At 35.5% G+C, this 288,358-nt stretch overlaps 2 protein-coding genes across 6 annotated transcripts; one reads left to right on the forward strand and one right to left on the reverse strand.

Moving 5' to 3' along the window:
- Positions 1-64,462: 64,462 nt before the first annotated feature.
- LOC149550157 (golgin candidate 3-like) lies at positions 64,463-231,832 on the reverse strand. Of its 5 annotated transcripts, none has more exons than XM_089793275.1 (17): positions 231,401-231,832; positions 227,385-227,483; positions 200,715-200,840; positions 200,550-200,588; positions 188,148-188,375; positions 187,727-187,874; positions 187,574-187,638; positions 186,528-186,695; positions 154,149-154,271; positions 110,587-110,736; positions 109,824-110,120; positions 109,651-109,716; positions 103,360-103,562; positions 66,464-66,518; positions 66,185-66,370; positions 65,585-65,759; positions 64,559-65,486 (listed from the first exon to the last, which is right to left on the reverse strand). In XM_089793275.1, exons 1-17 carry the CDS (start codon positions 231,581-231,583, stop codon positions 65,446-65,448), a joined length of 2,352 nt encoding a protein of 783 aa, XP_089649401.1. In that variant the 5' UTR covers positions 231,584-231,832; the 3' UTR covers positions 64,559-65,445. The 5 variants fall into 5 exon arrangements, with proteins under 5 accessions (XP_089649398.1, XP_089649397.1, XP_089649399.1 ...); XM_089793274.1 differs by having other exon boundaries at positions 110,587-110,739; positions 231,401-231,710; XM_089793272.1 differs by having other exon boundaries at positions 64,463-65,759.
- On the forward strand, positions 177,186-178,197 carry LOC149550158 (uncharacterized). The gene is made up of 2 exons (XM_089793681.1): positions 177,186-177,703; positions 177,811-178,197. Exons 1-2 carry the CDS (start codon positions 177,317-177,319, stop codon positions 178,195-178,197), a joined length of 774 nt encoding a protein of 257 aa, XP_089649807.1. The 5' UTR covers positions 177,186-177,316.
- Positions 231,833-288,358: the final 56,526 nt, after the last annotated feature.

The raw sequence follows: 288,358 nt of genomic DNA on the forward strand, positions 1-288,358 counted from the left end.
ATAAAAATATTCAAAACTTCCATATACATTTAGAACTTGACACATCTGTATAAGGCCCTTGCTACACAATAAAAATATCTAGTGTATATGGTATACCTTGGTCTCTTTGAGACATAAGATTATCATATTATTATTCAAGCCTAGATCTAAAAAGTTATCAGAAAGTAATCATTATGATTAGAATGAAACATAGGGCTTTCTTTGAATAATCATTCCATGGAAACTAATGAATCCTAAAATAATAAACAGGAAAGTTTGAAATATAACCAGGAAATAGAACTTATAATATCATCATAAAATAAAAGTAGATGGCTGGAGAAACATATCATTATCAAAAAAATAAGAAAGTTTATAATATAACCAGAAATTAGAATTTTATAGTATAAAATAAATATAGATGACTAGAGAAATATATCATTAAACCAAAGTAGTGCCAAAGAGCATATAAAATCTCCGTGTAAGTTTAACCATACGATTTATGTTCAATTGCATATTCAATAGGTGAGAAAAGAAAATAATAGAGATGATCAGCTTATTCACATAAAATAAATTATGACACCAAAAAGAATTCTATGCTAAGTTCTAACCAAACCATTTTATATTTATACATTCCATATCATTCTAGTTATATTTTATATCACATTTTATTTAGAAAAAAATCACACAATAATCCCCTAATTATCAATTGATGTCATCCCTTGATGCTACATTTTCTAGAGACATGGGAGAAGTTACTATTAAATTCAGTACTTCATAACATGTTGGATCATATAGTGATGCCCAAACTAACAACGGCAATAGATATTTGGGATCCTAACAAGGAGACTATGCCAATACATGCATGATTACATCCTTGGCTTCCATTATTAGGCTAATGTATGGAACCTTTATATCCAACCATTTGTTATAATTTGGGTAATGTACTTCATGCATGGCATGCAAGTGATGCATCTGCATATGCAATTCATCACCTTGAAAAAGTATATTTGATCTTGCTAGTTGGGAACAATTGATTGTTCATTTTATTGTACTTAATATGATGATAGTTCTATAGGAATTTTTAATCAACCCAAATAATCAGAAACTAGACCAATTTAACTAGTTTATGGCTTGTTTCTTTCTAAAAATTATCTGCTATGATATGTTTTTGTAAAATCTCTTACGAATTCTGCCCATTTTTCTTGGTCTGCATTATTTTCATGTAGGATCTTGAGCTAAGTCACTTAGCATGGGTTGAGTGAGTTTTATTGTTTTATTATTTAGATTCTATAATATGTATGCAAATGGATCAATTTTCTATTGTGCTAATATGTAATAAGAACCTTTAAAAAGATTTCTATGTATATATAAAGACTACAAATTATGCAATTTGTCATGTATTGCATTTGCATTTTCTTTGTCATTGCTTATAAGAGTATTTTAAGGTTGGGAACCACTTAAATATCCTTTGTATGGTTTAGAGGTAATGTCATTGTGGAAGAGGCTTCTACAAGGGAATGATCCTCATGATTATGGCATTTATACAGAAGCAGAACTTGCTTCTTCAACTCCTTGCACTAAACTCTTCACTGAAGTTATTCTTCCAACAATGAGAATAGATTCTACAAATTCCTGGGAGCCAAGGGACCCTAAACCTATGCTATATTTTTTGGAGACATGGGAGTAGTTACTACCATATTCAGTACTTCATAACATTTTGGATCATATAGCGATGTCCAAATTAACAATAACAATAGATACTTCGGATCCTCGTAGGGAGACTATGCCAATACATGCATGGTTACATCCTTGGCTTCCATTATTGGGCCAATGTATGGAGCCTTTATATCCAACCATTCATTATAAGTTGGGGAACTCACTTCATGCTTAGCATTCAACTGATGCATCTACATATGCAATTTTATCACCTTGAAAACTTTACTTGATCCTACTAGCTAGGAATAACTGATTGTTCATTTTATTGTACCTAATCTGATGAAAATTCTACATGAATTTGTAATCAACCTAAATAATTAGTAACTAGACAAATTTAACTAGGTTATGACTTATTTCTTGCTAAAAATATTTTGTATGATTTTTTTTGTAAAATGTCTTGCGAACTCTACCCATTTTTCGTGGTCTGCATTATTTTTGTGCAGGATCTTGAGGTAGGTCACTTAGCATAGGTTGAGTAATTTTTGTTGTTTTATTATTTAGATTCTAGAATATGTATGCAAATAGATCAATTTTTTCTATTGTGAGATAATATGTAATAAGCACCTTAAAAAATGATCTCTCTATATATATAAAGATATACATGTTTAGAAGGAAATATAAAGACATACATGTTTGGAAGGAAAAGAAAACAATATTTACATAGGTACCTCTTATTCCCTTGAAGAAAATTATAGAGCAAGGGCATGGAGATCACAAGGGCACAACACAAAAATGAAATCATAAAGCAAGGGCACGAAGATCACAAGGGCATAGCATGACAACAAAACTATAGAGCAAGGGCACAACAACTAAATACAGAGATCACAAGGGCACATCAATGAAATGCATCAATCACAAGGGCACAGCAATGTTCAAAGCTCTCCACCCTCATTCGAAGCTCTCCACCTCTTTTTCACGTAGCTCTCCACAATCAAAATAAATGGGGAATGATTTATGTCATGCAAGCATCACAATTATGGCACCAACATCGGTATTGTGACAGCGTTAGAGACAATTGCAAAAAAAATGAAAAATACCACAAATTACATCATCGTCACACATTTTCATCACAAATTGACCCCAAATATTGTAGTGACACAATTAAATCATTAATTGAATTCATATTACCTATTTAGTACTTATAATTGAATGAAGTATTCCCACAAATGCATATTTCTTGTAGGGAATTAGCCCTAGGCTAGACTTAAATGGAAATCATAACTAGGTTGTGCTTTTGAAAGTGACATGGTCATCATCATAAGAAACATAAAAACTACTAGAAACATGGAAACGCTCTTAATAAATGTTTATATTTATAGTGTGATAAAATTCATATTGTTTAACTATCACACAATATTTCCTTTGTTCTAAAAATGAAGAATTGATGCTAAGAAGGAAGGATTCAACATGAAGTTTTAACTTCACTTCTACCACTTAGTTTGGAATCACAAACACCAAATTAACTATTCTTCTAATCATTAGTTCTACCAGTTGACAAACAAATTGGAATAAAGGCTATCATGCACATTTTTTGATCTCATGTAAATGCCTGATTTTTGTTGGGTTTATGTAGATTAACAAAATAGTTTTAGATTCCTTCAAGTTTCCATCATAACATGTGATTATGAAACAACAATTTTGATTACAATTAATTAGAAGAACTATTTTTCATGTCGTTTAGACTATAATTTCTCTACTTTCAGTTTTAGTAGCTCCAAGTTAGCTTACGCTAGGCATTATGAGAGTAGTTTTTTTTTTAGTATGTTTTAAATAATATTGATCAAGAGATGTAATCATATATCTATAGTAATACAATAATATCCTGGTCTCCAAAATAAAAAAATTCTTCCTATCTCTTCTTTAACATTATAAGCATCATCTAATTGCAACTAGTGCTAGGTGTACTATTCATCACTTTTGGTAACTTTTCTTATTTTTTCCTTGAGTATAATTTGCCAATATATTTGATTATTGTTGGTTATTTTTACCCCCATTCAGCCCATCATTGATAACCAATCTGAGAGATCTTCAATGGGATGGATTCTTTGCAGTGGGTTAACACGCTAAAGTTGTGGTTAACATTTTGCATTATCCATTTTCTCTATTTCAAAAAGGGATTTTGATGCCCTTTTCAAAATAGAGAAATTAAAAATTTTATATTTTGGAAGGCTTGCTTTCTTTCCTTTTCAAAATAGCAAAATTCTCTTTTTTGCAAGGGTCAATTTTGGCAGCCCACAAAATTGCAAAATAATTTTTTTTTAATAATTCAACTAGCCATCACAATTGTGATAGCTAGTCCTGATAGATAACCATCACTTCTATAATATAGTTGTTGTAAATATGTCATAATTGTGATGTTAAAGTCAAATTTTAACTGTCATAAGTACAACAGAATATTGTCTCAATTGCAACATTGTAAACATGAACTCTTGTCCCTCCCTTCTTCCAAGTTATGACTATTTCTTCCATCATGATTATGATAGATACCTTTGTTGTCACAATTTACGACAACAAAAGTCTGACAAAAGCCAATTCATGGTTATATTGCTAGGGCGATGGGTAGATGTCATAATTGCGATGGTCTGCCATTGCAAAATGGGTCCAAATGTAGTAGTGCATGAATCATTCTTAGTAACATGTGAAATAATAGGAGTTTCATTCTTATACTTTTCATCATTTGGTTCTTCCTTGATCGCAAAATAGACCATTTCAATTACTTGCTTGTCATCATCATAACTTGTCTCAGTATGCTCTTCTTTAGCAATATAGCATGACTTCTTGTCTTTTTCTTTGTAATCTCTATTCTTCCTGTACTTATAATATTTCTTATCACTTCTATTAGACTTGCCTCGGTTAGGAAATTTAGTGAAAAAGTGACTAATCTCATTACATTTGAAATAGATCAAGGATAGTTTACCTTTGTATACATTATCTTTACCTCTTGATAGACTTCTTGGAAGTAGTGCTTTAATCTCATCAAGATCATCTTTAGTTTTAGATTCACTTTCTTATTTGGCTTTCTTCTCTTTCTTTGGATTGGTGATGGTTAGTGGAGACTTAAAAGCATTTCCAACCATAACTATAATGTTATCATAATTTCTCAACTTAAATGCATTCAACCAACCAACTAGACCATCAATTGTTACATCATTACCACACATAGCTCTTACTTCTTGAATAGTAGAAACTTTGATAGCATAAACAAGAAAAATAATTCTTAATCTTTTACTTACAATTTTGAGCTTCAAGATTTTTCCTCCTATAGCTTGTATTGCACTCACAACATTTTTGATTCAAATTATATATTGTCCAACATTGTTACCTTCTTTCATTCTCTTGTCATCATACTTATCTCTCAATCTTTCAACTTTAGCTCTTCTTACATTGTCATCTCCTCCATAGAAAAGCTTCAATTTGTCCCACATTTTCTTTCCAGTCATACAGTTCTTAACATCATCAAACTCAACGTCAATGAGAACAGATGCAATATCAATCATCATACTATTATGATTCCTCTTTTAGTCATTTGATCCACAATCTGAGGATCAACAGGTGTAAAAGTTTCATTTTCCAACCAATGTTTAACATCATCGCCAATACTTGAAAAATGTAGTTTCATTATATCTTGCCATGAGGAAAAGTTCTCCTTGTTCATCTTTGGTGGCTCTCTCGTATGCATCTTGATCTTTTTCTTAAGTTCCTTTGAACTTCTTTGTTCAAGCACTCAAGCTCTGATAACAAATTGGTAGATAACTAAGAGGGGGGTGAATTAGTTATGTCTAGTTATCTCACAATCCCTTCAAAATTTTTGTCAGCATCAAAGACATGTGAGCATTAACAAATAATAACTTAAGTACATTCAATCACTCAGTAGATAAATCCAACATAAAGCTCAACTCATACATCAACTTCTTCCAAACTGATATCAAATTGTTCCTTACATTACTGACTTTTGAAAAATTTATTGTTATTTCCTAGTGATGACTTAGTTATTACCAAGTTGCAATAAACTATTAAAACATGTAAATTAACTTGTAACATAAATAGTGATAACTTTAAAAAACCCCTCTATTAAAAAAAAGCCTAAAATGCTAGCAAATCCAACATTTTGTGGGCAAGAAAATTTTAATTTCGAGGGCAATTTTTTTGTTCCATATAGGGAAATAAAATATTATATGTTGGGAATTTTTGTCTTGCCCTAGAAAAAGTCATTTTAAATGTGGCGAATTAATATTTTTTTTGGCCGATGGATAAATAAATGATGGCTATTTTTTACCTTGCCAAAAATGAATTAATAATTTCAGAGGTGAATTACTTTTTTTGTAGGAAAATGAATAATAATGGTCTTGGCTAATCTTCAGTGGTAAACTAAAAAATTGTTTAATTTGAAAGGGAAATTTGCACATGTATTGGCTAGTGAGTGTACTAACTGCTGAGTAGTCACTTCAAGTATCAACTTGTGTACTATCTTAGGTGTGTTATTAATAATGTTGTAATATTGTTACGTCAATGTCACTATTACCAAGTCAGCTATTGTCACTTTTGTATTGTTAATAGTAAATATAGTAGTTTTATTGACTGTTGATTAGTTGAAGATCAACGATATAAGATGCATCTCAGGGCCACTCACTTGAAAAGACCTATAGTCGCATGTAATTCTCTAAAATGGAGACACGTAGAAAGGTTTGCATGCAAATCATTACTTAATGCCAGGCACTATCATCTATCTGACATTAATGCCAGTACATTTTAGCATTTTACATACTTGAAAATTAATAGGAATATGAAAAATTAAGATATGAAAGATTGTGAATGCCAAAGAATTAAATGCAACTGCCATTAAATAGCCTCTTCAATTCCTCTTTCATTATCATTTCTCATATTCTTCAATTTGAATTCAATTTGTAGTTGCAGTTTGTAGAGTTTTTTGAATCTTAGTCATGGATACACCAATTTGCCTCAAATGCACTACAATGGCACTGCAAAAGCCCTTTCTGGGCATGATTCCTGACGATGTCCTTGCCATGGTTATTAAAGTAGATGCCCGAAGTCCTTTTATCTACCATGTTATATTTATGGTACTCAGCCATGAATTCTTGAGAAACGATAAGAGGTACCATGTGTCCACAAATATTACCTCCCACTTCCTCGCGTCTCTCCTCGACCTTGGAGGTAGTCAAATAGATATGTTGATGCTTTTGTGTAACATTTTTAAGACAACATTTTTAGAAGATGATGTCAAAATTCTTGTATTGGCCGAGTAGATACTAGGGTCAAGCATTTGCATCCCTTTTGCAGATGTAGCAGACAATTGCTAGGAGGAAGGCATAGGGTGCATTTTACATAAACATCATTTCTTGCTTGGCATGAATGAATGACAATTGACTCACCATCGAAAGTGGGCGCGACTTGGAAGGGATTTCTTGTAGAAATGGTTGTTGTTAGATGACATCAACGAAACTGACTTCACATGGCTAGATGAGTTCAACGACGTCATCTTCTCCAACAGATTCCTCATGGACAGACTTGAACACCTTTTTGATTAAAGGCTTCAAGCCCTTGGCCCTTCAGCCCGCTCATGCTTCCAACCTCCCTACTTCCCTGGTTCCCTATTCCCTCAACCCTATTTTTGAATATTGTTTCCTTACCCATTGCCCTTAGGGCAAAAAATGTTTTAAAGATATCTGCATTTTTCTTTGGATTGGGCCTTGCCCTTTTTTGTAAATTATGAAATAGTAAAATTAGACTAATTTAATTAGCTATTTTGAATATCTATGCTATGAATCAGTACTATGTACATTGTACAGCCTAAAATATTATCAATAAAAATAATAGTTTTTGGCTTCTCAAATCGTTGTTCTTGTTAGTCTACGACTTTCTAAGTTTGTTTTTGTCATTTTGATTCTCAATGCACTGTTGAAATGTTATTGTTAATCTATGACTTTGTTAAAAATAGTTAACTATTAATAATTAATTATTTTTGTTCAATCTGATTGGTTAAAACAAATGGAGCTTCAAGGAAAACTAAAGATTATTAGATTATAACCTTAACAAAGTTAAATATAATTTTGATAATTTATGTGTCAAAATTTTATTTCATACCTATCTTGTCACCTATTCCTAACTTTTTTTTTCATTATGAAATCTTTTAAATGATGAAGAATAGTTTATAAAAAATTATCACAATTTTCAATATATGTTAAATTTTAATAATTTATAGATATTTTAACTATATTATATTTTAATTTTAAAACTAAATAATAAATATGAACAAAAATATAGCATTTGCAATTATATTTTTAAATTGTAATTATTTTATTTACATTAAACTATTGTTATTATTATTATTTCATGATATCATGCAGTAATTTTATTTTATAAAATTTAATATATCTTCATTGAATTTTTCATATCATCTTTACAATAAAGGGCTTATGATAGAAAAGAAAAGCAATTCTATAATAGAAAAGAAAATCTTTTATTTATATATATTAAAACTATTATAATAATTTTTAATTTTTTTTATTAGTAATAAGTTTGATTTTATTAATATTATAATAATAATTACATCATGATTATAAGGTCCTTAATTCTTTCTAAGGGACCATACTTTACAAAAAGATATATCACCTGTACATTCTAAAAATAAAAAGCCTCTACTAGGCTGATTTTCTTGAAAGCCATCACTCCTTTCTAAAAAAGACCTCTCCTAGGTCATCATTTGAATAATCTTCGAAGCTCCCCAAAAACACAATCATTAATTCATTCTGCTACAACATCCTTGTTGATCATTTTTCTTTAAGAAAATTTTGTGGAATGGTGGCCACCTTCTTCTGTTCCTTGTGGGCCAAGATTGCACATTTGGGTGCATGCCATGCATAGCAATGCTCATTTGTGTAAGCTTCTTGATCTATCTGCCCACACGGCTAGTTTACAAAGGAAAAAATCTCTTTTTCAACACCTTCTTCCTCATTTGCATATCCTTCATTAAAATCAAATACCCATCCTAGATGCATCCATTCCAATAACGCATCTAAATTTGGAATTAGAGCTTCCTCAAAAAGCTCCTTCATTACCCATGCCACAATTTGCTCATGCTCTCCAATATGCAAATCTCATGCTATTATCATTGCTGCTATATCCACCTAAACCTTCCAATGGTGATCAACTTCATGAAAAAATGACCCTAATGTCTCCTGCATAGCTTGGATCACTGCCTCTAAAGGACATTTCACCATTTTCTTCAACTAGTGATCTGCCACATTCTCAAACAACACTTTTTATTACTTTAAAGTTTTAAAAGTGAAGGTCGGCTCCATTAGACTTGCACTAGAATGTTGTTGATATGCAAACTTATGGATTGAAATAATGTTTCCTTCGAATCTTTTCATTTTAAAAAAATTCTACCTGAAACCTTGACCGTTGCATAAAAGAAGGATCAACAACGCGAGATGAATTTCAAGCCAATTTGGAAAATGCTTTCTCATGTGCCTAGATTCATCTAGAATCATGACACGTGTCCAGTCATTGCCAATCAGAAGACTCGATTAATATTTTTTTTTTTTTAATGTAAGTACATTGATTTATATTTTATACTGTAATAATGTATTTTTTTATAAATTATAATATATTTTTTTGTCATTCAATTAAAAATAATATTACTTATATTATATCATCACTTACGATTTATTATTATTATAAAAATATTATTATTTTTATTTATAATTATTTATTATATAATAGAACATATAATATAATTATTTATAATATAATATAATTATAATCATATGATATATATGTAATAGAACATATATATCAATGATTATATAATATATTTATGAATAAAATTTAAATTTAAATTAACATCATTACAAAAAAATAAAATTATATTACATTTTTATTAATTAAAATATTTTATATATTATAGTAAATTTATTAAATTTAAATTAGATTTATATAAAAACTAAAGGCAAGTACTAGTGGCACTTGTTTCATATCTTGCACCAATTTTATTTTATAAAATTTAATAAATCTTCATTGAATATCAATAATTAAATTAACTTAAAATCGAGACACATGTACTACAAGATTCTACCCAAAAATTAAAATTTTGACCATTGACTAAAAGAAAGATCGATGGCTCGAGATAAATTTCGAGCTGATTTGAGGAATGCTTTCCCATGTGCTTAGATTCATCTGAAATCGTGACACGTGTTCGATCATTGCCAATTGGAAGACTTAATTAATATTATTATTAATAATTATGTTTATAAATAATTATCACAATTATCAATATATGTTATAATTTATAGATAATTAAACTATATTACATTTTGATTTTGAAACTAAATAATAAATATGAATAAAAATATAACATTTGTAATTTTTAAAAAAAAAAATTTATTTTATTTAAATTAAACTATTGTCATTATAATTTAGTAATAATTATTAGTACTTGCTAGTAGCTACTAGGCTTAAGGCTAAGAGCTAAATATTTTATTTTCAGTGTGATTCATTAACGTTATTATTTTTATGTTTTTAATGTAAGTGCATTGGTTTATATTTTATATTGTAATAATGTATTTTTTTATAAATTATAATTTATTTTTTGTCATTCAATTAAAAATAATATTACTTATATTATATAATCATTTAAAATTTATTATTATTATAAAAATATTATTATTTTTATTTATAATTATTTATTATATAATAAAATATATAATATAATTATTAATACAATATAATTATAACCATATAATATATATATATATATATATATAATAGAACATATATATCAATGATTATATAATATATTTATAATTTAATGAATAAAATTTAAATTTAAATTAACATCATCACAATAAATATATAATTATATTACTTTTTATTAATTAAAATATTTTATATAGTAAAATAAATTTATTAAATTTTAATTAGATTTATATAAAAACTAAATGCAAGTACTAGTGGCACTTGTTTCATACCTTGCACCAATTTTATTTTATAAAATTTAATATATCTTCATTGAATATCACTAATTAAATTAACCCAAAATCAAGACACGTGTGTTACAAGATTCTACCCAAAAATTGAAATCTCGACTGTTGACTAAAAGAAAGATAGATGGCCCGAGATGAATTTCGAGCCGATTTGGGGAATGCTTTCCCAAGTGCCTAGATTCATCTGAAATTGTGACACGTGTCCTTGACAAGTGTCATGATTGACGGACGCATGTCACAATTCTGGATGACTCTTGACAACAGCGATATCACTCCACAAATTCACCCGAAAATCATATCAAATCATCAATAATTAAGTTTTATTTTTATTAATTTATTTATTTAAAATGAACAAATTTATTCAAATGTCTATCAATGTAATAATTTTTTTCTTTTTTAAAATTTTTTTATTATTGTTATGTACATTACTAAATTATTGAGTCTTGACTGTTTATGTTATTTACATGTACATTGTACATACTATTAATAAAATACCTAAAACCATTAATTACTTAATACTTTCTTTCTAACTATTAACCCTACCCTATATGTTCATTATTTTAAGAGTCGGATATGATAGGGTTTTCAAAATTCAAATTTTCTCAGACTGGTAGAATTCCATTTTGTGTTCTGAAGACTAAAAGTGTGAAACTTGAGTATCAGATGACAACACCAATTATCCAATCTCAATTTCAGGTATTTAATTTTCTTAAAACTTTTTTCATTGCAATTTGTAGCAATAGAAATCTTGATTTTAACTATCTTAGGTTTACGCTTTACAATTATTTTAAATAGGGCCTAAAGAAGAATTTTGTGTAATAACCAGTAGCAGGCATAGGCAAAAAAAAGTCAAAAACCTCTCATACGAGTGCAAGCATAAAGGAAAATAAACACATTATAGAACTCAGGAAAGTGCTACAAACCCCAAGTTTTACCAATGAATGTCATAATATTTTTGATCTTGTTATCCATGGAGATTTAGGAATCATGGGAATTAGACATTCATTGTTTAATAAGTGGAAAGATCCACAAAAGGGGAGAAATTATTATAAATATAACAACAGTATTCGTGTACATATAAATAAACTAGCTGCTCTGGTTACTAGATTAGCAAACCTCACTGTACCCGAAGTATTCCCTTGCCCTAAAATTGTAATGCTATGCGCTCAGAATTATGATGAAAATAGAAAGAAAATTGTAAACCAAAACACTCAAGAGAAAATTTTATCCATAACTGAGAGTGAATTTTTCACTCTGTTAGACCTAGGGCTAGGGTTTAAACCAAAAAGCTCTAACGATTGCATTGACTTGGATAAACTAGCACAGGCTTATGACAAATTGGAAAGAGTTTTTCAAGATTCATTTATTAAGGGTTTAATAAACTCATAGTCCTCTAGTTCCACTAGTGTTACACTAGACATAGACCATAAGCCTCCTTATCGGTATGATATTTTTGTGCGATGGGTTCAAAATACTATTTCTTTGTTATCATTTTGTTTGAGATTGGACAGTAACAAGGAAGTGGAGGCCAGTATTCTTGAAATGATTTATAATATCCATTGTCGAGGTCAGTCAGTTGAGTAGGTAGATGTAAGATATAAATTTTCTCAGCACATTGTTGAATCTATGCAACAACAATTACTGATGATTAAACAAAGTACAACTACAAGCAAGACAAAGACATTTAGGTTCACAAGTTACTTGTGCTACCTTATTTTAGAAAAGCATCACCCAATATTTGAGATAGAGGACAACAAGCTTGATATTGAGGTCTATAAGTTTGATGAAAGAACCCAAAAGAAATCAAAGACTCCAAGTCTAGTATATGAGTGGACACATAAGATGAGGATGATTGCTACAAATAAAAACTACAACCATTTTGTAGACTTCTTTTTGGCACCTATTTATCAAAAAATCACAGGCACTTTGATGCCTAGATTGCCTGTGTCTTGTAAAGATTGCATTCAACTGGGAAGTTAGATTCAATTGGCTGACTAGTTCTTCATGGAAGAGTACATTGTCTTAAGGTTTTGTGGTTCAACAATTGAACCCTGCAAACTTCCAATGCATGTTAGAGAAAGGGTATTCGCACTGGAATATGTACGGCAGATGGAGAGTGCTAATGAACTTTTTAGTGGACAACAAAAGAAAACAATATTTTATTCCTTGCCTTTCGCAATTGGAGGCCTCACATTTGAGAGAAAGGCTTTCAAAGTGGCAAATGAATTAGTAACTTTTTTCGACTTTGATTTTGTCAGTCATTGGAATTATGATCCACTGAACATAATAAAAATAAGACTTATTGCCAATGGGAACTCTGTGAGCAAATATCAACATCAGGAGATGCCATTGATAGAAAAGTTCAAAAATAAGGATTCAGGGGATGAGGTTAAGAAAGAGATGTAGAAACATGCAACAGAGAATAATATTTCAATGCAAGAATTGTCATCCCAAATTATGACATTGCACAAATTAGAGCCTCTGACATACTTAAATCTCTACAAGAAAGCATCTAAACCTTCTAAGAGGTCTATGCCGAAAGAAATTAAAGAGGCGTGCATAGCTAAAATGTGGTTTCAAACCAAGATGACTAATTTTTGGAAAATTAGGCAAAATTTGGGTGAACCAATGACATCAGTTGATTTTGATGAAATCGAGGAGGATGAAATTTTTAGCAATTATTGAAATAAAGAGCATCCAACTGTACTATATGATTTTAGCAATGACAGTGATAATGAAAGGCAAAAGGACCTCAAGTTTGATGTTGACATTCAAGGTATTCAACATTCTAGGTCAACTAGGGGCAAAGATATTGTTACACTTCAAATGAGTGATTATGTTAAACAAATGTATAGTAAAGGAACAACTATGATACAAAAAATGAGTTATGCAGGTATAGGGCCCATTGGTGCAAGTGGTGAAGGGATTTGAAATCTAGTTCTAGTACCAGACCCACCCAAAAGAGGATGTAATCCAATCATTGGACTCTCTGAGACTAAAGATGATTCATCTAGAAAGGGCAAAAAATATTATACCTCTACTTTTGAAGGTCATCCCAAACATTATTTGTTAAATCTTCAAATTCAGTTGTAGTTGATCCCACTAGCCCTAGCACTGGCACTAGCATGGATGAACCTTTTGCAAAAAAGAAAAAAATTATGACAATTACACCGCCAACATTGTCAACGGTTACTTCACCAATGTATGCACTAGTAGCTTTTGTACAAAATTTAGAAAATAGTCCTAAAACACCAAGATTTGGAATGGGCCATCTTTAGTTTGTTGGCAATCCTCAAAATACAATTGTAGGTGGAGTAACTTTAACTAGAGTTGGAGGAGCACACAATGATGCAATTGTTAATTCACCTTTCAAACACTCAATTGTGTTAGCATACTCAGATTTTAGTTTGAATGAATTTGCATCAAAGTTTGAACAGACAAGTAAAAGAAATAGGCAAATTATGAAGACTTTGAAAAGTGATGTAGTTGTTGAATGTCAGGGATCTACTAATAGAATGTTTCTAACATATGATCCAAATAATGAAATGTTGTACTTTATGGTTGTTATGCCCCTGGGTAGAGATAATAATCCACCACAAAATGTAATAAATCCTAACGATATACAAGTTACCAGTCTTCAAATAGATTTGTCAAAAGTGAAAAATATTGGCAAAATCAATATATCAAAAGAGAGCAACAAAATGGTCTACTCTACACCTCTAAAAGTGGAGAGGGAAAATAAAAGGCTTACAAAGAAAATAGAAAAGTTACAGGTAGACCTTGATAATGTGAAGGCGAAGGAGAAAGTAGCAGATAATAGGTTCAAAGAATTACAAAATAGGATAAAGAAATATTCTCCTACAAAGGCAATTAAGAAAAGATGAATGAACAAGTGCAAAAATTGACTAAAGAATTGGATGAGTGCCAAAAAAGACTTCAGCATGAACAAGCCTCTATTATATAGTTGTTCAAGTATGTAGAGAGTAGTGTACAGGTCAACAATAAATTAAAAATAGACCTAGGCTATGTTGTCAAGGAAAACAATATTTTGAAGATTGAATTGGAGAATGAAAAGAAACATTCGGCGTCTAGGGAAAAGATGGTTTTTAATGTGCAAAAGGAATTGGGGAATGAGAAGAAAAAAGAGTCTAGTGCAAACACAATCGACAATTTGAATAAGCAATTGAAGGATATAAAATAAAAAGAGGAGTCAACTGCAAAGAAAATTCTCAATTTGAAAAAGGAATTGGAGAACACGAAGAAAGAGGAGTCTACTCAAAGACTCCATGATTTGAAAAAGGAATTGGACAATGTGAAGAAAAAGGAGGAGTCCACTACAAAGACAATCCATGGTTTGAAAAGGAAACTCAAGGATGAGAAGAAAAAAGAGGTAATTACTACAAATACAATCCAAGATTTGAAGAAGAAATTAGAGGATGAGAGAAAGAAAGAAACTAATTGGCAAGGGAAACTAAAGGAAATACAAAAAAAAGTAAAAAAGAGATGTCTAAAATGAAGAAAAATATGGAGAATGTAATGGTAGAAAATAGAACCTCTTCTAAAGACCATTATGTGAAGAATACTATAATAAATATTTTTAAGCTTATCAAACAAGAAAATTGGGACAAAATAATGAAGAACAGTGATAGTTTGTTTGAACGGCTTGATTTAAATAGCATTCTCAGACTTACCAAATATTGAATAAAGTAAAGAGATCCGGTGATTAGGATTTGATAAACCATGGAATAAACAACCACTTGGATGCCTTTTTAATGACCATTGAAGTCGGTCACCATTGTGAACAAGTAATTGAAATAGGTGAAGCTCTCAAATCTGCTTCCAAAGAATTGATGAAGATGAATAAAATCATACCAAACTTGCTGACTACTAGATTACCAAATCTAGTTGACTCAACGACAGATTCATTGGAAAAGAAAATTAGATGAAAAGGTTACAAGACAACATGAATTATGGTTTAGGAAACTTGCCTGAGGAAACCACTCCAGAAAGAATTGTAAGTTGCATCAAACCATTGTCAACAATGAATGAAGTTATAGATAAATTCCTTAATTCATGTAAAAATATCTCTCAGAAGTATTTATTGTTGATGAGGTTACAACTATTTAGCTACAACCTCAAATAAATGGAGCTTCCAAATGATGCAGAATGGAGTGCCCTAAAGAAATTCTTTGAAGCTAGGTCATCTTCTCAAACTGAAGTTGTTACTATTGCTATCATTAGAGGTCATGACTCATAGCTGATAGCACTAAGAAGTAACAACTTAGTAAGTGATAGTACTATAATTATTTTGTTACTTTTTGCTCTTTAATTTCAAATTTTGAATTTAATTTCAACTTTGTTTAATGTTAATTGTTACAAGAATCAAGAGCCAGCATATCAAGATAGTTGGGCAGCCAGGAACTCACATACTATTACTACACAAAGAAGATGAAAAAAAATTCCCTAGTCCTACTACTTGAAAAAATTGTACAATTTGCAATGTGGAAAATTGGCAATGTGATTGTATAGTACCAAAGTAACAAGAATCAGAATCAGCAAGCTCGAATCGAATCATGAATTGAATCGTCGAATCGTGTGAATCATTGTGATTCTTGAAACTATATTGTACACACATAATGTATTATGTAGTAGTAATCTAATTATATATACAATTACAAACCAACCTACAACTCTTGTTGCTCCCTTGTATCTGCAAAAGGGAATTTAGGGTCAATGGTCATTTCAATTTGACATCGAGTCATTTGCAAAGGGTTGTAATTGTTAAATGTATTATGTTATAGCTTGATTTATAATTATAAATTATAATACATTTTTTTTAAAATAGAGCTTATTCTGTTAAATGCATTATGTTCCAATTTCTAAAAGAAAATAGAATCAATGAAAATCTCAACATGTTAAAAGAATACAATCAATGAAAATCTCAACATATAAGTCTATAACATCAACATGTTCAAAAAAAAATTAAGCATCTATAAAAGGATAGTGGATGAAGGCTATAAATTGACTTCTACAAACACAATTAATTAGTATATAGAATCATAGAGTCTTAGATCAGAGCTACTACTACTAGTCTACTACTTAACTCACACAGAAGTTAGAACTTGAGGTTGAGAAGCTTCTATACTTTCCAATCCGCCTAGATTGGCTCAGCATCACTATCATTAGAATCCTCCTGATTTATTGCATATAACATTTCATTGTTTGTTGTGTTTTCTTCAGATTCACTATTAGCATCAATATACATGCCAAGGTCAACATCATTTTCATTGCTTCCAATATCAGGACATGAACCACTGCCACCACCACTACCACCGCCACCGCCACCACCACTACCACTTGGGTCTGAAATGTTGGCAATTCCTCTTCTTTGACATTGGTTTCTCCAAATGTTGAGAGCCCTATCATAAGGGAAACTTTCTATCTCATACCTAGAATTATAGAGCCTCAAACAATTATCTAGATTTTTGTCTAATTTGTTTCTAACCTTTGACTTTAGGAAGCTTAAAGTACTGAAAACTCTCTCATCCTCCACTAAACCCAATATCATCATCAAACATAAATTAGTAAGCTTGAAATATTCTAGTATTGACTCTCTCAACTGATTACTCTAACCAAGATTTTTCCAAAGCTTTGTTACTACTCCCTCTTCATTTGGGTTCTCCATAAGATTATATTGTTCCCTCATTATGTTTGCAAAAGAATATGATTGATCTCTCAGTCGAGATTCATCTAAAATTCCATTTATAGTTACTCCATTGATTGCTTTAAGTTTGCAAAAATGCTTAATCAAATTCGTCATCCTTCTTCAAAAATTAGTCAGACAGTTTAGAGACCAATATTATGGAAAAACAATTGACATTGCTTCGAGCAGTTCCTCTGAGGGGAATCTAAATTTGATTTCTGACAAAACATTGTAGCAAACTTGCATGACAAAGTCAAGCACAGAGTCTTTGATCTTCTTGAAGTCTTCACTTGTAACACATGAAAGTACCTTCTCTAGTTCTGATTCAACTTTACTTCCTACTTCATTGGGGTTGGAGTCAGGGTTGATGTGGGCATAGTACTGCATTGGTATGTCAACTCCACGTACCCTAGCATAAACCTCATCATTTGCACCAATATGTAAAAACTTCCAAGGATTGTTCAAATCTGTGATTTCTATCCACTTTGCAAACTTTGATTCATCTAATGGTAGTAATTGATATAGAGTATCTAGGCTATTACATGTCATTTTATTCAGCTTATTATAGTTTGCAATGTGCATAGCTCTTTGTTGAACCTTTTTTATAATATTTCTCATGTCCTGTAGCATGGGGAGAATAGCTGCTAAAGTTAAGAGTATCTTAACATTAGTTAGACTTGAATATAGCCGAGGGAATCTGTTTCACACAGAGTGGATTAGTCCAAGCAATGAAGGATATTCAGATATTACTCAATGCATTGGTCCATCCAAAGAGATCCATCTGCTATCATTGTCTTTAAGAAGCTTCTTCCCATTAGTAAGTCCTTGAGCAAAGTGTTGAAATTCTCAGACTCATTTTGGACTTTGACAAAAGTATTGGTAAATCTCTTTGATTAGAGATTCCACTTTACTTATACAACCAAAATTTTTGACAATTCCAAAAGCTAGATTCATTCAATGGGCCATGCAATGAATGGGAATAGCGTAGGGTGCCAAATCATTCCTGATCTTTTTGCAAAGACTGCCTTTATGACTTTGCATAACTGAAGCTCCATCCACTCCAACACACCAACTTTTTGGCAATCTCCATTTTATCCAAACCTACACATTCAATTAGAGTACTCTTTAATAAATCATATAAATTTTTAGCTGTCGCACTACAATTCAATTTAGAAATAGATAGTAGAAAGGGTTGACGACAAAGATTGTTTACAGTATAAAAATGCATGCACACCTAGGAAGTATTATCATTGTTGTAGCTTCATCTAGAGACAGTGCAATGAAAATTGAGTGTTTTATTTTTTCTTTCATATCTTCTTTTTCAACATGTGCAAGACATCTAGTCCATTCCCACCCATTGTTTACTAACCAATGACTGTTCGGATAGTTTCAAAGTTTGAAAAAATGCAATAAGGTAGTAATTGAAGGCTAGTCTATCATAGAACATCCTCTACTCAAAATATAAAAGACCACACTTAATTGAACTACTTTCCCATATTTTGCACTTCCATTGCTTTCTCAATGAAATCTTTGATGGAACCTTTTACTGCAGAATGCTTCTTCCATATTTGGTGGTGTAACTCGTATATTTTGGCAATCCTGATATGCAGATAGTTGTCCTTTATTTTTCAAGTTAGCACAGATTTTTCAACTCCATCTATAGTTTCCTTTTTGTAAACTTTACCCACAAACTTTTCTATGGTATCAATTTTAAGCTGCAACCTCTTCTCCTTCTTTGTTATTTTAGTGCAAATCTTACATCTACATTCTACAAGAGGCTCACCATCAATTAGATTGGGCATTGTTTCAATGAACTAGTACTTTTCTACCCATTCTAACTAAAAATTCCTTTTGTACAGATCCCAACAAGATTGATCTTTCTTTGATTCCATTTTTTTTCCCCTTTTGTGCATGAACATGATTTATGGAATCAGTTTTGGTTTTCTCACTCGACTGGTCTGAGACTGAATCCAACTCTACAATATCAATTTTTAACTCCCTACTCAAGGGAAGTGCCTCCAAATCATTTTCAAGTTCGTTCTCAGCTGAGATATCAGGTTCACCAACTTGAACTTCAATATTATCTGAGTCTCCAACTTGTGATGAATCTCCTTTTTCAAAAAGCACTAGAGATCTAACTTGTGAATCTTGTAGGCTCCCAACATTTCCACCACCAAAATATGTCACTATGCTTCTGCATTTTGGTAATGGTGGCCTCTCTTGACTTTCAAGAATCCTATCGGAACCCCTATTACCCCTTTTGTTTGACATTGCAAATCGATAAAGGATGCAAAACATAAATCAACTTAGTTGTTGAACACAAGACTCAAATAGTGACGACTCAAAGACCTATGAATAGTGATAGTAGACTACATATAATAACAATAATATGATTCATTCTCCAAAAAATGGTACTTCTACTATGGTACTACAGTCTACAGTACTACCCAATATATATAATTCACAAACCTATAGGCTCTGGCTATCTTAGCATCTAAGATGTGCAGTCACTAGTACTAGTATGGTAGTACCATTGTCGACATAAAAAATAATTAAAAATCATTTGCCTTTTACGAAAACCAAGGGCATCATGAGTCAATGGGTATTGCACTCAACACTCTAAAACTTCAGCGACAATAAGAAATGCCAGTCTTCAGACCAAAAAATAGAAAATTTTGTAAAATAATAATATCTTATAGTCCAATATAAGTTGGCAAATTACACAGGATTAACAAGCGGGAATGTCAAACGTAAGTGAACCGCACCTTCCTATGCAAGCCCACAGTATGAAATAGTTGGCTAAATGAGGTTGGTGGTTGACATGTGTCTAAAAAATGGTAGGTGATGCCCAACCCAAGGGAAAATTATTTGGTTGTAGTAATGGAAAAATAACGTGGGCCAATAAGAAACAAACATGTAAAAGTTGGTGAAATGTTTAAAATAAATGTATCCAAAATGTATATTGCATTGGAAATTAGACCAATATTTTTGACCAATCATGTGATAACTATTGGGTGACTACCACGGGCGTTGGACCCAAATTTGATAAATATCGAATGACACAGTTGGCCTATCTTGCATGTGTTGTTCGCCAAATGACAATCAACCCATGAGACGGGATCATCAAGTGGTGAAGATTCACCACTAAAGTAATCTCTAAACACAAATAACATCCACACAATTTTGACAACAATATTTAACATGGAAACCTTATTAAGGGAAAAACTTCCTGGGAGTAGAAGCCCAAAAATTGTCACTCTTCTAAAGTGATCTCTGTTAAGAGACAACATTGTTTAAGGTTACATACACATTGTTAAAGTGACCTTGTTAAAGGATTTCACCAAAAGATCATCTAGACCTTATCATTCCCTATCTAGGACCAAAAAGAGTTGCCTTATTAAACTGATTTACAAACACCACTAATAGATGTTGCCATATAGGGTTTCACAAACTTGTTAGGTCCACTCGGTGCTTCTCAGATTTTCTGCTACAATGGTTAAACTATAAACAGTATAAATTGATCTATAAAACTTTGAAATCATCATCTGCTTTGAACCAATGAATTAAAATTTTCATTGTCTCCTCCTTAAATAGATTTCTTAATGCTTCAAGATTCTTCCTTTTTTTTCTACTTGATCAGAGTCATTGATCTTAGGTTAACAACTAAATTCCTTCATATAATGTATTTAGAAATGTAGAAAATATAATTTTTCATAGAACTTTGTGTCCATCCTTATCTTTTTCAAATTCCATTGTCAGATCCTCCTTGATTTTTTTCCATCGTTAATCTTGCAACAAATTTTGACTCTTTTAATAAACCTTCTCAAAATTTCCAATTTTTATTATCAAAAGTCAGCCTTAGATTCCAATTTCTCAAACTTGTTTATTTGGTTGTTACTTAGTAAAAATTACTATTATTCAGCAAATATATAACTCAATTTATACTAACTTGCTTAGGAAACATAATGGTCTTCATCCTTCTTTGTAATCACTCAAGCAATATTGTAGTCACCCAGTGAATACAAGTCTCTCTTCATTAACCTTGTGACTCAATTAAGCCTATGATCTTCAATACTTCTCAACAATACATGACTGTAAAATAGTCAAACCAATATTACATAATCATTGTCCAACTCATTCAACCACCCCTTGAATAATTTACATATCATTACTAAATTCATCATATCCTTTTCATCAATCAAATGATATGGTACTTTCTTGAGTTAGCATAAAGTCTAGTCAATTAAGACTTTCACATCAATGACAATATAACAACTGATATTACTCTTTCACATATAGTCATAGCATCATTAGTTAGAATATTAGTTGGGGTTAAGAGTTCACTCTTACCATTATAAGTCTCAAGACTAGGGATTTCCATATCTTGAGGAATGATGAATAAGATAATGTTAGAGGACAAAGCATTAGCAATCTCACATGTGGGAATTTTGAATTTAGATTGAGTAAAATAAGAAATTTATTGTTACTAGGAATAGGTGTTGTGAGTTAGGCTATTAGTAGTGGAGTTGCTAGAAAAAATGGTAGGAAGATATGCATTAGGTATATTAGGAAAGCTACTGGAAGTGGATAGAATATTGGAAGAATCATGAAGCATGTTAGAGTAATGGTAGAAAGATGACTGGAATATGTAAAAGAAATATTATGGAAAGAAGGAATAGATGAAGGAAAATAAATACATGTAACACTCATAAGAAGAGTAGGAAGAGTAGGATTAGGAAGATTCACATGTGTAGGATTAAAAAATTGAGTTGAGGTGGTAATGAGAGGTAATGCATAAGTGGAAATGCTAGGAATAAAAGTGGAAATTGGTAAAAAAGTCTCAACACCTTTTGAAGATAGGACACATTCTAATTTTTTATCACCATCTATTAAGGTTTAAAATTGAAATTAATGAGATGTAAAATTATATGCAAGAGGGCAATTTCATTTCCATCATTATGAATGAGTTATCTTTAGGATTTTATAGATAACATGATATTGAGCTTGTAATGTACTTGAGCTAACCACTTTTCCAATTTCTTTGGTTCATGAGTGATATTTTGATCCTCCAAAAGAGGATTTTTCAATGCTTCATATTAATCATGAGAAGAATGAGAAGAGTTATTCTCCATGATAGAATTAGGATAATGTAGAAGCATATTGGTCTAATCAAGATTAATAGAAAAGGAGGGCTTGGTATCAAAAGAACTCATGAGTATACAAATTTTTTAAACAAAATACTAAGGTGGGACTCAAAGTGATAAGCTCACTCACAAAAATATAAAATAAAATGAAGGAATTTAACAAATGTAGCATGCAAGATAGAACTAAATAGGAAAGTATGAAGTTTAATTCCATGAAGATACCTTATTATCAAATCAAGAAGGTATAAATGACAATAATTCATGTAGAGAAATATCACACATGGAAGACATAACTACACAATCAAAAGGTATGAAGTGTAGGAATGTCAGGATGACCAAAATGTAACATGCAAGATTGGTTACACAAAGGATTGTGCTACTCAACTTTTGATGAAAACTAGGGAAAGAGAAAGAGGGACCTTTAAGCATAATATTCAAGAGAACTCAAATTAATATAAGCTGAACCCAAAATGGATGTAGAGATGCCAATACAAAACACAAGTCATTTCAAACATGCATGCTAAAGGATCTATTTCTATTGGTTTTTATTTCCCCTTTAATGTAATGTAGATTAAATGATTGTATTTAGTGAATTGATCTAATGAAATTAGATTGACTAATTGAAATACAAATAATATAAGTGTCTATGATAACCAAACATATGAAGAGTTTTGATCCAATGTATCAAACTGAGTGCTATGAAATGAAAAAAGAGGGAATCAAAATCATCTTGAGAGATAGTAGAGGATACTAATTTGGATCTAAAAATGGATTTTTGGACTATATAATAAATCAGAGTCACACAAGATTCAAAATTAGGAAGTTGGAATCTACAAACTGAAAAAATAAAATATGAAGTTCTTATGTCATGGTCAAATTGGATGATCTGGGTCAACTTGGGAGGTCTAGGCAACCTGATTGAGGTCAAGGTAGACCTTAATGTTCTCTACTATATATATATATATATATATATATATATATATATATATATATATATATATATATATATATATAAAGCTCTGACAAAAACAATAAAACCCTAAATCTATAATCCTAAATTTGTTGATATGAAAGCCTATGAATCTACTCCTACAAACAATAAAAATGGAAATTGTTTGGAGGGGGAGGGGAGGGGGGCTTTCCTTAGTCAAGCCCTTGTTTATGAATCAAACTTGAAATGAGAAAGTATGTAAAAGTAAGACAAATGTAAATATTCATCTTAATTACCAAACCTCCTTGGATGAATTCAAATCCATTTCCCACAAATATGTATGAATGGTTTCATGTAAATATATGGTGATGTAAGATGTTTCCACAAATGTGGTAGATCTACAAGTGCCAAATGATTGACCCATTGATGTAAATATGCTCCAATTCTTTAATGTTTGTGCAATGTGAATGCATATAGATCCACATCCTTGATGGTTGAATCCACCATCTCCAATAAAAAAAAAAGCTAGATCTATAGAAGGATATGCATGATTGATGACATGAAATGAGGGGTTTTAGTGAATCCTTTCTTTCTTGTTTTGAACCCCTTTTATGCACAAAACTTGCTAGAAAATGATGGTTTGTATGCTTGAAAGTATGTATTTCTTTTAGAACTTATGGATTGAAATAGATGATGAAATTATTTGAGTAAGTATCCTTTTATAGAGGTTTTGGTATCAAAATTTAAACAACAAATTATACTATGATGAAAATAAATTAAAAACCATGAAATGGGCTAGGGTCCTAAGACCAAATTCCTCTAGTTGAGGTCAATCTTGACCTTAACCTTGGAGATATTATGCATTGGAATGCCCTCCATGATCTTGGGGTTAGATAAGAAATGGTTGGAAACAGAGAAACAATTGAGGGAAATCCATAATTCAAGCATATATGCATCCATAGTCTAGGAGATCGCTAAAATGGGGCCTAAGAAGTCTTTAAAGATTCCAAACTAGTGGGTGCTAACTTTCAAGATGATTCAACAATTTATAACTATTTTATAACCATTTTAGTATGTACTCAATCTTTGGTGCATTAGAGAACTTTATTAAACATTCAATTAAATAATATTTAAATATTATCCTTCTCTTAATCTAATTCCTATGATGGCTCTTAATCATAGTTGTGTCTCTTCAATTGTTTCATCTCATCTATTTCCTCTTGCATACATAGTCCCTATTTTATTATGGGTATCCTTTTGTATTTATTTCAATTTTAAACCCCAAATTTGTGTATATTTTCAAAATCCTAATATACTGATACTCTTCACTTAATTTGAGCCCAAAATTGCTACTAAAGGGTGTGTCAAAATTGCCCCATACTTTGTAACTTGTGTTCAAATTTGAATTAAAAATTGGTCTTGGATTTTTAATGGGGTCCATAATGAAAGTCGTCCTTCTTTGATTTTGGGTTCCAAATCAAAAACTCACGACATAAAAGTAATGCCACCTCCCTCATTTTTTCTACCCATAATGAATAAACCAATCCATTTATTCAATCAATCATTCATAAACTCAAGTATTCAAGGTCAAAAAGAATTCAAGGATTTCAAACAACTAAGACATATTATCCTTAATTGGTGGAAAGCATCAACAATCATCATGCAAGTATGTCTTTTGTGATGTTCCTTTCGATATTTTTAGTGTCATGATATTGCATCAAAAGTTATGATCTTATTTCACAAATAATTTTCACCATCAAGGTATAAGAATTTTGATCTCTTTTACCAATCCTTTACATAATCTGGTGCTAAGAGGGGGATGTGAATTACAATGGCTAAAGCTATATCAATTTTGAAATGGCTTAGTTAATGATCAACACAAAGTAAGATAAGGATTCCACGTACACATGAATACCAACTCTACATGGAAGATATAAGTTTGGAAAAACTATGGTGATAAATGAAATCACTCTATCAAACAATTCGAATACAATATTTTTGACTATGACATAAGGAATTCATCACCCCTATGAATTTAGGCACTCTTTTAGGGATTACAATTAATCCTTAATGAAAAAAAAAGAGCTCCCTTGATTTAACAACTAAATTTCTTGATCACTTAGTCTAAACCTTCAAAAAACTTCTTAATTATAATTTGATTGGTGGATTGTGTCTTCACCCTTGAATTTCATACACTTCCCATGTATCCTTACACACAATATTTCTTTTTCTCATTCACTCCATCAATATATATAATAATTTTTGCATTGGAAATATTAGTAATGTTAACCACATATGAAATATTCATTATTAACTATCTTGAAATAAAAAATTATCAAAAAAATTGACTCTAGGAGGTAGACAAGACCTAAACACATCTCAAAAGATATTTATCAAGAAAAGTAATTAATCCATGAAAACCATGATCAATTCCAAAGTTAAAAACCAAAGGTAATGTGTGAAAAAACATTAAAAACATGCTACTTGTCAACCCTACAAACTTTCTCCAATGCATGAAATATTATTTGAAGCAAAATATGTCACAGTAAGAACATTTTAATTATCTTATGATTCCATTTGATCAATATCCATATCCATCCAACACAAATTAAGTAACCTTGAATAGTTAATTTGGCTAACAACTAATGCAAATAATAAAATAAAACCCGTGACAAAAAATATTCACTTGTAGAGAAAACCAAAAAAGATATATGAACTAACACAAGGAAAAAGTCATCTAACCAATCCCAACAAACTGTATACCATAAAAATCCTCTACAAAGTGATGCAATTCATTCTCATATTTTAATCAACCCATCTTGACAATCAACTTTACTATGAATCAAACAACATAATCAATACTTATAAATAATTAGTTTGTGAACTTATACACATGATAGCATGATATGAATAGTTGTAAGAAAATATAAAGATGAGAAAGGAAACTTAATCAATCCAATTGAGCTAATGGCGAAGAGGTGTTACCATGAAATAGCCAAGCTCCAAGAGAATACACCAATGAAGAGCAACAAAGGAGATAAATATTTTGAAAGGGGGAAGCAAAGAAACCCCCTTTTGTAATATTATGAATGAAGGTACAATTTTTTTTTTTTGGGCGGGGGGGGGTCGGGGAGAGAGAGAGTTGGACCAAAATAGATCATTATAATAATATCAATGTGATGTGTAGAGAAGAATGAGAGAGAAGCATCTCTTTTATAGAGATGAGAAAGGAGTTTTATTTGTAACTCCAACTTCTATTAATGCCACATTCATAATAAGTGTTTGCATTGTGTCAAGATCCTCTTAAGGAGGATAAACTATCCTTTATAAAAAGAATTAAAAAAGAGTTGTCCTCATACATGGACAAGAGAACAAGTGAGTGACATGTCCTTCACATGTGGACTAGAGGAAAAATCACATGTAGGGATCCTTGGAATATTCCAAATTAAATACATCTTTACTTGGAGAGTTTACATCAAGGGGTTGTAAACCCAAATATTTACAGTGAAATTGAAATATCTCTTTATAAAGTGGCTTTGTCAAAATATCAGTCACTTGATCTTCATGTTTGCAATAAAGAAGTTTAACTTTCTTGTCTTCAACATATTCTCTAATGAAGTGATTTTGGAGAGAAATACACTTGGTCCTTTCATAAAAATTATATTTTTGGCCAAGGCAATAACACATTGATTGAGACAATATAGTGGACTAGGAGCTTGTTGAGGTAGACCCATATCTTCAAGTAACATTCTAAACCATAAATCATCTTTAGATGAATTAATAAAATATATGTATTTAACTTCAATTGAGGAAAGAGAAATAGAATGTTCTTTCTTATTTTCCCAAGATATTGCACCTAGACCAACAAAGAAACAATAGCCACAACTAGATTTCCCATCATTGGGATCTCCGCCAAAATCAAAATTAGTAAAGCCTTGTAAAATGAAATTAGATTTTGCATAATACCATATTAATGGTTCCTTTGATATATCTCAATATTCTTTTAGAAACTTTGAAATGATTTTGTTGAGGTTTAGCCATAAACTTTGAAACTAAATCAACACTATAAGAAATATTGGGTCTAGTAGGAGTTAGATAATTCAAACATCCTATTAGTTGCATATACAAGGTTTCATCAACAAAGGGAGAATTCATATCAATCATTAACTTTGTTCCTAATTCACATGGAATTGAAATATGGTTAGAATCATTCATCTTAAACTTTTCCAAAAGATCATAAGAATACTTGCTTTGAGAAAGAAAAATACTCTTAGGTGTTTGTCGAATTTTCATGCTTGAGAAGTAAAGTAAAATTGTTAAATTGGTCATTCAAAATTTTTGATTAAGTTGAAACTTAATATCATAAATTAAAGCATATAAACTTGAAGTAAGAACCAAATGATTCATATAAAGAATAACAATGATAATATCATCTTGACTATGCTTGATGTATAAGTTAGGATCATTTTTACTTCTAGAAAACCCTTGAGAAAGAAAGAAATAATTTATCTTAGAGTACCATTCTCTAGGTTAATATTTGAGACCATAAATAGATTTTTTCAATTTGCAAACTAAATTTTCAGTACCTTTTTTTACAAAACTAGAGGTTGATCTGTATAGATCTCTTCATATAAATCACCATTTAAGAAAGTGTTTTTAACATCCATTTGATCAATAGGCCAAATCATTTTAGAAGATAAAGAAAGAAAAAGTTTGATAGTAGGAATCTTAGAAATGGTGCAAAAGGGTCATTGTAATCTAATCCTCCAATTTGTAAAAAACCTCTAGCAACTAGTATAGCTTTAAACTTACTAATTTGATTATTGGCATCCAGCTTTGTTTTATATAACCATTTATATGAAACTAAATTCTTACCATGAAGTAAAGTAACTAAATTCTGAGTTTGATTAGAAATTAAAGAATCATATTCCTCTTGCATAGCCTTTTTCCAATGAGGTTGAGAGTTAGTTTGTTCAAAAGATTTAGGATCATTAGAATGCATAATAGAAGTCATTAAAGCATAATTTCAATAATTAATCCTCCTAGGTTTAAGTCCACCAAATCTAGTAACATATCATCTCTTTCATTAAGTAACCTTTGAGACCATTTAGGATTTTTCCTAGTAGTAATAGATTCATCACTAGAAGAAGAGTGGTGGTCTATAAATGCATCATTAGTATAAACTTTATCATCATTACTATTACTAGAAGAAATAGGAGGAATAGAAGATGGTGCTTGAGGAGGAGAGTTAAGAGTAGGAGTAGGGTTCAAAGAACGAGTTTGGTCCTCTAATAGAAATATTTTAGTGCCACTAATCTTGCATCTTACACATTAGATAAATCACAAACTCTATTTTCTACAATATAAATATCCCCTGCAACTTGCACTTTGTTAGAAGTAGAATTATAAACTCTATAACCCTTAGTATTTTTATCATACCCAAAAAAAATATAAGGAGAAGACATAACATCTAATTTATACATTTTTTATTTAAGGATATGAACATAAGCAATAGATCCAAAAATCCTCAAGTGATATAAATTGGGATTCCTACTGCACCGATCTTCTTCGTCTGTTATGTCCTTAAGATCTTTGGCAGGAGTCCTATTAATAAGATAAGTGGAAACAATCATAGCTTCACTCCAAAAATTATAATGCACATTCTTATTCATAACATACATCTAGCCATTTCCATAATGGTCCTATGCTTTCTTCCCACCACACCATTTTTTTGAGGTGTATAAGGAATAGTGAGGTCGTGTTTAATCCCACATGATTTCAAATAAGACTTAAAAGTATTATTCACATATTCCTTCCCATTATTAGTTTGAAGAATCTTAAGTTTAAAACCAAATTGTCTTTCAACATACAAATGAAATTCAACAAAAATATCAAGAACTTGATCCTTGCTATGCAAAAAATAGATCCAAGTTCTCCTAGAAAAATCATCAACAAAAGTAAGTGCATACCTTGATCCTTGGATGGAGTTATTATCCATGGGTCCCAATATGTCACTATGGACTAGGAACAACTTATGAGTCACCTCCATGATTTACCATTTGGAAAGGGTTTCCTACGCAAATTACCACTCATGCAACCAGTGCATACAACTTTGGAAGGAATAATGTGAGGTAATCCATCAACCATATTTTCTTTTTCCCTCAAAGTAATATAATCATAATTCAAGTGGCTGATTCTTTCATGTCATATATTAAAATCAATAGTAGTATGTAAAGAATACCTTGAACTACTAAATTCATGAAATTTGAATAAATTATCATGACCCAATTTAGCATTAGAAATCACTTTATCATTTTGAGTATCAATCACATAGCACATATCCTTATAAAATTCAACTTTATAATCTTGACATAGCTTGGCAACAGAAAAAAAAAATAGTGTTCAAATCAAGAACATAAAGAACATCATGCAATTTACCATTAGGAACACTCACATCACCAAACCCTTCAACTTTGCAAGTATGATTATTAGCTAATTAAATAGGAATGTTAGCTAAATCAGGTTGGAAATAATCAAAAACTTCCTTATGAGAAGTAACATGTTGAGAAGTGTCACTATCTACAATACATTCTAACAGTCTAAATATATTATAACTATAAGTAAATGCATGACGAGAATGAGAACCATTAGAATTACCCTTTTTATGATTAGATTTTTTTTTATTGTTTTTCATAGGTTTCTTATCATTTTTTTTTTGAAACAATTATTAATCACATGACCATCTTTTCCATGATAAGTACAATGAGGCTTGGAATTTGAATTATCCATTTGATTATGATTCTTATAATTCACATTATTATGATTATGAAACTTAACCTAAGATTTGTTATTTGAATGACTAGAGTTATGGTGATTATGATTATGATTATGATTATTATGATTTGATCTAGAATGATTATTTTGATTCCTAGACATAAAATCATGTTCACTTGATCTAAGATTACCAAATTGAATTAGTTTAGCTTCTTCTTGACACAATAAATTTTGACAGATAGCATAAGTCAATTGTGAAGATAAACTAGAATAGCAAGTTGAGCATGAATATTAGTAAGAAAATGTTGAAATTGTCTAGGTAAACATTTTTTAAGCATAATATGAATTAAACAAATATCACTCAATGTAACACCTAAACCAATTAAATAACTTTTGAGAGAATCAAATTTCAAAAGAAATTCATGCATGGTTTTGAAATTCGTATACCTGAGATCCTTGAGTTGATCTTACAATTGTATTTTGTGGGATTCATCTACACTATCATAAGTAGTTTGCAAAATGGCCCATGCTTCATGAGCTTTAGAACAATTTACAATTAATACATATGAATTAGCAATAATTGATGTTTTAATCAATCCTGAGGCCTCTTCTTTTTTTTTTTTTTCCAAGCATATTTATTAGCTTGGGTGGTAGATATCACAAGCTCAACAAAAGCATCAATTACAACATCCAAAATATGTTTAAAATGATAAATATATGAGATGTGAGCCTTCCATGAATAATAGTTTGAACTATTGAGTTTAATTTTAGGGATTAAGGTAGACATAATAAAATGATTAAAAGCTTGAGATAAATGAATGTGAGAGACAAAAAAAACACTCACAATAAATATTTTATTCTAATTGAAAAATATAAATCACAAGAAAAAACAATACCATATGATTTAAAAAGTAACAATAATAAAGAAAGAAAATAATTGATAAAAGTTGCACTATCTCTTTGCAAGTAAAAAAGGAACCATCTCTTTGTAAGTAAAAAAGGAATAAAGAGATAGGAGTTATTTTAATTTGAAACTTTTAGATTAGGAAAGAAATAAAAAAATATTTGCTAATTTATTTAAGAAGTCAAAGAGAGAAAATAAATAAAGAACCAACACAAAAATACTAAAGATGGGAGAAAATGAGTGCAAGCAGGGATCTAGATGCTTCAAGATAAGTGTGAGGAGAAGGAAGATGGGATGCACATACCTCAAATTGGAGGCATAGAGCTAGTACTGAGCTAGGAAGAGAATGTAGCTATGCAAGGAAGGAGCCACACAGAGAATGCAGGAATAAGGAAACACTCGTAACTTCATGAGTGTGACAAAAAATGATGCTCAGGGGTGGGAACACTCAAAGGGGGCACACATATGCTTGTAGAAGAGAAGAAACATAACAAGGAGAAATCCAAAAAAAATGAATGAAAAGGAGTGTGGAGTAGAGGATTGTAATGGTGAAGGAGGAGTGCATAGGGGTGAGTGAGGAGAGTGCAAAGGATGACATGCAAGAGTTAAAAGGATGTGTCAAATTAGAATGTGTAGGCAGAATGAGTGTGGATAAACTCAGAGTGCACAGGATACAGATAAAGAAAGAGGAAAAAAGAATTATTTAAAAATGACCATGGAAGAAGTGTGTTATAGAGTAATAAAACACATAATATGATTTAGGTTAAATATAAATACAAAAGAATTGTGCTAGACTGAGATAATATAGATAGAATATAAAAATATTTGAAGTAGATAATTTGAAAAAAAATACACAAATGTATATGAATATTTAAATTTAATAAGAAGATACTGACAAATTAATGAGGAATCTTAAATTGCAACAATACAGATATTAAAAATAATGTTAAAGAAGCTTTGAATTGTAGAAGTAAAACCATCAAAGATCAATAAAAAATGTGGTATAAGTTAATATGAACAATTTTTAACCAAATTTATAATGAAATGAACTAAGTAATCTACAAGAAAACAATGTTTTTGATTAAGGAAAATAGGATTTAACTGGGCCCTAGAACCCTTACATTACATCGAATAGACAAAAAAGAATGCTTAAAGTATCAAAAGAAACTAAAAGCAACCAGCTGAAATAACTCCCCAAACTAAAAGATAAAACCAGTAAAAAGCCAAGGAGTTAAGACAAAAAACTAGGACAAGCCAAGAAAATCTAGGGTGCTCAGGAGATATCTCTCAGCATTTCTGTTGCACTGATTTCCAGCTCTAACAATCTACCAGCCACCTACTTCATGTCTGAGAGTTCCTGGTCAGGTTCTAGGGTGTCCTTCCTCATGTTGGATCTAGTATGCTTCCTCGAACTATCATCAGGGGTCCTATCCTTTGCGCTGTGGGGGGCAAGGTCCTCCTTACTAATTCTTTGCTCCTTTGTATTGTTAATGAGCAGCTTAATATTCTCATTGGCCTCTTTGAGAATATTGTAGCTTTGATCCACTATAATCTGCATTGAGATCTCCATTGTTTGGACCCTGTTCTTGACCTCCTCCACTCTATCGTCCATACTCTTTTCTTCCTCTGTTATCCTATTCTTCAAGTTGTAGTTCTCCCTTTCCAAGTTGACCACCCTGTATTTGAGCTCTTGGATTTCATGAAAAATCCACTTGGTGGTGCAGAAGCTATCCACCATGTCATTTTTGGCATTGTTGAGAACATCCATAGCTAGATTTTCCTTAGTGGTGTCACTAAAAATCACCAAGGCAAGGTCGATCAACTCTTCCATTTGGATTTTAACCTCTTCATTCTCTTTGACACAAGTTCTACTCAACTCATGATTGACCCCCATTTTAGCAGAAGTTGTGTCAAAATTCCACCACACCACACTCCTATCCTTCCCTGTGATTGAGCATCTATATTTTTTGGTGTTGAATTGCTCATATCCCTACTCCTACTTCTTTCTTTCACTCTAATTGAGGTCCCCTTCCACCCCCTCCTTCTCCACCCCCTATTTATCCTTCTTGGCCTTAGATAGTTTTCTTTTTTGGCTCCAAGATGTTGTGACCTCATTTTCTTTATTTGTTGGCATTTTGATGGTGATGTTTCTCTTGCCCCTCTTCCTCTCCATGCCTTCCCCTTCTTTAAGATCCTCCTCACCTTCTGCACTTTCTTCCCTATATCCATGTCTGCATCCCTTTCATTATAGTCCCTATCCAAGGAGGTGTTAAGGCCCTACTTGGGATCGAGAAGAGCTTTTTTCTCCTTCCTTTCTATTTTGATGATTTTTTAACTAGAGCCTCCCTGTAAGGAGTCATCCCCCTTCGAGTCTGTATGCATCTCAAGGTTGTCCTTTGTATCAAAAGGAAAATAGTCCTCTTTTGACTCTTCAGAGTCCCTTATGCCCTTCTTGCCCTCCTTCTTGTTCTTAATTTGTTTCCCCATTGCCCTAGCCTTAAAGAATTCATAGATTAATAATAAAAGCCCCTCATGGAATGTCAGATTCCTAGTATGTTTATCTTGATAATCATTAATGTTCTCATTCATAGAAGAGTAGAGGTAGAAGGGAATAAAATAAATTTCCCCATACTTGAAGTGGTTGAGTAACACAAAGTGGTGGGTGCAAAGATGGTCCAATCTGGTGTTGAGGGAGATATATTTGATGATAACCCGCAGCATGAACCTCCACAATGGTTTGATGGAGCTCGAAAGATAATGAGTTCGTTTCTTCACCAGTGCCTTTTTTTCCTTTTGATCCTTTGTGAATTCCACCACCACTTGCCCCAAGATTTTCTTGTCTCTATAGAATTGTTTTCCCATAATGGGAATGCCAATAACATGGGATATGACATCCTCTATTGCTATGAAATCCACCCCATCAATTTTAACTATTCCCTCATTCCATTGCTTTACCATACTCCTAGTAATGGAGGATTTCCAACCATGGAGTCGTTCAATAAAATTCATGATTCCCCTTTTTTCAGAATGTTCCACACCTTGGAATGTCTTTGCCACTTCTGGGCTTTGTCCTCTAGTTCCCTCATGTTTCTTTCCCCCACCACTTCTTATCTGCAAGCTCTACATCCAATATTAGAGCCCTTCAAGTCCAGAAAAACTTTGGTGCTCCTCATTTTCTTAGACCCTTTTTTGCCTTGTGAATTTTCTGCCTGAAATCGGTCCTTGAAATAAGTTGATAGATATTGTTGATGTGAGAAGTATGAGTGCTATCATACTTCCACATCACAATTCTACACATTCCCCATAAATCACTAACAATCATGATAAATCCACACATTATATTTTTTACCACTCCCCAAAACTCATTAACAATCATAATGGAGTTTTTATGATACCCAATCTACCCAGAATCCTTTCCCTTTCGATTAACTCATTAATTTTTGACTGAATATTATATCCATCAATCCACTTAGCCACTTCATTATACTTGACTATCCAGTTAGCCAGCCTATCTGCCATGTGATTGGCTTCTCGGTACTCATGTGCCACATAAGATTTTTCGAAGGTCTTGAGATGTTGAATGTAATCATCAATGATATTAACAATCATCCATGTTGGCTTATTCTTCTCATTTAGGCAATCAATAATATTTTTTGAATCTCCTTCCAACCAAAGATATTTCAGTCCCATTTATCTTTCCAGTTTAATAGTATGGTGAGTCGCATAGCCTCTGCATAATGATTAATTTGTAATCCAAGGGGAGCAGCAACCGCAGCAATCCTTTTACCAAAAATATTTCTGATGATGCCTCCCACCCCAGCCTTTCCCAAGTTGCCTTTGGTCACCCCATCAAAATTATCCTTATGCCATCCCTCAAGTGGAAGAGACTGTCTACATCCATCCCTCTTGTTATTTTCCCTTTCCTTTGTACTGAGAGAGGGGATAGGGCCTTTGATTTTGGTGTAGTTTTCCATCAAGGCATTAAGGCATTTTTGGAAGACAGTTTCTGCCTTTGTTTCCTTATCCCTAAAAATTTTGTTGTTCCTCTCTTTCCAAACCCCCTAGCACACATGGGGTAAGGTCCAATTCCAAAAATCCATTGTGTCACTCCCTAAAATCCCAAGGTTCCATTGCTCAAAGAGCCCCAAAATGTTAGATGGGAAGCACCAGGACATATTGAAAAAAGATAGAAAAAGAGACCAGATAGTTTTGATGAAAGGACAATGGATAAAAATATGTTCAACACTCTCACAATGATTTTTGCATAAAATGCATCTATTGGGCATCATATTACCCCTCTTGGTGAGATTTTCCACCATAAGTATGTGATTTTGGAGCATAATCCAAAAGAAAATGTTAATTTTTGGGATGAGCCTCGGGTACCAGGCTTTGGCCCACACATGGGTTGAGCCATAGTTTTGCAAAGTCTCATAGCCAGAGGCCACTATATAAATGGCATTCACAGTTTCCCTCTAGATAATGGAATCTTTGTTATGGGACAAAGGAATATGCCTAACCATGTCCATCATCGGCTTGAGCTCCTGGGACATCTTAGCTAGATCAATCCACTCATTATGGATCATGTAGCCACTCACCCTACTCCCAAATATTTATATACAAACATTAGCCCATATGTTAAAATGCGCAATATCCCAAAGAGGTCCAGATCTAAGCCAAACATCATGCCAAAAATTAATATCTTCACCATTACCCAATTGCCATTTCACTTTCTCAAAGGCTAAGCTCTTCGTCCTCAGAAGGCCATTCCAGATATTAGAGCCTCTAGGGTCAAGATCCTTGTTGATGAACTTTTTGAGATTGAGGTTAACAGCATACTTTAACTTCAGTATATCTCTCCATTCACCATTGGTATTTAAGAGTCTCCAAATCTATTTCGCTTGTAGAGCACAATTGAACTATTTTAGCTTTATAATCCCCAAACCTCCTTTCTTCTTTCATTTACATATGTTATCGCAAGCCACCAGAGGGTATTTCTTGATTTCATCGGTGTCTGACCACATGAAATTCCTCTAAATAGCTTCCAAATGTTCAAACACCTTAGAAGGGATAGAGAAGAGGCTAAGAGCATAAGTGGATAAGTTTTGCAATGTGGACTTAATCAACAACACTTTGCCAGCCTAACTCAAAGTGATGCATTTCCATCCTGCCAGCTTCTTGTTAAATCTGTCAATGAGATTGTCCCAAAAGTTGTCAGGAGGTTAACACCCCAAGGTTAGGCCTAAATAAATGGAAGGGAGGTTCCCAATATTATAGCCCAAAATACTAGCAATTTTCTTCTATCTTCCTAAAGAGGTGTTGAAGAAGACCACCAAACTCTTGTCCCAGTTGATGAGCTGCCCAGAGACCTTGGAATAAGTATTAAGGATGCATATCACAGTCTTATCTTCTCTCACTAAGTCCACACCCCCCAAAATGATATCATCCATGAATTGCTAGTGAGTGAGAACCAAGGGACCAAAAGAAGGTTTCAGGCCCACCAAATCCCCTCTGCTCCTTTTGGAATGTATGAGCCTACCCAAACCTTTAGCCAAAATGATGAAGAGGATAGGGAATAAAGGATCACCCTAACAAAGACCCCTAGAGGATTTGAAGAAGTCAGAGGGGATCCCATTAACCATGACCGCAAAGGAAGGGGTGGAAACCAATTGAGAGATAATCATTCTCCTTCTAGCATTGAAACCAAAAGCTTCAAGAATTATGTGCAAAGGCCCCCAATTCACCCTATTATAAGCCTTAGATAGATCAAGTTTGAGCAAAAAACCCTCTTGTTTGTCAACTTCAAGGGAATGAATAACTTCATGAACCTCAATGATGGAGTCCAGAATTTGTCTACCAGAGACAAAACTCAATTGTTGAGGGGCAATAATCTCCGGGAGTAATTTGATAACTCTATTAGCTAAGACTTTTGCAAAGATCTTATGAAAATAATTACAAAGGCTAATCGGTCTAAAAGAGCCAAAAGAATCTGCACCAGTGACTTTAGGGATCATAACCAAAAAAGTGGCATTGATTTCTTTCAGCAAGTTCCTAGCATCAAAAATTCCTAAAAAGCTTTGACAAGATCAAATTGAATAATTTCCCAATACATCTAGAAGAAAAAGGTGGGGAAGCCATCAAGGCTAGGGGCCTTCTTAGCCAGTAGAGCAAAAACTACCTCTTTATTTCTTCAAGCTTTGGTATAGCCAATAAGGCTCGATTCTGAGCATCACTAATAACACTAGGAATTGTGTTAAGAATAACATTCTAGTCCTCTTCTTCCAAGTTAAGATCTTTAGTAAGGATAGAAGAGAAGTACCTGATAGCCTCCTCTACTATCTCATTATCTTCCTTGATAGTGTCATTTCCCTTTTTAATCTCAAAAATTATGTTGGCAACCCTATGTTTCATAATGGATAGGTGGAAGAATCTAGAATTTTTGTCCCCTTCCTTTAGCCAGACCGACCTAAACTGTTGCCTCCAAAACATTTCCTCTTTCCCCACTATGTTGTGAAGATAAACAAGGATTTCCTTCTTAGAATTCATCTTAATATCATCATAACCCTAGGTCTGGATCTCTTCTTGCACCTCAATAAGTTCCTCCAAAATCCTCTCTTTAGCATGAAATATATTTCCAAAGTCCAATTTATTCCATTTTCAAATTTCTAACTTAATGAATCTAAGTTTCTTATCAACCTTGTACATAGTTGTTCCATCAACCTCAATACCTCACCACTCCTTGATTTTGTCAAATAGGCCAGGGTGCATCAACTAGATCTTCTCAAATATAAACATGAAAGTCTTCTTTCTATTGACTATGTCAAGAGTAAGAGTGATAGGGGAATGGTTCGATCGAAGCCGCACTAGAGATGAAAGCTTGCATTGAAATTGACTCATCCAATCCAAAGTAATAAGGGCTCTATCCAATCTCACTTGGATGCACTCCAAACCAATTCTCCTATTGGACCAGGCAAATTTACATCCCCCAAGCTCAACATCTAGAAGGGCCAAGTCCCTTATCAAGTTGGCCAAGTGTTGCCTGCTATCCATATCAGGCGGTAACCCACCTAACTTCTTATAAACCAATAGAGGGGTATTGAAATCCCCCATAAAAATGCCCTTAGAATCACCCATCTGGGCTACCAAATCAAAAAAAAATTCCAAAAAAATATTTTGCTATTCTTAGTATTGGGGGCATAGAGTTTCAAAAGAAACCATTTAACCTAATCCTTAGGATTAAAAAATACATGAGAAAAATATTTCCTTTGTCAAAGATGATGTTGGCTTTAAAGGCTTCCTTCCATATAATTAGCAAACCACCCGAAGCTCCATCCGAGTTAGTAGTCGTGTTCCTCATTCCTTTACCAAAGGAAATCTTTTCAACATTCTCCTTCTTCATTTCAGTTTCCTAAACTAAAAATAAATCTGGCCTATGATCCCTAATCATATTTCTAACAATTTCTTGTTTGTGGATTCCATTGAGTCCATGAATATTCTAGGAAATGATCTTCAATCTTTATTTTGGCTACATGATTCCTAGATGGTTCTTTGGGTCCCATCCAAAATATTCCTCCTTGTTTCTTCCTTTCTTATTTGATTCTTCTTTTTCCTTCCTGGGGTACTATATTTTCTTCTAGTATCATCTTTGACCCTGCTCCTAGTGGCTATAGGCGAGACGATGAAGGGTCCCTACTATTTTTCTTTTTTCTTTTATGCTTGATTGATGTTCGTGGTCCTTCATTAGCTTTCTTGTAGCTACCAAAGAGGACCTCCAACCAAGAAAGGCGACCAAGAGTGATGGCTAAAACCCTTTCAAGGAATCAGTTGATCATTGTAGGGGAGATACCATTGTTTATGCTAGATTTGGAATCTTGTGAAAGAGCTTGTCTCATCTCCTCCACAAGAGGCCCATCCTGAGATTCTAGAACACAAGAGGCATCATTGGTTTCCATCTATGTGGTTTCCTCAATGGAATTCTTCCCTACACCCACTATAATACTAGCCACAACCTTCCCTCCATTCTCCTGCAAAGTGATTTTGGGACTTGGCACAACATCAATCAAGACCCTATTTCTATTTGTCAAAAAAGCCTTTTGTTGTGCCTCCTTCTCAGATTCTTTGCTTTCTTCTAAAGTGTTATGTTCCAGTGGGGGTTCCCTCTTATCATTTTCTCCATTAGCTTCTCCCCCCGGGGCCTTTCCTTCTATAGTTTTTTACTTCCACACCTTTCTGGGTGCATCAACTTGGTTGTGTTTGTCCTTATTTTTCACTTGTTTGTTTTGAGCTTTACAAGCCTTAGGTATTATAGTTTCTAATTTTGGCATAATATTTGAGAATTTATTCTGCTATTAAATAAGTTTCTTATTTCAAACTTTGGTACTTTCAATATTGGAACATCTTTTGTAAGTTTATGTTGAATTTATTATGTAGCCACACACAATTTGTTGTGGGCAAGCCTTTGCTTTATGTCCTACTCTTTTGCAATAGAATATGGCAAAAGGAACATTCTCATAGTTAATTTGTTGCACCCGTCTACCCAGAAAAGACTGAAACTCAATCACTTGAGGCATATCCTGGCCTTCAACCACTCCAAAGTACATTCTAGCATATGTAATTCTTTTCTTGACTACAGTGATAGGATCAATAGATAGCAGTTCTCCAAAAGAGTTGGTGATGCCATCAAAAACATCTTCATGCCTGTATTCTAAGGGCAGCTCTAGCAACCTAATCCAGACCTGCGGCCTGGGTTAGAAAATCATTATTCAGGTCAAGGTTAGAAGTCCACTTTTGAAGTATAAGAGTAGATTTTCCCATCGTCTAGTTACTTGCACAAAGAATCATGGAGTAATATTCTAGACAGGAGAACTCAAAAGACATAAAGCCTTTTTCCATAGTCGTTATTCAACTTGACCTTTCAACTCCCATTTTTTTCTAGAAAAAATCCTTACCAGATCAATATTTAGTCGAGGGCCAATAAATTTACCCACCAGGGTGGTAGCCATACCCAGAATGTTATCATCAATAATTTCAATGGGAACTTCTAAGATGAAAATCCCCTTATCCTTGTCAGATTTATCAATTATTTTAGGGAAAGAGGATTTACCTAATTGTTTAACTCCAAACAGATTAGTCCATTTTCCCTAGGCCCCTGGGGCCCCTCCTTATATCCTTCGTAACGAAACAAAGATATTCTTTTCTCCTAGGTGTGGCTGCAAAGCATGTGGGTCCCCATCTTCTGTTGCATCCCCCTTTCCCTCATCCTTGTCCTACTCGAGACCCACAAACTGGTTGCCTTGCCCCAACTTGGCAGTATTCCCACTTGAAATCCTATTCAAAATTCCTACCCACTCTACTCTACTTCATCATTCTTGGTTTTTTTTTTACAAGAAAACAATGTTAAAACTTAGATAAAGATGAGTTGTTTTTGTAAGTATATTGAAATTATTAATACAAAATTTTGCAACAAACAATGAAGATTAATGAAACCTACAACAAAATAATGTTAAGTTTCTCTTGTTTTAGTGACAAGCCTTCGAAAACAAGAGAAAGAAAAAATGGATTTATAGTAGAAAATAACGCTTTGGTGAAAAACCTTCCAAAGGAGGTTAAGTAAAAGAAAAAAAAACCTACACTCACAAGATGTTAGAATGAGCTGAAAAATGCAAAAAACTCTTCTCTCAAGAAAAGTCTCCAAATAAGGTGAGCTCCAATGAATGGCAACCTTCAACACAAGAACTCGAAAAAAGGATTAGTAAATTAGCTCTAATACAATGTAAGAAAAGATAAAGAAGAGAAAGGAAACTTAATCAATCCAAGTGAGTTAATGGTGAAGAGATGTTACCATGAAATAACCAAGCTCCAAGAATATACACCAATGAAGAGAACAAAGGAGACAAAATTTTTGAAAGGGGATGCTGTGATGTGGAGCCTAATTAGACTGGAAGGTTAAATTCTCCCCACTTTATTTGGTGTAGTTTCTCCCCCATATTTTACTAAAGGGGTTTGGGGGCAACACCTCCTAGATAGGGTCAAGGGGAAGTGCCTCTTATGGGGTCCTGGGGTGGAGCCCCAAGTGTTTTCCTTATCACAATATAGGGTAGGGTTAAGGAACAATGTCCCTATAGGGGTTTTTAGGGGCAACGCCCTCAAAAGTTGGGTTGAATTTATTATTATAAAAGGAATCGGATGCTATTTTCTATTGGAAAACTTATTCTAACCCTAATTTTGTATGTGACAAAATCTTGTATAAAAAGGCTTAAGGTTAGGGATTTTATAATGTATTATGAGATTGTAGCTTCTTGCAACAGTATTGAGTTGTAAAAGATTATAGATTGTAATTAGGTTGTAGTCACTAGATAATAAGAATATTAGACTAGTTGTTTGGTGGGTGCAGGCCAAGGATTGGGTGAAGCACATTAAATCTTTGTCTTGTGTTCTCTTATGTGTGATTTATTATTTTCTGATATTGGTTATATGTACATATAATTGTTGTTTTTGTCTCGTTATTCCAAATAGGGGAAAGCAAAGAAAACACCTTGTGTAATATTATGAATGAAGGCACAAGCCTATGGAAGAGAGAGAGTAAAATAGCTCATTACAATAACATCTATGTGATGTGTAGAAAACAATGAGAGAGAATCATCTCTTTTATAGAGATGAGAAAGGAGTTGTGTTGGTATCTCTAACCATTGTTGTCTATTAGTGTCAACCACTTAATCATTTACAAGGCAGAGTCAGATGGTTATCACTACAACTAAGTCACTCTACATAGGTTGATTCATGTACATAAGGTACTATGTACCGAGCAGCTCTATAGGAGCTGAGTAAGTGTATGCTCACAAAGTAATTTTCTATATGTATCGAGATCACCAGCAATTGAGTGAATTCCAAGTATGCAAGTATCGAGCGATATATTATGTCTCAAGCACAATATATACCAAGCATTAGAAGGTTAACAAAGGTCGAGAAACAACAATGTCGAGCATCAAAATCTGTAAAGATTGAGCAATGCAAAATTTACATAATAGTCAGAAATGGAACAAATTTTGAGGTAAAATGTTTATTAGGTTGACTTGGGAAGATTTTTTAAGTTTTTAAGATGTTGTTACAAAAAATTTACATGACATGGATCACATATCCCTATGTTGTATGTTCAATGATCACGATGAAGAGGAAAAACATGGAACCATCTAGAAAACTCTTTACGAGAATCTTTAAATAGCGATGATTATAACCTAGATCATATACATCATGAGAGAGAAGAGGAGAAGAGTATATGTGCGAACATGAAGCATTGTACTATGAAGCATTAAGAAGACCTGAAGTAATTCAAGGGTTCTATTATCATCTAACACAGAAAGTGACCTATTCATAAGCAGTGAAGTGAAAGGGATAGACAAGTGTTGTCAGATCAGAGGAGAGGATCAGTAAGGAGAAGACTCAAAATCAGCTTGCAAAGAAAACTAAGGGTTGGGTACTGAATCAATTTTAACAGACATGAATCTGGGTAAATCTCTTAACATATCTTTGTAAATCTCCTAACAGGGTCCTTAGTTGTAAGTGTTAAATCCTCTAATAAGGTGAGACCTAACATACTCTTAATTCTTTAACAAGATAGACTCCTCACAAGGTAGATCATGTTTAATGATCAAACATTGTAACCTTAACTGGTTAACTTTATTACTATAGTAGTGAAGATTTGTGGGTGTCATCCCCACCCCATTTTTACCTTCACCTTGGAGAGTTTTTGGGTAAAAAATATTGTGTTATGTGTTTTTACTTTCATGCATGTGATTGAACTTATTTACATGTTGCATCAAGTTTATATTAGAATTTTTACATGCACAAGTTATTGATAGATGTGGATGAATCTAAGAAAAGTCAAAAGTGTTATAGATTTTGATTCACTCTCCCCCCCACTCCCCTCTCGGTATCTAGTTTACACCTCCATAAATCAACAAGTTGCATTTGTAACTCCAACTTCTATGAATGTCACATTCATAATAAGTGTGTGCAAAATGTCAAGATCCTCTTAAGGATGATAAACTATTTTCCTTTATAAAAGGAATTAGAAAATAATTTATCCTTAGACATGAACAAGAGGATAAATGAATGACAAGTCCTTCACATGTGGACTAGCTGAAAAACTACACATAGGGATCCTTGAAATATTCCAAATTAAATACATCCAAGGAAAAGATTATTATTTCTAACAACAGTATTCAGACATGAATTTTAGACTTGCAAGCCACCATCATTCCAAATAAGATCTTCAAATATCCTCTCCTACACATATCATTCTTCCAAAATATAATCCTTCTCTTTAGTTAATGTTATAGTCTTAATAGAAAATTGAATCCATCTTTTCAAATCTTGTTCATTAATCATATCTTAAATGAGAAAAAGGTTAGCAGTTAGATAATGAAGCCATACTAGAGATGGTTAACATCAATTATGACACAAACCATAATGCTAACAATCTCCCCATTTTTCATTGATTGAAATACCAATGACATCTTCATCATTTATAAATTTTCTTCTTCCCTATGACATCAAGGACAAAAGGAAGACTTTTCTTTATAATGTTTAAGAAGTAACCTCAATTTCTTTGTAATGCCCCTTATGTCCAATTGATCACCTCGAGGAGATTATTAGATGTAGGCTAATTAGATTTAATTAAGGTAATAAATTATTTAATTAAATACTAAATAGTCCTACATTATATGTGATTATTTTAAATCAATTAATTAGCATCTGGACATGCTTTATTTTATAAAGTGATATTGAATAACAAATTATAATGTGAAGTCACTTTTGAAAGGAAAAGAAACAAATAAAATAAGAAATAAAATAAAATATAACTTTCAAAAAGGGAAAAGATTTATAAAAGGAGGAAAAGGTGAAATGATGATTCATTCTTGTTATTTCAAAACAAACTTTTCCTTGAAATCTTGAGCTTTTAGGTATAGTAAACCCTAGGATGAAAACCCAAGAGGTTTTGACTTTTTGGATGAAAACATAGATCATCCCACTTGGTGACTTCATCTCAATATTCATAGTTACACGTTATTGATTAGTTTTCATTTAGATACATTGATCTATCTTGTAGAACGTCAAAGGTTTTGTTATCTTGCGTATGGAGGCATTCCAAGAATGTGCTACATGATGATTGCAAATTTTCTAAATTGTACTATCAACAAGTGTTTGTAAAAAAAAATGTATTTCTGCATTACAAGAATGCCCATTGGCTAGATTTGGTTATTTGTATTTCATCAAATTAATTTCGTTGAAAATCAATATTGTTTATCTTGCAGGTTTACATAATGCAATATTACACTATGATGAAGAAAAACATGACGAAAATCAAAATCAAAATTAGATTTGAAGCATTCTAGAGTTTGGGATATTTTAATGGTATCTAATTTGGTGATCTTTCCAACCTAGAAGGGTTTCAATAGTGAATATCCAAGTTTTTAACTGCATGTGTGTCAAATTTTATGACATAAAAATTTGGTAAATACTTAAATAATTGCATGTTAGTTTAGAAGCATTTTATGAAGAGGGTTACCATTGCATACTATATTTGAGTAGACATGGTTAGTGGATTTGGATTGCATGATGATTTGGTAGAAACCCAAATGGTTGCATGTTAATTTTTAATTTAGTTTAATTTCTTTTGCATGTGTTTTCAAGCAATTAAATTTTGGTAATTGCATGGCAATTTTAGCTAGTTCTGGAAGGTGGGTTTACTTTCAATGTTTATATTTTGACTCATGCATGAAGGTGAATGAACTCAAAGGTATATTGCTAAGAACAAAGGAAAAAAAATAGTGTTTACTTAAAACATGTAAAATGTTAAGGGTATAAAAAGTACATCAATCTGGCTAAAATTAAAGATGGGAGATTGTTACTTACTTTCCTTCCTACCTAACTAGCTAAATAAAGAGATAAATAAATAGCGATAGGACACAAAGAAATTATTAACATATGATAAATTTTATGAATGGTATGAATCAGTTCTTTTAAAACATTTCACAAATATCAATTAGATATGTCATTAGAGAAGTTTCTTTTGGAAGAATCTGAAAAGACGGATAATAGGCATAACAATGATGAACACATTGACAACATTAATATTGAGCATATAGATCATCCCAATTCTAAAAATTCATATGACGAAGAATTTCATGAGACTTGTGGCAACTATTTTAATGCTACTGAAAGGAGTGAAGCTAATTATGATTTAGTTATGCATAATAATAGTGATATATTAATTTTGTATGATATATTACTTAAGCATGCATCTACATGTGTTCAAGATATGAATAAATGAGAGGAAACAATGAATCTCATTAAAGAATGTGTAGTGAGAAATATTACTAATTTAGATTTGAGGAAGAACTTAACCAGTCATGGAGAATTCAAAGATTCTATTTATGTTTGAACATCATATCATCATGATTCTTTGACCAAACATATAGTTTTCCAAGAGATTAAGGAAGCCACAAATTTACTTCATCCATGTGAGGATCTAGGCAAAGCAAAATCACTTATTATTCAAAAGTTAGTCTTTAGGTTTTCCAAACTAGTAATAACTATTTAACTATGTGGAGAAAATTCAAAATATAGTGAGCATATACTTTTTGATGACCATTCACTCATGAAAGGAGACATGATTATGATTTATGAAGACATCACACAAAGACATGAAGAAATGATTGATTCCTTGATTTGGAAAAACATTATCTTGCCTATGCAAATCATGAGTTGGAAACTCTTACACATGAACATGATGGTATTATTAAGTTTTCCAATGTTGTAACTCAACTTGAAGGTTGCAAATATGAAGTATATATTGTGGATTCAAGTCACAAATATTCTAATTTTGTACATCATACTATGGAAGGTGTTAATAGGGCACAATATATGTGTGATTGTTGGTTATAAAGAGTGAAAAGGCAAGATGCTTGCTGCCAAAGAAAGAAAACATGTATAAGAGATCAATGACTGATTAAACCAGCTAGAAAATGAGAGGAAACAAATAGAATCATATTCGAGAAGAGAAGAATGTATACAAGTTGAGTATGCAACGGAATATCTTCTTGATTTAAGAAAATGAGAAAAGCATGTTGTGAACAAGAGGAGAATATTTATTATTCTAGAAATTTAGTTTGGTTATTATTTTTGAATCACGAGGTTCATAAGTTTCTTCCTTTAGAGAGTTCTTTGAAGTTTCAAAACTATGATGGTAATGGACACTCACCTAGTGGATTGACCTAGTATTATACCTATTTGTGCAGAAGGAAGCATTATTGATTATATTTTGGTTGAACATGCATTCTTCATAATGGAAGAACATAGGATAAGATCATATAGGGTCTTTTTCCTTAGAGAGCTAATTACATAGACTAAGAGATTTATGAATAGGAAGAAGATCTCTCAATTTGACAATATTTGACTTTTTGGCATACTACACCATGAAGTTGGTTAGCTATGAAAAAAAGGTTTTAGGAACTAGGAATTTCTATTACAATTACACACAACTCAATCCAAATCCAATGTCATTTCCTAGGACCTTCAAAAATTGTATGCCCTCCATTCCAATTCAGGAATCATAATTACACTAGCAATTTGTAAATAGTGATATTTCAATCATTTGAGCTCCTTTCTGTGAGTTCTTTATTTAGGGTAGAATTTTGTGCTCTTTACAATGGTGGAAGAGTTTTCTAACTTCCAGGCACAATTTTCTTTAAAAAACACATAATCTATATTTTTGCAAATTTGGAGGCCTTGTTTAAGTTCTTATGAACTCCTTTTTACGTGCAAATTTTTTGAAGTGCATAATTTTTTTTGTACTTCACAGTGACTGTGACAAGAAATTATACATTCAACACATGGATATATTTGGTTTATTTTACAATTGTAATGCATAGATCTTAGTTTGGTCTTTTGTGTAGTGACCTAAGTCTCGTGTAACCTAATTGTGGTAGTTGCAATCATTGAAATTGAAAGTCCAAGAAATAAAGAAAATTATAGTATTTAATAATTTCTTAATAATAATCTTATTTTTTTAAAAATAAAAAAAGAATTTCCATTCAGTAAGGAAATTGGTGAAATAATTTTTTTCCCAGTTATCATACCGATAATGCAATATTCCAAGGGGGGAATTTGTTCTCTTTTTCATGACATCATTCCAATAGGAGGACACCATCAAAATTCTTCTTCATGGAAATTCTTTGATGGCATCATCTTCATGTTTCCATATTTGCATCATTGTTATGTTGTAATTTCTTTTATAAGCCATGTTGCAAATAAGCTAAAATAAAGTGTCATATCTTACATGCATTTTTCCATTCAAGTTGTTGGTGTTTTAAAACTACAAGTCTAAAACATCACCAAGATGAAAAATAAGAGTAGTTTCCTAGGGATTAGCTATTTCTCATATTTAGCAAGAACTAATTCAAATCTGGACCAACTTAGAGAAAGCGCAAGGGCTTTCTACACTTTAGGCTTTGTAGGGTTAAGGCAGGTGCACCTAGGGATTTTTATCACTTATTTACTTATCTTCCTTATCCAACATTTACCCCTTATAGCAGAAAATGGTCTAATATATTCTTGAAATTGTGATCAACTATTGATTTACAACAACCAACCATAAACTTAAAGAAAGATATTACAATAAGTGAATGACCAACATGTAACTCTTTTTTACTAACTTCAGATAATTATTTTGATTTAAGTGTGAATTATGCAACTAAATGACTGCTTCAATTTGCAACTCAATTGATGACCAATGCCTTATCCATTATTACACGGAGTCATATCAATAAATATTGATCTATTTAATTGGCTTGCAATTAAATTTATCAATTTAAACCCTAAATCTCATTCTTATGATATCTATCGCATATATTTATATACCCTATCAATTCATAGACACATTTACTTGATTGTTTGAATTAAAAGAAACAAAAAATCGACACACAACCTATCCCATCTGCATTTAATTGGAATGAACTTTGCTCAATCAATCTCAAAGTAATAGACATATGTAAATGGAAACAAAATTCAAAGGCACAAATATTCAGAAGTTCCTCTTGTATTAATCTTCTTGAGAACAATACATTTCTTATACAAAACTCAAAATATAGCTCAAAACTTAACAAATTTGTCATTCAATACCCATTATATCCTTAGAGCACAAAATTGAAACAACACCTCATTTACATAATAAGAAAATAGACCAACTGTAAATAGCATAAGCACTAAAATAAAATAGAACTCAAACCCTCACTCCACATCTTGGGAATCCTTTTACAGACAAGGATTGCAACAAGCTTCAGATGGGAGGACACCTCTCAAAATTTGATTCAAAACAAAATACAAAGACATTATTGATATATTATTTTTACAAACATTCTTTGCACTTGGACAAAAGTGGGGAAACAGTTCCAAAACTGGATGGTGGCAAATTTTCTTCAAGTGTCTCCAGGATGAGCATGTGTGCATTTTAACAACCTGTCACTGTCATTGTCTTTTCTCTATTTTGTCCTTTCTGCCTTTCAGTTATAATTTTGACTACTTAATCATTGTCTCTAGATAATAAGGCCTTTTGTTGGAAATACAATAGGGAAGTAAACTCTGAGGCAGGGAGGTTGAATCAGCACTTAAAACTTTCAACCTCTAAAACTATTCACCACACATCCATCTCACGATCTATGCATATAAACTGAAATACCAAATTAAGCATATACATCCATAGCATGAAAGTAAAATATTCAACACATGTATGACAAAAGATATTTGATTATCCAGAAACCCTCCAAGGACAAGGTAAAACTGGGGTGGGGATGACACCCACAAATCTTCACTAGTGTAGTAATAAAGTGTATCCAATGAAGGTTACAATGTTTGATCATGAAACATGATCTACCTTGTCAAAGGTCTGCCCTATTAAAGGCTTACGAGATTGTTAGATCTTACCTTGTTAAAAGATTTAAACACCCTACTAAAAGTGTGCCTAGTAAAAGGACTTTAACTTACGATGAAGTAAGCACCCTGTTAAAGGAGTTACAATAGCCTGTCAAGACTACTCTGTTAAGAGATTTGATCGATTCACCTGTTAGAATGTCTTAGCAATGATCCTTCGGTTAGCACTCTGATGCTTGATGTCAGATCACCTCTATCCTGATGTATACTTGATCCTTTCTGATCAGATGTATCTTTGTTGTCCTCTGATTCCTTGGCTATGTTCTCCTTTAACTGATTCTGAAATGTAACTCAATCATAACACCTTAGTCACCATGAATTCTCTGTTTTTGCATGCAAACTCTCTCCAATTATCCTTAAGCATTCTAAACAAAGTTTAGGGTTTGTCTTCCTTAAGAAGACCTAGATGACATAGGGTTAGGTATGAATCAATGGTAGTGATTCACCCATATTGCTGCTTAAACCTTCCCTTTTTCTAATTGGATGCATGTAATGCATAGGGATTCAAAATTATTCCTTATCATCAAAAGATCGTAAAACAATCCTTAAGTCGGCCCAAAAATAGTTTACATAGAAGTTTGTGTCATTACAAACATCTATGTCAAAATTGTGTATCTCAATACTTAAAGTCCCTGATGCTCAGCATCAACTAGAACTTCAATGTTTAACTAGACCTCTAAATGACTCGGCATCCACTGATCACTCGACATCTGAATAGCTCGGCATACACCATCTACTCGGCACCTAAGTGACTCGGCACTTACTAGTCACTCGACTCACACTAAATATATGTCGCTCATCATATACTATCTGACAACTTATGCTTGGTATGTATTACTTGTTTGACATGAACTAAGTAAATGACTTAAATATATTGTCACTCATATGTCAAAACTAATCTAAGATTAACACCTTTATCTTAGCTACAACCTCCAAGATAGAAATATCAGTATCAATGTCTAGCCAAGTGGCATCTCAAATGGTGTTCAATTCATCTAAACATTTATTACATTTAGCATATGCTATTGCCTTTACTTTTGTAGCAACATTCCCCATGTCTGATTTGATCTTGTATAACAGATCAACCATGTCATACATAGTTGTAACATCAGTTTCATTATTGCTATAGGCAACAAAATATGGATGCTTCAAAATATCCTCAAAAGAAGAAGACCACTCCTACCATTCCTTAATGCCTCTATTCTCATCAATGATACTTGGTATAAAATTGGGGCTCCTTGTGGCAATTGTCTTCATTTTATTTTGGACTAATTTTAGTTTTCCTGAGAAAAACTCATTTAGTTGGTTTACTTTATTAATCATTTTCCTAAAAGGAATAATTACTCCCTTAGGTAGTTCATTACTTTGAGTTAGTAGAGGTACTAAACTATCAAAGAATTGTGTATAAGGACCCCATGTTGTAAACAAAGGGAACAATAATGATAATGTCTCTGAGCATTGAAATTCAGCTCACTGTAGAGCAATGTAACTACTATGTACATTCTGTGATGCATGCTTTAGGGTACCTATCTTGTGCATCATTGGGTTCTGAATTGTCCTCATCTCTACTTCCTTTACACCATCTCATTCATCAATGTCAATTTGTTGCCTCTCTCCCATATATGTTGCATCAACTTTTTTTTGGCCTCCCCGGTCCTTGACCTCTATGACAGGCCTTGTTGCATTCCTCAAATTTCTCACCTCTCCATCAAGGTTGGCCAGTCTCTGCTCTAACACATAGGTTTTGTTGAGCTCTTCCTCGTATTTTCTCCTAACATCAGTGGATATGCGGTATTTTTGGTATGGTTTCTCTTCGAGCATATCCATTTTGCTCTTCCCCATCAATTATGGTGTGTTCACCATATTATGTATCTAGTCACTAGAAATAGTGGTAACATTCCAAAATATGACATTTCCTTGGGGGGAATCTCTTATCTCCATAAGAGTTGGTTCGTCAACCTCAGGAGCCATGCTCCACACTACCATTTTCATGTTGTCTATACTGAATCCCGACCCTTGTAGTTCACCAACAATATTTGTCTCCTCAAATAAGACCGATTTGTCTTGCCTTCTAATTTGGTCTAGCATGAACAATGAGCTAAACTCCCAACCAGGAAAAAGAACCATTCCACTTCTTTGTACCAGCTCTCTAGCTTCACCAACAATGAGGGTTTCACTGTTTGGATCATATTCTTGCAACCCCTACACTAGGTCAACAGTCTTCTCAAGGGAGTATCTTGGTTGCATCTACAATTTAAGCTCATTTTGTTTGACCCTATACAAAAATGATTTTAATTCTTTTGAATTTATGAAGTCATCATCCTTCATAAATTCATGGGCCTAGATTATTCATTCATCCAACATTTGTATTTGCAACTTAGTTTTATCAGGGATTCGTTCATATTCCGCAGTCTATTTGACCAAAAAGTTGTGTCTTATAGTATCAAAGTATTCTGATCCTCTAGGCAATATCTATAATGTCTTTCCTCTGACCTTGTCAGGAATCTCTATCAGTTTCTACTTCTTTCTCCCTTGAGTCCATGAGGAGATTTTTGGTTGATCATCTTCCACTTGAATTTCAATCACATCCTCATGATGAGGGGATTGGGGCTCTACTCTATCCCTTATTTCAGTAGGCACTTGGGACATTATCTCATCAAATTTATCTAGGCACTTATTGTACCTATCCAAATATCTTGCTTCATGGTAGAAAACTTTAAAAGATGGGTCTATTGTCTTCATGGCTTCTTCTATCCTCATTAATTCCCTCCATCTAAGGGTTCTACTTCTACAGACTTCTCTCTAGACAGATCATAATAACATCCTCCTCCCAATTAGGTTTTTTGTTAGGGAGAGTATAACCTCATTTGCTTGAGGGCATGCTTCACTAATTAATTTAGGTCATAGGTTCTGGCAAGGGCTGATGGCAACATAAATTCACTGATGCATACGTCTATCCCTTTTGTTGCATCTTTTCCTATTACAAGATCCCCAATTTTTGTATTCCTAGCCACAAAAGAACCTTTCTTTATTGTTGGACCTAGTTATTCCTTATTCATCATGATTAATTGCCAAAAAAACTTTAATTGGCCTAATCTCTCTAGGGTATACCTAGGCAACACATGAGGGGGCTAGGGACATCCATAGACCCTTATTACTGAAAACTTATCAGAAAGACAAAGACTAGCCCAATCATGGCTCAGTCTTATATCCCCATTTGGGCAAGCAGAAGGTCTTAACAACATTTTTACTCCCCTAGGTACCCTCTCAAGTATATCTGCTAACATATTTGTAATAGGAAAAATCATTATAAAAAGCAATAGAATTGGAATAGGGGTAAAACCTCTGCCATAGTTGAGTCCACAGTTGCACAAGTAAGTTCTCTCCATTCTCCTATGTGGCTTCAATGAAGTCTAGACTGATGTGCCCCATATTCTTATACAGAATGATATGCATCAGTAGTGAATAATGGCAGAACTTGAAGTTTCCCATGTCTCCTTTCTAGGCAACCACAATTTTGTTGTGCATCACATTAATTATGTGTCACAAAATGATATCTAGCATTGTGGTTTGAATCTTGGATACCCAAAGCCATGATATAGATGTATTTGGGGACATTCATGGTGCCATCTAATCCAATTACCTTGTCTACCCTGAATACAATAAACTGTAAGTATTTGCAAAAAAACTCAAGTGGCATAATCTCTCCTACCTTCTTTGGTGGCTCACCCTTTCCTTTTTGGCCTTAGGAATGTCTTTTCATGACTCTTCCAGTGAAGAAGGTCTTCTAATTGTTGAAGGTTTCATTCATTTTTTTCTTGTTCAATTGGCCTCATCATTGGTCCTCCCAGGTCAAAGACTTCAATGAACGTCTCCCTGTCCAGTTTGTAGAGGATACTCATATCCTTTTTATGGAATCTTTTAGTGGTAGGATAATATTATTTAATTAGAGCTTTCACCAGGTCCACATCTACTATGACCTCTGACATAATCAATTTTGCATATTTCTTATCCAAGGGTTACATATTGGTGGCTTTCCAAACTTCTTGTTATAAAAATACTGGAACGGCTCATTCCCATTGGTGTAGGTAACAATAGCATCCCTACAAAAACTATAGGTGTCCTTGAAAATATGTGAATTCATGATTTGGGCATGGGATGAACCAGGAAGGAAATATACTCGTTCTTTAGCATATAGGCTTGCCAACTTCCGTTTAGATTGCTTAGTAGCCTATGAAGTCTCTTCTACATCAACATGGGCTATAATCTTCCCTTCTTCGCCATTGCCCTAAGGTCGACCTTTCAAACAATTTCTAAAAATGCAAATTTTGAAAGCTCTGAATACTTTGAAAATTCTTCGTGCTCATCCTCTTGGCTCTGAATTGTGTGAATGTTGTAATTAGAAACCTATTAAATCAACTTTTTAATAGAAATTTGAGCAACAGAAAAGCATTTATGGTGTCTTTATGTCAGCATGTATGAGAATTCTCAAAATCTCCAAATGTGTTGAAATCTGCTTGTATTGCCAGCCTTTCAAAATCTTTTCATATGTTTTTTGATAATACAACCCTTTTAAATCATCATGAGTTTTGTTGGTGTTTGAAAATGTTACCTGTTTCCAATTACCCTAATGAGAACAAAATGCATCTAAGGGCAGCTAACTTCCATTATCAACACATCCATTCAGACACCAGGCCAACTATAAGGCATGACCCTTCTTCTTCTTCAGGCTCTGCAAAACCTAGGCGGGTGAACCTATAGATTCCTTATATGGTACCAGTTGTCAAAGCATACACTGAATCTATTATGAAGCAGATAAAACCCTTATTTCTTCTAATAACTTATGAAATAACATATATCTGCAGTAGCTAGATGCAAAACAATGAAATTCGTAAGCTGAGTGAGGGCATTCTATTATAGCTCTTCAACATGAAAGGGGAAAAGCGTTTGATTTTTGATGTTGATTTCACCAACCCTCAGATATGCAGCAGTGAGAAAGTAATGACCCTGTAGCTTATCAGTGCCTAGTCCATTGGGCAAATTCATGGATCACAAACATACATATGAATATCTGAGACATGTGTGTATCTTCAGATATAGATCTATCTATCTAACTTGTAAATAGACATCTATGTTCAGTTTAAAATCTCGTTCTTACCTGATATCCTTCTCAATAAATCTACAACCCTGTTGATTTCTATGAAGCATTTACACAATTCCTTGAACTATCAACAACAATGAAACAACATACAGTCTTAAGGGACTGCAACTACGACCTAAACTCTTTGTTCAGAGATTGTAAAACATTGAAATTCAATGAGACTGGAGACAAGATTCAACTGAAACTTAATTATCTGCTGCTCTTTGCATTATTTCCTTGAAAATATACAATCATATGCATGAAATGAAAGACATGAAACAACCTAACAGATCTGAGCTATCTGTATTTATCTTCCTACTGCTGTTCACATGAAAGAAATTGCTGAAGAAATATGTGGTATCACAGTATGGGAACATATCAAAATTGGATCCAAAATCTGGTATCTCAGTAGTGATTGATTTTTCTCCAAAGACTGGAACCCCACTGGTTTCTCAGTAACAAAAACTGGAACCACTACAATAGAGAAAGAAAAGAAAGATATAGGAGAAGAGTTGATTCCTGGATCTGATCTGTAACTGACAAGTGTCCACTTGGAAAACCTTCACAACAGGTTAAAACAATCTTCTTAATCTTTTCCCTCAACTTTGCATATCAAATCTTCAATCATCTAGCTTTTACCAGCATAAAAATATCTGAAAACACATGATTGAACAAATAACCGATTTGATTCTTCATCTTTACCCATGGTCAAAACTGAAAATCAGTTAAAATTTTGCTTGTAAAAGCCAAGAAAACCATCTAAAATCAATTTTCTTCAGACCCAGACTTCAGAAAACCTTTATATCTACTTTATATTTGATCCTAAGGCTTCACACTGAATTCTGATCATTCCACTGTCAATGCCTCTGAAAATTGAAAATCTGCTTATACACTGAACCAGTGAAGACCTGTGCATAATCTGACCCTGAATCTGAAAATTTTAGCTTCTCCCGGTTCCGACGGTATGCTACACTGCATATTTCTGATGAAAATGGCCCCCTTGGTGGCAGTTTGAAAATCTGGTCTCTGGACTGAAATAAGAGCATTAAAATGGAAAAAATTTAAAACTTTATATAGTTTGAACTATATAAAAAAATAAAATATTTATTTAAATTCTCCATTTTTATCCATGCGTTGAAACCCCTTTTAATTTTCAATCTCACTTCAATATTTGCTATCCATGCCACTTGACAACTCGTCACTGGCCACCATCATTTGAAATATTAATTAATTAATTAATCAATATTAATTAATCAATCCTTTAATTTACTTCCCGTAGTATTGAATGCTTTAATTTTTTCTTTTACGTGCATCCCTTCTTTATGCTGACACGGGCTTTACGTTCTTCCGGGCACGAGCATAACCCCGGGACGCTTGGAAAATTGTCTTACGCCCACACGGGGAGCTTCTTTCCCGTAGAATCGTGAAGGCATAATTTTCACTCTCTGCTCTTACATTGAGCGTAACACCAAAGAGGGTTTGCAATTGCCTTACGCTCCTCCTCTTGCTTGGTTGCTCATACGTGTTGAGCACTAAAATACATGGCTTTGAACCAGTGGGCCCCTCCACGTTTAAGACACGAGTCTCTAGGCCAGCGTGTCTTTGAAGACACTTAAATAACTCATGCTTGTATATTTAAAGTGATAAAAACCTCCTCCCACAAAGAATATGGGACAAAACAATAAGAAACAATCTCCCTACCTCTCCACGCATTCTGCGCTAATATGCTTCCATGGCTTGCGTGAGCTTTTTAGCTAGCTTTGCATCGTGTGCTCGCCCTTCTGCCTCAGCCATGACCTTTTCTGATTACGTAGTGGAAAGGCAATTCCCTTTTCTTATAGATCCATAGCATCTGGTATTACGTGCCTGCTCATGGTCCGATTGGATTCTTGAACCCGCTTAGAGGTGTCTTCCCTTTTAGCATGATTTGCTCTTCCTTTAACTAGCCAGCTCCTTGTAATTGCGTGTGGACTGGTATCTTTGCATTGGAGACTCGTCTTCAAGGCTTGGGCGTGAGTCTGTTCTTTTTATGTCTTTTCTGCTATGCACTTGACGTGCCTTTCTCCACTGTTCTTGTTTCATTCACCTGCGGTTTTAAAAGTTGTACTCATCTTCTTGCAGACGTGAGAACTTCCTGTTTTGGCAGCTTTCTTTTATAGCATGCGATGAAAGTCCCTTTTGTTGGCTTTGATGCAGCGACTTTAGATTTTTCCTTACTGGCAACAACGTGGTCTACTTTGTGCAGGCTTTCTTAACGATACAAGTTCCTCATCTTGTTAATGCGTGGGCAGGTTCTTTTGTCACTTGTCTTGACAGGCATTTCCCTGATGTTTAACTGCCTGCTGTTTGATTTCTAAGTGCATGATGCTTTCCTTTGTATACTGCCATGGATTATGTTTTGCTATGGGAGGTCCCAGCTCCTCACGTGATTAAAAGCTCTATAAAGAAATTCATTTGTCACATGTTGTTGGCTGTGAAAGTATTCAAACATGGAGAAATTTGCATTCTTCTTGGACACCATGACTTAATGATTCTGTGGTTAAATCTCTGGTCAAAAGATTTGATGGATACTCTGAAAAATCTGTATTAACCCCAAAGATAAACTCATCCGGTTTTAATGGATGCCCAAATTCAGGCTGGGTCCAGTACTTGGTAGAAATTATTTCATTTCAATGTTTGGAAGACTTGAGAAATCCATAGAGAATGTTTACCATCCAGATTTCATGAATTAATGGATTTAATATTATAATCCATTAATGTATAAGAATTAATGGTCATATATAAATAATCTCCCATGCTGCTCCCTATGCGTGGAATCTTCCATTGTATTTAGCTTTCTCACACATAACTAAGATGGAGTGATTCTCAGTTGTATAACCAATATATGAAGCTTCCCATTGTGAGAAATGCAAAACATTTTCCATTATCTCTTGTTTCATGTGTAATTTTTGCTCTTTTGATTTTCCTCTGTAACTTTTCATTCCTCTGTTGCATTGTCGGCTCACTCTTTATGATTACTAATGCCAAATTGAATTAGCCAGCATTTGATGACCTTTTGCATACCTTAAATCAATTGATTTAATGGCTTCTCAAAACATAGTAAATCCTTTTGCTATTGCATTATAGATGAAGTCCCCTTTTTTAATTTCGAGCACTGACAATTAAAACTCATATCACTTCTTAGCTGCAAACTGTGAATTTGTGTCTGGAGGCCTGCCAACTGGGCTTAAAAACTAACTCAATCAAATAGTCAGGCCACAAAAATTGTCACGAGTGTTCTATCCTACACACTCTATCATATTGCAAATTTTCAGCCAATGATAAACTCTCAGTCAGGAGATTTTAATTGCCGAACATCCATACTTCAATTAACCTGCAGGCAAACAATGTTAAAAAACATAAACTAGGCTCGGGTTCGGCATTATAAAATTGGGTTATTAATCACTTGGGATTCTGAAAACTAGCATATAAGTTCTTTGCCATGAAGAGAATATAATTCCATGTTTTGGGCTCATGACGAATCACAGGGCACATTTGGCGAATTTTTGAAAACAGGCACTGGGAAATTTTGACTGAGAAATGTGTCAAAAAATAATTTTTGGCAAATGTGCAGACATGCGAAAGTATGCAGATGGATTCGTCATGACTTAAGAAGTGGCATACTTCAAGGATTTTTAGGACACAACATGATGGTACAATCCATTCAGGCTAATCAATCACAGGGTCAAAGTTATAACGCGCCAAATAGGGGTACGGATCAATCTGGATATCTTAGTCATAACAAAACAATATAAACTAGGTTTTTAACCATGTTAGCAGACTGATCAAATGGATTCGTTATGATCTCAAAGTTTGAACATGTGAAGTATCTGACCCCTAGAACACAATGCAAAAAGAATTTTTTCATTTGGGTCAACTGGGTCAAAGATATGATTGGTCAAACAGGGCTTCCCAGAATTGTGAACAACTAGTCAAATGCACAAAACAGTAAATTACCAACTTTGAGGGGTTTGAAACCTATTCAAACGGATTCAAAATGATTTGAAAATTGAAACATAGGTTCTCTGTTATGGACACTAAACACTCCCAAAGTGGTGGGTCATGACACATTCTTGGGTAAAAGATATTCAAAGACAAACTGAGCCTCCTGTCGATATTTGACACTTGGGCAGAATTGCAAATTTTGACACTAGCTCAAAATGGGACTTCGCTGAATAGTTCAAAATGTCAGAATGACACTATGGATCACATGCATATGTCAAATTAAAGGTGTTAAGCCACTCAAACACCATCTAGGCCTCAAACCGACAACTAACTACATATGCATAAAAGGCACTTTAGGGCATGATTTTCTCAAAATTTTCAAAATGTGACTGAAAATGGACCATGCAATTTTCAGTCCCAACAAGTTTCTTAACAGTCACTTTCATATTTAAGAACTTATGCTTGCGACCCTACGACTACCTTCAATCATTGTTTCATGGTCAATCTTTCACATTAACCTTTTGAACCAACAACCCAACGATCACTGCTTCAAAAGCTTGTTATCCGATTCTCTGTACAGTTAACTGAGCGCCTTAAAAAATTTAGCCCTTCCTAAACTGTGTCACATGGTCGCTTCTCAATCTTAACACTGATACTTCTTACCCACAAACGTGCAATCACCTTTAACAACTAAGGAGTCATAGTGTCACATGCACCATTTCTCTTTAAGCCTTTTCTTGAGTGACTGTGATCATGTTACCATTTGTAAATTTTGGATCATTTCGCCGAGTTGTGCTCTTCATTTGATATAACATTTTTACCTCACAATTGTGCGATCAAGGGATCTTTCATAGGCTTCTTACCTTATTGGCCACGGCTTAATTTGACTCTTTTCATTGCAACAATGCGATTGAGCATATGTTGCTTTCTTTATGACTGCATCACCCAGTCATGACCTAATTTCCTTGTTACACATTAAGCATCGCAACCGCACAAACGAGGGTTCTTATCATCTGCTCAAACTGCTTTGCCTTGCCCTGATCTTTCTTGTATGCTTAGCTTTTTGGGCTTCAATCATGCAATCACAACCATCAGCACGATCAATTCCTAAACTTGTAATACCATTTTCAACTGCATGACCTTGTGATTGTTGTTTCTTTGATAGCTTTGCCAGTTTAAAGTGCCCTTGAGCCACTGACCACTGTGACTGAGCAATCAAATAAATCTTGATTATTTTGCGCAGTCGCATCATAAAATGCTAAGGCTGAAAATGTGCTCCGACCATGCGATTACCTTGGTCACATGGCCATGCCTTTAAAATTTTCAAAAGCTCACTTTTATAAGCACGAAAAGGATTCAAAATAAGAGAAGACTTTGATTTAAATAAAACAAGGGCACAGATTATGAACTAGGGTAATTTTTAAGGCAACTTGCTCGTGAAAGTTTGAAAAAACCCTAACTGCTTGGGACAAGGACTTGACCTTTTCACAATATGTTTTCAGAATTTTAGTACAGTGAAAATATGGGCTATCACAAGCTATGTTGGAAGTAATCATCTTGTATTTAGTAGGTTAGGAACTCACTTGTGAGAGTCGGTATTTTCTCTTGTCAAGAATGTATGTAGTTTCAGTATCAGTCAATGCTAATAAAGGTGTCTATGTATCTGATCTCTAATATATCATAGTAAGAGATTCATCATCGATTCTTCACCAACAGTGTTACTCAATTTTAACACTAAGACATTCTTTGGCATCATTGGCTCTCTTGCTTCCTAAGGGAAGGAATTTTGTTCAAGATCATTGGATCGTCTTTGTAGGAGATTCACATTGAGGGGAGGTTGCATGGTCTCAACTCTCTTATGGGGGTGGGTTATTTTTCGCATGAGGTTTTGTCTCTCTCATTCATCACTGAGAACATTTTGCATTTTCATCTTTTGGAGAGGAGTTTTGTCTCATTGAGTTTTGTCCTTTTCTCTAGTTGTGAGAGTTTTCATTGCATTTGTACATGGCTACTTGACATGGCCTATTAGCTAAGACCCATCTTGCCTCTAAGGTGCACTTAGAATTATTTGATTTTATCCCATTATCACTTTTTCACCTTTAAGTGGAATTTCCAACTTTGGTGGACTTATTACTTTATCATTTCTTCCAAATTTGGAGGGTAATGCACCTTTAGTGGATGTGTTGCACAAACTTCTTTCTACCTTGGAGGATGATCCACTTTTAGTGGACAAGTTGAACAAACTTCTTTCCACCTTGGAGGGTAATCCACCTTTAGTGGACGTTACACTTTTACTTTTCCACCTTTAGTGGGTGATAAGTTTTATCTCTATGTTGCATATCACAAGATGAAGAATTTCATAATACTATGCACTTGTATGTTTTCGAATTGACCTATTTAACCGGGGGCTCTCTTTTGTAGGAATACAATTTATTCTTGTCATATTATTGCTCTCTTGATATTGTGCTTTCCATTAGGCCTCTAATGGGTGGCTATCTCCATAACCATATCGTACAATTCTATCAAGTTTTAGAAAGGATTCAAGAGGCATTTTATTACAAGTCGGAAATTAGTGTTTGAATTCCCAATAGGAGGAAGATTTGTGGTCAAGCCCAATTTTGAAAGAGGCGTAAATTTATTCCATGTTTTCAACAGTATTTTGGAGCTGGTTTGAAGATCAATTTGGCAAGGTTCACATCAACACTTGGATGGCTATGGTTTGGATCATAAAGTTAAAGGATTTGATTTATGTCTCAATTTAAGGTTTGGAGGTTTCAATGCAAACTTTAAGTAGGTTGCCTAGGGTTTTATTCATATTCTAGACTTTCTTAAACCCTGATTAATGACACCCTTTGGATCAAATCTGAGCACCACATTTGGAGCATCATTTTTGGTGGTTTGTGTTCATTTTGCATTAGAGTTTTATACCCTAAACTTTGTGCCACTTCTAGGATGGGTTCATCATTTGTTGTCCAATGTGTCATGATTTGGTATGTACAGTCACTGTCAGATTTGCGACAGCATTTCTGGGCATGATCCTTATGTTTATGCCCATGTTAGGATGTAATTTCAGACATCTATATCCTGATTTATGGCAGCAGACTTAGCCTCCGAATTTCAGTCTCGTGGTGTACATTATTGTTCAAATGTTGTATTACATCTCTAATATTAGGTGAACTTTGAGGTATAATAATTTGATGCATTTTGATATCATATATTAGCTGTTATGTCTGGTTGGTCTGAAAATAATAAATAAATAAATAACAAAAATTGAAAATAAAAACATTGAGTATAAAGCAGAATTTTGGAATATATCATTTTAAGGATCTTACACCCATGGTGCACGCCTTCCTGTTATTTTGCATGTTTTATGATCACAATTTGTTTCTTTATGCTGTTTATATAGGCACGTGAGTGATAGGTCATGGTTTTGCAATTTTCACTCGAGCAAAATTAGTATTTGCACGGTTTGCACTTGACAATTCTAGTGTTAACTTTCAACTACAAAATCTCTTCGTCCCCTTCATCAGAATATGCCATCGTATATTGGTGCATACTTCATAGATGAAAGATAATAATCCTTCTAACTGGTACACCCATAAACCTCATAATCAAATTTTCCTTGAAAACTATGTTCTTTTTGGAAAAACTTTGTCAATGGCAAACTACAAAAAGTCAGTTGCAAGTTTTCTACTTTTCTGCAAATTCTCGGCTATTGAATGATAAATTTTTATGCCTTAACATATCTCAAATAATTGTTATGAAGTTTTGAGAGTCCATCAAGTAGAATAATGAAATCTTCTCCTTTAAACTATGTATATTTTTCAGTCAACATTTGATGAAATCTTAGATACCGTTTCAAAAATCGTGTTTGAAAGATCTACTCACCAATCCTGCAAAGATACAAATGACATATAAGAAAAACATGATTTGTGATTCATCTGAAAGACAGATTTACCTTGGTGTTTGAAACAGTCAAAATAATTTGTACGGGTATAGCAATCAACTTCTCCTTCCTCCTCAATGATTAAGTTGCAACCGGGTGGTGTTGCCTCAAATGTAATACCTAGATTCTAGTTTCAAATTGTAAAATTTATCCATTGCATTTAGAGAGTTGGCTTCAGTACATTTGGTTTTACATTCTCAGATTAATGGCATATAAGCCCATCTCCAGCTGATCTCGACTCTTGAACCCTTTATGTTTGATTTCTTTTCGAGTGGGTTTCTGTATCAATTAGTTGTGGTTTCTACAGGAGCCCACACAAAAGGAACAAAACATAAAAGCTAAAATACCAAAGATACACATATATCATGCAATGTAATCAACAATTTCAAATCAATAAAACCCACATTTTTTGTTTTGCACTCCTAGTTTATAGTTGGTTCTTTTAGTTGCTGATTGTTACATCAATTAGATGTTGTCTATAACCAAAAGTCGGCAAACAGAACAGCTAACAACCCATAACTATACATACACCATTTGTTGTAATCAATTTACAAAATCTATATGTATTTTTCATTTTGACTTGCATCCTTGTTATGTTTACCTTTTCCTCTTAAAGAAATTTGGCCACCTTGAAAAAAACTTTATTTTTATAATTTTTATGTGGTTTTAATTTCTCATTTTCCCCCTAGGTTTTTCCTTACTGATTAAAAAAATTATCTTGTTTTTGTTAAATCAACTTCAATAGTTTTTATATTTTTAATGAATTAGAGAGGGATCTACTAGGTCTCTCTGTCTCACCCATAAGAGAGAATAAAAAACGAAATCCAAGGATATTGTAATTCCAAGGAAGATTTTTGGTGTGAAGAGTTTTTATATAAAGGCCTCAAGCACGAGACAAAAGAAGAAACTCGGTTGATAATTAGACGCTGTGCTAATACCATGTAAAGTAATAGTTGTTTTCAGTAAAGTGAAACTGTGAAATGCATATCAAAAGTGCTTTAAGCAAAGACATATGAGGAAAAGATAATTAGTTTCATATTATTGTTGCAAGGCTGCAAAAAAGTTCAATTGTCCTTGAAACCAGTTCAGATGGTTTATTTGTATATTTTTATATCGTGGAACCCACCTTCTGAATATGGCAGCTTAAATAAGAGTAAATTGCATATAACCCAAATATCAGACTGAATAAACAAGTTTTCGTTGCCGGCCTAAATATTCATAAGGGCCAGCAGTGTGCAGTTTTAAAAGTACCAGCTCTCAAAATGGTATATTATTTCTAAATCTGAGGTAGTAATTGTTCTAATGCTCTTAACTTTAAGCATAAATTTCTGTCCCTCCAGCTTCATAGCATAAATATACCATTTTATAAAGAACTAACAATATAAAAAGTAAAACCATTTTGTAGGAAATTAAAAGCATGTTTAAAAGCACAGTGCGTACCTGGACTACATGTGTAAGTCTCGTTCTTACATGAGGTAGTGCTGACAGGAAAACTACAAGTGAATTATGATGCCCAGAATCAAGTTGGCTTGATAACATTGTATTTAGTTGCTCTTGTAATCTGAAAATTTTGTATTTTCATGTAGGAAGCGTATGAGCACTGGCACAAAAGTTCGTAACTTTCAACAGAATTTTCTGTTGAATGACAACATGAATGAGCTGCAGTAATTGTTCATTTCGACTTGCCATGTCATTTAGAAACATTTTCCACACATCCTCCAGACCAAACTGAACTGTGCTAATTAAAATGGTGTCAACTGTGATAGTTACCAGTTTTTTGAATCTCGACCAAAGCCAAGGTAGAAATTTTTATATATGCCAAAACATATTTAAACGGTGCATTTCAAGACACCATAACAAAAGAGAAAACATGTATAGCATTTTTTAATTCTCAGGCTCCTCCTTCTCAAGACATAAGGTCTAATTTATATAAAGTGTCTTAGATACTTTCACTTACGTATGACTAGACTAATTGTTTGTGGAATCTTTAGCTTGATAGCTGAAAGAGGCATGAACTGTTTGTGGAATCTTTAGTTTGATAGCTGAAAGAGGCATGAACTGTATTGAAATTTATTTAAAAGAATTCTTTAAAATGGCTTGATTGAACGTGTGAAATAACCAAAAAAGAGCAATCCTTTTCCAACTTGCTTTAAGCCAATTAATTTACCCAAAGCACTTCCAACTTTTTACCATGGTAAAATTAATTGATAAGAAGTGCTAAGATTTGAGAAGCAAGAAGTTACACCAGCACATGTAAGAGTAACACTTTGACGTCATTTTCAAAAGCACGAGGAGCAGCATAATACATTCTACTCCTCTCAGATCTTTCTGTGACAACTAAATGCACGTAGATACAAATTTGAATCAATTATCATGTGCCTTGAATGGTAGCTTTCATGAAGTGATCTATACAATGGGGTTGCATGTGATATTACATTGATGCCATGGAAATTGTGGTTGTAGGCATAGCATTCCTGACAACAACTAAATACTTTTGTGTAAAAAAATGCAGCACTGAAGGTCATCGAAAGTGGCAACCTTTGTAATGGAACCTTGAATAACTGCCTTGACGACGAGGAGTATAAGAACACCAGTAAGAAATCTGTTTGCATCTGTGCTCTTGAAGGCTGTGCACCAGGTAAAAGAAAATACGAACATCCTGGCCTCATCATCTTCTTAATGAAGGACTAGCCAAGAAAAAATAACCATTGCATATTTCCTTGACTAGGGTAAAAAATACTGGACAATCAGTTCATAAGATAAACTACAACTGATCACATTTCGTGAGAGAAAGAATCCATTATAGAAACAATTACAAAGATATTTGAGGCCACAGTATTGTCCAGGCCTATGCACAAAATAGCCAAATAAGCCTGCAGCCTAAAAGAATCTCTATATTGTATACCTACTTATTCCCCTATAAAATACTCTGCCATCTTTAAAAATATTTAACAAGTTAATAGGGACACTTGGCTGGAGGGCTACATACTGAAATTTTTATGCTACCAGCTTTTAACAAAAAATGACTTCCTCCAAAAGATAAAACCTAAGGGATTAATGACTGTAAATCAAGCAGCCTGATATATATTAACTACCTTGTACAAGAAATCTGTTTCCATTACAATACAATGGCAAGCTCAAGGCCTGGGCATCATCCTTGAATGTCGTATACTGCTTGGAAGTGTAGGTGAAGCAGCAGAATTCAAAGGAACTGTTGAAAATTCTGTATCAGCAGAATCAGACCACCGACTTTCTTTTGAAACGTGTGTCCTCAATGGCTGCTCAGTAGATGAGAATGTCATTGGAATGTCTGAAAATCCACCTGTTGAATGTGCTATTTCCTGTGAACTAAATGGAGATTTTAAAGTGACATCACCTCTGACAGATGAACTTGTACTTGTTTCTGAAGCAGTCAGAGCTCTTGAAACACCAGATGCAATCGCTTGACCCTGCATAGAGACTCCAGCTCTATCCTGTGTTTCTGCATTCTCTCTTCTCTCTCTCTCTTCAGACTCCTTAAGAAGGAAATCAACCCAAAGATCTGCAAAGGACTGAAATTCACAATATGTTATTTTTTTGGAAAGAAGAGAATAGTAATATGGAATTTCTGTAGCAAACATAAAAAATTGCAGGGCAATACATTGGCAGGCAACTAGTTATGAATAGGCAATATCATCAACAAAGACCAGCATAGAACATATCACTTATTGGTCATGGGATTACAAAACCTCAATAACAACAAAAAAGGATAGTGGCCCAGAAGCAAGCAAAGTTGCCCTGCTACATCTTATGAACCTTCATAAGCAGAGTACCTTGTTTGTGGACTCAACTTTTCAGATGAAATACAATATTTAAACATAAGTTATATATCACTTATTGTAACTGTCAAAAGTCTTACCCATTATTATTAACCAACAACTTCCGATTTCTCTTCTGAATAGTTATCCTAACTGGAGTTCTCTATGTTAGTTATTACCTGGTTGTCAGATGGTACTGGAGATGAAGTTTGAGATGAGCCACTTCCCATGATGCCACCAACAAGGCGCCCAGGAAAACCCAGAACACCTCGAACAACACCTTTGCTAGCTCCTTGTTGAGCAAGACCAATCCTTTGCTTATCTTCTTCAGAGAAGCCAAGCATACGTACCATTAGATCTAGAACCTGTGAATTCTCAGAAAAACAATCACAATCACAACCAGCTCATGGAAGAAAACAACCTGATTTTAAAAAAATACTTATGTTAGGATGCAGCACCTCTTTGCTATGCTGCCGCTGGAAATATGTTACAAGTAGCTTTATCACAATGCGCCTGTACCAGGTGTTGGAATGAATAAATTAGTTTACTATTAGTTTATACAAATGCTAAAATAAAGCAATTGGAGTTCAGATACTAAAATCTTCCTTTTCCTTGATATAAGCAAAACTCACTTATTTTTATATAATTCAAGGATACTTGTTTGATAAATTTACAGTTCAATAGAATTATAAATTGTAACCAACCAGCATAAGTTCTTTCATTAGTCGAAATTGGGACTAGGATTAATAATGCCTAGCTATAATACAGCCACTGAACCATATCTTGTCGCGGCTGCCCTTTGGTAACTAAGATAATCTGGGTAAATTTGACTCAAGCTGATGAGGGATTTTTTCTTGGATATTCTTCTAAGAGTAAGGCTTATAGATGCTACAATAATAGCTTGCGCAAAAATTGTTGTAAGTGCAAACATTGAAGTTGATGAAGATAGAGGTCTTCCAAAACAAATACAAGTAGATGCTCTAGATACAAAGGAGCTCAAGGAAGATAAAACAAGTGTAGAAGGAAGTGTAGTTGAAACAATTGCACATAAGACACTGTCAAAGACACCTACAGAGACATCATCAAAAGCCTCTGCAATGTCACCACCTAAATTTATACAAAGACATCACCTAGAAGATTTGATAATAAGAGGTGATGGACCAAGAGCAACAACAAGATTGATAGATTATTCAGAAAATGGAGATACATCTGTCAAAAATCGAACCAAAGATTGTTCAAGAGGCAAGTAAAGACAAATATTGGATAGAAGCAATGGGCAAAGAGCTTGATCAAATTGAGAAGAAAAGAACTTGAGAACTTGTTCCAAGACTCAAAGATAAGAATGTCATTGGAACTAAATGAGTCTTTAGGAATAAATTTAATAAAGTTTGCCAAATTGTAAGATATAAGACAAGGCTTGTGTGCAAGGGATATGCATAAGTTGGCGGTGTTGACTTTGAAGAAACAATTGCACCAATAATGTTTCTAGCTTTTGCAAGCTTCAAGAATTTCAAAGTCTTTCAAATGGATGTAAAATCAGCCATTCTGAATGGAAATTTGGTGGAAGAAGTTTATATGGAACAGCCTGATGGATTTATTATTTCAGAAAATAAGGAGTACATTTGCAATCTGGAGACAGCACTGTATGGGTTGAAACAAGCACCCAAAGAATGCTATTCTAGACCAGGCAAATACTTGCAGCAGCAAGGATACAGAAGAGGTTTTGTGAACAATAATCTCCGTCAAAAATGAACCAAATAACATGCTAACTGTTGTTGTTTATGTAGATGATATACTCTTTGGAGGCGACACTGAAAATATGTGTAAAGAATTTGCTACTACCTTGCAGAATGAATTTGAAATATCGATGTTTGGTGAGCTGTCTCATTTTATAGGTTAGTAAATATTACGGTCAAGTTCTCAAACCACGTGTGTTAAGGGAAATGCTGAAGAAGTTCAAGGTCGAAGACTGCAATCCTGCGTACCCCCATGGTTACAAGGGGCAAGTTGAGCAAGGATGATGAAACTCCTAAAGCCAGTCAAACTTTGCACAAGTCAATGATTGGGAGTTTAATGTATCTCATGGCTACACGCCCAGATATTATGCAAGAAGTTGGTTATGTGGCTTGGTTTCAGGCTGAACCAAAGGAGACTCGTGAGTGCAGTAAAGAGGATATTCAAATGTTTGAAAGGTACTATGGATTTTGGTTTATGGTATCCAAGACGTGAAGATTTTTTTCTGACAGCATACACAGATGCAGATTGAGCTAGCAGTATTGATAATAGAAAGGGCACGAGTGGAGGTGCATTCTGTAATATCCCTTTTTGAAATAATATTTTGTAAGAACCTCTGTGGTTTTAACTCTGACAAACACTGAATTTGTTTCAATTTTGGATGTTTGACAATTTGTTAAACACTTTGCATGAAACCTTTATTTCGCTGTCTTTTATTTTCAGATTGTTTTTGCTTACTTGAAACTGCTTCATGAAGTTAAAATGCTTGCAAATAATTGCTAAGATATCTAAGCAAAGAACTAAAATGCAAATGCAATTTTTTTTGCCTTATTGAATGCAAACATATGACTTCTAAATGTGAAGTGTGCACCTACAGCCAATGGACATTTCGTCATATAGTTGAAATGAAAACTAGTATGCTGATTATGAACAATACAGATATGAACATTACATCAAACATTTGGCATGTAACATTCCCTCTTATAAGATGTGCCAATATTAGCAATTACAACTTATTAAATGCAAATCAAAACCCAACAAACAACATTAACATAAACCATAGTTACGGGACTTGGACTCGCTTTTGACTCGGAAAGTCAAAATCCAACTCTGATTCAGACTCGACCAGGACTCAGCAAATCAAAAAACCCATGAAATTCAAAGATTTTCAAGGACTTAAAGATTTTTTCATGCATCATTTAGTCAATTAACATCAAATACACAATAATTGAGATAAATAGAAGCTACTTAATACTCATACACAATTTTGCATAGATCACACAAGTATAACAGCGAATTTCTGAAGGAAAAAAACTGAATAACATAATATAAAGTTAAAAATAGTGTCACTGTCAAATGTCTACAATATATGAAATCCATGGAATCAAAAGTCGAAAACATATATCAAAATATCAGCTAGAGTGTAGAAGACTAAGGTTCATAGTAGCCTATGCCCTCCTACGAATACGCCTAAGATAAGTCATGGAAGACTTAGATATTGAGAAATATGTTTGTTATAGCTTATGTGCGCATTGTAGACAACAACAAGACTCTCAAGTATGTCCATCAATTTGTTTGGTGAAACACAACCTTTAACGGTAAAAGTGTTTTAATAATAATTATAGTTGGCTTACAAAGTTTTGCCAAGAAAATGATCAAGGACATAGGCAGCAACACATATACAGGTAAGTCTGAAAGTTTATAACTTTATGTACAACACTAGAGAGTTCTAACATTCATGAACACTTAAGTCTAAAAAAAAAAAAAAAAAACTCATATACGTCATTATAGAATTCTAACACAAATATATGTAAATCTGAAAATATCTGTACAGCATTACTGAACTCTACAATGCTGAAAGCGACTTCATAATGAAACCCAGATAAGTAACCAATATTGGCAGTGAGCCTTCAATTTGGGTAACTATCCTTCATTTTGAGATGCAGGGCTATTCAGTTGTGTAATTTGCTATAACTTGGTTAATGGCATTTGAAGATTTAAACATTAAATTTCTTATAATATTCAAGATTTTCAGACATAAATTTGAAGATTTAAGATTTAAGATTCAATCCTTAATAAATTCCTAACATACAACAACATCATTTTCAGAATTAATATACACTGAAAAAAAACACCTTCCAAAAATCTCTTTGTAAAAAATATTTTATTTTATTTTATTTAAAAAATTGTGAAAGTCTTGGGCTTGGGACTCGGCGAGTCCACGTGGGCTCTGCTAGGACTCGGCCAAGTCAGAGTCCAGAGGCCATTTTCCTCGGAAAGGCTGCCTCTGCCTCGGACTTGCAAAGTCTCAGAACACTAACATAAACTCTTAACAAATGATGTTAGACCTGAAATAATATAGCATGCATAATGGAACCCAAAGATGAATTGCAGCTCTTAGAATCTCACTATGACCTGGTGCCAATGCATGCAAACATGGAATGGAGATACTTTCTAGTAAAAAATGGGCCTAAATACTTCAAAGCAATGCCTTAGCAATCAACGAATAACCTTATTTATCTCACGTGGTTTCTGTGTGACCTGCAGCTGCCTTATTTGTCTCATACACAGGCTTTAATGGCTGGGAAAAATAATAGTGCTGACTCATTTTTATTCGACGAATTCATGTGCAGACATTTTTTTAATAGAAGAACTTATTTTATTTTTATGTTTTAATATTATTATTTAATATTTATTATTAAATGTGTAATGTAACATTCCCTCCTATAAGATGTGCCAATATTAGCAATTACAACTTATTGAATTCAAATCAGAACCCAACAAATAACATTAACATAAACTCTTAACAAATAATATTAGACCCGAAATAATATAGCAGGCATAGTGGAACCCAGAGATGAATTGCAGCTCTCAGAATTTGACTACAACCTGGCGAGTGGCGCCAATGCATGCAAACATGGAATGGAGATACTTTCTAGTCAAAACGGGCCCAAATACTTCAAAAAAATGCCTTATCAATCAACGATTAACCTTATTTATCTCACGTGGCTTCTGTGTGCCCCGTGGCTGCCTTATTTGTCTCATACACAGGCTAATGGCTGGGAAAAATAATAATGCCGACTCATTTTTATGCCTGCCAACAATCACTGAAAAATATATGGATCCAAACCCTCACTTCACCACCAATTAGCTCAAAGTGCTGCAGACTAGAGAATTTACAATTCCTCAAGTTGTAGTTTTGAAACCCTTGTTTCAATCTCCTCTCCAACAAACAAAGTTATCAAATGCACAATAGAATGTCTTTTTATTTCTCTCTAAGGTTATTTTATAATATTTCCCTATGAATCTTCATTAGCAAGCATCTTTAATGATTCTGATATTTGCTTTTATAATAATGAATTGACTTTACAATATGTCATTAATAAAGCACTTTTTAAATAAATGAGTATTAATTACTCATTATCCTCAACATTATAGAGTCAATTTATAACTTAATTAATAAAGCATCATTAAAAGACACTTGAAATATTAATATACTTAAAATATTAATATCTCATTAAATACTCATTATTTTAATGAGCCGTCCGAACCAGGGAGTCAACCACAGCATCCTTTGTTTGTATGATTGCCTTACTAAAAATAGAAAAGATCCATCTCTATCAACCCCAGACTTACTATAAATAGTAATTATATGAAACTGAGCCCAAACCAAGTCCAACATGAGCCACATGAAACAAACTGGAACATACAAAATTCTAGAGAAGACAAGAACCTCCATTAATCAAGCCTTTGCCGTAGAAGACACTCTATCGACAATAATTAGCCTACAAGGGACATAATAATAGGCTAATCCCTTAAATTCTGATGCTCATGAAAATGGTCACATTATATATTTAATAATAAATAAAAATATTGAAAAAAAAATTATCAAAAAAATATCTCTGCACGCGAATTTTGCAAACAAAAATAAGAAGGGACCGTCTACATCTTGAAGAAGAATGGGAAGTCCAAACCAACAATGCTCACAATCGACTAAGCTAGGGTAGAAGAGGATTGGCAATAGTTTTGCACTTTTAGGGGAATGGATCCAAGAAGATAAAATTCATCGCCTATGATTAGGGCTCTCAAATAACCCACATTAGCATCAACAACAAAGGAAATCTGGATACTAGAAGAAGAGGCTCAAAATCTAAATTTGCAGCCGCTGAATATGTAGGTCGAAGAGGAATCCATGATCAAAACCTAGATTCAGTGACCCAGGACACACGATAGACCTCCAAGCCAAGGCAAACGCCTGGAATTAACAAAAACCACACCGCTCATGGGTTTGAAGATTTTGTTCAAGCTCATTTAAGGCAAATCCAAAACTTGAAACTTCATCAAGGACATACAAAAACAAGAAATTATTTGCTGAAGCAGAGGCTTCAAGTGGGCAACACAAGAGAGAGAACTAATTCTAAAAGCCAAGAAAATGTATGAGAGATAGTGGTTAGAAGAAAATGAAGTAACCCTAGGGCATCGAGATGAACCTCAAACCTAAGCTTTTGAAACTCAAAGATTAAAACAACAGACCCTCCCATCGAAGCCCTAGGTTTTCATACAACATATCAAATCCTCAAATTCCAAATCCTAAGGTTCAAGCTTGCAGAATCTTCAAAAATAGAAACGACACAAAACCAATTACATAGAGAACTTATGAAAACCAACCAAAGGAGCAAATTGAATTGTCATTGTGCAATAAACATACAGATAAGATAAAGACAAGATATGATAAGATAAAAATAAGATAAGATAAATTTATTAATGTCCAACAAGAGACCATGAGGGTCTAAGGGACTGCCAAGATATAACAAAAGAGACCAGCAAACAGTAGGAGCACCGAACAGTGTCCAAGGAAAGCAAAAAAAGAGTAAAGAACTACAACAAGAGGTAGGGATGACAACAAGCCACACACTAGTTATCCGTCACCACAAAGAAGAAGCCAACGATCGAAGGATAAGGCACAGGTTGAAAGAAGATTCTCGGTCTCCTTTGAATGTTACTAGGGGGACTTTGTTGCATGCAACTCTTGGGGCCCTCACGGAACGGGTGAGACTAGAGGAAGAGGGTCCAAGCAACCACTTGGAGCCTTGACTATGAGAGACCATCAAGAAAAAGGAGGTCATGAGCTGATCAATGGGTCATCTCGATGGGGAGTGAATCTACAAAGCGTGGTCCCAAAGTCTTGTAGACTCATGTAGATAGAGAGCTAGGCACTAATAGTCGATGTATCCGAAGAAAGTAGAGAGAGCGACACTCCCTGAAAAGGCAATAAAACCTCCTACGAATCTCGTACTAAATGGAGCAACGGAAGATGAAATGCATCTTTGTCTCAGTCTCTCCCAAGTCACAAAGGTGGCACATTTGGTCCTCTCTATCAATGTGGTGATCAGTCTAGCTTATGTGACCCAACTCTAAAAGAACCCAAAGAGATGTGGAATGCGTGGGTCCAATGCTAAGAGAGGTATGAAGGGCTCACAATGATCTTGTCCTAAACGTCCATAAACTGCTCAAAGTAGAAAGTCATCCTCGGTTGAAGCCCCCCTAGAGGGTTAACCCAAGTGGTAAGTGTTAGGATTAGACAAACAGAAATAACAATTACAAACCAATATCAAATTAAAATAAAGCACACAAAAGCCAACAAAAAAACACAAAGATTTAATGTAGTTCACCCAATCCCTGGGCTATGTCCACCAAACAAGTCCAATATTATCATCTAGTAATTTCAACTTGATTACAAACTGCAATCCCTTGCAACTCAATATTGTTGCGTGAAGCTACTAAAACATCATACATCATAAAATCCCTAACCCTAGGTCATTTTGTACAAGACTTATGCCATTTAAAAGATTAGGGCTAGAATATGTCATCCAGTAGAAAAATAACTCCCAACGCCTTTGCAATAGTAAATTCATTTTTGGCCTTAGGGACCCTGCCCCTCGACTTTGCCCTATCGTGACAAAGCGCGACTCCAGAACACCACCTTGGACACTGCCTTGGACCCCACAAGGGGCGCTACGCCTTGACCCCTATCATAGGGGTTCTGCCCCCAAATCCCCGTAGAAGAACAAAGTAAAGCATTAGGAGCCAAATTAATCTGGGGACTATATTCCAAACCAAATTTGAACTGGGTAGAATTCTTAGAAATAAATATTTGATAGGGCAAGATCCCTCCTCAATTTTAATGATAGCCAATTCCCACAAGGGACCAAGGATATGGAACTTTATGATGGAATGTAGACATCTCAGCCAGGACCATCGATCTCAGAACCTAGGACAAGGGGAGGAAGCACCCTTCTAGGAAGATTCGTGGGGTGGCTAAGGAAAAATCTAAAGCCCAGCACTAAACACTACCAAAAATATTTTGAAAACCCAATGGGATAAACTAGTTAAATATTATGTAACATGATCCACGATAGACTCACATACCCAATGGAGCAAAAAAGATTTTGACATCACTAATATTCCTAATGAAGAGAGGAAATGATTACAAGAAATCCTTAGGCAAGAACTATTAGTTTCAATATGAAAAATTATAGCCTCGTATGGACAGGATCAAAGCAATGGTGATTATAACACCAAAGCTAGGTGCACTATTTTAATTTAAAAACATCTAAAACCCACAATTGAACTTCCCCATACTCTCTTATGCGATCCTAATTTCCTGCCCAAGGCATGTCTATTTGCATGGCTCACTTTAAATAGGATAAGTCTTATGGCAGATAAATTTATTAGGATGAGATATGAGGGACCAAGTAGATGCCCCTTATGTGAGAATAATATCAAAGCCACGAATCACATCCTCCTTAAGTGCCCTTATGTACTTCAATGTTGGCATTGGCTCTGTTATAAACTATGATGGAAATCAGCACTTCTTGACAAAATTAGGACCCTCTTCCAAAGTTGGCCCATTTTGCATAAAAAAAGCATTTTACAACCCGTTCGGATAATCTCCCTTTCCATTCTTGTATGGGAACTTTGGAAAGAAAGAAATAGAAGGATTTTCAAAGGCAAACATCTTCCTACAAAACAACACATTAATTAAGTTAATGCTAGCAGCATAGAAACATTGAATGTCCGTACCCTCAACAAACCTAGGGGACATGATCCATTGAAATAATTCCATTACGAATAAATGGGAAGGGTTAAAAATACCAACCTTTATAGGCATAGGGGCTGACAAATCGAATATTAGAAAAGAATGTAGATGGACACCTCCATCCAATGGTTGGTTCAAACTTAATTTTGATGGCACCTCTAAGAGCTATCTGGTAAAGTCAGGTATTGGATGTATCATCCACAATGACAAAAGGTATTGAAATAGCTTTGCTAGCACACCCTATTCTAGACACCTCTAACAACTTACCTGAAATTCAAGAATTGATTGAGGGACTCAAGCTAGGTTTAAGCTTGAAACTAAAAACCTTAGAAATTGAGAGTGATTCAGCTATCATTACTAATGCATCAAGAAATGGTCAAACCCCTAATTGGAAAATTAATTCCTTTTTAATTGAAGCTCTCAACTTAACTTCCCTCTTCAAAAATTCGATCTTTAATCATATTTACAAGGAGGGAAGTCGGCAAGTAAATGAACTTGCTAATCTAGGTGTGGAAAGCCTAGACAAACATGTTTCCCCGAATCTTTAGCTATCAAAGGCTGTTTATTTCATTAGTAATCCATTCTATTTCTTTTAGCCTATCAATGTCAGCACCCATTACTTGAATCATTTCCTACTTCTCAGATTATTAGATTACTTTACTCTTGGACACTAACAATTTGATCTTAGTTGGCAAAGAAAGCATTTTGTCTTGCAGGAAGTTGCAAATGTTGCCATGAAGGTCAGCTGAATGGAAAGTATGGATTGTAATAAAGCCACATGTAATTATATAATAAAGCTAAATGTAAACGTAAATCTAAATCACTAAGAGTGGTGATGTTGTAAAAATGCAAATCTGGACATGTATGGTTGCATTCACTAGTCCAGGGCAAAAGCTTGTTGTATTCATGAATGCTGGACTAAAAACGTTTCGGGATAAACTAGGAGTTTTCTTTCTCCACTCCCCTTCCCACCCCCCTAGTGCCCACATTTGAACAGGCCGTAAAAATAACATTTAATAACTAATAAAAACAATTGGGGCCAAGGCCTATTATTGATCGAAACAAAAAACAAAATATAAAAATAAATAAATAATACAATATACATGTCTTTTTTAAGTCTCTTAAAAGACAAAATTGCAAATGAATTCATAGTCAAACTTATTTATACAAAGACTAAACATTAATATAATTGATAAAGCTAGCCGATATTGAATGGAAAAATCCTTATAAGTACACCGCTATAGGACATCTAGAACTATAAAGTGATATTATGGCACGCAGAAAGAATAATATTATAAGGCTTGTAGCATTAATAAAAGCATTATAGAAGAAGCAAAATGTATTATGGAGGAAGGAATTGTGATAGATACCCCCAAAATCTACTTACAAGTATTCACAACTATATGGTAATTTTATCAAACACTTAGCTTGCAGTCTCTATTATTATATTATATGGTACAACCCTTATGGCTCTAAAAGATTGTCTATATCATGTTGTGTTTGGCATGTAACATAAATATAGGAATTGAAAAAGCATAACATATATTGCAGAAATAACCAGCACACTATGTTTATATTGATTTCTAAAATTTAATAACATGTGCAAAGTTGACACACTGAATACTCCAGCAATAAATCGGAACAAACATTGTTTACATCAAATAGTTGAGGGTGTGGCCCTTGCATTGACCTGCTGCAAACAATATGCAACTAACTCGGCTGCTACAATGAAATTGCTACAGTGATGGCTGCTACAGTGACGCGCTGCTACAGTGACGTGGTTGCTATAGTGATACGGCTGCTATAGTGACACGCCGCTACAGTAACTCAGCAGCTACAGGAACTTGGTTGTAGCTGGAAATGCACCCAATCTGCCAAATATAAAGCTGATAGCAATGAATTCCAAAGGCCAAACCCCAAGGGAATGATGTCTAGAATGTCACACGAGAGGATAGACGTCCTCTAATGCCAAGAACAGATCTGCAACTCACACATCCATTTTCTTCTCATATTCAACCTGCCTAACAAGGGCCACAAGCTCTCCTTTTCATTTTTTACTTCATAGAGTCGACCCACTTTTCACAAGCAATGTGGGATAAAGTGTTCTAAAATAAAATAACACCTTATGTCTCCCTTGGGCTTCCCTTTTCCAACACACAACCCAACATGAATAATATTAAAGTAACACTTTATTATTTTCACATTTAATTTAAATGTTACCTTAATAAACTTCAGGGATTAAAATAAAATAGTAATTGGGCTCGGAATAATATGAGTGATAGTTCGTCAATAAGCTTTCATCGAGGAGTATCAAACCCAATCACTAATTTTGACATCACCCATGCCCTACTGACTTACTAAAAATAGCAAGTTTGCCCAACACCATGTATATCAACTCCATTCTGGCCCGCACTAGAAATGACTAGGTCAAAACATCTCAGGATCCCACCGACCTCTTCGTTATCCTCCAGGACCACACAGAAATAGGCTAACGGTCACACAATTAGACAACTGCTAAAGTGGGGACATTACAAGAAGATAGATGTAATTATAGACAAACCGAATTTGTCACATATGATGGGCAACCGGCCACACATGAGAGCTAAGGATTAAACGCTATGGATTAGACACTATCAAATACAATATTGACAGTACTGATCTATGGAGGCACCCTAATACAGTAGCAGCATGAATATTAAACCATGCAATCTAAGCTGACTGAGCTTACATTATATTCAAACAAAAGAGTTGACACTTCTACAAAAAGAAGGGATTAAATATCGAAGATGAGTAATCAGATGATTAGTCAAGAAGCATGGTAAATAAGCAAGGGAAAAGTTATCGATATTAAGCATAGAAGGAAGTTGATGTCGCTATGTTGACAGCATAAACCAATGACAGCATATATGAAGATACATATCTCTTGGCATTCAAATATTGCTACTCTTCAATCTTATAGGATATTTAAGAAAGATCCTATCCATTCAGTAGAGGCACAGAAAAATATAAATTATAACTGTTACTCTTCACAAGGATGAAATGAGAAAGGAAATGGACCATATGTATTGCTGGCAAGCATCAATGAGTCGTAACAGATTACAAAATATACATACATATACATACATACATACATATATATATATATATATATATATAATTTTTGGATTTGATGTCGGTATATTCATAGCCTATCCCTTAGTCTCTTGGCTATAACCCCTTTTGAGGACATACAGGCTATAGGGAAGGGCTGTTGTAATTACTCAAAAGGTGAGTGAATTTGAAGAGAGGCTAAGTTAGGCATAGTTCCAAGATGGGTATAAAAATGTGATCTGGAAACCCTGAGGAAATTCACTTGTAGACTGGCATTCGAGCACCTTAGGACAAATACTACCCTTTCATCCTTAGGGTTGAGTTAGGAGAGAAGTAAGGAAATGAGTTTGAAAATGATAACTGTCAAATATATTAATATGACAAAATTAATATATCCAAAAATCCAGTTATGCACTCTAGGACTAAACATTCCCATTTAAGTATCAGTTTTAAAGAGAGCACGATGGTTACAATCAAACAAAGTTAGAATAAATTGCCACCAAAGAACAAGTTACAAATATCTTCCCCAATCCTCTTCCAAACAAAACTTTGAGTACTTGAGAAAGAAGTTGGGAGTGATGTCTAGTAAGAAAGAATACTGATTAAGAGGGAACTTATAATTGTCACACCCCTTAACTCCACATGAAGAAGTTGCAGAGTTATAATCTCCTTTGACATTGATGTCAAAGCGGAAGAATCAAAGATGGGGAGCAGGAGCAGGTTACATTTTCAGTTTTGTAAGCTTTAAGGGAGAGATTGTTAGATAGTTGTACATGTCATTGATCTCGAAGCTTATGATACATGCAGAAAGATATAGAGCTTGCTGTTAGAAAGAATATGCTACTGTATTAGAACAAAAAGATATTTATGAAATCAAATCAAATAAGTTTCATGTTGGGCTCCAAGGTGGAGAAGATTTAATTAAAACAAAATAAGTTTTTACATCACATAAAGCAGGCCACCCCTTTTAGTCATGAGAAAACAGCAGGGTCATTTATAGTAGGTTCTATTCTTCAAGAATTTCATCGATGTTAATGAACTTTAAAAAGGAAAATGCAGTTTAAGAAGATGATATTTTTTAGTGATTTAAAATCAGAGATAAAGGTTGATGAGAAAAGGAGTTACATTTTTATGAAGATTGAGCAGAGTACAAATAAGTTTTTTCAAGTAAAGTTTATTGGAGGTCAGTGCCTCATACTGAGTTAGAGCACAGAGGAAGCTGGTGCTTCTACAAGTTGGAGATCGTGTTTGTAAGATTAGTGTCTTTTGCAGGCTAAGAAGCTAAAAACAATATTCTGGTGTGGCATATTTCCCTTGGGGGTTTTCCACGTAATTTTTGTGATATTTCATGTGTTGTTTGGTTGATGTTTTTGAAGTTATATTTGTAGATTTGAAATATATATTAATGTGCGCACTTCAGTGTAGAAATCTAACCCTTCTACGATGATGTAAGTAAAGAGGAATTTTATTTTCTTGTGTCTAGTGAATCAGAAGATAATATAGTAACTTCATCCTCAAATGTGGAAACTGGGAAGTATAAAAAATATCAAACTGAGAAAAATCATCCTCCATCACTCATGCTAGATACTAATTTTGATCAGCCGTCTACAAGATCTCATAGACAAGTTCACTTGCTCTCATGGCTCATGTTATGTAGATTAATAAGCCCAAAGACTTTGCAGATGGTAGTGCAAAAGAAGAGTGGATTGCAGTCATGAGGAGTGAAATGATAGACACTAAGTGAAATGAAACTTGGGAGCTTTTGATTGCCTCCTGGTAAGAATGCAGTACTAAGTATCTAAATATTAATCTAACAGGACTATTGATAAAAATAAAGCTAAACTAGTTGCAAAATAATACACTAAGTAGGAAGGTATTGACTATACCAAAACTTTTGCACCTATAACTAGGACAGATACTTTTAGAAAGTTCTATCTTTAGCTGCTCAAAATGGACGGACCGTTTCTCAGATGGACGTTAAAAGTGCTTTCTTAAATAATTGTAATAATAAGGAAGTTCAAATTTCTCAACCTCAGGGTTTTGAAGTTCCTTTAAAAGAGCATTTAGTTTGCAAGTTGAAGAAGGCTTTATGTGGTCTAAAACAAGCACCTTGAGCATGGTACTCTAGAATTGATTCTAATCTTCTACAAATAGGTTTTGTAAAAGGTCGACCTGATCATAATACTAGACATTTTGGTGAGGATATTCTAATTGTTGCTCTACATGTCATCGATCTCATATACACTAGCAATAATTCCTCTTTTTTTCTAAATTTAGAGAAGTGCTGGATTTGTTTTCAAAACAGATGCATTACTTTTTGATCTTGAAGTTTGGCAACAAACAAAAGCATTTGTTTTCAAGAAAAGCAGCAGCAAGAGGGTGCTGCCCCTGGTATAATCAAAGAACAAGTCCAAAAGGTTGTCAGTAGACACCATTAACAACACATTAACAACAACCAGTGACGAAATACAGGATAAAACAACACCCTGGATCTACCTCTGTCAAAAACAAAGGTTTGGATGTGACTAAACAACCAACCATGGTGAATACTATCAAAGAGCATCTTGGGACAAGCCCACACAAAAGCTGTAAGCTTTAAACAAAAACAAAGGACAAGAGTGGGCCCTTCAAAACTGCCAGCAATCACCCAATCACAGGAAGAAAGAGAAACTAAAAGAGAGAGACACATCATCACCGTAAAACCGAAGAAGAAAACCCAGGTAACAAATAGCTTGTCCATCTTTCTCACTAAAGAAACAAAGGTCCAGAAATAACTAAACCACCAGCCCTGGCCAAAATTGTCAAAGTTCTTCCAACATGTTGCAATCTACTTTTCCACCACAAAAGCAAAAGAGTCCACCTCAAAAGGAGCAGGGGGGAGAAAGAAACACCCTGGTTGTCAGTTTGAGTAGCTGCAATCTCCATTTTCACCTCAATGGCAAAGGGATCCACCTTGATAGGAGCAGCAACACCAATGAACAACACAAAGCACAAGTTGTTAAACCACAAACCATCATCATGACCACAAGGAGCCCAAAAAATCTCTGCCTTAATACAAGAACTACCAAAAGGAGACTCTTTCACGAAAAACATCTCCACCTCAATAGGAGACTACTCCACCTCCATAGCAATTGTGAAAGAAGAATCCAACAGAAAGTACCAAACCCACCACCAAGAAAGCAACACAAAATCCTTAAATAAAGGATTGGGAGAAGTCCCCAAACCTGTAGCAAACCTTAACCAAAACCTACCCCCCAGAAAGGGCAAACACAAGGCCACGAGAAAGAAAAACCATTGTCCATATTAAACAAGGACAGTCCAGCATCAAATGAACAAGAGATTGAAGAGAAAACCCCACTCATCACAATATGTTTAACAGCTCAGGCTACAAGGAGCCTAACCATCGAAAAAACTCTCCAAGGTGATAAGCCAACAACATGATCCATAGCCATTTCCCACCACTAGACACCTCTAAGGAGAACCGATGCTCAACTGGGTCCCTCCAAGAAACCAAGTAACAAAGTCACTAGCTGTCCATAATACCCATAAACCACAGAACCATGGAAATGGCTTTTGGGTCATTGCTGGCAGGAAAGAAACGCACTATGAATCCAGTCGGGAAGGACACACAATGGCCACTGGAGCCAATGAAGGACACAAGTTCAGTGACACACAAGGGACCAACAACCTTCACAAAATCCTCAAGCTCAAAACTGATATCTCCAACAATCCCTAGTGTATCCCACAGGAGTAGAGTAGAAGCCCAATGGAAAGCACTAAACACTCTCCAGTAGAAAGAAAAGTTTCATGTACTAAAGTAGTTCTTATCTTCCGCGTGCATAAAGCAGTATAAGTACCCTCCATCAAAGAGTTAGCCAACAAGACCACTCCTCTTGACAAGCCCTCCTTCACATCATGCAGACAAAGGACAAATAAACTGGGGCAAGGCTCCTCAGCCATATCCATATACAGAGCACCTTCAAGAAGATTCTCCGACACATACAATCCCTTGTGTAATAACTACTGACCCGGAAAATGGGCACCTCCAAAACTGGTTCTAAGAAACACTAGAGAGGGAGAAAAGAATGTGCAGAGGGAAGTGACAACCTCCCATCACAAACTGCAACAACACCAAACCCTAGCATTCTCCCTTCGAGAACAGGAAGTGACACCAACAAAGAGACATCCAAGAACGCAGAGACACGACATTCCAATAGGACCCAAGAGAGACTGGTTAGCAAGAAACACATAGCCCTCCACCAAAACACATAGGCTAGCAACCATCCAAGCCGAAATATGTCTTGGGAGAATGGGTTTTGGTACACACCCCAGAAGTAACTAGTAACTTTGGAAGAAGTTTTGGACCAGCACAAAAGCCTCCCAAATTAGAGCAAACCAAGTGAAAGAAAACCAGCAACCAGGGGCAAGTATAATAGTTGTCCTTGTCAACTAGGTCGAGAAACTCTAATCAAAACAAAAGTAGACCAAACAAACGGGCAAACACATGGAAATTGAAGGGCAACACCATAAGAGGCCCACAAAGGGAGTGAAAGAAACAACAACAAACCATCCCTGCAACAGCACACACTGATGATAGGCATCGACGCATTCCAACCACTCACAAAACCTTTTCCAGTAGTCCCAAAACTGGAAGCAATCCCCTCCACACATGGGCCCATGACAACAAAAAGTATCCACTTACAGGCCACCATTGATCTCCCAAAAGCACGCAATCAAGGAGAGCATACCCTAGTGAGCCCCGAAAAAAGAACAGGCAACCAAAGATAACAATTGTGACAGAAAACCAAGTGTATGGAGAAAGATCAATAAAACCATAGCAAATCAAACCGTCAACACAAAAAATCTAGGAAAACTCAAAGGCCAAAAAAACCCTAACTTCCCAAAACACATCAGAAAATTTAACAAGCATTACAGAAGGAAAGAACACCACCTACAAAACAACTCCATGGCCATCAAGATCGTCTTAATCCTCCTCATCCCCAAAAAACTCGAAACCTGAAAAACCTCTCCCGCTCATTCTCTTTCAGTAATCTAAGATTCGTTTTGTCTCAGCAGAAGTATCGTTTGAGATCTTCAAAGGTTTTTTGTAATATCCCCTCTTCGAAAGAAGAATTGATAAATAGATGATAATATTAAACAATAATAAATTTATTAATGATATGATGATGAAAATATATATATATATATACACTTTCGATGGGTAATGGGCCAAAGCCTATGTTATTTTATTATTATTTCATGAGATTAATTATTATGTGTTAGGCTCCAAGACCTCCCAAATGGGAGGCTCACAATTCACTATTGTGTTGTAGGCTCTTGCCTCAATATGATGAAAAAATTATTAATATAATAATAGATAATTAAATAATACAAGATATTTTTAATAATATAATCTGCCAAAATATAAAATAAATACTAATAATCATTAATTGTTAGTAGAAAATAAATAAATAAAGAATGAATGACAAATAGTAATATGTATTTCATATATATAATAATATTCAATTTCAGCATTATCAATAATCGTTACAAAATACCACTATAAATATTTATTAGACAAAATCACTAAATAACAACTAAAAAATTTGTGACTTCCTTACCCCTTTGCATACATATATAGAAGTCATCAAATAGGAGGGGAAGAGGAATTTTGGTGAGGGAGAAAAATAAAATAAGGAATGAATCAAATTCCACATCCAACCCAACATAAAAAGGGATTGACGGAGCATCTAATATACGATCAGAAATGACACCTATTGGTAGGAGAAAAAGAGAAAGGCTTCACATTATCAGCATGAGAGAATGAGGAAGAAAGATCAGGCTGAAAGGATGTTTGGGAATGAATTGCCAGCGAACTATATACATTGCAATATATATAACCTACAGTAAGGATTATTATCATAATTTATGAAACTCGCCATGATTATAATCACTGACTTAATTAGACAGGAAAGTTGATAAACCACAAACACAAAGAATCTACATTTAGCTAGAGGGTCATGAAAGATTATAACAGAATTAGATCATCAAATGACAACAATTCATATGTATAGAATGGTTGATATAAGAAACAAGCAGAGGTAGTGATAAAAGAAAAATACAAAAGTATTTATTGTATTGACGATTAAGAGCATGACCAAGCATTATCAGGAAAGAAAACAATGACGATGTAAGGAGGGAAGTTAATAGTCAAGCTGTGATCAACATTTCAAAAACTGTACTGTACAGCAAGGTATTATCTATCACATGGATTAATAGACAAAAGGAGGGTCAAATGTAAGGCATGTCACAATTGAATAATTTACAAGAAGCAGCAAAGAAGGGAAATTAAATCACATGTAAAATATTTATAACTGAGACTATGTAGTATCCAAGATAACCATGAAGGTTGAACTTGTATTAAGGGAAGAGAAACGAAATATTTTAATTGACAATAACCAATACACTAAGGGAAAGAGCTCTTATAACTGCCACATGAGCCAGCAATTGATATAAGGGGTGCAATATTGATATAATATGGAGAATCATTCGAATAAGTTGAGTGCAGATATGAGGGAATGAGAAGTTAGAATATACAACAAAACATATGGAGACATGGACAAATATTTAATACTCTTCCGAAGAAAGGATCATAAATTATTAATTATAATTGGGATATATCTTATAGAAGATAAAGGATTATAAAAGTTATTGTTGTCAATCACATTAGACAGCAGATGGGATTTCTTTTAATTAAAATGGGATTATATAGAAAGATGATGTAATCATTACATAATATCTAGAACAAAATATAAAGATAAATAAGGATTTGGCATTCTCCTAATTGGGAACATTATAAATAGTCATTTCTAAGTGCACATCATTATCATGATTGGGAATTTGGGAGGAAATATTAAAGATCCCAACAGGGGACATTACATTTTCTATGCAGGATTCCAATCCCAGGATTTGTGTTAAGTTGTCTAATTCTGACAATTCTCCTTTTGTAAATCCCACTCTCTATAAACAGCTAGTTTGAAGTTTGTTTTATTTGACCAATATAGACCAACTATTACATATACAATAACTTTGGTCTTTAGCTACATGTCTGAATCTAAGGAAATACATTAAGGTCCAGCTATAATGATTCTCAGGTATCATAGAGGAACAATGCATTATAGTATCTATTTTCAACATTCCAAGACATGTCAATTGGTTGGATATACTAAATTCTGATTGGGTAGGCTCTATAGATGATCGGAAGTCTACTTCTAGTTATGCATGTAACCTTTGTTCTACATTTATTTCTTGGAAATCCAAGAAGCAACCAACTGTATCTCTTTCTACGCAGAGGCTGAATAAAAGGTTGCTATTGTTTGGTTGAGGAGAATGTTATAGGATCTACAACACCTTAACTATAGACCCACCGTGTTATATTGTGAAAATCATAACACTATTCAAATGAATAAAACCATGTCATGGAAGGACTAAACACATTGACATCCAACACCACTACATTCATGAGTTGGTTTAGGAAGGGTTGGTTGAACATGTATATTGTCCCACTGCAACACAAATTGCTGATATTTTTACAAAGCCCCTTGCTCATGATCACTTGCAGACACTAAAGAATTTATTTGGTGTTCTTCCCAATATTAAATATCAGGGAGACAAGGGATAACAGACATTTTCTTCTTCTTATTTTTCTTTTCTTTTTTATGCTCATTATAGGGGAGAACGAAAGATAATAAACATTGAATAACTATTGTCATTCTTCGGAAGTTAAATATACAATAATATTTGATTAGGTATCAGTCATAAGTAGTTTTATACTTCTTTTTCATCTTCCTGAATAAACGAACTCTTCTACTTCAATGATAAGATGGTAATTTCTTTGGTGCATACCTAAGTCGATGATAAGTATTACATAGGTAATTGGTAAAATGTTGGATGGACTAATGCATGAGCAAGATGCTTATATATAGTTTACAAAGACAGTGTTTCTATTATGAAACATTCATTGGTATTGAACACATTCTAATAACGAAAGAATAAAAGAATATTAGAAACAACATAATATTTACAAGATACACAATTTTGACCATTAAAAGAATATTAATACAATATTCAGAGATATTATTCTAATACCCTCTCTTAATAGTCAATTTGTCAACTAAACCAAGGAACCCCCTAAACTTAACAAATTTATCTAGGGGTGTGACTTGGTAAGAGTATCAATAGTCTAGTCCACTGTAGGAACATATTACAAATCCAGGAATCCATCTTTAACCACCTGTCAAATGAAATGACAATGAATGTAAATATGCTCAGTTCACTCATGGGAAGATTGGATTTTTGGCAAGCTTGAGCACCTCTTAATTGTCGTAGAAGATGGGTGACAAGCCTGCCTGAGACCTATGGATGTCAGAAAGCATCCTTCAAAGCCAAACTGCCTCACAACCTTCTTTAATAGTTCCCAGATATTCAACTTCCGTTGAGGAAAGAGATATTGTCTACTGCTTCTTACTGATCCAAGTGATAGCATCGATGCCCAAACTGAAGACATACCCAGAAGTGGACTTTTTGTCATCAATAGAACTTCCCCAATTCAACTTTTTATAACCGATGAATTGGGGATCTTTGGTTCATCCATTGAGAATACCAAAATCTGGTGTGCCCTAGAGATAGTGCAAGATACGCTTCGCTACAGTCCAATGATCTGAAGAAGTTGTCATGAAGCAAGATATGTAACTTGCTACAAAGGTGAAATCAGTTCTAGTGGTGGTGAGATAGATCAAGTTGCCCACTAGTTGCTCAAATGCAAATTCATTCTCAACAGGAGAACTAGATTTAGGTGATAACTTTAGAGCAAACTCCTTAGGTGTAGATGCAAGTTTGCAGTCCTGCATTCTTAATTTGTCAAGAAGAGCCCATCCATACTTAGACTGATAGATAAAGATGCCATATGATTACTGTTAAACCTCGACACCTAAGCAGGTGTGCAGAAGCCCAAGTTCAATCATGTCAAAAGATTGGCATAAATCTGTTTGATTTCTTGAATCAATGATGTTAAACTGTCAGTAATGATCATATCATCAACATAAATAACTAGAAGGATGATGTCTCTGCTGGCAGTTTTGACATATAGATTCAAGTTAGGACTCCTCTAGAAATCTTGATTCGTGAGGTACTTTACATTTTCATGTACCATGCCTAAGAAGCTTGTTCAAGACAATAGATTGCTTTGCTAGTGGTTTTACTGACAATCTTGAATCCAAGAGGTTGTGTCATGTACACCTCTTTCTGCAAATCTCCATTTAGGAAGGCACTTTTCCATCCATTTGATGGACCTTCTAGTCACACTAAGTGGCCATAGCTAGGACTAAACTGATGATGCTCATCTTTGTCATCAAAGCAAAGGTCTCCTCTTAATCAATCTCTTCATGTTGAGAGAAGCCTTCGGCAACAAGACAAGCCTTGTTGTATTTGACTTTGTAGACTCGCTTGTATCCGATGAGTTTCTTTCTCGAAGGAAGATCTAACAGAAGCCAAGTGTTATTTGTCAACAAGTCGTGATGCTTAGTTTTCATAGCTTCTTCCACCTCAGGTATTACTTTCGTCTCTTTGTATGTTTGACGCTCACACACTATGAATGTTCGCCATGACAGAAAAAATTACTAAAACAAAAGGTTTTCCTTTGTTCCAAGAAGTTCTACCCTTGATGAGCTCATCGTTATGAAGATAACCAATAATCTTAACCCATCATTTTAGGCCAAACAGTAGAAGTGCCAACATCAGAAGGAGGTGCAATGGGATCATCATCATCAAACAAAAGATTACCAAAGGAAAATCAGGTGGTGCAGCAACATGTTGATGTGCAATATTGTTGCATTGTCAAATTGCATCATTTAGTTTTTTATTCAAATGTCAACCTAGGTATGTATAAGGCTGTCCGCTATAAGGATCATTCAATGAGACTCAATGATTGGGGAGGTTTTGCACTATAAATAGTGACTGACTTGTTATTTCAGGTTTATCCAGAGCAATCCAGAACCCTTTTGATATAATCTACTATAACAGAATTTCTAAAGTTCTCACTTACTCCCAATTCAGATCCTAGAACAGATTCATAACATGTTCCCTTCCTATTTAGCAATTTAGAGAATAACAACTGGAATTCAATTTAATCTATCCAAAACAACATTTTACTAAAGATGGTATAACTCAACTAGTTAATAAGGAAAATACTTCTACTTTAACAATGCAACAAATAATCTAATCTAAACAATTTCTTTTAACTCTTAACTATGTCTTTATCTACTGAAAAGTATTCAAACAAATGGTATCCCTACTTTAACACATCTTGAATTAACAAAAATTGAAAAGATTTCTACAGTTGAAAATAACAAACTTGCTAAAAAAATTACAGTGATAGAATCTACCTTAACATCCAGATCCATATGAGCATTATGACTTCCACATTCAATGAATTCAAAACACAAATAAGATCCAAGCAATTCCTTTGATTATCCAAGTTTTAATGCTGAGTCTGAAAACAACTTACTGATTGTAAAACACTAACAAAACTATCAATTAACTTCTTAAACTATCATACTTTTAACTAGCCCCCTATTACTAAGTAGACCATCACAAACGTGCATACTCAAAATAGAGCAGCAATGGAATATATATAGTATTCCTTATTTGAAAAACAAAACAACAATCTGAATGTTCAGGATTGACCAAAACAAAAGAAAACAGAACTATGAGTTCTGTTCATATCAAATATGTGTCAATTATGCATGAAATGCACAATTCTTCTTCAGTTGACTGATTGTATTCTTCCAGTTCTGTCATTCAAACTTCACTTATGTGGAACTCTTCGTGCAAAAAGTTTGGTATCTTTCCAAATATCTTGTCTTCAAATATGTGAGTATCTTAGAAATGGTAAAATGCATAATAATGCTACAGATTCACAAAATCTTTATAAACATTAGTGCATTAATTCAAAATTAATTTTAAGAGTCAATAATCTAAGTATAAATGCATATAAGTCTTATTATTCACACATTAATATTCAAAAAATGTCTTTTGGGTTACTGAAAACATGAATAAAAGATGTATTAACTGATGCTCATCACATGTCTACTTGTGGAGAGGCAGGAATAGGAACAGCTCGAGCCTTCTCAGTTGAAGCCCTCCCATTATGTGAACCTTGTGGAAAACGGACACCAAGTCTTCAGCCTTGAGGCATTGATCCTCTAAATTCATTACTAGTGGAGAGAGTTGAAATGTCCCTCATTCCTCATCAAAGACCACATCGTGGTTGAAGATGAGATGATTAGTCTCGATGTCAATGATTCGGTATGTTTTGTGATTATCACTATAGTAGGTTAGAGTGATTTTTTGGCTCTTGGCCTCTAAATTGGTGTGTTTAGCATCAAGAATCCAGACGAAAGCTATGGAGCCAAAAACTAATTCTGGGCTTACGGCTTGACTAAGCCTCTTCTAAAATCTGCTTCATGACAACCACTACAGGACAACAGTTGAGCAGATAGACGGCGGTGAGGACTGCTTCAGCACAAAATAAATTAGAACACTCGTGTTCAAGTATAGATCAGGCCATTTTGCTAATCGTGTGGTTTCTACGTTCAAAAACACTATTGTTTTAGGGGAATAGGATGTTGTTAATTGGCACTTTATGCCATGTTCATAGAAATAGGAGACGACAAAGGAATAGAATTTTGCCCCATTGTCAATTCTAAGAGCAACAATATGTTGACTAGATTCTTTTCTACAAACACTTTGAACTTTTGAAACAAAAAAAACAACTTTGATTTTTTACAAAGGAAATAACCCATATTTTTCAAATAATATCATATAAAAAAAAGTAAAGAATACTTGGACCTTGTAATAAAAGGATTAGCCATGGGTCCACAAATATCAGCATGGACCGATTGTAATACCATAGAGGCTCTCCAGAAGTCGCCATCTGAAAACGGAGTGTGATGTTGCTTCCTAGCCTAACATGTTCCGCAAGCTTCAAGGTTCTAGGTTTGAATCTTTAGTAATCCAATGACAAGATCTTCTGAAACAAACTAAAAAAGATAGTACATATTTAAGTGCCCATACAACCCAGTGACACAAGAAGTAGCCATGCATCTACAGATATCAACATGGACCAATTGTTATGAGATATGGATGTGTGAATCACTACTCATGAAACGTTAATGAGTTTGACTCAAAAAACTACACAGTTAAACCCTGATAACAATATCACAATTTGGCTTGTTGTGGAAAAATATCTCCTAGTTATCAATTGATGAGCTTAAGGGGTTTTGTAATGAATGTTTCATAAGGCGTAACCCTTGCTGAAAGTTTTGCAAATGGGGTTGCAAGCAGAGTGCTTTCAACCATGGAGGGAACTCCATAGTTAAGTGCGCTCAAGCAGGAGTAGTACTGGGATGGGTGACCTCCCGGGAAGTCTTGGTACTTCACCTCTATGAGCATCACCTAGATCCAATGAGTGCTAAGTGATCCATTTATTGTCATGAGATATGAATTTGTGTGAATCACTACTCATGAAACATGAGTTACTAAGTTTGACTAAAAAAACTACACAATTAAATCCTAATAGCAATATTACAATTTGACCTACTTATCAATTGATCAACTTGAGGGGCTTTGTAATGAATGTTTCATAAGGCACAACACTTGGTGAAGGTTTTGCAAATGGGGTTGCAAGCAGAGTGTGTTTAACCATGGAGGGAACGCCGTAGTTAACTAAGCTCGAGCTGGACTAGTACTGGGATGGGTGACCTCACAGGAAGTCCCTGTGCTTCACCTCTATGAGCATCACCTAGTTCCAATGAGTGCTAAGTGTTCCATTTATTGTCATGAGATATTGATTCGTGTGAATCACTACTCGTGAAACATAAGTTAATGAGTTCAATTCAAAAAACTAAACCATTAAATCCTAATAACAATATCACAATTTGACTTGCTATGGAAAAATATCTCCTTATCAATTGACAAGCTTAAGGGACTTTGTAATAAATGTTTCATGAGGCACAACACTTGGTGAAGGTTTTGCAAATGGGGTTGCAAGTAGAGTGGGTTTAACCATTGAGGGAACTTCATAGTTAAGTGTGCTCGAGTTGGAGTAGTACTGGGATGGGTGACCTCCTGGGAAGTCTCGATGCTTCACCTTTGTGAGCATCACCTTGATCCAATGAGTGCTAAGTGATCCATTTATTGTCATGAGATATGAATTTGTGTGAATCACTACTCATGAAACATGAGTTACTAAGTTTGACTCAAAAAACTACACAGTTAAATCCTAATAGCAATATCACAATTTGACCTACTTATCAATTGATCAGCTTGAGGGGCTTTGTAATGAATGTTTCATAAGGCACAACACTCAGTGAAGGTTTTGCAAATGGGGTTGCAAGCAGAGTGTGTTTAACCATGGAGGGAACTCCGTAGTTAACTGAGCTTGAGATGGACTAGTATTGGGATGGGTGACCTCACGGGAAGTCTCAGTGCTTCACCTCTGTGAGCATCACCTAGTTCCAATGAGTGCTAAGTATTCCATTTATTGTCATGAGATATTGATTCGTGTGAATCATCACTCATGAAACATGAGTTAATGAGTTCGATTCAAAAAATTACACCGCTAAATCCTAACAGCAATATCACAATTTGACTTGCTATGGAAAAATATCTCCTTACCAATTGATGAGCTTAAGGGGCTTTGTAATAAATATTTCATGAGGCACAACACTTGGTGAAGGTTTTGCAAAAGGGGTTGCAAGCAGAGTGGGTTTAACCATGGAGGGAACTTCATAGTTAAGTGCGCCAGGGCTGGAGTAGTACTAGGATGGGTGACCTCCTGGGAAGTCTTGATGCCTCACCTTTGTGAGCATCATCTTGATCCAATGAGTGCTAAGTGTTCCATTTATTGTCATGAGATATGGATTTGTCTGAATCACTACTCATGAAACATGAGTTAATGAGTTTGACTGAAAAAACTACACAATTAAATCCTAATAGCAATATCACAATTTGACTTGCTGTGGAAAAATATCTCCTACTTATCAATTGATGAGCTTAAGGGGCTTTGTAATGAATATTTCATAAAGCACAACATTTGGTGAAGATTTTGCAAATGGGGTTGCAAGTAGAGTGGGTTTAACCATGGAGGGAACTTTGTAGTTAACCGCACTTGAGCTAGAGTAGTAGTGGGATGGGTGACCTCCCAGGAAGTCCCGATGCTTCACCTGTGTGAGCATTACCTAGATCCGATGAGTGCTAAGTGTTCCATTTATTGTCTTGAGATATTGATTTGTGTGAATAATTACTCATGAAACATGAATTAATGGGTTTGACTCAAAAAACTACATAGTTAAATCCTAATAGCAATATCACAATTTGACTTCCTCTAGAAAAATATCTCCTACTTATCAATTGATAAGCTTAAGGGGATTTGTAATGAAGGTTTGATAAGGCACAACACTCGGTAAAGGTTTTGTAAATGGGGTTGCAAGTAGAGTGGGTTTAACCATGGAGGGAACTCCATAGTTAAGCGTGCTCAAGTTGGAGCAGTACTGTGATGGGTGACCTCCCGGGAAGTCTAGGTGATTCACCTTTGTGAGCATCACCTAGATCCAATAATGCTAAGTGTTCCATTTATTGTCATGAGATATGGATTCGTGCGAATCACTACTACGAGTTTGACTCAAAAAACTACATAGCTAAATCCTGATAGCAATATCACAATTTGACCTGGAGTTGAAAAATACATCCTTATCAATTGATGAACTTAATGTAATAAATGTTTCATAAGGCACAACACTTGGTGAAGGTTTTGCAAATGGGTTTGCAAGCAAAGCGGGTTTAACCATGGACAGAACTTTGTAGTTAAGCGCGTTCAAGCTAGAGTAGTACTGGGATGGGTGACCTCCCAGGAAGTCCCAGTGCTTCACCTCTATGAGCATCACCTAGATCCAATGAGTGCTAAGTGTTCCATTTATTATCATGAGATATGGATTTGTGTGAATCACTACTCATGAAACATGAGTTAATGAGTTTGACTCAAAGAACTACGTAGTTAAATTCTAATAGAAATATCACGATTTGACTTGTCATGGAAAAATATCTCTTACTTATCAATTGATGAGCTTAGGGACTTTGTAATGAATGTTTCGTAAGGCAGAACACTTGGTGAAGGTTTTGCAAATGGGGTTGCAAGCAGAGTGGGTTTAACCATGGAGGGAGCTCCATAATTAAGCGCACTCAAGCTGGAGTAGTACTGGGATTGGTGACATCCCAGGATGTCTCGATGCTCACCTCTGTGAGGATCACCTAGATCCATTAGTGGTAAGTGTTCTATTTATTGTCATTAGATGTAATGCCTACCCCTAGTTTACTTTTCATATTGTGTTGTCGAACTCTTTTAGGCTTGTTTTATGATTATGTTTTATGATTGTGGTACTTGGTTACCAATTTGATTTAGATGTTTTTCAGACTCAGTTTATATATGTGATGAGTTAGTTATTTCACATATTCATGATTATTTCGATGATGATATATGTATGTTCATATAGTGATTTCAGTTATTTCATGATGATAGTTAGATGGATAATTTATATGTAGTTTCTATGGATACTTACCCCATACTTCCATGTGTATGGTGTACTTGTATGTTTTACTTTATGACTGATGTTTCTGATGTGGTTGAGGGAGAGAGTCGTAGTCGCCAGCTACACGATGCACCACTACCCGCCATTGCCTGTTTGGTTTAGATTATGTGTACGTACATGCTCAGTTTTTATGCAGATTGCAAGTACCAAGCATCAACTTCCCTGAATTGCTAGGATGAGCATGCCCTACCGCAGTATCTCAATGTTAAAAGAGGGGAGATAGTTCTTGAGTCCAAATCCTAACCTTAAGGACAAGTATCTGAGTTTTACCCTTCCGAATTCATCAAGTGACGTGAATTTGTGATTTTGGCCCTTGAGTTTGACCTAGTACTATACTACTATGTTCTTTAAATTGGGTTTTTGTATTTAGTTTTGTGGGTCTGTTGTGATTTTCAGTTATAATTAAATCAAATTAAAAGATAATTTAATGAAAATTTTATAAAGAAAAATCAATATTTAATTATATTCAATTAATTGAGAAATTAATTAAATAAAATAATTAAATTTAAAAATTTAATTGAAGTTCTAATTTTGGCATGATTATATTTAATTAATTTAATAATCATTTATTTAGGAGTTTCATTTTTTTAATAAACTCTAAGTATGATTATTAGTTAAATTAATAAATATTTTATTAAAGACATCTTATAATTTAATAAGAGAGAAAGAATTAATTTAATAAAGTTTATTTTAATTAAAATGCAAAAGGTTGCACATGAAATTAAAATATAATAAAATAATAAAGAAAAAGGTTTCGCGTGATTACAAACCAAAACCCTAAGAGAGAGAAAGCTCTTTATTAAGAAATTAGAGCTCATTTCTCCACACAGGTTTGGTGAAGCCAATTTCCGAGAAAAGGGTTTTAAAAGAAAGGGAATTTTTGTTTGTGAGTTATGTGCATTCAATCGTTAGCATCAAATCCAGGTAGGATCTTGTTGAAGTTCTGTGCAGTAATTCTTCTTTTGAAATTTCTGTCTTCGTGATTGTGGATCTATATTTAGAATTTGATTGGGTTGAAACCCTTGTTTGTAAATTTATTGTTCTTCGTTCAAAAAAACATCTATAATTGAATTGAAGGTTTGAAACCCTTGTTCGGTAAATTTTAGAGATTCATAATTTGATTGATTACAATTTGGGTAGGGTTTGGAAAAGAAAACTAGATTTAATTTTGACTATTTAAATTTCGTTGCCCTATCAAATCTAGATTGTAAAATTATCAATATATATATATATATATATATATATATATATATATATATATATATATATATATATATATATATATATATATAATTACCACAGTAATTGGTAATTTATAATGTTGATTTTCTGGAATAGATTGTGTAGAGATGAAAAATCTCTACACAATCTATTCCAGAAAATCAACATTATAAATCATGGATTGTGGAAATCTGATTGCATTAATTGGTAATTACTATGATAATTATAAAAATATATAATAATTTTTTTTTAAAAATTGGGAATTGGTTTATAGGAGGGGGGAAGCATGATATTGGTTTCAATTTTATATCAAAAAAAAATCAAAATATTATTAAGTGAGAGGTGGGCCACCACCCCCCCCCTCCCTTCCTTTCCCCGTGCTGGCGGCTCCCATTTAAGGGACTGCGTGCGGCAGTGTTGCTACGTCAGCAGTAAGTTTTGTTTTTTTTTTTTAGTTTTATTAATTTTTATTAAAAATTTTAATATATGTTAAAATATGTTAATTTTAATACATGTTAATTTAAATATATGTTATATAAATATATTAAATATTAATAGTTTTTAAATATTTTAATTTTTAAATAAATGTTATTATTATTAATTATTACTTTATTATTAGATTAATAATTATTTTATTAATAATTTAATATAAATTATTTTATTAATAAATAAATTATTATTATCTTTAGTAATTTAATTATTATTGTTGGTTTTTTTTTAATTGAAGATTTTATTATTAAAATATATTCGGAAAGTAAAATTGATAATTGTAAATTGCGGTAAATTGATTTCTTTAGTAAAACTCGATTTTTTATTAAATAGTTCAGTTTGTATGTAAACAATTTAATACTAGGGAAATTTTATTCCTTTTGTATAATCGAAAACCTTAGTAATTATGATTACTTTTGAAAAATGAAAACTTGAAACCCAATTGTGAAAAATGAACTTTTGTGTTTTCAAAACCGGATGAACTAGGAAACTACATTTGTTATATATTTGATGTGATGTCGGTTTACTGGGCTGGGGTTCGGGTTTGACTTAGTATGTTGACCAATTAGGATGTTTACCAGAGTCTTGGGGATTTTTGTCTTGTGATCATGTTATGGTTATATTTTGGTCACAATCTTTTATACCCAATCATGGTGATGTATCCACATAATTCTATGATGAGTTTTGATCAGTTGCGTGTTTGTGCTTTCCAGTTGCTTGTTTACAACTAAGGTGAATGGTATGACTTTCTTGCTATAACCTTTGAGTTTAGATCGGTTATCTTTTGGTGTTTTCCAGTTGCTTGTATAGGACTGAGGTGATTATTGTGATTGGTCTTTAGGTGCTTTTCCAGTTGCTTGTAAAGGATTGAGGTGAATATTGTGTTTTATCTATAGGTGCTTTCTAGTTTCTCGTAAAGGACTGAGGTGAAAATTGTGATTTTATGAGTTGTACTTTTCATGAGCTTAGGGTAGGTAATCTATGTGTATGTTGGGAAGTGACTTGCAATGGAGGTCGAAGCCCTAAAGAGGTTGCCTGGGTAACCCATTGTAAGTTGTTTTAATAAGTGATAACATTTCATTAAATGAGAGTAAAATGAATTAATAAGAGTCAATGTTTTTCCTCGCCCATGCCTTGAGTGCTAGTACAGGCTAGGATGGGAGTAGAGAGGATGTTTGGTTGCAACCTTGCTTCGTTAGTACAAAAGGATACTGATGTCGCATAGAGACGCTAGGGGGTCGGAGTCCAAAGAGGCTACCAGGGTAACCTTAGAGTTGGCTCATGCGATGACACTTGCCCACTTGCATAGTAGATTTCCTACGTGTTTTTGTTACCTCTGGGTTTAGATGTTACTTGTGTCTTGGCACCTTTGAGATAGATTGCTATTAGGATTTCCTTGACCTATATGTTGGTTATGACTTGCGGATTGGTATCTATTTGGGACTTAAGACTATCTCCTCAGTGTGGTGGGAGTGGGCCATTTAGGTTCCACAAGGTCGAGTGGTGGTGTTTTTTCTTATACCATTGAGATCCAACAGCTGGATGTCATTATTGGATGTCCTTGTGCAGTTATTCCTTTCTTTATGATCTTGTATTTCTATGGGATGGTTATATTCTAATGTACTGTACTTGATTTATCAAAGATCTTATGAGATGATGTATTTTATTGATGATGTCTATTCTTTGAGCTTTTCATACCCTGTGACTTGTACAGCAGATGATCATGCATTATGGTTATGCCAAGGGCATCTTTTGTAATTGTATATTATTTAATTGGATTCGTACTTGGGATTATTCCATGATGTGGATTTTGGTTATGTTAGATATAATATTAATAAACTTATACATGTGATTCAACATCATGGAATCCTTAAGAGACGTAATATGTTTATGATGGTTGTATGTATGTGAGTTATTGCTTCCGCTATATTATCTGTTGATATTATTATCTTTTTTTTTAAAAGTTTGACAAACTTAGTGAAAACTTTAGGTTGATTTATTTTGGGTTCCATGGCGGGGCATTACATGAGATATGGATTCATGTGAAACACTACATATGAAACATGAGTTAATGAGTTTGACTTAACCACTCAATTGAATCCTGATAGCAATATCACAAGAGAGATTTCGTTGAGAAGATTGAAAGAATTGATAATTGCATGGGTCCTTATGATCGGAGTTAGCTGACTAAGCTTGTGTTTAAAGATGTGCTAGCACCACTGTCGAATTGTTGTTTCTAGCAATCTTGTTGTAGAAACATTATGAAGAGATTCGAAAATGAAACATCAAAATAAGTGGAAGCAATGTTGAGAGTTTCAATAAAGTGCTCATAGGAAGACAAAAGACTCTTCAAGGTGATCACCACCATGTCTTCTTCCATGTTGCATCCAATGGCTTCCAATTGATCTCAAATCTCCTTGATTTTATTGAGATGATCCCGCAAGTACACCTGTTCATCCATCATGATTGTGACAAGCATGTTCTTCAAGAAGAACGCACAACTCTTATTAGTGGTTTCATGCAAACTTTTGAGATGCATCCAAATTTCAACAACAATTTTTCCAGAAGGAACCTGTCATAGATAATCATTAGTGACCAAAAGTTTGATTACCATAACAACTTCTCGCTTTTGCTCAACAAATTTATCCCACTCTTTGCCTTCTTCCTCAAGATGGTTAGTCTTGCCTAAAACAATTTTGTCAAGTCATCTATATTCAAAAATCGTCATAATAAGTTGATTCCAAGTATTCTATCGTTGACCTTATTATGTCGTTGAATTTCTGACTATCCTTGAGACAAATATTCGTTAAAGATGCCATTGTAAAATACTAAGGTCAAAGTTACTTGACCAAATGGCAACACAAATATCGAGGCAAAACACGTGGAAATCACATTTGGAGAAAGACAAACATAAAAAGCTCTAGAAACGAAGAAACATAGACCGAAAACTTTATCCACAAGAAAAATGATGCATAAAGCCATGTCTCCATGATCCCTTTATGGATTGAGAGAACAAACAAGCGATTATAGAATGTAGTCACATGCGCTTAAAATCAAGCACACATAGAAAACCTACAAGAATGGAGCTGAGGTGTCCCATGTTGCAAAATGATTTACTCAACATGTAAAACCTACAAGAATGGAGGTAGAACACCAACGCTAAGCTAAGGTGTCCCATGTTGCAAAATGATTTAATCGACATGTCGCCCAAAAGGTATTTCCTCTGACCAAGGCTCTCAGATAAGTAGTTAACAGATATCCACATGTTGTCAAATAGATCAAAAGAACCCAAGAATTCATATTTTTACCCTAAGTCACAAGGTTCAAACTTGAATTTGAGTTTGGCAATCATAATTTGAATGAAGTTTGGCAAGGGTAAAAATTCAAAAGAATCTGACATCAAACTCGACTTATATAAATTTATTTATTTTGAAAATAAGTAAGATATCCACAAAATTGTCACAATAGTTTAACATTGCTAGATAATTTAAGTAACTCAATATTATTTTAAAATAAAAAAATATGATATTAAATATCAATATTATATTAAATATTATAGAATTCAGCTTAAGTTTGGCAAGGGTCACCAAAACTCGAATTTGAAGGATGAAGTTCAACAAATGTTGTGACTTAATTGTTACCCATTGATGATGAAACAAGTTGAGGCATCCTTAAGAATGACTTTTGGAGAATTTACCAACCCCGGGTGAAGCATTCTAACAGGGAAACAATTCAACATTTTGGAGAATTTACCAACCCCAAGTGAAGCATTCTAACAGGGAAACAATTCCACATATCTTCGTGTATTTGACCATAGTAAGATCCATGCAAAGAAAGAGTACAAGGGATGCAAATTCCTAGGTGGCCACTTGCAAAATAACATCATTCTAGTATCAGTGTACGCAGATAAATCAATAAGCATTGATAAAAAACTATTTAATAAATAAAATTTCTACGTAGACCAATGGGTGGGCTAAATGCCCCTATCCAATATGTGTGATTCAATCAAATTGTAATTTTAAGTTATAAACATTTGGTATATACTCTGAGGTTGAGGTTGAGGCTAAGGCCAAGGCCTAGGATGAGGATGAGGATTGAGCTAGAGCCTAAGCAGATAGACTTGTTTTTTGTTTACAGTATTATTGTTTACACTTGACAGTTACATATACGTGTTTCATAGAACATTTGATGTCATGGGTTTCATGGATTTTACATACATTTAACAACATTTATAATTCTATATATCTATGTCATATAATTCTATGTTTTCTATTTCGTTCAGCTACAATTTAATGAATATATAATTTACGTATTTGATGAATTTATCATTTATGTTCCTTGTTTATGTATGTGATGAAAAATTAGCTTCTATTTGATGATGTTATAGTGTCTCTAAGTTATACTCAATAAAGGGTCAAGAAAAAAGTTCTAAATCATTTAAAATCTCTAAATTTCAAGGGCTTTTTCATTTTGCCAAGTTGTTTGTGAGTCATAGCCGAGTCATGAGTTGAGTCGGCCTTGCTAAGTCCAAGCCAAGCACGAGTTTGGGATCTATGGAAGTGACTACTTCATCCCCTACCCATATCGGTTCGAGGAGACCTCCTAGTGTCTTAGCAAAATTTGTTGGCAAACACCACTACCCTCTAAACCACAAAATGTTCCATGAGAAAGAGGCCCATCGAGTGTGGCCCTAAAAAATGAAATGAGAGAAGTTGCTAATCAAAGTATTGCGTGTTGCTTATACGTGAATGGGCTTCCATTCCACTTTGTTAGATAACCTTCTTGGCAAGATATAGTGACTACCCTTTGCAAGTCATCTGCTGATTATGCTAGTCCTAGGTATAAAAAGGTGTGAACCACCTTATTGGCAAAGGAGAAAGCCTTGGTTGGTAGAGACTCAATTCTGAGTTATCAAGGATACATGGGTGGAAACAAGTGTGTCCATCATTTCTAATGGATGGAAAGTTTGCAAGAATAGGCCTTTGATCAATGTTATAGTAGTGTCACCTAAAGGGATGATGTTCTTGAAGGCAATGGATTGTAAGAGACAAGTGAAAGATGCAAGTTTCATTACCAATATCCTCATGGAATAAATTGAGATGGTAGGGGCTACAACTATGTCTAGGTCATAACGGATAATGCTAAAAATTGTAGGGAAACTAGGGCAATAGTGGAGGCCACATATAATCACATTTTGTGGACATCATGTACAATCCACTCACTCAATTTCAATGATGCAAAAGATTGGCACTCAAATTGAATGGGTCAAAAATTACACAGACACTAAGGAGATATAAATGTTTGTGACTAATCATCACATGACACAAGTCATATTTAGGACCTTCTCAACATTGGAGTTGTTAAAGGTAATTTAAGTATGTTTTTATATTTTATTTTTTAGTTTCAAACTTTTTTATTTTAAATTTTTTAATAGATGAACTTGATTTATTTCACATGGCACAAACCATCATAGGTTGCTGAAACGTGATTTGTATCTCACACAATTGTGAAGGTGTGACGGGCCTTAAGTGCTATGCTTAGCAACACTTTGTGGAGTGTATGGAGGCAGTCAAGCATCGAAAGAGCCCAACTAGTAAAATTATTGATCCTTGATGATGAATGGTGGGATCACGCTAAATATACTTTGGAATTCACCGAGCCCAACATGAGTATGATTAGGATTGTTGAAACTGATCACCCATGTTTGGGTGAAATTTATGATGGCATGGACACCATGGTGGAGCACATAAAAACCATAATAGTGGGCAAGGAACATTATGATACATTTTTCAATGTTGGAGAAAAAATTATTATTGACCGTTGGAACAAGATGACCATCCCCTTATATCTCTTGGCATATCCTTTTTCGCCAAGGATTTATAGCCAAGAGGTCATTTCACAACCAAATAAGGTGGCACCATATAGGGAAGCGGAGGTTGTGCTGGTTACAAGGCAGCATATGCAAAGATATATGATGATGATGAAACTCAAAATATTATCCTCGCCGAGTTTGCTTGATTTGCATCTACCAAATATCATGACACTGCCACTCTTCATGCTCAATATAGCATGGATGGTGCTGATTAGTCATATGCACATGGTCAATACTTTGCTCTCTTGCAGCCTCTCGTAATTAAAGTTCTCTCCCAAGAATGTATCTTTTTTTTAAAACATTATCATTTTCATTTGATAATGATGCTATCATATTGAAATTAAATACTAAATGTGAATGTTGTATCCTATCTTTACAGGTTGCAAGTTCTTCATTTGAGCGGAATTGAAATATATTCTCCTTTCTCCACTCAGTTAAATCATTTGGGTGCAAAAAAAAACAGAGGATTTGGCCTTCATACACTCCAACCTTCGCCTACTGTCACATAAGGAATCAGATTAGCATGAGGGTTTGACAAGGAATACGGATCTAGTTCTTAAGAGTGCTAATTTAGATGCCACAGTTACAAAACTTGCCCAAGTCTTTGTAGATGAACAAGAGGCAATTGTTTCACATGACATGGTTATAGTGAGCTGCACTTTTGTTGGTTCAAATGAAGTTGAAGTGGAACCAAATGTTGACCTCGACTCCTATGAAAATAATCAAGATGGATTTGGATATTGAAGATGAATGGTGATGATTGGTGGTATGCACATGGTCAATGCTATGTTGACCTAAATCCAAACCAAAACCAGGATCAGCTACCTCGAAAAGGTGCTACAATAAGAAAACACAATCTAGGCTGAAATGAATAACGCATAGCATAATATTGCCCAGCATTAGAACAAATGATATCCAACACAAAGCTTCAATTACTATGCACAACTCCTGCTTTGCAACCTACGCACATGATGTCATGTTTCAGTCAGAATATTAACTAGCAATTCTAACCACATTTCAAATAAAAAATGGCTTCCATCAAGGATTTAATATCCCCATTTGGCTTGATAAGTAATGTACAATAATGCCCAATCACAAGGCATCATCTTCCCATCTCCATCCAGTTATTTCATTTCTCTAACTTAAAAACAAGAAATGGATATAGTCATGCCCACTATTTCTCTGCTAGAATTTTCAACCAACCAGTTTCAAAGGTAATGAATATCACACTTACAAAAATATACACAACTTATCCACTCAAAAAAAAATCCATCGCTGACATGGCAAGTAGGATGACTTGACAAGTAAGAGGACAAGCTAGCAGCTCAAGCTAGTCAAGCATCTGAGCCAAACAAGCAAGTAGCTAAACCAAATATCTATTACTTTAAGTAATCCTCTAAAATTTATACAACCTTGACCATCAACCTTTGACGTCAATGAGAACATACTCAACACGACACTCATATGGACATTGATACAATTTCTCCCAAAAAAATCATATACTCTTAATCCGCACCTCTGATTCCCAATTATTTCATGGAGCAACAATAAGTCTTTGGCAGGAGAAACAACATTCTGTCAGAATAGTATTCAATCAAGACAATCCAGCTAGGCAGGAAAAATACATTTGATTACAAAAATTCTTCAATCAAGGAATCAATTCTTTAAAACTGAATAATTTAAGTTTTGTTATTAGTAGTGCCTAGATCCATCTAAAAAAATTGCAAGTTCATAAAAGATTCAACAAAAAAACGGCATATCAGCTAGATTTCCATTAATTACCGTTAGTAAGTCTTATATAAAATCATAAGTTATTTGTGGCTAGAAATAGCTACAAATTAAATAGAACATGATTTATGAATGATGATTCCATACTATGTCAATACAAGAACGGCATATCAGCTAGATTTCAATTAATTACCGTTAGTAAGTCTTATATAAAATCATAAGTTATTTGTGGCTAGAAATAGCTACAAATTAAATAGAACATGATTTATGAATGATGATTCCATACTATGTCAATACAAGCAGCCATAAGATTTTACCACAAGGCACAATGTTATGCCATCAACAGAAACAGATTCAATCACAACCTAATAGTAGAGAATTAAAAAAAGAAATGAATACATGAACACAATATCTGACCTGTCAACAAAATAGTCTGAATCTAAAGACATCCTGTTTAATCGTGTCATGCTCTGCTCCAGAGCACGTCGTAACCTCAAAATATCTTCTTCTAATTTCTGGGCTCTCTGCTGGCCTTCTGAATATTGCCTTTCAGCTACAGCCAGCTTATCCAAAATTTCATCTTTTTCTTTGTTCTTTATCTCAATCATGTGACATGCTGTCTGCAAAATACATTTCAGAAAGTGACATTAGTTTCGTCCACAGTCCTTGTGGCCAAAGTCATATCCCATTTTTACTAGCTTTAAAAGATAAGTATATAATTAAGTTGAAGTTATTATATTATTAAAGTCACTTTATGATTTAAATATTATATTATTTTAATATTTATATTTGGAATGGATGCCAATAAATTAGTATAAAAGGGTGGTGGAAAGAAGGATAAGTCAATGAGAAAGTTTACTGCAGAGTTATTGGAGCAGCAGCTTTTAGGGAGCTTGATGACAGACCCTTGAGTTTTGGTGGATTGGATGAAAACCCAACACCATCTGTGGGCAGTTTCACTGCAAGATTTGCAAATGGGCTTCTTGATTAAATTTGTGAAGTCTTTAATTAAGACATTTTAGGAGATATTGATCAGGTCTTCAAATGAGGATCTATTTCGGAGGAATTTGTTCAGTCTTCAGAATAATGGTAATTTGCAGTGCTAATGATTTATTATTCAGTGTAACAGAGTGAGCAGAAAAATATTAGAGAGATAAATTATCTCTATTGAATAGTGTATTCTGAAGTTGGTCGAAGGAATATATCATTTGGCAGATGGATATTATTATTTTACAGGGCACTTTAAGTATGATCGCAGATGTTTGAACCAGGCTACACTATATATACCTGGACGATTAATATCTCAGCATCATGGACTTGTTCATGCCAGAAAAAGATATGGAAAATTAAAGTTATTTTCCTTGTTGGGAAGACACTTGGGCAATTATATCATTATATAATATGAGTTTCCCTAATGTTTGAGCTCAGCTAACATTGAAGGGAAATATTTATGCATGGATATAATTATTAAAGAATAGCACTGCAATATAAATATATATATATATATATATATATATATATATATATATATATATATATATATATATAGAATTTGCTGAATACTTTATTTATGAAGCAATAAAAATACTCTAAATTGGATGCTTGCCTTCCATGGCTAAGTAGGTGATCCACTAATGTTCAAACAATATTGCAGGGTGCTTAAATTACGATTATAACGTTTAGAGTTTTAGGTTCATTTTTAAAAATATGTGGAAGCTCTTGTTGCTGTTAAAGTTTGCTATATGAATTCCAGATTACCTAGGACTGGGACGTGAGTTTCAGCACTAACATTCCTCTGCACTCATACAGCACATGGAATCCTAAATTGGCCCCACTAAGACAGCTTTGTGTATTTGAAATTTTGAAGGGATCGAACTCTCTATCAAACCCAGTTGGATTCTGAGGAATCTGAATCTATTTCTTCTGGCCATTAATCCCCTTGCCCGGTCATGGCACTTATTCTGTTATGTCAGGTTACACAAATGCACAGAAGTGGCACACTGCAATTGCTAAGAATCTGGATACAGATTTATGAGAGGACTTTATACGCAGTTGCTAAGAATATGGATACAGATTTATGAGAGGACTTTATACATACTTTTCCTTGTTAAACAATATAAACCTGAGTATAATACCAGTAAGTGGATTTTCTATAGCTTCTATTAGCTGCTTGTTTTGTTATCATTATCATTTATTTGAACTGCAGCGCTGATGTCAGAAACCTCTTCATTTCTCTCTTAAAGTTACATCAGAATATAGATTTGAAAGGTTTCAGCCATACGCAAATATTTCTACTTGGAACAGAAGCTTCAGTTATATGCATTGTTATAGTTCATCTCATTATGAATGATACATGTTGAAAATGTGATTGTGCAATGTCCCCCTTTTAGCTCACCATAGTCGGTAGATTGGATTTATCCTATCAGTGACCCTCATAGGGTAAGTCAGATGGTAACGAGGTCTCAGTTGGCAGAACTGAAGGTCAATTCACATTGCAGTGGACATGAGAATTCAGTATTGCTCTTTGGTGCAGTTTGGCACACTTGCTATTTATAGTATGTGTCTATTTCAGGAAATGCAGGATTGTCAAATCAGCAAATAGTCAACACCTAGACATCCCCCATCCTCAGCCGAGGTGGCGCTATCTAGTGGCGCCACTAGGGACGGGGGAACGGAGTCCCCAAGTCCTCAATGCATCCAAGTCTTTGGGATGTGGGGCAAAAAGAGGGGGGACATGTCCCCATGTAACTATGGTTATTATTATGTGTTGGTGTTGATTTGTTGTAATGTGCCTACTGTTGCTGACGCAGATGTCTGCTCCTATGTGAAAAGCACTTGTTGACTCCTTGTTTTCATATTATATGGGCATTCCTTGGTGGAATGTCCCACAAGTTAGCAAATGTCATAGGATGTTTTCTTCGGGCATGTGCCCTTTGCGTGACCCTCCTCCTTGAAACCCGTGCACCATAACTCCCCTTCTTCGCCTTGAACTCCATCAATCTATGTATATCTTTATGAAGGACTTGCACCTTCTTGTTGGACTCCTCGTTGTTGTTGCTTTCATCTGGGTCATAATCATCTAATGATCATTTCTTTTTCTTTGAGGTTTTGTTTCCACTTTCCAGATCCATGGCTCAGTTGTACTCATCTGCATATGTGGGAGGAACAATTTTCATCTTCTTCCTAAGAGAGGGTTTCAATCCTTCAACAAAACACCTTTTCTTCATGTCATATGGTTGTTAGCTATCCATTTTCCCTAGCAGTTCTTTTAGTTGTCGTTTGTACACTGTAACGGTCTCATTCTTTCCTTGCTTTGTACTACTGATTTCTGCCAAAATTTTACTGTGGTCCCAAAGTAATCGAAATTCATAGTGAAATTCTTTCTTTAAGTCATCCAACATACTTACTTTTGTTTTATCAATGTCGGAGTACTAATCTATGGCTACTCTGCGCAAAGTTTTTGGGAATTGTCAAGCCCATTCGTCATGGTTAGTCACCCCATTGACTGACCAGATTGTTTCACATGCTCAGCATACCCTATGAGATACTCCTCATCCCTTGTGAATTTAGGAAACTTTTGTTTTTGCGAATTACTATGATTTTGTTTGTCATCAATGTTGTTTGAGCTCCCAGATTTGATGTATTGGAACTAGATAGGTTGTTTTGACCACCGTGCTTGTATCCCCCCAATACTCCCGGTTGCCTCAATATCCTCTACATTCCTATCCCTGGTCTCCTCCGCTTCCCTTGCTTCTGTACCCAATGTAAGGTTTAGGTTCTTCAAACGGTTTCTAGATTCTTCAATTAGTTTTTCGCTATTTACTTATGTACGATATGCTTCTTTGGTGTTGTGAACATACCCTTCACCTTCCGCCGGTTCACTTACCGTGACACCCCCTTGGTTCCCCTTGGGCAACCCTCCTTTTGACCATTCCCCGACAAGTCTTCGTAGCCTTCACCTATGCTCGACTTGTTGTTCTAATCTCAAGGCCCTCTTGATAGCCTTAAATTCGTTTGTCTACTCCATACAATTTTTGTCTTACTCTTTGTTTAGAAGGTTTGGCATTAATTATAGTTCTCTTAAGGATTCAGGATGCTTTTGCTTCTTCTATTCTCCTCACAATCCTTTGTCTCCCTTTGCTCATTTTCCTCAAACCTCCAAAGGATTTGTTAGTGTCTATTCTCTTTGTTGATCTCTTCCCACGAGTTTTGTAGGGCTAGGAAAGTTTGTGCCAAGAGATGTGGAAGATGTCTCATGAACCAGCCAACCACAGGACTCACTCCGAAAGAATTCCACATTGGGCTCTTAGGAACTTCCTATGTTGCTTCCCTTCGAGCACGGGTCTTGATGACACTTACAATATGTATGCAAAGGCTAATGCTAATGCCCTTTCTCTTTCAAATAACTCTTGAAATATGTTGTCTTCATTGGTACTACCCTCGTTTATTGGTTGGCCCGGTCTTCTCCCTTCGCCGTACACTCTTCTCTGTCACTCCCAGATCTGTATAGGCAATGACACCAAATGTTTTCCCTATATGGACTCAGTTAATGTATATGAGAATAACTAGTAATGTAATAGAAGAACAATGAACACAATGCTTCAGAGAACTCACAAGCTTCTTTATTGAATGATCAGATACTTACAATGTCTACAACAACATATACAACAATGCCAAAAACCAATCCTATATCGTATCATTTGATGCCCCCTTGCAGGTGGAAAACATAACATATAAAATGGTCGAAGGGTTGCAACACCAAGTGTCGCAACCATCCAAACTACTTGCACCTTCGACTATCCTCGAAGTATTAACAATTTGTAATTACCCGACAACATCTATCACCTTTATTGTTTTTGTTGTGCATATTATTACCTAAATACACCTCTTCCTTCTAAACCAATGCATTACTGCTAACAAAGATTACAATATACGTCACTTGCAGGATTTCTCAATAAAAGCATCAATAAAGAATGTGACGACAAAATGCTTTTGATTTTTCGAAATGCAGCATTTAGATGGTGTTATCTAGTGCCACCTTTCAAGGCATTGAGTATTTCAGCCGATCTCCTCTTTAGCAGCTTTCAATAGGAGCAACCTTTCAGTTACCTCAATTTGGTCCTAATGGTGCTCAGAGTGTTGACAGCAAACATTCCTTTTGTTGTTGAATGCAATCCTTTCCAAGCTGAACAACTAAAAGGAATGTCTGGTGTACTCAAAACTGCCAGTAATACAAGAACCAAATATATGCAATAGAAAATTTGCTCCTTTTCCTGAGGCTGCTAATAATTGCCTGCCGAAAATGCTCCAACAAGAGACTATTCAGATGAAACATACCAAAAAGATTAACAACTCAACCAAAGAATTCTGTTGAAGCTTGCTCATTTCACAGCAAACAAATCCATGGCAGGACATAGATGACATTTAATATATGCCCAGTTGTTGATTGATGAAAGGTTCACTTGAGATTGCTCATGTCCTTGAAGAATTGATTAATGGCATGTTTCAGTTAAAGTTGATTGATGATCCTTATGGGATCTAGGAGGAAATCTCATTAATTCATGAAATCATTGCAGCGGGTTCCAAGGGCAAAAATCCCTGATAACTCAACAGTACAAAACTGCTAGTTTTGATCAAATGATGATTTGGAAGCCACCAGATTCACATTGGTCAGTTTCACAATTGATGCAGTGAAAATGGAACAATCAGCTGCTGAAAAGGGGCAGTGTTGTCCCAACACAAAAAACGAGAAGATAAACTTTCTAGTGACACTATCTCATTGAATTCTATGCTCACCAAGCCTCTAAGACATTGCATACTCGGAAAATCACCAAGTACTAGCATGACCTAGATGCAATGAGTGCTAGGTGTTCCATTCATTCTCATGAGAGAAGGGTTCTTGCGAACCACCACTCATGAAAAATGGGTCAATTAGTTTGACTCAAGTACTAAACACAGTTGAATCCTAGCAGCAATATCACAATTTGACTTGCTGTGGAAAATGTCTCATACTTATCATTTGTCATATTTTATAGCTAAGATTTACATAAATATTAAAACTAAATTTTTATTCAAATATTCTATCCAAGTCAAAACATTCTAGCTTGATGAGTACTCTCCAAGTCTGAGTTTGCTAACCATAATTTGGAGTCTTCTAGCATGCCATAAGAAGAGATTGAAGGCCCAAATGCCAAGACAAGTCGGAGAGGAAAAATGAAATTGTTGTAGCAATGACAAGGTAAAGAAGAATGATTGCTTATTTGAACCATATGCTCCAAGCATAAGACAATCTGCCACTATCATTTAACCCCTTTAATTTATTCCCCTCCTCAAGTTTTGTTTACAACAGCATTTTAATTCTTGGGAGGACTCGTAAGGAGATGGACGAAAATTTAAACTATAAGTACCACCAAGTACCACAATGATTTTTATGGCTGATTCATGATTGCTACTTGAAATTAGTGGAAATTACAGATCAATTGAATATTCAATTTGTAATGCTTGGGCCAAACAGAAATCAAAGTGTGCAGGAATCCCAAATTAGTTATGCCTCAATGATGAGCATCAAGGTATAACTATCAGACACAATTTGGTGATTATCTTTCACCAGCCTACACCTATTGCATTGAATTATTGTGGTTGTGAGCAGGCAGCGTTGTAATCAAAACTTGTCGCCTTGTGCCTTGCCACTCTGTAGAAGTTGCCTACCTTTAAGTTTTCAGACAGTTTGTTGATCTCTTCTCTTGCAGCAGCTAACTCAACAAAGACACGATCCTGCCAATGATAACATGCAAAGATTACCTAAGCATTATTAACATAAAAAATCTGTAAATTGACCAAAAAAATTGAAGAGTGACTTGAAATTCTGATAGTAAAAATACCTTTGCTTCACTCTCTGCGTAGTATTGCCCAAGAACAGTCTGAAGATTCTGAACTTCAACATTTTTTGATTCTAGAGTACTGACACAAACTGCAAGTTTCTGCCTTAGGTCACTGATAGTTTCGTTTGCCTTCCGCAATTCATCACTATTGCTCATTTTAATTTCATCCTGACTTGCAATTGCATGAGCAAGAGATCTCTCCAATTGCATTATGCGAGCATTTCTAGCATCTACTAGCCTCTGAAGATCTGCTATGCGTTCACTATCTTCATCCATTTTCTCTGAATCTTCTAACTCCTAACAGAATGCACCATCCAGAATATATATTATTACTTACACTGAAAATGCAGATATGTTTCTTGAAACAAACCACACAACTTCCTAGGCTAGCAACTATAGTTTAAAGAATGGTAAATTGGAACAACAAAAGCTACAACATTTCCTGATCTATTCCCAATGTACTCAATTGCCAAAAGGAAGAAATTGCCTTCTTTCTAATTTCTAAGGTACACAATATCTTAGCTTTCTTACAGTCAAGGATTTGCATTGGTCTGACATATCCCACTCATACTTTTAGTAATTCACATTAGAAAAGAAAAATTAGATGTTCCATGGCATTCACACAATCTATGGTGGCATAAAAACTTGAAATGAACCTAAAACCAACAAGCAGAAACACTATATCCTATTTATAACATGTTAATGACAAAATCTTTAGTTGCTCCTTGATATGTTTCATGACAAAGAGACATGAACAAATTACCTTATCCAAGAGATGTTGCTTAAGTCTGGCCAAATCACGCAATGCTTTGTCCCTTTCTTTGCAAACCTCCTTTAAGTTGCGTTCAAACTCTACTTTCTGCAATTTATGCGCTTCTTCAAGGCTTCCCAGGTTTTCAAGTGATAGTTGAGCCTGCTGAATATGTAAGCATCAAATGTTGTTAAATAAATTATGAAAAAGCATGCCAAAACAAGTTTCACATGATCTAATTGGGTAGAAATTTGTAGAAAAAAATGTCTAGCAATATCAAATCACTTGGATTAATGGTATACTTAACGGGTTCCAAAAGATCAGAATACATCACCACCGCACATATGTAATAGCATGACAGACGAATATTAAATACAGCAATCACCAAATTCAAGTGTAAACATAATCATGTACACTCGCATCTTCACCAACTTCTATAACATATTCGGAATCTAGTGGCCTTCATGAACACTACCAATCAATATGAGTAAAATTACAATCAATCTTCTACACTAAAGCCCCTAATGATTGTTAAAGATGTAGCTTCAGTCGAATTAAATCATTTAGTAAATCATAATGAAAACAGTATATATTAAATATATATATGTATGCTTGCATATAATATGCATAATATATATATATATGGATAATCAGATTATAACATGACTTACTTATTAATATCGGTCACAACAGATTAATTTACATCTTATTCCATATCTTGGATTTTTCTGTTTTTATATTAGCATTGTTCGGGCTTTGCTCAAGCCTTTGTAATAATACTTTATCAGTCCTTTATGTGATCGGGCCGCTGGCATATTTTTTATAGTCTCTAAGGATCGCGGTTAATGATATATGAACAGTCATGTCCACATAGGGACATGACCATATCTGGCACAAGCCACGTAGAGTCATGTCATGCCAGGCATGACTCTTCCTTTTCATATATATATGACTATCGTGTGCTGTAGAGAACATATCTATCTATGGCATATTATTATCTACAGAAAACAGTATTATATTCTCTGCAACAGCGATTCATTTAGTCTTGGAGTTATATTCTATATTAAATCACAGTAATATCTTAAGTTCTATAAATATATTATGAGCAATTGTAAAATCACTTATCAGTTACTATTAAGAACAGAACATTGCAAAGGTTAAACGATATAATCACAGGTCTGCACATACAAGTTTGAATCCATTGCTTTCAGTTGATCAATTAGAATTGGAAATATTTATAAATCACACTCTATTTCTGATCCTCGGTTCCTTAACATGGTATCAGAGCTTAACTGATAGAGTTTTAAAAAGATATTGAACTTACCACTCAAACTTCAGACTCACTCAAAATCTACTCAAAAGTGCAACCATGGTGAACGGTGTCAGACTTGAGGACAGACTCGAAAGTGCATCAAACTTTGTATCATGGAGAATTTGAATAATGATCATTCTTCGAGAACTTGAATTAGAATCATGTGTGAAAGAAAACAAATCTATGCCCGAAAATGAACCAAATAAAACAATATGGAAAAGGCATAACAATAAAGCCATGAAAATAATTATAGATATTGTAAAGGGTCATATACTTCCATCTATATCAAAATAAAAAACCGCCTATAATATGTTCATGACTATTCAAAACTCATATGAAATCAATAATACAAGCAGACTGCATACCTTGAAACAGCAACTTCTTCATATCAAGATGAATAAAGGAGAAACAATTACATCATATTTTATGAGAACATCAGAACTAAAAGATAAACTTTCCACTATTGGAAATAATGTCGATGACAAAGAATTGTCCTTGATAGCCCTTAACGGGTTACCAACTTCTTGGGAATTCTTTATTCAAAGAATCAGTGCATGGCCTGAACTACCAAAATTTGATCAACGTAAGAATGATTGCACTCGGGAAGAATCAAGATTAATTACAAGAGGATCAATCCAAATAAAGAGGGAGAAATACAAGCCCTACATGCAAACACAAACAATAAAAGAAAGATAAGACATTTCAAACAAAAAAAGGGGGGAAAATAATCAAAACTACAAGAAAAGAGATATGTTTAAAATTCAATGCTACAAATGTGATAAATTTGGACACTCACATGTACTACCCAGAAAGAAAGAAAACTTATGCCTCCATAGCTGAAGTCAAAGAAGCTAAAAATTTACAATTCTTTTTAGCCTTATCAAGTGAACTAAACACTAACAAGAATACTTGGATAATTGATAGCGGAGCGTCCCAACATGTAACTGGACTCAAAGACCGATTCAAAAATTTTGAAGGACACTCAACTGAAAAAGTCACAATAGGGGATAACTCCACCTAACCAATGAAACGAATTGGAACATATTCAATACAATTGAAAATCAGAGCTACCTTGCAACTAAAACATGAACTATTTATACTAGGCATCAAAAGAAATTTAGTCTCCATTTCTAGTCTAGCAGACCATGGATATTGAGTCACTTTTCAAGAAACCTTAAGAATGCAATCATTATAGGTTTCAAAGATGGAAGTTTATATAAACTTTGTAAAACTCAAACCTAGACTTAAATCATGAAATTTCTAAAACTAATCAAATTTGGCACAAAAGGCTAGGATGCCTCCATTTTCGTGCCCTACCCTTTATAGAAAAGATTGTGACCGGCTTACCTAGTCTAAAATTTGAACATGTTGGAACCTGTAAGGGATGTGCTTTAGGAAAAAATTCCAAAGGATCTTTTTCTTGTAGTGAACATAAATCAAAAGGTGTACTTAAACTTATCCACACTAATTTGTGTGATCCAATGTCAGTACCCTCATTAGGGGAATTTTTGTATTACGTGATTTTTGTTGATGACTACTCCAGAAAAAATTGGATTTATTTTCTAAAGCTTAAAGAATCAAATGAAGTATTATTAAAATTTAAAGAGTTTAAAGCATTAGTTGAAAAACAAACTGGAAAGAAACTTACACTCTAAGATCAAACAATGGGGGTGAATACATTTCTGAAAACTTTAAAGAATTCAGCATTCCTATTGGGATCAAGAGAGAGTATACAGTACCTTATAATCTGCAACAAAATGGAGTAGCAAAAAGGAAAAACAAAACCATTACTGAAGCCTCTAGAGCCATAATGCTCAATCAAAATCTTCACACTTCACTCTGACTGAAGCCTCAAATACGGCAGTGTACATTGAAAACAGATGTCCTCATTCAATCTTAAAATACATAACACCTAAAGAAGCCTTCACATGAAAAAATCTAGACTTAAGTCACTTAAGAATTTTTGGTTGTCCTATATATATATTCATGTACCCAAAGAAAAGAGGTCCAACCTAGAACCCTCTAGGAAGGACAAATTTGTTGGTTACAGTGAGTTCTCTAAAGCCTACAATTTATATATTCTAAGACAAAGAACTATTGAAATCAACAAAGATGTTAAATTTGAAGAATATGTTGCATATAAACTTCTAAAAATATTGACGAACCAACTACAAAATTAGATAAAAACCCTACTACTGACATTCAGAGGGATATTCAAAAGATCATGAACCCATATCATCTAATCCTGAAAATGCTGAGCTTACCAAATCTGAACCATCAAATGTTAAAGAAGCTTACTTCCTTCTCTCGTCGATGAAGGATCTCGCTGCGACGACTACAACAATTGCAACCATGATTTACTCCTGCGACATTATTGTCTGTCGTTGCATGACCTCGAGTGCCCTCTTTCCATGGCATTGATCTCCGTTTGTTTTCATTTGTTCATTCGCATACCCTTCTCCTCCTATGTCGACCGTCCCATACCTTCGGCATTTGGTGTCCTTCCTGTCGATTATTTTGGCTCGTGCTTGCTCAAACTTCGAACTGGTTTCTTCCGTCAGGATTTGTTTAGGCGAGATTACGAGCACTGGTTATCTTCTCAATTGCACATGGGTTTCCTTTGCAGTCTTCTTACCTTACCTTGTTGCACCTGCTTTCTACTATTCATGAGTTTCCTGAGTTACACATAGGTTTACCTTACCTTGTTGCGCTTGCTTTCTTTTGTTCATGGGTTTACCTTACGGGTTTTCTTTCTGTTCACAATTTTCTCAGTCTGCTTACCTTACCGGGTTTTCTTACTACTCACAAAACGTCCATCCAGTGACTCTACTTTCACAGCAAATTACGACTATCTGTGCTAGGGTTTTTCTTAGCTCGTTTTTGCAATGACTACGAGAGATAACTGCCCTCCCCAGATCCAAACTCTAACGTACCAGAGGTTGTGTGATAGAGTGCTCAAATTGGAGAATGACAATACCCTGCTGAGAGAACAGATCATGACTTTGACAACGGAACTTTCAGACCTCAAACAGTCGACTAATTCAAGTACCAAACGTCTCTCAGACACCTTCATCTCCGAAACGGCAGGGCTGAAATCCAGTATCGAGGTTGTTATTGAACAATTAGATGAGCTGGACAAAATTAAGGAACAACAAACTGAAATGGCTACAATTCATTGTTCTCCGATTGCGGAAACCGAACAAAAAGTAAAATCATGGGCTTCGATTTGTACTAACACGGATACTACTACACCCAAGCTGAGTATAGACAAAATTGTCCAGGGTAAGATTGATGATGAACGTGTGCAGCATGCACATGAGCTGAATCTATGGGTCTGAGGTCTCTTACCCACTCTCGATCCTATGGCTACAGGGCATTCTTTTCTCTCAGATCACCTTGGTATTTCTAATATTATATTGGAGAGGTGTTGGTTTGGTACCAATGGTATTCTTTTCATTAGATTCTTCTCTTTTTCCGATAGGCTTCATGCCCTTAGGGCGAAGAGAAAGTTGCTTTCTCTACCCTCTAAAATTTATCTAGATGAAGATCTAAGGCATAGGTTACAGAACTCAAACATGCTTGGGGAATTGTGACAGATGCTAGGCGGGTTGGGAAATGGGTTGTTATTAGGAATCTTAGAGCTGTGGTTTGGGATTCTCCTCCTATTAGTTGGGTAGAGAGGATAGCCTCCAAATCGGCATGACGGTTCCGACAACAGTCTGACAAGAGAAAGCCCCCTTCTCTTCTTGTCAACTGTTGGAATGGTAATGGCTCTTTATGGTCATTACCCGATCTTCTTCATGATGTGGTGGGGTCCTCAGATATTTTGGCTGTTACTGAGACTCACGAGAGCCCCATGCGCCCTCTTCCAGGTTATCTTGGTTATCAGTGATTGTCAGTTTGCAGAGATGAGGTCCGGACTTCTGGTGGGGTCCGTGGGTCTGGGGGTGTGGCTTGCTTGGTACATGATGATATTTTCAGCTTCACTTCAGTTATTCACTCTAACGCCTTTGCTAGATTTATGTGGGTCCGGATTGGTCGGCGGAAATACTAACAGAGAGATATTTTCATTGTTGTTTGTTATTTTCCACCGACCTCCTCTCCCTTTGCTATTAATGACCCGGAGAATGGAGATCCTTTCTGTGATCTACAAGAGAGTATTTCATAGTTTGCAGCTTTGGGTGACATTATTATTCTTGGGGATTTCAACGCTCGAACCAAGGATCTTCAGGCTCCTTTGCATGATCGTGGTCTTGATTCGAACTACACTTTTGAACTAGATCTGACTAGTATGGGACTTCAGTGCACCTCAGAGGATGTTCTTGGACAGCTTTCAGGTTATGGCCGTCACCTCCTTCAGCTCTTTGAATCTTATGGTTTGTTGATTCTGAACGGTTTATCCTTCCTTCCTGGGTCGGACTTCTTTACCTGTTGGTCGCATTGTGGTGGTGCGAGTGTTATTGACTATGTCATTTCCTCTCCTTCCTTCATTTCTTCCATTCACAATTTCACCATTTCGCGTCTCCCCTTGGTTGATCATGCTCTTCTTAGCATTTTCATTTGCAATTCACCCCACCCGTTGCGAGCTTTCCAGCCTTCTCATTGCTCGGCTGATATCGTCTCCTTTCCTACTCACTTTCATTACCCTGAGAGTGATGCTGAGCTCTTTATTTTCCACCTTAGGAGAAATCTGACACCTGCAAGTTTTGGTGAGTCGCTTGAGGCCTCTGACATGCATGATTTACTTGCCTCTGCCATCTGGGATTCTACTCTTCTTTCTATTCCTCACAGCTCCCCTCCCTATCTCAAAGATAAGCGTTGAAATACTTGTCCTATGAATAAATGGTTTGATGCTGACTGCAAAGCCTTCCATTGCTTTGTTCGCGTTGCCTTCGAGACTTAGTCTCCTGCCGTCACCCATCTACGCCTTTCATACCTCCGTTTTCTTCGCCATAAGAAACATTCTTTCGCTTCTTTTCAGTGCAGAACCCTTTGCTCCACACTTATTCAGAACCCCCAAATCTTTTGGCATACCCTTTTTCCTCATTGCTCCCCCCCCATCCTCCACTCTCAACTACCACTCTCTAACCTCCCATATCATTACTCTTTATGACATTCCTGAACAATCACCTCTTCACTTCACTCCACCTCCATACTGCCATTTGTTCACCTACTCCAGCAAATTTCGAGGTCATCAGAATGATGAGATGCAGCAAAGCAGCAGATGAAGATGGTTTCTAGGCAAAACTTTTCAAGCTCGGTGCTCTAGTTCTTGGATCTTACCTTCCTACACTCTTTAATACAATGGTTTGCACTGGGTTTCCTGAATCCTGGTCTAGACATGTGGTTTACCCTATTCACAAATCTGGACCTACTTCTGATTCAAGTAACTACAGGACTATTATGATCTAACATAAATTTGCCAAACTTTATGACACTACTTTGAATACCATGTTATCTAGTGAGCTTGATAGAAGAGGTTATAGAGCTAAAGGGCAGGCTGGCTTTCGAGCACATTATCAAACTATGGATCATGTTTTCACATTGTGGGCTATCATTGAGGAGAGGCTAGGCACCGCTCCCAGAAGGTTTATTGTTGTTTTGTGGACTTCTGTAAGGCTTTCGATTCTGTACCTAGGTTGGCTTTATTTCAAAAACTTCGTGAGATTGGGATCTCAGATATGTTGCAAACTGCTATTATGAGGCTCTATGAGAAGGTTACCGATAGGCTTAGGACTCCGGAAGGTTTTTTTGTTTTGATTCAGAGCACCATTGGGGTGAAACAGGGTTGTCCTCTTTCTCCTACTCTGTTTGGCTTATATATTGATGAGTTGGAGGATTTCCTTGTGAACTCCTCTCAACCGAAGGATGGGTGTTATTTGCATCAAGTTCTAATCTCCATTCTCCTTTTTGCCGACGATGTGATTCTCTTGTCCTCTTCTCCCGACAGCTTATAGAGACTCCTTGATGGCTTGGCTTCTTTTTGTGATCAATGGCAGCTAGTGGTCAATTTGTCTAAGACCCAGGTTATGGTCTTTAACTATTTAAAGACCTCTCATCTCCATTTCTTCTTTCAGGGTCAAGAAGTTGAGATTACCCCCTCTTATTTGTATCTCGGTGTGAAGTTCTCAAGGCCGCGCTTCAGCTTGAGACCAGCTATTCATTGCAAAGTTAATAAGGGCATGGGTTCCCTGGCTTTGCTGGAAAGACAATGCTTCAAGCATCACTTCCAATATATTTCGTCCAAGTTGTCCCTTTTTGACTCCTTGGTCTGTCCGACTGTTCTCTATGGCTCAATTGTTTGGGGGCCTTCTCTTATTGCTTCTGATTGGGCTTCTATTGAGCGGGTTCAGATGTTGATGTTAGGGCGTATCATAAGGTGTAACAGACTCACCCCTCATAGTATTGTCTTAGCTAAGTTTGGAGCCCATCCTCTCAAACTTGCCACCATTTTTTACTTGGTTTGGTTCCTTCATCGGCTTCGAGGTTTTATGGATTCAAGTGTTCACCAGCATAGATACACTCATCTAGCATATTGTTCTTCTGTTGATATTATGAGATCCGACACTTCTACTAGGTCTCGTTGTTGGTATGCTCAAGCCACTTCTCTGTTGGGTTCAATCGGTATTGAGATAGATCATCTTCCTCCTTACCAGTTTTCACTTGATGCTCCTGCTCATCTTCTTCCCACACGTCAAGAGTTGAATGAGCATGTCAAACAAGATATTTATAGACAGTACATTATCACTTCCTGGAGTAATCCCCCGAGAGGGCTACAACCTAAGATGGCCTTCTATGCTGAGCATTTTCTTGAGATTTAGGATGGTATTATTGTTCGCCCTGCTTATCTCTATCAGCGTTGGAATCATGCCTTGCGGTTTTCTTTAGGCTCTTTCAAAGTTGGCTCTCACTGCCTCAGGGCTTGAACTGATCATCATATGGATCGAGCCGATCAGATATGTCAGTTATGTACTTTGGCAGAGGTTGAGACTAAGATCCACTTCATTTTTCGATGTCCTCTTTACCATGAGATCAGAGGGAGATTTTATTGCCTTTTCAGAGGTTGTTCTCTTTCAATGTTCTTCAGCTATATTGATCAGCGATGTCTTGCACTTTATCTTCAGGAGGCCACCCACCTTCGGGAGATTATCCTACAGTCTTCTATAACTCAAGGGCATACCTCAGATCAGCTCATTTCTGCCTTTTTCTCTCCCTTGGCTCCTTCACGCGGTTTGAAAAGGCCTTCCAGTATTTCTCATTCCAAATCGATTAGACATTGCACCAGTCTCTCCATGCAGTGACAGTCCTACAACGGTCCTACACGGCATTCTAAGACTTTGGATTGTTCACAGGTTTACCCCTCTATTACTGATTTCTTTGTGACAAGAAAGGACCCTTAGTCCTTATCTTGTTTTCTCTCTTATTTTGTTTCTCGCTTTTCTTTCTTCTCAGTCACTGTTTGGTGCTTCTGCTTTGGCCGACTCTTCTATTTGTATGCTCGGTCCCACAATTCTTTTTGGTTTTTCATGGACATTAATATTATTATCTTATCTTATCTTAATATCCAAGCTTAGAAAGATGCTATGATTGAGGAATATCAATCTATATTGAAAAATGATGTCTGGGACATCATACCTGACCTAAGAACAAATCAATTGTCTCTTCTAAATGGCTATTCAAAATTAAACATGCAACATATGGAAGTATTGAAAAACATAATGCTAGATTTGTTGTCAGAAGGTTCTCTCAGAAGATTGCAATTGACTATAGAGAAACATTTGTTCCCATTGCAAGATATACCTCTGTAAGAACTATAATTGTCATTGTTGCATCTAAAGGATGGAAGATACATCAAATGGACATAAAAATTGTATTCTTAAATGGTGTTATTGATGACTAAGTATATCTCGAACAACCAAAAGGTTTTGTCATCCATGACAACAACTCTCATGCGTGTAAATTGGAGAAAGCTCTCTATGGCCTTAAACAAGCCCCCAAGGCATGGTATGAAAGGATCGACAATTACCTTTTCTCCAAAAATGAAGCAGCTCCAAATGTATACTTCAAAGTATCAAATGGTGGCATGTTAGTTCTTGTGGTCTATGTTGATGATTTACTAATAACAAATGAAGATCATTTCATTACAAAATGTAAACGAGACCTTACATCTGAATCTAAGATTAAAGACCTAGGTCTTCTGCACAATATTTTGGGACTGGAAGTATGGCAAAAAGAGAATAACATTTTCCTAAAACAAGGAAAATATACTATTGACATTTTGAACAAATTTGGAATGGTGGATTGTAAACCCTTATCTACGCCAATGAAGACAAACCTTCACAAGCTTAGACGTGATGCATTTGAATCTGAACCTACAGATCTCACACACTACAGACAGAGAATTGGCTCATTAATGTATTTGGTTAACGCTCGTCTTGACATTTGTTAAGCAACAAATGCATTAAGTCAATTCCTTTGTGAACCTAAGAAAATTCACCTAATGGCAACCAAGTACATCTTGAGATACTTGTGTGGAACCATTGGATTCCGTCTCAAGTATGACAATGTCGAAATACAACTTAAAAGGTATTCAAACTCAGACTTGGCCGGCAATTTTGTTGATCGTGAAAGCACTACAGGATGTTGTTTCAGCCTAGGATCTACAATGATATCTTGGTTAAGCAAGAAGCAATTTGCAGTTACACAAAGTTCTAATGAAGTAGAATACAGAGAAACCTCTACGGGAGCCCAAGAAGCAATTTGGTTAAGTTACTGGATAGATTATTTGGGAAGTCTCTGAACCCTACAGTCATACACTGTGACAATCAGAGTTTCATAAAGCTATGACTAAATCGAATTTTTCACAACAGGTCAAAGCACATCGAGATTTCCTATCACTACATCAAGGATATGGTGGACAGAAATGTCATCAAGTTGGTATACATCAGCACTGATGAGCAAACTGCCGATATATTTACCAAACCTCTCTCAAAACTAAAAGTAGAGCACTTTAGAGATAAACTTGGTATGATTAAAATGTAACTGTAATTCCTGAGATTGACTATCAGCTATGTTTAAATTTAATATATATTCATTTATATTTTAAATATTAAAAGAGTTCCTACCTTTCATTTGTGGATTATTTCATGAAAGATGACAATCTTTCATTGATGTATTTGTGAGGTCGTTGTTGTAAGGTGACGATCTTAACAATAGCTTGACCTATTATTATGATAGACTACATTAAGTTGTTGCCCCATAATGTGTTGGAGATCATGATAACGAACATATCATGATAGACTACACTAAGTTGCTGTCCAAGAATGTGTCAGGGATCATGATACTAATCATGATGAAGATTGCGACATCCTAATTACTTGTTATTTGATAGACTACATTAAGTTGTTGTCCCGGAGTGTGCCAGAAACCAGATAACCCATATCCTTCTAGGATATAACATATTCTTTTGGTAGGCATAACAAACCTGATGCCAGTGCACATACCAAGAGAATATGATGAGATAATTGTGATGATTCAATCCTCCCTCACTAAGAGGGACTGAGGATATAGCTTCAGTCGAATTGAAGCATATAGTAAATCATAATGAAAATGGTATATATGAAATATATATATTCAAATTGGATAGTCAAATTATAATATGATTTACCATATTAATATCTGTCACAACATATTGATTTACATCTTATTCCATATCGTGGATTTGTCTGATTTTATATTAGCATTGATCGGGCTTTGCTCAAGCCTTTGTAACAATACTTTATCGGGCCTTTATGTGATCAGGGCCACTGGCATAGAAGCTCTAACTAACGATCATGGTACACAATATATGAAGTCATGTCCACATAGGGACATGACCCTATGTGGCACAAGCCACGTACATTCTTTTTCATATACATATTGACTATCATGTGTTGTAGAGAACATATCTATCTACAGAAAATAGTATTATATTCTCTGCAGCAGCGACTAATTTAGTCTTGGAGTTATATTATATATTAAATCACAGTATTATCTTAAGTTCTATAAATATATTCTGAGCAATTGTAAAATCATTTATCAGTTACAATAACAACAGAACAGTGCAAAGGTTACACGATATAATCACAGGTCTGCACATACAAGTTTGAATCCATTACTTTCAGTTCATCAATTAGAATTGGAAATATTTATAAATCACACTCTATCTCTGATCCTTAATTCCTTAACAATGATCAATGCCTAGTTCCTAGAATTAATCTGTCTATTCCTAGCCACTTCCATTTGTTCCCCAATTCCCTTCTCTAAGCATTTTCCATACCAACATCATGTGTTCAATACCTCAATCACAACATACTAATTTATTTCCTAATTCCCACTTTTGTCTCATATTTGTTTTATATATTCCCTTTTCCACTAAACCATCTTATTTATATTTCCATAAGATCTTGCCAGCCCACTCTCCTAGGCTAATCCACACTACACTGAATTTCCATATCCTGTTCCCTCCTACATTTCCTAATGCCTATTTACCAAAACATCTAACCTATTCTACACATCACATTGAATCCAAATTAGCCACTACTCATGCAATCTTGCCAGAAAATTGTCTGAGTCCACTCCTACCACCACCTATCATCATCACTAACTCTCCATTAACAGTTAGTTCACACATCACAGTTGAGTAATCCAGTTTTACACAAGACAAGTTGTTTACATCCTGCAAGTTCAAATTTAATAACACAATCCCAAAAAGTTAAACACACAAGTTTCCTAGGTCTTTAGTTGCATTAATAAACAGCTATATTAGAGGGCTACCAGACTTAACTATAACATCTACAAAATAAAATACTTCTCACACAACAATGAATGAAAGTAAGTCAATTTAGGAAGCAATGAGATTCTTATTGCAAAGTCAGTGTGTAGCACTAATGTAGCACTGGTGTAGTCGACAATCATGCCATTAGTGCTCAAATAGTATTTTTGTTAATTTAAATTAGAAGTATAATAAAACCCTGTTCCAAAGAAAGGTCGATTGTTGACAGCTGGTAGACTTAACCAATCGTCAAGTCTATTTATATTCAGACAGAAACAAGTTATTATGTCACTGATGTATGAGAATACTATGCTATGAAAGATATATTATTTTGCCATTACATTGTGTTATGTGTTCTTTCTAGTTGCCCGTATTCTGTTGGCTATAGTTTATAATTAATTTATGTCTAGTTGTGTAATGTTCCCTTCTCCGCACTAGACCTATTGGCGCCTAGTTGGTCTATGTTTCCATCTAAATAGGCTAACGGCATTTGTTTTGAGGATGCCAGTCAGTCACAGGGATATAATGGGTTTTAGTGGGGAAGATATTTAAGTGGGACCTCCTAAGGTTAAGTCAATTTATTCTATTAAGTTGATTTATAAAGTACTTTATCTTTTAGAAGTCACTTTATGACAAAAGTGACTTAAGTGACTAAAAGACAAAATAGGCTTTTATCCCAGATTGCTTAGTTATTTGCACCTTCCCTCACTTCGAGGTTATAAAAGCAAGCATCTGCTTTGGGATTATCACCATGAGATATAATACGGATAAAATTTAAACAAGTTGCTTAAATATGACTGGTTAAATCTCGACAAAAACCCTTGGGATAGTGGAGACGCTGGACATAGCCCCAGTAACTCCTGTACATTGCAATCAGCTTCAGGTACAATTATCAGAGTTTTGTTGTTCAGTCCCTTCTTCACCATTCCGTAGTGAAGTAATATTGAGGTTTAGTGGTATCAGCTAAGATAGAGCAGTGGGATTAACAGTTCATGTTATTGGAGAAAGAAGGGAAGCAAGTAATAGAAATCGGGCTCAGGCAGAATACAGACCAGTTCAGTACAGTTGCCATATATAGACTAGCGTGGGTGTTGGAATCTAATTAAACTAGACTCACGTCTTTACAGACCAGAGAGAGTCGGGTCTACCTTCCAGCCTTTAATGTGGAACACCATCACAGCAGTAACATAGTCTGTCCATATTCACACGGCTGCTCTAGTTTGGAAGTGGTGTGCAATCGACACTGCACATGCTATAGTAGTGGATGGATGCGACAAGCCAATACCGGTCGTAACTCCTACTAACCTTCCCTCCAGTCACGTCACTCCAGTTCAGGACAGTGGCTGCGTGCTCATTGTGAGGCTGTCGTAGTTCAGAAAAAGACCATAACAGTGGCAGCGTTTGGAATGGCAGGTGAGCACTTTCATTGAAGGGTCTGCATTTAGTCTGTGGTACACTTTACATAAAATACAGGCATCATCTATTGTTCTGCGTCTACAATAGAACAAGGGTCATTACTTTCGGCTCCAAGTTCTTCTTTCTTAATTATTGCATTCCGTTGAATAAGAGACTGCATCTGTTCATTACTTACTGCATGCTCTTCTTGGGGTTGGGATGTATGAACATGAATGACTATGAAATGATTAATAAAGATCAGTGTGTTTCATGAATTTGCCTTTTCACATTTGAATCTAACATTTTATAATGCCATTACCTTGGAGACTAAAATAGTGGTATCAGAGCTTTCATACTAGGCTGGACACTAACTGTTCGTTAAATTGTCACAAGTCAAATTTTAGATTTCTTGTCAGATAAGAGCAGGAATACTACAAGTTGAATGTCACTATTTAAATTTTTATGAAATAATGCTTCCATAAGGCAACTAACATTTTGGCGTTGCTACCTAGGTTCAAGTCTAGAGGTCTAAAGAAGTGAGGTAGGTGAGATGGTGGTATAATGGGCCGAACCTTCGACCAGCAAGTGGTAGTAATAGACATCGACGTTGAGGACAATAACTAAGTGACCCAAGAAGACCAATTGACACAGGATTTGGTTCAGGCATGGGACGTGTTGATTGATGAGTACGTGCAATGGGAGGCCCACGAGAAAGTAGTCCTGAATCACATAGTAAAAACCAAAATCATGGTGAGCACTCTTGTGTACGATCTTTTGTGCAGTGTTCCAAAAGTGTTGGCTCTCCAATTGTTGGAAGTCCAAGAACAACATGAGGCAAGAGAGAGAGGACATCGTAGATAACAAATACTACAATTATACGAATGGAGGAACTAGAGGGAGGAGTTGCACAACACAAGTAGGCACCGCACCTTCGATAACTCCAATAATTAAATACCCCTTCTACCAAATAAGGACAGAAGGTGGCGTTCAAGGGAAGAGGCACAAAGATAAAATGGAGTAGAGACTTCTGTAAGGAGGTCCCTGCAGATTCAAGAACAGATGGTGAGGTGACAACAAAAAGTCAAAAAATCTAACCGGAGTGATACTTGTACTGACACTAAAGGTGGAACATATAATAAGCAACCCCTTATCTTTGTGTCATTAAAATTATTGGTCATTCACCACATACAAACATAAATATGAATTTTTTGAAAACGTAATTACACCTCACAAATTAATCAGCTTCCATAACATTGCAACAAAATATGATCAATCATTACCAAAATCAAACCTTAAGAAGATACAACAGCTGCTCTACAGCTACATTTATACAAGTATCTGACTATTAAAGCAATTTCATCTTCAGTTGCAGAGTACAAGTTGGAATCTAACTTATTAAATGACTACATAAATATTACTCCCCGGCCATATGAAAGTCTCCTTGTAATATCTAGATTGGTTGGCTGCTTTAGACTCCGCATTGCTTCTAATGACTCACAGAGTTGCCACTCAAATGCAATAACACAATGAGGATTCACACTTCCTAAGGTACAATCAACAGTATTAGATGCATCACAGGTAGCCAAGAATACTTTAAATATCCCACACGCAAGTTTTGAATGCATACGAGACCCATTCTAAAAAAAATTTGGAACTCCCGAGCTTGGTTATCATGTGACTTCCAACCACAGCAGCAACACGACACTTTTGTGTTTGTGATGGCTCAAGACTTTCCCTTTTTGACTAAAATCTTCACATGGCTGATGTTGCATTATTAACCTTGTATTCTACTCCCCACCACAACACACAGTACTTAACCAAGACCAATCAAAAGAAACTTTTGAGACTATTGTTTCTGCTTCTACGTCAGTCCCCTCTGTCAATGTCCAAAATACATTTACCAACACAGTAGCCCAAGTGAGAGACCTATTGAACTTACTCATGTCAATTCCATTATCTTCAGATTTATGTCATTCCCTTATTTTATTCTGAGCTGCTCAAATTTTAACAAATAACATCTCCTTCAAATGTCTTTGTTGCAAAAAAACTTTACTTAAGAAAATCTCGTCTACGATATTCTTCACAAACTAACAAATAAACTCCCAAATTCACATACAATAGGTGTTTCTTCAATCTTTGAATTGGTATCAAATTAAGCATGAGACTCAAAAAATGTCTCTACAAAACTCGTAACCATTCTAGGATTGTCTTTCAAATTCAAAAAGTGTCCTGGAAAAGAATTGACCTCTAGAAGCCCAATCTTTCTTCCTACAAAACTTTTACAAATCAGTCACTAAATCTATGATTCTCACTCTGCTTTCTCCAGGCACTACCAATTGTTGATATTCCCTTCCACAGTAATTGACAACAAACTTTTTGCATTCCCTTTTTAATTGATGATGCTTATTAATTCCTTTTTAAGCAATAATATTTCATTCACCTTATCCCCTTTCCCATTTTCTTATAAATGAGATATTATTTTTAAATTCTAATTAAATGCTAAGAAAAGAGTCATCATAGCATTTAATTGATTTAGGCTTTAGTAACTTAGGAATTGGAAGGAGACATTACAGTCCTCCCTCTCCAAAATTGCTCGTCCTAAAGCAATTTTAGTTCTGGATGCATCAAAATGGGTTCATTCTCTCAAGTTGCACCTTCACCCCCGATAAGTCTCTCCACTTCACTAAGTAATCCTCGATCACACACTTCTTGAGAGTCATTTCCCTTGTCTCAATGATAGCTTATAGAATTGGGATCAGCTTTCCTTCATCATCCAAAGATGGTAGCATCATAGATGGAATAACATTATGACCCAAAGCTATTTTCAATAGTGAAGCATGAAACACATTGTGCTTTGTTGCTTGATGGTACCTCCAACTCATAAGCTATTTCTCTAAAACTCTTAACAATTTGATAAGGGCCATAAAATTATGGTCTAAGCTTCTCTGCACCACTTTTTTAAAGAAAAGATTGGATATAGGGCTACGACCTCAAATACACCAAGTCATCAACCTCAAAATGTCTTTCCACCCTACATTGATTTGCATATGTTTTTGTTGGTCTTAGGCTTGTTATATGTTCTCCTTCAATGATTTCATGACATTTTGACTTTGTTGCATCAGATCTATAGGTTTCAATACTCTACTATCACTTGTTACTCTACTATCACTTTAAATTAAGTCCATAAAACTTGGTGGTTCATATCCATAAAGAGCCATAAATAGAGAGATTTAATGGACATGATATATAGAGTTGTAAAATACTCACTCAATTGCAGCCATTTCACCCATGTTTTCTGTTGTGCTGAGACAGAGTTTTTCAAATAGCCCTCTAACCATTTATTGACAATTTTTGTTTGACCATCATTTTGTGGGTGGTAACTTGTGCTAGGAGTGAGTTCAGACACAACTTGAACAATTCTTGTCAAAACATGCTGATACATTTACTAACTCTATCAGTTACTAGATTTCAGGGTAGCCCATGAAGTCTGAAAAATTCCTTGAAAAATAGATCTACGACTTGTATTGTTGTGCATGTAGTTGAAATTGAAAAGAAATGAGAAAATTTAGTTAACCTGTCAACCACATCATAGATGCAATTTGTTAAGTTTGTAGCTTCAGTCAAATTGATGATGGTAAATCAGATACATTGTTGATGGTAAATCATCATTTAGACAAATATTCTTCTATATATATATATATATATATATATATATATATATATATATATATACATATAAAATTATTTATATTATTGTTAATATATTATTATTATCTAATGATGATTAACCACAGAGACATGTCTCTTCAAGAGACATGTCTCGTCTCATATTTATAAGTCTTCAAATCTGCATTTGGCACACACCTATAACAATGGCAGTGTTATTACATTTGCAGAAAATGACCCCTGTTACTCAACATGGTATCAAAGCCTAACTGCAAATGAAAGAAAGAAATGCTGCAAGTTGTCCTATGATATTCCCAAGCTCAATGTTCCTGCTGCCAAAAATTAGCCTGGGGTTATTGTGCAACAATGTGACCTTTGGATCTCAAAATCAATTGTGGTGGAAGGTATCAAAAACATTATTTTACAAACACAATCCAATATACTACGTCTCGGAGATGCAGAATTAAGCAGACTCCAAGAAGAAATTTATGACATTATTATGGCAGCACTCAGGAAATACAGAATAAATAAAACCAGTCACAATCCATTGGAATGTAGACAAATTGGCAGAAATAAGGACTCTCGCTGACAGACATATTAAAATATTGTAGACTCGGGACTAAGAAGCAGCAGTCACGATTGAAAGAGAGCCCAGATATCAGATAAAGAAAAATCCTCTGAATATTGTGTCGAATCTGCACTCCATACCTGGGTACCAAGGAATTGTAGTTCATTAGCACTTTCTAAATTTAACCAGCGATAACTCTCTTTGCATTACTACTCTTAGTAATCCCTCTCATATTGGATTGGACATATGCGGAAGTGTTAAATTAAATAGATGGTACTATATTAGTAAGAAAGCATTATATTGGAGACTAATCGAATGCATAAATCAATATAATATTGACTGAATCAGATATACTAAAAATGAAGCCCTCTTGCATACATAGATATAAAGGCTTAATGAGCTCATTAGATAGTGAAGAGAAGGAACAATTTAGCACGGGTTGTGACTATTCAAAGACTCTAAATATAAGGGCAAATGAACAATCAGACTTAGTGGGTGACGGTAGCAGTCTCATGTTAAAAGTGTAAATCAAGGGATATCACAGTTAGAGGCTCTGGATAAGGAAGACACTAGAAAGAGAAGGAAACGTATATTGTTAGCATAGAACATAACTACATAATATTGTTTTAAAATCTAAGATAAAAATTATATTAGAAAGAAAAAGCAAAGGTGGAGCATGGAACAAAATGAATGTACAGAAAAATGAACTTATGGAATATGAAGAAAATGAGATACAAGCTTGAATTGGGATTTATCAAGTTAGATATGTTTCAGAAGGAAACATTACACCACAAGCAACAGGCAAATAGGAAGTACAAAGAACAGTCATCACTGGTATTAAAAAAAGATATAAGAACAAACACAGTGTATTTAGGAAGGAAAAGAGATTATTAAAGAGCGATAGAAAAGTTATATTGCCTGTGCGAAGCAAGGACCAGAGACAAGCAACTACATCACGACGCAGATACCTTAAACACTTGAAGATGTAATGAATTCTTAGCCCCCTATTGTTATTAAAAGTGAGATAGAGAAGAAATAGCAAGAATCAGAAGCTTGGCTTAAAAAAAAAAGTTCCTAGCAATCCACCATCACCTAATTACTTTGTCAAGAGTAGAAAATCATTTTTCATTAACAGATGAGTCAAATAGTATGATTATCTTATAACAAAGCAAGGAATAAGGATCGAACTAGAAAATGGTTGTCATAGACAGATCGATTCAGTTCTTATATCGCAGCCATTCTATTCAATAAATTGACACCTCTTTGGCGTAAGCTTGAAGTAATTAGAAGAAACTGATGGTAAACTTGAATATTGATTGATGTTAGTTGAAGAGTTACAATGTATAACAATTCACAGATATCAAATACCTACATGACCAAAAGATGATTACATGCAACTATTACAATATCTTACTAATTGATGATTAATCAAGGGAGATTATCATTAATCAATGAGTTGGAAATTACAATTGTTCAATTGATTGGCAAGTGATGTGACTAACATACAAGGCAAAGAAGAAATTTGGAACATACATTGTTCTTAGAAACAACCTATCATTACAATCTGCAAGATTTAAAGAAGATAATTAATACTTTGTACCAAGTTAATTACTGGCACTCTTCCTATGATAAGGTTCTAGTACAAGAGTTCGAGGATGTTGAGTTAAATTTATTTATTGGTACTAATAATGATATGACAATGATTCCTTACTAAGATAATTCTAAGAACAAATATCAGTCTGGACTCTGAAGTGGTTGAGTTTGAGGATGGTTCTTGTAATGTAAAGCAAGATGTAACTTCCTTCTCAAAGAATAAAATATAATTTAATTTTTTTATCGATAAACAGCCAAAGCCTTGTATTTATATTATATGAAATAAGAAATTACAGATTGCTCTGTTCAAACGAGTACTGGTAGGAAAGAACAGAGAAAGAAAACCTCCAGTCTAGCCCAGGACCATAGTCCTATAATATACATATTTAAAAGAGGCATTCCCCAATGACTATAAAAACTTAAATCATCAAATTATACAAAGTGCTGAATCTGTTTATAACAGAGAAAGATCCACTGAGAACTTGCAAGGGCAGGTTCCACCCATATGTGCTTAAAGCCCAGTCAGGGAAAATTACTCTTCCGAGAATCTGCATCAAAAGAAACCGCTAACTTCTAACAAGGGGCTAGTAATTAGGATCATGTGAAAGGGAAAAGAAGGAAGGGTTTATACCAACCATTATCTATAAAACTATTAATAACACGCCTTATAGTAAATGATTATTATTCAGGCCTAGTTTAATTTAATAACTCTTCTGTAGGTGGGATTCTTACAATCCTTTAATTCCATACTCATTATTAAGTGTTAGTGTGCTGAACATTAATAAGAAAGTTTCCTAATCACTACTAAGACATAACAAGGGGGTAAAAGAGAAGAGGGGAAAGAAGGGTGGAAAACCTACTCAAGAGCATCCTCCACTTGATCAATCCAGTCTACCAATCTACCAATTTAAGGTTTCAACAATACAAGCCTCAATTTTGTTAGTAAGCTCACATACAGACATGTCCTGATCGTGAAATATTCTTCTATTTCTTTCTTTCCATACTTCCCATATAAGATAGATGGACAGATATTCCAGAGTTTACCATAGATACAACTACTACTATCAGATGGCCAATCCCTAAGAAGATCATCCAGATATTCTGGCAAAGGAGCAGTCCAACCCAGCATTTGTCGGAGCCATTCCCAGCAATATTTTGTATATGAGCAATTATATAAGAGATGATCAATATCTTCACTATCATGCTTACATAACACACATCTTGATGGGCCCTCAATGCCTATCTTTCTGAGCTTGTCAGTTGTTAGAATCCTTTTCTAGGAGGCGGTCCACAAAAAGAAGCCTGCCAAAAGAGTCCCAACAAAGTTTAAGGGGAAGAATAACTTATTTCCACCTTTGTGATTGAGTGATTATTCTATATCCATTTTTAACGTTATATCTACTGTCTTTTGAGGCTTCCCATATAAGTTTGTCTTTTCTCAATAATTGCTTTATTTTTCTCTTATGAATGATATTTTCATAAACCTCTTTTACTGCTGGTTTCAAGTCAATATTATCCAATGTTTTCCATTCCCAACTTATGCTGCCATGAATATCTTTCTTAATTTTATAATTGCTCACCTGAAGGCCCCAAAGTTTGACTAATTGATCTTTAAGGATTATTGGGATACCTAAGCTCTCTACTGGGGTGTGGCCATCCTAGGAGTCCTCCTAGAAGAGAGCTTCATCACCTTTACCAACGTCCCAAGTGAGATGTTTACTAATCAGGGATCTGCTTTTTGCTATATAATTCCAGCTTTCGGATCCTTTAGGTAGGTTCCTCATTCCAAACAAGGCGTAAGGGTCGGCTGGATTTAGGTATTTGTTATATAAAAATTTTGACCATTTTTTATCTCTTTCTAGGATTAGTCGCCAAGTCAATTTGGCCCCTAAGGCTTCATTCTGCCAACTTAAGTTTTTGATACCTAGACCCCCTAATTCTTTGGTTTACATATGTTTTCCCATTTTATAAGTGCCAATTTTTTCTGTTCATCTATGTCATTCCATAAGAAACTTCTGAGTTTTGCTTCTAGCTTCTTATTAATAGTTTTAGTTAGAGGTATGAAAGAGGATAGGTTGGGAGGGCAGATAAGACTGCTTTGATCTTAGTGACTTTACCAGCTTTTGTGAGCCATTTATCTTTCCAACCTCCTATCTTTTTATCCATTCTTTCAAGGATGCTATGCCATCCCTTGTTTGTTTTACTACCTTTTCCTAGCTCTATTCCCAAGTATTTACATAGGAATGTGCCTCTTTTATATCCCATAATATTACAGAACTGTTTTTCAAATTCAAGTTTGGTATTAATGAAAAAAAATAATGATTTTTCAGCATTCACTCTTTGTCCTGATGCTTCCATGTATAGTTGAATAATAGACTTGAGGTTTAGGGCCTCTTCTATTGTACTTTCTCCTGGCAGAATGGTATCATCTGCATATTGTTGGTGAGTAATAGTAGAGACATTTTCGGTTATAGTAATTCCTTTGATTCGGCCTTCAATTTGAGCTTTGGTTATCGCTCTACCAAAGGTTTCTACCATGATAATGTATAGGAAAGGTGATAGAGGATCTCCTTGTCTTATACCTCTTGATGTGTCAAAGAAGCCTTCAGGAGTACCATTAATAAGAACTAATATTTTAGTTGTTGAGATGCATTGATAAATAAGATTAATCCATTGGTGCGAGAATCCAAAGGCTTCTAAGGTTTTGCATAGAAACCTCCAATCAACCATGTCGTATGCTTTCTGAATATCCAGTTTCATGAACATGCTTGCCATTTTATTCTTATTGGCTGAATGCAATGTTTCTTGAATAATAATAATCCCGTCTAGAATCGATCTTCCTGGTACAAAACCCGTTTGTTCTTCTGAAATGAGCTTAGGGAGAATCAGTTTCAGTCGATTAGCTAAAATTTTGGATATGATTTTATAAATGGTGTTGCAAAGAGCTATAGGTCTGAAATCCCCTGGATTTTCAGGGTCATCTTTTTTGGGTATCAAGGTAAGAAAGGTATTATTGATTTCTAATAGTAATGATCCACCATTTCTTGATGCTTCAATGGCTTTCCAAAGATCAATTTCGATAATATCTCAACATTTTTGGTAGAAGAAAGCCTGGAATCCGTTTGGACCTGGAGATTTGTCTGGGTCGATGTTGAATATCAAAGATCTAATTGCTTTTGATTAAAATATTTTATTTATGAGGAAAGATTTAAAGATATATATATGAAGATCAAAATCTATAAGGGAATTACTAAATTGATTGACAATATAAGGATTAAAAAAGTTTGAGGACACTTAAATTTTCAGTCATTGGGGAAAATTAAAATTTAATATGTTGGAACATGGGTATAATTCATCTACAAGTGGAAGTGATGTTCTTTTCAAAGTAGTCGAAGTGATGGTTCAAATTAATAATAATGAAGCGTGTGGGAATTCTACATTGTGGGGGGTGAATGATTACCTTAACCAATGCTTCATTCCCCATTGGAGGCATTTTGTGCTTTGATGTATATGGACCTTCATTGGAACAACTTATATCAAGGATGTTGATGTACACAAGTATTTATCATCTTTGAGTATTACACTTATTTGTTTATTATAGTCTTTTACTTATATGTATGAATAATAAGAGGCTTGTGCCTTGATGTACTTTAGTTCCATTTGTTGGTCTCCAGGGATGCTCTTGTAGGAAGAGAAGAATGGTGCATTAGGTATGCTACCAAGGCATTAGTGCAGGACTATGTGAGTTAAGTATCATTCTATATTAAGGGGGAGTCTGACACTTCTTCAAAGGCAATGCAGGAGCTTAGAAGATAAATACTCACAGGAAGTCTATAATACATGTGTGTGACTACATGATTTTGATGGGCCTACCCCTATGTACATCATGAGGAAATAATGACTTATCACTAGAAAATCGGACGATCGATATCACATTCAGAGGGAGTCCAATAGACATCCTTGAGAAAAGAGAGTCTATAAGGGAGTAACTACAAGACCTAACTTCCCAGGATTGTTCTTCAGAAGGAGAATTACGAGGTGCGATTCCTTATTAAATGAGTTCTCTACGAAAGAAAAGTTTGAAGTGAAGTTCCTTGAGAGAGAAGGTTGAGGTGAAAACCCTTGTTTCACCCTCTAGTTGCAACTATGGTGCGTCCACCCTCTAACTTGGTTAATGGTGGATATCATGTGAGTTACTACATGATGTTGTTGTGATTTATGTCATGAAAGGTGACGATCTTTCATTGATGTATTTGTGAGGTCTCTACTATAAGGTGACGATCTTAACAATAGCTTGACCTGTTATCATGATTGACTACATTAAGTTGTTGTCACGAAGTGTCGAATATCATGATAGCGAATGCATCATGACAAACTACATTAATTTGTTGTCACGGACTATGCCGAAAGTCATGATAGTGATCATGATACTTGTCATGATAGTGATCACGACACCATGATTACTTGTTATCTAATAGGCTACATTAAGTTGTTTTCCCGGAGTGTCGAAAATCAGATAACTCATATCCTACATTAATGAAAAAAAATTCTGATTTTTCAGCATTCACTCTTTGTCCTGATGCTTCTATTTACTGTTGAATAATAGACTTGAGGTTTACGACCTCTTCTATTGTACTTTCTCCTGGCAGAATGGTATCATCTACATGTTGTTGGTGAGTAATACTAGAGACATTTTCGGTTATAGTAATTCTTTCGATTCTGCCTTCAGTCCGAGCTTTGGTTATTGCTCTACCAAAGGCTTCTGCCATGATAATGTATAGGAAAGGTGACAGAGGATCTCCTTGTCTTATACCTCTTGATGTGTCAAAGAAGCCTTTGGGAGTACCACTAATAAGAACTGACATTTTAGTTGTTGAGATGCATTGATAGATAAGATTAATCCATTGGTGCGAGAATTCAAAGACTTCTAAGGTTTTGCATAGAAACCTCCAATCAACCATGTCATATGCTTTCTGAATATCCAATTTCATGAACATGTTTGCTATTTTTTTATTATCAACTGAATACAACATTTCTTGAATAATAATAATCCCGTCTAGAATCGATCTTCCTAGTACAAAACCCGTTTGTTCTTCTGAAATGAGCTTAGGGAGAATCGGTTTCAGTCGATTAGCTAAAATTTTGAATATAATTTTATAAATGGTGTTGCAAAGAGCTATAGGTCTGAAGTCCCCTGGATTTTCAGGGTCATCTTTTTTTGGTATCAAGATAAGAAAGGTATTATTGATTTCTGATAGTAATGATCCACCATTTCTTGATGCTTCAATGGCTTTCCAAAGATCATTTCCATTAATATCCCAACATTTTTGGTAGAAGAAAGCCTGGAATCCGTCTGGACCTGGAGCTTTGTTTGGGTTCATGTTGAATATCACAAATCTAATTGCTTTTGATTAAAATAGTTTATTTATGAGGAAAGATTTATAGATATATATGAAGATCAAAATCTATAAGGGAATTACTAAATTGATTGACAATATAAGGATTAAAGAAGTTTGAGGACACTTTAATTTTCAGTCATTGGGGAAGATTAAAATTTAATATGTTGAACATGGGTATAATTCATCTACAAGTGGAAGTGATTTCTTTTCAAAGCAGTTGAAGTGATGGTTCAAATTAATAATAATGAAGCATGTGAGAATTCTACATTGTGGGAGGTGAATGATTTCCTTAACCAATGTTTCATTCCCCATAGGAGGCATTTTTTGCTTTGATGTATATGGACCTTCATTGGAACAACTTATATCAAGGATGTTGATGTACACATAAGTATTTATTATCTTTGAGTATTACACTTATTTGTTTATTATAGTCTCTTACTTATATGTATGAATAATAAGAATCTTGTGCCTTGATGTACTTTAGTTCCATTTGTTGGTCTCCAAGGATGCTCTTGTAGGAAGAGAAGAATGGTGCATTAGGTATACTACCAAGGCATTAGTGTAGGACTATGTGAGTTAAGTATCCTTCTATATTAAAAGGGAGTCTGACACTTCTTCAAAGGCAATGCAGGAGCTTAGAAGATTGGTACTCAGAGGAAGTCTATAATAAATGTGTGAGACTGCATGATTTTGATGGGCCTACCCCTGTGTTCATCATGAGGAAATAATGACTTATCACTAGAAAGTCAAACAATCGATATCACATTCAAAGGGAGTCTGATAGGCATCCTTGAGCAAAGAGAGTCTATAAGGGAGTAACCACAAGACCTAACTTCCCAGGATCATTCTTCAGAGGGAGAATTACGAGTTGCAATGCCTTATTAAATCAGTTCTCTACAAAAGAAAAGTTTGAACTGAAGTTCCTTGAGAGAGAAGGTTGAGGTGAAAACCCTTGTTCCACCCTCTAGTTGCAGCTATGGTGCGTCCACCCTCTAACTTGGTTAATGGTGGATATCATGTGAGTTACTACATGATGTTGTTGTGATTTATGTCATGAAAGGTGACGATCTTTCGTTGAGTATTTGTGAGGTCGCTACTATAAGGTGATGATCTTAACAATAGCTTGACCTGTTATCATAATTGACTACATTAAGTTGTTGTCGCGAAGTGTCGGATATCATGATAACGGGTGTATCATGACAAACTACATTAATTTGTTGTCACGGACTATGCCGAAAGTCATGATAGTGATCATGACACCCTGATTACTTGTTATCTAATAGACTACATTAAGTTGTTTTCCCGGAGTGTCTAAAATCAGATAACTCATATCCTACTAGGATACAACATATTCTCTTGGTAAGCATCACGGATTTGATGCTAGTGCACATACCACAAGAATATGAGATTGACAAATATCTTATGTTTGATATTCCTTGTTGAATCATACTTCAGATGATATTGAAAGATAACATCTATTTTGATAGCTAGAAATCTTGACGCCATTGAAAGATATGGTCTTGAGATTCAACATGGTAGCAGTCCGAAAAAGCAGATACGAAAAAGCAGTTTGAAAAAGCGGAACCGAAAAAGCAGGCGGAAAAAACAGTCCGTAAAAGCAGTTCAAAAAGCAGACCCGAAAAAGCAGTTCGAAAAAGCCAATCGAAAAAGCAAAGCAGAAGGGGCAGCATTGAAGAAAAATTATTACAGCCATCTACAACCAGATTCCTTTATTAGTATTGTTTTCTTAGGTGTTATAAGTTTCAGCTGTAAGTGTGCATTATACCAACATTATCATTTTGTAATCCATGTAAATGCCAAAAGTCTTGGCCATATTTCATGAGCATTGTATTAAAAATTTCATTGCAAATTAAGAAGATAATAGTTGCTGGTGTCATTTGAGCAATTCAATATCATTATTTATCAGCTAGTTAGTTTGCATACCAACTGTTTGTAAAAATGCCAGTTGGCTGTAGGTGTTCATTTCTCATACTTAGATCATATATATGCACTGAATATTGTCAAAATTAGTAGCACACTCACGTTAGGTCATTGTGTAGTCCATTTGGAGTCTTCTAGCACAAGATTCTCATTGATGCAAATTGAAAAAAGAGTCATTTAAAGCCAGCTGAAATACTATATCAGTCATACGTCCCTTGCATGTGAATTGTTTGATGAAATTCCTTGAGCTCTCATCAGCATTTTTTTGAGAGCAGATTTGAGGAGGGTCATTACAACCAGCCATAGGAACATCATGAAAAGATTTTATTATCACCAATTTAAATTTAAAATTAGACACCAAAAAAAATTCTAATTTTTTAGATATTGAGTTCATCTTGAACTATGTACCTATCATCATGTATAGCAGCCTCCAATAAACTTGAAGCCCATGTGTTCTTTGCATATTCCACCACTATAACTTTCTTCCAATCTACTATGATCTATACTAATGAGCATAGATCTGGTCCTTTTGATAACGCATCAACCACCACATTTCTTTTCCCTTTGACATAAACTTTGTCAAATCATAAGCTTGTAATTTGCTCACCCATATTTGTTATCTCTCACTCAAATCTTCCTGATTCAAAAAACATTTAAGACTATTATGATCAATCTTAACCGTGAACTTACCTCCCACAAGATATTGCCTTTACATGGCAAGTGCATGCATTATTGCTAGCATTTGTTTGTCATAGACTGAATAGCTCTTTTCAACTCCTCTCGATTTCCTACTTTCATATGTGATAGGATGTTTATTTTGCGTTAGGACAGCACCTATTCCTTCAACTAATGCATTACATTCCAGCTCAAAAGGTTTAATAAAATCAAGAATGGTCAATACAAGACCTGAGTTTACTAAGTTTTGGAACTAATCAAAACATGTTTGTGCTTTTTCAACCCATGCAAAAGCTCCTGTTTTGGTCAAATCAGTAAATGGGACAGTAACCTCTAAGAACCCTTTAAGAAATTTTCTAAACAAAAAACTTTACAGTTGTGACAAGTTTGTAGGTGGCCAATCCATGATTGCCTTAATTTTTTCAGGATCAACACGAACTCCTTTAGAGCTGATAATATGGCCAAGATACAACAGTTCCGTTAAACAAAGTCAACATTTAAATTCTTTTGCAAACAAGTATTCTTTCTCAAGAATACTAAGCACTTCTTCTAGATACTTCAAGTGCTCTTCCCATGTCCTATTGTATATCAAAATATCACCAAAAAATATTAGAACAAACTTAGTAGCTGCTTGTTATACACAAAGTTCATCCAAGATTGGAAGGTAGCCGGTGCATTAGTCAACCCAAAAGGCATGACTAAAAACTCATAATGACCAAAGTGAGATTTAAAGGTTGTTTTCTCCACATAGTCCTTACAAAATCTTATTCGATGATAGCCCAATCTCAAATCTATGTTTGAGAAGAAACAAGCACCATGCAACTCATCTATTAACTCGTCAATGCAAGGGATTAGGTATCTATTCTTTACTGTCTTCCTATTCAATGCTCTGTAATCAATGCAAATCCACATTGTTCCATCATTTTTCTTAACCAAGAACACTGAAGAAGCAAAAGCACTCTTGCTCGGAAAATGTGCCCCATTTCCAACCAACTCCTTGATAGCTTTTTCAATCTCCTCTGTGCCATTTAGAATTGTATATAAGGAGTAGTTATGATTGGTTTAGCTCCTTTCTCAAGTTCTATTATGTGTTCAACATCTCCTTCAGATGTCTTCGTTGCAAAACAAATTTACTTTACAACATCTTGGCTATGATATTCTTCATAGACTAACACATGAACCCCCAAATCCACATATAGTGGACATTGCTTCAATATCTAGGTTGATATCAAATTAAGCATACGACTCAAAAAATATCTCTACACAACTCATAACTATTATGGGATTTGTCTTTCAAATCCAAAAATAGTACCCTAGACCAGAGTCATCCTCCAAAGGCCCAGTCTTTCTTCTTGCAAAACTCTTACAAGTTTAATCAATCTACCTTCTCTAGGCACTACCAAATGTTGATATTCCCTTCCAGAGTAACTGACAACAGACTCTTTGCATTTCCTTTCTAATTTAAGATGCTCACTAATTCCTTCTAAGTAGTAATAATGTGTCATTCGCCTTGTCCTCTTTCCCACTTTCTTGTAAATTAAATATTATTTTTTAATTCTAAATAAATGCTAACAAAATGATAAACTTAGCATTTAATTAATTTAGTCTTTAGTAACTTATGAATTGGAAGCGGACATTACAAAACACAACCCACGAGAAATAAAGGGAAGGGACTGCAATGGAACTATGAATCACAAATATTTCCTAGGTACAAGAAGGGTATGACATGGGCAATTGGGAGGGTGACTTGGTACTAACCAAACAATCTATACACTTTGAGGAAGACAATAATGAGGAAACGAATCTTAAGGGAGACGTAGCAGACTTGTTTGAAAGTGCCTTGCATAGCATTGGAAAATTGGTTATTTCTAAGGAGCTAAGTATAGGAAGAACAAAACTAAAAACTTTGGGAGGAGAAGGGAATACTGATACTACGGGGAAGATTGGTAAGGCATGTACAACAGAGGTGGAAGGGAAGAAGACTCGCACATGCCTGAAGATGCAATAGAAGCATGATGGCACAAAGGAGTAACCGAGCCACCTGAATCTAACAATGTGCAATGTATCAATCATAAGAGGGAAATGGTGAACACCTCGAAGAAGCAGAAACTTTCGAAATTCAGTGGGGACTAATTAGAGGACCCAACCTACCACTATAAAACATTTCTGACCACATGGGAGGCAAACGGTCAAGATGACCACGTCTATTGGGTGAAGGATTTCCTGACTACCTTACGAGGAGTAGCAATTGGCTCGTACACAAACCTACCAACAAGTTCTTTTGGGATAATTGGAAAGAAGCATTTCAGGCGGGATTCAAATTACTTTGTGATGATGACAGAGTGGTAGCGGAAATTTATAATACCCGCCAAGGCAAAAATGAAACAATACAAGCCTACCATTGTAGGCTAAAGGAACTCATTGGCAAGTTAACAACCAACCGATAGATGGCTTAAAGAAAAGATTGGATATCGAGGAACTAACCCTGTCCATTCAAAAAAAAAAACGAAGCTAGTACCTCCAGTTATGGTCTTCATTTGTTTGAAGACCTTGCATCTCCATTTTCAGTTTTAGGGCAGTGACATCGACATCACATCTTCATACACTCACCTAGGGGTCAAGATCTTTGGCCCTCATTTCAGCATGAGACCAACCATGCCGCCTTGGGTTAGTAAGGGGCTCAACTCCCTTGCTATGCTCAAGAGACAATGTTTCCGTCACCACTACCAGGATACCACAACCAAGATGTCCCATCTAGACTCTCTCGTCAAGCCATCTGTCCTCTGTGGCTCTATTGTGTGGGCTCCCTCCCTCTTGGAGTTTGTTCGGGCTTCAGTTGAGAGAGTCCAGACTCTTTTTCTTCGACACATTATCAGATGTCATCGGTCCATAGCCCACAATATCGTTTTGGCAGAGTTTGGGGCTCACACTTTCAGATTGGGGACTATTTTTTATTTGATTTGGTTTCTTCATTGGCTTCAGAGCTTCGCTAACTTTGTTGAGGGTAGCCACTCCTACCTGGCCTACTATTCTTCTGGGAGGCTCATGGGGTCTGATCTTGATGGAAAATCTCGCTATTGGCTTGCCCAAGCCTTTGCCCTTCTTGGTTTGATGGGTATTGCAATGGATCACCTTCCCCTCTCCCAGTTCTCCTTGGACGCCCCCACTCACCTGCTTCCATCTCAACATGAGTTGAATGAGCATGTTAGACAATATATTCTCATGACTTGGAGTAACCCTCCGAGGGGGCTCCACCTGAGGATGGCCTTCTATGCTAAGCACTTCCTTGATATCCAAGACGAGGCCATTTTGCACCCTTTGTACCTTACTTGTCACTGGAATCATGGCCTTTGCATATCCTTGGGATCTTTTAGAGTGGGCTACCATCGGATCGACAAAGAGGACAAGATCTACCACCTTTGTCCCCTTGGGGAGGTGGAGACTGAGACCCATTTTATTTTCTATTGCCCCATCTACTATGAGGTCAAGGGGAGGTTATACTGCTTGTTAAGGGAATGCAAATCTCTTTCTTCATTCTTCAGATACACTGACCAACAGTCTCTTGCACTTTATCTTCAGGAGACCTTGCGGCTTCCGGATTATACTCTTTAGCTTCAATTCCCATCGAGACAAAATCCTAAGCAGCTTATCACCTCATTCTTCACACCCATGGCTCCTTCCCGGGGGACGAAGTAGTCTCTCTGCCCTATTTCAAGTCACACCAGACCTGTGAGACCCCGTAGAGGACACATTTGGCAGCAACACCCTTCTTCCAGCAGTCTTCACGAGCGGTGATCTAGGGCACCTTCTTGTCCTAGATCGTACCCTTCTATTATGAACTACTTTTCATTTCTGAGGAGTATTTAGTTCTTTCCCCTTTTTTGTTCTTTTGTTTTCTTGCTCTTTCCGCAAACACCGTTTGGTGCTCCCCTTCCAGGCGTTTTTCCCTCTTGTATTGTTCCCAGTCCCTTAGACCCTTACTGGTCTCTAGTTGGACATTACTAAATTTATCTTATCTTATCTTAGTATCTCTATCCTCCAAAAAAAAGGCTTGCAACTAGGTGATGGATATTGAGAGAAAGAATAAAACATTTAGAGTGAAGAAAAAAATCAGTGATGATGACAGTTCAAATGACAAAAGTGAGGGGGAGTGTTGGACCATACAAGCACTCCAAAAGGATATGATGAGGATGATGAAAGAAATGCAACCAGAGAAAGAAACAAAGGAAGGTAAGGAATTGTGGTGCATCGAATGCAAAAGCAAAGGGCATACCAAGACCAATTGTCCCAAGAAATTTTTACGTGACATACTATAATGTCCCTATTTTTGAGTTGCGGCAGAATTAATGGATTCAGTCTATCATTGGGTCCTTGTAGGTTGATACTAGTGCTTACAGGACCTTGTTGTGGAGTTACTAGGCTCTCCCGTGGCCAATGTTGATTTTTTGCTCCATTTTGAAGGACTTACTATTTATAGTAAGTCAACTGATGGTTCTAATGAGTTCAGAGGAGTCAGAGGAGTTGAATGATGCGCTCAGTTTTTATTTTTGGCTTCTAGTTTGGGCTCCAAGAATCTTGGAGGGAGCGTCTACTTTTAGTAAGTCACTCCGTCAAGTTCATTCATCATCTTTCTTCATCAGGATTACTCATGTGTTGTCAAATTTCAATTTTGATGCTTCTTTAGTCATTTTCACAACACGGGTGAATTATGATTATTATTTAATTAAATTCGCTAAGGTTGCTATTTTTGTTAGTATAGTATATTGGTCACCTTAGTGCCATAGCTCTTTGGAACCAAGTTGAAAGGTTTCAAATCTTAGGCACAAGAAACAATGACCTTGTGTGTCAGAATATCATGCTATTGATGAAAAGGTCATTTTTGGAGGCAAAGGGAGTTAATAATTTTATGCCTATGTATAATGCAAAGTGCATTTAAGTGAAAAGTGTGCTCATGAAACTATTGGGAGTTGGGTGTGAATGAGAAGCCAAGTTTCACTTTATACTATAAAAAGGTCTTCATGAGGAAATCGAACCATCTCTTATCATCTGCATTTTTGGACTTTGTGAATTTCATGAGGGTCTCAATGTTGGCTGAAGAAGAGGACTGATTCCTCCATTTTGTTGGCACTTTGAGTTGCTGAAATACAAAGTGAATTGTTTTTTGATTCTGAGAATTATTTCTACATTTGGGGTTTGATAATTTGGTGCTCAAGTATACCAAATTGCTCTGCAATCTGTTGCAATTTATACCAGAAGGGTTTACTGGTTTTGGACGCCATTATTTCAGCCTTCATCTCTGTTACAAGACTGTTGCTTGAAGGCGTTCTTAATCTGCAATTGCATATTTCCTTGGGCAGACAGTTTGGGAAGGTGACATAAGGGTTTTCTAGCAGCGTCTTCATCGCTAGAGTTGCATTTGGATTTCCTATGCTAGCAACATTGCATCTGCTAGCAATGTTATTGCCTTGACTGCCATATACAGGGTTGGCATAGAATTTCTTGAGACATGGCTGCAATCTAATTCACGCCAACAATAATTACAGGTGCCTTACTAGTTATTTATCAATTAATTACTGTTTATAAATAATTTCAAGTGTTAAAATTGCAATTCATAGAATTATGTTGGCATTATCAGTTATTTCACTTCATGTTATTGGTTTAAGCATTTATATATATTCTGAAAATAAAAATAAAACATATTCTAAAAAAACACAAAAGCAGAGCAATTCTTCAAAATTGTTCTAGGGTGAGCCAGCAGGGCTCATTACAGTAGTATTAGAGCTTGCATGATAAGTGTTTGACAAAATCTCAAACCACTTGAATTGAAGTTGGAACCGGTTGGGGTTCTTTACACATATGCCAAGTACTAGGACACTCTATTAAGGAGTGGTCATATAATTTGAAGGCTTCTTCACCCAAGGAGAATAAGAAACCCCACCCACTACACCACTGAGACTAACAAATTCTAATGCCTCGCAAGGTGGGTACCCTAAAAACCAACAGAGGATCAATAAATAACAGCAACACTAACACACCAAGAAGTCACATCTAGTACAACCCGAAAGGACAACCCATGATATAGTTTCGTAGATGCAATGAGTTGGGCCACTTCGGGTGAGTCTGTCAAAGCAGGCAAGGTGGTGAAAGCATGTTGTGCAAATGGTGTAGTCCAGGCAACCATGAGGATGCTAACTGCCCCAAGGTGAAGGGAATGAACATTATAGACATAACACATCTTGAGGAAGAATCCTTGGCAATCACAAGGTTGCAAGCGAAAAAACCACACCCCAACCCTCCCACAAAAAAAGAGAGGTTGAAGGAATCGAGCAAGGATATTGAGCAGTCAAAGGAAGGAGAACAAAAACAGTCACCTGGCATTGCTAGTACTCCCATATGGTCAACATCAAAAGTATACATCATATTGCAGATGTTGCAAGCCATCGTACCAATACAAGTGTCAAACCTCCTGAAGACATTACCACAACTAAAGGTGGCAATCACTCATGTAGGTGATAACAATGGGGGCTAAGAGAATGATAAGCTCATGGAGGACTATTGAATACATGAGGCACAAAACAAGGACATGAAGTGTACTTCTACAAATGGTACCATGTATCCAATGTTGTTGGCAGTTAGTGTCAAAAGAACCTCGACAATAGTCAAGATGGAAATCATAGGCCATACACTTACCAACACCATTGTGGATGGTGGATCTAGCGTAAATGTATTGTGAGATGAGACATGGAAGGCCCCTAGTAAGCCAACACTCTAGGCTCCAACCTTCCATTTGGTAGGTGTCAAACAACAAGGCATTAAACCAATTGGAAACACTTGTGGGATAAAAGGTAGTTATCGGGACCCAACAATTCCTTCTCGACTTTTTCAGCATCTCACTAGAAAAGAAGGGGTATGATGCCCTTCTTGATAGGAGTTGTCTAATTGTAGAAATGGCGAATCACAATTGGACAAAGAACATGCTCTCTATTGAGAGTAACAAAAAGAAGTACGTTATTGACTTGCGAAACTAGGCAAACAAACAAGAGTTAGCATTAGACCCTGAGTTTGAAAGAGGAGAATTCAACATAGGAGATATGAAACCCAATGATGAACATGTGCTGAACCTTGGAAAATGTTCTAATGACGAGACTAGTTCTCTCACAGGGCTGTTTCATTGGCAAATGGAAGACTTCTTCCACTCGAGATGTAATATGTTGGGAATCAAATAAACTGACATATAGAGTGACACTCTCCCCATAGAGTATGAAGAGTACAAGGAAGCTGTGGCAAGAGTATATGACATATTGGCCCAATGGTTCAAGAGAGATAAAGTAGTCAAGTACGAAGACAAAAGGAAGAGGGAAGACAAAGGTGGCAATAGAAGTAAAAAGCACAAAAAACCCAAAAGGTAAGTCAGAAAAGAAAAGAATCAAAAGTAAAGTTCATGGAGAGTAAGGACAACAAGATAGAAAAAGTCAAACATGCAAATCAGAAAATTTGAAAATAGAAACTCCAAATCAAAAAACAAAGGTTAGAAAAAGAAGAGGGAGTTGAATTACACTAATAGTTGGCAGGAACAAGTGTGAGAAATTAGCAAATTAAAGGAGGAATGCCAATCGAAGGGTTGCCTTTAATGTTGCTATCACCATAGGATAATTACCAACCAAAGCCATCGTCATATAGACTCCACTTCACTTGAGCATCATACGAGATTCACCTTTGGGCCTCTTGCCACTATACAGATACCTCTTTGCATTTCCACCATACAACCACCTCTTTGCACTGCCACCTTGTGAACTCCTCATTGCACTGCCACCTTGCAACCACCCCTTTGCATTGCCACCTTAAGGCTATACATCTTTGTACTACCATCATAAACTTTGTACTACCACCATATGAATCATACCACTATTGTTTGCCATCGTATGACTACTTCGAGTGTGTTGCAACCATACAAAACTACGAACCGTGGAGATTGTTTGTCATGTCACCGTACGATTCATCTAGTGGGCTGCCTATGTAAGATTTGGGTCCCTACATATTACCTTCTCTATTGATGTCGTACAATATATCAACATACGATATATCCATCCCTCTACCACCTTGTTTGTCACATCCATGGTGGTATTTCAGCTGGCATTACCATCCAACGACAAGGCACTACTAGCAAAGGGTACACTACCAATTGAGGGAAAGGCATTGCGAGCCGAGGGGAGACTGGCAGCCAGGGCAAGACACTACCAGTCAAGGGGAGACTGGCAGCCAAGGGCAAGGTAGTGCCAGTCGAGGGCGGGACACTGTCAGCCAAGGATGAGGCACTGTCAGTCGAGGGAGACTACTAGCCGAGGGCAAGGCAATCATCTCCTACTTATCAAGGCAATTTTAGTTAAGGGCGAGACACTACTACACAACAAGTTGCTTCCAAGAATTAGTGCTTTGCCACAAACAAGTCATTATAGCAGTGACAAGGGTAAATACGGGAAAAGGCAAGGCCACCCATCAAATGGAACAGCAACAAAAGCCCTATTCATAATTGGCAGAGAAAAATCATGAATAACTGGTACAAGAACACTCTAGAGTAACCGCCTTATAGGAAGTGGTAGCTTAACTGTGGGAGCAACTAGGACATAAGGATTCACAACTAGTAGGAAAAGCAACCCAGATGGAAATCTTAAGAGGAGTAGTAGGAAAGGACATAAAGCTAGACAAGAGTAGAAAGCAACTAATGGAAGCACCCAACATGGTTTGTGCAGCAAGGCGATTGAAGATGGCATCCAATTAGTGCCTTCATAGGTTGCAAAAAGAGTCAACCTCAATAGCCTCTCCAATTCAAGAGACATCTCCTTGTCCCTCTAAGTAGTTTCTTTTTATAGTTTATAGCCTTTTTTATTTGCATCGTCAGGAAGATGACAAATTGAGGAGATGATGTAGTCGGCAATTATGCCATTAGTAGTGAGTTGTTTAAGTTTGGTAGACTTAACCAACTGTTAAATCTACTTATATTCAGACCACGACAAGTTGTGATGTCCCTGACGTATGAGAATAATATGCCATGAAATATATACCATTTTGCCATTACACTTTGTTATTTCTAGTTGCTCATATTTTGTTGGCTATGGTTTATAATTCATTCATGTCCATTTGAATGTCACTATTTGCATTATATGATAAAATACTTCCACAAGGCATCTAACTGTTGGTATGTTTATCGTTGCGCCAAAAGCTCGAGCTATCAACGAACGTCACAGACGCTAGACTTGCCCAGATCCACAAGAGGCAATTAAGCCATGTCGCAAATCCCAAAGGAGGTACTGACCACCAAGTCAACAATCTCCCCCTCAACACCAACTGAGGATTCTACACCGACGGAATGGAGACCTCCCAAGATTCGAACTCGTGATCCAAGGCTTTGATACCAATTGCTGGTATGTTTGTCGTTGCGCCAAAAGCTCAAGCTATCAACAAACATCACAAACACTAGACTTGCCCAAATCGACGAGAGGTAGTTACGCCATGTCACGAATCCCAAAGGTGGTGCTAACCACCAAGTCAACACTAACAACCAGTAAACACACCCTCAACATTTATTGGTACTCTTTATCTCCTGCCATCAACTAATTGTCCCACTTTTCATGTTCTTGTGCACAAACTTATCTCAGTAGCCTCATATAACTCCACAATCTTAGAAACTTATTTGTGAATATATTCTCTAAATCTAACACAGTCAAATGAAGGAAAGATGTAAGATTAAATGACAGCTCAATTTGTCTCATTGAGGTGCAGAAAATAACACTAAAACTAGAAGCGAGGCCTTGTACAAATTTAGGGGTAATAATTGTAAGAAAGTATTGAAAGTATACAACAACAACAAAAATGAAATCCCTCCACTAAACAAAAAAAACGGCCACCAACAATGAAAGAAGAACAACGTTGTGAACACTAGATTCATCCCATCAGTAGAGACATAGACTAAACCAAGCCCACTAGTGAAAAGACCAGCTCACAGCAGGACACGAAATGATGCCCAAGGAGAAAAAGAAAAACAACAAGAAGAAAACAACTTGCTAGTTGCCCTGAATTGCAAAGTAAAAATCCAAAACCGAAGGATAGGCCTTAAGGCAAGAAGGGACCTCATGTTGTCTTAGGAGACATCTGGAAGAAGTAGAAGACCTTTGCCAAATGAAATCCTTGCGCAGTCTCACAAAGCTAGTATGAGTAGAAGGGGAGATCAAGTCGATACTTGGTACCCCGTGTAGGTGGAAACACCACAAAGAAAGAAGTGATAAGATAGTTGGGGTACAAACTCATAGAGAGTTGAGGCTAAATAGAGTGGTCACAAAGTCTCAAGGCCTTGTAAAGATAAACCGCAAGGCACTGTTGGTCAATGTATTTGAAAAAGGAAGAGAGGGATTGAACCCCCTAAAAAAGGAATAAAACCTCCCTTTGGTCTTGTAGTAGATAGGGCAATCTAAGATAAAATGAGTCTTTATCTCGACCTCACCAAAGAACAAAGTTGGCGAATTAAGTCCTCCCTAGCAATTTGATGGTCGATATAATGCAAAGACGATGTGATCTCACTTTGAAGGAGCCAAGTGAGATGCGGGGAGTGTGTGACCAAAAGTGGCAAAGATAAGAGGGACGACAATTATCCTGTCCCGAATCTCGAGAAAATCCTCCGCATAGAAGGCCATAATAGGGTGAATCCCCCACATGGGCTAATCCAAGTGTTGTAAATATATTGTTTGTAAATAATCTAATCTAATATGCATTAAAGCTCATGTCAAGATGGAAGGAGATGGGTGGGAGGGGGGGGGGGCGGGCAGCATCCAAAGAGTACTAGAAAGTGGGGAGCTGGCCAATCGCAATCCCAACTGAACCAAGGAGACTCATGGCCTAAGCATACTAGCATCAAGCCCTACTACAGGTGTTGCGAGACACAATAGCTTCTAAAGAGTGGTAACCAAGGTAGGAATATCTATGGTATCCCTCCATGAATTCCACAAAGCACCGAAGATGATACTCAGCAAGGACAATATTGTGAGGCGTGTGTCACTTGCATCTAATGATACATCAAAGAAGGGACTGTACATAACTAAATTGTAATGCCAATTTACAAAAATAAAGCTCTTTAGTCGACTCTGGTCTTCCATTTTGTTAATTGGTAACTCATTGTAATCTCTTTATTTTCAATATAAACTTTTACCATTATATGAATTTTAAAATGTGTTGAGTAATTTCAAGCTTCTTGTATATTACTTTGTCTAGCTTAATTCTTAAAGACATCCATAATTGTTCCTTTTATGTTGTGTTACCCAGGGATAAGTTTTTGGCATAATTTGACTTGTTCCGAAAATGAGGACATCTCGAAAACTCGGAAACCCATCCCCTGGCTACCCATAAAATTAATGCTTGAATTTGATAATGTATTAGACTTCCACTCTCATGTGAATTCTCAGTTTAAATTATTTCACACAAATGTCATATGTTAGATTTTTATAATGTATATAAGCATGCTTTCTCTATGTTTTTATATGAATATTTAAAATTTACCTATATATTTAAAATATTCCCTATTTTTTAAATAGCTATCTCCACTGCTGTCTCATACTCTGGGGAAAAAAAAAATCTGTCCAGGAAACCCATTTCCCCATTCCCCCATCCCGGAAACTTGAGGTAACTTAGCTTTTATGGCTATCTATCTATGATAAATCTATGCATGGGGAAAGATTATAGACCAATTAATTAACAATTGAGAAGATAATAGACAAATTAAAATTGGATCTATTGCACTTTAAAAAATCAGTAAATTTGGGTTGGCCAAGTTTACTAATATTGTGTCGCCATCTTGTATTGGCAGCCAAAATACATTTACCTTGAGTTAATGTCTAATACTGGGAGTTCCATGTGCAGGTCTAATAGCACGTATATGTCTTGTAAACAGTGAAAGTTCAGCCTATTGCCATGCAGTCATATCTGCTAAACTATTTAATGCTAACAAATATCTGTTTCATCAAAGATGCCAAGACCTCCATTTATGACAGTGCAATTGAGTTTTAAAGAGGGTTAAAAACTACTAAATCAGAAATCAGCAACATGTGGCACTTATTTGCTAACCATGTATTTAAATATATTTCTTAATGTATATGAAGCTCATGCCCTAGATATTTTGTGAGTTGCAGAAAACAAAATGATATAATGTTCACAACTCACCAAATCAAGTTGAAGGAGCTTTTATCTGATCACATGAGGAAACTAAGATTCTGGATTCCTCTAAAATGCCCTGGAATCTGACAACAGTTCTGTTCCAGTTCCAGTTCTTTACGGAATCTTGCTGGGTTCCGACAGGGTCCCTCCCGGACATAATCTGGGGGAACTAACAGACTATGGGCTATGGGCTATAGGCTATGGGCCCCACATGCCATTTTTTTTTTCTTAAATCTAAAAACCTTCTCAAACCCGGATTTCAACCATAAAGGCATGCATTTGATCATTTGATGATATTTCATTCATCTCTCAAGCAATTTTCTACAGCTGTAGCATTTTCCTCCAAAGCTAAACACTATGGATAACTAAGACCCACATCAAAGACATAGGAATCATTGGGGAAGGAAGATCTAGTGGTCAAAGGTGAGTGAATCTTCTTTTCATTCAAGTTAATAATGAATTTTTGAAAGAAAAAAAAAATTATAGAAGTTTTCAATACTCTTTTTCTTTCTATACATATCAAGGGGTTATAGTGTCAATTTTTATTTTCAAATTTTTAAGTAACAATGTGTTGATTTTTCTTTTCTATCTTAGGTTCATTATTCAGAGTTGGACAGTGGATGGAAGTGGAAGTGGAAGCTCCAGTTCAGTTGTCAGGGCAACCCCTTTTAAAATTGATGTAAGTTCACCACGTTAGCATTACATAAACATGATTAAGGCATTTCTTGACAGTGGGAATTTTGTTGGTGGTGTAACCATTGCAATGTAGAGTATTTGAGCTCATAATTTTGAGCGAAAACTCACTTCACTCCCAGCACTGAAAAAGGAATGAAAACTTGTAAGGGGAAAGATGGGAATAGGTTGCCAACTCATTTAACCTTGCAATATGCTAGAGAACAAGAGGAAGCTCAAAAGAGAAGCAAGACTACTCCATCCCTTACCTAGATAGGCTTGAGGAGACCTCCTCATGGCTTCGTAAAATCCACTAGCTCACATCCTTTCCTACAAATATCACCACCTTCCAAACCACAAATTGTTGTACAAAAAAGAAGCCCATTGGATGTGGCCTTCAAAAATGAAATTAAATTGATCAATGTGTTGCCCGTTGCATTTATGCCAATGGGCTTCCATTCATTGTTAGATCACCTTATTGGTAGGAGATGGAGACTACCCTTTGCAATACACCTCCATGTATACTTCACCTTATTGGCAAAGGAGAAACCCTTGGTAGAGACACAATTAAGAGTAATCAAATATACATGGATGGAAAAGGTGTGTCCATTTCTGATGGATGGAAAATTTGCAAGAATAGGTCTTTGATCAATGCTATAGCAATGTCACCTAAAGGGGCAATGTTCTTGAAGGGAGTCGATAGTTAGGGGCAAGTGAAAGATGCAAGTTTCATTGTCAATATCCTCATGGGGGAACAAATATTATCCAAGTCATAATGGACAATGCTAAATATTGTAGGGCAGATGGGGCTTCAGTGGAGGCCATATATAATCACATTTTTTGGATACCATGTATAGTCCACTCACTCAATTTAATCATTCAAAAGATTGGCACTCTAATTGAATGGATCACATAAATAAATAAACAAAGGTCAAGGAGTTACAAATGTTTGTGACTAATCATCACATGACACAATCCATATTCAAGACCTTCTCTTCATTGGAGTTGTTGAAAGCAATTTAAGTTTGTTTTTATATTTTATTTTATAGTTTTGAATTTTGAATTTTAATTTTTTTTATAGTTGAACTTGCTATATGACATGTATATTTAATGCTATGTTAGGTTGTCAAAAGACGATTTGCATCTCACACAATCATCTTAAGACAACCTGTGAAACTTGCAAGAGGCCTTAATAGCTATTGTCATCAGCACGTTGTATGGAGGCAATCAAACACAGAAAGAGCCCAAAAAGTAAAAGCATTTGTGTTTGATGATGAATGGTAGAATCGTGTGGAATATGTCTGGAATTCACCAAGCCCATTATGAGCAGGATTAAGTATGTTGATATTGGTCACCCATGTTTGGGTGAAATTTATAATGGTATGGAGACCATGGTAGAGAACATAAAAATAATAATAGTGGCCAAGGAACATGCAGATACATTTTCCTAAGTTATGGAGAAAATTATTGTTAACCGTTGGACCGAGATGACCATCTCCTTTATCTCTTGGCATATATTTTGGCACCAAGGTTTTATGGCCAAAATATGGCTTCTTAGCCAAGGGGGGTGGCACCATATAAAGATGCAAAGGTTGCTGCTAGTTACAAGGCTGCATTTACAAAGATACATTATGATGATAAAACTCAAAATATTGTCTTGACTAAATTTTACCAATTCACATCTACCAAATATCATGATATTGTCACTCTTCATGCTCAATATAGGATGGATGTTGATGAATGGAAGTATGTACATGGTCAATGCTTCATTTTCTTGCAGCCTCTTGCAATTAAAGTTCTCTTCCAAGTGTGTATCTTCTTTTATTCTATTGTTTTTCATTTGATCATGATGCTATCATATGAGATTAAATACTAAATGTTGTATGCAAACTCAACACGTTACAAGTTCTTCAGCTGAGCAGAATTGGAGTGCATACTCCTCCATCCACTCAGTCAAGAACAATCATTTGGATGCCAAAAAAGAAGAGGATTTGGTCTTCATACACTCCAACCTTCGCCTACTGTCACATAAGAAACCAGACTACCATGAAAGTGTGACAAGGAATTCGGATCTAGTCCCTAAGCGTGCTGATTTAGATGCCACAGTTGCACAACTTCCCAATCTTTGTAGATGAACAAGAGAAAGCTCTTTCACACAACATGCAAATAGTGAGTGGCATGACTAGTGGTTCAGGTGAAGTTGAAGCGAAACCAAATTTTGACCTCGACTCGTATGATGATTATGATAATGAAATTGAAAATTAAATATGAGATATGGCTTGTAATCTAAATTTCCACTGTGTAATGACATTTTAAGACTTTTGCAAACTATGAAAATGATATAAGAGGTATTTTATTTATAACTTGATTGGCAATTATGTACTTACAAGTATCACACTTCTAACTTATTATTATTATATGTTTTGAGGTTTTGAGCCAATGATGAATGAACATTGAACATGTTATATTTATGAATCTATGACTATATAAATTTATAACTTTATAATATATCAATATATATTTACATAAATATATATATACAAACACATGGAACCAAAACCTGCCCGAAAAAACAATTTTGAACCCATGAACCTGAACCCAAACCAAAACACAAATCTGTATCAAAACCAGGATTAGTAACTTGGTGGGGAAAGTATTAGGGTAAAAAAAGAAAAATATAATCTGAAAAAGCAATGGGATTTGAAATAATAAGACAGAACATAGGAAGCAAAGGTGAAGGGGAAACCCTTGCAACAATTTATACGTATAAATAGCCACGTGAGGAGAAGTAACCCAAAAGAGGAAATATGCAAGAGGCCAATGCTTAAGCTTAAGGACAGCAGCTGGAAATCGGGGTTATCAAATATCTGTATTAATGCTTCAAGCAGAAGAACTGAAGAGGCAATGTCATAGTAAGAAAACAAGAGGCATCATCATACAACAACACAAAAGGACCACTGCAGGCCAAATTTTCATTGGACAACTCTGCATGATAAGGAGACAAGGTTGGACAATCCTAGAACGAAGCAATGTAGTTCCTCTAGAGCCTCTCCAAAAACCAAAGGCTAACAAATGCATAGAATATAAGGGAAAATAGTGATGTATGTTTTTCTTCAGCTATCGTTACAGACAGTAAATTGTGTAATACAAAAGTGAGCGGAAAGAAATCAGAATAGGATCAAATCATGCTCACACAGAATAAAATTAAACAGTGCATCAAGTTTCTTGTCATCCACTAAGAACAAAATCAAAGAAAAACAATTATAACTATAAATACTGATAAGAATTTACTAAAACCACCAAATCCAGCTAAATATGCTCCAGAAGTGAGTATAATACCTTGTTTTCATCTCTGAGTTGTTTATCAGATGTAGGTGTAGCATGTGAAAAATCACCTTGTTCAGCGAGGATAAATTGTTGTTGCTTGCCTTCCAAGGCATTAATTAGTCTATCCTTTTCTGTCTACAATGCATAAATCTGGTTAGATCAGGGAAACATAAAGCAAATATGTAAACAAAGTTCAAAGAATACTTTCTTTCTTTTAGGCATTAAAACACAAAGGTTTAGCATTCTTATAGTAATACAATATGATGAAATTAGCTGTTCATCCAGACAATAAGATGTTATACAGCATAACTCTTACAATTCCCACCTGATGATCAACTCTCAATGGGCATAGACTGAAGAAGGTGAGAAGAAACTCCTGAAGAAAAAATAAATTGAAACTTTATCCTTTTGAATGGAAATTGATATGTTTAGTAGTTTCATTTTGTAAATGTACTACATTCACTAATTCTTAGTATGGAGATGGCAGTGGATGGAGGATTGAGGTTTCGGACAGCTAGAATGACCTCTACAAATTTCAAGTTGCAGTGAAGCAGACCAAAAATCTCCCAAGAATATAGGAACAAAAATCTAAAAACATAAAATAGAGTAATAACATAAATTACATAAGCTGCTTGAGCCATAGATACAAGAATCTATGAGTCTTGGCAGGACTTGGTGAGTCTAGAGGCGAGCCAAGGCTCCAGAGTCTTTTTGCCTCTGGACTCGGACTCAGCCCAGTCCAACTAAGTCTAGGCTGATTCACCAAATCAGCCAGACTCAACTGGCTCGCCAAGTCCTATGGCTTGGACTCTGCAACGGCAATCAAAGTCATAAAGACACAAAAACAAGGGACGCTGAACCACTGCCAACAATCCTCGTCCCAAGGTCACTCACCACAACTTGTGTGAATTCGAACCTATGACCAAGCTCTGATACCACTTGTTAACTACTAGGATTGTCGTTGCACCAAAAGACTGACCTTTCAATGCCCGATACAACTGCTAGAATTATAGAGGACACAACAGATTGTTAACCATGTCACAAACCCCACAAGGGACGCTGCCCACAGCCAACATATAGTGGCGGAGGTATTATCTGATTGAAATATCACCTTGAACATATATCAAGACATGATGCTAAAACATCTAAAGCAGCACCTCATGATGTTATACATGAAATGCAAGCTCATTTAGAGGAATATGAAGAGGAAAAAGAAGCATATGGAAGAAATGAAAAACTTTGGTAAAGAGGCCTCTTCAAATCTTCATTCTCCACTACCTCCATCTAGTAGTGGTGTTGCAAGTGTGGGAATTGGGCCTCGGACTTGTAAGAAGAAATCTACATTAGATTCAATTTTCATTCTACGCACTACTCTAGGTGCCCAACCATCACTTGAGAGCATAGGTTGGAATAAGGAGAAGCATGAAGCTGGGAAAATGGCACTTGGAGATTTTTAGTTCTACAACAACCTTCCATTTAATGCAATATTTTACTTTCTATGTCTTGATTTTCTTTCTTTCAGAACTTAAGAGCGTGCCACATTGATTATATTGATTTTTAAAGTTTTAAAGTAAAACTTAATAGTATATTATTACCAACCAAAAAAACAACTTAAAATAGTATATTCTTTAATTTGTTTTAGATCTCCTTGTTAACAAATAGTAATGGATGCTATTTGTGGTCCTTACTCAATTATTTTTAGTATCTCGTTATATTTAGCTAATTCTAGTTAATGGTCATTTAAGGTTTCTTTTTAATGTTCTTAGTTAAGTCTATTTTTAGATTATGCTATTTCCGCGTAAACTCTATTGAAGAGTTCATTGTTAATTCAGTAATCAATCTGTCATATTCTCTTTATCCTGGTTTTCACAATTTCATTGAATCAAAGCAAATTTTCTAGATAATTACTTTTTTCATAATTCGTGGTTTAAAACATTTGTGAAGATAATAATTAAAATTTTACTTATCTGAACTGTTGTGATTTCCGGCAGTCTTCAGCAATTTTTTATTTCAATGGTCATTTAGGCTTTCTATTAGCTTTTCTCAATTACGTCTATTTTTAGACTATGCTATTATTAGCGTCTGTAAACTCTATTTAAGAGCTCACTGTTAATTCAATAATCATTTCGTTCATTCCGGTTTTTACAATTTCAGATCAGAGTTCAAAGTCCCTAATGATGAGGAGCTAAAAGGTTCTATTTTGACCCAAAAGGGGGCTGATGTCAAAATCGCAATTATTGAGCAGCATGAGGTATGGAGGAAGGGTTGCACCATCATGGTTGATGGTTGGGCTGATAGAACAATATTGAATTTTCTTGTCTCCTCATCTAGTAATTGTGGAACTAGTACTTACTACTAGTAAACTATTGACTTAGTGATTAAGTATTTATATTTTGATTGTATTAAATTGCTTTTTTTTCTCTTAGGTGCCACAATGTTTTTTAAATCAATTGATGTTTTAGGGAAAACAAAAAAGTTAAAAATCATTATGAGGAATTGAAGAAAGTGTTGAAGTAGGTAGGTGAGAAAAATGTGGTACAGATAGTCATGGATAATGCAGTAAATTATGTTTGTGTAAGTAAACTTATCATGGAGAGGCAACCCCACTTGTTTTGGACTCTTGTGCTTCTCATTGCATTGACCTAATGTTGGAGGATCTTTGCAAACTTTCATGTATAAAACCATGTATAGAGCACAAAAGGAGTGTTTGTAAATTCATATGGAATCATACTTGGGTCCTCAAACTTATGTGGAATTTCACAAATAAGCAAGAGTTGGCTCATCCAAGGGTCACCTAATTCGCAACAAATTTTATCACGTTGCAATCCTTGCTCTAGTCCAAGGCTGGTTTGAAACACATGTTTGTGAGGAGTGGATCGCATCATCATATGAGAAGAGCAATGCAAGAATTAAGATGGCTGATTGGATTATTGATGAGAGAGGCTTTTGGCACCTAGCCAAGGAGATTGTGCAAGTAATTTTCCTTTTGTCCTCATTTCATTTCATCATTTTTGTTCGCACTTGCTTATGTTCATTGTACATTTTTAAAACTAAGAAAATTAAAGGTTAATGTTTCAACTTTCACAATGGTGGCAGTTCATAGGGCCACTAATCATCCTACAAATTGTTAATAGAGAGAAGCCCACAATGGGATATATTTATGAGAGCAAGGATAAGATAAAAGAAGCCATTAGATCTATTTATGCAGGGAATTCAACTAAATATAGTCCCGTATGGGTTGTCATTGATTGATGATGGCACAATCTACTTCACAAGCCTATACAATTATCTGCTCACTACCTTAATCCAACATTCTAATTCAGCGCAAGATTCAAGGCCGTGATGAGATGTGCAGTGGGCTATATAAAAATTGTATAGAGAATATCAACTAATTCAACACTTGGAGCAAATGTAATCCCTCAAATTGTAATGTATAGGAATTCACAAGGAGACTTGTTCTCATGAAACTTATGCAAGAAAAATTGAACACTATTAATGTTAAGTAAAAATCTATACTAATTCTTTTGCCATTTTACATTGATAAAGTCAAAGTTATAGAATTGTTTATAAAAAAAATTGTTTCTAATGATGGTGGCATATGTTTGTTATTTCAGTGCCAAATCTACAGAGGATTGCAATTTGTATCTTGAGCTAGCCATATAGTGCTTTAGGATGCAAGTGCAATTAGAGTATGTTCAAACATATACACTCGAAGAAGCACAAGAAGTTGGTAGTGAAAAGGCGAAAAGTCGAAAAGTCAAACACTATTGATGCCAAGTAAAACTTTATGATTTTAATTTCAAATTATATTATCATTTTACATTGATAAAGTCAAAGTTATAGAATTGATTTTCAAATTTTCTTTTTTCAAATGGATGGTGGGATATGTTTGGTACTTCACTGCCAAATCTAAAGAGGATTGTGATTCATATCTTAAACTAGCCATGAAGTGCATGAGGATGCAAGCGGAATTGGAGTATGTTCAAGCATGTACACTCGAAGAAACACAAGTTGGTAGTGAAAAGGGTGAATGATCTTGTTTTTGTTCATTACAACCTTCGGCTCCGTCATCATTTTTTATGTTTTCATAAAGCAACACTCTAAATGTTTTTATAAAATAGACTACTACAATGGAGGTCTCTGTGATACAGGATAATCATAAAGTGAGCATCTAGAGAAAAAGCTTTGTGATCAAACCAATTAGTTAATTTATTTCTTCTATGTGGCATTGGAAGAGGCACTTCTACGTTTGAAAAAGGTCTCTTTTTGGAGGGAAATTCAACACAAAGGTCTACATAAACAACTTGTTTGGCCTGTTGGATGTATGCTTGTTTATTATTTCATTCCCTCAATAGTTTAACTTTAGACATCTTGATAATCTATCCTGGACATTAACAAAAAGAACCCCCTAATTTCCATCATTGAATTAGTAGATTGAAATCCCTAACCCAAAATTGGGCTACCTCATTCAGAAATTGTACTGGAGTTTCATTTTTGGAATAATTGAGGATTCAGGGTGAGCAATTGTAAGCTATTATTTCATTGTTAGATTACATTGTAAATTGAATTGGATCTGCGAATATCATGTTTACTGGTATAGGACCAATTGGTGTAACATTTGAAAATTTCTTGTGTAGGCTAACTTGTCAACTTGTAGCAGAGCTGGGCAACTATTTGAGCATGAAAATTGCAGAATTTGGCAGATATTATAGCACCTTCTTTGCAGATCTAGTCAACCAGTTAATGGAAGCTTCCAAAGTGCCATATTTTTCCGACTTTAACAGCTAACCCAGTGTCATTCCATGCATTCTCTCAGTGGCTAAATTAGCACCAGACATCATAACTTGGGTGCCAATTTGTTGTAGATCTGCATTCTGAATTGTCTGTAATTCTTGGGATTGGAAATAAATGTAGATTGAGTGGGCTGATGTGCTAATTAGGGTTTATATTTTATTGCTTCAATAGACCTGATTTCCACAAATGTACTATTTGTTCAATTTTTGGGCCAGAATAGCATAAATAAATAACAGATAAAGCAAGAAACACAAAGACACCAGAGATACCTTAGGCAAACCTTCCTACTCTAACGAAAAGCCTGGCCACACCAGAATATGATCCTCAATGGAATGCTTAAAGCACATTGAACTGTTGAGCTGTCGTTTTGCATAATGCTTAACGGCAGGAATCCTTTCAAATTCCTCTCTTGAAAAGCTGAATTTGGGAAATCAACTCCAAGGTTCCGAGCGATCTTGCAACCTACTGGAATCCGCTCAATTGAAGATAAATGTATTTGTTCATGAGGAGGCCTTTGCTGGTTCTGATAACTTCGGATAAGATATTGAATCTGTTTGCTGCTTCAAAATAAAACACACAAAAAGAACTATGTTTTTGTATTTTTTATGTTTTTAATGAATGCAATCTAACAATGCAACTAATATGAATTCCTATTTTAACAACGGGTTAGTAAAGCAAATTACGAAGATAAGGTAACTAGAAATTCAAGCAAATAACATGGAAATAAAATCCTAACGGACATAAGCTATGCAAAACAATGCGTCTACGAGTTAAGCTTTTGAAGAAATCGGTGAGTAACTAATGAAAATAGGAGCAGCACTTCCTTAATTCCACTGATGCAATCGTTGATGGGAATTTAGCTACCGTAAGATGTTTCACTTTTCATCAAATCGCAAGGCCACGGAAAGTGCGCTCATACGAGACAAAAAGCTATGTAGGAACAAAATAGGTGATCTCTTCTCGAACTAGATATGTCAACGGAATTCGTAAAACCGTAGCAAACACCAGAATTAAAAGATCGCACAACCAGAAATAACACAATAAACTTTTGGCTCAATCACATTCCATGAACATGCATTCACAAAAATATGACACACTTAGGCAAGAATCACTACACTCCAAATGCGAGCACCAAAAGCATATATTATTTCAAAATTTCAAAATAACGACGGCCTTGATTACATATTACAATCCTGTATTTATAAGAGATCCTCTCCTCAATTTGTGTTGAGAGTGAGAGATATCTTCATGCAATCATATGCTTCTAATTTAATAAAACAAACTAATTATATACAAACTGATTATCTAACTGGTGCTTAGTAGGACTCCATCCATTTTTATATCATTAATTGGATGCATGAACCTTTACATGTCATAAAACAAAGAAATTATGAGAGAATAAGAAGAAGAGAGCCTTCAGTTGATGTAGAAGTGTCTGGAAGTGTGAAAAATAGAAGTCCAACCTTCATTGGGCGTTTGTCAAAGTTAAACTGCTACTGGAATGCGTTTCCAGTGCATGGAAAGCTTTGATTTTGGAACTAGTAGTTAACAGTTAGCGCACCTCGGAAGAAGCGCATTTGCGCACCTTTGACTTCTCCAAAATTCTTCCAACACATTGTTGCAAAAAGCGCACCAGCGCACCTCAAGGGTCCAAAAAATGCAAAATTTGACTTAGTGTCCAAATTGAAATTCCGGCTTCTAGGTTTTGTCCCTCTTCATACCAGAGCTATGTCTGGGTGTGTTGGTTCCGAAAACTGCAAATTGGAAATCCAATAGCCTGTCACTTCTTCGATAGGACTTCTCAATCAGTTCTAACCAATGAACGGGAATACTTCTCGATTCCCCTACACTTCAGGCTCCACTACACCCAGGCGGGTAAACCTTCACCTCAAACACTGACTATCTAGTTCAAGGCTTTTCTATAGCGAATTCAAACTTTTGGAGTTCTCTGGCTGGCAAGGTCCTCGAACTCAATCAAAAATGAAAATTGGATACTGAGTGTTTGAATTGAATGGATTGTAAAATATTTATAAATAATTGATTTGATGCTTGTAGGAAGGAAGTTACAGATTTTCTAACTTCAATAATAAAAAGACCAGTGCCTCTGCTCATTCGGGAAATTGACTCAACTTCAGTGAATTTTCATGTACAACTTTATAATGTTTTACGCACTTTAACTGCCAACAATTTAATAACCAAAATGCGACAGACCAAATATTATGCACTCTTAAATTACTCCAGATTGAACTTTAACTCCTCTGATAGGGAGACAAACTGGACACAGATACGGAAATGATTTAATATTTCACAATATCTACGATGATCAAATTTTAAAATGTTAAATGACCATGTCCATTTATCCCATATTTAAATTGTATACAGAATTCCAGAAAATAATTACAAAGGACAATTCGCCTGCAGTTTAAAACTCCACGCCTTTAATAATAAACAAAACACATTTTCTTTTATTATTAAAATAAAATAATGGAATTTATATTACAAAATCATAATATACTTCTCATTCCTCCATACAATAAAAAATATGAAATACTTTCTCGTTAGAAAATATAAAATGTTCGGATCTGTCTTTCTGAATATATCTTATAAAATAAAGTATCTCTCATTTATATCTTACATTTTGTATAGGCGTGACTTTTCAAACCTATGTTTTTGTCTTTTCATAACTAATGCTAATGGAGAAGTATACCGATTGTAATTTCTTAATGAGCCATAGCAAGATTTTTAATAGTAATTAAGACTTTGCAAAGGACAATTCGCCTGTAGTTTAAATCTCCACGCCTTTAATAATAAACAAAACACATTTTATTTTATTATTAAAATAAAATAATAGAATTTATATTATAAAATCATAATATACTTCTTATTCCTCCATACAATAAAAAATATGAAATACTTTCTCCTCAGAAAATATAAAATGTTCGGATCTGTCTTTCTGAATATATCTTATGAAATAAAGTATCTCTCATTTATATCTTACATTTGTATAGGCGTGACTTTTCAAACCTATGTTTTTGTCTTTTCATAACTAATGCTAATGGAGAAGTATACCGATTGTAATTTCTTAATGAGCCATAGCAATATTTTTAATAGTAATTAAGACTTTGCATTTGTCATTTGTTTGGGCTGATGTTTCTTCCTTAATCGTGTTATACTTCATTAGTAGATCATTTCTTGGGCGATGAAGTTCAGACGCTGTCGTAAATCCCCATTTTGCCTTCGTTACAGATGGATCAAACTATGTGCTACGACATTTTCTTGACAAACCCGCGAGTCAGGAGATCGCTGTGTGAGACAACACTCGAATAATGGAAGAGTGCAACAAACGTGATAGATTATCAAAACAAATGCTCCCACCCAGTACCAAATATTTTTCTTTGCAAAATTGTGGAGTGCATCATGGATATATTATGGATGCTAGGTATCTGTCGTCATGGCATTATTGGTGGCAGAATCTCTTCATATATTCTCGAGTTTATTGCCTATTAATTACTTTGGCTTATGCCATAATCAAAACTCCCTTGTATTTTATCGTCATCGCATCTGGATTCCTCTCGAAAATTGACTTTCCCAACTTTCCCTTTGATCAATATATATCATTAATATTTAATAATATCAAAAGATTATCTTAGGAAATACTGATGGAATGGTTCGACCGTGAATCTTGTTTCAAATGCCGCTTGTAGGGTTGCCTCTTCAACTCAATATCATGCCTGAAGATTCTCATGCCTTGCAAACTTTTCAATATTGCCAGTAGCTATGGACGCGTGCCTGGTGCTTGTATATATGGAATAATTGCCAAGACACCTCTAATTGACTCTTCACGTTTTGGCATTTCCTTGGAATTTCATTTACACCTCTGGATTGCTTGTAAGCAGAGGCCCATTCTTGACAAGCTTTGTAGGCAAGCAAAATTCTCTCAACAACTTATAATTGGCTAAACATGATGTTTGTAGATCATTAATTAATTTAGTCTTCATATTAGCAATCCTTCAAAATTTTGTTTTGATTTTCTTGTCTAAAATCTACTAATATTGTCTGTTCAGTCTTATTACTGTGTGTTTGATAATTGGTTGCAACAAATCTTTTCTTTTCTTTTTTTTACAAAGAACGAGTATCACCAACAACCATGGACATGAATCTTCCACATTATTTCAAAAATGGAAGCCCAAATTTGGGCTCCATCAAGGTGTTTGCCCTTGAATTTCTCTATTATTTCAGTGACCTTTGCCGCATCCGATAAATCTAAGGCATTATATTTATTTTTGACCTTCCACTTGTAATTATCTACTTCTATATGGGTTTCAGCAAAATCCCTTAGTTTAGTATCTAGCTCTAACAAAGCCTCTTCTGTCCTGAATGCTTGCCAAATATCTTCATCAGTAGAAACTTCTTCAAAAATCTTCCTAAATCTCTGAACTACTATCTCTACAGGTATCAACTTCTCCCATGCATCGTCCTCAAAAATGTCCAGACATGCATCACTATAGTATTTCTCAGCTTCCAAAATTTGCTCTTAGGCTTGGTCCTTGAGCCGATGGATCTCCGCATGTAATGATTCCATTACTTTATTACTATCCACTATCTTTTCTATCCAATCATCAATTAAATCTAACTCCTCTGCCGTATATACATCCATGAGCATTCTATACCTCTGGCCTTTTATCGCCTGTAGCACCTGTAAATCCTTTCCCCATGTATGTACCTCATCCATAAGACCGAAGTCTTGATTCAAAATCACTACCATTTTATCCACATTCTCCTGCATGACATGTAGTAGCTTGAGATTCCCTTGGCTGATGAGTACCCCTTTCTCCTCAAAACTTTCCCGCCATTGCTGACAGGCATTCAAAAATGGATCCAATCCCACCACCCCCCTATCTCTCCTTTTCATTGCTGCATTTAGAGTCTCCTCGGGGTTGGCGGGGTTTAATGGGCCAACAACTTCGCTCAAATATCCTTTTAAGGATTTCATTTTGTCTCCGAAGTGTCAACAACTCTGCCCCATCCTATTCCAGGCTCCAAAAAACTTCCTTCATTCCTGCTGTGACCATCAAATTTGTTGTTTCCAAGGTGGGTTTCCCAAGCATGACTTCCTGGATCTAGTAATCTTGTGGACTCAATTCTTCAACATTTGAATGGGGAGGAGAAAGAGCTACATGAGCAAAAAGGTCTTGATTCAAATCACTCATAATGAAGGCCAAAGGTTGTGCTTCTTTAGGAGGTGAATCAGGTTTCCTTAGCATTTCTATTAGTTTCATTTTGTCCTCTTCTATAGTGAACTGTTGCTTCTTGCTCCTGATTACTTCTTTTTGGAGCCACCTTGGAACATGTTGAGCTGAGGATTTTCCTTTTGAGGATGAAGGAGTTTGCTCTACTATGCTCTTACCCTTATCGCTCCTCTCCGGGGTCTTTTCCCTTTGTGACGACCCTTCTTCTGCAGTCTCTGTTTCGATGGAGCCCACAGTTCTCACCTCTGTGTCCTAGGAAGTTTTTTGAGGTTGTTCACCTATTTGTCCCTCTTCCGACACTTCATTGCTAGATACTTGTTGTGGCTCTCCTTCAGGTTCTACCTGGACCTGCACAATTTCTGTTCCTGGAGGACTAATTGATCCCTTGTCAACACAAAATGTGACTTGCAACTGGGATGTGGATGCAGGAACTACTTCGAGTCCTTGTGATTCGGGGGGCATCTGAGTCCAATCTTCCTGTTGAGGTTGATTGGTTGGCGTATCTTGAATCTTATCCCCCACCAATTCAATGCCAATAGGCATGAAATCAAAATCTGACATCTTAAATACATCAGTCCCCTCAACATCCTGCTCGTTAATCCATTGTTGCATTTCATCCTCAGATGTTGTAGACTAAATGACCTGCTCAGGCATGGGTGGCAATGTGATTGTCGAGCTTCTTCTTTGTTCCTCTTCTGTGGCTCTAGAAAGCCGGGTCCTCTTATTCAAAGGTATATTATCCTCATCATCCTCTTCTTCATCTTCTTCAGGAATAGGTTCAAGGATCGATGGGATAGGAACTACTTTCTTGGTCATCCTTTGCCTCTTTTTGACCGAAGTCTTGATCTTTCTTCCCTTTTCAGGCGCAAAAGGGGATGCTTGTTCTGTTCACCGAGGTGGGGAAACTTCTTGTATCTCAGCTTTTGCCTTTGCTTGACTAGGTGCAACTGTTGATACTTGAGGATCATCCTGGGCTTGTGTAGCTAGTGGCACTTGAGGATCAACCTGGGCTTGTGGAGCTCCAATATCTTCCGGCCCTTGTATATTTTCTTCTCCTTGCTACGGAGGTGTTGGGATTTCACCCTCTTCTGGCTCATCTCTTGGCGGAGAAGTTCTTTTCCTCTTGCCCCTTCCTCCGCCCCTCTGAGCTCGATAATATCCAATTGGTCTGTCAAGTTGGTGTACCATTTCCGGCCTTTCTGGTGACTGAGCTGCAAAGGTAGGGATGGTGACTTTCTTCCCTCTACCTTTGGTTGGGTGGGCTTGTCCATAAAAGACACCGTTTCAGGAATTGGATCGAGCTTAAATGGTTTCTTAATCCAATGTTGTGTCATTTTAATGACATGCCTCGTCCTATGGTTGATATCAAAATTCTCCTCCCTATCAACCTCAACATTCATAATGGGCCTATTACCAATCTTGTCCCTATTGAACAGAGGATCAAGTAACTCCTCTAAGTCTTGCTGCAATATCTTTAATGGAATCTTTATCTTTAGGGCCTTCTCTGCCAAGTACAAAGTCATCCTACAATAATCCCTTATTCGGATATCATAGTCATTTATTGTGTTCATCCAATGATCCTCAATAGCCTCTTCATGTTGGAATGTTTTGCCCGCCAAATATTGCACTCTCCCGATGTTATCAAAATATGGCCGATGAGAATTGTACTCTTCCAAGGGATACTAATCCCATTCACACTCAAAAAAGGTGATATCTTGCCTCCAATATACCCGAAAAGGTCCTATAGTCAACAACCATGTCCAATATTTTTTATATTGCCTTCTAACTCTATCATAGGCAAACAAGATTTGTCGAGAAATCTCCAAGAGAACAAGTCTGTCACAAGGATACCTCAGGAGCTTTTTCAGGTTAACGGCGGGTACCAACTACCCTCAAATATGTCAAAGTTCGGAATTGGATATAATATGCTCCGAGTACTGTTATCTGTGCCACTGCATCATCTAATAATCTCTTTGCATAATCCCCTTCTATGAATCAGATTATAGCGAATATGAAGGCATCATTCACAATTCTATATTCTTGGCTCTACTTTGAGAGCCTCTTCTTTACTAGCTGAGGATAGACGATAGAGGATAAACTTGATTTCCAAACATCCAAGCTTCTCAGTTGGGACTCAAACGAGACTAAGACCGACCCTAAAATGACTCAGGCCGGACTAGGATCTGAAAAATCCAAAAAAATAAAGTAGGGGGTCCCCATTTCCTATTGAAATGGGGCATGCATTGTGGAACCACAACATGAACGTTCTCATGCTCATAATTCTTAACTCTTAACAATCAATCAGTACACAGTTCTGTCTCCTTGTAATGCAAATGTAGAAAATGTCTGAGAAACATAAATCAATCATTCACTGATGGAACACAGAATGATTCTCAAGCATATGCAACACAGAAGATGTGACCTTAATCTTCAAGCATACATCACCAGAATGCTACATATGCAGAGATCTAACATGGCTCTTATTATTCTGAATTTTTAAGTTATATGTACACGTACAAGCCTCCCTTCCCTTGAACAATATATTATTAATGTCCTCATCAAGGATGTGACAAAAGTCACGACAAGAAGAACCCAAAGTTTAACAACAGTTACTATAGATGTTGAGAAAACCGATGCTATAGCTTGCCAGGTCCCATATTCAAGCGGTGATTGTACATGCCTTCAAAGTCTCAACATGAATTGACGGCAATGATAACAAAGTGTCATTACATAATCGTTCGATGCCACATATCTTTAATCACCATTAAAACCATAACTGAACCAACTCAATGCATACACGATGATCGAAAAACATGAACAATCGACCGCCAAACATACACAATGATCATGAACACAAGCCAAGACAAAACCACGATGACAAGACATAATATACATAGTGCCAAGTCATAATGCCTCGGTGGTAAAGAATGGTGTGCTCGTAGGTGTCAATGGTGAGCTCTCTCACAACTACACTATCTTTAGCACTCCCTCATAGCAAGAGAGAGATCATATATGTCATAGTGCGTCTCATCCTGAAAAACACAATAGAGCTGTAACTAGAAAATGTCAATAACCAAATCTCATCATAGATTTTCTCAATATAAATTGCTATCTCAGCATAACAATTTTCACCATAGCTACTCCTAGAGGGTGAAACGGGAACGCAAAAAATAAAGTCACAGAGTCACACAAATGACTTCTTCCCCATAGTTACTCCTAGGGAGTAGATCCACTATAGCTACTCAAAGGGTGGAACAAGGGATTTCACCTTGAACTTCTCTTGCAGAGAACTCATTAGCAAGGGATTTCACCTTGAACTTCTCTCACGGAGAAGAAATCATTGACAAGGGATTACACCTCGAACTTCTCTCGCAATGAAGAACTCATTTACAAGGGCTTGCACCTTGAACTTCTTTCACAATGAAGAACTCATTAGCAAGGATTGCAGCTTGAACTTCTCTTGCAAACAAGAGCTCATTAACAAGAGATTGCAACTCAAACTTCTCTCACAGAGAATACTCGTTAACAAGGGATTGCACCTCGAGCTTCTCAATAAGGACAACATACTCAAACGTACATTATCTCAATAAAAGAGTCGATTCCAAGTTTGACAAAACAAGGAGCTTCAGCAGTGACACTACTACACGAGCTTGTTGATTCTCAGCAAAGGACTCGGCATTCTACATCTGCAACTAAAGCTCCCTCTGAATCTGATTGTTGCAGCTGAATAGTCTCCCTCTGAATGTCATTTCTTCTTCTTCAAAGAAACTAATCACATTGACAGTCTGTATAAGTTCTTCCTCTTTAATGAAGTTAAGTGCCACCAATTCAGTCTCACAATTATTAACAATGCTCTCATGTTCACTTATCTCCATATTGTAGCATGAATTAACTACATAAAATTCATGATCATTATTCAAATACTTATCTCTTTATTGTCAATGCCCTTTTTCAGTTTTGGATCTTTATATCTCTTACAATTCAGCAAACCTTACAAGCTCTAATGGTAAACACCCACACATTGTGTGCAACTAGCAACTATCACTCAGACTGCTACTCAAGCATATCCAAAAACTCGTGTTTTACGACCACATCTCCCATAGAATTTTTTTTCAAGCACCAATGCATGACAGCAGATTCCATCTCATACTTCAATAAATCCGGTTCTGGATCACTCCTTTAGACGGATTCTGATACCATGTTAAGTTTTCGAACCAGAATAGCATAAAAAAAATACATAAAGCAAGAAACACAAAGACGCCAGAGATACCTTGGAAAAGACCTCCTACTCGAAAGAGGTCATTTATTGAATGCTTAAAGCAAATACAAAATTCTCATGCTAATGATTGTTAACTCTTAACAATCAATCAGTACACAGTTTGATCTCCTTGCAATGCAAATGCGTAACATGTCTTAGAAACATAAATCAACCATTCACTGACTGAACACGGAATGATTCTCAAGCATATGCCACACATATTACAGAAGATGTAAACTTAGTCTTCAGATACAAGTCACTGAATGCTTCATATGAAGAGATCTAACACAGCACTTATTATTCTGGAGAGATCTAACATGCACGAGCCTCTCTTGAACAATATATTATTAATGTCCTCATCAAGGATGTGACAAAAATCGTGACTTAAAGAATCGAAAGCTTGACGGCTGTTACCATAGATGTCGAGAAAACTGATGCTACAGCTGGTCATACCCCTTACTGGGGCAGTGACTCTACTTGCCTTCATAGTCTCAACATGAACTAACAGCACTTATAACAAAGTGTCGTTACACAATCTTTAGATGCCATATATCTTTAATCAACATTACAATCACGATCCAATCAACTCAATGCATAGACAGTGATCTGAAAACATGAACAGTTGATAGCCAGGAATACAAAATGATCATGAACACAAGCCAAGAAAAAACCATGATGATAAGACATAACATAGGCAGTGCCAAGTCATACTGATACACTATACCAAGTCATACTGTCCCCGGTGAAGAATGGTGTACACGTAGACATCAGCAGTGAGCTCTCTAAGAGCTACACTATCTTTAATACTATTTATCAGTAATTTTGAATTTTAATTTAAAAAATCAATTACTAAGTGTTGAAATTTGTGAAGTATGTCTTATTTGATCAGATATTACACAATATTCCATTTGGGAATATTACATACATTGTCCATCACTAAGGCATCGTCATTTCCTCCCTCCATACTTATTGAGATCTTAGAACCACATGATTCACAGTTACAATACAAAATTTGCCAAACATGACCTACATTCTCACTTGTATTGTCAATTCATTGTTTATTTTTTATGTTTCAAACAACACGGTAAAGACCCAATACCAGTAGTGTGAAATCTGTTATAGAAAATAAAATTACTTGGGAAATGGAAGGTTCCTCAATGATGGCATTACTGAAAGATACCATCCCTAAACAACAACATCCAAATCATACTTTCTTCAAAGAAATTTTCAAGAATGCCAAGCTCCTAAGGAGGATAATTTTGGACACATGGCCTAACAAAATAGATATAGAAAACATGTGCAGGCCCTCTACTCTGCATTGCAAAGAATCTAAGCTTCAAATACAAACATCCAACATAATCAAGAAAGATTATACACATTAGTGAGAAAAACCATACTGTAAACAAGCATTTGAGACAATATCCTCAACACCTTAACAAATTTAAAAATAAAGATACCACAAATACATCATTTGTTAAATTAAAAGCCAATAAGGAACCTGATGGTTCTCCCATGAAAAGTACTAGATGTGTTTGAGAACTAATTTTGAGCTTTAATGGAATCCTGTGCTGTACAAGGTCTTGGTTAAAGGCAGAAATTTTAATTGGGTTGACAATGTTTCACTACACATCCACCAATTCTTTCAATAAGTAAAAGAACATCATAAAGGCCTCAGTTTTTATGTCTCTTTTTATCTTTGCTATTGTGTATGCTCATAATCCTTTTCCTAGTTTCAACAAGCATAGATAGATTAACTAGATGTATCTAAAAGATGCCAACAGATGTCAATCTCAAAGAACCTCTAGCAGATTTCTGTCAGAGGTTAGATAGCTGCCTCGATATTATATCTCTTGATGTCTTGGAAATGGAGATGATTAAAATATCCATACTAGTTTATCAGGTTTCTACTTATAAAATTGGGCATAATGACCGTTTAGCATGTAAATGGCCCTGTCAAACTTATGGTAATTGTTTTTTCTTATTCACTCACTACATTACAGCCACACTTGCTGCCATTAAAATTAGGCCTGTTGGTGCAATTGTCAGCATAATTACATTTGGTCATTGAGGTCTCCATCAATGAAGTAAATTGAAAAGATTTATGGAAACCAAATTTCCAAGGACATAATCCAGCCATTTGCAATCACTTCATGTACCTGAGTTTTGTCATCAAGGAGATCTAATTTCAAAATTAAACAGGGCAAAATTTATCTTAATCGGCAAAACAAATGGATGAATTCCAATATTACTATCTTGGGTGGATATTTGAGCATCACCACTTTGGTTCAAGCTACAAAATAAGCCCTCAATTTGGTAACATATAAACTTGGGTTGCACTGTTTTAAAAGTTTTGATCCATGAAATTTGCCTATGAATCATATTCAAGCTTCAGAGTTTGCCACTGCAAAAATGATGTATGTCCATGATGTTTGATGTAGAGGAAGATTTAATCAAGGTTGTTAATTCCTTCAAAGAGATTGGGGAACGAAGCTAGACTCTCAATTTATTGAGGAAGCAAAGACACATCTTCAGGCAGTTAGTTTCCAAAGACCAAGGTTTTGTGTCAAAACCAAGAGACATTCGATCACCACCTTCAACAGCAGGACCTTCAAGTACTCCAAGTGCTCCACATTCAAGAATAGCGAATCCCAACCTCGCAATTGCTCCGTGGCTGAAACAGGTTAATACCTTGTGAAATCTGCTAGCCAATTGCGCAACTTATTGATGTGAAACCAGCAATATTGTCATTTCATTTTGTTTCAAGGTATCCTATTTCACTGCAGTTTGATTCAACACCTGTAATGTCCCTTCTTGTATACCTTGGATATTTGGACAATTACTTCACTTTCTTAAAGTTACGCTATCTTATCTTTAAAATTAGACTATGAAATGAAGATTACAACCAACATCAACCTTACTATTTTCAACTCATTATCTATGTGAATGATTTGGTTAAAATATAATTCAGCTACTACACCCGTTCCTTTCCTCATTTCCTTCTTATGAGAAGTGCCACTGTTCTCTCTTATGCATCATAGTATTTTAATTAAGGATGAAACCTCATATGGGTCATTCATGACAGTTGTTCCTTCTTAAACAATATTATTTCCATCTTAGATTATCTTCTACCTAGTCTTCAATTCTCCATTGATCATTTATCATCTCCTAACCAAACATGTTATAATGACAGAGTTCAAGATGAGTTTGTATTAATTTTTAGACCCGGGTCGCCAAACATCTATTTTGTTCTCCCTGCAATCACAATAATGCCTTTTTAGATGCTAGTCTTTAGTTGCAAGTCTTATTGTCTTATTCGACTATCCAATTTGTTTGAAACCTCTATATTCTTATCCATATTAAAAGCTTCCTAATGTAATTGTGGCATTGTTAATTTGGATTTAGTCATCGGTTCCTCCGTGTGAGCTTTCTCCAAGATGAAACTGACCAATCTTCCTTATTCGGCAATGACTGGAGCTTATTTTCATACGCTAAGTCTATTCTCTGAATATTCATGGTGTCCTTTTCCTATCGTCAAACTGTGATACTTCTTAACATATTTTCCTATGATCTGTTCCTATATCTTCCCCGTATTCATCACTGATTGTCAGTACTGTATATTTCCCTCTTCTTGTTCACTGATGGCACGTATCCTTTTCATTCATTAATTCATTACCTTCAAGTCATATGCCATGCTTCCTTTCTTCCTCAACACCTATTATCTGTAGATTGCAGAGGATGGCCGTTTTGAATGCCACTTTGATCAACGTGAATTGCAAAGTCTTAAGTCTCCTCCCATCATTGTTTGGATAATTTTCAGAATAATGTTCTCCATGCCTTCTACATAGATGCCTTTCTTGGAGATGCTAGTTATCATGTTTGACGTGAATATAGACTTCCTCTGTTATTGGCTGACTGTACAGTCACGTGAGTGCTAATTGATGAAATAGGTGCCGGTGGATTCCCTTATATACTTGTTCGCTATTAATTGTATGCACTGCCAGATATATTCTCAAGACACTTCTCCAAATGTCTCTGTCGGTTCCTTCTAGTTTCTAATTGCTGCTATTTAATAATTGTATTTAGACTTTTCTTCCCTTTTTGCATGTAAATAAATTTAAAGAACTTCCTCCATCGAGTACCCTCCATTTATTCTTACTTTTCCCCTTTATTTATATGAATGTTTTATACTTCTAAGAGACACACCTTTTGTCTCTTTATATAATCAAGTAAGATTAATTATGTCTTGAATATAATATCATTGTCTATTTCAAATTATAGATTATTATTTTATTTATAATAATTTTATTATATTGATAATATATAATTTGTTAATGATATATCATTATTATGTTATATCATTCATTCATTTATCTTTCTCTCTCCCTCCCTCTCTATATAATTTAAATAATAAAATATATTATTATTATGTTTTATTTGTTTATTCTTATATTTTAAATCCTATTATTATAGAAATCTATCTCAGAAATAGGGACATTACAACACCCCTGAGATTTGCCCTGAACAGTTTACTTTGTATCCACCTTAGCATGCTATTTTGACGCAACCTATTCTATAAATTAGTCCAAATGCTCAACCTATAAAATAAACATGGCAAGTCCTTCCCCATTTGTCCTGCAAATCAATCCTCCCAGAACTAAAATCAAGACACAATGTGTGGATGAGCCTGTCTCAAAATGGGTGTTCCAGAAGTGCATGATAAACATAGTAAAAACAAAGAACATAAAATTTCTCATTTTAGTGTGCAATCATTGCAGTTCATGAGTCATTCATCATAAATATACAAGGTGTGACTATAACTCATAAAACCTGTTGAGATGCATGTTTTGCTTTAGTCCATGCTGAGCATGCTTTGTTAGTGATACACAGGCAGCCCAGGGCAAATTTTCAGCAGAGACTAGGCTCACCTTAGGCTGCCTTCATTAAGCATTGATACAAGCCTCATAACTACCCCACGGATACAAATATGTTGCAGATGCAGCAGCCAAGAGGTGCAATTTGTCTTTGAACAAATAAGGAAATTGCATTACAACTTTATCAACACGGAATCTATTACATTGACTTTTATTTGTAATCCTGCGCAACTATGGTTAAGAGCTAAGATACCGATGCGCCTGGGTTTCAATCGGATGAGGGTGTTGATGCCTGGTGATTTGTGGATGTGTTAGGAAGCTGCATGAGTGCTGGCAGGAAGTGCGATTCTTTCCTGCGGATGCGTGCAAGATGCTTGGGAGAGCATCCGAAGACCATCCGGGCGCATCCAGAGAGCATTCAACCATTTTGAGTGCCCAATCACTTAAGTGACTTAATAAAACATGTGTTTAATAGCTTGTTTTAATATATTTTTTCTCCTTTTTGCCCCAAAACCCTAAAACAAACTTAAAAGAGGCCATTGATTTCTCATTTTGTTTGCAGCTGGGCTCTCTTCTCATTTGGTCTCCATTTTGGCATTTTGAAAGCAAGGTCATTATTTTTGAAGAGGATCATTCGTAGGGTCTCTAATAGCTTCTATAAAGGACGTCTAAGCACCTAAGGTAAGCATTTGATCCATTTCATGAGCTTTTTTAGATGTTCATGAATTTTTCAAGTTTTGGAAGAATTTTTTCAACTATTTCCTTCTTTTTTCAAGAAATGAAGGAACAAGTTTAATTATCTTTTTCTAGTAGTTTTGTATCGTATGTTTGCACTTGTATGTTTCATGTTTATAGTTTATTTAAACATCTCAAATTTAATCTTTTTATTTTCTTATTAGATTCATAGTTTGTATTGTGCAAGAATGGCCACTACTGGTAGTCAAAGTTCAGCAATAGGGCAAGGTGAACGAAGTGATAACTTCAATATTGATGTGGCATATCCATTATGGAGACATCACAAGATTATCACAGGTTTCAAGAGGTGGGTCATACATTTGGAAAAGCAATGTATGTCATAGTAAATCATTCAACAGCTCATATTCTAGGGTCAAAGCTCATTTTATGGGTCCTACTTGTTAATTCTATAACTTGTTAGCATACTGATCTGATAACAGATCGATCCAATCTGATATGGCATGACAAATATAGGACTAAGTCTTTGCATTGTTCCCTTTATGATATCGGCGTCTATCCTTATGTTTTAGTTTAAGACTAATCTAAACTTCATTGTTTATGTTTGTGTTTAAACTTAATTATTCATGGAAAGTCGCCGACTTCTAGAGGTTAGGCAAATAAACTTTGGAAGAGAGGACATGTCCCTTGATTCCTATACTTATAGAGGGTAAGGTTGAAGTCTAAGGACTCGCAAGAAAAAGGCAAGTCTGCTCCTTAGTCAATACTGCCCACATATGAATTGCAGAATTAAAAGACAGAATTCTGAATTATATTTCTAATTTAATTGAAGGCAATACTTTGAAGTTATTCTCAGCAAATCACAAGGAGAGGAAGAAGATCAAATCTAGTTTATATTCAGTCATAGAATTTGTAGAAACTTTACATGGTATCAGAGCTCTAGTAGTCGAACCTAGGCTCTACAAAATTCTTAGTTACCGGATTCGCTTGGAAAAGGCCGGATCCGGGCTCGGGTCCAATTCGGATCCGGATCCACGTATGGATCCGTGAGGATCCGGGCAGGATTCGTAATCCTGCCTGTGGATCCGTCGCGGATCCTTACGGATCCACAGGCAGGATTACGAATCCTGCCCGGATCCTCGAGGATCCACGAGCGGATCCGCGTGAATCCGCAGCAATGACAGGAGGAGTATGCAAAAACGTGGGCCCATTATCATTTTTTAATATTTTTTTTTTGCCCTAAAGGCCCTAAACCCTAAAAACGACCCTCTAAATCACAATGCAAGTTTATTTGCTCTCTATTTTGCTCTCTCATACTTGCTAGTTTGAAGTGAAGTGTTTGGATTCGAAGGAGATCGGTTGTGGAGCTTCAAATACCTTGCAAGAAGTGTGTAAGGTATGCATTTCAACCATATTTTTGAATTCTTTCATAGATTATTGATTTATTTTTAGTTTTCCAAATTTTCAAGTTTTTATGCAAGTATGAAGCATGGTTTTCTTTCACTTTTTCTAGATTGCAAGAATAGAACAATGAGTAGTCAAGGCTCAGTAGGTGGGGGTGGGGCTGCATCACCAAGCTTCAAAATTGATAAGGGGTCTCCTTTATGGAGACACACAACAAGAGTTGCACAATGTCCTGGGGGTGGGGCATACATATGGAAATGTAATTTTTGCAACATACAACATAGAAGCTCCTATTCTCGAGTGAAACTACATTTTTTGGGCCCTGCGGATGAAGGAATTCACATGTGTCAAGGTAGTGATAAGAAGGGATTAACAGCTGCACAAATAGCAGCATTAGCAAAAGAGCAAGATGATGCTGATAGAGCAGTTGCAAAAGCAAAACGTGGTGCTTCCCAAAAAACAAATATACCAACACCATCATTTGATCAAACAAACACAAGAACACATCCTTTTTTGCCTATGCCAACTACAAATGATGAAGATGAAGACCCATCTCCACTGACCCGCAAGAGAGGCCCACTAGATAGGGCATTCCAAATTGAAAAGAGAGACATTGCTGATCACAAAATTGGACGTTGTTTAATTGCAAATGGTGTTTCATTTAATTTTGCTAGATCACATTATTTTAGGGAGATGGTGGAAGCAATAAATGATGCACCCCATGGTTACAAACCGCCTGGTTATGAGAAGTTGCGCACTACCATATTACATGATGAGAGGAAAAATGTAGAGGCTCAACTTCAACCAATAAGAGATTTTTGGGTTCAATCGGGTGTGTCTATTATTTCGGATAGTTGGAAAGATTGTAGAAACCGTCCATTGATCAATGTTATTGCTGTATGCCCTAAGGGGGCAATGTTCTTGAAGGCAGTTGATTGTGAAGGGCAAGTGAAAGATGCAGAATTTATTTCACGCATTCTCATTGATGCCATAGAGTCAGTGGGTCCTGATAATGTTGTTCAAGTGGTCACGGACAATGCAAAAGTTTGCAAGGCTGCAGGGATAATTGTAGAGTCTAGATATGATCATATCTTTTGGACACCATGCACCGTCCACTCTCTCAATTTAGTGATGAAAGCAATTGGCACCGAAATAGATTGGGTGAAAAGGATATATGAGGAAGCTAAAGAGATTCAAATGTTTGTGACAAATCACCACATGTCACAAGCAATTTTTAGGAGTTTCTCGAACTTGGAGTTATTGAAGGTAAATTTTTATATTTAATATATAATTGAATATTATTGGATTCCACAATTATTTATTTTTGTTGTTGTTTACATTAACATGTTTTAATTTTTAAATGTTTTACTAACTTGAGTTTAACATGTTCTTAGGTTGCTGAAACCCGCTTTGCTTCTCACACAATCGTCTTGAGACGACTTGTGAAGGTAAAAGAAGCATTGAAGCATATGGTCATTAGCCCCCAATGGGGCATTTGGAAGAATTCCAATACAACAAGGGCTTTAAATGTGAGAAGAATGATACTAGATGAGGATTGGTGGGGTCTTGTGAGTTATGTGTTGGAAATCACCGATCCAATAATGGCAATGCTTCGCTTCGCAGATAGTGATGAGCCATGCTTTGGGGATATTTATGATTCCATGGATAGTATGCTGGAAAAAATTAAAATGGTAAGTTTTACGCTCTTTTACAACAATTTTTTATTTGAGAGATATCTAGATTCTAAAGTTTAAATTGACATATTCACTAATTATAATTATTATTCATATTTCATATCTTAGGTCATACAGAGGAGGGAGAATGATCCTGAGGACACCCTTTACAAGAAGGTGGAAAAAATTATTCATCATCGATGGAACAAGATGACCACACCTTTGCACCTCCTTGCATATGCTCTATCCCCGAGGTACTGTAGTTCTTATCAAATGTTTGTGCTTATTTTATCCAATGTTTGTGCTATTGATATTTGATAGTGTTCAATTGTCTTTTGTTATCCCCAGGTACTATAGTGCAGATGTACTTCGCCTTCCAGGTAGAGTGCCACCATTTAGAGATGCAGAGGTTGCAAATGGGTATAAGAGGGCACTAGCTAAGATATTCCAAGATCCAAAGATTGGGGCAATTGTGAGGAGTGAATTTGCTGCTTTCAACTCAGGTGAGGATTTCGACCCTATTGCCGTAGCAGACCAAAGCAGGATGGGTGCCATCAAATGGTGGTACCTTCATGGGCAAGCCTTCACGTACCTCCAAACTCTTGCCATAAAGGTCCTATCCCAAGTAAGTTTGTAAAATTAAGCTTAAGGTTAACATTCTCAATTCCTTGAATTTATTATTTAATTTATTTATCTTGATTGTTGTATTGATAATTTTTAATTTCTCTTTAGGTTGCTAGCTCTTCTGCCGCTGAGCGGAATTGGAGTACTTACTCCTTTATCCACTCAATCAAACGCAACCGGTTGGCTCCAAAAAAATCAGAAGACCTTGTGTTCATTCACAACAATTTGCGCTTGTTGTCACGGAAGGATCCTAAGTACAAGAAGGGGCCCGAAAAGCTTTGGGATGTAGCACCCGAGACTCCTGATTTAGATATGACCATCCGAGATCTTTCTAGATCCACTTTGATTGATGTGGATGATGAGGAGGAGGATTATGAGTTAACAATCCCCTCTACTACTAGTGGTTTGGGTTCCTCTACTAATACAGATGCAGCACTTGCAGCTCGCCAGTACCCCTCTGATGCGGATTTTCTTGAAAATCCATTTGATGATTAAATAAAAAACTTTAGTGTTGACTCTTGACTCTTTTATGAGTAAATCATTTATAAACTTTAAGTTTAATGATCTATATTTTGAATGTTACAAGCTTTCACTTTCAGTAATTCAATGTGAATGTGTTGATTTTCTTTATAATCGTGAAAATAGATTAATTATCAATGTCATTGATCAAGTATACTAGATTCATACTATGAAATGATTTAGTTTTAGAATTATGTATATTTCTCTTATTTTTTAGTATATATAATGCATATATATGCACGAATCCTCCACGAATCATAATTGGGAAAAAAAAAAATTTCGAATCCACGGATCCGATTCACGTGCCCGAATCAGATTCGTGTCACGAATCGGCAACTAAGACAAAATTCAGTAATCAGACTTCATATATATATCTAGCAACTATCTCCTATCTTCAATGGCATACACAATCAGACCTGAGGACAAGTTTGATGGGAAAGAACACTTTGATGCCCGAAAATTCAGAATCATGATGATTCTTGAAGAAAATGATGTAAAACAATTTGTTGATAAACTATCCAAACAACCTCCAGTTGAACCTCATAAATCTATCTAGAGCAAAGGAAATAGGAAAGCCATTCAAATCATATTAGATGGAGTAAAAAATGATATCATACCCATGCTTACAAAACATCAAACAGCATTTGATATGATGAATGCATTACTAAATGCATATGAGGTCAACAATGCAACTAGAGTTCTCGCATTGAAAAAGCCACTAAACCACATACAAATAAAGAAAAGAGAATCAATCAATTCTTACTTCCTAAGGGTTGCTGGCATTAGAGATGAACTGTCAAGTATAGGAACCATTATTAGTGACATAGAACTAACACTGATGGCTATAGATGGATTGCCAAATTCGTGGGAAACTTTTGCACAAGGAATAAGTACCAAAGATAAACTCCCTGACTTCAACAAACTTACGGGGGATTGTCTTCAAGGAGAATCTAGAAAATTAAAGAAAGGAGGGAAACTGAAAATAGAAGATGAAGAACTTCATGTTCTTAATACAAACTCTTATAAGGTCAAGAAGAAGCATTTCAAGAAGAAAAAGGGAAATCAAAACAATGGGAAACCCAAGAAAGATCTATCCAAGATAAAATGTTTCAGATGTGAAAAGTTTGGACACCACAGATCTAATTGTCCTAAGAATTCTAAACAGCAAGTGAACTGTACAAATGTTACTAGGGAAGAAGATAACTATGATCCTGAGAATCGTGAATTGTATTCGTCACTATCAAATGAAATCTCAAGTAAAGCATGGGTAATTGATAGTGGATCTTCTAGACATATAACAGGATAAAAAGAAGCACTAGACTCTATTTCACAAAAGGTTAATGGCGAAGTTACCATTGGTGATAATTAGCACATTCCATCGAAGGAATTGGAAACTACACCTTGAAACTAAAATCAAGAAATTCTCTTCTTCTCAAAGGTGTACTCTACGTACCAGGAATAAAAAGAAATCTAATCTCAATTACAGCACTTGAAGATGATGGGCATAACGTTGCATTCGTAGATGGTAAAGTAATAACCTGGGAATAGAACTCCTCAATCAAGAAAGCGAAGTTGATTGGTTAGAGAAAAGGATATTTGTATGAATTGAATTCAGAATAAGTCGACCTATTCAAGCCTTAATTCATGAAGTTGCAGACATAAATGACATATGGCACAGAAGATTAGGGCATCTAAATTTCAAAACTTTATCAACTATGGAGAAGATGGTTACTAGTCTACCTAACCTAAATAAAGACCACTCAAGCATATGCAAAGGGTGTGCACTGAGTAAGAACACCAAAAGTCCATTTCATGATAGCACTAGGAAAACAAATAATGTTTTGGAATTAATTCATTCAAATTTATGTGGACCTATGTTTGTTCCTTCTATTGGAGGATTCTGGTGCTATATTTTGTTCATAGATGACTTCTCTAGGAAAACATGGATTTACTTCTTACAATGGAAAGAATCAGAAGAAATCCTAAAGAGATTTAAAGAATTCAAAACATTAACAAAAAACTTATCAAGACATAAAATTAAAACTCTTAGAACTGATAATGGAGGAGAATACACCTCAGATTTGTTTAAAAGGTTTTGTAAAGAAACAAGAATTAAGAGGGAATACATTGTTCCTTATAATCCAGAACAAAAAGGGGTAGCAAAAAGAAAGAATAGAACAATTATAGAAGATGCTAGAGCTATGATATTTGATCAAAATCTAGAATATTATCTTTGGACAGAAGCCTCTTGTACTGCTGTCTATATTCAAAATCGACGCCCTCACTCTTACCTTAGAGATAAAACTCCTGAAGAAGTCTTTACTAAGGTTAAACCCAATATAAGCCATTTTAGGATTTTTGGGTGCCCCGTATATATCCATGTTCCAAAAGAAAAGAGAACCAAATTAGAACCCTCTAGGAGGAAAGGTATTTCTGTAGGGTGTAGTGAAACATCTAAGGCATATAGGAATTTCATACCTAGACAGAAAGATATTGAACTTAGTAGGGATGTAATTTTTGAAAAAGATCTAGCATTCAAAAGAGGCCTAAGTTCTGAAGAACCTTCTCCTTTACCTAGTTTTGAAAGAAATAGTGAGTCTAAGTCTTAGAGGGAGAACGTAGAAGAAATTAAAGATGAAATTCAAAATCTAAATCTTGGAGAAAATCAAAATTCAAAGAAAAGACCACTTTGGGCCATTAAAATGGTCAAGAAGCACAAGACTTTGCTGCACCTTCTGGAACAGTCAAAGAAAGCAAGAGACCTAAAAGATCTTCTAGTTATACAGCAAACATAAATGATTTATCCAAAATAGAACCTACCAATCCTTCAGATGCTATTAAACATACAACCTGGAAAGAAGCTATGACAGAAGAATACCAATCTATTATGAAGAATGATGTTTGGGAAATTGTTCCAAGACCTAAAGGAAAATCTGTTGTTTCTTCCAAGTGGTTATTTAAAGCTGCTGACGGTAGCATTGAGAAATATAAAGCCAAATTTGTAGCAAGAGGATTTTCTCAGAAAGAAGGGATTGATAACAAAGAAACTTTTGCTCTTGTCGCCAGATATACCTCTGTAAGAGCAGTCCTAGCAATTGCAACATCAAAGGGATGGAAAATACATCAGATGGATGTAAAAACAGCATTCCTAAATGGAAAGATTGCAAAAGAAGTATATTTGGAGCAACCTGAAGGATTTGAAACTCATGATCCTGACATTTTTGTTTACAAGCTCAAGAAAGCTCTCTATGGGCTTAAACAAGCTCCAAGGGCTTGGTATGAAGAATTGATAAGTATCTCACCGGTTTAGGATTTTTCAAGAATGAAGTCGATCCAAATTTATATTATAAAAGAGATAAAGATGATATGGTAATTTTGATACTGTATGTTGATGATTTACTAATAACAAGTGATGATCATCTTATAGATCAATGCAAGAAAGATCTAATTAGAGAATTCGAGATGAAAGACTTGGGACTCCTTCATTACTTCCTAGGACTGGAAGTACGGCAGAATTCTGACAATATTATACTTAATCAAGGGAAGTATACATCAGACATTTTGAAATGAATTGGAATGTTGCAAGTCTATATCTTCTCCAATGGAGACTAATCTAAATAAACTTAAAGAAGCAACAGTAGAATCGCCGGAATCGCCTTCCATAGATTCTACTCTCTACAGACAGATGCTTGGGTCCCTTATGTACTTAGTAAATACAATACCTGATATTTGCTATGTTATTAATACCTTAAGCCAGTTTATGTGTGAACCAAAGGAGATTCACCTAGTTGTAGTTAAACACATTATGAGATACTTACAAGGCACTCTTACTTTTGGACTCAAATATGAGAAGGTTGGCCTAGATTTACATGGATTCACTGACTCAGATTGGGGTGGAAGTGTTAAAGACAGGAAAAGTACTTTAGGATGTTGTTTCAGTTTAGGATTAGCAATGATATCTTGGATATGCAAAAAGTAGTCTTCAATAGCTCAAAGCTCCACAGAAGCCGAATACATTGCAGCAGCAATGGCCTCTCGAGAAGCAATTTGGCCAAGGAAGTTACTTGTGGGATTATTTGGGCAAGCCATGAATCCTACAATTATTCATTATGATAATAAGAGTTCCATCAAGCTTTCGGTGAATCCAATTTTTCATGACAAGTCCAAGCATATTGAAATTCCTTACCATTATGTAAGAGATATGTTAGACAGGAATTTTGTAAAATTAGAATACATTTGCACTACAGATCAGATAGTAGACATACTCACTAAACCTCTATCTAGAGTGAAGATAGACTACTTCAGGAGAAGACTTGGTATGGTTGAATTGTAATCCATTTTGTATTCTTTAAATTATTAATAAAATAATTTTATTTGTTAGGCTATTGACTGTTATGGGCTCCACCATTTCTATTCATTATTTAAAAGGTGACAATCTCTGAGATAATGAACACTTGTATAAAAGACATTATGAGAGATGACGATCTCTTAGATAATGTGCTAAACAGTAGAGTTTTACTATAAGATCTAGATGAGTTCAAGATCATATTGTGATGTTGACATTGCTATGTCAATAAGTCACAATTTGGATAAAGGAAGAATTTTATTATTCTCCAAATTTATCCTGTATTCTGGTAGATCTTAAACTCGGGATCATGTTGTGATATACGAATACCAATATCTATGAGTCACAACTTGGATAAATGAAGAAATTGAATTACTCTTCAGATTTATCCTGTACATTGTATCTTTGCAATATTGTTATCACTAGTAGCAGTGATTTGTCATATTACAGGTATAGTAATATGAACTTGTATCATGTGTTCTATGATACCACATGCTAAGGAGATTCAGATAGATATAGAGTATCAATTACTGCTTGTTCATCTTTATTGATGTTGCTAGATATGATATCTCTCAGTATGATTATCAAGTTAAGAGGGAGTGTTAATTCTGTAACTTGTTAGCATATTGATCTGATAACAGATTGATGCAATCTGATATGGCATGATAAATATAGGACTAAGTCTTTGCATTGTTCCCTTTATGATATTGGCGTCTATCCTTATGTTTTAGTTTAAGACTAATCTAAACTTCATTGTTTATGTTTGTGTTTAAACTTAATTATTCATGGAAAGTCGCCGACTTCTAGAGGTTAGGCAAATAAACTTTGGAAGAGACATGTCCTTTCTACGGACATGTCCCTTGATTCTTATACTTATAGAGGGTAAGGTTGAAGTCTAAGAACACACAAGAAAAAGACAAGTATGCTCCTTAGACAATACTGCCCACATATGAATTGCAGAATTAAAAGACAGGATTCTGAAATATATTTCTAATTTAATTGAAGGCAATACTTTGAAGTTATTCTCAGCAAATCACAAGGAGAGGAACAAGATCAAATCTAGTCTATATTCAGTCATAGAATTTGTAGAAACTTTACACTACTGGTAAAGGAATAGCAATGTGCAAGGGAAGCAAAGATGGAAAAAGGATGAGCGATGCACAATTAGCCGGATTTATAAAGAAACAAGAAGTTTTTGATTGTTTAGTGAGCATATCAAAATCAAGTTTGTATAAACCCTCATCCACAAAGAGAAACGTGAACGTGCCCACCGATCATGTCGCGTCCTCCAAACATCCATTCTTGGAAGTGGGAGAGGAAGATGAAGTAGAAGTTATTACCCACAAAAGAGGTATGTTGGATCAAGCATTCAAAATGGAGGCAAGAGAGCTTGTTGATGAAGCAATTGCATGTTGTCTTTATGCCAATGGTCTTCCTTTCAATTTGGTAAGATCACCATATTGGAAGAAAATAGTTGCAGCCATTCTTAAAGTGCCAACTATTTACATTAGCCCTAGGTTTGAAAAGATGTGTACCACTCTTTTGCAAAAAGAAAAGATTTCTATAGAGAAAGTTCTTCAACCAATTAGGACATCTTGGAAAACTTCCAATATAAGTATTATGTCTGATGAATGGAAAGACACAAGAAATCGACCATTGATTAATGTGATTGCAATGTACCGCAAAGAGGCAATGTTTGTGAGGGCGATTGATTCTGAAGGACAAGTTAAGGATTCACAATTCATTTCTAGAATTCTCGTTAAGGCAATAGAAATGGTGGGCAGTGAGAATGTGGGCCAGATGGTCACAAGATAATGCCAAGAATTGTAGGGGTGCAGGTGCTTTGGTTGAGTCTCGATATGACCATATTTTTTGGACACCATTCACCGTACACTCTCAACTTGGTCATGCAACAAATTGGCACCCAAATAGATTGGGTGAAGCAAATATACCAAGAGGGAAAGGAGATACAAATGTTTGTGACAAACCGCCACATGTCACAGTCCATATTCAAATCATTCTCCAAGTTGGAGTTGTTGAAGGCAAATTTAAAATTGTAATCAGTTAGTTTCATTAAATTATTTATTTGAATAAGTTTTATATTCATGTTCAATTATCAAATTATTACTTGTTTATAACTTTATATTTGTTGTCATATAGTCAACTTGTTTAGGTTGTTGGCACTAGATTTCCATCTCATAATGTTGTTATGAGACGACTCCTCAAGGTGCGATCAGCATTGAGCCAAATCATTATTTGTAACCAATGGGGTGTATAGAAGGCTTCAAATTCAGAGAGAGCCTTGAACGTTAGGGGTATGGTCTTAGATGAGCATTGTTGGGCTAGTGTGCAATTCGTAGTGGATTTTACCGAGCCTACCATGACTATGCTACGCTTTGCTGATAGCCTAATACAAATGCACCTTGCTTGGGGGATGTGTATGATGGAATGGACAACATGGTAGAAAAGGTAAAGCTTTCCTACAAGCACATGAGACTAACCCCACAAAATGTGAAGCCTTGTGCAATAAGGTGGAGGCAATCATTCATCATCGTTGAAAGAAGATGACTAACCCATTGCACCTCCTTGCATATGCCTTATATCCAAGGTACTATAGCCAGGAAATACTTGCTATGTCGGATAGAGTTGCACCATATGTGGATGTAGAAGTTGTTATTGGGTGCTACACTACATTTGCAAGACTCTTCCCAGATGATGAAATGCACAAAAAGGTGAGGCAATAATTTGGCTTATTTGCTTCAAGATCAAAACTTACTCCATATGCAATAAAGGACCAAAATTGTATTCTACACTTTAGTGTTTAACATTCTCTAATTTGCTTTTCATTTGTGTGTTTAATTTTAAATTTTTATGAACACTATTCAGCTTGCAAGTTCTTCTACTACTGAACAGAATTGGAGTACATACTCCTATATTCATTTAGTGAAGTGCAACTGGCTGGGCTCAAAGAAAGATGAGAACTTGGTTTATATACATACTAACTTGCATCTTTTGTCACGTAAGGAGGATGGATACAAGGAAGGGTCAAGCAAGCTTTGGGATGTAGCCCCTGAATGTGCAACCTTGGATGCAACACTTCGGGATCTTACTCTGATGACAGATGATGATGTTGATAACATCATGGCACGTGCATCTAGCACAACTGGAACCATGTTTGCTTCAAATGAACTTGCAACTGCAAGTCTTGCAGCAGAAGTAGATGATGAGAATGTGGATTTTTTTCTATATCCTTATGATTCTGATTGACTGAATTTGATATGTGAATCTTGAGCCTTGACTCTTGACTGATCAACTTTGAACCATGAACTAGGTTTTGATTTTGTAACTCGAATTGCATTGGAATCTTGAACTTGAGTAATTTACTAATTAGACATTATTGTTATTTCAATTTGAACTATCAGAGGTGAAGTATTATGCTATGGGCTGGTTTAGTTTTTCATTTCTTGCATTTCTTTGCATACATAAATTATAGTATACATACATACATACATACGCAAATATATATATATGTATGTATTTATATATTTAAATATATATTTATATATGGGCGCACCCAAATGCATCCAAAATCCTCACATCAGCACCCCAAACCCGCATCAGCATCAGAACCAGCATCGGTAACTTAGGTTAAGAGTAGATTATCTAAGTTTTCTGAGTGGTTTCAGACTTCGATGGATCTGGTGCTAAACAGATTTGACATCCTCATACAGCTATCATTCTATCCCACAAGGACTTTCTCAGGAACTGAAGTTGTACAATTTAAATCCCACAAGCAATTACTTAGTAACTGAAGTTTCTGTCTATAGAACTAGATACTAAGTATCGAAAAATAACAATTAAAATTGAGTGATTGTAACTAAAATAACATTACTGAGTAGTGCACATTCACTGCTGAAACTTGAATGTTATTGGACTGCCAAGCAAACAGACAAAACAATACCTTAAGTTCAGTATTCTGCTTTTCCAGAGCGGCAATTGTCCTCTGTAAGTTTTCAACGTGTTCATTGGACAGCATCACATTCCTCCTACTAAGATCTGCTTGCAGCTTAATCATATTTGCATTCCTCTCATTCAGGTTTCTCTTTAGCTCTATAATCTCTGTCAGCATCTGTGAAAATGCATATTATGGAAAGTGTTACAGAATTTGATAAATGTAAGGGCAAAATGAAACCACCATATTATGTCTATTATAAGTATAAATTGTACAACTAGCATATATTTTACTGACATTCTAAATGGCTAGAATATTTCCAGAAATAACTGTAATTGTTACATCATTTTTTTATCCAAGTTACCAGATTCTTCAATTTCAGCTTGGATTCCGGCACAGGTACAAATCTAGCCTGATTCTGGTTGAATTCCTCTTGTAATCTGCCCAGGCTGGGCAGATTCCAAGAGGAATCCAGACGAATCCACAGGAACCCACGGCTGTGAGAGCTCTAAAACAGGCCCCACATGCCTTAATCTATTATTTTATAATAACTTTATTGTCAAATTATGGATTTTCATTTTCACTGAAATTTTGAGTATCAGCTTCTTATTATTATATGACACATGCTTGAAGTTTTGAACCAATGCTGAATGAATATGTATGAATCTATTTTGCATAGCATATGTGTGTGTGGATCTTTTTTTTCCCCTGAATATTTATGTGCGGAACCGGAATCCAAGCAAAACTTATTTGCCAAATCCATGTACTGGAATTCGAACCCAAATCTGAATCAGAATCAGGATTTGTAACTTAGTGTTTTATCTAAAATTATAAACCTAGCAAATTGTATTTAACTTAATTTCTGAAGGCCAGCATCCAATCTAAATTAAAGCATGCATCTTGGCTCTTCTGTTTTCCAAAAATGATTACAGCGTTTTTGTCTTTTTCAGTGTGCAATTACATAGAACACTGCACTTAGTAAGAAAATCCACATTCAGATTAATCATTATATATATACCTCAAATAAACAAGAATCAGAAACGTTTAAAACTCACCCCTTTCTTCTCTTCATTTAAAGCACTGCATTCCTTCTGAGTAATTTCAATCAGCTCTTGTTCCTCTGCAAATGCCAGAAGCAGATTAGAAAGCATAACAACAGACTTCTGACCGAACAAATAGATTCAAACCTAAGAACAACCCAAACATACTCTGAAGTTGCAAATTCACATTTGCTAAATCAACTAGCTCTTTGTCACGCAATTCCTTCAGTTTTTTCATTTCGACCAATAATTCTTCATTTTCAGATTTCTGTGATACTGCAGTCTGTTTTGCTTCTTGAAGCAAATTTGAAAGCTCCTGAACACCACACATACGCTTTTGACATTAAAGTCATTTAGGAAATTAACACTATAACAATAACTTTGGAACACAAGCAATCGATCACAATAGAAATATCAAGCTGAATAATTATGAACAAAGTTAAATATGAATTGCATTCTAATTGGCAGGCCCAAATGATATTTCATCCTTCACAGCAACTTCAGAGATGACAAAATGCAAATCCTCTATGAAAATGAAGTCAAAAAATAAAAGGCAAAAGCAATTTAATGTACACGGATTGTGATGAACCTTTTCCCGTTCTTGCAATTTCTTGATTTTCAATTCCATTTTCTTTTGTCGCCCATCTAACTCTGGTGGTGATGAACTTCCATTACTTGCCGCATCCCATTTAACAACTGCACCAGTATTTGCATGTTTACCATGAACACGTAAAATGCCTTGGCTGTTTTGACTACGAGGGGCATTCCCATACCTCTGTTGCCTAGTCATTGGGATGTCAATGTGTCCCTGTATAGTCTTGACCATGTGCAGAGAGAAATGGTAAGCTTAATGCAATTACAAATATCCTGCCCAAAGAAAAAGATGTACTACGTGTACAAAGATTATAACAAAACAGGCAAGCAAACTTGCTTATGTTCAACAAAACATATGTAAATTTAATAGATTAAATATCTTCCATGATTCATCAGGCATGAACCACACTACATAGGATAGAAATATAAACAGAGTTCATAGTAAAAATCAGTTCAAATTTGCCAGAAGAAAGAGGCAGATGAGTGCGACTGCCTGCCTTACAGGTTCTGTAAAACAATAGGAGCTCCTCACCTACAATCATAGAGGACCATATGGTGAAATATTCTAGATTAGGCAAATTTTACTTTGCTCTAGTTTAGTTATTACTGATTCGTGACTTTTATCATAGTATCAAGCTATCATGGATTTTGTGGAACATGAAATGAGATTGACCCTATGTACCTCAATCTTCGGATACATTTATGTTCTTGACTTTTACCTGATTTGATCTGGGCATTGTGTGTGTGTGTGTGTGTAATAACTCCTAGTTGGGCTGGTCTTGAGAGACCTACTTAACATAGCCATTATTCAAGGGATTTAAGCCTCAGTTCCTCTGGTACAAAATTCTGTGCTCCAAATGCATTGCTAATCTTGGAGGATAGCTATGGTTCAATATTTTTTTTAGGATGGCCCTATTTTGAGTGAGCTATAAAAATTTATATGATAGCCACATATTAAAATATCAAATTATTTTTGTACATCTTTAAGTATTTGTCGCATCATTTTGTTCATTTAATCATTACAGGTTTCTTAGGACTTTGGAGGCCCAGCACAACAAGGAACTGTTGTAGAAAACGAGAAGTATCAAATGCAAGTGAATATCTAAGGATTAAGACAGGCGTACTATAAACCTCCAACGAACAATGGTACACAATCTTGAGCTATGAAGATGCCTAATCAAAGGAGTCTTAATAATATTCATGCAAGGTCTTCATGCTTCTTATTTAAATATCATCTCCTAAACTAATTAATTTCTATTTTAATGGTCATTTCTAGATATTGTACATATCTTGTATAATAGATTCTTTCTATTATTTGTTTATTTCTTTTTAGAAACATCTCGTTTGTAAACTCTATAAGAACAATTTCTTCTTTGCAAATGACTCATCCAATATTTTACCAAATCATTTGTCTGGTATAGAATAAGAGTGCGATTTTCAATTTTCTTTTACAAAAAATTACAATTCCTAAAGAAATTCCTTTGAAATTGTTTTTACTAAATTTTTCAAAACGAATTTATTTTTTCTTGGGATTTTTGTGGATCTGTCCTCGGAAAATATTCTTCCCTATCCACATTCGTCTGCAACCTGTGTAGGATTTTCAGGCTCAAATCGTCACTCTATTCAGTTTTCACACAACTTAGCTTCTTTTGTAGAGCGCAACCCGTTGCTCAATCTCTGCCCTAAACTAAGGTTTTTCCTTCTACTCCTGGCTCATTTTCTGGGATTGAAAGTTTTTGGACTCGTTTTTTCTCAAACCCATGACATCTTTTTCTGCATATCAAACTCGCATATTGATGTTTTTTCTGCCAAAACGGAATTTTCTTGCCTTAGTTGCTCATATCCAGCTCACATGTTGATGTTTTTTCTACCAAAATGGAAGTTTTTTGCCTTGGTTGCTGCCCGTTTTTTAATCTCTGCAGCCCCTTTTTTTGCAAATATGGTCATGTTTTTGGTCTTCCTCCTGCTCCACATCCACTGTGGCTTCCATCTGGTTGTTTTTTCTCTAAAGTAAAATCTATAAATGATTTTTTTTGCTACTTTTGCAGGATTTGATTTGTTCATGGCCGCCTAGGTTTCTGCAATTTTTGACAAGGGCTTTGACCATTTAGATCAAGTCGTAATTTTATTTTTGTTTATTAAATCTTGATGAGTTTTTGAGACCTCAATTGGGTTATTTTTGAGTTTTTCAAGGTGTCTCATTTTCGGTGCCTCCTATTTTGTTTACAAATTCTTGATGGGTTTTTCAAGACCTCAGTTGGGTTGCCTTCAATTTTTTCTCGATGCCTTGATTTCCATTTTTGAAATGCGCCAGAATATTCACATTGAAATTTATGCTTGTACCTGGCTATATTATCAACAAATTCAAATGTGCGCATTCAGCCATCTAGGTTTCTCATTTGTTGTGCCTAAAAAATATGCAATGGTATCTTTGATCAAGATTATGTTGGAAGGTAGTCAAAACTTCAATGGCAGAAATTATAACACATGGAAGCAGCATATCATGACAATCTTTGAATATAGGTATCTTGACAAAATTGTTTTAGGCGCGACTACTCGTCCTACAAATAAAGGCAAAGAGTAAGATAAATTTGACGAGTAGAATAGATCAGTTGTCATGCTCATCAAACTTTTTGTCACTGATGATCAGCTTCTATAGGTTCATCCAAGACAGCTGCAGAAATTTGGAGTCATCTGAAAGGTGGTCTTTACGAAAACTCAAACAAAAGTAAAACTTTTTCTCTAAAGAACATGCTCTTATCAATCATGATGGATGATCAAGTATTCCTACAAGATCATCTCAATAAAATCACGGATATTCATGATCAGTCACAAACCATTGGACATAAAATGGAAGAAGACATGGTGGTGATCACCTTGAAGAGTCTCCCATCTTCATATGAGCACTATTTTGGAACTTTCAACATTGCTTCCACCCTTTTTGTTGTGTTGTTTTCTGACCTCTTCATTATGCATCTACAACAAAATCATTGGAAACAACAATTTGGCCTTCTCAGTTAAATCCACAAGAAACTATCAATTCTCTCAATCTTCTCAACAGAATCCTTCTACTCAATCATTAAAAGGCCCGCAGAAGAAAAATGTATAGTGCCACTATTGCCATAAGTTTGGTCATATGAAGTTAGAGTGTCAGAAATGCTTAGCTACTCAAGCGAAGCAATCTAGTTCGCTATCTGAAGCACATGTTTTAGTGCATACTAAACCGTGTGAATCTGCCTTTCATGCCTTCATGGCTAAAAGACCTACAGATCAAGTAAATCATTTGCCTATTTATTGATTTAGGTGCCTCCTGCCACTTCACCAGTTGTTGGGATTAGCTAACAAATTTCCAGCCATTCTAAGATTCAATTATATTTGGAGGAGAGTACACTATTGCTAGAAAAGTCTAAAGGAAATTGATTTTCCTTGATGAGTACTACGCATGGAACTCAATCTTCTCTCTCTCAGTCAATTTCTGAGACATTCTCCTCGACTTGACATGATATGCAGTTCACATCAGTGCAATAGCTTTTTTCATTTAAAAGCTATTTCATTTTTCAATAGTGATGCAATAAATTATAGAAACTGTCCCTAAATTTTCAAAAGCTTCAACAGAAAAAAACTATTTACTCACTCTTACTTCTAGAATTATTTTTATTTTCTTTATGAGATCTCTAGCCAACCCCCCTTCCTCTTACCAACCCCTCCCCCCCTGCCTCATTCTCACCTTTTTACACTCTCCAACATTTTTGAGGTAGTTAGATACATGAACAACAATAGGATTGCAGATGAGAAAGGGTTCCAAGCGGAGCTCTTCAAGCTTGGTATTATGGTCTTGGGCTCCTATCTCACAACACTCTTCTACAGGGTTGTTTACACCAGTTTTCCTGACTCTTGGTCGCAGCACATCATTCAGTTGATACATAAGACCAGGTTGGTCTCGAAGCCCGACAACTACAGGACCATCTTGATTGTGCATATGTCTGCTAAAATGTACACCACAATGTTGAACACTATCTTAACTAGGGAGCTTGACCGTCAACACTATTGCACTGCAGGACAAGTCAGTTTCCAAACTGATTACCAAACCATGGATCATGTTCTAACTTTACGGACTATTATTGAGGAGGCTTGACACTAGTTGGTGAAAGTCTACAATTGCTTCATAGATATTTGCAAAGCTTTTGATTTTGTCCCCAAGACGGACCTTTTCCAGAGGTTTAGGTATATTGAGATTTCTAAGGTTCTCTTGATGGTTATCATGAGGTTATATGAGTGTGTGGTGGACAGGTTCAAAACCCTCAGGGGTTTTCAGATAGTTTTCAGAGCACCATCGGCGTGAAGCAAGGTTGTCCTCTTTCTCCTACTCTCTTTGGTATCTACATTGATGAGTTAGAGGCCTTCCTCCATGACTTCTCGCTCCCTGGAGATGGCTTGTACTTACACTAGGTTTTGATCTCCATCTTGCTCTTTGTGGATGATAAGGTTCTCTTGCCTTCCTCTTCTAAGGGGCTCAAAAAACTTCTTCATGGGTTGGCCTCCTTTTGTGACTGGTGAAAGTTCATTGTGAACTTGGGAAAGACCCAAGGGACGGTCTTCAATTGCTTGAAGATCTCACATCTCCACTTGTACTTGCAAGGTGAGGAGATTGAGATCACGTCCTCCTATACTTACTTGGGGGTTAAGTTCTTTGGACCACACTTTAGTTCGAGACCTTCTATGCAGCGTCACGTGAACAAGGGGCTCGACTCCCTGGCTATGCTCGAGAGATAGTGCTTCAAATATCACTTTCAGGGTACCACCTCCAAGATGTCCCTCTTGGACTCTTTGATCAAACCAACTATCCTTTACGGCTACTGTGTGGGGTCCTCTTCTTGAGTCTGATTGGACTTCCGTGGAGCAGGTCTAGACCCTCTTTCTTCAGTGCATTATCAAATACCATTGGTCCACCCCTCTCAATGTCATCTTGGATGAGTTTCATGCCCATCCTTTCACACTTGAGACCATTTTTTATCTAGTTTGGTTTCTCCACTAGCTTCGAGGCTTCGCAAACTCATATGAGGGTCGTTACAAACAATCCTACCTACCTTAATGTTTCATTGAGGCGGATGTAGTGTCAGGACCTGCTAGCAAAGCTTGTTGCTGGTTCGTCCAAGCATCTACTATTCTTAATTCAATTGGAATCTCGATGGACCGTCTTCCTCCCTTTCAGTTTTCCCTTGACGCCCCTACTCACCTCCTCCCCTCTTAGCAGGAGCTGAACAAGCACGTCAGGACTGACATCTACAGATAGTATATTATCATGACTTGGAGCAACCCTCTAGGGGGGCTTTGGACGAGGATGGCTTTCTACGTTGAGCACTTCATGGTTATCCAAGATGGGATTATTGTGTTCCCTTGTGGTGCCTCACTCGTCGTTGGACACATGTCCTTCGCATATCTTAGGTTTCGTTTAGAGTGGGCTCTCATCGGCTATGTATCCAGACTAATCATCATATTGATAGAGAGGAGAGGATATGTCATCTCTGCCAACTTGGGGAGGCTGAAACTGAGACCCACTTTATCTTCCACTGCCCTATCTTCTATGAGATCAAAGGAAGGTTCCATTGCTTATTCAAAGAATGCATATCCCTCTCGTCATTCTTCAACTACACGGATCAGCAGTGTCTTGCACTTTATCTTCAGGAGGCCTTGTGGCTTCGAGACCAAATCCTACAGCCTCAGTCTTCTTGGATATAGTCTTTGAACCAACTCATCACCTCATTCTTTGCTCCTGGGTCCCTGACTTGGGGGTTGAAGCGGCCCCTTTGCCACTCTTTGGTTCACACTACGTCTATGAGACCTCACGAGTGGTACACTTTATTACAATAATAGATAAGACGTCTATTATTAGTTAATGGTTATCTTGTAAATATCTTTAGCTTTAGTTTGCTTTCGTTTTTTGCTTTCTCTGGAATAGAATGTTTCTATTCTTTACGATCGTTTCCTAAGGAAACATCGTCTCTTCCTTTTGTATAAATTGACCTTTCGGTCTCTATTATTAATAAGCAAGTATTTACCAATTACCTCGTAATATGGTATCAGAGCATCTTTCTTAATTTTTTCGAAAATTATAATTTCTTTTCTGAAATTATCAAAGCCAATTTTCGAAACTATTATGTGAACCTTGCTTCCTAATCTAAAAACCCTGAGATTTTCAAAATAGTTTTTTGTCTGAGATTTTTTTAAACTCGCGGATTTTTTCTGGCAGACCTGCGGATATTTTTTTGGGTGTTTTTTTGAAATCACGGATTTCTTTTCCTGGTGTTTTTTTTTGAGATTTGCGGCCTGCAAGCATCCTTCCTCCATTGGCAACCTTGTCTCCTCATGCAATCGCGTTACATGGCAGCGCAAATCTGAACAAATATATGCAAAAAACGACGCGATTTTCTGGACCCACAAAACACCTGCAGAAAACGACTATTTCGAACGCCGAAGATCACTGCTGAAGCATTCACGCCCCTCTTTGCCATTTATCCAAATCGGCCATTTTTTGCCCTGCAAAACACCATTTTTGCTGTTTTTGACCTTTTTGGCCGCCGACTGCTATTTTGCTCGAAACCCTAATTTTTGGGATCGGAAAAAATTTTTGTTTGCAAATTCTTGGTGGGTTTTTCGAGAGCTCAACTGGGTTGTCCGTTTTTCTGGGTGCCTCGATTTTTGTGCCTCAATTTTCGAGCCAGCGGATTCAAAAAACGACAGCAGATTCCTTTTGGGTTTTTCGAGCTCTCTTCTAGGTCATTCTCTGATTCTTCTAGGTCTTTCGTATTTTTGCCTCGAAGAACGTGCCTTCACAGATTTTCACAGTTTTTCATTGAAAAAGGTGTCATGGCATCTCTGACAAATATTCTGCTCGAGCATAATTCCAAATTCAATGGTCCCAATTATGGAACCTGGAAGCAACGCATCATCGCAATCTTCGAATATCGAAACACCGATCAACTTGTTCTGGGTGTTAAGCAGCGTCCGACTTCTCCAGGTCCTGATCAAGATACATGGGATCTGAACAATCGAGAGGCAGTAATGCTTCTCAAACTCTCCGTAGCTGATGACCAGCTTTCTCAGATTCCATCCGGCAAGACAGCTGCCGAAATCTAGACACATCTAAAAGGTCTTCATGAGACTTCCGACAAGAGCAGAGCCTTCTTTCTGAAAAACACTCTGTTTTCTATTGTCATGGATGAGCACACCTCGCTCCAGGCACACCTGAATCGGATTCAGGAAATCCGTGATCAGTTACTTGCCATCGGTCGCAAGATGGAGGAAGAGGATATTGTGGTAATCACTCTTCGGAGTTTACCAAATTCCTATGAGCATTTTATCGAGACTCTCAACATCACATCTACTGGTGTTGATCTAAAGTTCACTGATCTCTGCACCCTACTACTTCAGCAAGATCGGTGGAAACAATAGTTCGGTAGCAGCTCCAGTTCCACCTCCACTGAGCAAGCCTTTGCTGCGAAATCCTTTCAGAAGGATAAGGGCAAGTTTCAGCAACCATCTCAGCAGAAGTCTTCTGCTCCAACATCCGATGGTACCAAAAAGAAGAACATTCAATGCAACTATTGCCACAAGTATGGTCACATGAAGGTTGCATGTCGGAAACGCTTAGTTGCCCAGTCTAAGCAATCAAGTTCGCAACCCAAAGCGAACAGTGCAGAGCACACTGAGCAGGCGGAATCTGCCTTTTATGCCTTCATGGCTAAAAGACCCGCAGATCATGTGCAGTCATCTGCTTGGTACATTGATTCAGGTGCCTCTCGACATTTCACTCACCGCAGAGACTGGTTTATTGACTACCAGCCTTATTCAGATTTTGTTATCTTTGGTGGTGGAGAAGAGTACACGGTTGTTGGTAAAGGCAACATTCAAATTCAGTCTGTTGGGAGGAAGCTCATATTCCTTGATGTGTACTACGTTCCAGGGATGGAACTAAATCTACTCTCGATCAGTCAGTTGTTGCGACATTCTCCACACTTGGCAGTCACCTTCAGTTCACATCAGTGCACCATCACTGATCGGGCGACTAAGTCTACTATTGCAGTTGGTCTTGAGGATCATGGTCTTTTCAGACTTACTGATTCTGGTGATTCTCAAGACTTAGCTATGGCTGCTCGGCGATCTTCCATCAGCACACTTTGGCATCAACGATATGGGCACTTAAATGTGCATTATCTCTCACAACTTGCTCGGGATGAGCTTGTTCTTGGTTTGCCAAAGATTCAAACCCAACACCTTGGAGTTTGTGACGCATGTCAGGCTGGGAAGCAACATCGCACACCTTTCCCTAGTGGCGATTCTTGGCGAGCTTCTCAAGTACTTCAGCTTGTTCATGCTGATATCTGCGGCCCTATGGCCACTCCTTCTGTTCTTGGGTACAGGTATTTTCTGTTGTTTGTAGATGATTTCAGTAGAAAAATGTGGGTGTATTTCCTTAAAAAGAAATCCGATGCATTTATTGTATTTCAGAAGTTTAAACCCTTAGTTGAAAAAGAGTCTGGGAAATCTATTATTACTCTTAGATCAGACAATGGGGGGGAATTTTGTTCTAATGTTTTCTCCAGCTTCTTGGATACACATGGCATCCAACGCCAGTTCACCACACCCCACACGCCACAACAGAACAGTGAAGTTGAACGTCGGAACAGGACAATCACCGAGATGGCTCGTTCCATGCTCGAACACAGACATGTTCCGAAGCGTTTTTGGGCAGAAGCAGTTAACACTACAGTTTATCTGTTGAACCGATCACCCACAGTGGCAGTCAAAGGTAAAACTTCGGAAGAGGCCTGGTCAGGTCGCAAGCCCAGAATCAGTCACCTGAAGGTTTTTGGCTCTCTTGCTTTTGTTTGGATCCCTGATGCTTCACGCACCAAGTTGGATGCCAAGAGTCAGAAACTGATGCTTGCTGGATATAGCAGTCTTCACAAAGCCTACCGCCTTATTGATGTTGAGACATCTCGTCTCATATACAGCCGCGATGTAGTCTTTGATGAGCAGCGAGGACCATTCATGCCTGTTTCTCCTGTTCCTGATCCAGCAGACCAGCCTATGCAGGTTCATGATTTGGGAGTTCGGCTTCCATTAGGTCCACCTGATGGGAGGGCTCCAGTAGCTCCTACAGCTCCAGTCCTGCCAGTGATACCTGTACAGCCACCTCCGGCTTCTCCTGCAAGATCACCGCATTTTGAAGATGCTTCACCTGAGTTTGATCCAGATTCTTCTGATCAGGATCCTGCTGATCAAGCATCTCCTAGTACTACTGTTGGTCATTCTCCTCTCCGGCCTAAGTGGTGGGCTAAGAACTTGCTGATCTTCATGATGATGAGCTCATTGATGGGAGAACTACTCGGAAAAAGAGCAAAACTATAGATTCTGTTAACTTTGCTCTTATGGCCAACATTCACAGTGTGTTTGAACCTCAAACATATTCCAAGGCTAAAGGAATTCCAGAGTGGGAACAGGCCATGCAATCTGAACACCAGAGCCTGTTGAAGAACAACACTTGGGTCCTTTCTGATCTTCCCCTAGGGAAGAAACCCATTAGCTGCAAATGGGTCTACAAAATCAAATACAAATCAGATGGTACTTTGGATAAGTACAAAGCTCGTTTAGTGGCAAAGGGCTTTTCTCAGCGCCAGGGCATTGATTATGAGGAGACCTTTGCTCCTACTGCAAAGATGAGCACCATCAGATTAGTCCTAGCCATGGTAGCACAGTTTGGCTGGAAGGTCCATCAGATGGACGTAAAGAGTGCTTTCCTGAATGGTGATCTCCATGAAGAGGTCTACATGATGCAGCCTCTTGGTTTCAAGGTTGCTAGTAAAGACCATCAGGTTCTCAGATTGGTAAAAGCTCTCTATGGTTTGAAGCAGGCCCCTCGAGCATGGTACATCAAGATTGATACGTACCTTAGTGATCAAGGCTTCAAGACGAGTTCTTCAAACTCAAATCTGTACATCAAGACTACTGACAGTGACATCATCCTTCTGGTTATCTATGTGGATGATCTGATCATCACTGGCAATTCGGCATCTTTGATTCAGGGAATCAAACAACACTTATGCCAGTCTTTTGATATGACTGACCTTGGGCTCATGCATTATTGCTTAGGTGTTGAAGTTTGGCAACAGTCTTCTGGTATATTCATCTCTCAGTCCAAATATGCCAGGGCCTTGTTAGACAAATTCCGAATGCAGGATTGCAAACCTGCATCTACACCTATGGAGAAAGGTCTCAAGTTATCAGCCAAGTCTGATTCTCCTTCCGTTGATGATACGACGTATAGGCAACTAGTAGGCAGCCTCATCTACCTATCTGCTACTAGGCCTGATATCAGCTTCGCAGTCAGCTATATTTCACGCTTTATGACAGCTCCTAAGGCTGATCATTGGATGGCAACAAAGCGTGTGCTTCGTTATGTGAAGGGCACTTCGGATTATGGACTTTTGTATTCTCGGAGTTCTAATCCTAAACTCAGTGGGTTCACAGATTCAAATTGGGCAGGCTCTGTTGATGATAAAAAGTCAACATCTGGATATGTGTTGAGTTTGGGATCCGGTGCAGTCACATGGACCAGCAAGAAGCAGCAGGCAGTTTCTCTCTCTTCTACAGAGGCTGAATACAAAGGGACTGTTAAGGTAGGATGTGAAGCTGTCTGGCTTCGTCGGATGCTTGGGGATATGCAGATGTCACCAGCAGGACCGACTACTCTGTTTGTTGATAACGAAGGCGTTATCAAGTTAGCACGGAATCCAGTCTTCCATGAACGAACCAAGCATGTGGATGTTCATTGTCATTACATACGACAGCTGGTTGAGGACGGGACTATAGATCTGCAGTATGTTCCTACCATAGATCAAACTACAGACATTCTCACCAAGCCTCTTGGTCCTGATAAGTTTGTCAAATTCAGAGGACAGCTTGGTGTGTTAGATAGATTAACCATTCAGGGAGAGTATTACAATAATAGATAAGACGTCTATTATTAGTTAATGGTTATCTTGTAAATATCTTTAGCTTTAGTTTGCTTTTGATTTTTGCTTTCTCTGGAATAGAATGTTTCTATTCTTTACGATCGTTTCCTAAGGAAACATCGTCTCTTCCTTTTGTATAAATTGACCTTTCGGTCTCTGTTATTAATAAGCAAGTATTTACCAATTACCTCATAATACACTTTGCAGCATCACCCTACTTACAACGGCTAGTCAAGATGGTCCAGGGATCACCCTTGCTCGAGGTTGTACCCCTCGGTTCTTGACTACTCGCCTGTGAGGAGTAGTTAGCTGGTTTGTCTTTCTTGGTTCTAGTTCTCTTGCTTTCTTGCCTTGTGCTTTTCGCAGACACCGCTTAGTGCTCCCGCTGCTGCCAGTTTTCTCTTTGTGCGCTTTTCAGTCCATTAGACCCTTGTGGGCTCTTGGTGGACATTAATAAATTTGAATATCATGTTTAATTTCTATCTAAACTACTCAATAGATGCATGAAGGAATAAAACAATAAGTAGATGAATTAGAAAAAGAAAGAATGTATTCATTTTATTTAATTAAATTTTTCAATGATTTTGAAAAGTCAAATTATATGCGTGTAACAAACCAAATAATTGAGCACGTGCAAAGAATTATAAAACAAATCAAACATGGTAATTCCAATATATCTTCTTCATTTAGAGTTATTTTTACTGCTATATTTTATATTTTTCATTCCACTTCCTACTGTTTACCACTTTTATTTTTATTTTTCATCACTAAATAAGTTATCTTCATCACTAATAAGCTACCCGTGATATAAGTTTATCATTAACATTATTAGTTTATTAGTTTGACATGTAAGGAATGTCAAAATTTAAGTCAAGAGGTTATTTCTAACACACTGATGCCATTGCAATCCACCCCTTGCTATCACTGAAGAACCATAACAAGGGATGACATAAAATATGTATAAGTAATATTAGTTGGACCAAGTAATTTAAAGCATGCATCTTTCAGAACTATCAAGAAATTAACAAGAATTTTTTCTCCTTGTCTCCAAACTTCCAAGTGATAAGAGTTGCCAAATTATGTGGGTCCAGATCAGTTATCTTTAGTGTAAGCTTTGAAAAATATGAATAACAAACTTCTAAAGCTATTATCAACAATTCAAAAATTCAAAATTCAAGCCAATTTGAAGAACTGTTTCTGAAATCATAAATAGGTTAGCAAACCACTGCTTGCTCCATGCTTGTATGACTACCTAGACTAATGGAAGAAAGGTATCCATGAACATTACCTCTAAAGCTATACAGAAAGAAGAGAATAACTGAGCTGTTATATTGTTTATAGTAATTTTTACTATAATCAATTATTCTCCAAAATTATCTTACCTGCAGCACATCAATTGCATCAGATGAACTGTCGCCAACCTACAATACAGAAATTTTACCACAAAAAAAGCTTAGATACACGATGACCTTAGCTTGGACTAGTACACATAACAAATCCCTAAATTGTCGTAATCCATCCATAGGCATCATATACAATGCTATTACCTTGGATGCATCTGCAATTTCCATATTTCTTCTATCTTCCCCATTAGGTAGCATGTGTCCTGCAGATATCCCCACCATTGTTTTCTTCAACTTTTCATTCTCCTGATGCAACCTAGACAGCTCTTCCTGACAATTTAATTCATAAAAGTAATGTCCCGTTTAGATTATAATAGACAGTTCTTCATGCAAAATAACTCTTCTTAAATTTGAAGTAGAATTGTCGAGTAGAATGACATGGGCTACAAACGTGCAAATACTGAATGTTAAACTTCTCAGGTAACATCCAAGAAAGTTGATATATTAAAATTATGAATACTTGCATGGAGTGTATTGGCACCAAGCATGCAAGCAGTGAATGAAGACATCCTTTTACCTACATTCACATGGACTGTACTGGGAAGCAAATTGGCAGAGCTAAAGAACACATGTATGATTGTGCTCAGCCAAAAATGAGAAAAATCTTGACAAAACCAAAAAAATAAAAAATCTTAATAGTTCCCAAATAAAACAATATTTCATATGCCATGACAAAAATGACTTATGTGGGCATTCAATTGTAACATTAAATAATTTGTGACATTGGGAATCATCAATTGTAGTAAGATGCACATCACTATTAGAAAGGTATAAGGATATTCAAAAATGCCATTATACTCATCTCAATCCCTGTGAACCACAGGTATGCAATGCAAACATCAATTCAAAAAGCAATAACTTGCAAAGGGTTGACTGCTTGATTTTCTGTAGAGTAGAATCAATTTCCTCACCACTCTTCAGGCTATTTTTCCTCCCTAATCTTGGTACGGGTTCAAATTTGTCCGTACATTTTCTCAAAGTATTTCAATCCATTTGTCCAGGGTTGTTTCACTTAGTGATAAATAAGTCCTGTTTGAATAAAATGCATATTAGTGTGACCTAATTAGCTGACAGAGTTTTCCCTCCAGTTTTTCAAGCTTAAAAAATTAATCCTCCAAATATTTACACTAGAAAATATTGTACAATCCCCAAATTGTTTACTTTATAGGAAAGGCCACTCTTGTCAGTTCAACAAAATACTTTTAATTAGCATGCATTCATATTCCCTATTGGCAAACACACTGTGCCTCTTAATAGGACAGGTGCCAGTTTTATTCCTACCATTATACATTAATTTTCTGAAATTTGGTGTTGTCCAGTGGATCACCAACCAACCTCACGACGGAGCCACTATTAGAGAAGAGTCATTTATAGAATTGGTCTACCTCCTATGAACCTTAGAGAGAGGGATGTGACCCTGTTGTTCCTTCAAAGAGGTTATATTTAGTCACTTTACCGTCTTTAATGAGAAGTCATTACATAACGTTCTCTGCTGACTACAGATTTTTAATGCAGCTTCAAGCCTTCAATGGTTTTTCGCAATAGGGATGGCATTAGTGCACTTTGACCTTGCTGGTTTGTCAACATTATTATATAGTTAAACAAATAAGTTTCTAAGCATTATTATAACCTAAGAACACTAAAAGCAGGCACCTCTAAATGCCCTGCTAGCTGCATCTTACTGTGACTAAATTCAAACAAGTAGATTAAAATTAATGTGTTGACAGTTTTGAATATGATATAATAATATATCATATTATTTTCAAACGTGGCCATGTTCAAATATATTGACAAATTATATATATGATTTTTTAAATGTGAGCTCCAACACTACTAGCAAGTACACAAAACGTTAAAGAGGATTCTACTAGAATGATCACTCCTCCACATTAATCTCTTCAGCAATTCAACTATTATCTTGAGCTTTCAAATACTACTAACATTATTTTTTCAACTTTCAACTCCCCACACATCGACAATGAAAATGCACACAAAAAAACTATCATCTATCAACACCACCACATACCTAATAAAACCCAACTCAAAAATAGATATGCTTCAAAGTTCAAACAAACCAATCTGCTAAAATTTCAATAATACTGTCGTAAATAAGTCCTTAAAAACTAAACCTCATCCATAAGGTGTCATCTATTGATGTTATTCTGCTAACATTGCCACATTAATCTTCTATTATATTCAAATATTTTACATGCACACTCCTTAAAATGTTAGCCATCAAGCCATAGACGACCCATAGGCCACTGTGTCACAAATGTTCTGCCCAGAAATTCAAGTTTATAAATACAAAAAGAAAAGGCTATCAATACCTTAGAAGGATCATTGCAATAGGTAAAAGCATGATTTTGCAGATCCAATGCAGTCTACGAATAATAACAAGTTTTTGCTACAAATTGAAGGTTGCTGCCACTTATCTTCACATCCTCCACACAATCTGATTTTTAATATTCCTATTATAATGTCTCATATATAATAATAAAAATAATTATCATATTATTTAGAAAATGACTTAATAGTTTAAATTATATAAATATAACATATAATAATGATGGAATTTATATTATAGCAAATACTATATCTAATACTGAATATAATCCTATCATATTTAATTTTATGTGTACTAGTACTATCTTAAAATTAAAAATTAGAACATTATACATTTACTTATATTATGTTTATATTTCTATTATTTCTATTATAGAATAAAATATATGATTATAAATATAATTAAATATTATTTTAAAATGAAATTACTTCATAATTTCAGGTGCCACTCATAATCTCATTGATTCCAAGTTGGTTGCAAGGTGTGGGATTCAAACAAAGCAGTTTGAGGGGTCTGAGAGTGAGGGTAGCCGATGGCTTTGTCCTCAAGTGTGATAGGAAGATCACGGGTCTACCTCAGAAAATTAATAACTTTGACTTCATGGCTGAATTCTATGCGGATAACATGGGTGACACACATTTAATACTTGGTATGACTTGGTTGCATGACATTGGAGTGTTACTCTCAATTTGAGAGAGATATGGAGATGAAATTTCAGTCTAATGGGAAAACTCACATACTTGAGGCCTTTCGAGATAGTGAGTTTGGTATGATATGTTGCAGACACATGGGGAGTTTGTGAGTCATGACCAGGTTGAGTGGGTAGCCCGTTGCACTTTGATGCCAGCACAGGGGCAGCAAAAGACAATATCACCCAAACATACAAGAGCTGAGGATTAAGCATTATAAGGTGTTCAGTGATATCCCACCAGGTAGACCTCCGGATAGAGGCATTGAGCACATCATTGAGTTGGAGGAGGGTGCCAAACCCATTATGATTACACCATACAAGCACCCAAAAAGATTGAAGGGTGAGATAGAAAAAACCATCAAGGAGTTACTTGATATGGGTCATATTAGACCAAGTAAATCTCATTTTGCATCTTCAGTGGTTCTATTGAAGAAGAAAGATGGTACTATTAAGATGTGCATTGATTACAAAGTCCCCAACAAAAAGACAATTAAAAACAAGTACCCCATCCCACAGATTGATGAGTTGTTAGATAAGCTTCATGGATCATGTTTCTTTTTGAAGATTGACTTGAGATCAGGCTATCATCAGATCTGAGTTATAGAGTAGGATGTAGAGAAGAAAACATTCAGATGTCATTGTGGCCATTTCAAGTTTGTAGTTATGCCATTTGGGCTAACTAATTAGTTATGCCATTTGGGCTAACTAATGCTCCAGCTACTTTCCATTCCACAATGAACAGGGAATTGAGGAAATTTGCGTCGGTTTTCTTTGATGACATCCTTGTTTACAATAGGACATGGGATGAGCACTTGAGGCACTTAGATATAGTGTTGAGCATATTGAGCAAAGAGTCCTTGTATGCAAAGGAATTAAAACGTGATCTAGGATTGTCAAAGTTATTGTATTTGGGTCACATTATTAGTGCGAAGGGCGTATGAATGGATCCTAAAAAGATTCATGCTATTGTTGAGTGCCCTACTCCAGTAAACCTTACACAATTGAGAGGATTTTTGGGTTTTTGTGGGTTCTACAAGAGATTCGTCAGTGGTTATTCTAGGCATGCAGCACCCTTGATGGACTTGATGAGAAAGGGGGCTTTCTTATGGACTCCTGAGATATAGGAGTGTCTTGATAAATTCAAGGTGTTGATGACTTCTTGTCTAGTGCTAGCATTACCAGATTTAAGAAAACCTTTTGAGCTACATTATGATGCACCTGGTGAGAGTGTTAGAGCAGTGCTTATGCAGGACAAGAACCCGATTGTTTATGAGGGTAGGAAGCTCTAGGGACCTGAGAAGAGCTTCAGCATTTATGATAAGGAAATGTTGGCCATAATGCATGCCTTGGCCAAATGAGGGTAGTACTTAGTGTGCAGCAAATTTTGCATTAAAAAAAATCATTAGAGCCTGAAACATTTCTGGGGCAGCGAGACCTTAATGAGAGGCAGCAGAAATGGGTAAGTAAATTACAGACATGTGATTTTAATATTACCTATTTCAAAGGGACACAAAATGCTGTAGCAGATGCCTTGTCACGAAGACCTCATTTGAGCTTGATAAAAGATATATCAAAGTACTAGAGACATTTAATCCTTGCAGAGTATGCAAAGGATACTTAAGCATCAGGATTGATTAATGGATCCATTCAGGACAGTGATTTTACCCTTCTGAATGAGCTTATCATTTATAAAGGGCGTATTTATTTGGTTACAGGGTCAAAGGTGAGGAGGATGTTGTTGAGGGTTTATCATGATTCATCTATGGCAAGACATCCAGAATTTTATAAAACCTACCAACAAATTTGTGAGTGTTTTTCTTGGAAAGGGCTCAAAGCTGAGGTGTTGCACTATGTTAGAAAGTGTCGTACTTGTCAGCTGAATAAATAGGAACACTCTTATACAGTCGGTTTACTACAACCACATCTGATTCCTGATAGGAAGTGGGAGTGTTTGTCCAAAGACTTCATTACAGGACTACCAAGAGCCTAGGGTAGAGACTGTATATATGTTGTTGTTGATCGGCTTACGAAGTTTGCCCACTTCTTTCCGATCACGTCTACATACATTGCTACGTAGGTGGCAGAGTTGTTGTACTGCCCCACTCCATAAGATAATCTCTGTCGGCTACCAACTGCATATAATTCTGTCTCAAAATCCGAATAGCCTCCCATAAAGAGTGGATCTCTGTCAAGGAAAGATAACTGCCTTCCTGCTCATCACTAGTAGGAGAACCCCATCCATAAACTGCTAACAACTGACAAGCAGCATCGAAATGCTGACAAGTGATAGCAATGTCTCGATCACTAACTCTCAACTGATTAGACACATGATGGCACTGGCTCGACTGTCTCCTACAAACCTCCTCTGATGCACTATCTAAAGGAGTATCCTCAAAGTTACTAGTTTCTAGAGTATTACCATCCATATCCTGTGAATCAAATCTAAAGCTCATATCAACATACAGAGTATCAAAAACATTAGCACTGCTGTCCAACTCCTTTGTACCCAAGGAAACTAAGTCTTCGAAACTACCCACTGCATCCTCCTGGATGTCATCAATGCCAATATGATCCTGGGACTCATCTGTACACATTGCCAAATATGAAATATCATCAACACATTCCAGCAAGTATGGTCGACTGGATATATGAACAAAGCCCAACACCGGTGTATAAAAACTAATACCAACATCAAACAAGATACTGGCACAAGAAAAGACAACACCGTGTAATCTGCTAATCAAATCCATGATAGCACCCAAACAAACACTGCTACCAAAAAGTGTTAAAGATCTCCAGTCAACTGAATCCCAAACGCCAATATAACAATCTCGAGTCCATATCCGTAAACTAGAATCAACTGGTAACTAAAGCAAACTCTTCACCTGAGTAATATGACCAATACCAACTAACTCCACATACCTGTCATGATGAGATAATGAAGTCACAATACTATCTTTGTTCACCTTCAGCTGGCTGGACAAATCATGTGAAGTACTACCAGCCTCAACCTCATGTGATGAAGCATCTAACTGTGCCTGGTACTCTTTCTCAGCAAAATCATGAATGCTCAATGTCTGCTCATCTCTACCAAGTATCTCACCATCCTGCACAACAACATCCTCATAATCATCATCTGAACCCACTACACTGTAGTCACTACTTGTTGTAACTATACCATCCTGAATACCTGTGGCATCACCCTTTGACGACCTGTAAACAATTGTCTCAATTTGAGTATCAAGTTGACGGTTACTATCAATCTGTGTAATATCCTTTCCCACCACCTCCTGTGGTAGAGTAGAATCTGAGATCTCTACCTGGCTATCAGCTAGTTTTTCAAACTCCTCATGCAAGTTCTTGGGAATTGTGTCATCTGTCCTGTGAGAAAATCTACCAAATAGAAATCCAGTCAACTTATCCACCTTAGCTGGGTCAGACAACATGTCATTCATTATACGATGGTGCTCAATCAACTGTTCAGACATGTCATGGCTTATTTTCATAAGTTTATCTCGAATGTCTAAATAACCATCCTTTCTACTGTTTTGACTCTGGATATCAATTGTCCAAGATCGTGTCCTCTGAGACTCTGTACTATACCTGTCCATTCTAGATAAAGTAGAGTGTAACCCCAATAGGATATAACTTCTTCAAACACCAAGAACTAACATGCAAATGATTAGAAGTAGCATGCAACCATAGATTTTGACATGCAACTGATTAGAAGCAACATGCAACCACCAAATTCACCAAGAACTAACATGCAAATGATTAGAAGTAGCATGCAACCATAAATTTTGACATGCAACTGATTAGAAGCAACATGCAATCATAAATTATGACATGCAAGATCTGGGTAGTTGTCAAAACTGACATGCAAGATCTTGGTAGTTGTCAAAATTGACATGCAAACTTCTACAACCACCAAATTCACTAAGAACTAACATGAAAATGATTAGAAGTAGCATGCAACCATAAATTTTGACATGCAGCTGATTAGAAGCAACATGCAATCGTAAATTATGACATGCAAGATCTGGGTAGTTGTCAAAACTGACATGCAAGATCTGGGTAGTTGTCAAAATTGACATGCAAGCTTCTACAAACCCTCAGGCTGGCAAGATCATGGCTCTGATACCACTGAAATGTCCCTTTCTCTGATTTTACATGATATTTCCAACCTCTAATCAGATTTTCAAGATCAAACAACTAATATCACAAAGATCCACCAAATTTCTCAAGAAACCCAAAATCGGATATGCCAGAAATTGTGCCAAAAGCTTCACAGCTTCACCTATTATTAATAAATCTGAAAGTGGACATTTTTAAAGAAATTTCAGCAGCATAACAACCTACAAAATGACATTTCCAGATCCGTATAGCCTTTACACAACAGTTCTCAAATGTAGGACAAAAACTATGCTCATCGGGCTCCCAAAATTAACACAAAAATGCCCGGAAACACCACAAAAACACTAATAATCTATCTCAGAAGTTTAATCACGTCCCAATACATATATTCAGCTCTATTTTAACACCTTAAAGTCTGAAATACGGCAGCAACCCAAACTGATATGAAATATTCAACTGAAAACACCAAACTCATACAAAAACACACCCGAAAACCCACAAATCTGCACTGTTCAGCACAAAGGCAAACTCTGTATGAGCATGCACATGGAATGGCTTCAAACTCTCGTCCTTAGCCTTCCTGGAAACCTACAAATTCCCGTTCTTGGGTCTCCCTGGAAACCTGTAAACTCTCGTTCTTGGGTCTCCTTCCCCACAGGTTTGGCAGCCTCTGAAGAATAACAAAGAAAATGAGCAAAATCAAGTTCTGGAATCAGCCCAAAATGCCTCCAAACCCCTTAAAAGAGGGCATAACTGTAACTCACGTCCAAGAGAGGTTAATGAAACATATTTTAATAATAATTTTCATTTATTAGTCCAACGGTTCCAAAGATTAACCCCCTTTTTCCGAAACTTCACTTTCTTGGGCCTGCCTGCCTTAGCAAAGATTATTATTTTTTAATTATTTGAAAAGGGGACATGACACAAAGGCTATCATATAGTTCAAGGAAATGAATTCGAGGAGACGCACTATTAGGGAATACTTGGTAAAATGGGAAGACATGCCTGTTAAAGATGCTACATGGGAGAGTGAAGAGATCTTGTAGTATCCAAAGTTGAGATTGCTTGAGGACAAGCAATTTTAGGAAGGGTGGACTGTGATGTCCCCTTCTAGCTAGAGACATCATTATAGATATTGATTAGCCTATCAGTGGACCCTTGTCGGCTAGTAGAGACGGATAGAGGGTCAGTTCGTGCACAAGGGAGATATGTCATTCTGATGGTTCGAATTTTGCAAAGCTCAATGCCTTCGATTTGGTATGGAGAGATGATTCAAACTAAGTTGTTTGAGTTTTGCTATTTTTAGAAATTTGATTCATAGAGATGGACCCCGGCTATTTTTAGAAAACGATTTGGTCACATGGGAAATTATTATGCCACCTCCAGTGTCAGATGATTAAGCCATATTCACAATATTTAGGGAGTTATTCAATATTCGATGGTTATATATTTATTAAATGTTAAAGGATTTAATATTAGGTTGTAAATTGACTTTATATTAAATCTCTCAGTGATGGATCTAAGTATCATGAAATGGGGCCAAATGAATGTATTAAGTGGATAAGATAAGATAAGATAATAATATTAATGTCCAACAAAAGACCATAACAGGTCTAAGAAATATTAAACGATATTTCCTAAGTCTCAATTATTAAATTCATTTAATGATTATATTAATGCATTAAAGAGAGAAATTGCAGCTTTCCAATGAGAAGTTGATTTAGGATTGGAAAGCTTATTTATGCTTAATTGGGAAGAAGAAAGGCATCCATTGTTATTTGCAAAATTGATCATGATGATTTTTGAGTGCTGAAAAGGGTTTACAGCTTTACCATTGGATAATGTAGTTCTTCTATGTGTCTTGATTTGGACTGGTGAAATGCTCAGTGAATTTGGGAAATTGAAGAGTTTCATTCAAGAACTCTATTGTGCTTCAAAAAAAGTTAATTTCGTTGACAATTGGCTAATGAGGATATGTAATTGTTGTCATTTTATGGCAACACATGATGTACATGCTTACAGAAAATCTCGGAAATAAAGATACTTAGCTTTTGGTACTCAGAAAATTGTCTAAGTTTACTCTAAGTTGGAAAAGTGTAATGTAGTCTTAGCCGACCTAGCAGCAATTTGTGTAAAGGCATGGTATTTATGCAAAGGACATCTTGCGAATTCAAATGTTATGAAGTGCTATCTTGAAGAAATTATGTTGAGCAATTGTATGCGAACTTTTGTGAAAGAAATGTATGCGAAGTTTTATTTGTGATCCGAGATCAAGCTGAAGATCAGAGATCAGTCAAGGAAAAAGTTACAGTACTTATATTCCAGAAGTTTGATTACTTGTTTGGGCAGTGAGCTCTTCTTGTAATTGGAAGTGTATGTTTGGGCAGTGGGCTCATCTCGTATCTACTGTACCACAACTCCTAACAGGGTTGGAATCTCCTAACAAGGATTCAAAGTCTCCTAACAAGGACTCCTTATACTGAATTTGCTCATTGACTCCTAATAGGGTCCATCCTCTAACAAGGAACTTATATATCAGTATATTATCTAATAGGTATCATTCCCACTGGGGTTTTTACTTGGCCAGGGTTTCCCTAGTTAACAAAATATGATGTTATGAATTATCTTTGTGCATGGTTACTGTTACTGTTCAGCATTAATTTATTAGTTTGTTATGTATGGTTTAAAGTAAGAAATAATATCTAGTTGGCAACTAAAGTTTGAGGATTACTGATTCAACCCCCCTCTCAATAATCCAACGTAACCCAGGTGCGAGCACCTGGGTCAAATCCCCGGTGCACCCAGTGCGCGTAAGCACCCGGTGCAGGTGCATCACACACCCAAGTACCCCCGCCAGCAGCTTTTCCGCCACCGCACCCCCACCGCACCGGTCAAGCACCCGGGTGGGACGTGGGGCTCGAGTGCTTCCCAGGTGCGCGAGTGCTTCTCAGGTGCTCATGGGGTGCTTCCTAGGTGCTCGCAGGGTGCTCCAAGAAGAGGCCCAAAAAAGTTTTTAAAAACAAGTGTTTTTGCAATTTTTTTTTTGTTTTTGTTTTTAAAGTATGCTAACCCTAATTAGGTGTGGGTACCATGTGGTCTATTTGAAGGCTTAATAAGACCAATAGATCTCATTTTCATTTCACCATTTTGGAGCAGCAAGGAGCTAAGTGAGAAAGAGTGTTTGGAGGAGCTTGTGAGAGATTAGTAGGTGGTTTTGGAAGAGATTGCAAGATCAAGAGGAGTAAGAGGAGCAAGAAGGTTTGATTTGGCAAGTGTCTCCTCAAGTTCAAGCCTTCAAGGTAGGGTTTTTTTATTTTACTTAGTTTTTTTTGTTTTAAAAATCAATTTATAATTTTTAAATTTAGTATTTAGTATTTAGTATTTAGTATTTAGTTTTACTAAGTTACTTTCAAGTTTCATTCTTGAATCTTGTTGATAGTTGATAGTTCTTAGTTCTATGATTTTTTATTTAGTAAAATACGTTTCAGCATATGCCATATTGCCATATTTTTATTTTAAGAACAGTGAAAAAAATTTAAAATTAATATAAACAATAAAATAAAAAATCATAGAACTAAGAACTAAGAACTATCAACAAGATTCAAGAATGAAACTTGAAACTTGAAAGTAACTTAATAAAACGTTTCAGCATATGCCATATTGCCATATTTTTATTTAGTATTTACTTTTAGTATTTAGCTTCATTTTTTAATACTTCAAATTTTTAAATAGTAAATGCTAAAAATAAATAGTAAAGTTTTAAGTTTTAAATTATTTTTACTTGGGGTGAAATGTATCATGATCATTTTTATAATTTTATTTTCATTTTGTGAAATGCAGTTTTATAAATGGCTTCTAGATCCGGCCAAAGTGCAAAAGACATGGAAATTAATGAGCCAAGTGCATCTGATTATGAGCCTGAAGGAAGTGATCATGGGGCTGACGTAGGTGGTCAATCTGAGCCTGAAGAAGAGCCTCCTTATGTTGCACCAGGGGTGCCTTCTATTGATTGCCCTTCAGAGATTTTGACAAAGTATGCTAGGGGTCCTTATGACCCAAAGTCCCCTCTTAAACAGTTTGCTAAAAAAATTACACGCCCTACACCTTCAGGGGGTGGCACACGCAAATGGAAGTGCAATATATGTGGAGCAGAATGGTTTGGCAGCATTACAAGAGTTAATTCACACCTTTTTTGGAGTGGCTATGGTGTGAACCCATGCATATTCTTGTCAAATCATGAGAATGTCAAATACAGAATTGAAGTGAATAAACTATGGAGCATTCCTAATGATAGTGATGTTTCAGTGCCTAGATCTTTGTCTGCTAGGCAACAGGTACAGAATATACAGCACTTATAGGGGCAGCAAGATACATCTACTCGTATCTTGCATCAAAGAGCAAGGACTATGTCACCTACACCATCATTTTCCTCACCTACACATAGTTCAGCAGGGGGCAGCAGTAGGGGGAAACGGAAAGCAACTACAAGTCGTAGTGATAGTAACCCCATTGCTCATTTATTTAACATGCATGCAAGGGACCAGTTAGATGATGTTGTTGGTGATTTCTTCTTTGCCAATGGCATCTCTACACATGTGGCTCGATCTCCTTATTTTGTGAGGATGATGACCATGGCAGTGAATGAAGGAGAGCCATCATATGTGGCACCAGGTGACCACAAGCTGAGGACTACAGTGTTGGATAGAGCCTATGACAAGGTTGGGATCTTGATGGAGCAAATGAAAGCATGTTGGATGGAGTCAGGTTGCAACATTATCATGGATGGGTGGATGGACACTAGTCATTGTCCACTCATCGACATTATGGTTACATGCACAGAGGGCCCATACTTTTTGAAGGCAATTGATTGTTCAGGGCATCGTAAAGATGCTGATTTTCAGTTTCATGTGCTTAGGGAAGCCATTGAGGAGGTTGGACCACAAAATGTGGTCCAAATTGCGATAGATGCAGCACATGTGTGCAAAGCTGGAGGGAGGCTTGTTGAGGCAGCTTATAGGCATATTTGGTGGACTCCATGTTGTGTGCATGCCATGAACAATGCACTCAAAAAACATGGGGAAAATAAAGTGGATTAGAAAGATGGTTAATGATGGGAGAGAGGTGCAGATGTTTATCTGCAATCACCATACATCACATGCACTTTTCAGGAGCTTCGCAAAGAAGCAATTCCTGAAACCAGTTGAGACCAGGCATGCATCATATTATACTCTCTTGGAGAGAATGATTGAGTTGCAAGAGCCATTGCAACTCATGGTTATGACACAAGAATGGAATCGATGGCCTAAGTCCAGAACAGAGCAGGGGAAGAGGGTAAAGGAGATAGTGAATAGTGATCAGTTTTGTAGTGATGCAAAATACATAGTCTCCATCATTACTCAAGTGTTTCAGGTGATCAGATATGGAGATGCAGATTCACCTAGCCTTGGAGAGATTTATGAGTGCATTAATTCCATGCTAGGGCAGATGAGGGCTACTGTGCGTGAGAGAGACCCCACTCTAGCATTCTATACGGAGCACATTGAGCCTATCATTCACCGCAGGTGGGAGAAGTTGAACACTCCTTTGCACATGGCTACCTATACATTGAACCCGAAGTGGTACATACCTAGGCCTGGTAGAGTCACACCACTTCGGGATGATGAGGTGAAGAATGGGTTCTTTCGATGCATTGCCAAAATGTATGATACTGAGACTACTAGTGGGATTCGCACCGAGTGGTCCGAATTTGCTAGTCTTTCAGGTAATCCTTAAATCTTGATTCAGTGCTCTAAACTCTTTATAATTATAAATTCTTTTAATAATCAATTGTTACTTTACTTATAAGTTATAACTTTATTTATGTTATTTATAATTTTAATATTATGTTGTAAACTTTAAAACTTGTAAATTGTAGGATACTTGGATATTGCAAAGGTGGATCTCAAAACCATGGCACAAAAGAATCCCATTTTGTGGTGGAAATGTCATGGGTCACAGAAGTAATTCTCACTAGCCATCTGACTGCTTTCTCAGGTTTGTAATACTAATAACTAATTCCAGCCCTTTATAATCTTAACTTGAAGAGTTTTACCTTGCTGATTTTGATTTATGGTTCATTGATTCAATAATTATTAATCATCGATTTACCATTTATCATTTGTTACAAATTGTATGAACATTTGTTTGTAACTTGTAAGTTGTAACTTTCAACTTTGTTATCTCAGGTGTCTAGCTCCTCAGCTGCAGAGAGGAATTGGTCCACCTATAGCTTCATTCACTCTATTAAGAGGAACAAACTTACCTCTAAGAGAGCGGAGAAGCTGGTTGCTGTACATGGTTACTTGTGGCTCAAAGATCACAAGACACACGAGTACAAGGAGAGCCCTGCAGCACGATGGGATGTGGAGCCAAAGGATCCAGCTCAGATTGATGAGGATGCCAATGCAGAAGCCAATATAGGGCTAGTTGGTGTTCTTTTAGAAGATTAGGATCTTACCCACGAGGAGTCTAGTAGTTCCAGTGAGGAAGACTTTGGCATAGGGGATTATTAGAGAGCACTTGAGATGATTCCATTCTCATTATTGGCATTTTGTCATTTTGTTGATTATGCTCACTTTGATATGGCTATGATACATTATTATTTCACTATTTCATGCTATTCGACTCATTGTCATCATGAGCATCTTTATAATATATGATATTCATAAAATCATATTTGAACAATGAATTTTGAATCTTGCATCTTGAACTAAGTTAATTTGTCAAATGGTCATTACTAATAGTAATGGTTATGAAATTTCAATTTTCAAGTTTGAACTTATGGTTTGTGAATCACATTTTAATTTTCTCTATTCATTGTAGTCAACTATATTTCGTATGTTAATGTTACATTGTTATATAATATATTGAAGTATCATTTCATAATTAGCATTTTCAATCATATATATTAATAATATTATATATATACTATGCAACCCCCTCCCCCCACTCCCTCTCCTCTCCCCCCCCTTCGCTCCCCCACCTCCGCACCCCCGCCGTCCCCAAATTGAGGCTATTTTTTTCCCGCACCCGAAACTCATCTTTACGTCCCCCCACACCGCCGCACCCCCGTGCCGGGGTAACATTGCAATAATCCCTATTTCTAACAATTGGTATCAGAGCACAGTTACTCTGAAGAGGCTTAACAGCTTGAGTAAGATTCCTATGGATATGGAACAGTTAATGAAGAACCTTGAAGAGGCATTTGAACAAATTGATCTCCTTACTGAAGAAAGAGATAAGCTGAAAGACAAATATGAAGACTCCTAAGTATACATTGGACAATTGAAAGAAAAGACTGAACATCTCAAATCCAAGCCTGAATCTACTGAATCTGAAACTAGTAATGATGATTATTCGAAGCTAAAGACAAAATACAAGATCTTGAAGCATGAATTGAAAATTACAAACGTAAAGTTGACTTTGGGAAATGATCCTAGCAAAGTTGAATCTGATTTGAAGGCTGAAAATGCAGATCTGAGAGCAAGTCTGGCAAAGAAGACATTTGAATTTGAAACATTAAAAGAAGATCATGAAGAACTTCATAAATACAATACTACTGTGAAAGGTGAATTAACTCAGTACAAGCAGCAACTTAAGGAGCTCTATTCTAGCAGAGAAAAGCTTGATGATTCAATGTCAATACAAAGACCTACTTATGATAAGACTGGTCTTGGCTATCTATTTAACATGTATGCAAAGAAACCTAAGATTAGATCTAATCTGAAAGAAAAAGGTAAATCTGATGATAGGATTGAATCTAGTCAATTTTCTGATAAACCTAAAGAAGTTGGACAAGACAAGGAAGTTGAAATTTTGGATGAACCAAAGCAAGTGGAATCACCTAAGGAAACTAGGTATGAATTTAGAGGTAAGTGCTTTTCATATAATGAAATAGGTCATATGAAAAGAGATTGTACAAATAAGTCATTTAATCATGTTAAGGATTTTTATTGTCATAATTGTCATGGTATGAGTCATAAAGCAATTGATTGTAGGAAACCTAAATATGATAATGATAAAAGGAATAGTAGAATGTCTAGGAATACTAACTCTGCAGATAGAAGATCTAATGAAAGGACATCGAGAGAAAGAAGACCCTGTGCAAAAAGAAGACAGATCATATGTTTTAAGTGTAACAACTTTGGACACATAGCTCGGAATTGTCATGCACCTAATGATCAGCAGAATCCTAGAAGCAGAACACCAGTATGTCAATTATGTAACAACTTCGGACATACAGCAAAGTATTGCAGAATGGACAAAAACTTTGGAGATAGAAGGAACAATGGAAGAAACTTCGAAAACAGGAGAAATGATGGAAGAAACGTTGGTATTGACATAAGGAACCATGAGAGGAACTCCAGAACTAACAAAGACAATGAAGAATAAAGAAATGTAGTCAGTGAACTTCGAGATGAACTCAATGAGGCATTTGTAAAAGGATTGGACATCTCAAAAGATAAGTTAGATGATTGTTACACAGGAAGATCGAAGTCAATTATCGAGTTTGATTCAATTAAGTTGAATTAAGCTTATTCACAACACCTAAATTTATAACTTCAATCAGAGATCGAATTATGGGTAGCGAAGTTGGGAAAAGGTGTATCGAGATAAGTTTAGACTATACGTAAGTTCGCTTGAAATTTGGAGCTTATCTAAACTAGTTACAAAGGAATTAAGAGTTACTAGTATTACAGAAAAAGATAATTCTGTAGCAAAAGATGAAAACTATGTTTTTGCTGAAAATTTCGTAAAGCGAAGTTTAGTAAAGCTTTGTCATGATAAAAGATAGCTAGGGCAAACCTCGGGTAGCATCTAAAGATCAAATAGAAGATCTTGAGCAGATATTTGATTACAGAATGTAATTGACGGCTTTTTCGTGTTTGCAAAGTACGCAATTAATGCAAGTTCAAGTTGATGGAATAAATGGAGTACAGACTTGATTTCTACTTCATTGTGATTACATCCGAAGCAAAGAGAAATCAGAAGCGACTTGTCAAGGCGATTTCGAAGCAAACCCTATTTTCAAAAAGAGGTATTTTATCGATTTTTCACAGAATTTATTCGATAAAAGTTCATGTGTTAGAAGCATGGATATGTCAGTAGTTCACAATGTTGAGAATGAAGATAGACCTAAGTTGAAAGTTGTTTCTGTGAAACCCGTAGAAGGAAACCCTAACTCAGCATTATCCATTACACCAAACAATGTAGTTTATTTGGAAGATGTAGGAAGTTATCTTAACAAAAAGTTTGAATCTATTGGGAGTGAATATATGAACAAGGATATGGAATTAGTTTTCAATCACGATATGACTATGAAGCCCGGATTTGAACATTTGAAGGAACTAGACCTGTTTAAATATCATTTTTACCGTGAATTGGACACAGATGAGTGGACATAGATCATATTAAGTAGAATCCATGATGGAAAATTATGGATGCAAGATAGTGTAATTGATATCTCTGCCTACCTTATTCATGAGGTAATTAGTCTTTGTAAACAAGGCAATGTACCTATAGGTGAGAAAATGGTTAAGAAGAAAGTTGAGAACTACACCAAAGCAGTGTATAATGGGAAGGCCATGGCGATCAGCACCATTAAGCAAGATGATGTAAGATTTCTGAGTAGAATCATTGCCTACTCTACATGTGCAAGTTCAAAGATTGATGGATTGTCGTCGGATTCATCTATGCAGCATACAAAATATGTGTAGAGAAGGAACAAGTAAATCTTAGTGAAATTATGAGAATGCAACTACTTGAGAACATAGAAAAGATCAAGAGGACTAAGAATGGTGTGTTTAGATTTCAATCATTAATCAATCACATATTCTTTCATGTACTTAAAAGATTTCCATATTTATCAGTCACAGAGATAATGAGCAGTAATAGATGTACAATGGAGAAGATTACATATGTATGTAGAAGACATCCTGCAGATAAGATATTGGATAGTGGAAACCTGATTATGAAGACATTTCAAAATGAAAGAAGATAGAGATTCAAAATTGCACCTGCAATTGTAGATAGATTTAAAGATGACATTTATGTTATGGTTGATACAGATTTTACCTATATACAAGCAGTAGAACCTCGAGAAACATTTCTTGATCCCTTAGGTTATGAATTGAATAATGAAACAACAGTTGGATACATTGATTTACTGTTAAAATCAGAGAAGGATAAAGTAGAATACAGATTTGGAACCTATGATGAGATTACCCAATCAGCTCATCAGGCATCCTTGGAGAAGGCTTCTCACAAGAAAATAGAAACTATAATGAAGAAAGCTTTATTAGAAGCTAGTATGACTGAGAGTGAATTGCAAGCAGTTAGGCAAACCATGAAGCAAGGTATACTGAATGTGCAACCTTTGTTAGTATCTATTGCAAAGACATCTTCGAAACAAAGCATCCCCTATGCAGCAGTGTCAAATGTGCAACCAAGTGAGCCGAAAAGGAAATCTGAGAGATTAGTGTAAGTTGTGACTACAAAGACTGAAAGGGTCAAGCAACAAGCCACTGGACCAAGAAAAAGGCAAAAGACATTGTTGATAATTGTCGAATCTAGTGAAGAAGAACAACAACAAGAAGCCAAACAAACAGAGAAGGTAACAACTTCTAAGCAACCAACGGGAAAAGCTCGGCAACCCTAGAAGCCGAAGAGAGAAAAGATAAACTCAGCTATTGCTATTGAGGGCAACTTTGTTCAGATGAACAAATTCTATGATTTGTATAACAATTTTGAGAAAGATCAAATTGATATCTTACTGTGAGATACAGTATAGCTAATAATCTAAAGCTCAAGGATATTGAAGGCATTGTGAATCAAAAAGTCTATGACAGACTTATTGAGAAGACGGCCCCAGCTAGAGAACAAAATTTAGAACTTTGGAAGTCTATGCTAAGGACTATTTGCAAGACTGATGACGAAGAAGAAATTAAGAGATTATTGAATAATCTTGCACCTTATTTGAGAAATAAAGTGAGACCATTTTTGTTTATGGTGGGTGAGAAAGATAAGTTAAGAAGTGAGACTGTAGCAGCAATAAGTCAGATGTTGACAGAGTCTAAGGCAGCATCTCCACCAGCACCCAGAGCCTCAGAAGTGTCAGTGAGCAGTGACACTATGCAGATAGATCAGACCAATGTTACCATTAACATTGAGGATACTAAATCATTTGAGAGTTCAGAACCACCTGAATCTCATTTCGAGGATATTGAAGATAAACTAAGACAAATTGAAGAAGAGAAGAGGTTACTAGAAGAAGAGAAAAGGACAGTAGAAGAGGCCAGGCAGAAATTGCTTGAGGATGAAATGAAAAGAAAAGAAGAGGAGGAAAAGAAAAGAGTAGCAGAAGAAGAAGTAAGAAGGAAAACAGAAGAAGAAAGAAGAGTCAAAGAGGCAACTGAGAAGAAGCAAAGGGAGGATGACACTAAACCTTCTAGTTCATCTACTCTACTTTCGCTTGCCAGCCTAACAACTGATGATGATGATCAAACTGACTTGATCTCATCCTTATCAAAACTCATTCAAAAGAACAAGACACTGAAGAGCCTGCAGAAAACCTTGATGGAGGTTACTAACAGACTACATGGTACTCTGGCAGTGCAGCACACAGAGGCAAATCCAAAACAGAGGGTACAGGCAATGCTAAAGTCATTTGATGAGGAATTTACTAATTTGTTGAGTATTGCAGAAGCAAAGGCACAAATTTCACATGATGCTAACTTGTTTAGCACCATTTGTCAAAATATTAAGAATGATTTGATAAGTCTTGATACTTGTATCAAGGAACTTTGGAAGTGTCAACAGGATGGTAAGATACTATACATTAAGTGTACTCTATCTCATAAATTGACTAAGGACATTGACAGTCAGATTAGAGGAAAGATTAGTGAGCTAGAAGCTCTATCTAGCCAGATATAGCATCCAGCTAGTAAGAATGATGATTTTGACGGACAAGTGGCCAGTATTCATACTGATATCAGGAAACTAGAACTTCGGAAGTAATAGATTTTGAATAGTATCAGATTTCAGCGAGTCTATTGCTCTGAAAGTGTCTGTTGTTGAGAAACAGTTGGAGGAATGTGTCAAGGCCAAGGACACTTATTCTAACCTTTTGTATTTAGACCTTAATGCAGTTGAGATTGCATCATATGCCTTATGTGCAATTCTCACCTCTGCTAAATCTACCAAGGAGACATGGACTAAAGGTATGGATAATCTTAAGGCAAATTTTGATGATTGCATGAAGATTCTATCAGGTTAAGGCAGAAGGACAACATTTTTGACAGCGGATGGACAGTTCTTTGACAATTTTTGACATTTTGACCTTTGTCATTGATGTCAAAGGGACAGAGATACAATAGGAAAATTGTAAATTAGGTAAAGAGGAGAAAATTATATTGTAAAGTATATTTTAAGGGGAAGCTTATGTATAATGAACAAATTGTAATAGATGTAATGTAAATGTGTTAAGTTTTTGATACTTTGCCAAATTTTCCTATTTTGTTGCCATCAATGCCAAAGGGGGAGATTGTTGACATTTGGCTAATGAGGATATGTAATTGTTGTCATTTATGGCAACACATGATGTACATGCTTACAAGAAACCTCGAAAATAAAGATACTTAGCTTTTGGTACTTAGAAAATTGTCCAAGTATGGAATTGGGTATATTGCAATGTATTGTTTTGTTTATAACTTGTTGACGTCATATTATGACTAGCGAAGTTAGATGGAGATAGTATACATGTTGATGATAACGTGTATAACTTCGAAAGTCAGTATAGATTGTACGGAAAAGTGATATTCATGTTTTAATGGAACAGGACAGCAGAACTGAAGGAAAGGAATTACTTGTCCAATTAGGGCCAACATCCTAGATGTTTACTCTAAGTTGGAAAAGTGTAATGTGGTCTTAGCCGACCTAGCAGCAATTTGTGTAAAGGCATGGTATTTATGCAAAGGACATCTTGCGAATTCAAATGTTGTGAAGTGTTATCTTGAAGAAATTATGTTGAGCAATTGTACGCGAACTTTTGTGAAAGCAATATATACGAAGTTTTATTTGTGATCTAAGATCAAGCTGAAGATCAGAGATCAGCCAAGGAAGAAGTTATAGTACTTATATTCTAGAAGTCTGATTACTTGTTTGGGCAGTGAGCTCTTCTTGTAATTGGAAGTGCATCTTTAGGCAATGGGCTCATCTTGCATCTACTGTACCACAACTCCTAACCAGGATTCAAAGTCTCCTAACAGGGAACCTTATACTGAATTTGCTCATTGACTCCTAACAAGGCCTATCCTCTAACAAGGAACTTATATATTAGTCCCTATTTCTAACAAATTTCAGCGCTCAGAAGGACAAATATCATTTAGTTGCAAAGGGCTTTTCAACCTCGGGGCATTGATTATGAGGAGAACTTTGCTCCTACAGCAAAGATGAGCACTATCAAATTAGTCCTAGCCATGGCAACACAATTTGACTGTAAGGTCTATCAGATGGATGTCAAGAGTGTTTTCCTGAACGGTAACCTACAAGAAGAGGTCTACACGATGCAGCCTCCTGGTTTCAAGGTTGCTAGTATAGAACACCAGGTTCTTAGATTGGTGAAAGCTCTCTATGGTTTGAAGCAGGCCCCTAGGACATGGTACATGAAAATTGATGAGTATCTAAGTGATCAAGGCTTCCAAAGGAATTCTTCAAACTCAAATCTATATATCAAGACTACCGACAGTGATATCATCCTCTAGTCATTTATGTGGATGATTTGATCATCGCTAGTAGTTTGGCATTTTTGATTCAAGGAATCAAATAGAGTTTCTGCCAATCCTTTGATATGACTGATCTCGGGCTGATGCATTATTGTCTAGGTGTAGAGATTCAACAACAATTTTTTGGTATATTCATTTCTCGGTTCTAATATGAAAGGGCTTTGTTAGACATATTTCATATGCAGGATTGCAAGCCTACATCTACACCCATGTTCTCCTCCAGTTGATGATACTACATATAGGCAACAAGTAGGCAGCCTCATCTACCTCTACTACTAGACCTGATATCAACTTCGCAGTCAGCTACATCTCCCGCTTTATGAGAGCTCCCAAGGTTGATCATTGGATGGCAGAAAAGCATGTGCTTCGTTATATGAAGGGTACTACAGATTATGAACTTCTTTACTCTTGAAGTTCTAATCCTAAACTCAATGGATTCACAAATTCAGTTTGGGTCAATTATTTTGACGATAAAAAATCAAATTTTGGACATGTGTTCAGTTTGAGATCCAGTGTCATCATATGGACCAATAAGAAGCAACAGGCAGTTTCTCTCTCCTCAATAAAAGTTAAATAAAAAGGGACAGTTAAGGCAGGTTGTGAAGTTGTTTGCCTTCGTTGAATGCTTGAGGATATGCAAATGTCACCAATACGACTGACTACTTTGTTTGTTGATAATGAAGGCATTATCAAGTTAGCACGAAATCCAATCTTCCATGAACGAACCAAGCATGTCCATGTTCACTATCACTACATACAGCAGCTGGTTGAAGACTGGACAATTGCCTTGCAATATGTTCCTACAGCAGCTCAGACTGCAGACATTCTCACGAAGCCTCTTGCTCCAAATAAGTTTGTCAAATTCAGAGAACCACTTAGTGTTTTATATAGATTAATCATTAAGGGAAGGTATTATGATAATAGATAGCTTCTATTATTGTCTACTATTATTTAATGGTTATCTATATGTAATCTATTGTAAATATTAAAATGTTTCTAATACTTAGTTAGTTGTTACTTGTTAGTTTACTAATAGCTAGAATAGAATGTTTCTACTATATATGATAGTTTCCTAAAGAAACGCCGTTTATTCTTTTGTATTTATTGATCTATTGATCACTGTTAATAACAAGCAAATATTTTACCATACTTTGTAATATGAGCACATCCACTCGAAGAGGCAAAATAGGTTATCTATGAAGAGGTTTAATGATCTTGTCCTTGCTCATTACAACCTTCGTCTTAGGACCAGACAGATTTTGGACACTGACTCCTTTGGTCGCTCTAGAGGAGATCTATCTAGAGTTAGTGTGGATAATTGAGGCTATCAATCCAGTTTTTACTGAGGAGGACAATGACTGAGTTGAACAAACAGTATAGAGGCTGAGGTTGTGGCTATGGCAGATGAGGAGGATAGATCACATTCTGGCACATGCATGCACTATTGATGTTGATCATGAGTCTACCTCACAGGCGAGGGCTATGGCAACTTAGTCCTCTATGACCTACCTTAAACGCCTTTGTAGAAGGTAGACAAGATACTCAGCGGCTGAGGATGAGGCTTGAGCTAGAGCCTAAGCAAGTAGACTTGTTTTTTGTTTACAATGTTATTGTTTACACTTTACAATTACAAATACGTGTTTCATGGAACATTTGATATGTCATTGGTTTCATGGATTTTACATATATTTATGATTTGACAACATTTATAATTCAATATATCTATGTCATAAGATTCTATATTTTCTATTTCCTTCAACTACAAATTACATTTTACGTATGTGATGGATTTATCATCTATGTTCCTTGTTTATGTAGTGTTTTTGAGTTATATTCAATAAAGGGTGCATGAAACAAGTTATAAATTGTTTAAAATCTCTTAATTTCAAGGGATTTTTTCATTTTGCCAAGAAGTTGGCAAGTCATAGCCGAGTCACAAGTCGAGTTGACCTTGTCGAGTCCCAATTTGGGAACTATGTTGTTATCTATGTCTACCAAAAACCAAGTATTTCATGAACTTGGCCAATGCATGCATGATGGCCAACATATCTTTCTAATAGATCGAGAAGCTCCTTTCAACTCCTTGATCCTCCTCTCAAATACTTTGATTGAAAATAAAATTATTTTTCTTTAAGTAGATCTTGATCTTAGTCACTATATCCTCCAAAATAAATACCCTCTTGATGCCCTCATGTACAGATGCTAGATCAAAAGCCTTGACCAACCCCTAAATGGTTGAGCAAGTTCACAAATCAGACACTAAGCCCCCTCTCTATCACACATGGAACCAAAATTGATAGTCATTGAAGTTTTGTTGCATAACCATCCATTGTGTCTTGTTGTTTGAACTAGGCCAACTCCCTAAATTGTATCTCAAGGTCCTTCCTATCAAATCTATCCATGAGTCTCTATGTCAAATCAACATAGGTAACAATTGATTTTCCCTTTTTATGATCAACCTATGATAACAGCACTCATGAGCTATACCCTCCATAAAAAGAAATGCAAATTTGATGACTACCTCTTCCAAAATCAAGCTAAGTGAGATATAAGTGTCCAGCATTTGGACTCAAGCATGTGCGGTACTTTTCCGTCAAAAGAACGGAGAATCAACTTTGCTAAACTTGTACTGCAAATCTCTATGGGGCTTCTATGTAGGAGAATGTTTTTTGTAGAGAATTGAGCTGGTCATTTCTCCCAAAAGATGCATCTATTCAACAAATGGCTACCACCCAAGTTAAGGTTCTCGTAGGAGGCTGTTAGAACATGTCATGAATCCAAAGGGGATATGCTGGACAAATTCCAACAATCTCCCTCTGCCCATTACCTGAAAGGATTCAAACCTGCAACCCTGTTCAGGTAACAATAGTAGGGAGTTGAGCTGATTGTTTCTCCCAAAAGATGAATCTATTCACGAGACCACTACCATCCCAGTTAAGGATATTACAGGATGCCATTAGACCATGTCATGATCACAAGGGGATATGATGGACACATCCCAACACTTTCCACTCTCGGTCCATTCCTTGATGTAAAATTACAGCAGTTTGCAAATGAAACCAGATTTCTAATGTCTAAATCAAGATTTCTGTATGCATCTATAAAAGCATTGATATCATATGCTATTGAATTTTGCTCCTCTTCTCGTGCTGGATTCTCACTCTAGGCAAAAGGTAGACTGAAAAAGGTCTATCTATCAACCCAATTGAGACTCATTTATAACCGTAATAATTTGACTAACTCCCTTCTCCTGTAAAATGTCAAGTTTACCTCCCTGATCTGCCATGTTTGTCTCATCTCTGCCTTCTATTTACTTCCTTTTCTAAGACCTGAAACCTCTCTGACTCAATCACATACACTCAATAATTGTGGCCACAGGCTGACAGCTTGCTGGAATACCAATGCAATTACCCTCATTGTCTTAGTCTTTAATTTTAGGGTTTGATGGACAGAGTGAGTGTTGTTGAGCAATCAGATTTATTAAAATATGCATCATAGTAACGAATGCAACTGTATTTGAATTCATAGCATAAGATATTGAAATCGCCAATAATTCAATCCTGAAATCACTGTATTTTGCCAATGCAACTGCGTTTAGATTCATAACATAAATTATTGAAATTACCAATAATTGAATTCTGTAATCAACGTACTTCGCCAGTGCAACTGTATTCAGAAGCATAACATAAACAATTGACAATGACAATAATTCAATCCTGAAATCATTGTATTTTTCCAGCAAAGTAGCATTTCACAACAGGGGTGGCACAAACAAATATTCTGGTCTGAAATTTAAATATTTATCAATTGACTGACATTAATAGAAAAAACCAGAATTGCATATATTAAGCATACCTTATTCACCCTCAATCTCCAACACTTGTTTGGTCAGATTTTTTCGTCCGAGTTCCCTTACAAATGGCTGATCTATACACAAGTGGGTGCAACCTAATGAGGTAGGTAATGGAAATTCGCTCTGCAGATTAGCATGTGTGAATTGGTTATACCTTTCAGGTCCAAGGGGATGTGAATTGTGGGTCTATGGGTGCTTCTAATCTGCCTCTTTCAAGGGCTGTCCCCCTGCTGGATTAGTGCTGTTCCCTGTTTGTTGTGGTTCGCTGTTGATCTCTCCCTAATTTGCATTCAGAAAGGTATAAGTAGCTTTTGCTAAACTCTAGAGCTAAAATTATAATGGAAATGCTCAAAAGAGATTCAGGGTTTTGTCATCCCCTCAATTTATCAAGGGGTTTTGTCCTTGATACAATTCCTTACAGCTATTAGAAAAATGTTCCACATAGTTCGATACCCTCAAAAATCAAAACAAGCTTGTAATAACTGGGTGGAAAACAATTATGGTTCCTAATTGAGCACCACCTTTCAAATTTGAATTTATTTTATTATTTAATTATATATATATATATATATATATATAATAAATTTATGGACTGAAAAAGGGGGGCCATGACAGGTGCCACTATCAAAGTGGTATGTGCGCCCATGGCCACCATCACAAAAGCATCTCATAAAAGCAAAAGAAGTACTCTTATAGAATTGAGGTCAATCATTAATCCTTTGCTAGCTGAGCATTATTCGTATTGATCCTGGATATTTATTGGCATCTTTACTACTTATTATACATTTTATATAGCTGTTGTTTGCAATTTTGTGGTCAATATTTATATTTATGGTGTTCTATTTCATAGTTGTATTTCCAATTCTATTCATATTTTTGTTTGTCATTTGCTTTCCAAGAATGTCAAAAGACATTTCTAGCATGTCATTTACCAAAATAGTGAGGGCATCAAATATTCTTTAAGTCATGTCTGGCATCAAATATTCCCCTTGGTAGACATTTTATACTCTAGAGAGAGATGCATTGAGCTACTCCATGGTTTCGTCAAGTCAGTTAATGGCAATGCAATTGCAGAAGCAATACTTGAACTCGCTCCTGGAAGGATCAACAGTTTCCTGCTGATCTACTTTGACTTGGACACAAATTACCCTTTGCCAGATGGCCACTCCTCCGACAGCAACTCTGATGTTGAAGACTCCTCGGAGGATAGTGAAGATGACCTGAATGCTGCTAAGGACAGCGATAATGAGATAGATGTTCTGCATCACAAAAGAGCATTCATCAAAAAGGCTTGGAAGAAATACAAGACTGGTATTTAGCAGGGTGATCTAACATCATTCAAAAATCCAAACCTCGAAAGACTGGTGGCTCTCAGAGGCTTCCACCAAAATTCTCATAAACTGTGCAGAATATTGCACTCAGATCCTCCACCATCTCCATGACAACTAAGGTTCATCGAACAGCTTCAAGCTCAGTTAATCTTTCCTTTTGTTGTATCTTCAGCTTTAATGTAATTTACCGTTTTATCAGGTTCTTAGATATCTAGTTGTTTCTCTTGTATCCTCCTCATTATAGTTTGTAGGAAGAGGATCCCTCAACTGAGCATGTTGAAGCTGTGCTCCATTTCAGTCCCCTAATGTAGCTTCTTGAACATTTTCCATATTAATAAAGGGTGCTATCCCCACAGTGATAGCACTTACCTTAACAAAGGCATATTATGAAGTTGCCGGATCTTATTATCTTGCACATTTTGAATTAATTAATTACTCCAGTCAAATATTCACGTACAACAACCCAAGCTCTTGGTGTAATAGTTCCAATTGAATTAACTATATTAAGCATAACACAAGGAGTCAATATCAAGAACAAAGACCACAAAGAGATCTACGAGCTAAATGCAGCTCCTTTCTCTCAAAAAGAAACTGCACAGACTAATGGAGTCAATAAATATAAGCATAGGGAAGAACAATACCTCTCGCTCCTTCAAAATGGAAGCATAATTAACAGACATTGCCTGAATTTCAGCTTCAGAATTTTGAAGCCTCTGAATTTCTCCCTTGTACCAATCAAGCTGCATATCAAGAGAGAGCAAATAGAGAAAAATGCCTGTCAAATTCTGAAGGTAATTACTGTTTGTTCATACTTTCTCTTAATGTTTTTCTAGATAGAAAATTATGCTATTTACAGGCAAAATGTCAGAATAAAAGAGATATTGAACAAAAATGCAGGGATTAGTTTCATGTCTCCGTAATCCATGAGTACCCTCCCCGTCTATCATGACAGAATAAAATTCAGCTGAATCTAGTCAACCAGAAAAGAAAAAAACAAGATGGCATATTCATTAGGTTAGTTGATCCATCCATACATATTCATGATAGAAGTTCCCTGCAAAAAATCATCATTTTACACAGAGAAAATATCATTACCAGCAACTTATCGCTGAGGGCAAAAAACAAATATAGGTAAATATCAGAGATAAGTCAAGCTTCTCGGAGAACTTCTCAGGAACTTACAAAATGGCTTAAATTTAATTAGAAATGCACATTTTTGCAAAATTAATAAGGAGATGCATCCAATGAGGTAGTAAATGAGTAAACAAACCAAACAACCTGATATATATATATATATATATGCGACAAAATTGCATGCTCGTGTGCAATGGTGATGGCCGGTAGCCACATTCTGATAGTCCGAACTCTGAAGCAAACAAAAAATAGCAAATTGTCTTTCTAAAACTATTAAGCAAATACAGTTGTTAAGTACAATATCAAAAAGTAAACTAGTCTACATCTTCCTCTTCCCCTTCCCATTAGCTCTAGTAAAAACTCTGGAAGTGGGAGGGGATCTAGCCCTAGTAGTCCCATGTGGTTGTGCCACCTCCCTCTGCACAACTAGCTGTGACTAGACCTCCATCTTGGATGTAGATGGTGTTGACACTGGCAATGACTCCTCATCATCTGTATCCTCCTCACTCTCAATGCCCTCATGATCATCCTCCTAAATGTCATCCAATTCCGTTGCGAATTCACCCTCCTCCATAGCCTGCCTCTCCAAATCATAGATATTCATATAATTGTCTATGAACAATGGAGGCTGACCCTGTGATATCCAATCACAGTAAGGACCTATGTCATGCAAATCAAGTGGACCTTTCTCCTCCAAAACCTTTCTAACCTCTCCAAACCTCAACTGGCATACCTAAAAAGTATTTTGACCCTTTACTGGGCCATCTTATTTTAACAATCATGCAGGCCTCTGCTGCACGATAAATTCCTTATCGCAATAAGTAGCCACTATATCAGCATTAAACCAGCAACTTCTCGGTTGGAAGATATCAATGTGATAACTCGATCTAGTTTCTCGAGAGCAAAAACTCATTGTGATATTTTATCTTATCACCTAAATATCGGAGATATTTAAAGCTATGCAATGAGCAATAGAACAATGAAGAAAACCCCCACTAGAGCACTGGTTGGCAAATGGTCCTAGTATGGAATGTAACTTGCACAATCCCAACCCTCAAATAGTAAAACAACTCCCATTCCACAAATCCACATGGATGGCCAGCATGGTCAAGAGGTCAAACCAAACCTTAAGTATCTTTGGAGGGATAAACATATTGAACCAAACATGGCAACATTCACTCAACATCAACCCTTGTCTTTTACTCCACTAAGCAAACATAATGTCCATGGTTCCTAATTCATCATGAGCTTGAATCCATTGAAAATCATGATCAAAATCTGATGACAACTGTAATGGTAACAAGATGCATTGAATAAGGGTATTGGAACTAATTGTGTTGATAGTTATGAATTGCATCATTTAGCAGGAATTTTTTATTTGAATATGTTAGTAAGGTAATAATTTTATTTTAGAGACTACTTTGGGGCTAGATCATGGAGGCTCAACACGTGCCACCACTGTAGATTCTTTTAGATGATGAAATGTATTTTAAAAAATGGTCTCTGTGAGCACTGGACATTGGAGTATCACAATTATAATATTTTCTCAAATCTTTTATTCTAAGATTATTTGTATATATTGTATGTATATAGTTTGGAACATTTTTCCAAGCCTTCTTGAAATTAGACCATCATGCAGGCCTCTGCTGCACGATAAATTCCTTATCGCAATAAGTAGCCACTATATCAGCATTAAACCAGCAACTTCTCGGTTGGAAGATATCAATGTGATAACTCGATCTAGTTTCTCGAGAGCAAAAACTCATTGCGATATTTTATCTTATCACCTAAATATCGGAGATATTTAAAGCTATGCAATGAGCAATAGAACAATGAAGAAAACCCCCACTAGAGCACTGGTTGGCAAATGGTCCTAGTATGGAATGTAACTTGCACAATCCCAACCATCAAATAGTAAAACAACTCCCATTCCACAAATCCACATGGATGGCCAGCATGGTCAAGAGGTCAAACCAAACCTTAAGTATCTTTGGAGGGATAAACATATTGAACCAAACATGGCAACATTCACTCAACATCAACCCTTGTCTTTTACTCCACTAAGCAAACATAATGTCCATGGTTCCTAATTCATCATGAGCTTGAATCCATTGAAAATCATGATCAAAATCTGATGACAACTGTAATGGTAACAAGATGCATTGAATAAGGGTATTGGAACTAATTGTGTTGATAGTTATGAATTGCATCATTTAGCAGGAATTTTTTATTTGAATATGTTAGTAAGGTAATAATTTTATTTTAGAGACTACTTTGGGGCTAGATCATGGAGGCTCAACACGTGCCACCACTGTAGATTCTTTTAGATGATGAAATGTATTTTAAAAAATGGTCTCTGTGAGCACTGGACATTGGAGTATCACAATTATAATATTTTCTCAAATCTTTTATTCTAAGATTATTTGTATATATTGTATGTATATAGTTTGGAACATTTTTCCAAGCCTTCTTGAAATTAGAATCATTGTTCAACATTTCCCTTCTTGAACCTACCACACTTATCAAACCTTATAAGTTATTACTATGGTAGTCTAAATTTTTGCTTCTCATAGAATTGTGTAACACCCAAAACTTCAACCAAACGGAGATAAATAGATTCAAAGCATTACAAATTCAATTAACACCTTCATCCCAGTAAGCTTTTAAAAATGTTAAAAATAATCCTCCCATATAATTACCTAAGTATTACCAAAAAGTCTTCCACTTTGGCCCTTCCAATGAATCGAGTGTCTAATATGGAATTGGGTGTCTAAATTGAATAACTCTGTGATATTTAAAATACCCGAAATAGAACACTCGATCCAATACTTTAAAGAAAATATTTTCCACTTTCGCCTTTGTGATGGAATCAATGTTCAACATAAGAGCTGGGTACCTAAACTGGATCACTAAGTACCTTATATTTTGAATACTCTAAACCAACTGAAACAGAACCCCAACTCCGACCATTTGCAGTTCAACAAAATACTCTCCACATTGACTCGTCGAATGAAATCGATGTGCGATATGGGAATTACCTTTCTGCATTGTCCTATTGACCATCAGATATTTCGAACATTATAAAACAGAACCCTCGATCCAGTTATCTAAGTTTTACCAAAATGTTTTCCGCGTTTGTCCAATGAAATGGATACCTGTATTGGATCATCAGGGACTTCATGATTCATTTCCACGTTAGCCTTCAAATGAAATTCGGTGTTTGTATTCGACAATTGGGTGCCTGGCATTACACTTCCACATTTCTCTTCCGATACAAGGGGCATCTATATGGGAATTACTGGACTGTAATCATTGCCGGGTTACTGATATTTAATTTTCACATTGTGTCCTTTAATGAAATGGGTTTTTGATTTGGGAAATAGGTGACTGTAATTGTTAATTGGATGTCTGATATTTTAGTTTTAAATGAGCCTTTCCAATGAAATAACTGGGCATCTGAATGGGAACACTGAGTACCGGATCTTATACTAAATTAGAAACACCTGTGAGATCAAAAAAATACCTCAGCTTTGACATTGTGATCCACCCCATTGGAAAGATGAAGATTCTGTTGCTGCCTCGGTACATCGGAATGCTTGCGCTCTTCTCCTCCGCCTAATAATTCAAGCTCCTCTGCAGTATCCTTAACTTCTGAAGCAATCCGTGAAAGATTTTCCTTAAAATTTGCAATAGTACTACGCATCATGCCCGATTTCAAATCAGCAATATATCCGGCTCTGAATTCTTTTCTTGATTTATGAGCATTTATATGAAAAATTTACAAAGTTTAGTCAGAAACATTATATTATAGAATATTGCTTTTTTAATTTTTCCAGTATGGATGGCCAGATCTATAGAGATTCAATACAGTAGAATAATACAAATTAATTCAATTCATTGTAGAAGGGTTGTAGGCTGCTTGACAACCGGAATACATGTTTTAACATCTGTTCTACGGTGAACCCAAGGGTTGTCTTCCGAAGTAAAAATCAAAGAATTACAACGTAACTTCATTTTGGGTATTGCGACTTGAGTTTGGGATTTTTATTAATGAAAATACTTTATTTAAGGGAGTAATTTCGATCATAGTGCACTCTAATTGCATAATTTTATTTTGTAAATTTTCATTAATCCATTATGAAAATAGAATCGAAATTTTTTATAATCGCTAATATTAGGTAATTTGAGGAAGTCATTTAATATGTGATCTTTCTTTTTATAGTATCTCGTAATTAAAATTTGTGTTAATTTTTCAAGGATTATTGTTAATGTAATAGTAAAGTCTTTATGATATGTGTTTTCCAAATGTAACAATCTATCTCGTATTTATATTGAAAATAAGGTTATGAAAAGACATGTCCTTGTATGGAATATATATAATGAACACGTTATATCTCATATATAATTATTAATAGGTTTATCCAACTAAAGCTACAAAACATTAACACATTGACGTAGTGCAAGGTAGGAGAATCCCCAAAGGAGATGTCCTAGCCCCCAACAAATATCCACACAATGGAAACACAATACATGATACAAAATCTGATACCAAACACAACACTCTATCCATAAAACAATTGATTGCATGCAATGTGTCAAGCTGTAAGGTCTTCCCAGTTACGGCCAAATACAATAGCAGTTACAATAACAGTTTTATAAGATCCTTTAAGATCCAATCCCAACACTAGCTACCAATCTCCTTGTCTCCTAAGCCTTAGCTACTAGCCCTTCTTAAAATATGCTCTTTTACCACATCCTCTTCTTCAAGTTGGATGAATCTAAGACTCCACAAGACACCCCTACTTATACCCAACTAAGCCACAAGTTGGCCTAGCCCATTACAAATTTAAATAACCCTTACATTAAATTTATGCATAAGCCACAAACTAGTTGCAACATTCATTAAATACCTACAACCCAAATTAAATGCCAAAAGGTCAACTCACAGATAACTTGGGCAACACAGAAAACCAAGACATGACCGAGTGTCAGAAACCACCACCGAACATCAACAAATCCTCAAGCATAACTGAGCCCCTTCATTGATCGAGCTAACTCGAGCAACACTACTATCGAGTTCCCAGTGTAAACCGAGCCACAGTATACACCAAGCGCCTTTGATGACCGAGTGCCCCCAAGCTATGTCAAGCTCCTTCGACAACCGAGCACCTCTTAGATCACCAAGTCTATTCATCCACCGAGTTCTCGCCCAAGAACTACCAAGAGATGACCAAGTAAGCTCTACCGAGCACCTCTTCTTTAACCGAGTATCAATCCAGGCACCCTCCAAAGAAACTACCAAGCCTCCTCCCATGAACTCCAAAGTAGCTACTGAGCAAACCCAAGATGCTCTTGCATCACACTCCCTCTTAGCTAGGGAGGATAAACACAAGATAAATATTACACCATTGGTAATATTAGGCATGGTAAATTTTAAAAGGATATCTTTGATCTGAAGATATTCACCATTTGATATCATGAGTATTGGCCTCCAGAATATCAACATATGATATTCACCAAATACTCTAAATAATAGTCTGCAGAATATCAACACATGATGTTCACTATTTTGATATCATGAGTATTGGTTTTCCAAAATATCAACATCTGACATTCACCGTGTACTCAATAAGGTTCGATATCATGAGTATTAGCCTTCCAGAATATCTACACATGATATTCACCAAGTACTCAATAAGGTTTGATATCACATCTAATATCATGAGTATTGGTCTTCCAAAATATCGGCACATGATATTCACAAAGTACTCAAAATGTGTATAAGGTATGTGCACACACATTCTCGTGATGCATAGCATATAAACATTGTAAGATATCCATCATAATAGAAAAATAAATTATTGTAAGATTGTCGCATTTCAATAGCCTCTACAAATACAAGTGATGATCATTTGGAAGACGTCACTTTCTCATGATGTACACAATGGTTAGGCCCAAATAGTCATGGAGTATATTCATGAATCACAATTCTCTTGACTGCTACAATTTATTAAGTGCTAGAGAACCCATCTCAACATGGTTTACTCCCTCTGAATCAATACGATCAAGATTGTTGAAAGTTTGACTAAACCATATCCTCTATCTACTCCCTCTCATTCATTTTTGCCTCTAATGAACTAGTAGACTCCCTTTGAATCTCAGTTTCCCTTTAAACATCAATTTTCTAAGCTCCTTTACCTTTGAAGAAATGTGAGACCCCCTGTAAATCTTATATGAGTCTTTCTTTTCCTGCAAGAGCATACTCGAAGGAGAAGATCAAGGCAAATAGCTTTTATAGTGTGCATTGAAAATAATAACATAAATGATTATAATAGAACTCTTTATTTTCAACAATGGAATTATACATCAACAGAACTTGAATCTATATTCATTTTCTCATTACAACAAGGAAACTTAAAATGAATAACTATTGATTTGATATATATCAAATAATATGAAAGATCCCTACATACCTTTGTTGGGTGTGTGAGACCAAAGGTTTTAGTTTTGACTAGGGCCCACCCTTCTCAATTTAGTAATGATTTCCTTAATGTGGGTGCCCTAACACTTTTTGATTGTTGATCCCCTTATATCCTCCACGATACGACATGGCCCTTTTATTTTCTTAACTTCCATATGTTAACCTCTTACTGATTATGTGTGTTACTTTTAATTCCACTGCATCATATTAATTGATCTATCTATGTATCATTTATTTTGTTACCCTTGTGTATGTATATCTAATTATGTATAGCTTGGTCTTTGGCTTGTAGACACCTAAAAATCCTTTAGAAAATAAAGTATTTTTATTTTCTGAAGAAGTTCTGATGACATCATCATTAATTAATTAATTATTTATTTAATTAATTAATTAATTTTTATGCCATTAAATCCTTTTATCTTAATTAAAAATATTTAATTAAGAAATCCCTCCCAAAAATGTTTAAATCTTATTTAAACATTATTTCCTTATTTATTAATTATTTAATTAATAAATTGACCAAAAATCCTAAAATAAATAAAAAAATTATTTTTTGCCCAAAACTTGGCCAATTTTCTTATGACCAATAACCTCTTCCAAAATCTTCTAATCCTTCTTTAATTTTGATTAAAGGCTAATCCCATCATTTCCTACCCCTAATCTCAACTCAAAATATTTAATTAAGATTAAATATTAATCCTCATGTTTATTAAAAAAGTTTTAATAAATATCTCCTCAACCCAAACCCTTGAAATAAATAAAACTTTATTTATTTCCTAAAAATATAATTTATCCTCATCCTAAGAAGTTCTAGACTCTTCTAGAAAGTCTTCATCCTCATCCTAGGAAATTCTAGACTATTCTAGAAAGTCTTTATCCTCATCCAAAGTCTAGACTCTTCTAGAAGATGTCTTTAAACCTAATCCTAATCCCCTCCTAACCTTGTCACATTCCCTAAACATGGGTTAAGAATTACTAACCCAAGCCAAAGTTAACAAATATCTCTTCCTTCACCCACCCTCATTAAATGCCATCCACTTGCCTATCCTTAAGCTAATCCTAAACCATCCTAATCCATCCTCTAATCATTTGCACAAGCCTAAGCAAGCTTAAAACCTTCCTAATCAAGTCCAAGTCGAATTTTCTCTCATCACCCTCAAAATATCTCAACTATAAAACTTTATGAAGTCCACTAGGTCATAAATGACTCTTACAAGCCCTTTTATTGCTCTTACAAGTCATTATGAGGGTTTTTATGAATATTTTATCCCTTGAGCCTCCTTTGTTGACTCATCCTTCCCCTTTCCTCCATCCTCTCACCCTGTGACATGTGTCACTCCCTGATTGGTTGTAAGGAAGCACAATCCATGTGCTCTCCTCTCATGCAATCTAAGCCCTCCATGAACTTTTTCCCATCCTTGCATCTTAGCCCTCAATCCCTCAAGCCTCTTGCCTATAAATTGGATCCTTCCCCTTTGCAAAATAACACAATCCATGAAGTAAAGTCATAATGTCATTTTGAGAAGCCATTTTAAATCCAAACCATACACTCACATCCAAATTCCAACTCCATTTGAAGCCCTTTTTGAAGCATAAGCTTGAGCATACATCCTATCTATTTAGACAAAGCCACTCAACAAGAGAGCTTCTCATTGAGAGAGTCCATTAATGGCTCATATTCTCAATTGAGAGTTCATCTTAATCTATCTTGAAGTTTATGAATTTTGTTTAGTTTATAGAAGCTTTATTTAAATTTGGTTTCTATTAGCATACTAACATTGCTCATATACATTTTGGCACGCCCGGTGGGACCCCGCATGGGTCATCTTCATTAGCTTTTTTAGTCAAGTTTTGTATGTCATTTGCTGATTTTGGCTAATTTTGCTTGTTTTTGTGATTGGTAGGATTGTATAAATTGGTTTTGTAGGTCCACATGAGCATGAAGAAGACAAAGGAACTCATAGTCTATCTCATAGTATTTGTAGATTTTTCAAGCTTATAGGTGGACAAAGCACTTGGAATTCTTCTTCCTCTTCTTGTCTATATTCTTCTTATTCCATCTACTTCTTCTTCTTCTTCTTGTGGGAGATCTTGGCCATTTTTTTTTTAAGGAAGCAAAATCATACACACTTCTTTTTAGTGCTTAAAATGAACCCCCAAATCATACTTAAATCCATTAAAAAATTAAAAATTTGCAAAAAAGAAAAAATCTTTTAACAAGTGAAACTAAACCAATCTAATCATTTGCATCCTTGCAACATCAAGGTTTTAGATGCATTCATGCAAAGTTAGGAACACTTTATTTTTGGGAATTTAAAAAGAACTTCAAGTTTCCATTTCAAAAGGTTCAAAATCAACACTAAGTGCACACTAAAATCTAAATCAAACTCAAAGCATCAATCAAGGATAAAATGAACCTCATTTGCAAATATTTTAAAGTTCTTTTAAAAATCTCGTGAAAACTAAGAGTCCTAAAACTTTTGTTATTTGTTCCAAACAAATGTCTTGTTGCAAAATTTTGAATGTTTCTTAGGTTTTTCATGCATCAAAACAATCTAGGAATATCATTTTTGGGCTTAAAACATGCAAACTAGAACACAAAATCTTGAATGAAAAGCAAAGTCCAAAGAGTCATTTTCACTTTTGAGTCCAAAAACAATCTTGAATGATCTAAGGTTAAAACAAAGCACTTCAAAGTTCTTAAAACAACACACAAAATATCAATCTTGAATGCTCAAAGAAAAAAAAACTTGAATGTTTAATCACTTGTCTTTGAATGCATGTTGCTAAAATCACTCTTGAGTGCCATGGATTAAAATCAAGTTTTTTTCTTTTTTATGAATGCATGATTAAAACAAACTCACACTCAATCTTGAATGCCTAACAATCAATGAACATCGCATGGTCTTGACGCATTTTCAATGGCGCTCGCATTTCTTATGTTGACGATCTCTCGAATTCCATTATGCTGACGACGCTATCAAGTTGGAATAAACTTTGTATGCCATAATCACAAGTGTCTTCAATCATAGCTTACAAAATCTAAATCATCAATTGGAAAAGAACTCTGCTTTTTAGCCCAAGGTCATTTGAATCTTCTCTCCCCTTGTCGCCTTTGCAGGCCATCTTGGGTGCATAAGACTAGGATCCAAAACCTTGTTTTTAGTTTTAGGAGGCCTGCTTGGGGATTTCATCACCCCTTGGGATGACCTCAACTCCAGCGTTCCGGCGGAGTATAAAGATCGGGAGGTGAATCCAAAGACACCTCTCTTGGGATCAAAATTTTGTCACTCGGGCTAAGCCTCAAGGAACTTTATACCCTTGAGAAGTGAAAGAGGAGAAGTGGGTTACCGCTCCTCTCAGCTGTGTGACATCTTTTTGGTTTCATCTACGGATTTGGGCCTCACATACCTTGCGTATATCGAGGACTCCCTAGCTAAACCAAATTTCATCCTTGTAGAAAGCTTCCTAGGATGTTGGTGTGTTTGACGTGCTTGCTCCAAAATTTTGTCTGCTTGTTTGTTCATATCTTTTGAATGAATGTTTTCCAACTTTGGTCAAAATCCTAGAAAAGCAAAAATCTCCCAGCTCAAGGCATACTTAGCATAGTCACTGCCTTATCAGAAAATTATCCAAGCTCCCCCGCTGCAACCGAATCTATCTAGTTCTTTTCCTTAGAACAATCCCAAATCCAAAGTCCATCCAAAGCATCCCCCCAGCTAGCTAGCAACCCAATCCAAAATCACCCAAGCCTTTAAAGAGTTGTTGTCACTTTGCTAGATTTTGCTATCCAATCAATCCTACCAATCAACCAATCTCACCAAGGTTATCCCTTTGACAGAGCATTGTCTAGGGTAATCCAGCTTTGTCACTTGTATCCCTCATCACCTTGAGCTAAAGGTTGGGATCCACAAGTTGTCAATCTTGTGTCATGCCATAGGATCACTAGTTTATCCTTAAGTTGACACAATCACCACGAATCCTACACATAGGAAAGAAAAAATCTCACTTTTTGATAGCATACCCTTGAAGTCTTCCACCCACAAGAAAGCCAAAAATCTCCAGCCAATCCTCCTTAGGTCTGTCATATAGCTTTGACTCTCCCTAGGAAATATTTCATCAGCCAATCCAAAATCTGTGGTTAATCCAAATCCAACCATGAGCTTCCATGTTCATCCATATGCAAGACCCCATCCCCATCAAACTCATCATCAAAGCATGAAGTACCAATCCTATCATGATGTGTTTGGTCGCATTGTCCTTGCTCCCGCTACCTCCTATTCCAATGATGATGAAAATATTGTTGACTATGATAGGTATATTGAAAGCCTTAGAAACATTCCCCCAAGCATCCCCCAAAATCCAAGAGTTATTCCAAACTATCTAGTCATGCCATCTGATATTCCAGCTTCCCCTCCATCACCCCATCAACCAAGCTTCCAATCTTCCACCCCCATCACACTAGCTATTCCTTTCAATCCACCTCCACCTTCGACACACGAGTCTCCAAGAAATCTCCTAGAGGAAATACAAGAAAAGTTGCCTCCAACGGTCGATAATCCATGTCATCTAATCCAACCATGTGAAGTAGTCAGTAATGAAGATTCCCTATCTATAATATCACCTCCATCTCCCATAGCTATCATCCCCATACCATCCATCAAATTGCTTAAAATCCTTCCACTTCCCACAAGCATCAAAATCCCACCACCTGTCAAATCCCTCCAAATCCTATCCACATCACCTCCAAGCATTTCCCAAACCTCTTGTAATGACCCTTATGAATCCATCTTCTACTCACCCATCTCCACTACTGAATCTCCCATCTATCCATCCGCTGCCTTTGAAGAATCCATCCCTTCACCTCCTATCGCACCATCCACTCCAAACCAATCCTATCAAGATCCTGCCAAAAAGCATGTTGACATCCCCCAAAGCATAAATGAAGATATCATCATACGATGTCTTCCATCCATAGTGCAGTCACCATCTCCTCCATCTCCAAAACCTCGAGCCATATCTCCTCCACTACAAGATATCTTGTCATCCCACCAGCTACATCAAGATCCTATCCTTCCATCTCCCTCGCTCCATGCTTCAATCTTACCACCCATCCAAGCTATTCCACCATCTATAATCTACCCTCTTGGTTCACTTACATTCATCCACGGTGGCCCTCTCTCAGTAGAAGAATTAAGAACAGTATCTCCCCATTGCAATACACCTAATAAATCACTTCTATCATTTTCTACAAGCAAAAAGTTTCCTCAGCTTGTTCAAATGCTCAATCAATGGCATTATCAAGGTCAAGGTTTAGGACCACAAGAGCAAGGAATCAGAGAGCCTATTATTGCACAAAAAAATCTAGGATTTCATGGTCTTGGATATGTATCCAAAGGCTCACCATCTAAAGGTGTTGGTACACCACACCCCCAAACCAAGCCTATCTCCAAGCCCACCATGCCAACCTCCCATCACTCCTTCAATAAATCTTATGTCATCCCCCCTCCACCATCTTTGCAACCCAAAACAACCTACCATATCCCCCCTTCATCCGCTAAATCCATTTTGGGTCCCTATGTCCCAAAATCTACCATCCTCCATCCTCCTATCAGCCATCATAAAAATCCTATTCCATCCATTTCTATGCAAGATCAACAAAGGCACATATCAGGGCACATCATCCATCATCATCCCCCTACATGCTCTTTCATATCCCCTCCATCTCACAAAGCTTCTCCTAACCATCTTCCCAAAGCTTACCACAGCAATGTGAATGCCAACTTCAAAATGCATAAAGCTAAAAATCCACATCCTAAGCAATCATATGTCTATTCTAAAAGACATACTCCAAAAAGGAAAAATCCAATCAAAGAATGCAAAACAATGCAAAAGCCTATGAAAAGAAAATCCAAAACCATGTGGATCCCCAAGAAAAAAGTTGAAACCCAATGCATAATGGCATCCACCATTGCTAATCCCCCATCTAGTGACTCATGTCCCCCATCTCCTAACTCCATCTTGGGTGCCTATATCCCCAAGCACGCTTCCACAAATCCTTCATCACGCCCACATCATCCATCATCATCCCCCTACATGCTCTTTCATATCCTCTCCATCTCACAAAGCTTCTCCTAACCATCTTCCCAAAGCTTACCACAACAATGTGAATGCCAACTTCAAAATGCATAAAGCTAAAAATCCACATCCTAGGCAATCATATGTCTATTCTAAAAGACATACTCCAAAAAGGCAAAATCCAATCAAAGAATGCAAAACAATGCAAAAGCCTATGAAAAGAAAATCCAAAACCATGTGGATCCCCAAGAAAAAAGTTGAAACCCAATGCATAATGGCATCCACCATTGCTAATCCCCCATCTAGTGACTCATGTCCCCCATCTCCTAACTCCATCTTGGGTGCCTATATCCCCAAGCACGCTTCCACAAATCCTCCATCACGCCCGCATCTACCATCTATCCCCCATATGCTCTTTTCACACCCGTCCCAACATGTGCCAATGTTGCTCTTGCAAGCATCCCCATCTCATGCTCCTTTCCAACATTTTCATCCCTCCATCTCCTACCATCAATCCCATCTAATCCGATCTATTGCATAAATCACACATCTGGTGTACCAACAGCTAGCAACAAAATTGAACATTCCAACAGCCAGTGAAAAATTCCAAAAAAAAGCCAAAATAGCTGAAGAAAGCCAAAATCATTCTAGCTAAGTCCAAAGTCAAAAAGTCAAAAAAGAAAAGAAAAATAAAGCGTCCACTGGTGAAAACTTGGCAATTCAAGCACCTTGGACAAGTACCATGATGAAAACTTGGTAAACAAGCGTCATGCATAATCCTGCCATCCCCAGCTTAGCCTATCACCCTCATTCTTTTGGTCATCTCTTGACATCCACCTCCATCTTCCAATCTATCCACCTATCCTCCATCCTCTAGCTTCCATTTCACACCATCCACTAATCTTATGCAGCTTCAGCCAATCATCTCAGCTATCATCCATCTCCCTAGCCCCTTCAGCTTTTTCCATCCTAGCTTCAATCCTATTACATCCATCATAAGACCTCCTTCTGCATGTTATCTTCTGATTGGGGGCACTATATTCCTTGGAGATCTCGTCTTGTCCATCCTCCCTTGTCATTGGTATCTAGCTCTAGGCTATCCTCATGCAAACCCAATGTCATCTCTTTATATCCATCATAATCCTAGCTATCTACCATCCTATCCAACCATCTCATCCTGCTCCTCTAGCTATCCTTGGTCACAAAATCTCTCATCATCATTGGATGCATCCTGCCAAATCCATATCTTTTGCTATCACCCCACCCTTAGCTTTCGCATCTTGCACAACATCGAACCATCCCGCTATCCTATCATCCATTGATTTATGTTCTGTAACATTTATTACCAATTTGTATATATTGATGATATTTGTTATTCATTCTTAGTTCATGCCTTTGAATGTCATTTGGTTAATACTACTATATCCATTCCTATAACCATAAACAAATGTTTCTAAATGCTTGATTCATATCTAGATAATAAATATTGGTTGGTAGTGTTAGTTTGTGGTGACTGATCAGAGAAGTATTATACACTCCATAATTCCTCGGTGCAGTTTGAAACCAGGCCAAGCTCCAAGTCAAATTTTGGGGTTAGTAGCCCCCAATATAATTGTGGGCAAGAGTCTATGATTGTCGAGGGTTTAGAAAAAAAAATTTGGTCGCGAGGGGGTGGCGGGGGTTATTTTATTGGTTATTTTTCCATGGGCCAACATGTTGTAATTATTCTAACCCTAATTTTGTAGGCAGCAAAAAAATTGTATAGTGGCTTAGGGTTAGGGATTTCATAATGTGTGATGTGATAATAGCTTCTTGCAGTGGTATCGAGTTGTAAGGGATTACAAATTGTAATCAAGTTGTAATCACTAGATAATAAAATAGTGGACTCATTGTTTGGAGGGCATAGTCGAAGGATTGGGTGAACCATGTTAAATCTTTGTGTCTTGTATTCTCTTTTGTGGGCTTATTATTTTTTGATATTGGATATATTTGCATATAATTGTTATTTATTGTCTCTTTAAATCCTAACAAGTGGTATCAAAGCAAGCTTGTTTTTAGTTATCCGTTACAAGGTCTCACAATTGAGTGAGAGTGATGGCGGATAAGGGTAAGATGAAGGTTAATAAGTTTAATGGGTGGAACTTTCAGTTATGGAAAATGCAAATAGAGGACTATCCTTATCATAAGGATTTATGGCAGTCATTACAAGGAAAATCCAAGAAATCGACCACTATGACAGATGAGGATTGGGATATTTTGGACAAAAAGGCACTTGGAAGTATTAGTTTATGCCTAGCATAATTGGTGGCATTTAATATTAGAAAAGTGAAGATGATTAAAGATTTGATGTAAACCCTAGCAAAACTCTATGAAAAGCCCTCCACTTCAAATAAGGTATTTCTCATGAAGTATTTATGTAATATGAAGATGGCAGAAGGTGGATCTTTTGTAGACGATTTAAATGATTTTAATACAATTACCAATCAATTATGTTTTGTAAATGTTAATTTTAATGAAGAAAATAGGGCTCTCTTGATTTTGTGTTCTTTGCCTAAAAGCTAGAGTGGCTTGGTAATGGTTGTGAGTAATTGTGTTTTCAAATCTAATACCCTAAAATTTGATGATATGATTGGTGTTATTATGAGTGAGGAAACTTGTAGGAAAAGCTCAAGTGAATCTATATTAAGAATTTTTTTGCATGGACAAAGCAGAGGTAGAACTAATGAGAGAGCAAAAAATTCTGGAAATCATGGGAAATTATGAGGAAAATCAAAGGGGAAGAGGTCTCAATCAAGAGGATCAAGAGATTGTTGGTAATGTGGGAAACTAAGGCAGAAGAAAAAATATTGTTAGACTTGAAAGAAGAATGAAGGAGACAAACAAGAAGGTAAAAAGGAGGCAAATGTGGTAAGTAATAAATCTGAAGATGATATTTTGCTTCTTTCTTTAGAAAATGTTGATGATTCATGGGTTTTAGATTCAAGGGCTTATTTTCATGGTACTCCCAATAGAGGTCATTTTCTTGATTAAATCCAAAGAGATTTTGGGCTTGTTTGTTTGGGGCATAATGAACCTTGTTGGATTGTTGGAAAGGGAAAATTTAAGATTAAGTTGCATAATAGGAATCATTGGCTACTATAAGAGGTAAGACATGTTTCAAGGCTAAGCAAGAATTTAATTTCAGAAGGAAAACTTGGTGATGAGGGTTGCACATTAATGTTAATGATAAAAATTGAAAGGTTTCAAAAGGTTCCCTTGTAGTAGCAAAAGGTGTGAAAGTAGGCACCTTATACCTTTGTATGCGCCATTATTCCTTCTACTTTAACTGTTTAAGAGAAAAATGAATGTTTAGGAATAGTTGTAGCAATTGACTAGTGAGAACAAACAAATGCAATAGGTTGTAATACAACACTATGACACAATAGAATTGGGAACATGAGTGAGAAAGGTATGAAATTAATTCATTCAAAGAAAGTTTTATCAGGTCATAAATGTGTAAATCTAGATTTCTGCGAAAGTTGTGTATATGGAAAACAAAAGAGAGTTAGCTTTGTGAAGAGTGGGAAGGAAAAGAAAAATGATAAATTAGAGCTTGTGCATACAAATGTATGGGGACCAGCTCAGGTATCTTCCCTTGGTGGCTCTCACTATTATGTTACATTCATTAAAGATGCAAGTAGAAAAGTATGAGTTTATTTCCTTAGATAGAAACCTGATGAATTTATAACTTTTAAGAAAAGGAAATGTTTGGTTGAAAATGAGATTGGTAAAAGAATAAAATATCTCAGCTTTGATAATGGTGGTGAGTATTGCAGCAATGAATTTGAAGATTATTGTTCCACTAATGGTATTGGTAGGCAAAAAACTATTTCAAGAACTCCACAAGAAAATGAAGCGGTTGAATGGAGCGTACAAGGAGTATGAGGTTGCATGTTGCGCTACTCTTAAATATGTGGGTGGAGGCTATCAATACTATTGTATATTTGATCAATAAAGGTCACTCTACTCCTTTGGGTTGTGGTATTCTAGAGGAAGCATGCAATGGTAAGAAGGTGAGTTATTATTTTCTCATAACCTTCAATTGTGAATTATTTCGCATATAGATTCTAAAAATAGAACCAAGTTGGAAGCTAAATCTAAGAAATATATATTTGTTGGATATGGCATTGATGAATTTGGTTATAGCTTTGGGATTTTGAAAATCATAAAATTTTAAGAAGTAGAGATGTCATATTCAATCAGAAAGTATAGCAAAGATATGTTGTAGCAACATTAGAAGAAAGAGAATGATTATATAGTGTTGGATAATACTCAAAGGGATGATGTTTCAGCAGTCCCTCATGCTCTGCAATAATTGCAACAACAAATACCACATTCAAAAGTGAATGTCAGATGGTCAAGAGTTCTAGAAGACCTCTAGAAATATTTTTGTCCTCTTTGTATTATGTTTTATTAACAAATGTTGGTGAACCCAAAAGTTATGATGAAGTTGTGGAGGTGGATACAAAACTTCAGTGGGAGTCTGCAATGATAGATGAAATGGACTCCTTGCTGAAAAAATCAGACTTGTGATTTCTGTAAGTTATTTGTAGGTAAAAGGACTATACAAAATAAATGGGTTTATGGGTTGAAAGAAGAGGATGGAGGTATGAAAAGATTTAAATCCAAGTTAGTTGTACAAGAATTTGCACACAAAAATGACATTGATTTTGATGAGATATTTTCTCATGTTGCTAAAATGACTTCTATTTGCACCATTTTAATTATTGTGGCTATTGAAGATTTGCATTTGGAGAAACTTGATGTCAAAACAACTTTTCTTCATGGTGATTTTGATGAAGAGATAAATATGGCACAACCACAGGGATTTAAGGTCAAAGGTAAGGATAATTTAGTGTACAGATTGAAGAAAAGTTTATATGGCTTGAAGCAAGCATCTCAATAATAGTATCTTAAATTTGATAGTTGTATGCATGAGCATGGATACACTGGGTGTCATTCAGATCATTGTGTTTATTTTAAGAGGTGGGATGATGTCAGCTACATTATTTTATATTTTTTGTTTTGATGATATGCTTGTACTTGGGTCTAACATGGATCACATTAAGGGGTTAAAATAATAGTTAGCACATTTATTTGCTATGAAGAATTTGAGGGCAGCAAAACAAATCTTTGGTATGAAAATTTGTACAGATAGAAAATATAGGAAATTGACTCTATTTTAGGTTGATTATATTGAGAAGGTGTTGCAACATTTCTCTATGGAGAATGCCAAATTTTTCGGCACACCTTTGCATGGTCATTTAAAATTGACTAAGTAGATGCGTCCAAAGACATGACAAAAGGAGGATAAGATGTCCAAGGTACCTTATCCTTTAGTTGTAAGGAGCTTAATGTATGTATTAGGCTAGATATTGCACATGTAGTCAAAGTTATTAGTAGGTATACGAGTCATCCTGGGATTGAACATTGGAATGCAGTCAAATGGATTCTCAAATATTTGAGAGGAACATCCAATAAATGTTTACATTTTGGGGACTCTACTATTGATTTACAAGGCTATGTTGACTCAAATTTGGCATAGGATCTTGATGTTAGCCGGAGTACTACATGTTATGTATTTACTTTTGGTGGGACAAAAGTGAGATGATTTTCTCAGTTATAGAAGTTGAATGCTCTATCCACTACCAATGCAAAGTATGGTGAAGCTACATAGGCAACTAAGGAGATGATATGACTTCAATTTTTCATGGAATAATTGGGACTTCCACAAAGGGATAATTATCTATATATAGATAGTCAAAGCTCCATTCATCTTTCTAAGAATTTTGCACCACATTAAAAGATAAATTACATACAATTGTTGTACCATTTCATTTGGTCAATTTTAGATGATTGATAGTTAAAGATGGACAAGATACATATAGATGATAATATAGTAGATATGTTTACAAAGGTAGTGACAAGGGTGAATTTGAAATCCTCTTTAGCTTTAGATGGTCTTCAAGACTGAATAGAATAAAGGAACAATTGATTCCATGGTGGTTCAATCCAGTAGGAGCCTCATGGAGTAGTGAAATTGCTACAGGATTAGTCTCCAAGTAGGAGGTTGTTGTCTAATGTGGAGCCTGATCAGTCCACAAGTGGGATATTGTTATTTTGTGGTGATTGATTAGGGAGTTATTGTACACTCTTCATAATTCCTTGGAGGGGTTCGGGGTTAGGCCAGGCCTTGAGCAGGGGTCTGAGGATGACAACCCATAGTTGTTGGGGGTTTAGGGGCCTAGCCTCAATTTTTTTTTTTTTTTTTTTTATTATTATTATTATTTTTTTTTTTGGGGGGGGGGAAGGGGCGATTTTATGAACTATATTTTTGTGGGTCAACATGTTGTAATTATTCTAACCCTAATTTTGTAAGCGGCAAAAATCTTGTATAAAATTGCTAAGGATTAGGAATTTCATAATGTGTGCTGCAATAATAACTTCTTGTGGCGGTATTGAGCTTTGAGGGATTATAGATTGTAATCACGATGTAATTACTGGATGATAAAATATTGGATGGTGTTTGGTGGATGTAGCCCAGGGATTGGGTAAATCACATTAAATCTTTGTGTCTTGTGTTCTCTTCTGTGTGCATTATTTTTATTTTTTATTGGACAAATTTACATGTAATTGTTATAACTGTCTCTTTAAATCCTAATAGGTAGGTCTCCATCTCTCAAATGATGACCAAGGGAGCCATTTAATGAATATGTAATAATCTTTATAACACCCACCTAGAGATGTTCTTATTACTCATTAATCTTTTAGACATCAATCAATGCATCAGCTTACAAATTCACATTGCAAGGTCTAGTAAAGAAATTAATCGCTCCTAACAATAAGTACGCATAACATGAGTATCATCATAGATGAACAACCATAATGATGAATATAATTGTAGTATCCTCTTCTCTAAGTTTATTCTGGTAAACTTATCTAGCTATCGTGGTATTCCCTACCATTAAATGGGAATGTCCATTTGACAATCACCATTGACAATTTTTTCTATGTATGTCGCTTCATCTTTTTATCCCATTTGATACAATCTTTTGGAAGTCTATGCTTTGATGGATGATATTTCATTGAGTTGGGTGGTTACATAGTTTTCATAACTGGGAATATTTGACTATTGTTAATGTTATTTTTGGCTAGTACCTTACATGTGATTGTATTTTTTTGCATCAAAATCATCTTCATACCCGGTGGATGTCTGTATCATTTTTCATATCTCTCAAATTTGATACAAAATTATTAGTCATTAATATTGGCATTATAACCACGGGTTATAACTAGTTTGAATTTTTGAGGTTGTTCTATTTTTTCTACTTTCCCTACATGTCTAAGATGATTGTAAGAAGTGTTAGTAAGACATCCTTCCAAAGTTTTTTCCATATTTGATGTTCTCTAATTAGACATAATATATTATTTCTCTATTTTATTTTTCTTCATGATTTTTACAATGTATATTCCTCGCTTTTCTCCATGGCTCACTAATGCATTTGTAGTCTTCTCTAATACCATGTTGATTTTTTGAGGATCGCTATAAATGTAATAACACAACCTTCTTGATATGTATTTTTCAAATGCATCAATCTCCCTTGTATTTATATTGGGAATAAGGCTATGAAAAGACATGTCTCTTCATGGGACATGTGTATTCATTAATCACATAATTAATATAATAACACACACACACACACGCGCGCGCACAAACACACACATCATTACTAATTTATCTCATATAATAATAACCTTATATCCTATATAATGAACACATTATATATCATATATAATTATTTATAGGTTTATCCAACTAAAGCTACAAAATATTTATAGTTTGTTCACATATCAAAAACTTTGGATTGTGTTATAATTTTGTTTAATCTTTGATTTGTATGTATTCAATAACTTTAAGAGGAAATCTATATTTTTACATAAAAATATATTATATTTAGATCATTTAAAAAAAAAAATTTGCTTTGATAGATAAATGGCCTAAGCCTTGATACATCATAAAGTACATAGATACATTCAAATAATCAACTTTTAATCCCAAGTTACATTTTTTCACCTTCTTTTTAGGTCTTACTTTGTCCTTGCCTTCTTATACCTTTGATCGAGATTTGGATATAATCTAAGATTTGTACATCTTGCACTTATGTTAAGGATAAAGCTTTGAAAAGTCACAAAATGTGGATATAGAAATGGCATAGAAATGAAATGTATAGTGATAAAAGCATGTTAATAAACAAAAATAAAATATACATCTAAATAATTAGAAATATATCTAATAGAGTGAAGTAGTCATTACTTGGTTGAGAAAACATATCTTAAGCAATGTGATTATCAATTTGTTACACCATTAAAGGGTGTCTTGTCATCTTAGTTACATAAAAATATGATAGTAATACACCTATTTTACTCTATTGGCATAATATGAGGGGAAAGAGGCTCCTTGTCACTTTGAATGTCCATCAAGTCCAAAATAGATGATTCCAAAACCTCTAAATTTACCTCAAACTCATTTTCCCAAGTTTTAACACCATCTTCCACAATGAATGTGTCTATCTAATCATATTATTTTGGGATGCAAAACGTAAGCAGTGGGTAAAAGCTAAAGAAAGACCCATGAAACTTCCTTGGGATAATGAGAAGTAGACAATAGTTGAAATTCTAAAATTTTAAACCATCTCTAATTAAAATGGAGTCCCTATATTGGAAATTTGACTTCTTATGTTTAACCTTATTCTAAACCTATATTAACTAATTTATTTTCTCTTTGATTGCCCTCCCAATAAATATGATTGATTGTGATCTTGTCAAAGGCTCGATATAGTGAGAGGGCTCTAGGTAAAATTAAGTCTAGTTTCCAATTAATGAGGGATTCTTTCTTTATATAATTCATTATAGTTGTAGAATCTCCCTCAATCTCTACATTCTTGCAACTATAAGTTTTACATAGTTCTAGTCCTTCAACTAAAGCCATTAATTCTTCCCAATTATTAGTTTATATTCCTATATATCTTGCTAATTGTCCTATCTCCATGCATTCTGAGTTATGGATACTACAACCAATGCTTGCTCTACTTGGATTGCCTTTTGAAGCTCTATCAAAATTGTGTTTAAACCAACCCTCCTTGGGTAGTAGCCATTGGCACGTCTCTCATTTTCTTTTTGAAGACTCCCCATGTTCCTATAAAGGGGAGCAATTTTAGACCTATCCACTTGCTTCTCATTTTCTCATCCCAACGAGTTATGATTAATATAAAATATCGTAAAAACTATTATAACTAATGATATGGTAAAAGTAAGATATTCAAGTTTAAATTTGATGAACATTGCATTATATTTATGTAAAATTAGAAATTAAATGGCTAACAAAGATTTTTTAAATTTAGAATTAGTTATGTATTTTAATGCTTTGGCTTGATCTTTATAAGCATGAATCTTAATTTATGATATATGAGTAAGAATTGTAAGTTTTTAAGATTAAGCTTGCAAAATGTTGATGATTGAAATTTGATTACTTTTTATATTAAAAGCAACCAAAATTAGGGGGTTAATTCATAAATACATACAAGTGGTAGAGCCTCTAACAATAGATGAACAAAAAAAACCATCAACGCTACAAACTTAGCCAATCCTTTTTTTCAATATCAAAAAACCATCTCAACTATCCATTAACAATTGATCAAACCAACTATTCTAATTAACACTATGGTTTAAACTAAGAGTCTTGTGATTCATTAAGCTACTATAGATTATAAACATATCACTACTACAATAATAGTCAATGATCAAAATACTAAAGATACTATTCAGATCCATGTAGGACAAGTAGTCTGGAGTATTAGCAACAAAACTAAAAGAAACAAAAAGTAGAAAAAATCTTTTCTTTTTTAGTGGTGATCTTCAAGAATTTTAAGAGTAAAACTCTTAACCAATTGTATGCCAGGAACTTGTACAACCTCTTGGAACTACCTTCATCATCTTTTGATTCCTTCTCCTTCTCCTGTTGGAGGAATTGTAGCATAGTGACAACCAGTACATTACTTAAAAAAGAATTCTCCAAGGTAGAGAAGCTCTCATCCAAACCATGAAAATGTTAGTCGAATTGTCCACCTCCTTCTTTAGACTTTTCATTTCCTCCATGAGGATGCCACAATATTGGTAGTTAACTTTAACCTTCACATTGGCCTCATCCTTTCCATGAGGAGGGTTAGGCAAATCGTCTAAAAAATTATTCCCCTTCTTATTAAGAGCACAAGGAAAAGTGGTAGTCATAGGACCAAAGGGGGGAAAAGTTGTCATAGGAGAAGCATCCTTGAGGCCTTTAGAATCTTTAGGTGCAGTGAAATTGATATTGTTGATTTTGAAGCTAGAAAACACATGTATAGAGTCCCTAGAATTAGTGGTGGTATCCACCTATAGGTTGGCCTTTTCACTATCAAACACATAAATATCTTCTTTATCTTCTTCTTCTTCAATGTACATACTCCTCGCCATCTTCTCTTTTTTCCTTGATCTACTAGCCTTTATTTTATCATTGTCTTTAGATCCAAAATCCATATCCTCCTCATCAACATTAAAATTTATGTTTTTTATATACTTCTTCCTCGTATTGGGAAAAATATTATGAGAGTACCTATGACCTTCACCAATTTCCACTTCTGAGTCTCTAAGGTCTTTAGGGGGGTCTAATTTAAGCTTTTACAAAGAACCCATCTAAGCATGGTTGTTCTTGTTTTTTGTGTTATTGGAAAGTGGGTAGCCACATGGGATGCTTGAGAAGTAGGGTTAATAGAACAATTGGAAAACAGGTCGATAGAAACATCCATACTAGCAAGAGCACTCTGGAAAATGATATTACATGGAGGGCATACTACATGATAGAGATTATATAGGCATAAGATTAAATCTTGATGAAGAATGACATAACTATTTCCAAGACTCTTCATTTCACATACTTCCATAATAGAGGCTTCTAAATCTTGAAGGAGAAACAAAGTAATGGAGACAAGATCATGGTAAAGGAGGGAAGTGATAATAATAGTTAACACCAAAATGTCCCTCCAACATAAGGTATTTCGTGATAAGAAAACATACCATATTGCAGGGTTTAGGGAGTTGTTCATAGTAAAACCACCAAAAAGTTTGATAAGAGCTTCCTTAACCTTGAAAAACGTGTTGAGACTGGTCTCATTTGACACCTTAGTCACTTTCTATTAGGATTGTTTATGCAAGTAAGTTTAACCCAAGGACTATGTAAAGTCCAAACTAGTCTAAGTGAGTTCTTCAAGCCAAATTGTTTCCCAGTGTAGGTTAGGTCACAAGGTAATAAGTGAAGATCATTTTCCCCCAATCCACCTAACACTCTCAAACCCCTTGTTCTTACTCCAACACACAAAACTCCACCTAACTCCAATTTGACTCCTTACCCTCCTTTAACCTTCACAAGAACCCCCAAGGATCTTGTCATAGTTACAACTAAAAAATAAACAAAGTGGAAATAAAGGCTTTGGACATCATTTCTAATTGATTTCCAACTCTCCCCATAGTTATAAGCTTCAATTCCAACACCCGCATCAATAACTTGCACATAGAATTAAAATAAACCTAGTAGAATTAGACCTCCAAACTTAGTTTTTGACCATTAAATTAAAGTCTTCCCAAAAAAATACCCAAAAAATATATGGACTTGTATACCCATTTGGAAGGACTACAATATTTCAAAGTTTCAATTTCTCAAGAGGTTTCTAAGACCCAAAGCTCCAATTAGGCCAATTAATGTTTCAAGCCCCTTCAATTAGGGCTTCCAAAAGGTCAAGGGTATCGAATCAAGTTCACCAAACCGACACTACCACCACTTCAATGATAACTATAAAAAAAATTCACCACCTTCCAAGGTCTTCCTACACCTCCATAACCCTTTCTTGTTATAACTTGTTTTGTCCACCAAGCTAGTCACATCCATATGCCTAGCCACAAATCACTCCATTTTGCAAAGGTAAATCAAGTGAAAATAAATTTAATGAAATAATCTCCTAACATAAATCCCTACCCATTTAGTGGCAAAGAGTTATAATTTTCCACTAGTACAATAAGGAAGAATAGGCCATTTTAGACAAAACCCTAGTCACATACTAGAACAAGGCCAACAAACACAAATAATTTAACCAATCCCACCAGTTCAACTCCTTTATTCAACTAATGAATATATAGAAATTTTATCAACATATACCATATAATAAAACCATAATCAAGTTTCAATGTTCAAAGGAATTTCAAGTTGTAGGTCTAAATATCCTTTCCACTTCCAGTTATCACAATTATATATTTGCACTTCAAAAACCTTGTCAAATTGTCATTAAAACTTCAAAATATTTGTTAACATCCTTAAAATTTTGTGGGATGCAACTTCCCATCTTCCCACACTCACCAAACTTGCAAAGATCCAAAATGACTCTTTACATTTTGCCATTTTGCAAAGTTACAATTTTACAACCCTACAACATTTTTTGCAAATTTGCAATTTTTATAACTTTTCTACAAACCTATGTAAGACCCTTTCATACATATCTAAATGGCTTACAAAGACTATAATAATAACATTATAACATAACCAACCCAAAAATGTAAGATTGACTGCATGTTAACCAACATTTACTTCAATTGACCAATGAGAAAATCATGTACAAAAGAAACAAAAAAAATATCAAATTATTACAATTCATTGGGAAATATCTCCAACATGCCTAAGACACCTAAATGCATTTGAATCATGAAAAAGCTCAAAAAATTAAGGGAATAGTGTAAGGATCATGTACGATGTGCTTGCATCATACTCCCCATGATATCAAAAGTCAAGTCCCTTGAGTTGCTAGGTCATACAAAGTAGCTCCATGTTTGATTATGTCATGTATGACATTCATACTACATCAACTTTAGGAAGACCTTCTCATTTGACCAAATATTCCTTGTAGGTTCCTTTCCTTGTCTTTTTTATCACCTTAGTGTTAATAATGCATTCCAATTTCATGGGCTTGCTATTTGGTAAGTCTTTAACCCATTCCACATATCTAGAGGTGTCCCCTATTGTCTTTTGGTCATTGACCTCATTATCCCCTTTGTACAAAGTCACGTCTTCTATGTTGAAAATGGGTGATATCCCAATGTTAGATGGAAGCTCTATTTCATATGCATTATCAACATACTTATGCAAAATTTTGCATGGGCCTATTGTCTTCATGAGAAGCTTATTGTACTGACCTTGAGGAAGCCTCTCCTTCCTACACTATGCCAACACCAAATTGCCAACCTTGAAATGTTTCTCCTTCCTTTTCTAAGTTGCCTTCTCTTTTTTCTTAGTTACTATTTTTTCTAATTGAGCCTTTACTTCTTCATGAGTAGGCTTGATAGATTATTCAAAAGTCTCTCCCATGGCACTCCTTCCTTGCATGTTTTGAATGTCTCTCAACTCCATAGGGCCTCTAGGATGGAAGCCATATACAAGTTAAAATGGAGTCTTTCCAGTTGACATATTGATTGAATCATTACAGGTATGATATGCTTGTCCTAAAATCATATCCCAAGTTACTCCACGTTGCTTTGTTAAATATCTCAGTAGGTTGCCAAGTATCCTATTGACAACCTTAGTTTGGCCATTTTTTTTATGGTAGTAGGCTAAAGAAAATGTAAATTGAGTACCAAGTTTCTTCCATGGGGTCCTCCAAAATTAGCCCACAAATTCAGTATCACTATCAGTTACAATGGACAATGGAAATACATGGATCTTAACCAATTCCTTGAAAAATAAATTTGTAATTTGAGATGTATCATGGTTTCTCCTATATTGAACAAAGTGAGCCATCTTGCTAAATGTGCCACCACAAACACCATATACATACCTCTAGTAGTCTTGGGCAATCCCAACACAAAATCCATATTGATGCTATCCCAAGGCTTATTAGGAATTGGAAGAGTTTGATATAAGCTCGAATTAGCAGATGATCATTTGGCTCTTTAACAAATTCCACAACATTTCACATACCTCCTTCTGTCTACAAACCAGGTTGGTAATAGAACCTTGCAACTTGTTCCAAAGTTTTATTTTCTCCATAAATTTCACCTTAGGCCCCATTATGATTTTCTTTAATAATGGTATCCCTCATGGAAGATTTAGGCATGCACAATATACTTCCTTTGAAAAGAAGCCATTCCTACAACACAAAATTAAAGAAGTCACCATGAAAAGTGTTAACAAAATTTGTATATACTTTATAGGCCTCCTTGAAATCATTATCTTCCTACTATAGTTCCTTGATTTGGTCTAATCCAAGACATAGCAACTGGACTTATTGAATTGACAACACTATCCTACTCAAAACATTTGCTACCTTATTAGTTGCTACTTTCTTATGTTTGATTGTAAATGTGAATGAATAAAGTTTCTCCATCCACTTGACATGCTTGTGATTCATTTTTTTCTACCTATCAAGGAAACTCAAAGCATGGTTTTTTTGTGAACACTACAAAATCCTTGGGCATGGGGTATTTCTTCACTTTCTTAATGCTTGCACCATTACATAGAGTTCAAGGTTATATATACTATACCTCTGCTTGGCATTATTCAAATTTTCTGAGAAAAAGGCTATAAGATGCCCTTCTTAGCTCAATACATCTCCAATAGCTTGTTTTATAGCACCACATTCAACCTCAAACACCTTATCAAAATTTGGTAACACACTTGAGTAAGTAATTCTTCTACCCTCTTCTTAAGGTCTATTGAAACTTACACTTTACCCCACCTTTAATTGTATTGAGAATGGAGCACATTTCCCACTAAATCCCCTTATGAACTTCATATAAAATGTGGCAAGGCAATGTAAATTCCTAATTGATCCCACTAAAGTTGGAGTTGGCCAAATTACAATGACATCCACCTTAGATGGATCTATTTTTAAACTACCTTGAAAACTTACAAAACCCAAGCACTCTAGTTTAGTCTTAAGGAACTCACATTTCTCCAAGTTTATCTTTAGCTTCTCCTTCTCAAGTTTCTACATCACCAATCTTAAATGCTCAAGGTGCTCCTCCTTTGACCTAATAAACACCAAGATATCATCAAGATACACAATGACAAATTTTCTAATGAACTAAACCAAAACCTCATTCATCAATCTCATAAATGTTCTAAGGGGCATTTCTTAACCCAAATGTCACGACAAGCCATTCATACAACCCCTCATTGGTTTTGAATGATGTCTTATATTCATCTCCATGTCTAATCCTTAAATGATGGTAACTAGATTTAAGGTCAATCTTTGAGTAGTAACACGTTCCTTCTAAGTAATCCAATAGGTCCTCTATCCTTGGCATTGGGAACCTATATCTTATTGTGATTTTGTTAATAGCTCTAGAGTCCACACACAACCTCCACTTTACATCCTTCTTAGGGTCCAAAATTGAAGAAGGGTGCTCCCCTTAATACCATTAACACATAACGAAAACAAACAAACAACAATAATTATGAGAATAAAATATGGGCTTCTTATTATCGCCGCAAATGCAGAATTACAATATGCTAACCCACATGGGTGTCTTCATTACAGTAATCTGGAAGACATATTTGCAAACTATCACCTAAAGTTGTCTTAGACAATGTTCGAGTATTTCTTAAATAAGCAATTTTATGCCACCCGGGAAGGTTCTAAACACTCAAACTTAATACCTACGGCCAACAGACCCTAACAATACATATAAAGTCATCCATATACATTTTTGACATTTATTTTAGAAGTTTTGGTCGGCCCAACTTCAGAAGGACATAACTCTCAAACTGTTGGTCCGGTTGGCTATTATAACCACTTTTCAAAAACCTCGACTCCTGATCTATAGAATCAAATTTGTACAAGCACCCATCCATCGAGTTTTTAGACTTCATTTAGAAAAATTTAGGCCTTCATCAGTGAGCCTAAAGTTTATATACTAGAATTGTAAAGAAAAAATCCATAATAAATCCATGAATACTCATGATATGGCACTACGCTTCAACTTGTAGGCTGATATATCCAAGATGAATATCCACCTTTGAAATTAGGACATTCTGAGATTTTATGACTAACTTACTAAGTAGAAATCCTTCACAAACAATAACTCTGCATTAAGACAACCCTTATTCCAATAACTGAAATGAACAATTTTTGGTTCATGCAAGATTGCTCTTACACCCAAGATGCTCCTGCATCAAATACCCATGGTAATTTGAGAAGTGACCCTGTCATGTCTCAAGTATTTAGAGGAGAAGCAAGATGGTTAACCTCCTCCCTTGGTAGCCATGATGAATCTTCTACTGGACTCCCTTTCCATTTGATTAGGTATTCTTCATAAGTTTTTTTCCTTGTACTTTTGCCAACATGACTATCTAGTATCTCCTCAATCTCCTTTGTAGCCAAAATAGTTGTTGGAATACTCCACTATGCTTCTACAACTTCATCCTCATCACCTTCTTCATAATATTCTATCAAATTTGAAATATTCAATTCAGTAGGCAACTCCACTTCATAGGCATTTCCAGAATCATGCCTTTTCACCATCTGACACAGTCCAAGCTTCTTCATTTTCATCTTATTATATGTACCTACTGGAAAACACTCCTTTCTCAAATGAACCATGACTTCATCTCTAATCTAAAATTCCTTATACCTCCTTTTTACATCTACCTTAGATGTGTACTATGTATTCATCTTTATAATGTGATTTCTCACCTCCTCATAGATGTTCTTGAAACGTTTAGTGAATTCTTCTGCTTCAACACTACTTATCTCTCCTTTATCCAACTGCCTCAATTTAGAAGCATTTTTGGGATTACTCCCATATATAATCTAGAATAGTGATTTACTAGTACTCTTATTGAGAGAATTATTATATGGAAATTGTGCCTATGGTAAAATTAGATCCCAACCTTTTGGCTTATCTCCAACCAAACATCTCAACAAATTTCCCAAACTGTGATTCACAACTTCTATCTATCCATCAGTCTTTGGATGATGTGATGAACTGAACTTCAAATCCATTTCTAATTTCTTCCACAATGTACACTAGAAATACCCAACAAACTTGGTATCTCAATATAAAACTATACTCTTTGGCAAACCATGTATTAGTCTCATCACTACTTTGAAAAATAACTCTATCACATGAACAACACCATTAGTCTTCTTGCAGGGAATGAAATGTGCCATCTTTGAAAACCTGTCAACCACAAAAAAATAGAATCATGCCCTCAATGTGTCCTTGTTAATCAAAAAATGAAGTCCATGTTGACGTCCTCCCATGACTTCTCTGGTATAGGTAATGACTCATACAACCCTGCATTCTACTTCACTTCTTTTGCCATCTAACATACTTTGCAAATCTGCACAAACTTCTTCACATATTGCCACAATTGTGGCCAATAATAATGCTCAACAACCAAAGCAATGGTTTTATCTCTACCAAAGTGTCTAACCAAACCTCCACTATGCTTCTCCTTAATGAGATTCTCTCTCATTGAACATCTGGGAATGCACAACTAGCTTCCTTTGAACAACACACCATCTTGGATTATGAAATCCAACCACTTTGTCTTGTTAAGTGTAACAGGTTCTATACAAGCCTTTAACGCTTTACCAAAATTAGGATCCTCTATATACAAATTATTGAGTTCCTTGAGCACAACCACCTCAATTTGCATCTCTGTTAGCAAAATTTTCCTTCTACTAAGAGCATTTGCAACTCTATTAGACTTCCCACTCCTGTGTTTCAAAAAAAATGTATAACTCTGGAAAAACTCAACCCACTTAAAATGCCTTCAGTTCAATTTTTCTTAACTATTCAAATATTGCAAAGCTTGATGATCATTATAAAAAAGAAACTCCTTAAGAAGAAGATAGTGTCTCGACTTCTTCAATGCCTGAACTCTAGCATAAAATTTCTTATCATAAACAAAATATTTTCTTTTGGCATCATTCAATTTCTCACTAAAGTAAGAAACATGTCTACCTTCTTGGCTCAAAACAACTCCTATTGCAGTACCACTAGCATCACAATCTACTTGAAACACCTTGTTAAAATTTGGAAGTGATAAAAAAAGGCTTCTCTATAACTTTATGTTTCAACAGATTAAAGCTCTTATGTGCTCCTATAGTCCACTTAAATTCTTTCCTATCCTCTCTCACTATTTCAGTAAAGGGTCCACAAATACTACTAAAACCTCTTATGAACTTTTTGTAGAAACTAGCCAGTCCATGAAAATATCTTCCCTCTATAGCACTCTTTGGAGTAGGCCATTCAAGGATAGCCTTCACAATCTCTAGATCCATTTTCAAACTTTCTGTCAAAACTACAAATCCTAGGTACACCAACTCCTTCACAAAATCACACTTATTTAGGTTTATCAACAACTTTTCTTCCCTCAACTTATCAAAAACCTTTCAGATATGTATCAAATGTCTGTCTAATGTCTTACTAAAGATCAATATATCATCTAGGTAAACAATGACAAACTTACCAAAAAAATCCTTCAATACCTCATTCATGAGCCTCATGAAAGTGCTCGGTGCATTGGTTAGCCCAAAAGGCATGAGTAACCACTGATACAGTCCTTCCCTTGTCTTGAAAGCAGTTTTCCACTCATCACTTTCTCTAATGCAAATATGATGGTATCCACTCTTCAGATCTATCTTTGTGAAATACACAACTCCACTAAAATAGTCCATAATATCATCCACCCTTGGCAATGAAAATTTGTACTTGATTATGATCTTGTTAATAGCACAAGAATTTATGCACATCCTCCATTCTCCATTCTTATTTGGTGCTAATATTGTTGGTACAACACATGGACTTAGACTCTTTCAAATCAACCCCTTCTATAATAACTCATGAACTTGTCTGTTTAACTCTTCACTTTTTGTTGGTGTCATTTTGTGTGCTACCTTGTTTGGAAAACAGGCTCTTGGAATCAAATCCATCTAGTGATTGATCTTCCTCACTAGGGGTAATCCATCAAGAACATTACCTAACACAATATCAGAAAAATCTCCCAACATATCTACAACTTCTGTAGGTACCTCCTCTACTTCTTCTTTACCATCTTTTGGAATTATAGAAAAACGCATATGCTCATGCTTCATACCTTGGAGAAACTTCTTCCCATTAATGAAACATATTATGGAAGTACTACATACCTTTTCTTCTTTCTCCTTCAATGACTTCAACTTATGTTTCACTCCATCCTTAGTCAAAGTGTAGTTGTTTTCTCGCCCATCATGAACAACGTGCCCATCAAACTACCATGGCCTACCCAACAACATATGGCATATGTCCATAGGTATGATATTGCAAAGAACTTCATGATATGGTACTACACCTCAATTGGTAGGTTGATATATCCAAGATGAATATCCACCTCTGAAATTGGGACATTCCAAGCTCATATGTTTGATTTACTAACTAGCAAGCCTCCATAGGAAATAACTCTACATTAAGACAACCCTTATTCTAACAATTGAAATGAACTATTTTTGGTTGATGCAAGATTGCTCTTACACCCAAGATGCTCTTGCATAAAAAATGTATGACACTACACAAGGACTAGGGATTTTCCTTATCAGTCCTTTGTCAAGAAAACCTTGCACTTGCTTACTGATTTTGGCATTTTATTTTTGTGTCAACTTGTAGGCTACCTTATTAGGCAATTTAGCACTAGCTTTTAAGTCAATCCAATGGCTGATGCTTCTGATTGGTGGAAAATTTTCAAGTTGCTCCCCTTCAACTATACTAGGAAATTGTTTAAGTAATACTTCTACCTCCTTGTGAAATGGTTCCAAATTATTAACATCCTCCTTGGGCTTAAAAATTACTTCACACCCTTAGAAATCCTCATCCTTAGTCATGCTCAATAATTCTTTATTCCCAACCAACATTAATGAAGACTCGCCCTTCTCCTTGTAGTACTATTCAGGAAGAGGATCCATTTTGAATTTCTTACCATTCTTGGTGGTCAGATATATATTCTTTTATCCACCATATTGGGTCTTCACATCAAATTTCCAAGGCCTACCTAATATCAAATGGTAGGCATCCATAGGTATTATGTAACAAAGAACCACGTCCTTATAATCACCTATTTCAAACTCCACCCAAGCCTTATCTTCAACATTATAACTCTAATTTTTACTTAGCTAAGAGATTTTATAGGGTGAGATATGGGGAAATCTCCCAAGTTTTCACTTCTCCAGCATTTTAGTAGAAACAACACTCTTAGTTGAACTTTAATCTATAATAGTTTTACACAACTTCCCAGATGTCTTACCTTGTGTTCTAAATATAGACTTTCTCTTTGGTGACTCCTACTTCAATGGGAACTTCAAAAGTTTCATGTTAATCATCATATTCTCACCATTAGTGAGTGGTGTTGCACTCCCAACTAGAGCATTCACACTACTACTACTTCCTTCATCCTCTAATACCAATTATTTTCTCCTATATATACTTGTAGATGATGTAGTTGGTTCATTGGGGAATTGATTCCTAATGTGCCCATGTTGAAAGCAATTGTAACACTTACCATGGAAGTGTGTGGTTCCCCTTCTTGATCATCCAAAATTTCCCCTACCTTAGTTGTAGGGCCTTCTTTGTCCTCTAAAATCCCCCCTCTCTCTGTTACTATGTTCACCTCTAGCCTCATGGCTTTGATTTTCATCATTTGTACTGGTCAGTTCTCTACAAAAATTTCATTTTCTCCTACTGGTATTCCCACCTCCCTTGCCTCTACTGTCATGATCACTTTTCCTCTTGAGCTTCTCCTTAGCTTTGACAATTAATTGGAAACACCCGCTCATTTTCTTAGGAAGTAGAAAACAAATATCATCTTGAATATTGTATCTTAGACCATTCACATACTTGGATACCAAAACTTTTTGGTATTTATTATAGTGTTCCCTCATGCTCAACTTATGGAAATGATAGGTATAGGTGGAAACATATTATTCCCTTTGCCCATGGTTATGAAATTTCTTGATCATTTTTAACTCAAAATTTGTAGGCATAAATTTAACCTTCATCATGGCAATCATTTTGACCCATTTGGTAATGCCTTTCTTACCATTCCTCTCCCTTTAATTTTGAGTGTAATTCCACCATATGAGGGTAGAACCCTTGAGTTTGGTCCTTGCATACTTGACCTTATTTCCCTCTTCCAAATCATTGAAATCAAAATAAGTATCCATAGTTGCTATCCAATCACTTACTTCCTCACCATCTATTTTTCCACTAAAAGTAGGTGCTTCAACTTTGAAATCCTCTTTCTTTGAGTCCTTGATAGCATCAAGAAAAACTTGTCTATCCTCTTCTTTAGAAGCCACCCTTGTATTAATAAGTCCTTAGGAATGTTCTTATGCCTCTTCTTATTCTTCTTTACTATCTGAATTGCTATGCTTCTTAGCCTTCACTTGGCCAACATCTCTTTCCATCTCTCTTCCCACTTATCCTCAATTCTCTTTTTCATTTGTCAAACCACTTTTTCAAAATTCTTAACTCCTTTTAGAGGCTTCATGTCTTAAAAATATGAAAACCTAATAAAAAATCACTTGGTATGGCTCTGATACCAATTTGATGCAAGTAAGGCTAACCCAAGGAAAAGGAAAAGTCCAAACTAGTCTAAGAGAGTTGTTCAAGGAAAATTACTTCCCAATGTAGGAAATGAGGTAATAGGTGAAGATGATTTTCCCCCAATCCACCCAACACTCTCAAACCCCTTGTTCCTACTCCCACAACCATGACTCCACCTAACTCCAATTTGACTCCTTATCCTCCATTAACCTTTAGAAGCACCCCATAATATCTTGTCATGATTGCAAGTAAAAAACCAAAAAGAGGAGAGTAGAGGGTTTAAACATCATTTCTAACTAGTTTTCAACTTTTCTCAAAGCTACAAGATTCAATTCCAATACCCACATCAATAACTTGCTCATAGACTTAAAACAAACCTAGTAGAATTAGGCCTCCAAACTCAATTTTTGACCATTAACTTCAAATTTTCCCCAAAAAAGGTAGGTATTTGTATACCCATTTTGAAGGACTGCAATATTTCAAAGTTTTAGTTTCTCAAGAGATTTTAGGGACTCAAAGCCCCAATTTGGCCAATTAATGAGGGTTTTAAGCCCTTTTAAAGTCCCTTCAACTAGGGATTCCAAAATGTTTAGGATATCAAATAATTTTCACCAAACCAACACTATCACTACTTTAATTTCAACTAGAAAAACTATTCCCCACTTTTCAAAATCTTCCTACCCCGCCATAACCCTCTGTTGTTATAGCTTGTTTTTTCCACTAGGCTAGTGATATATATATGCCTAGCCATTAATTACTCCATGTTGCAAAGGTAAATCAACTTAAAAGAAATTTGATGAAATAATAATGTAACATACATTTCTACTCCTCTAATGAAAAATAATTATAATTTTCCACCAATGTAATTAGGAGGAATATGCCATTTTAGACAAAACCCTAGTCATAGGTTAGAACAGAGCCAACAAACACAAATAATTCATCCAAGCCCACCAATTCAACAAATTTATTCAATTAATGAGTGCAAAGAAATTATATCAACATATACCACATATTCAAACTATCAACAAGTTTGAGTTCTCAAAGAAATGCACATCAAAAACCTTGGCAAATCATCATTAAACCTTCAAAATGTCTTCCAATATCTTTAGAAAATCATGGGAGATAATTACCATCTTCCCACACTAACAAAACTCACAAAAATAAAAAATGACTCTTCACATTCTCTCATTTTGTGAAAGTTGTAATTTTGCAACTTTTCAACATTTTTTGCAAATTTGCAGTTTTTGACAACTTATGTGCAAACCTATGTAAGACCCTTTCAAACACATCTAATTGCCTTAAAAAAATTCTAATAAGAACATTATACCATAACCAACCCAAAAATGTAACTTTGACTTCATGTTAACCGATGTTGACTTTAGTTGACCAATGAACAAATCATGTACAAAAGATACAAAAAAAACTTATCAAATGATTACAATTCATTGGGAAATTATTCTAACATGCCCAAGACACCTAAATGCACCCAAATCACGTTGAAACACCAAATATTTGAGGGAGTAGTACAAGGATCATGCATGATACACCTACATCAATTGCTAATAGAAAAATTATAGTTACATGCAAATAAAACTAATATCACAAAGGAATAGAGTGTTGGGTGATGCGACGTGCTCCCCTACCCATAGGTGGTTAATTATGTGGTGTTCGATGTTCACTAGCAGTCATGGCTTTTGGTGCAACGGCAAATGGGCCCTACAATTGGTATCAGAGCCTGATTTTGGCCTGGTCATGGGTTCAAATCTCTCCGGTGCCTTCCCGACCCGCATAAGCACCTGGTATGTGTGTCGAGGGGGAGATTGTTGGGTGATGCAGCGCACTCCCCTACCCACAAGTGGTTAATTATGTGGTGTTCCATGTTCACTAACAGTCATGGCTTTTGGTGCAACGACAAATGGGCCCTACATAGAGCACACATAAATGAATAAAAGACAAAGATTTATGTGGTTCACCCAATCCTAGGCTATCTCCACCAGATAGAGAGTCCAATATTACTGCTGAGTAACTTCATTCTATTGCAATCTTCAATCTCCCTTACAACTCAATATCATTTCAAGAAGCTATATATTCAATTTATAAAACCCTAACCCTAAGCCAATATTACATGACTTATGTCAAAATAACAAGTTAACCATAGTAATACTTGCTGAGTCAACCTTGGTAAATGGTTGACAATTCAACTCAAAAGTAATGATGAGTTAACCAGAACAAAATTATGAAAAGTATGCAATACTTGCTTGATCAATCACCAAAATCCAACAATCTCCCACTTGGAGACTGATTAGGCTCTACACTAAAACACCTCTTACTTGGAGACTGATCTTGTAGCCTCATCACTACCCCTAAATCTCCCACTAGATTGATGCACCTTGGAATTTATTATTCTTTTATGATGTTTAAGTTCAACTTCTCCTCATACACCACCTCTGTAAACATATATATTGGATCGTCATCTGTATGTATCTTTTCTAGCTTTAAATTTCCATCATCCAAAACTGACTGGATGAAATGGTACTATACAATGCGTGTTTCTTAGAACATAAAGTATAATTATTGGCAAGATGAATGACACTTTAGCTATCTATATATAGATAATTTCTAATTTGTGGGTGTCCCAACTCTTCCATGAAAAATTGTAGCCATATCATCTTCCTGGTCACCTTTGTGTTAGCAACATACTATGCATCTATAGTGGATAAAGTGTTCATCTTATTTAATTGAGTGATCCAACTCACTATCATCCCATCAATATTAATACATATCTTGTAGTACTATGTCTAGTATCTGAATCCCTTGCCAAATCTGAGTCAACACAACCTTGTAAATTAGTCGTAGATCCCCCAAAACACAAACACTTGTTGGATGTATCTCTCAAATATCTAAGAATCCATTTGATTGCATTCCAATGATCAATTCTAAGATGAATCATTTATTGACTAATGAATCCCACAACATGTGCAATGTCTGGCCTAGTACATACCATGACATACATTAGACTACCTATCACTAATACATAATATAACTTGGATATTTTATCCTCATCTTCTTGTGTCTTTGGACACATCTCCTTATTCAATTTCAAATTACTAGGAAAAGGAGTGTGGACAACTTTTGCATTAGCCATATAAAAACTCTTGAACATCTTTTCAACAAATCAACGTGAGATAGAGTCAATTTTTTGTTTTTCCTATCTCTCCAAATTTGTATACCAAGGATTTACTTTTCTTCCCCCAGGAGTTTTATATTTCTTATTTCAACCCCTTTATGTGATCCATGTTAGACCCTATCACAAGCATATCATCAACTTACAAACATAAAATAGTGTAGCTATAATCATCCATCTTCTTAAAATAAACATAATGGTTTGAATGAACTAACTGTATCCATGCTTAGTCATCAAATCATCAAATTTAATACGCTCTTATTGAGGTGTTTCCTTCAAGCCATATAAATTTTTTCTTCAATATTCAAACTAAATTCTTCTTACCTTTCACCTCAAATACCCATAGTTGTTCCATATATATTTTTTCTTCCAAATTAGCATGGAGAAAAGTTATTTTATCATTAAGTTATTCTAGATACAAATCTTTAGTAGCCATGATACTTAAAATAATACAAATAGAAGTGTCATTTTAATAACTAGAGAAAATATCTCATCAAAATCAATGCCCCGTTTCTATGCAAATCCTTTTACAAATAACTTGGCATTAAATATTTTCTCACCTCCATCCTCCTCTTTCAAGCTATAAACCCATTTATTTTGTAAAATCCTTTTACCTGGAGCTAACTTATAAAATTCCAAAGTCTAATTTTTGAGTAAGGAGTCCATTTCTTTTATCATATAGACTCCCACTAAATCTTGGTATCCACCTGCATAGATTCATCATTTCCTTCTAGTTCAACAACACCTATTAATAAAATAGAGCACAAAGAGTGAGATAATATTTTAGGAGGTCTACGTAGCCTTGTTGATCATCTAGCATTCAATATAGTTTGTGGTATTTGTTGTTGTTGTTGTTGTTGTAGAGTACGAGGGGCCACTAAAACATAATCTTTTAGGGTATCATCCAACATTACATAATCTTTTTCTTTCTTCTCATGCTATTGAAACAAATCTTTTTACAACACTTTCTCATTGAATATAGCATCCCTTCTTCTTAAAATTTTATGATTATCAAAATGCTAAGGCCTATATCCAATTTCATCAATTGCATATCCAAAAAAAATACATTTCTTTGACTTAGATTCTAGTTTGGTCCTATTTTCAGAATCTACATGTGCAAGAGATTCACAACCAAAGGGTTTGAGAAAAGAATAACTCACCTTCTTGCCTATCCATACTTCCTCTATAATACCACAACCCAAAGGAGTAGAGGGACCTCTACTAATTAAGATGGGATTGATTATTGAGAGGGGGTGAACTAGTAATCACCATATCAAACTTAATCTCACCAAGTTCACTGATATAAACTTTAACCTATCAAACATTCAATCAACACAATAGGTAAAATGAACTTTAAATGACATGGAGCCACATAAAAATCAACCACACAATTTAAACACTGGATTTATCTCATGAAAACCTATTTTGTGTAAAAACCATAGTGTGAGATGATGCTCACAAATTTTGTACTCTTTTGGAATACACCCTATGAGGAGCTTTCTTGGGTAATGCTTTTATGTGGAACCTAATCAGATTCAGAGGTTAATGTTTCCCTACTTCATTCGACATAGTTTCCCATAGAATTTTCCTATGGGGGTTTGAGGGCAGCACCCCCAAGACGAGGTCAAGGGACAACAAAAAGCCCTAATTTTATAAGCGAAAAAAAGTTTATATAAAATGGCAAAGGGTTAGGGATTTCATTATGTATGATGATTTAGTAGCTTCTTGCAACAATATTTAGCTATAATAGATTGCAAATTGTAATCAAGTTGAAATCAATGGATTAATATTGGACTAGTTGTTGGTGGACATAGCCTAGGGATTGGGTGAACCACATTAAATATTTATGTCCCATGTTCTCTTTTGTGTGCTTTATCATAATTTTATCATATTAGTTATATTTGCAAGCAATTTTAGTTTTTGTCTTACTAATCCTTCAATGTAATACCTCAATCAATGTGTTGTCAAATCTTTTTCACAAATCATGCAACTACATTCTTGTTCTTCAAAAATCATCACACATCCCAATAAGATATCAAATCTTATGATCACTCCACACATCTTTATCACCTGGTCTAGATTACCTAGTGATACATCTTCTAGTTCACATGTTTGTTCCTGTTCACCTATTTGTTCTTGTTTACATGCTTGTCCTTTTTTACTTATTTGCCTATTCCTGTTAGCATCACTTCCATATTACTAAACTACCTTTACCTATGCACATTATAAGGTGGTATCTTAACCATATCATCTTGACAATGTCCTCAATCATATCCTATGATTGACCCAAAAAATACTCTACTAGTCTAAAGTAACATTCAAATCGATTAATTGTATGTTAATAACTATTTTAGAGATCACCCAATTTTAGCTTATCAGTCATAACTTACTTAGTTATTTACATAATATATTCTATTGTAGACATAGAATCATGACACATAGCTTGACCTTCTTGTAGGATAGAGACACTTAATTCACTCTACAATTCATGCTTTACTTAATCAATATCTGGTAACATGCTAAAATACTTAGTCAAGCAGTTGACATCAATGACAACCAAAAATTGATTTACATATCATCAAATATGTTCTAATTCTTCAACAACTCATTATGTAACATCATTGTAACAATAATCTTTCCAACAATCTCATCACAAATATTTATTCCAACAACCTCCCCCTTTGGCGTTGATGACAACACTATAATATCATATCACTACAACATATTGATAGCAATGCTCATCTTCTGACATCTAAACAAAATTTCAATTGATTCCATAGTAAAGAGTATCCTGATCCAACAAGGCATTGGTTGCAACAATAGAGGAGCTTGGGTTGCTAAATTTTAAGAATATAATAGTGAAATTAAACCAACCAAGCTTGTGAATGGAAATGGATTGTGCAAAGCAATAACAAAGAATCAACAACAAACTAAAACAGAGGACATCCCCAAGGTTGTCATGGTAAGTCTTTAGGACCCATGGTTCTTCAATATTGTATATTTTCTTATCTATGGTGAATGTCTAGAAGGATTAAATGGTAAAAAAAGAAGGGATTTCAGGACTAAATTATTAAAGTACATTATATATGATGAAATTTTATATAAGAAGGCTATTGATGCCACCTTCTTAAGGTGTATAGATAAAGAAAAACAAGTCAAGCTATTAAAAGTTTTTCATGATGAGGCATGTGAGGGACATTTATCCTCTACTATTACAACATTTAAGATTTTAAGACAATGATACTATTGGTCTGACATGTTTTGTGATGCCTACAAGTGGGTAGATAATTGTGAAAACTATAAGTTTTTTATTGGAAAACCCTAGCTAGTTGCTTTGCCTCTCAGGCTAGTGGTGATTGAGGCCCTGTTTTAGTAGTGGGGATTGGGCTTTGTTGGCCCCATCAAACCATCATCCAACCAAGGAAACACTCATATCTTAACGTCCATTAATTACTTTAGTAAGTGGGTTGAATCCAATCCATAGAAGAAGACAACCTCTGAAGTTGTATGTGAATTCTTGAAGAAGCATATATTTGTTAGATTTGGTGTACCTTTGAAACTGATCATGGATAATTCCTTTTACTTTTCTTCTTCAGAGATGGTTGAGTTTTTTTATGATAATGAAATTCTATTGAGCCATTCTTTTGATTATTATCCCTAAGGAAATAGGCAAGACAAATCAACTAACAAGAACTTGGTTAGCATTATGAAGAAGTTAGTCTCAGACAACTAGAGTAATTGGCATAAGAAGCTTCATGATTCATTGTGGGCATATAGAACCATACCTAAGCAAGCTATTGGAATCTCACCATTTGAATTGGTTATGGAATTGAAGCTAATCTACCTCTACCTTTGGTGCTTTCCACCTGAAAGTTGAAGAATGTGATTGAGGATAACACATTCAAGGATGGGCTTGAGAAAATAATCTTGTACCTAACCTGCTTGCAAGAGGAAAGGGAAGAGCTTGTAGATAAAATCACTCAAAATTATATGTGAGTGAAGAGTATGTTTGAAAAAAGAGCTATGCCAAGAAGGTTCATGGAAGGAGACATGGTTTTGTTGTGGGATAAGAGACAAGAACCAAAATGTATGCATCATAAGTTTGAGTCTCTGTGGAAAGGACCTTTTAAGATTATATAAGTTAATTAGAACAATGCTTTTAAAGTGGCCTATCCCATTGGAGAAGTCTTGCCATATTCCTACAACGGCCAGGACTTGAAGTTGTACTAGCTTTAGAACTAAAAGTAGGTAACCCCTACAGTAGCTTTTAGTGTAGGTAGCTTTTCTTTCCTGCTGTCTGCTTTTCTGTTTTCTTGGCTTTGTTTTCTTTTTGTTTTGTGTTTGGTGTTGTTTTCTTTCCTACATTTTTCATTCTTTTCATGTGAAACTAGAGATGCTAGATCCTTGCATAAGCATTTGCATGTCTATATCCCCAATCGGAGCCATTTGTTGCCAGACGTTTAGTCTTCCCCTTTTATGCTTCTAGTTTTGTGCTAAATCAAATGAGTCTATTTCCAGGTCTAGATAGCTATTAGGTGGCTTTCTTTCCCATAAAATTCTTTAATCTTTCCTAGACAATAATTGAGAAAAGCATATGCATGTCATTTGATTAGGTGATGTAGGTGTGGTTGGGAAAATATTGATGCACTTTTCCAGATGAGAAGAAAGCTTAATTCTCCTTTGAAACATTAGTTCATGCTTAGTCTATGCTCATTCTAAGTCAGATTGCATTAAGAAGAATGATTATGTGAAAATTTAGAGCCAAGGTGAATAAGTGAACCCAGTCTTAGTTGGAATCTGTACTAAAAATTGATTAAGTCAAATGTTTCTTGCTATTTTAGAAATTGCCTTCTTTTAGTTCTCCAATGCCCCTTGTAGAGCCATGACTTTGATTTTCCAAAATCAATATTTGGAAAGATCTTAAAGCTTTGATCTCAATAGGATCTCTCCCCTAAGGTATTTGAAGGAATCCTGAATGAATGGATCAATTAGATTGAGAAAATTCAATGAAGTCTTCATCATTTTGGAAGATGGCTCTTATGTCTCCACCTACTTCGATAATGTACCATGAAAGGCACTTTTCTAAAGTGCATGAATTTGGTTAAATCGTAAGCCTTTTATGTTGGATTTTCATTTTAAAAATAATAAGAAGTATGGTGAATATGAAGAAATAGTTTTGAAGTATTCCCAATGCAACAAAGATGTTTTAGAATTTGGCTACTTTAAGTGCATCGTAGTCTAATCGCAGGCCCATTATCTCATTTTATGAAGAGATAGAGATCTAATAAAATTATGAAAGTGTTTTGGAGAGGATTTTACCTTTGAAGTTGTTAGGAAGTTACTAAGCAACCATGAATTTTTTTGGAGCATCTTGAAGAAACTAATGTTATTTTGGAAAATATCCTTGTTAGTATGCCATATCCTCTAGTGTACCTACAACCCCTAATTTTGAAATGGGGATCTGGCAAAGTTTTCAAGATATATATCTTGATTTGTAAACTCCTAATAGTACCTAGAGAAGCCTTGTATTAAAAGTGCATTTAGATAGATTAGTTGCATTTGAATCCAATTAACATCAGATTTTGGTCATCCTCAGTGTGTTAGTGCACTTGTCCCCTGAGTTTTCTAAAAAAATGAGTTAGTTGCACTTAATTGAATGTAAATATAAAATTACAATACTTGGGAGAGTTTAAGGATTAGCTCTAAGCCAATCATGCAATTGAGATAAAAGAATTCAAGCAAATTAAGGTCATTTTGGGAATGCATCATTTTGACTATGCCCCTGCCAAAGGAGCAGTTGTTATGACTCTTCTCTAATAAGGAAAGATGATAAAGGGGAAAAACATTCCTTGGAGATTCCTAGTTTGTGCTACACTAATAAAACTAACAAGGTAGATTCTCACTTCTTGCACCACTTTTCTAAAAATCTGTGCTAATGGAGAAAATCAATTTTTTTGTTGTTGTGTTGCATCAGAGCTTAAAGGTTCAACCTACTATAAATACATCTATTAATGAAGCATTTGATATGAAATGAAACCATTAGCTAATAAAATTAAATGCTAATTTGATCATTGCACCGTTAAAAGAGAGATCTACATAATCAAGTCATTATTCACTTGTGTGGCGTAGATGATTAAATGCCCAATGTTCAAATTTATATTTAATAAGATGAAGTTATTGGTAGGTTTCCCTTTGCACATTGCAACTTGCATATTTTCATGATTGAGCATGATTTCCCTAGCTTTGTGTATTGTTATATAGTGAATGGCTAGAAAGATTGGTGGAATTAATAGCCTTCTCGAATTAGTGAGTGAGCTCAAGACCTATACATATATTATAATCTCAAAGATTTACATAGAAGACTCAACAATCAGCCTATTCATCCAATTACTTTGAAGCTTAAATAAAGTGGACTCATAGAGGCCATTGGTTTTCCAATGGCCATCTAAGCACCCAAGCTCATGAAGGAATGTATAGCTAGATATGATGCAAAATCAAGGAAAATCAAAATGCTTGATAACTCAATCCTAATCATGCTTGATAGAGGAATAATGCAAAGCACATTTGTTATCTCGGATAGAGTTGAGTTTGGTGACAGTGACTTCAGCTTATTTGCCTCTAGGTTCAATGCGAAAAAGACTCAGAAGTGAGGTGACATTTTGACAACCTAGTTACAACTACCAAAGAGAAAAAGAGAAAACTTCCAAAGATTTTATTTGGAATTGGCATGAGGTGAGAGATAGTAGACATCTTAGCTCTATTATTGAGACTCAAAGGACATGAGGAGGTCCTTAATATTGTTGAGCATAATTAATTCCTTATACAAGTGATATGTGTTGATGGATAGTACATGAACCAGGCTTAGATCATATGCAATGAGTTGAATAGTTGGTTGAACTTAGAAAAGGTATATGTCATCATTTCTAATATATATCCTCATAACTATTCATTTATGGCTAGGCCTAACAAGCATTGAGGATTTCAATGAAGACATGAAGGTCTATGAATTCTACCCCTCTTTGCAAATTGATAAGAGCTATGAAGAATATGTTAAGGTGAATGATGCCTTCACTATGAGGCTACAGGGGTGTCCTAAGCACATATTTTCACCAAAGGAAATTTCAACAATTATCTAGTTCACGTGTTGTTTCATGCAGTTCCTGACATTTTCCTACATTCGGATTGGTACATTTGATGAATTTCCAAAGAGATTGTCCAGGTACCCAAAGATAAGGTAATTTTGTTTGATTTATGTAGGCAATCTTGGAAAGTGAATACCTTGTGTTCAACAATAAGAAGATGAGAATTTCATATCCAGTTGTTGTAGGGCCATACTCTTGTGCATCTTGGTTAGATGCAAGAAATTTAATTAAAGTCCTTGAAGGCAAAGATCAAATTGAATGACTATGAAGTTGTTAGGCCATAATATGATCTAATGAACACTACAACATTTGGGGTCAAATTGCGATGGTGGTGTAATTTGTGGTGATTTTCATGCTTTATTTTTGCAATTGTCCTTAACACTGTTGAAATACTGATGTCGGCATCATAATTGCGATGCCTGCATGAATATAAACAAAAAAAGAAAACATGACATAATTCATTCCCCATTTGTTTTGATTGTGGAGAGCTATGCACGAAAGAGGGTGGAGAGCTCCAAATGAGGGTGGAGATCTGTAAACATTATCGTGACCATGTGACCAGTGCATTTTATTGTTGTGATCTCTGTACTTTGTTTCCATGCCCTTGCTCTGTGATTTTGTTGTTGTGATATCTACATTTTACTGTCGTGTCTGTGCTCTGCAATTTCATTGTCATGCCCTTGTGATCTCTGCATTTTTTTGTCGTACCCTTGCTCTATGATTTTGTTGTCATTCCTTAGCTTTGCAATTTTCTTGAAGGGATATGTAAATGTTCATTTATTTTCCTTCTAAACATGTATATTTAGAGATTTTTTTTTAAGGTGCTTATTACATCTTAGCACAACAGAAAAAATTGATCCAACTACATACATATTCCAAAATCCAAATAATAAAACAATAAAACTCACTCAACCCATGCTAAGTGACTTACCTCAAGATCCTCCACAAAAATAATATAGAATAGGAAAAAGAGTAGAGTTCACAAGAGCTTTTACAAAAACATATTATAGCAAATATTTTTAGAAAGAAACTAGCCATAACCTAGTTAAATGGGTCTAGTTGTTGATTAGCTGGGTTAATTATAAATTCTTGTAGAACTATCATTAGATTAGGTACAATAAAATAAAAAATTAGTTGTTCCTAGCTAGCAAGATCAAATATAGTTTTCCAAGGTGATAAATTGCATACGTAAGGAATTGAAGAATAACTTCAATGAAAAGTTGAGTGTAAGGAGTTGTTTCTGTCGTGCAATCTCTTTCTAAAGATGCTCCTTCTCCTTCACTCTCATGTCTTAAATTTTGATTATCAAACTTCTAAATATCTACCTCTACCTTATCTAATGTCAACTTCACATTGTGTTGTAACTCTAGCATAGGTGTATGATCATTGATAGCTTTCATTTCAACATTGTTGTTTTTATGTATGTATGTATGTATGTATGTATTGTTGGTCAAAAGAATAGTCTTGACAATTGAGTGTCAACACACTTAACCATTTTCACTATATATGCCAAGTGCACAATGTATGCTGAGCCAAAATTTCAATAGGTGCTGAGCTACAGTTGGTGTCGAGCAAGTCAGAACGTAGTATGTGCCGCGTGATCTAGGAAATTTTCATGTGTCGAGTGATCCAGGAAATGTTCAGGTGCTGAGCAATACAGAACATAAATGTGTCGAGCAATACAAAAAATACATGTGCTGAGCAATAGAGTGTCTAATAGGTGTCAAGAAAACCAGGAAAGTAATAGATGTCAAGTAATCTAGGAATCAGTTCATGCCCAACATTAGTAATCTAATGAGTGATGAGTAGCTCAGGATCAACATAAGAGTTTGTGCTTTCACAAATTAAGATGTAAACTATTTTTGGAGCTGACTTAGAAAGATTTTGAAGGAGAAAAAGGATAAGGACAAATCATTTACATTCCCTATGAAATCTGCATGCAACCAATTATAAAAATGGAGAAGGCATGCAACCAATGAGAAAAATCCAAGGTATGAGCGGGAATTTGAGATTCAAGATGGATTATAGATTCATACCTAACCCTAAGTCTTTGTATTCTTTATAAGGAGGTCAAGAACCCATTGTATGTGTGGAAGAGAATAGTGTTAAGGGGAGATTATAGCAAAATTTTAGTGTGAAGAGGAAAAGACTTAGAGGAGCAGAGCATCAATTTCATATCCAGTTGATCAGAATAGTACAAGCGACAAGGAACACATACAGAGATCAGATCAAGCAAGAATCAGAGCAAGAAGAGTAGATATAGTACCTGAACCCAACAATTTGAGATTCCATACAATCAGGTCAAATGTTCTAATACTCTCTCACAATTGTATTAGAGGTTGAAATCCTATGTTGATAGGTTAGCTTAACAGCTAGGTAGGAGAACCTTTGGAGAAGGTCTTGAAAATCCTATGTATTAGGTGGGTTTAACAACCTATTGTAAATCCTTTAATAGGGTGACACTTTATGTAAGTGTTTGTAAATCCTCTAACAAGATCACTATTAACACAATGTAAAACCTTTAACTGGGTAGACCATCAGAAGTAGTTGAACATTGATTGCTACAGTGATTTTTGTGGGTGTCATCCCCACCCCAGTTTTACCTTCTTATTCCTGGAGGGTTTCTGGGTTACCAAATTTTTGTGCTATGTGTTGATGCATGTTTTCATTTTCATGTTTTCTTATATGTTTATATACATGTACATCACTTTCAGTTATGTGTTAATAAGGGTTTGAAAGGATAAAAATTAGTACTTCTGATTCACCCCCTCTCTCAGAAGTACTCTTCCCATTTAGAAAATTCCAACAATTGGTATCAGAGCTCTAGTTCTCACAAGGAAAAGCCTAACAGCTTGGAGAAAAAGGTTAGAAGATGGAAGTCTTCAAACTTGGGAAGATCATTGACAATCAGGTGATTGATGTGCAACTAGCTCTACACAAAGTAGAGGAAGCCAGGGAGGAACTAAGAAAATCCTTGAAAAGAAGAAAGGAGATAGCCATAGCTGGAAATGATATACACTACAAAGAGATTGACACCTCATAAGTGTTTTCAAATGGAGATTCCAAGGAATTTGATGCAGCAATAGCAAAATTAATGGAGAAAAATAGAGCACAAGTTGAAGAAATCAGATTACTCGAGCTTGAACAAGAATCACAAGCCATAATGTTTTGTGAAGTGACTAAACAAAACAAAAGAGCTATTGAAGACAAGACCATGATAGAAGATGACAAGAGAAATGTCATCAATAGGCTGGAAGAGAAGACAATTGAATTTGAAAAGATCTCAAACATGCAGCTACACAGCTTAAGCCAGATGATGAATGTTCATCATGAGCTGAACATGAAGGATATTGAGATCTCCACCTTGAAGATATAGAATGAACAATTGAAAAATGAATTGAAGAGAGAAAAAGAAATAGTAGAAAGTTACAACAAACCCAATGAGGCCATCAAGTACTTTGAGCAATTGTTGAAATCACAAAGGCTAGTAATGATACTTCAAGACTTGGCTACATCAGCACTGAACAAGGAGAATCATCCAAGGCTGCAAAAGAAAGAATAAATAAAGGTAAGAACACTAAACCTACTTGTCATTTTTTTGGTAAAAAGGGGCATACCTTTAACATGTGCAAAAGCAAGAATAGTCATCAGCATGATAAGCCTACGAATGAAAACTTTTGTCACAAATACAAAAAACAAGGACATTCAACACAAGATTGCAAAACCAAGACCATGAGGACACTAAGATTTGAAGGTCACTACTACAACTGCAAAAAGTATGGACATAGAGCATTTGAATGTACATCAAAGCCTATGTGGACACCTAATCAGCCTGCAAGAGGAATCAATCATGTGCATCGCTATAATTGGGATTACAGTACTAGGTATAGCTATCACTATTGTCAAGAGTATGGAAACATTCCTAAAAATTGCATAAGGACACATTTCAAGGTAAGTTACAATAGGTAGCTAAACCAAATTACATGTTTTAGTTACTTGAAGACTGGTCATATCAATAAAAACTATCCTACAAAGTCAAAAGCACCAAAGAATGAAGTCAACAAAGGAAAAGAGAAGATTAATGTTGAACAATTAAGAGGACAAATGAACAAGACATGGAAGAAGAAAGGTGAATGTAGCACATCAAATGGAGAGATCACTTCACCCAAGAGGTCAAGTGATCACACCTCATTTAATTAAGCACAAGACAGATACATGGGCTGATACATATAAAGATGTATCATATATTAGCCCACAAAAACATAGAAGTACTGCAAAGAAGAAATGTGCATGAGAAGAGATGTCAAGTTAAGAGTTAGAAGATGATGCCGAGCTACCTTTGGTTGTCGAGTGAAACTCTAGTATATGTCGAGTTGAATAGACTAGTGAATGCCGAGTAAGACATGTTAGTGACTGCCAAGTGTTGAAAAGTCTAGTTGATGATGAGTGAAATAAGATAGTAGATGCCGAGTAGATGAGCTTTAGTGGAAGTCAAGATGATAAAATATTTGGAAGTTGAGTGTACAACTATAATCACAAGTGCAATAAATGCTAGGTTTTTGAACCTGATAAAGTTGAAAATCATTCATTTTTGAATCATTCAAACACGAAGCGAAGTCAAGCAGAGTGAAAAGGAAATTCTACAATGATCAAACAATGATTTGCAATGATTCCAATAACAATTCAACTCTAGTTCATCGATTCATAGGTATTTCATTCAAGTGCTAAGCTACGCAGAGTTCGAAAGTTCATTCAATTTTAAACCCTAATTTGGTAAACAATGGCATCTAGGTCAAAATCTACCAAGGAGAAGAAAAGTCATGAAATTCAACTAGTTAGTAACGAAGTCAAACAACCAGAGTCTAGACCCATCCTTGAAGTCGCTTATAAGAATGATCCCGTTGGTGCCCTATCTATAATTCTAATAAAGTTGTAATGGTTCAAGATGTTCGAAAGTGTTATAACTGTAAAATTGGAGCCATAGGAGATTTGGAGATTTTTAATGCATTTGATAAATTGTGTGAAAATGGAAAACTTAAAGATGAATTCTCCATAGTGGAGAAGAAGGGTTTGACCGAAGCCCTAGTTTTCCCTATTGTTTTCAAAATGCAATGTATACACAGTTTTGAGTAGAATCCATGATGGAGCCTTTTGGTTAGAGACAGGGCCAGTAAAGTTTAAAAATAAAATTGTCCATAGGGTTACTGGTATTTCAACCCTAGATTGGCCAAAGACCCTGAGGAGTGACAAAAAAAAAAGCCATAGAGAAGAATACAGGTGCAAAATGGAATAACAAGGGAATGACAATAGACACCATCACAAAACCCCTACTAGATTTTGCTATGAGAGTCATATCACACAAATTCTACCAGTCAAGTAGATTAAATAGTGTACTATGTATAGCAGTGGATGTTGCCTATAAATTCGTGAAGAAAGATCATACATATGATCTTGCAGAGCTCATGTTACAACAGATTAATGAGAATCTAAGAGCTATAAGGAAGTTTAAGGGAGCTCAATGCAATTTTGGCTTAGTTTTGGTTTGCATATTATTCTATATTATGAAAGAATTGCTTTCAGTAGGCAAGGTGAGATGGGATCCAAATAAGACCATTGTTGATCAAATAAATGGATTCATTGAGTAGATGGGTGAGAATTTTGATGCCAAATGACTAGCTACTTTGAGGACTTCAAGAAGTCCATGAAATAGAGAATGAGGATACCAGTCTCACTGGTTGAGCAACATGAAAAGGATATTTTCTTTCTTGTGGAAACTTATTATACTTATATACAAGTAGTCATACCTAGAGTGAGATGTCTTAGGCCACTAGGCTATTAACTTGATGTTGACCAAGCCTTAGTAGCAATAACAACTCTACTTGCAGAGAAAATTGACAAGACTGCAAAACATTTGGAACCTATGACATTGTCAAATCAAGGGTGGTGACAAATCTTAAGACTACCACAACAATAAATAAGAAGGAAAAATTGGTGAAGAAGATCAAGAAGAAATTTGGTGTTGAAGAAGCAGGAACAACAAAGGAAGAGGAGGCAGATGAAGAAGAGGATGACAATGAAGAAGATGAGCCTTTAAAATTGACACAAGGCTTAGGTGAAGATAAAGAGGAAGGTGTCGAGGAAGAAGAAGTTGGGGAAGCACCTATCAGAACTAAAGTCACCAAGAAGAAGGCTATAACTCCACCTGCTCCTCAACCCAAAGCAAAGAAAGTGACAAAACTTGCACCAAAAAAGCCCACTACTAGAGCCACCACCAAAGCTACAACACAAAAGGCCAAAGAAGAAGCATAAAAGAAGAAGAAAACCACTAAGCAAACTGATGAGGAGCCAAGAAAGAGAAGAAAATATGTAGCTCAACTTGACTCAGATGAAGAGAAGATAGAGTCAGAAGATATTAGTCAGTTCAAAGTGGTAAGTCATCCACCCAAGTCTTCAATTGATAAATTGTGTACAAAGATTATAAATGATGACTTGAAAGATTTAAAGAATTTATATTTTAATAAGCTCACTAAGGAAGAGCAAAATAAAATAGAGGAATTTGTGTATGCTATGATGGCTGAGTACAAGCACACACCTCTAGAGCTAGATAGCTCAATGCCCAAGGAGGTGTACAAAATAGTAGAAGACAAATGATATTTTTGCTTGAAGATGGAAAAAGAAATAAGGGAGTCTACTTTAGCAAGATTGTTGCCTGATTTGACTAAGGGTCAAGTGACTAATGCAGTCAAGAGTCACAATAATAGGTTTACTCCAAAGTATAGGGCATTCAGTATTTTGTAGAATAAAATTGAAGATGTAGTCAGCAAATCCACAAGATTGTTAAAAATAATATACAAGAAAATTGATGATGTGTTTGATGAGGAATACAAGATAGAAGCAAGTGCCAAGAAAAAGGAAATAAAAGAAATAGGGAAGAAGGGGGAAGATAAGAAGGAAGGAGAGAAGAAGACTAAGGAAGAGAAGAAAGTGGAAGAAGAGAAGAAATATGAAGAGGAGAATAAAGAGGAGAAACAGGAAGAAAAGGAGACAGATGAGCAACAAGAGAAAAGTGTGCAAGACACACAACTATCACCTCCTAGCCCTCCTCATACCACCATCACACTTGTAGAGATATTCAAAATTAAGGATGTTATTGACACTTCTGGTCAAAACATCAACCCATTAACTACAAAGGATCTAGAAAATATCCTTGACCAATCAACACAAGTAGCTAGATTATGTTCAAGTCCAATACTGGTCAGTGTTGATGAGTTGTAAAAAGTAGTAGTAAAACCAAAGGAAGACAAGGTGCAAACACAAGAACCACCTTCGACCATACAAACTACTAGAATCCTATTCCTTCATCCACCATCTCCACCAAAACAAGTCACAGATGCACTTCAAGTGCTGAGTGCAGTAGCAGGGGAAGACAAAGAGAAAACAGAACAACCAACAAGCACACCCCAACAATTGACAGTGAAAAGGAGAAACAAGCTGAAGAGAAGGAAGAGAAAAGAGATGAGGAGCAATTTGCAATACGAACTTTGGTTGAATTACCAAAAATAGGGGTGCCCACTCAAACTCTTCAGAAGCCAAGCACTAAAACACTAGCATTGCAAATTAGAACACTAGGTTCGAGCTCAACAAAAGTAGCCAGGAAACTTCATTATGGAATTGCTAAGCTTGATGAAGAAATCACAATACCTTACTACGAATCCAGTACTCTCACTGAGGAGAAAATTAATAAAATACAGAATGCACTGGATAGAAGAAGAAGACAAGAGGTAATGAGAAAATAATATAAATATATACAAGCACTAAATGAGATAAAGGACATCTTTATGGATGCCTTCATCTTGCAGACACTTGATGAGTCAAGGCCAATAGTAGAGAAACTATTTGATATAGTTGACCAAGTGACAAATGAAGACCATGATACAAATGAAAAATTAATGGAATGGTCAGAAAGGAAGTTTCAAGGAAAAGTAAATGAGAAAATATCTGGTGATATAGCACTATCACAAGTTGAACTGGCTAAGAAATTAGATAAAGTCAAAATTGTACTTGGGAATATATTCTCCCTATACAACAAGTTGGGTGATTTTTCCAACTTCACACAGGAGACTAGCTAGAAAATAATGAGCTTGGAGAGAAATCTAAAGATTTCTAGTATGCAACTCCCCACCAATCTAGCTCAAAGTGAGAAGCATTTTACTCAAATGCTTCACACTTAAAGAGAATTAGTTGTATTAACAACAGAGGAGGCAAATATAAAAGCTAAGTTGATGCAAATTTAGCCCTCTATAATCCCTCACTTGGAGGTACTTCATAAGGAGAAATGTATGCAGAAATAGTCCTCAAGAAAGATTCAAATCTTTCTACCTCAGATGGACTTGTACATCTATTAGCAGATGTTTCCATCCAACATAAGTCATTGGACATTGCACTAGCAAATTGGGATGTAGCTCTAAAGATACTTTTGGAAGTAAATAACACTTTTTTGGCTAAGCTTGGTATTACTCCATAGAACCCTTTGACATCAGTGTCAAAAAGGTGGAGATAAAGTAAAGTTGAGATATGTATATATATAGATATGACCAAATTTTGAATCATTTTTTGATTACATTCTTTCATTTTGAGGATAAAGTGAAAAGTTTGTAAATAGCCAAAAAGGGAGATGTCAAGTAATAAAGTAGAAAGAGGGAGATGCAAAATTTTGAACTTCAGATCAGATACAACATATAGGGTCAAGAAATAGGACAAAGGACAGAGAGGATCAGGCACATTAGCACAGAATTTCAGTCTCAAGAATGGACAAGGCATAATCAACTCAAGGGGAGTCATAAGGTATATTGTTACTTACAATATTTTTGAAATTTTGCATGTACTCAATAAGATTAAGTTCATAAATGCTTAGTTAAGTGTTTTTGACACTCATGTCAAAGGGGGAGATTGTTGGTCAAAAGAATAGTCTTGACAATTGAGTGTCAACACACTTAAACATTTTTGCTATATATGTCGAGTGCACAATGTATGCCGAGATAGAATTTCAATAGGTGCTGAGCCATAGTTGGTGCCAAGCAAGTCAGAACGTAGTATGTGTCGAGTGATCCAGGAAATGTTCATGTGCTGAGTGATCTAGGAAATGTTCAGGTGCCGAGCAATACAGAACATACATGTGCCGAGCAATACAAAACATACATGTGCCGAGCAATACAATGTCTAATAGGTGCTGAGAAAACCAAGAAAGTAATAGATCTTGAGTAATCTAGGAATCAATTCATATCGAGCATCAGTAATGTAATGAGTGCCGAGTAACTCAGGATTAGCATAAGAGTTTGTGCTTTCACAAACTAAGATGGAAACCATTTTTGGAGCTGCCTTAGAGAGATTTCAAAGGAGAAAAAGGATAAGGATAAATCATTTACATTCCCTATGAAATCTGCATGCAACCAATCAGAAAAATGGAGAAGGCATGCAACCAATGAGAAAAATCCAAGGTATGAGCGGGAATTTGAGATTCAATATGGATCGTAGATTCATACCTAACCCTAAGTCTTTGTATTCTTTATAAGGAGGTCAAGAACCCATTGCATGTGTGGAAGAGAACAATTTTAAGGGGAGATTATAGTGAAATTTTAGTGTGAAGAGGAAAAAACTTAGAGGAACAGAGTAGCAATTTCATATCCAGTTGATCAGAATAGTACAAGGGACAAGGAACACATACAGAGATCAAATCAAGCAAGGATTAGAACAAGAAGAGCAGATCTAGTACCTAAACCCAATAATTTGAGATTGCATACAATCAGGTCAAATGTTCTAATACTCTCTCACAATTGTATTAGAGGTTGAAATCCTATGTTGATAGGTTAGCTTAACAGCTAGGTAGGAGAACCTTTGGAGAAGGTCTTGAAAATCCTATGTATTAGGTGGGTTTAACAACCCATTGTAAATCCTTTAACAGGGTGACACTTTGTGTAAGTGTTTGTAAATCCTCTAACTAGGTCACTATTAACATAGTGTAAAGCCTTTAACAGGGCAAGCCTTTCATAGGGCAGACCATCAGAAGTGGTTAAATATTGATTGCTGCAGTGATTTTTGTGGGTGTCATCCCCACGCCAATTTTACCTTCTTATTCCTGGAGGGTTTCTAGGTTACCAAATTTTTGTGTTATGTGTTGATGCATGTTTTTATTTTCATGTTTGCTTATATGTTTACATGTATGTACATCACTTTCAATTATGTGTTAATAAGGGTTTGAAAGGATAAAAATTGGTACTTTTGATTCACCCCCCCTTCTCAGAAGTACTCTTCCCATTTAGAACATTCCAACATGTATGTATGTATATATGTATGTATGTATATATATTTATGTATGTATATATGATATATGCATATGTATATATATGTGTGTCTATGTATGTATGTATGTATGTACACACACACACACACACACACACACACACACACACACACACACACACACACGCACACACACACACACACAAGGAGATCTTGTGGATTGTGGATTATGGATTATAAACAAAAAGAGAAGAAAACATGATATTAATCATTCCTCATTTGTTTTGATTGAGTATGGAGAGTTGTGTGTGAAAGAGGGTGGAGAGCTCCGAATGAGGGTGGAGAGCTTTGAACATTGCCGGAGATCAGCGGGGATCAAAATTTTGTTGTCGTTCCCTTGTGATTGTTGCATTTCATTGTCATGTCATGCCCTTGTGATCTTTGTGCCTTTGCTCTGCAATTTTCTTCAAGGGGAGAAGAGGTACCTATGTAAATGTTTTTTGTTTCCTTCTAAACATGTATCTCTTGTTCATATATAATAGCTTTGGTCAAATTCAAGAATAATTGATTATGATGATTGTATGCATATGTGCATGCATGTATGTACATTAGTTCACTATGTGAATTGATTTACGTGCATAAATAAACACTTGCATAGTATTTGCACTAAATTAAATTAATCATTCATGTCTTGAATTCACACAATTAGTTATCCTTACATTCAATCAAAACTATTCATACCAAACTAAGTATGCATAAATCTGTTCATGTTCACATTCTTTAAATATCATATATATAAAAATGAATAAAGTAATCTTAGGATATGACTTTTGCATTGATAACAAATGTTGATTTACAAATCTAGAAAAAAAAGTGAAATAATGCTGATTTTTACTCAATGTTAGGAAATTGTATTTGGGAAAAAAAAGTACATTCATATTTCAATCAAAAGTAAATCAAAAGGGGCAAAGAGATAGAGCTAGATACACAAAATAAATTACATAACCAAAATTAATGGCGGTATGCTAAAAAAATCCTTCACTATCATTATCCAAATGAAGTTTTTGCCTCTCAAAGCAACATGATTAAAATCTAACATGCTTTTTGCAAACAATCTATTTCAATAAAACTCTAAAATACTCATATTTGGCATAAAATTGAAGTAAATCTTCAACTTAAGTTAAACTTTACAAAGACAATCATTACCTTTTTGAGAGGAATTGTCATATGCATGGATGATTTAAATTAAGAAAGAAATTACATAGAAAGCTTGGTCAAGATTTATGGTATGTGATTTCATTACCATGCTTGCATTTGTGCTTCAATTTTTTTCTTAAAATATACAATAAAATAAGTCGAGCAGGCTATTAATCTTCATGCATTTGTCCCTTTAATTACCATTGTGGAGGTACTTCAATTCCTTTCACATGCAACTACCTAGCTTGTAATCATCCATGCAAATGTCAAACTCAGTAATGGTGAATTCAATAAAGCTTCCTTAGTCTATTTTTCCTCTAGAAATATTATAAAATAAGAGTTGTATTCTAATAGGTGTATTATTATTAAATGTATTTCAACTATGATTCTTTATTTTTGATAACAACTTTATTATGAAATATTTCAAATATTTAATATGATTGTTTGGACCACCTTTTTGTAATTAGGAACACAATAATAGCTAACAACAATGATACAAATGGCTAGTTCTTGTTTCAGTTACAAAATTAATTAAATTAAATTATGTTAATGTTCAGTATTATTAATATGACATATCTTCCGTTTTAACATACATGACACTTAAATGACCATCATGTTTTTTTTTAAATGCTAAAAAGTTTACATTGACGAATGCTTCCACTATAGCAAGCCTCTCGGATTAATTATCTCTTGGTGATTGAGTAAAGATCAAATACAATTTTCCAAGGTGATAAAATTGCATATGCAGATGTATGTATGTATATATGTATGGGTGTATGTATATGTATATGTATGTATGTATATATGTATGTGTATATGTATGTATGCATGCATGTATATATGTATGTGTATATGTATGTATGTATGTATATATGTATGTGTATATGTATGTATGCATGCATGTATATATGTATGTATGTATATATTTATATATGTGTTCCTGCATCTATGCATTTCATTGTTGTGCCCTTGTGATATCTGCATCTCGTTGCCATGCCCTTGTGATCTTTGTGTGTGTATATATATATATATATATATGTATATATGTATATATGTGTATATGTATGTATACATGCATGTATATATGTATGTATGTATATATTTATATATGTGTTCCTGCATCTATGCATTTCGTTGTTGTGCCCTTGTGATATCTGCATCTCATTGCCATGCCCTTGTGATCTTTGTGTATGTATATATATATATATATATATATATATATATATACTTATACTGTTGGAACAATTGATTAATTGTATATTGTCTTTGATGTTGCACAAAATGTCATATCATCACCAGTCAATGCATGCCGAGATTACTTGGGCATTATAGATAGTTTTTTATGTCTGTTGAACATTCCAGAGTTTGCCTAGTTTAGAAGACAATATCTACCAAGTTCACTCGGGCATCAAAGAAAAGGATCATGGAAGTTGAGTGTTAACTGAGCTCACTCAGTTAATGAAAGAAATATTGGATGGAACTAGTGTTAACTAAGCTCACTTGGTCACCAAAGGAACTTTGTGAATATGCAGTGTTGACCGAGTTCACTTGATTAACACAGGAAAATCATTTCTGAGTTAGTGTCTATCAAGCATGGTTGGCTAGCAAAGGATTTTCTTGTTTTAGCATATTAAGTTCAATTGATTTATCTATTGGTTCTAGCCGACTAAGGAGATGAATATCAATTATTCTAAGTTATATTCTAGCTAACTTGACAACATGAAAGATATAAATATAAGTTCAAGTTGAGAATTGAAAGTGTGTGAATGTATAGAAGATAATTGAAGATAAAATGATTCTAAGAGGAAGAAAATCAGAAGGATAAACAAAATATCCTTGAGAAGCTGAAATGACACATTTGATTAAGAAGGATCAAGTATACAAGCCAGAATTGAGATCTGTAATCAGCAATTCAGTTGCATCCAAATTAGGTCATCTCATTGTTACTCTCTAACTATTGTAGCAGTGATCTAAATATCTTAACAAAGTTTGCTTAACAACTATTTGTAAATCCTCTAAGAAGGTGACATTTCTATTGAATTGTCCAAAGACCTTAACAAGGCCACTCTTAACAGGGTGATTAAATCCTCTAACAAGGTCACACCTAACAACGTGTTTTATAACCTTTGATAAGGTTGGCTCTTAACAGTTGACAACAATGATAAAAATGGCTAGTTCTTGTTTCAGTTACAAAATTAATTAAATTAAATTATGTTAATGTTTAGTATTATTAATATGACTTATCTTCCATTTTAACATGCATGACACTTAAATAACCATCAATTTTTTTAAAATGCTAAATTTTTGACATTGACGAATGCTTCCACTGTAGAAAGCCTCTCGACTTAATTATCTCTTGGTGATTGAGTAAAGATCAAATACAATTTTTCAAAGTGATAAAATTGCATATGCAGATGTATGTATGTATGTATATATGTATGTGTGTATGTATCTATGTATATATGTATGTGTATAAGTATGCATGTATTTATATATTTATATATGTATCTCTACATCTATGCATTTCGTTGTTGTACCCTTATGATATCTGCATCTCGTTGCCATGCCCTTGTGATCTTTGTATATGTATGTATATGTGTGTGTGTGTGTGTGTGTGTGTGTGTGTGTGTGTGTGTCTATACTATTGGAACAATTGATTAATTATATGTTATCTTTGATATAACACAAAATGTCATATCATCACTAGTCTGTGTATGTCGAGCTCACTTGGGCATTAAAGACAGTTTTTAGTGTCTGCCAAACATTTCAAAGTTTGCCTAGTTTAGAAGATAATATCTATTGAGTTCACTTGAGCATCAAAGAAAAGGCTTGCAGAAGTTGAGTGTTAACCGAGCTTACTCAGTTAATGAAGAAAATATTGGGTAGAACCAATGTTAACTGAGATCACTCAGTTACCAAAGGAACTTTGCAAATATGCAGTGTTGACCAAGTTCACTTGGTTAACACAAAAAAATTATTTTTAGGTTACTATCTACCAGGCACGGTTGGCTAACGAAGGATTTTCTTGTTCCAACATATTGAGTTCAATTGATTTATCTATTTAAGGAGATGAATATTAATTATTCTAAGTTATATTCTAGCTGACTTGAAAACATGAAAGATATAAATATAAGGTCAAGTTGAGAATGAAAAGTGTGTGAATGCATGGAAGATAATTGAAGATAAAATGATTCTAAGAGGAAGCAAATCATAAGGATAAGAAGAATATCCTCGAGAAGCTGAAAAGACAAATTCAATCAAGAAGGATCAAGTATACAAGCAAGAATTGAGATCTATTATCACAATTCATTTGCATCCAAATCAGTCATCTTATTGTTACTCTCTAACCATTGTAGCAATGATCTAAATCTCTTAAGATTGTTAGCTTAACAACTATTTGTAAATCCTCTAACAAGGTGACATTTCTATTGAATTGTCTTAAGACATCTAACAAGGCCACTCCTAACAGGGTGATTAAGTCCTTTAACAGGGTCACACCTAACAATGTGTTTTATAACCTTTAACAAGGTTGGCTCCTAATAGGGCTCACTTCAGAAGAGTTAAAAACAATAACTAGTTACAATTGGTGGTTTTTCCCAAATTGGGTTTCCATGTTAAATCTTGGTGTCAAATATGTTCATGCTATTTTTATTCTGTGTTTGCACCTAAGATAAAATAATAATAATAATTATAGATAATATCTTAAGATTTGCATGTCAAGTATTCATCAAGCATTTTCAATGCTTACAGGGTTACAACATTTTCTGTGTGTTTGTCGAGCTTCAGTAGAGTTCAATTTTCAGAGGTTATTTTGTACTAACATCTAAGGGATCTAGGATTTATTTTTGTGGTAACTGATTCACCTCTCCCCTCTCAGTTACTCTTCTTATATTTCCAACAATTAATATTAAAGCTTTTGGTGCTTGTAGAGAAGGTTTCAAGGACCCAAGCTAAAGATGAGGATGTCTTACAGAAGAGAGATTCCCAAGTTGAATTGAGATAATTTTGTAGCATGACAAGGACTTATGAGATTACATCTAGCAACTATCAGTGATTTAGGTTGTAAGTATCTTGATACTAAATACAAGACTCCTACTGGAACATTATTAGTTGAAGGTATTGCTGAAAAGAAAAATCATAACATCATGATGAATGATATTGCATCTGCTCTTAATTATGCTAAATTTGATGAAGTCAAAGACTATACTACAACTTATGATATGTGAGTTAAATTGAAAGACATCTATGGAGGAGATAATAATGTAAGAAGAGTTAAGTAGAAAATCTAAGAGGACAATTTGATCAAATGAAAATGAGAGAAGATGGAAACATTGCAAAATATGTGGAAATAATCAAAGCAAGTGTGAGCATAATCAAAGCATCTAGAGGAGACATTGATGACAA

This window comes from Cupressus sempervirens, chromosome 7 (genome assembly GCF_028749045.1).
Source record: "Cupressus sempervirens isolate cs-2001-9-10 chromosome 7, ASM2874904v1, whole genome shotgun sequence".
Taxonomy (NCBI): Eukaryota; Viridiplantae; Streptophyta; class Pinopsida; order Cupressales; family Cupressaceae; genus Cupressus; species Cupressus sempervirens.

Excerpts from the sequence above, each read along its gene's own strand:
- LOC149550158 (XM_089793681.1), top strand. The coding sequence starts at position 177,317 with ATGCTCTATCCCCGAGGTACTGTAGTTCTTATCAAATGTTTGTGCTTA. Across the intron at positions 177,704-177,810 it reads CCATAAAGGTCCTATCCCAA|GTTGCTAGCTCTTCTGCCGC; the intron begins GTAAGTTTGTAA and ends ATTTCTCTTTAG.
- LOC149550157 (XM_089793271.1), bottom strand. The coding sequence starts at position 231,583 with ATGATGCGTAGTACTATTGCAAATTTTAAGGAAAATCTTTCACGGATT. Across the intron at positions 186,696-187,573 it reads TAAATGAAGAGAAGAAAGGG|ATGCTGACAGAGATTATAGA; the intron begins GTGAGTTTTAAA and ends GCATTTTCACAG. Across the intron at positions 154,272-186,527 it reads AGCAGAATACTGAACTTAAG|ACAGAAAAGGATAGACTAAT; the intron begins GTATTGTTTTGT and ends TATGCATTGTAG.